This window comes from Mus musculus, chromosome 17 (assembly GCF_000001635.26).
Source record: "Mus musculus strain C57BL/6J chromosome 17, GRCm38.p6 C57BL/6J".
NCBI classification, from domain to species: domain Eukaryota; kingdom Metazoa; phylum Chordata; class Mammalia; order Rodentia; family Muridae; genus Mus; species Mus musculus.
The window spans coordinates 73,020,552-73,306,233 of record NC_000083.6 but is presented as its reverse complement, the minus strand read 5'-3'; the positions used below and the strand labels follow the sequence as shown (position 1 = coordinate 73,306,233).

General features: G+C 43.2%; 1 protein-coding gene, 5 long non-coding RNA genes and 2 pseudogenes across 13 annotated transcripts in view, besides 1 other annotated feature; 4 read left to right on the top strand and 4 right to left on the bottom strand.

Moving 5' to 3' along the window:
* Positions 1–52,089: 52,089 nt before the first annotated feature.
* Positions 52,090–55,248, bottom strand: E330032C10Rik (RIKEN cDNA E330032C10 gene). The gene is made up of 4 exons (NR_167655.1): positions 53,532–55,248; positions 53,210–53,365; positions 52,312–52,466; positions 52,090–52,139 (listed from the first exon to the last, which is right to left on the bottom strand). It is a non-coding gene; the product is annotated as an RIKEN cDNA E330032C10 gene (long non-coding RNA).
* A 7,617-nt stretch (positions 55,249–62,865) lies between these two features.
* On the bottom strand, positions 62,866–198,249 carry Lclat1 (lysocardiolipin acyltransferase 1). 4 transcript variants are annotated; one of them, NM_001081071.2, is made up of 6 exons: positions 198,057–198,249; positions 144,243–144,411; positions 136,540–136,738; positions 118,213–118,359; positions 109,439–109,555; positions 62,866–66,516 (listed from the first exon to the last, which is right to left on the bottom strand). In NM_001081071.2, the coding sequence occupies exons 2-6, from the start codon at positions 144,405–144,407 to the stop codon at positions 66,014–66,016; spliced, it is 1,131 nt and encodes a 376-aa protein (NP_001074540.1). In that variant the 5' UTR covers positions 144,408–144,411; positions 198,057–198,249; the 3' UTR covers positions 62,866–66,013. The 4 variants fall into 4 exon arrangements, with proteins under 4 accessions (NP_001074540.1, NP_001171438.1, NP_001171439.1 ...); NM_001177967.1 differs by having other exon boundaries at positions 198,078–198,249; NM_001177968.1 differs by having other exon boundaries at positions 198,089–198,249.
* On the bottom strand, positions 112,218–112,322 carry Gm25406 (annotated as a pseudogene).
* Positions 114,885–116,176, top strand: Gm9311 (predicted gene 9311; annotated as a pseudogene).
* A 23,401-nt stretch (positions 198,250–221,650) lies between the features above and the next one.
* Positions 221,651–234,457, top strand: Gm41616. 4 transcript variants are annotated; one of them, XR_876944.3, is made up of 4 exons: positions 221,651–221,818; positions 222,364–222,462; positions 233,820–233,881; positions 234,055–234,457. It is a non-coding gene; the product is annotated as a predicted gene, 41616 (long non-coding RNA). The 4 variants fall into 4 exon arrangements; XR_876943.3 differs by lacking the exon at positions 221,651–221,818 and adding an exon at positions 222,045–222,093; XR_876942.3 differs by lacking the exon at positions 221,651–221,818 and adding an exon at positions 222,124–222,198.
* Positions 234,458–268,422: 33,965 nt separating this feature from the next.
* Gm30476 (predicted gene, 30476) lies at positions 268,423–269,143 on the bottom strand. The gene is made up of 2 exons (NR_169083.1): positions 268,973–269,143; positions 268,423–268,729 (listed from the first exon to the last, which is right to left on the bottom strand). It is a non-coding gene; the product is annotated as a predicted gene, 30476 (long non-coding RNA).
* Positions 269,144–273,762: 4,619 nt separating this feature from the next.
* Positions 273,763–278,267, top strand: Gm41615. Of its 2 annotated transcripts, none has more exons than XR_876939.3 (3): positions 273,763–273,793; positions 275,003–275,103; positions 278,108–278,267. It is a non-coding gene; the product is annotated as a predicted gene, 41615 (long non-coding RNA). The 2 variants fall into 2 exon arrangements; XR_876940.3 differs by lacking the exon at positions 278,108–278,267 and adding an exon at positions 276,091–277,892.
* Positions 282,083–284,071: an enhancer, noted in NCBI's record as "VISTA enhancer mm82". NCBI's record gives its function as "enhancer in: heart[3/3]" and the evidence as "EXISTENCE:transgenic organism evidence [ECO:0001131][PMID:17130149]".
* The window catches only part of Gm30420, a 3,830-nt gene continuing 232 nt past the window's right edge, over positions 282,085–285,682 (top strand). Inside the window, exons 1-2 of the long non-coding RNA XR_385745.3 lie at positions 282,085–284,271; positions 284,936–285,682. The exon at positions 284,936–285,682 is cut by the window's right edge and continues 232 nt beyond it. This is a non-coding gene — a long non-coding RNA (predicted gene, 30420). The remainder of the gene's footprint in view (positions 284,272–284,935) is intronic.

The window sequence follows — 285,682 nt, the reverse complement described above, 5'->3', positions numbered from 1 at the left end:
CTTGGGTATCTCAAAATGATCGTTTAGAATCATGGTCATTTCAAAAGCTCACCAGGCCAGACCCTGCTATGGAGGTTGTGCAGCCTAAGAGCTCAACACTGGAAGCATTTCCCAGGAAGGGATTGTACTGGCTGGTTTCCTCATCTGTGTGATGGAATTCCCCCATACAAAAACTTCAGAGAAGAAAGGTTTATTCCGACTTACTGCATGATGCGATTTTAGTCCGCTGTGGCGGCAAAGGGCTGGCAGTGCCCAGGGAGCATACGGTACGGGCTCCTCACATTGTAGTGGGCTAGGATGCTGAAACAGTAGGACCAGAACCAGGCACCAGGCTATAGAGCCTTCAAATCCCACTTCTAGAGACCTAGACTCCTTATGAACTGGGTCCCCAGCTCCTAAAGGTTCCACAGCCTCCTAAACAGCGCCACCTGCTGGAGAACAGCTATTCATTCTACAAGCTACAAGAGCTTGAGGGATTCAAACCGCAAATGTCTGTGTGTGGAAAGGACAGGAAGATGAAAATCTTCCGACCGTGATTTTGTGAGAAACCCTCACTAGAAAATGGACAGCACTGGCAGGATTGGTCATGCAAGAACAAGGTCACCATTTGGAAGTGACCACATTCACTACACAGACAGCAAACATAGCCATATTACAGGGCGTTGCTCTTGGTCATTTCCCATCCACCGTCATGAAATTTAGAATAAAATAGCTAATGGGCTGGATTGTTCCGTTACATACGATCTTCTGCATGCAAAAATATCGGGGCCGCCCGTGCTCTGTTACAAGAGCAGCTCCAGAAGACCTGAACCAGCCGTTCTGAAGAGCTCAGAGGTGATCCTCTGAATATCTACGTAGAAACTCTAGCACACCTGCTCCCTTGGCTGCCTCAGCCACATGTGACCCTGATCCCCTTCTGGGTTGGCCTGGGTTGGTCATAGGGTCAACAGAGAGCAGCCCTGGGGCTGGCCAGACTTCTTTTTCATTTACTAGACTGCTGTCCACAGCAATTCAGACCAGGATCCTCCCTCCACCTCTGTGGTTGCCTTCTGTGAATACTACACACATCCCGTGAACCTGGAAAAACTGAGAAACAAGCAGGTCTTCATTCCTATTTTGGGGAGGAGCAAAGCCGGAGGAGTCCACCCCCAACCACTGCATATGCGTTTACGGATGCTTTCTGGGACTCAGTTTCCCCCACAAGACCTCCTCTTGTGCCTTCTAAGCTCCACACAAGCACATATCGATGGTGAGCTGCAATTGTATCTGTAATTCTCTCTCGGAAAAGCCATTTTCAGACTTCCAGCCCCTGCCAGATAGGAAAGAATAGAGAGGGGGTGTAAAATGAGCCTGGTGCCAAGAGATAGTCATCTGCACGGGTGGAAAAAGAAGATGGAGAGAAGAAAGGAAAGATGGGGGATGGAAAGACCTGGGAAGGGGACTTCAGAAAAAAAAAAAAAAAAAGGTAGGCAAGGAGCAATATAAGAAAAGCCAGGAGAGAGAGGACGAAATAGAGACCAAAGAGGAGTGTGGGGGAAGACGACCAGCATGCATAGAAGCTGGTAGGGATGTTGGAGATAAAGCTCGCCCACGCCCCACAGGAAATGCATATCTGGTAGAAAGAAAGGTGGTCACCGGAGTTAACTCTCACAACCTCCGAAGCCGAGGCTCCCACATCCTGTTGTGAATAAAAACTCACCTGGAATAACTTGTCTTAGAAAACAAAACAGAACAACACCGACAACAATAAAAATCTTCAGAGATTCTGAACGGGCGAATTCGAACCTAAACTTGGGAATTTGAATTTTTTTAAAGCTCCCTGGGGAATGGACATGCTCCTTGACTGACGCATCACGTATCACTGTTCTTCAACTCCACTGAATCGGGGCATCTCTCTGCCCAGCCACGACAGCCAAAAGGAGTAAAAAGGTCTGTCGACTTCAAGCATAAGGCTTGCTCTATCAGAGGCCCCTCCCTCCACGCCCTCGAGACCCTGGCTCCCTCCCCGGGAGCTCCAAGGCCCCTTCCCACCAGTTCTGCTCATTTTCCCTCTTCCTTCTGGCTAGAGAACTAATGTCCTGGTTGATTTTCTTGCCCTAAACAAGCTAATTAAGCAATAATCCTAACAGAATCCATCACTCTGACAAGGTTGTTGATTAATGGTCCCCCAGCCAAGCCCAAAGTGCTTGATATCCCAGCAGAGCGGTCAATAATCACTGCGGCAGTGGCATGCGGCTGCGGCAGTGTGAGTCTGGCCACATCTGAAGACGACGAATGCTGAATGGGTAATGGGGCTCTATTTTGCAGCCTGATAGAAGGCAGAGGAGGAAAAGAAGGCTGGTTCTCGGACGTGCACAGGCTGGAGTCTCTAGCCACAGGCAGCGGTGCCCATCCTTTTGACGCTGGGGCATGCCATCATCATCTGCAAATGGGTTTGGATACATTGGTTGTTCTCCCACATGCTGCATATGGGACATACCTAGAACTCTGTATCCTTCGATCTGAAACCACAAAATGTCCTCAGAGAACAACTCCGAGTAACTCTGGGCCACCGAAGAACTGCCTGCGTGCAAAGTTGGCGAACACATGGATGCTTCTTTGGTTTTGCGGCTGTGTTGACTCCATAGCTGCTGGGTTATAAGGTGCGACAAGAGAAACAATACTGCCTTTGGGAAGTAGATTTCAGTCCAGGCTGATATACCTATCCATTTTCTGCACCCAGAACATTATTGCAATTCCCTAAGAAGACATAACTTTCTTCAGTGTTGGGAGAATGGTCCTGGATTAAGCAGAATGTGGTGAAATACTGCCCCCTGGTGGTCATAGTTGCTGCTTCAACTCTTCTACCTTCTAAGGTTCCTGGGCCAGCAAGTGTCCAGTGGTCTTTATGAGGACCGTAACCTGGGTATCATCCGAGTTGCCACAGCCAAATATACAACCCTGTGTCCTTCCTAACGTTTCCTTCACTGCCATCTCACGGTTGTCCCAAAGAGGGGGCTAGAATGCTGCAGCTGTCCACTTCTGGGTGGCTCCTGTATGACACACAGAACCATCATCTTCCCACAAAACTATAGGCTCATGCTTTAGAGCAGAAGGCACTGAAGCAGGAGGAGAAAATACACACATTCAGACAACTTGGTGTAACTTGCTTGCACCCGCAGGACCCTCTTGGGCCTGATCATGAATGTATATACCACTTCCACTTGATAATAGATTATTTGTGGACCTGTCCCCATAATCTTTGAATCCACTGTCCCTTTTATGCCCCCAGAAAGAGTCTTGGAAAAGAGCTCTTGACCAAAGAGAGGAAAATCGCCTGCTCCCGACCTATGCTGCCCCTGAGACACACACTGTTTGGGTCTATCACATGCCATGGTATCTTATGTCTATATATGTTTCCAGCTCAGGGCAGCAACAAAGATCAGAGCATACACTGATTGCTCTGTGAATGGTAAGAGCAGAGTTGATGGAGCACAGTGGAAAACAAGGAACATGGTGGCTTAGACAGCCTTAACCCAGAACCACCCAGCCTAAGGCTCAGGTCTGCTCTGCCTCTATTGGGCGATGTCCTAGGGGGAAGGCTTTCTCTGTCTGGGCCCCTTCTCCGAAAAGTAAGACTGATACAAGGACCTCTAAGGTCTATTCTATACATCAGGGTTGGGGAACAAGTTCCTAAGAGTCTAAGCAGCAACTAGCACGGAAGGCAGCATTTAATCACCATGAAAAAGACCCACTGGTTCACTAACAGCCCTAGCGACTCACACTGTCCGGGGCAGTATGCGGGACCGCGCTCTCTCCACACAGCATGGGAGCAGATGCGTCTCTCTCTACCTTGGATGTTTATCGGCATGAAAATGAACAACCTCTTCCACCTACCTGGAGTTAGCCATCATCCCTGGACAGATGCTGGTGAGACAGTGACACCTAGTGGCGAACCTACCAATAACTGTCCAGCCCCACAGCGGGCCCTGCAGGCAAAGAGCCTGCCAGAAGTCTGCTCCGGGCTGTGGTTAACCAAGAGCAGTAACTCACAATGTGAGCATTGGAGGCTGAAGTGGGTCCCTTAAAGTTATGCCTCAGTCTGGCCCTAATTAGTTTCTTCAATTAGTTTGACATGGCCCTTGAAGCCTTCACTTGTTCCCCAAGTCTAATACGGAGTTCTTACCAGATAGGAGTAGCCCAAAGCCCAATAAAGGAATCCTGGATTTCACCTATGTCATTTCTGTCCGCCCCCATCCCCGTATGGCTGTGTAACAGATCAGGCCACTGACTCAGATACTGCATGCAAAGACTTCAGTTCACCCCCAAATGCCATTGTCTGCAGAGGGAAAACAGTAGACACTCGTGGGATAAGGTTTTCCCTAGACGGCAGCAGAGGTCTGTACAGGAGTAACCCGTCCGACACCCCGCCCCCCACCCGGAAGGAAGTGGTAATTGGCTCAGACTGAGGATACAAATTCTAGAGTCGCCATAGCCTCTGATGGTGCGTGGCCACTTTCTCTTATGAAATCATGTTTAGCACCAACCTTCTAAAGGTGAGAGCTGGAGTACTGCCATTTCAAAACACCTGCTATGTCACACCCACAACTTAAATAGGGAAAGCTAACTCACATGCACATGCAATTACCAAGAATAAAAGGCAGTTATTTTCTTTAAAGGATTGACGTTGGGGCCCAGGAGGCTTCCTGCTGGGTACTGGAGACACTCACTGGAGATGGGACCTGGAACTCCCTTGTGCTGTTGGCTACGACACTAAGCCTTGAGATGCCTCGCTATCTCCATCTAGTGGTGATGATGAACATTACACCAGTGGGGAAAGGAGACACAAGCCAAGAATTTCAAAGTCGGCGGGCACTGAAGATTTTGAGTTGAGAGGCAATGCTTGGCTCTGTGTTTTGTATGTCTCTAGTGAATTATAAGTCTTTGAAGTAAAGATTACCATCCATTCTAACACTGGGAAAATAACACTAAAAGCTAAGAGAAGTAACTTGAGATGAGCATGCAATTAGTAATTGCTGAGCTGGTATTTAAACTGATATATGTGTGGATCTGGAGTGTATTTCCACACCCAGCCAGCAGTACCTCTGCCTATAAAGTATTTGGGGCAGTAACTTTTTAAAAATTCTTGAACAACTGATGAGTGAGTTTTATTTCATCCCTTCCGGTCCTTCCAGCTCAGGCTCTCTCTCTCTATCTCTCTCTCTCTCTCTCTCTATCCCTATCTCTATCTCTATCTCTATCTCTATCTCTATCTCTATCTCTATCTCTATCTCTATCTCTATCTCTATCTCTATCTCTATCTCTCTCTGGAAAGACAGACCATGAGGCAGTTATCCTATGGGGGCAACGGCACTGAAAACAGACTCACTGGGGGACTTTGTGAAGGCTATCCTGGGCCTGCTCCAGACAGTCTTGTGATAGACCTGGAGTGCTGGTGGAAGCCTGGACACCCTCTGAAGTCACTGCTGTTCCCCGGGGGAAGATCATTGTCCCTAGCTTAGAAGTGGCAGTGAAGCATTGCCTAGTGATTGCAGGAGGGGAAGATGTCAGGCACCTCACAGGAAAACCAAAAGTGACGCCTGGTGTCGGCAGAGGAAATCTAATAGTGGCTGAAGTCCTGCTTCATGAGTTGTAGTAATGCCTCTAACAAACGCAAACTGGTTGCTGTTTGTCAGGCTGCTGGACGAGAGAACTGGGCTTTGAGACCCCCCCCCCCCCGGCCTCTGTCTGGCAGCCCCATCTGGCATACTTTAAAGATGGGAGGTTCTTCAGAGTTGAGCATCTCACTTGGGGATGAGGGATGCCAGCTGCTGAACACAGCTGTGGTGCAATGGGAATTATGTTATGGTCTCTGGTTCCTAAGCCCCCTTCCTGGCCTTAAACCACAATTATCAGCTCAGGAAACAGGGCTGTGCCCAAAGCCATGAGCTAAGAGGGTAAAACATAGATGGTTGCTTCAGAGCTACACTCTTTCCACTGGTCTACACAAACACTTATGGGGAAAGTCTAGGCTGGCTGCCCACAGTCCAGTCTACACAGGCTGAGCCATTGTGGACTGGAATGGCTGGACAACATACAGGGAGGCGGAGCTTGACCAGAATAAGCCAGAAATGCCCTAAAGGAGCAAGAACGGATGTTTACCTTATACCCTGAGTCTTTGGGGTACCTAGAGATGAGGGAGAAATAGCCTAGGAGAAGGTCTGGATACACCTTCCTGTGGTGCAGATATCTGATTTCATGGTAATCGACGCATGTTAATGTTCTGATGTCTGATATCTGAGTCAGTCACTATAGGAATGTCTCCAGCCCCAACCTATCTGGTCACTCCATTCAGCAGGCAACTCACACTCTCTGTGAGAAAGCCCATGAGTGTGAGTTAACAGGAAACCACTTACTACAAAAGAAAGCCAATGTAGGTTTATCTGCAAACCCCACAGGTGGAAGCTCCACTCAGCAGCTGGCCCGTACCCGTCATGGTGGACCCTCCTCAAGAAGCCACAAGGCTGGGTATAAAATCCTGAAGATCCAGGCTAGAATCCCAGCCACCTCCTCCCGTGTGACCTTCATCTTAACTTCTGGTCCCCAGCTGTTCGCCTCTGTAAGTAGATGCTAAAAGATACAATCTCTTGTGTCGTGACTTTAATGCCCAGGGTAACCTGCAACAGAATCTGTGGACTTTGGGGGATAATGAGGTGCCAATGTTGGCGCATCTGTTGCATCAAAAGGGCCATCCTGGTAGGAGATATTGAAGTTCAGGCAGGCTGGGAGCAGGTAAAAACAAAAGGAAGTCTACACTCTCTGCTTAATTTTGTTGTGACCCTAAAACCTCCTAGGGAAAAGGTAGTCTTTTAAAGTGTACATCTAGTGGACATCTTAAGGTTAATATGAGAACGACATAAGATGATGTTGTCAAAAGGCCTCATCTGATCTTGGTGACACTGTGGGACCCACAGTAGCGGAATGATGGGTTATCGTCCTCTCATGAGCACAAATGCTTCCACAGCAAGGGGAGATGGCCAGCTCCGTCATATCACCTCCCACAGGAAGCCTCTGGGGTGGGAATGGGTATAAGAACCAAGGAGCAGAGACGGTGACTGCCTGAAAGAGGCCTTCCCTTCATCCCTGGATCCCTGCGTCCCTGTTACAGTTCCTTCTGGGTACTGCTCAGCAAAGCATCAAGAGAAAGGGCTGGTGTCTGGAGACTTAAATATCAGTTCTGACTTCATGTTTAAATATATGTATGGGCTTTGTCATCATCTCTGTTGCCTCAGTATACTGAGAATCCCTGGAAAGGATTTCTTCATTCTGTCAATACATTTCCAGGGCCCCAAGTATGAGCCAGGCGACATCTAAGACTTATTTCTCTTGCAACAACCTACATATGGTTTTTAAAAATGACATGGCAGTGCACTGGAAGAAAAGAAAATAGAAAAGGCACGCTGCGCAGAGCTGCAAGCATAGACACCTCCATCATCTCCTGCCCACCCTGGAGCTGGTGTGCTCTTCCCTCCCTTGCCTCTCGAACCTGCACTGTTGTGGGAGCTATGAATGTGAGTCTTTTGGACCACATTTGGATTGCATGGAGGACTGCAGGGCTATGGTCTTGCCCTCAGTGTCTGTTCACCGCTGATCCATCTCCAGTCTCTGCAAAGAGGTCAACATGAAGCCAGGGCAGGCGTGGATGCTTCCTGGACAACAAATCTTAGTTTTGCTCATGTCTTCCTCTCTGGCCTCACCTGTCTTTCCTGGGAGATGCCCTTAGCCCAGATCCTGTAGAGCAGAGGTTCTCAGCCTTCCTAGAGCTGAGACCCTTTAATACAGTTAGGTCGTGGTGACCACCAGTCATAACATTATTTTTGATGCCAATTCACAATTGTAATTTTGCTACTATGAAGCATGATGTAAATATCATGTTTTCCCTGGTCTTAGGTGACCAACCCTGTGAAAGGGTCACTCACAGGGGTAGTGACCCACTGGTTGGGAATCACTGTTGTAGAGGGATCCAGAGATTCTTCAGGGGAGCCATAACATAGAGGGACAAGTGTTGGCTTTTTGGTTTAGCTATGTTATTGGCTTCTTATGCCTGGAACCCCTATTCCACCCTAATCCCTTCCAACCCCCAACACTAGGACGGAGAGAACGAAGGTTAGAAAGGAAAGGGGACATAGAGCTCTTTAGACTACCTCCTGCTGATTAGGGGCATCAGGTTCCTAGAGACAAATCCAATCTTCATCGGCAGAATATCCAGGAAGCCAGCAATCCAGCAAATGCAACAGGAGGAATGAGCAGCAGCTGGGGTGGGGGGCGGGGGGGGCGGGGGTGCGGGGGGGGGGGAGCAACGGGACCAGCGTGGGGGGGGGGTGAGGAGCAGCGGGACCTGCGGGGGGTGGGGCACAGCAGCAGCGGGACCAGCGCGGGGCGGGGGGTGGGGGGGAGCCAGAAAGGGAGCAACAGCCGGACCAGGGGGTGGCAGCGGGACCAGCAGGGGGAAGGGGCAGCGGGACCATCAGGGGAGGGGGAGGCAGCAGCAGCCGGACCATCAAGGGGCAAAGGGGGCAGAAGCTGCCTCAGGCCCTGTTAGTGCCCTCCCGTTATACCCACTCCAGAATCCCCATAATTAAACTCTCTGCAGCTAACACACACACACACACACACAGCATGAGACAATCCTAATTAACTGCTGTGGACAAACTGAAGCAGCCCCACATCCCACACCTGAGATTAAAACAAAAACATATCCCCACAACATAACTGTCATTTAAAACAACCCAAACTTCTCACTACAGCTAAGCGGTGAACTTTGGTTCGAAGCGTAGCTCTAGCTCTGTCTTTTATTGGCCGTGTGGTCCTAGGAAGGCATTGAACAATCCTGGATTTTGTCGTGCTTAATCTCAGGAGAGGAGGAGGTAACTCTCCATCTGGCTGGGTCATAAAGACCAAGTGACAGAGGTGATGTGGCTTTATCTAGTGAGGTTCTGAATCTAATCATTAGGTGGGGTGAATCATGGCAAGTTTCAGGTCTGTGCCTAGATAATTATGCTACACCTAGGAGTGTGATCAATATCTTTAATTTTCTTCATCTTCGGTTATTTATATTTCCTTCTCCATGACCTCCAGATGGCAGCATGGGCCACGGAAACAGAGCATCTCTTGTCAGGCTGTTGCTTCCCAGGATGCAGATGCTGATGGAGCCAGAGCAACAGTAACCACAAGGCCGCTGGCTGGGTTCTTACTGTGCTGGGGGTATAGGAAGCACTTCTCACAAACAGAAGTTCAAGTGCTTTGGCTTTATGAAGAATGAAAAGGGTCACTGATGGAAGGAGCTGCTGACCGGGAGAACCAGAAACCAAGCAAGTCCAGTCTTCAAGGATGCCTGCCAGGCTACTTTTCCCCCACCATGCTGGTCTTCTCTGTGAATGTAGTATCCTCCTTCACCAATGAGGAGAATAAGACAGAAGGACAGAATGGAACAGCTTAGAGACCAGGCTCCTGGAAATGTCCCATCATTCAAGACACTCACCTGTGAGATGCTTGGTGCAGGAACCATAGGAAAGCTGAACCCCTGAATCCCCAAGAGAATCTCTTCCATTCTCAAAGCAATCTTTGCCAAAAGCCAAAGTGGATTGTGGGAAATTCCCTCCAACCCTCTGCTGACCATCCTCTTTTACTGAACCCTTTAGCCACAGCATTTGAAACTCAACCTCTAATCCCTTCATCCTAAATATTCCTGGGCAATCTCTGAGCCAGCCACGTGTACAAACATGTGCCTTATTGGAGGAAGTGTGCTACTGAACGTAGACTTTGAGGTTTCAAGCCAGGACCAGTGTCTCTTCTTGCGGCCTTGGGATCTGGCTTTAGAAGTCTCGGGTACTTTTCTAGCACCATGTCTGCCTGCAGGCCACCATGCTTCTTGCCACAATGAAAATGGACAAACCCTCTGAAACTGTAAGCAAGTCCCAATTCAGTGTTTCCTAGATAAGAGTTGCTTTGGACATGGTGTCTCTTCACAGCAACACACCACTAAAAACTCTGTGTCTAACCTGAAGCATCCACAACTGTTTGCATCCCTTGAGGACTGCCACCAACCTCTTACCTTTCCACCTTGGGAAGTGTGGAACCTTGAAGGACCAAGCTCCTGAAAAGCTGAAAGACACAGTGGCATGGGCAATTTCTAGGCAGTTTCTGGATGTTCTATGCCCATCACTGATTTGAATATACAGGGGTCCTGTTAGACCAAACCAGCAGTTGCAATATGGTCCTTGAATAGAAGAGATAATCAAAGTGCAGCTACCACTGGGCTTGGAGCACAATGCCTTGGGAGATGTGAGGGGACAGGACTAGAGAGGCAGCCACTGAGCCTGGACCACCTGCATCCCCACCAGCCTCTGCAGCTGGTCTGGGATTTTAAGACAAAGAGAGACAAGGAGCTAGTCAGATGGCTTTGCAAGCTGGGCAGTTGGAGTCTATTTTGTAACCCACAGATTAATGGGGCTCCGACTAGCCCTGCAGAATAAAATTCAATTGGTTCAAGCCCCATGTGGCAGGGAGCTCGACTCTCTCCCACAGATTTATGCTCAGGCCGTGACTTCCTGTCCTGGCAATCTACCTCTGCTCTGGGATCCGATGCTAGTCCCTTATCTCCTCCACTGCCACCTTAGTCACAAACTATTATGTCCTTTATGGAACAAATAAAATAAAAACTCCCACTTCTCAAAGCAGAGTGTCCCCTGCATTCTCTGGAGCCATCCTCTGCCTAACCCACACCACAGAAGTGTGCCCTAGTCGGCCAGCAGAAGCCCCTCACAGGTAAACCCAAACTCAGCTTCCACAATACCCCAAAGATGTACTCTGAGCTGGCCCATCCAGGGGGCTCAGTGTGGACCATGAGGACCTCATACTTCAAATTTCTTAGAAAAGTGCATGAACTTAGTTCCTGAAACCTCACCCATCCCAAGCAGAAATGTTCGTCCCTCTGGTCACTAAGAGACTGACCCCCACAGAGAGAAGGAGCACAACAGGGGACTTTATCCCTGACCCCTGTAAAGTGACTCAAAATGACATTGCTCCAAGCGATAATTTTCTTTTTTTATTAATGTAATAAAAGTGAATCTCTCTCTCTCTCTCTCTCTCTCTCTCTCTCTCTCTCTCTCTCTCTCTCTCTCCCCTACCTTATACTCACATACTCCCTTCTCCAAATATCTCTCTCCCCCTTAATGCCTGTACTTATTAAACTCATATTTTTTCAGAATGTCTTGATAAAGTCCAATTTTGCTAAATAAATAAATGTGACAAGAACATCTTGCTCACACAAAAGCTTCTCACGGCAAACCCAATCTCTTTGCTTGAATCTAGAGAAGGCAGAAAAATGGAGAGAGCCTGACCCTGGGGAGGGTCTTCCCAAAACTCTGCAAAAACATCCCAGGCTCCTCTAACTTCTGAAGAAACGAAAGGTTCCTTTAACCTATGTGAGGACATCTCGTTAACTCTTAGTAAGATGACGCAAATGGAGCCCATTGAGATTCTGTCCCTGATCCATTAGCTCAGTGAAGGAGGACACTCATTCTGACAAAAGTGCACGAGCAGGCAAACTCTCTGCACTGTGGAGAACTGAAATAGGAGCAGCCCCTGCCGAGGCAGCGACTGCAATACAAACACAAGTGTGTGCACGTCCATGAGCAGATATTTACGCCACAGTCAACCTCTGTACATAAGGGAAATGGCTTTCAGAACCTCCTGTAAATCAAGGCCAGTAACCAGCCTAAATGGCAATGGGGAAGGTGTCTACATAAGTGGTATGTTTCTAAATAAATAATATGCTCATATAATGAAATAGTCTGTAGCCAACAAAAGAAATCCCCTTATTTTATTCTTTTAGATTTATTTTAGGTGTATGGGTATCTTTTGTGCCTGCATAATGTGTACACCATGTACAATGCATGCTTGGTACCTATGCACATCAGAAGAGGGCATCAGATTCCCTGAAACTAGAGTTACAGATGTTCTTGAGCCATCATGGAGGTGCTGGCAACTGAACAGGGTCTGAATTGCTGATCCATCTCTCTTGCCCCTAAACTCCGTATTTTATACAAAAAGACGAGCCAGGGAGACGGCTCAATGGTTAAGAGCATGGGCTGCTCTTGTAGAGAATCTGGGTTTGATTCCCAGCTGTCTTTTTTCTGTGAACCACTTTTACAGCTCATGGGAACCAAGAGGAGAGGGTAGACCCATCCTAGCCTCTCTTGGGGTTCAGGTCTGAGAGAGGGGCAGTGTTGAAGTAGCCTCCTCCATCCCTTTGGGAAATGCACCACTGGGGAAAGGTGGCACACTCTAAATCTTTAAGGCATAGTTGATCACCTGCTGCATCTGGAAGACAGGAAGAAGAGTCATCCTTGATCCCTGAGTGAGAATTGAAATCACGTACAGATAGAGAAATGTACATGAAGGAGAGAAATACCTCCATGAAGGGCCAGAACTCTGCTCAAGACAGAAGGCAGAAGCCAGACTGTCTCTCTTCCCAAGCACAAACTCCCATCTAAAGTCCATTGAACAATGAGTAACAGCAATCTATTTTAGGGAGTGGATTTAAACACACATGCATGCACGCACACACACACACACACACACACACACACACACACACACACACACACACACACACATTGTTCTTGACCTGTAAGCCAAAGAAAAGCCCTTAAGATGAGGTAGGAAAAACCTTGTGGCCAATCAGCTGTTGCCCAAGCATGCAGCAATGTGAGAAAAATTAAACCAATGGCACCCTGGGGATAACCATAGCAACAACCAAGTCCAAAGGCATCTCGACGCCTCAACACTCCATAATGAAGGTCCAGGAAAAGATAAGGAGGTTTGACCAGTCCCAGTGTTTACTTCAATCCACAGAGCTCTACACAAGTTTTCAGCTCTTAGCAACAGCAATACAGCTCTAAAGCACATGATGAAGCAAGAAAAAAAATGACAAATGGATGGTTATATGATATGTGATTGATAGATAGATGAAAGATAAATGGTAGAAAGATAAATAATAGATAGTTGGTGGATAGAAAGGTAGATGATAGATTGATAGGCAGAGCAATCAATATAACTAAACTTAAAATGATACAGATATTTAAACTATCAGATAAGAAATTTAAAATAACTATAGATAATGTGTTAAAACCTTTAGCAAAAATAGTGGGCAATATGTGTTTCTCCAGATGGTAATTCTAGAAAAAGAGATACAAAGCCTGGGGCAGCACAGGTAGAAATTCGAGAAACGGAAAGAGTGACATCTGACTCTGAAGTCTCATCAGCACACTTGACAGAGCAGAGGAAATGGTGAACCAAGACTGAGCAATAGAAGTCACCCGGACTGAGAAGCAAAGAGAAGAACAGAACAACACTGAAGAAGAAGAACTCAAGAGTAGAACTAGAAGGTAACGAGAAAGAGCAAGCGCAGCTAACATTTTAGAACATGCTGACTGGGAGCAGTGGGATAGCTCTGTCTAAAGAGCGGCTGTCCAAGCCTCACACCTTGAGCTGGATGAGAAAAAACTCTACAAAATTGTCCTCTGACGTACACATACACACACACACACACACCACAAACACACCACAAACACACATCACACCACACCCTACACACACAAATTTATACACAACACACACACATACACCACATACACACCACAGACACCACACCCAAACACCACACATACACCATACACCACACACACACACACACTCACCACATAAAACACACCACATGCACCACATATACTACATACACTACATACCACAAACACACATACACACATACCACACCACACCCTAAATACATACACATATACCACACACACACCACTCACGCACACAAGTAACATTTTATTATGTAAGTGTTATTCGTATATGAGTAACTTAAAAATTAGTAACAGATATCCAAGTCCACAGATCTATTGCTCTAAGAACTGCAGAAAGGAAAAAAGAAAGCAGGGTTCTGGGGATGAGAAGGAAAGGGAGCCAGGATAACAAGAGGGAGAAGCTCAAAATGTCACGTTCAAGTACTGAATTCAATATCCAAAAGCAAAATAGGCAGAAAAAACAACACACAACACGTGGAGACCCAAAGACAGGACTTGGCAGGCTTGAAAGCAAGCCGGAGGACCACAGGATGAGATCTGAAAATGTCTGAGAAGGGGACATGGGAAGGGTTGAAGACTGCCCACCCAGAGTTCCACTCCCTGTGATGGGACCTTTCATTACAAATGTCCATGAAAACTCTTCCTGTTAAACGTTAGAACTGGAAGAATTGGCTGCCAGCAGACTGACACACTTGGAAGTAATAAATAAAAAAAAAAAAAAAAACAAAAAACAAAAAACGTTCTTCAGGACAAAATAGATGATAGCAAGCAGAAGCCCCAAAAAAACAAAAGGAAGGAAAGAACACAGAGATGGCAGACGAGGAGGTAAATCTTAAATCACTGGAAGGAAGGAAGAAAGGAAGGAAGGAAGGAAGGAAGGAAGGAAGGAAGGAAGGAAGGAAGGAAGGAAGGAAGGAAGGAAGGAAGGAAGGAAGGAAGACAGATATGGCAGACATGGGGGTAAATCGTCAATCACTGTGAAAGGTTGGAAGAGATGCCCTGTCTCAGGGCTTACAGCACACATGAAGGTAAACATATGACAGCCCTGGCCTGAAGATGCAGAAGCAGGGATGCTATTGTGGGGAGAGCCTCGCAGCTCAGTGAAGCACAAGTACAGCCTCTGAAGGTCTTCAAAGACTCAGGGCAAACACTAAAGTAAATTTTAAATTAAATAAGTAAAGGAGAATAATAATAAATATTCAAGCTGAAAAAAAAACATAAACTAATGAAAACAGAACATAGAAAACTACTACCAGCAGCCAGGAGTACAAATTTTTTAACCCAAACCTATATATTGTTACATTAACTGTCACCATGGCATGTGGGCTGACTTTCAAACCTCCAGAATTTATATACTGAACCTCTAATATCTACCCCAGGGGTTCTGATCTTTCTTTATGCTGTAGCCCTTTAATACAGTTCCTCAGGCTGTGGTGACCGCCCCCACCACCATAAAACTATTTTTGTTGCTACTTCATAACTGCAATTTTGTTACTGTTATGAATTGTATCTAGGGGGCTGATATCCATATGTTGAAAACATCTAATCCAGTGTCTTAGAATGTGATTGTTTAGGGCTTTTTAGGGGGCAAATGAGCTGACGTGAGATTCTAAAGATAAATTTTCAAACCAAGGAAGAGGGGTCTCAGGAGAAGCCATTGCGGGCTGGCTGCTGACATTGTAACTCTGGATTTCTAGCTTCCAGGACTAAGAAAACTGAGTGATGTTTTGGTTTTTTTCCCCACATTTTTTATTAGATATTTTCTTCATTTACATTTCAAATGCTATCCCAAAAGTCCCCTATATCCTCCCCCCACCCTGCTCCCCTACCCACCCACACCCACTTCTTGGCAATGGCATTCCCCTGTACCAGGGCATATAAAGTTTGCTAGGCCAAGGGGCCTCTCTTCCCAATGATGGCCAACTAGGCCATCTTCTGCTACATATGCAGCTAGAGACAGGAGCTCTGGGGGTACTGGTTAGTTCATATTGTTGTCCACCTCTAGGGTTGTAGACCTCTTCAGTCCTTGGGTACTTTCTCTAGCTCCTATATTGGGAGCCCTTTGTTCCATCCTATAGATGACTGTGAGCATCCACTTCTGTATTTGCCAGGCACTGGCAAAGCCTCACAGAAGACAGCTATATCAGGGTCCCTTCAGCAAAATCTTGCTGGCATATGCAGTAGTGTCTGCATTTGGTGGCTGATTATGAGATGGACCCCTGGGCGGGGCAGTGTCTGGATGGTCCATCCTTTCGTCTTAGCTCCAAACTTTGTCTCTGCAACTCCTTCCATGCAATCCCACCAACAATGGAGGAGTGTTTCTCTTTCTCCACATCCTCACCAGCATCTGCTGTCACCTGAATTTTTGATCTTAGCCATGCTGACTCATGTGAGGTGGAATCTCAGGGTTGTTTTGATTTGCATTCCCTGATGATTAAGGATGTTGAAAATTTTTTCAGGTGTTTCTCAGTCCTTTGGTATTCCTCAGTTGAGAGTTCTTTGTTTAGCTCTGTAGCCCATTTTTTAATGGAGTTATCTGAATTTCTAGAGTTCAGCTTTTTGAGCTCTTTGTATCTATTGGATATTAGTACCCTATCAGATTTAGGATTGGTAAAAATTCTTTCCCAATCTGTTGGTGACCTTTTTGTCTTATTGACAGTATCTTTTGCCCTATTGAAGTTTTGCAATTTTATGAGGTCCCATTTGTCGATTCTTGATCTTACAGCACACGCCATTGCTGTTCTGTTTAGGAATTTTTTCTCCTGTGCCCATATCTTCGAGGGTTATCCCCACTTTCTCCTCTATAAATTTCAGTGTCTCTGGATTTATGTGGAGTTCTTTGATCCACTTAGACTTGACCTTTGTACAAGGAGATAAGAATGGATCGATTCTCATTCTTCTACATGATAACTGCCAGTTGTGCAAGTACCATTTGTTGAAAATGCTGTCTTTTTTCCACTGGATACTTTTAGCTCTCTTGTCAAAGGTCAAGTGACCATAGGTGTGTGGGTTCATTTCTGGGTCTTCAATTCTATTCCATTGATCTACCTGTCTGTCATTGAACCAGTACCGTGCAGTTTTTATCACAATTGCTCTGTAGTACAGCTTGAGGTCAGGCATGGTGATTCCCCCAGAGGTTCTTTTATTGTTGAGAATAATTTTTGCTATCCTAGGTTTTTGTTATTCCAGATGAATTTGCAAATTGCCCTTTCTAACTCAGTGAAGAATTGAGTTGGAATTTTGATGGGGATTGCATTGAATCTGTAGATTGCTTTCAGCAGGATAGCCATTTTTACTATATTAATCCTGCCAATCCATGAGCATGGGAGATCTTTCCATCTTCTGAGGTCTTCTTCAATTTCTTTCTTCAAAGACTTGAAGTTCTTGTCATACAGATCTTTCACTTTCTTAGTTAGAATAACACCAAGGTATTTTATATTATTTGTGACTATTGTGAAGGGTGTTGTTTCCCTAATTTCTTTCCCATCCTGTTTATCCTTTGTGTAAAGAAAGGCTACTGATTTGTTTGATACCTTGGTCAAGGAAGAAATAAAAAAAGAGACTAAAGACTTTTTAGAGTTTAATGAAAATGAAGCCACAACATACCCAAACTTCTGGGACACAATGAAAGCAGTCTTAAGAGGAAAACTCATAGCCCTGAGTGCCTCCAAAAAGAAACTAGAGAGAGCATACACTAGCAGTCTGACAGCACACCTAGAAGCTCTAGAACAAAAGGAAGCAAATTCACCCAAGAGGAGAACATGTCAGGAAATAATCAAACTTAGGACTGAAATCAACCAAGTGGAAACAAAAAGAACTATTCAAAGAATCAACCAAACCAGGAGTTGGTTCTTTGAGAAAATCAAAAAGATAGATAAACCCTTAGCCAGACTAACTAGAGGGCAAGGGACAGTATCCTAATTAACAAAATCAGAAATAAAAAAGGAGACATAACAACAGATCCTGAGGAAATCCAAAACATCATCAGATCCTACTACAAAAGGTTATACTCAACAAAACTGGAAAACCTGGATGAAATGGACAACTTCCTAGACAGATACCAGGTACCAAAGTAAAATCAGGATCAGATTAATGATCTAAACAGTCCCACTTCCCCTAAAGAAATAGAAGCAGTCATCAATAGTCTCCCAACCAAAAAAAGCCAGGACCAGATGGATTTAGTGCAGAGTTCTATCAGACCTTCAAAGAAGACCTAATTCCAACTCTTCTCAAACTATTCCACAAAATAGAAACAGAAAGTACTCTACCCAGTTCATTCTATGAAGCCACAATTACTCTGATACCTAAACCACACAAAGATCCAACAAAGATAGAGAACTTCAGACCAATTTCCCTTATGAATATCGATGCAAAAATCCTCAATAAAGTTCTCGCTAACCGAATCAAAGAACACATCAAAACAATCATCCATCTTGACCAAGTAGGTTTCATCCCAGGGATGCAGAGATGGTTCAATATACGGAAATCCATCAACGTAATCCAGTATATAAACAAACTCAAAGACAAAAATCACATGATCATCTCGTTATATGCTGAGAAAGCATTTGACAAAATCATTTTACAAAATCCAACACCCCTTCATGATAAAAGTCATGGAAAGATCAGGAATTCAAGGTCCATACCTAAACATAATAAAAGCAATATACAGCAAACCAGAAGCCAATATCAAAGTAAATGGAGAGAAGCTGGAAGCAATACCACTAAAAGCAGGGACTAGACAAGGCTGTCCACTTTCTCCCTACCTATTCAATATAGTACTTGAAGTCCTGGCCAGAGCAATTCGACAACAAAAGGAGATCAAGGGGATACAAATTGGAAAGGAAGAAGTCAAAATATCACTGTTTGCAGATGATATGATAGTATATATAAGTGACCCTAAAAATTCCACCAGAGAACTCCTAAACCTGAGTGATGTTTTTTTAAGGCACCATACTGGGGGCAGTGGTGAGAGCCCAAGCAGATGAATGCAAATACCAGTTAAAAAATGCTACTGCAGGCTGGAGAGGTGGCCCAGACATCAAGGGTGCTTGCTGCCATCACCCACAATGGGCAGTTGGTAACTATCTGCAATTCCAGCTCCAAGAGATCTGATGCATTCTTCTGGCATCACAAGACACACACCACAACACACACACACACACACACACACACAGACACACACATGTTGGGGTCCAGCCTCGACACAGGATCGGAGTTCTCAACTGGAAGCGGGGATATCTGGAAGGCGCATAATAAATATACACAGACAACTTAATGGGTACAAGCTGACAGGCAATTCTTTAAGGCTTAAAGTTTCTCTCTCTTTTCTCTCTCTCTCTCTCTCTCTCTCTCTCTCTCTCTCTCTCTCTCTCTCTCTCTCTCTCTCTCTCTCCTCTCTCCCTTTCCTCTCTCCCTCTCTTCTCTCTCAGCTCTCTTCCTCTCTTGCTCATTTGCTCGCAGCTTGAGGCTGCACACACTCTGCATCCCTCTGTGCACTCGGCTTTCCTCCCATGCACTTTTCTTTTCTTGAACTCCCACACTCATACACACATCTGTGTGGTCCCCTTTTACTCTCTCACACACTCTTCACACACACACCACAGGCACTCTCCTTTCACTCACACACACACTCCATACACACCTCACATTCTCTCTTCACTCACTTTTCAATACTCTTCTCTCTCTCTCTCTCTCTCTCTCTCTCTCTCTCTCTCTCTCCTTCCCTCTCTCTCTCCACTTGCTCTCCACATTCACCTCACATGCTTCTCTTGCCTTTCTCTTGCCCCAGTCTTTTATTGATACTCCAAAAGCAGATAGAAAAAAAAAGACATTGTATAATCATTGCCAAATCAAATTCAAAAGAATAACCACGTCCCACAATGAATTACGAATTACAATTGTTCCCCCAAAGTTTCAAGCTTTCCCTATTCCCAGGCCTGTGGCCAAAATAATAAATAATTGCAAACTTATCATTATTTAAGCTTTAACTTTTGACTTCAGAGCTCTGAAGCCAGCTACTTGCACTTTCCTGGGAAGCTCTAATAATAAACGACGTGGGCAAAGCTGCCAGGCAGTGGCCAGAAAGAATCAAGTTGGCAGTTCTTCGAGCTTTCTACTTCTGTGCATTGCACACAATGACTCTCCTAAGAGTCAAGTGTTTTGACTTCGTTTTTCAAATATATAATTTTATGCATTCTATACTTTCTTCTTCTTCTTTTTTTGTGGGGGGGGGGGTTTGTTTTTTCAAGACAGGGTTTCTCTGTATAGCCCTGGCTGTCCTGGAACTCACTCTGTAGGCCAGGCTGGCCTCGAACTCTGAAATATGCCTGCCTCTGCCTCCCAAGTGCTGGGATTAAAGGCGTATGCCACCACGTCCGGCTTTGTTTAGGGTTTCTCTGTGAAGCACTGGTTGTTTTTGGAACTCTCTCTCAGACCAGGCTGGATTCAGACTCAGAGATCCACCTGCCTCTGCCTTACCAGTGAGATTAAAGGTGTGAACCACCCCCACAGCTGAGTTTTCTGTTTGCTTTTTGTTTCTTTTTCTAAGCAGCATAGTCTCCGGGCCAACAGTCAGACACAAGTATCAGGTCCTTGAAGGGTTAGGTTGGTGTCAGACTTTTAGAAACTCACCCATCAGTTTGTTTGTTTGCTTGTTTGTTTTGTTCTGTTGTTTATTATGTTATTTAGGAGAAATGGGAACAACTGCTTTTTATAAAGAGCTGCTGTGGGCTACTGAGATGTCTTCATCCTGGCCTACTGAGGCAGTCCCTGTCATTGTATGCTGTCTCCAGCACACACCACACACACACACACACACACACACACACACACACACACACACACCTTAAGTAGTTGGCTAATTTTATAGTACCAGGTTTAAATTGCCTCTGGTCGAGTGGTAAGGGCCTAAGTCCAATAAACAGCTGTGGTTACCTCAAGATGTAAGTACCACTAATGTGACTTTCAGAATCTCTTGCCATTCTAGACACTGTTGTGTGAAAGCTTAAGTAGCTCCTCCCAGTACTGTGAGATCTGTCCTCATTTAGGTGGCTTCTGGGTAGTTTCAGATTGGTCCCTCCAAGTCCAGTGTCTGAAATGTGTGATATCAGCAGTAAAGCCTTACTTTTGAAGTCTGAGAGACAACCAGGGGCAACAGCAATAGACTGTATTATCTTAGAAGACTGAAGCCCCTGACTAACAACCAGAAGGGAACCTTCCCATGACTAGCTTTGAGGATTTTGTTAGGTACCTCCCACCCATCCACCCAGCCACCCACTCCTTCTGAGACATGATCTCTTCACTGAACATGGAGCTAGCTTCCTAATTGCCTAGAATGTCTGGTCAGCAAGTTCCTGAAACCTACCTGTCTCTGCCCCACTTCACACTGACACTAGAGCTGCCCATACTTGGCTCTTTACATCCATGCTAAAGATCTAAACAGCAACACACACTTCATCCACTGAGCCCCAGATCCGATTCTTTTAAGAGACAAAATTACATTCTGTCTCTTAATAAAAAAAGACATAGATCAAACTAAACTGATTAAAAAAGAAAATACTGTGTAAAACCATTTGGAAGTGAGTTGGAGCACACACATGAATATCAAGCAAAATAAATCTCAGAAGAAAGCGTATTTCTAGTGGCAGAGGATGCCAGTAACAGGGACAGTACCGTCATTCTCAAAAAAAAAAAAAACAACCCTGCCCAAATGTCCACTAAAGCCAGAGCTTTGAGCTATCTGCAGGAAAGCTGAATGGAGCTAAAAGAGGGCTAAAAACTCCACCTTGTGCTTCACCACCACCACGGTCCTCTCGAATCAACAAATACAGTTGTTGGTCAAAAAGTTGTTAGAAACATGGAAGATCTAGAGGCCGCTTAACCTGAGGGATGCTGTGGGACATTCCCCCACCAGCAGCAGCAGGGGACTCACTTTCTTTTAAGAGCACATGGAAACAATCACCAAAATAGACCCTATTCTGGACTTAAAAAAAAAAACTAACACATTTAAAGGAATTTAAATAATACCAAGTATGTTCTCTGGCCACAGCAGAATTAAACTAGGAACCAAAGCCAGAAAGCATCTGGAAAATCCCCCAAATATTTGGAAAGTTTAAAACGACACTTCTAAATAAGCAATGGGTCAAAGAGGAGGCAACAGGAAATTGGAAAATAATTCAAACTGGATGAAAACAAAGCCCACAGACTATTTAACTTCGTGTGAGACATTTAAGACAGTGCTCTAGGGGGATGGATGGTTTTAAATATGTTAGGAAGAAGATGTGTATAAAATAGATGGCTAATTTCCCACCTTAGGAGACCAAAGTAGAAGAACAAGCAGAACTGGAGGCAGGAAGAAGGATGGAAAAAAAAAAAACAATAGAAAAATGGGACAAAAAACAGTATTAAAACAGAATGAAGCTGGGTGTGGTGGCATGCACCTGTAACCCAGTACCTAGGAGGCTAAACCAGAAGGATTGTCACAAGTCTAAGGCAAGCTTGGGCTCATAGTGAGACATGGTATCAAAACATGGGAAGGAAGGGAGGGAGGCAGGGAGGCAGGGAGGCAGGGAGGCAGGGAGGCAGGGAGGCAGGGAGGCAGGGAGGCAGGGAGGCAGGGAGGCAGGGAGATAGGGAGGCAGGGAGGTAAGGAGGCAGGGAGGCAGGGAGGGAAAGGGGGAGGGAAGAAAGGAGGGAGGGAGGGAGGGAGGGAAGGAGGTCTGGTTCTTTGAAAAGCATAAAAGTAAAGTTGACAGATCCTTAGCCAGCCTGAAAAACAAAACCAAACACTCAACACTTTGCATAATTAGCATAACTTTTGCACTACATACATATGGTGAAAATTAAATATACTTCTGAAAGGCATTAAAAAAATGGAGTCAAAAGATCCAATGTTAAGATGTCAATCTCCCCCGTACTGACATGTGGATTTGGTTTAGTTCCAATAAAATTGGAGTATTTGAAATTCTCTACAATTTTTTTTTATAAATATTGACAAGATGATGCTAAATTTTTATGAAGAAAAGCAAAGGAATTGGAAGAGCCAAACTGTCTTCAAAAAAACAGAACAAAGTTGGAAGAATCACATGGCCTAATTTGAAGGCTTATTAGACTGAAGGCTTCACAACACTGAACCTAAACGATGTTCACAGACTATTCCACTCAACACCTGAAATCAGTGCCAGGCCCAACTACAGTCATAAAGAGAAAAGGGTATACGTATGTGCACACATATTTATCTACTAGTATGTACACACGTGTATAATATACATGTAGTATGTACATTTATTATGGTCAATATGACTGTATTTGTATATACATAGAGCTACTGCTCCGGATTTGTCTGTGAGGGTTTTTCTAGAGAGGTTGAACTAGTATGAAAGACCTGAATGTGGGCTTCTCATCCCACAGGGAAGGCTACCTAGCTGTTTTAGTAGTAGTATGGGGGAAGGGGAGCCAACATAGCAACAGCATTCATCTGCTGTTTTAGTGTGAGGGAAAGTGGCCCAGAGTAGAAGAGGAGGCCTCAGGATACATCTGCCAGTGCTGGGGCCAGATCAAAATGAGCAGTTCCCTTTCTGGAGCTGAACAAAAGCCCTAGGAAATAAAAGTTGTCATCCCATTTCATGAATGGAAAGACTGAGGACAGGGTGACTCAGTAACTTGCCCATGATCACAGTCTGGCCAGACAATAGAGGGTGGACTTTGTCTCTTGCAGGTATCAAGGAAGGTCCCTTTCTCCCCAGATGTAACCTCCCCCAGCCTGAAACCTGCTTGCTCAGGGGTGGAGCTTGCCACTCAATCGTTCTGCCACGCCCACTGCTGGAGCTTGCCGCTTTGCTGTTCCGAAGCCATCACGTGGTCACCCTGCTACTGGACTCCAAGATTATTTGGCGGGAATCGGGCCCCCTTCCCCTGCTTTATAACTGTGTGCAGAATAGTAAAATTGAGCTTTGATCAGAATGACTGTCTTAGCTGCATCTTTTTCTCGCCTGCCTAGCCCTTCTCTTCCAGGTTTCCAAAATGCCTTTCCAGCCTAGAACCCAAACATGTGGTCAGCTGACCGGACACAACACCCAGATATTCCCCCTGCAGCAGCATGATCATCCAGCCTGATGCTAGCAAGAGTCTGAGCCAGCTTCGGTCACAGAGGTGGACACTGGTCCTAGTCCCTGTGGGTCACTGCAATGGGGACATCTGCAGTTGTGAGCAACACAGCTGGGCTTGGGTCATGCTCAGGATCTCTCCCTCCAGACAGCTGGGGCTGGGACTCCCTTCCTTTCTCCCTCCTTCCTTCCCTTTCTCCTTCCCCCTTCCTCCTTCTTTTTGTTATTTTCCTTTTTACTTGATGTTTTTCTTTACCATGTTCTTTCTCAGCTCCAACTTCTCTGAGATCCTACCCCACCAACAACTTCAGGCTCTTTCTCAAAAAAAAAAAAAAGGAAGGCAAGGGGAAAATCCACTAAAAACCATGCAGAAGATCAGCCCCCCCGAGCACAGAGCCTGCCCTGAAATGTAATTCACATGCCCAACAACACTGCATTGGAGAAAAGGGATTCTCCCTCTGCCAGCAGCCATCACTTGTAAATAGATTCTTGGCTCTGGGCTAGGACTTAGTACCACTGCCCCTCTGGATTTGAAGGTCCTTTCCTACCTGACCAAGCAACCAGACTTGTGGCTTCAGGTTCTGAACGCTGGTGAGAGGCTTCCTAACCTGTCTGTATGTTCGCTCAAGTTGCCATAATTTGACACTATAGACTGGATGGCTTAAATAGTGAGGATTCGTATCTCAAGGTTCTGAAAGCTAGAAATCCAAGGCCACAGGCCAGCAGTTTTCTAGAGCCGACTTCTTCCCTAGCTTGCAGATTGCTACCCTCCTGCTGTGTCCGCACACAGAAAGGAAAAGGCTCTCAGGTACCTCTTCATATAAAGGCACTAATCATATTTGATTTATCCCTAGCCTCATTTAACGTGAATTCTTCCTAAAATGTCCATTTCCAGATATGGCTACACTGGGGGTTAGGAATTTGGGGGGAATGTAAACATCAGTCATTAACTAAAAAAAAAAAACAAGCATGAAGACAGATTCTCTTTTAACTTCTGTCCCTCCAGCTCTGTAGCCTTAGGGAAAACCATGCCTTGAATACCGGATTCCTGCTGGTCCTGATCTAGACCGCCACTGGTTGAAAACAACACAGACTCAATGCTTCTTAGCTCTAAAGTCAGAAACCAAATGCAGTCTCACTGAGTGAAAATCAGAGCTCCCAGCTAAAATCTGGCTCCAAGGCTCTGCATCCATGCCTTTTCCAGCATCTAGAAGCTGCCCAGGCCCCTCAACCTCGCGTCCCACAGCGTTGATACAGCGGCTCCCACGGGCCTATCTCCCTGGACCCCAGCCACTCTCTTAGAAAGCCCTATGGGTTACATTGGACGCCCTGTAAGATTGGTTCAATCTTTTCTAATCTCAAGCTTCCACTTCACTGTCTTTTTTCATGTAGGGTGAGTAAGTCATGAGTTTTGGAGAGGAGGATGTAGATATCAGTGTGGTCTTAGTCTACTGTGCCTCAGTTTCCCTACTTATAAAATGAGAATGACAGTGCTCTGTAGGGAGATCTTAGAATGTTAGCTGCAGAGGCTATATGAATGCACAGACAGGTACCTCCTGTCCTTCTTCTGTGCTTTGAGTGCATCTGGGCTCACTAAGGCCCAAGCCCGGGCCTGCATTAATAGTGACTCAAAATACACTGCTGAAAGAGCATGCCCAATGCTAACGGACAGCTCTGACTCCCAGATGCTGCAGAAGGACTCTGCTTGCCCATCTGACGCCTCTGGGCAGCCACAGAAGACTGTGAGTAGAAACATGGAATACTCTATGCCGAGACACAAATTCCATGTTATTTTTGTTGGGAAAATTGTACAGAAAGCACACGGGAACCACTCTCCCAGGTTGCCTTGGGTGAAGACCCATTCTAGACTCCTAGCTCCCATGGGGCAGAAGTGAAGCCCTCAGACAAGAGAGCATAGCAGCCTGAGTCCCATGTCCCTGTAGGCCCCAAGTCACATGTCCCTGAGAAGCTGGCTCCACACCACTGTCTGGGCTGAGTGGTAAAGACAGGAGCTGAGCAACAACTGATTAGTTAAAGTGCACTGTTGGAAAGGCCTTGGTCTTATTTTTCCCCCCACTGGTTCATCATGTTACAAATGACGTAAGAGGATTTATACCTTAACAGTAGAAAGTACATGGTACACAGCTGGTGCCTAATAAAATCAGGAAACAGTTTCTGAACACCTTACAACTCAAGGCCCCCAGAACTCAGAGAACAGCTTCCTGCCGCTCAGTCTCCCGTGGGAGTTGGTCACGTCCATGCCTTATTTTCCCCCAGTACCATACATATCAGGACAGCAGCTGTAGCTTCCCCTCCTATGGGTCTGGGAACCGCTTGCCCAGTCCCTAAAGTGTGTGATGTTGTTTTTCCAACTTCTTGTGTAGATCTGGGTATAAGACTAGAGCCTGGGGCTGCTCCAAGGTTAGAGGCTTGTGTCTGCTCTCAGGTGAAGCAGTTTCAGATGCCTTTATATAGTGGGTGTGGTCTTCAGAGTCAGCCTTACTCCAGAGGCTGGGAGGAACTCATAAGCTGTTTAAGTAACAAGGTAGACAAGTTGTTCAACACTCACTTCCAGAGTCTCTGACCAAGTCGCTTGTTTGCGAGGCCACAGAATGGCAACAGAAAAGTCTTGGAAGGACCTTCCAGGTCTGGATCAAATACAACAAATGCTTGATGCCTGAAATTTGTTCTGAGACTAGACTTGGAGACAGGATAACCAAAGCTGAGGCTTTGGTGGAATATATTGAGTCCAAGAAATGTAAAGCAAGAGTCAAGAGCTTGATACAGCAGGAAGTTCACTCTGGCCACACTGATTACACCACCACACACACACACAAAGGCAAAGCCTTGTCTCCAAAAGGAAACTGGAGAAAGCATACACTAGCAGCTTAACAGCACACCTGAAAGCTCTAAAAAAAAAAAAAAAAAAGAAGAAGAAGAAGAAGCAAGTACATCCAAGAGGAGTAGACAGCAGGAAAGACTCAAACTCAGGGCTGAACTCAACCAAGTAGAAACAAAAAGAACTATACAAAAAAAAAAAATCAACAAAACCAGGAGCCTTTCTTTCTTTCCTTCTTTCTTTCTTTCTTTCTTTCTTTCTTTCTTTCTTTCTTTCTTTCCTTCTTTCTTTCCTTCCTTCCTTCCTTCCCTCCTTCCTTTTTTTCTTCCTTCCTTCCTTCCTTCCTTCCTTCCTTTCTTTCTTTCTTTCTTTCTTTCTTTCGTTCTTTCTTTCTCTCTTTTGTTCTTTCTTTGTTTTTTTTTTTTAATCAAATATACTCTAACAGGAGTCAAACTGAAAAATGAAGCTTCAGTTGAGAAAATGTCTCCATCAGATTGTCCAGTAGGCAAAAGATCACTGAGTATTTTCTTGACTGATGATTACTACTGCAAGTGCCATCCCTGAACAGCTGGAATAAGAAATCGGTCTGCACAAGATAGTAATTCTATTCCTTCATGACCTCTTCTTCTGTGCTTGCCTCTAAGTTCATGTTTGAGTTCCTGTCCTGACTGCCAGTCATAATGTATTGTAAGATATAAAATGAAATAAACTCTTTCCTCTCCAAAAACAAACAAACAAACAAACAAAAACCCACAACAATAAAAGGCAAAGCCTCCCTCAATGGTGGTCCATTTCATACACTGAGGTTGAATAACGCTGGGTCAGGGATGAAGTCAAGGTCAGAGTCCTTCATACCTCCATCGCCAGGTCAGAAAGGCTTGAAATCCTGCATGAGAAAGACAAAACTATGCGAGGCGGGCCAGAGCCACTCTTCTGTGAAAAGAAAAGGAACAGCTGAGCACTTGTGCATAGACTCAACCATCCCACCAGAGAAGCCAAGCCTCGTAGCCGGACTGGCCAGAGAGCAAGGTAAAAGACTGTGGGAATTTGTTCTGCAATGACCTGAAAATCCAGCTCTGTTCTCCTTGTATAGGCACAGAGCTGATGGGCTATACATCCTCTGATGTCCAAGCTGGACATTCTTCACTGGGGTGGGGTGGGGCATCATCTGATCCCTAGCATCCTCTAGCCTGGTCCAGGAGCCTAGTAAACAGTTTGGCACTCAGAGGTAATTTGGCACTGCTGGTAGGATTCTGAGATGTGAAAGGGGGCTGCTTTTTTTTTTTTTTTTTTTTTTTTTTTGCTGAGATGTAGGGGAGGCGTAATGAGCCTTGTTCTTTCCCATGCTCTCCTGTCTTAAGCACAGGAGGTCTTTTCCACAGCCTTAAGGGCTGTCCTGAAGGTCCCAACATTTACCATTCTGCTAAGACATTATTAGCCATACCTTTGCCTCCTGGACTCATGCTCTCTCTGATTATCATGGAGTCATTAATGTTAACCGGAAAGACATTCCTTGAAGGAGGAATGTGAAAATATGAACATTATTATACAAACAAGACTTATGCCCACAGCATCCATCGGCACTCAGGGAGGCCCATGCCTGCTGGCCCTGTTTCAGGGACAGGAACCATGTCATTCCACCCCAACCAAGGCCATGCTGGACCCAGCAGGAGGCAATGTGTTCTCTGCCACCTAGTGGCTGGAAGACTTGAACGCAACTATACCATCTCAAACTGCAATGCAGAAGCCTGGCCCATCTCAGCAAGGAGTATGAACAGAACAATGAGCGGCCTGTTGGTGTACTACAAAAAAAGCAAGCTGGGTATGGAGTGAAAGAATCAGAGACAAACTCTCCCCTATTACCTGCCAAGTCAGGCCTACAATAAGCCACTCAGCCCACGTCCTCACCTCAGGTAGAAGATGAAGTGGGAAACACAGACTGTTCCATCCATAGTCATCATTAAATCATTAATAAGAGTGCAGGCAATATGAAAGCAAGCAGTCACCTATTCTACTTGCCTGAGGGATCTCAGATCTCCAAATTCTCTAGCCACGGGTCTTTGGGTACAGAGCTGGGACAGGTGGTAGCATGTATTTAGCTAAAATGAAAGGAGTGATGGAGAAATACAAGTCTCTTGGAGCCTCACTCCCAGTCAGGCTGAGGCCCCTATTTTCCCTATGATAAATCAGTTGTTAGGTCGAAAAATGTCCACTCTCCGTATCTGTTGTATCTGTTGCTTCTCCTCCTCTCTGTGCCTGTAAACTGTCCTCTGCTTTTGGCTGGGGCCATAGCATAATCTAGGGGCTACAGGTGTGCTAGAGTAGACTTTCCAACACTCGATCTCTCCACAGGCAAGCAGACCAGATCGGAGGAGGCTGGATCCTGCAGACCAGCATTTTGTAGCCTTAGGAGGCTTTATTTGGTGTTTCCATTATACAATTAAAATGATATCAAGTTTGCGTTTAATATGATATATATATATAGAGAGAGAGAGAGAGAAGAATTTTATGTTTCTTCTATATATTTATATGTATTTATATCATATACAGTTCTTAGGGTTTCCATTGCTGTGAAGAAACACCATGGCCAAGGCCACTCTTATAAGGACAACATTTAAGTGGGGACTGGCTTACAAGTCCTCAGGTTCAGTCCATTATCACCAAGGCAGTAACATGGCAGCATCCACGCAGGCATGGTGCAGGAGGAGCTGAGAGTTCTGCATCTTGATAGGAAGGCAAACAGGAGAAGACTGTCTTCCAGGCAGCTAAGAGGAAGGTCTCAAAGCCCACCTCCACAGTGATATGCTTCCTCCAATAAGGCCATACCTACTCTAATAAAGCCACACCTAATTGTGCCACTCCCTGGGCCAAGCATATTCAGACCACCACAATAGATATAGAAAGATATATATTATAAAAAGAAGAAACATATATTTATATATAATTTCATATATAGACTTATAGCATATATATACAGCATAAATAGCATATAGAAAGATTTATATCATAGAAAGAAATAATATATTTTATATATTAATTCTATATTTTTTTCTTCTTTCTCTGGAAAATTAGAAAAGCACCTATTTTCCAAGTGCCCGTTTTTTGTCCCTCTTGGCCATATTGCATTCCCATGGAGTACAACTGCATTAGTGTAGTTCACTTTCCAGAAAGGCTATCGAAATTCTGTGTGCTGTGAAAGTAACAGAAACCCATGTATAGCCACAAGAGCAAGGCAGAGACCCAAAACCAGGATCCATTCTTGCAGTACAGACCTGTGAACTGAGATGTATAGGAAAAGGCAGCCATGTGGGAGATGGAGGAAGGCTGTATCCCTTGTTCCTCCTCCTGGGTGGTGGGTCTTAGGCGCCACAGGGTACAAGCATCACTGGCTACCTTAGGAAAGATGCTGATTCCAGGTCCCCTGCCTCACTAGGATGTTCATCCACAGGGGCTGCAAGCAGAGCTGGTGGTTGGCACACTGGAAAGGGTACTGAGGTGGATGCTGGTACGGTCCCAACTTGATTCAGAGAGAAACGTGTTTTTTGACCTTTCCAAGTCATCCTGAAATGCAAAACATGAGCGTGGAGTCGGGAATACATAATCAAAAGCCATGTTTTAGCCTAAGACCTTAAACTAAATAGATCATGGAGAAATATTCTTTAAGAACAGGGGTCAGGGCAAACGAGGGCAACTTTGAGGACCCAAACCAAAGTATTCCTGCTTAAGACCTACCTCCCGGAAGATACCATTAAAAATAGAAAATACATTCCTAAGGAAAAGGGGATGTTTTGATATTTCGGAGAGAAATTATTTATAGTCTATAAGTAGTGCAGCCCTTTGGGCACACAAACATAGAGAATCATTCTCTAGAATGTGACCAGGTGGAATTTATGCAAAGGATGATGCAGGTACACACAGCCATCTGCCAAATCACTCAGAAGACTCCAGACTAGAGCAAGCATCACCAAAAGCATCATGACCTACTATGTGGGCAATACTTCAGCAACCGTCTAGCCAGCATGAGAACCTGTCCCTGCACACAGAGAGATAGCATGAGGATATATTCCTGCACACAGAGAGATAGCATGAGGACCTATCCCTGCATGCAGAGAGTTGACCCTACTGGCTACTTCCATCTTTGCCAATCCCCAAATGGAGGCATTGCTTGGTCCCCAGGAATGCCATGAATGAATTAGCAGTGGTTCACAATCTGTGACATCCTGAGCAGCTTGAAAATAGACACTGCTTGCAGGTCGTAACACTACTGGGACATGTGCATCTTTCATTGGGTGGCAGTCACTCGCTATCTCTGCAGGTCGCTGCTACTACTTTCTCTGCCGGCTCCTTTCTGCATGCCGCATGCACATGTGCCACCTCATTAATCTTCAAACTGCCCAGAGCAGCTAGCGGAGTGGAGGATATGGGGAGTGACTGCAGGCTTCTTTGATCCAGGACAAACATGGCACTCCTCTTTGCTCGGAAGGCCAGAGGGGACTAGAACATGGTTCCAGAAGAAGCAGGCCCATACAGGCTCTAAGTGTCTCTCCGTGAGGCTGGTACGCAGTGGGAGGACATTCACGGACAATGTTTCCTAAAGGAAATGTGCAATTTCGTGACTGGATCAGCTTGAAGTCTCTGTGCTTGATCGATAGGGATGATGAAGAGGGAGGCTGAAAACCAGGGTGAGGATGCGGCTAGTGGATAAATGTTTTTTAACTCGGATGAGATATCTGTCAAGGTAGAAATAAAAAAAGGTACAGAGAGATCCTTTTCTAGGCCTGTTGAGTGAACATCTTGACCATATGCAGGCAGGCAGGCAGGTCAGTAGGTGTCTGGAATGGAGATGTTAATCATACAGGGCTGCCTAATCAGAAGGAGTCCAGAAAGGCAGTGAGCTCAGTGGGCTATCTGAGTCCAGAGGAGCCACACAGTCAGTAGACTAGAACCTGAAAGTCAGGCATAGCCACAGAATAAAGTCGACTAGAATAAAGCTTTTGATAGACACCTGCCCCGGCAAAACTGAAGTCAGAGAAGCGCTCAGGACAGGCCTACTCAAGGTCAAATCTCCTGAGCCATTGGACCATAAATATTTATTTTTATGATTAAAAAATGTACATGTATAAAGATGTTTAAACAGACTTTCAGTATAGATTTTTATTTTTTATTATATGTATGGGGAGCAGGTATGTGCATCTGAGTGTGGGTGCCAACAAAAGATGGAACAAAACATTGGATCCCCATAAAACTGGAGTTACTGGTAGCTGTGAGCCGCCCAACATGGGTGGTGGGGATAAAACTCCGGTCCTCTGGAAGAGGTTCAAGAGTCTGGCCTGAGTCACTGAACTTTACATTTCTTGGGTTGCCTGAGTCTGCCATGTATTACAACATGGCAGAACTCATGCATAGATGTTCCAGCAGTTCCAGAAAAGAAGTCCAGGGAAACTTAAAGAAAGCGTGAAGCCAAAATGTACTTATCAGGGAAGAAAAACCTATGAGAAGCAGGCTATATCAGGCTGTAGCTGGGATATGCCCTCTTGGTTGGTGATCATACCAGCTGATGAGCACCAGCCAACAGAGAATTGGTGTCTTTATACTTCCTCTTTGTGGTCTAGAGGCATGAAACGGTTTGTGAAGAGAGGGGTGGTATGTTAAACTGTCTTCCTGTGCCACGCCACGCTGAACAGAAGCCACTGTGTAAAACCTTTGTAGCCAGAAGGGGTCGAATGTGGGCCATATTGGCCACCAAAGGCTTCCTGGAGAAGGCAGAGTGTACACAAACCTGCAGAATCCCTAGGTACGACAGCGTTCACCCTGTTAGTTGGGGGTGGGGTCAACAAGCAAGGAAGCAAGGACACTTCAAAGTCCAAGATGGCTCCAACTACCATCTGTGGGACACAGGAAAAAGGAAAGTTGTCCTGTGTCCCTCTCCTCCACCACTCCTCCAGCTTCTTTTGCCAGTGGGAGGGTTGGGTTTGGTTACACGGATGGCCGGTCAGAAGTCTGAGCTGGTTTCATTTGAGCTTTTTTTGTTTTTTGTTTTTTGTTTTTACTTTGAAGGGGTTAGTACAGGAAGATAGGCAAGGGATGGAACACTTCTTGTTTTCTTCTGTAGGGTCAGATCTGCCTCCCCTGTACAGCCATTGGGCAACACGGCCATGGACCCTCCACAGGCTGTGTGACATTTGTTGTATTATGTCCCACTTCGGGTTTAATGCCATATTTATCTTATTAGAATTAAATAGCACAAATTTATTTATTGTCTTAGAGTTCCTTGGTCAGAAGTGAGACTGGGTGTCCGGCATGGTATATTTTTGGGTAGACGCCCTATGGTGGCATCCATTTTCTTGCCTCTTTTCATCTTCTAGAGACAACCTGTGTTCCTCCACACTTCTCCCCTTCATCCTTCAAAGCTGGTGAAAAATCTAGTCTCTCAAATCTCATAGCAGTAACCTTCTCTTTAACATCTATCTTCCATGGGAAAGGTTCCACATGCCTTTCCTTCTGTTACTGGAATGACTAGTCTGACTTTATAAGCAGAAAGGATGGTTGAGAACCCATTTCTGGGGTTCCAAGGCACTGGCACTCACTGGTTCTGATGGGACTGTCATGGTAGGTGACAGGAACATGTTTGTGAGGGGAAAAAAAATCACACACACCCCTCAAACAACAAAGCAGCAATGTAGAGACTGATTTAGGCTTCTCTAACAACTGGGTCTAGTGAGAGTTCACTCCACAACTCCCATGTTCCCCCTAGGGGCAGAACCCCAGTGACATAAGAATTCCTACTAGCTCCTGCCTCTTCCATAATGTTTCCCTGCCATTTCCAGGCTGTGAGCTCTCAACACGTGAAGCCTGGAAGGAGGCACACCACATTCAATCCGCAGATGGACCCTTGCTCTTCCATTGGCTTACCCTACCTCATCCAGATGACCACCTCCTCATCTGCGGGGCAGTCAGGTAGCATCCTTCATCCCACCCACAGCCTTATTGGATCTAATGCATTTGCGTGTTTGGGGTTATTGGTAGGTAGACCCGTTTCAGGGGAGCACTGCTGTGCCTGCCACAGTTCGCAATGTTATTGGGCTGATGGCCTGGCTTATAATGTTATGTGCCCTTGGATATTGTATTTGAACCCTTACTCCAGGCCTTCCAGATGTGAAGGGGGATCGGTGGGGAGCAGTGTTTGTCATAATGATGAAGATGGAGTGGGAAGAAGCAGTGTCTACAGGTTTGGCTGCCATATCCCCACTGGACAGTTTCCATGACACCCCACTCGGTGGTCCTGTAGAGGAACAAGTCACCTTGCCCTTGCCTCAAACCCAGTTCTCTGATTCCCAATACTTTGCCCCTGTTCTGATGCCATTCCTGCCAAATAGCTAAATTCCAGCTCCTTCCATTTTCTACCTTTACATAAAAAGCACAGAGCCAAGGAAAGGATGGAGCCTCCTACTCATCCCAGGCCTCCCAGCCCAAGCGGTACAGGCGCATCAAAGGATGCCAACCCCCCAGGAAACTACAGCTTGGATTACATCATCCTGCAGCATACCATTGCTAAGCAACTGTGGGCTCAACATCTGTTTCCATGGAGATATCACATCATCACCATTGGCCAGGCAGGGCTGAGAAATACATAGGAAGGGATGAGTAAGCCGAGCTGTGTCAGAGAATGACAAAATCTTTGTCATTCTTGTGGGAATGAGGAAAAGTCTATCATGAGAGTGAAAGGTAGGTGAAAGTCAAGGGTGCTTCAATGAGAAAAGGGGAAACAGGCATTGGATGGGATCCGGCAGGGTCCCTGGACAGATGGTATACCCTGGACCAACTCTCCTATGATGTGGCAGTAGCTGGGCATCTTGTTCAAAGGTTCATCACAGAACCCAAACCTGTGCCTCCCTGCCTAGGACTCGCCCTGCTAAAAGGAAAGGCACTACAGACCGCTGATGCCTTCCTAAGCTGAAGTGGTCCTTGCTCCACTAGCTCCATCCATGGATGGAGGCTCTCATTCACAGCTGACAGACCCTGCTATCATAGGCTGCAGTCATACCGTGAGGATGCTGGAAGAGTGGAAATGAATAGCTGTGCTGTGTGCCAGGCCATATGCCGCCTGTGTGCTGCAAGCCGTCTCCATCAAACTTCAGATTCTGCCTAGGGAATGGGATCTCTTCATCTTCAGCCAAAACACTGAGACTCAGACGGGAGGTGCAGCTCCTCCACGATTGATAAGAATCTGAAATACGTAGACATCGCAGGGGGCCAGCCCTCTCAAAGGTCGGTTCATTTCCTCTTCACGTGCTGTCCATTGGTCTCTAGCTGTCAATCAAGAGATGAATCTGGAGTTCTTTTTCTGCTGCACCCTGCTCACTCCCTATCCTCACTGGGCTACATAACACCTCCAGAAGCCAAAGTCAGACACTCAAGGATGAGTTTATGGAAGACTGGATATTGAAACAAGATGCCCAGGAGGGGTTTTCCTTGTGTCCTGAATCTGCTGCAGGATGTTCAGGAGTCCACATGCACCAGCCCCTGTCTGCAGACTCTGAGAGAAAAAACCCTGACTGACATGTGAACAGAGAATGATAGGCAGGATGTGCCTGTGCACACTCCTCCCCACCTCTTCAACACACCTCATCACAGACAGGTCTGCTGCACAGGAGAAGGAAGTGAGCTCGGGATCCAGCCTTGGTCGGAAGCTTGAAATGAGAGGAACTGAGTCTGAAATACTGGACGGAGGATGGCAAGGGAAAGGCAGAAAATAATGACAGCTGCCAAGGTGACACGGAGAAGCACCGCAGGAAGGTTTTTATATCTTAAAATCTTAAAAAAGGAGGGAGGGAAGAAGGGAGCCAGAAAGAGGAGCGAGACAGACAGAGACAGATAGAGGTTGTGTGTGGCCTCAGACACCTCAAATATTAACCATCTGGCCTTCGTGGGGAAAGCCTGCCAGCACCATTTATAGCCTGATATCTGGGAAGACACAACTTTGGAAAAAATAAAAGCCACGAGTTTCTTGCATTCTGTATTGTTTTTATAGGAGCCCTCTGTTGATACATAGTATACACAACTGGCTAAAACTCCCATGAGTGAAGATCTCACAAGTGAGCAGTACTTAATCCATTCATTTCCCCGAGGGTGAACACTGAGGTAGTGCCAGGGCTTATCTGGGAACTTCTCTGGTCCCCTTGTGTCCGGGTGTAGTTTCTTTGGGTTCCATACTTGAAAGCGAAACTGCTAAGCTAGAAATGTGTATAGCACCAGTCTTGTGGGACACCATAAAAATAATCGGTGTTGACTTGTGCCTCCATTGCTGGCCTATAAGCCGACCTTCTTTAAACTCCTCACCCACGCTCAGTGGGATAGAATTATACGTTGTTGCTAATTAGACCATGTGAAGAGTCTCTCCCTGTGGTCAGAATTTGCCTTCAGGTGAGCTGAAGGTGTTTGCAACCCTATAGATGAAACAACAATATGAACTAACCAGTACCCCCAGAGCTTGTATCTCTAGCTGCATATTATGTAGCAGAAGATGACCTAGTCGGCCAACACTGGGAAGAGAGGCCCCTTGATATTGAAACTTTATATGCCCCAGTACAGGGGAAAGCCAGGGCCAAGAAGTGGGAGTGGGTGGGTAGGGGAGCAGGACGGAGGGAGGGTATAGGGAACTTTCGGGATAGCATTTGAAATGTATATAAATATCTAATAATGAATAAATAAATAAATAAATAAATAAATAAATAAGAAAAAAAAGAATATGCCTTCAGGTAAGTAGAAAGAGGACAGATCCATCCTTTATTCATTTGTGGTATCTCCCCCTTATATTCCAGATACAAGTTCTTTGAGGAGCTCAGTTATGGGTTGTAAGTATTTTTTCACTGATACGTGGCATGTGTTTTGCTTTGCTTTTGAGATTTTTAGGCAAAAGAGATGCTAAGTTTCAATATGGTCAAAATTCTCAGTTGTTCTCTGAAATTTGGGCTCTCTGTGGCTTGATTAAATTTTTCTTTCCTGTGGCTAGAGAGATGTCTCAGCAGTTAAGAGTGCTTGCTTTTTGCAGAGGACCCAGGTTTGGGTTCCAGGCAACATATTGTAGTTTATAACCATTTGTAACTACAGTTTCAGGGAATCTAAAGCCATCCATGACCTCCTTGAGCACCAGACAAGCACATGGTACACATTCATAAATGCAAGAAAGCATTCACACACATAAAAATTTAAAAATCTAAAAATAATTCTAAATTATTTCCTTTCTCAATGTTATATAAATATATTTCTTGGCACATTTATAAGTCCTGTTTTTTCACATATGGATTTTTTTCTTCTTGTTCCAGCCCCACTCTTTCCAGTTCTGCTCTCTCCAGCCCCGCTTGCTCCAGCCCAAAGATTTATTTATTTTTATTATATGTAAGTACACTGTAGCTGTCTTCTGACACACCAGAGGAGGGCATCAGATCTCATTACAGATGTTTGTGAGCCACCATGTGGTTGTTAGGATTCGAACTCAGGACCTTCGGAAGAGCAGTCAGTGCTCTTACCCACTGAGCCATCTCTCCAGCCCTCACATATGGATTTTAAAGTCATCTGGAAATTACTTTTTAGTGGGGCAGAAAATGAAATTTTATTTTTCTCCACTTACATAACCAAATTTATGTATCCTTTCACTGTGACTTGCAATGACACTTCTGAGCTTTGTCATGTCCACATGACTACATACATGTGCCTGTACCATATGTGATCACTATGATTTTGCAAGTCTGTGTGTCTGGCTATAGCTCCTCCCACCCCTCTTCCATGCACTTGGGCAGCCATTCCTCCTGTGTTCATCCAATTGGATGCTACCATTGGTGTTTCAGGCTCTATAAAATTAAGGTGGTTTTAATCAGAACTTCATAGACAACGCAGACCAATTAGGAGATCGTTAACACTGTCAGTTGTAGCATTTTCCAACCTGTGACACATTTCTTCACTTCTTCTTTGATGCCTTTCTATAATTTAATTTCTTTTGAATTTGATGATGGGTGATCAAGCCTTGCATATGCCAGGCAGTTACTGTAACACTGATCTATGTCACTAGCTCATCAAAAACAGTTTCATTGCTGTTGTTTGGCTTGGTTTGGTGTGAATTGGTTTTGTTTTGCTTGTTTGTTTACTTGCGAAAGGGTCTCATGTAACCCAGGCTGCCTTCAAACTCATCATGTAACCAAACATGACCTTCAACTCCAGATCCTCCTGTGTGCACATCTTAGGGTTTTACTGCTCTGAAGAGACATCATGACTAAGGCAACTCTTATAAAGAACATTTAATTTGGGGCTGGCCTACAGTTTCAAAGTCCATTTTCATCATGGTAGGCAGCATGCAGGCAGTCATGATGCTGAAGACAGCCAGAGAGTTATACATCCTGATCTGCAGGCAGCAGGGAGAGACTGTGTGTCACACTGGCATAGCTTGAGCATATATAACCTCAAAGCCCACCTCCACAGTGACACACTTCCTCCAACAAGGCCACACCTCCTAGTAGTGCCACACCCTGTGGCCAAGCATTCATAGACATGAGTCTATAGGGGTCGTGCCTATTGAAACCACCCCAGTTCACCACCCAAGTACTGCAACTACAGGCTCGCACAACCATGCTCATCCTACCAACAATGTCTACTAATCTACATGAGTGTATGCTTTGTATTACCTTACCAATTAAATTAATTAATAAAATTAAATATTTTGTTTTGGCAGATGTGATGACACAGCACTCAGAAGGTGAGACGGGGATTGCTTGGAGCCCTAGGCCAGCTTGGGCTACGTAGTGAAAATCTGGTCAGCCAGAGCAGAATCCTATCCCCTCCCCTGTTCCTACCCCAAATCCCATTGTGTATATAGTTTGTAAGAGACAGTGGTTCACTATCTGGAACAGGTCTTTAAGCCCACTTCTACCTTGTGAAATGCATAGAAATGACCACTCAGCTTGGGGTAGAGATCTCTGCTTTCCTGGTGTCTAGGTGTGGATGTAGTCCCAGAGCACATGATCAGGCCCCTCCCTATTTGGCAGCTGAGTATAGGGAACTCCAAGGTGCTCAAGGGAAGGGGAAACCACAAGTTGGGAGGAGAGGAGCCCAAATGTCTGACCCAGCAACAACTGACACCACACGCATGAACTGGCACATGCACAAGAACAGAATCCCACAAGCTGGCGCTCAATGCAGCAATCCCTGTGACATGGAAAATAGAATACTTGGTGAGGTAGAGCTCCTTCTAAACAATAGTTACTTTTACTCAGTGTTGCTGGTGATTAAAATAATATATAAATGTGGTATATACATACATACATATATACACACACACATATATATAGTTTCTGAACTAGGAAAATCCCTTTAGTATCTCATTTTTTTCTGTTTTTTTTTTATTAAAGATTTATCTATTTCATATATGTGAGTCTGTTGCTGTCTTCAGACACACCAGAAGAGGGCATTAGAACCCATTACAGATGGTTTTGAGCCGTCATGTGATTGCTGGGATTTGAACTCAGGACCTCTGGAAGAACAGCCAGTGCTCTTAACCGCTGAGTCATCTCTCCAGCCCCCTTTAGTGTCCCATAACATCTATTGTCAGATTCTATCACGAGGTTGCTTTATTTACAAGCAAGGACCCTTCTTTCTCCTATCCACTCCTGGTCCTTATGCTCGTTTTTCTTATCTCAAATCTTGGTCAGGCCGGCAGTTCTCATCTCATCTCTGATTATAGTGGGAATCCATCTACTTATTCTTCATTAAGTCTGAAGTTGGACAGAGCTAGGCATGGGTCCCATTTGTGAGTTTAAGGAAGCACTAGGATGGAGTCTAGTCTATTTCTATTTCTAGTCCTTTTCTATTTTGTAAGTTAGATATTAGTTCATTCATTTTTATCCTCCCCAGCTCTCTAACACAGATACTACTTTCTGCCTTGGCAATATTCCACATTTTTGGGAAACACTTCCCCCGTGAGAAGAGCACATGCCACACGTGTATGAAAATTCATCTGCCAACTAATTAAAATAAAATAGACATTCATAGTTATGAAATGTCTAACTTGGGGCCTGGGGAGCTGGTGCCCTGGCTGTTTCCACTTGCTCAGCGTGTGCAAGCAATGGTCTGATTTCCGTCATTAAAAAGTAAGTTGGCATTTTCTAGAAGTTTCTTCAAATGTAGTCATGAGAGACTTATTTATATCACTAAGCTTTTTCTGAGACAAGTTATTTTGAGATACACACGTGTCCACTCCTTTCTACGACTGTGAAGAACTCCATTGTATGAGCTATGCTTCCACTTGCTTGTCCATTCTCCCATGGATGGACATTTACTGCAGCTAAAACAGGTAAATATGCTTGAGTGCCTGCCTGTCACAGCCATGCTTTCGTCTGTTTGAGTAAATGGCCTGGGTTATGGTGGCTGAGCCAGAACTGCAAGCTTAGCACTTCAGGAGAGGGTCAAACTAACTTCCAACGCTATTGCTTTATTTTCTATTTCCACATCTTTAAGACTTCTGTTTTGCTTCATGTTTGTTACCACAGCTCAGAGTGAGCTCCCACTTTAGTACGGTGTCAAGTCTCCTGATCATTTGCACTTACAATCTTTGTTGTTATTGTTGGCGTTTGTTCTCCTATTGTTGCGTTTCACATAACTTCTGTATTCTGTATACATGTCCTTTATCATAGTTCTGCATTGTGCATGTTCTATCTCAGTCTGAGGCTTGTCCTCTCGGTAATGGGTGGTGTCTTTTGAAAGGCAGAGTTCTTAATGTTAATGTAGTCAACTGTATCACCAATTGATTTTATGGATCGTGCTTTCGGTATCCTATATTTGATCCCACTATACTAGGATTTTCTGCTGCCTGCGTTTTCTTCTAGATGTTTGACAATCGTCAGATCTATGATTTCACTTGAACTGTTGCCTGAGGTTAAGATCTATGATCTGTTTTGGCATGAGGTATGGGTTGATGTTTATTTAATGCACAAGCACGTGCAAGTACCATTGAAAAGTACAGAATTTACTCTACTTAGTTCTGGGTAGCTTCTCTGGCTAAATCTTGAAGGACTCACTCACATGCCATTTCTCATTACCTTTCTCAGTCTTCCCTCAGAAGCTCCTGAGAAATACTGATGAAGGCAGATGGTGGTGCCCTACAACGGTGTCAACCGACTTGAAAGGGGAATAAGCCACCGCCACTTGAGAGCAGATGCAAAACACGACTTTCCAGCATCCTCTCATACAAGAAACACAGAGCTAAAATACTGAAGGACTGGAAACCAAACCTTTGGGCAAAATTTCAGTGCCCTGCAGTCATTTGACAGTGTAGAAGGGTGGGGACAGTTTTGCTTCCTGTCTGCCACAAATGACTGGCAAGGAATCCACTCAGTGACACAAAGAAATGCCCTTTATCTCTGAGGATGGAAGGAAGGAGAGGAAGAAAGATCTTCCCAACGCAAGATGCCCCACGGGTATCATTCAAGATCTGGAAGCCATGAAAGAGAAGAGCAGGCGTGGTGTGGGGCCAGGAACAGAGGTAGCCTCTGTGAAGAGAGGACTGGACCAGATATGCTGAGAGCCTCACCTCCTCTTATGCACCCTCACCCTGGACAATGAGCTGAGGAAGACAGGGCCCCTCTGTGGTGCAGACTATCTAGCCAGCATCCCATGGTTGGCTGATGCTTATGTTGTAACTGGCTCAAACTCTATGACAAAATTTTACAGTTTTGTTACACACTAAGTTTGGTTACAGTTTGTTATGCGGGAACTCAGAGTTCAGGGGCCACTTCGGGCCAAATTCAAGTTAACAGAATACAAAAGAGATGGACTTATAAAAGCAAGCCTGTACCCTAGTTTTCTAACCATCAGGTCAAAGCTCCTCCAACATACCTAATGCTCTGCCTGTAGCCTCCTTGGCCAAAGACTGGGAAGTTTACGTAGTGCTCAGATCTATAGTTGGGGAAAGGGCAGGAAAGCGAGGCTCTGGATTTATGCCACCAGGGAGATTACCCATCACTGGTGTAAGGGATGAAAAGAGACTCTGCACTATGGAGATCCTAACCTTCTCACTGTGACAACCTGGCACACGCACAGTTCTGGCTTACCCACAGTTCTAGCTCTAATAACCTCTGATTTGTCACCTAGCTTAGGCCTCAATGTAGTTTCCAGTAATCTGGGGTTCTCATTCAGCACACACTCACTTCCGCCACCACCCCTGCCTACTTCTAAGTGCTCAATCCCATCTGGCTACGCTGCAGATGCTACTGATCTAAAATATGACATGGCACCCATGAGAGGAGCTAGCCAGCACCTCCAAACCTAAGTGTGGGTCAGAGGACTAGCACCTGGGGTACAAAATCAAGCCTGTGTAGACAGACACAAACTATGTTTTCTGTGTTACCGAGTGAATGAGAGAGGAGAATGGGAGGGGGGCTGTAGCTCAGTGGTAGAGCACGTGGTTAGCAGGTATGAAGTCCTAGGTTCAATCCCCAGCACTGCAGAGAGTGGGCGCTCGGGAGGAAGAGACAAGAGAGTCAGAAGTTCAAGGTTATCCTGACCGCATAGTGAGTTTGAAGACAGACTGGGCTACTTGAAAATCTCTCTCTCTGTCTCTCTCTCTGTCTGTCTGTCTCTCTGTGTGTCTGTCTCTCTCTGTGTGTCTCTGTTTCTCTCTCTCTCTCTCTCTCTCTCTCTCTCTCTCTCTCTCTCTCTGTGCAATATATATTATACATATATACACATATATATGTGAAGGGAACAGGGGCAAGGAAGATGATAAGGTAATCAACCATTCCAGTCCTCAGTCTCCATCTTCAGGAAGTAAGCTCTACTATTAATGTATCACATATCCTTAGTCTTCCAAAGTTATTGTGTATACAGAATAGAATGAATATATATATATATATGTATGTATATATATATATATATGTGTGTGTATGTGTGTGTGTGTGTGTGTGTGTGTGTATACTCGTAGACTGTATTAAACTTCAATCCCAAGGGGAGAGACTCATTCACTTGCTTATTCAATTGTTCTTTCAGATGGACTTGACATCAAGGAAAAGATGGCAAAGTCTAGCCCAGTGCCTACATCCACAGCCTGGGGGCAGATGAAGGTAACTATTGACAACCACATAAGTGACAATAGTATAACCTGAGACTTGGTGAGGAAAAACTGGTGAATGTCTGATCTGTAAAGGCCCATTTAAATAACAGCCACACCCATCATTGTTAAGGACCAGCTATCAGCAAGCTTGGCCCTGAGACCTGTCTCTGGACATGGTCTCTGCGGGGTTTCTAAGCTGCTTCTCCCTACGCACTGGAGATGTGGTGTGACTCACATTCCTCCACCATCTGCGGAAGAGGCTCACATGACTCAGCCTCCGCCCACTCTCTCTGTCACTCAAAGGTGCTACAGCGTAACCACACACAAAATCATTCCCGGTGACTCAGGCAGAAAGACAGCACCACGGCCTGGCTGACTGCCACTCAGTGTCTGAGGCATGGTAGAGGTTTCTCTGGCTTTTCAGATGACTTATCTTCCAGGAGATGTGTGAGTCTGCAGAAGGCTTTGTCGGTCTGAGATGCTAACACAAAACCACCACTGAATGGGAAGTGAACAGCATTGTTAGTCTCCACACAACTAAGAACAGGTATATCTAAGCACAAGGCTGATAGAGCCTGTGGCCAGTGTCTTCTTGCTATGTCCTCCAATGGCTGAAGAGCTAGGGAACACTCGGTGTCTTGATGTTTTGTTTGATTGTCTGAAATAAAGTCTTGCTTTGTAGCTCAAGCTGGCCTTGAACTCACCATCTTCCTGCATTGGCCTCTTAGATGTTGAGTTCACAAGTGTATGCCATTAGCCCAGCAAGTGTATGCCATTAGCCTAGCAAGTATATGTCATTAGCCCAGCAAGTGCATGCCATTAGCCCAGCAAGTGTATGCCATTAGCCCAGCAAGTGTATGCCATTAGCCCAGCAAGTGTATGCCATTAGCCCAGCTTCATAGTGTTTCTTTTATTCGATTATTTTTAAATACTTTTTGCTTCTTTAAAAAAAAAACAAAACAAACAAACAAAAAAAACCTGTATTATTTGGTAGGAGTGGTGGTCAGGGAGGCATGTGCACACACAACACAGTGCACATGTGGAGGTCAGAGGGCAAATTGCAAGCACTGTGTGAGTTCTGGGATTGAACTCAGATCATCAGATTTGGCAGCAAGCATATGTGCTAGATGAGCCATCTTTCCTCGTCCTTACTGTTTCTCTTCTAAGGCACTAATCTTATTTATAGGGGCTTACTCCTTCATGACCTAAGAATCTCCTCAAAGCTTCAACTTTAAATAGCATCACCACAGGGGTTAGAATTTTAATGCATGGACTTAGGGGCAACACAAACCATTGGGTTACAGCAGGCATCCTTACAAGCAAACCACAATTGGCTCCTGGGAGTGGGAGGTGAGCTTTGGGGGTGGGTGGGGGCAGGGAGGAAGCTCAGCTCCATTCATTCCATCTTAAACAGAATCCTCACCGACTACACACATAGGGAATCCCAGATCTGTGTCTGGTTCTCTGACATGCCAAAGGCTGGGCTGGTGCACCCCTGCGTCTACTGGAAGCTGTCTGAGCCCAATCAGCTCAACACATAGCTGGGCACAGCACCCCCTCTTCTCCCTGAGCTCAGCTCTACCCTCTGCCTCAGTTTCCCTGAATGGTCACACCTGCTGCTCTAAACCCTCATCTGGATATCCTGAAATTTATTTTGCCTCTTCCTTCTTACCTTCGTTGTGGTCGGCAATGGGAATTCTTCAATGTCCCCCAACGTTTGTTTCCTTCCAGGCACCTGCTTCAGTCTCTGCAGGCCCTCCCCTCTGCAAGTTCTCACTCAAGAGTTCTTCTCATGCTGGAGAGATGGCTCAGCAGTTAAAAGCACTCACTGCTCTTCCAAAAGTCCTGAGTTCAAATCCCAGCAACCACGTAGTAGCTCACAACCATCTGTAATGAAACCTGATGCCTTCTTCTGGTATGTCTGAAGACAGCTACAATGTACTTACATATAATAAATAAATAAATAAATAAATCTTTGGGCTAGAGTGAGTGGAGCCAGAAAGAGAAGAAAAAGTGTCTGAAGACAGCTACAGTGTACTTAACATATAATACATAAATAAATAAATCTTTTTTTAAAAAAAAAAAAAAAGGAGGTCTTCTTTGGACTTGGCATCTACAACTGAGAGACTTTCCAAGTCTTAGTATACTTTCCTCAGTTGCCCCACATAAACTATAGAGGGCCACTATAGGAAGTGTTGAGGATTAGGTGAAACTGCAGACTAGGGTAGCTACTCTTTAAGAGTCATTAAGTTCAGCTACATGGAACAAAGACTGAACATTCTAGACCTTTCAGCTGTCCTCTCTGCTGATGGACATGTGATGCTGTTTTGGGGACATGGTCCAACTCTCTTATTTCTATGCCCATCTAGTTGATGTGCCCTGCCTTCCATATCTACCTGGACCATTCCTGCCACCGCCTTCAAGGAGCTGCTATCACTTTGCTCTAAGTCTGATTCTTCCTTTTGCCTCCCCTGCATGTTTTATTCATGTCCCAGTACAAGACATAGCCTGATCTATTCATTATAAGCTGTGTGTGTGAACACATCTCTTCATTGCATGGCTAGAAGTTAAGACGGTCAGTGCTGTGTCTTGGTCGCAGAGTTTAACCATGGCAGGTGACCCAGAGATGTTCCAGGAGCTATGCTATCTTAGAACTAAGGACCCCCCACCATCATGTTGTGTGTACTTGACTTCACCCCCTCCACCATGTCATCTCATGAGACTTCTCAAACTCCCTCCACTCCTACAATGGATTTGGGTTAAAAGAGGTCCAACTCCAAAAAGAGCCACTGGGCATCACCCTTCTTTCATTGCAGTAGTTACAATATCTGACTAGAAGAAGCTTACAGGGTATTATAGTTTCATCTGTGTTGTGATAAAGGAAACTCTGGCAAAAATCAACTTTGGAAAGGAAAGGGTTTATTAAGGGAACATCAAGGCAGGCACTGCAGCAGTGAGTGACATCATATCCACAGTCAACAGCAGAGAGAAATGAATCCATCTTGCTGCCTACTTTCTCTTATCTAGCTTTTTCTTATCTTGTATAATTTAGGACTCCAAACCCCCAGGGAAGGATGTCACCCAAAATGGACAAGACACTTCCCAAAAGACATAGCCATAGGCCAACTTGATTAAGGTAACTTACTAAAACTTTCTTCCTAGCTAATTCTAGTTGCCTCAAGGTGACAATAAAAGCTAACCATCTCAAGACAAGATTTACAGTTCACAGAGATACAATCTGTCACACAGGGAAGTCACAGCAACTGAAATATGTGGAGACTTGTCACCTTGCTACATTGTTTGACTCGTCACATTGCTACATTGTTTCTGTGAGCAAGCAAAGAGAGATGACCGCTGATGCTCAACTGACATTCTCCTTTTCATCCAATCTGTACCCCAGCTCATGAAACTGTATTGCACATTCTTCAGCTAGCCCCTTCTAGAAATACCCTGATAGACACAGGGATGTGTTTCCATGTTGATTCTAAATCCAGTCAAGTTGATGGTGAAGATTAACCATCACAGGCTCTAAGGAACCATGTATGAACTGACACATATACTCGTGTTGGCTAGCCTTGTGTCAACACAAACTAGAGTTACCTGCAAAGAGAGAACCACAATTGAGAAAAATGCTTCTATCAAATCCCATTATAGGCGGGCCTGTAGGGCATTTTCTTAGTGGTTGATGGGAAAAGGCTCAACCCATCATAGGTGATGCCATCCCTGGGTCCTACGTTCTATTAGAAAACTAGCTAAGCAGGCCAGTAAGCAGGACCCCTCCATGGCCTCTGCATCAGCTCCTGCCTCCAGGTTCTTACCCTGTTTGGGTTCCTGCCTTGACTTCCTTCAATGATGATCAGCAATATGAGAGTGTAAACCAAATAAACCCTGTCTGCCCCAAACCTGAGCAAAATGAAAGCCAAACTTGGATTTTGATCATGGGGATTTGTTGCAGCAATAGAAACCCTAACAAAGACGACGTTGCATCGCATTGTCTCACTGATATCAGACAACCCCAAGCTATAAGGTCACCACTGACTAGATAGTCACACTTCATTAGAAATGTCTTCTCTCTGCTCTGTCCCAGTAAACTTGTTCAGTCACAAGCATGTTTGGAAAGAAAAAGAACTTGGGCTGGTGAGATGGCTCAGTGGGTAAGAGCACCGACTGCTCTTCTGAAGGTCTGGAGTTCAAATCCCAGCAACCACATGGTGGCTCACAACCATCTGTAACGAGATCTGACTCCCTCTTCTGGAGTGTCTGAAGACAGCTACAGTGTACTTACATATAACCAATAAATAAATCTTTTAAAAAAATTATTTCTGTCAATTATTAAAAAAAAAGAAAGAAAGAAAGAAAAAGAACTGAAGGCAGTGGACTGATACCACAGTAGGTATGTTTGGTAAAGGTGTGTGTGTGTGGGGGGGGTCTGTGTTTGCACAACCAGGGTGGGCCTCTTTGGTTTCAGCTCCTTCAGCTACTTCCCACTTTCCCAAACCTCTGGCCCCCAGCTGACCGGCTGTGAGGTGCAGGTTAGCCCTGAGGAAGCTCTGAATCACGGTCTGAACTTCAGCCTAATGTCCTTCGCAGGCCTTGTCATTTGCAACCCGACCCACTTCTTGCTCTTCAAGCCTCCGGTTTTATGGCTGAAAACATCTGTATGGAAATGGGCTCTGCCAAAGCAGCGACTCCCCACCCTGCTTCTGCACCGGAAGTGCTGAGTGCTGGGTCGCTTCTGGCTGTTTATGACTGTTTGCTGTGGAAACGGCTGGATTCACCGGGCCCTTAGAGGCAGCAGGTGCAGAGGGAACCGGGAGAGCAAATGAGTTCACGAGAGAGTTCCTGTGCCTGCTTCTCACTGAGACCTGGAGGAGCAGAGAATGCAGCCAGATCCATTGAAGGACAACACAGGCATAAGAAAACCTGGGGGGAGGGGCGTGGCGCGGTGAGCTGGATATTAAATGACCCCCAGATGCAGGGCTGAGAAATCCCCTCATAGCTGACTCTGAGCTTGACCACAATATCTATCTATATCTATATATAGAGAGAGAATCCTTCTGGCTGACAGTGCTCCTTGCTTCTTTGCATGCGAGCCTGATCTCTTGCTCCAGCCTGCTGGGCTCTGTTGCTGGGCTCTGGAAAGCACATCTCAGGGATGCCAACCATTCAGAAATGAGCTTCTGGAAAGGCACAGCACCTGCCCACCTAGTCGGCTCTCCCCCTGTGGAGAAAATTTAGACAAGAAGGATCAAGAGAAAGGCAGAGAGACACTGGGCTCACTACGCAAATGCATGAAATCAGTTCACTAACTGTTCTTAAGGATACTAATAGGCCAGTGGGTTTTCAGGATAAGACTCACCAGGATAAGGTACCTACCCAGAGGTTTCCCATGAAGGAGGGGGTCCCACCACCAGGTGAGAACACAAAACCCCATGGCAGCTAAGGTATACTTTTACTCTAAGCTTAGAATGTTAAGCCCTTACTGTGCACAGAGTGAAGTGTTAGCTCTGTAAAGACAGATTCTGGCCCTGGGATCCTTACTGCTCTCTAGAGAACACAAACCCTTTCAGTGCTGTGAGGCCTAAGAAAGGACGTTGGAAAGGGGAGGGGGGACTGGTTAGCGTGCGCAAATCACCCTCGAGGGCGGCGGATAGGAGCTTGGAGTTTCATGTGGAGATTTCCCGGTCAGAGTTGAACCAAGTGCAGAATGGAGGAAGGGAGATGAATGGTTGAAGGGAATAGCTTTGCGTCCACAAGAAAGGTCCAAGAAGGCAACCTCTTCAACCTCATGTGTACACAGGGCCTTGTGTGCACAGCTAGCCGGGAGAGAGGTCCTCTCTGTGCGCATCTCTGGATAGCCACTGATAGTAACTGTCAATCAATGCAGTCGCTGACTGATGAAATGGGTCTTCCGTTTCAGAGTCAAAAGGCCCCTTCTCTGCTGGTATAGAATGACGAGTCTACAATGGACAGATGACAGGCTCAGAACCCATTAGTAATGTTGGCTTGCAGAGGCCAATTCAGCAAGTCCTCTGGAACCAGAATGAAGCCTAGGGGTGAAGCTGGGCTCTGCTCTTTCTGCTCCCTCTTAACACATAGCCAACTGTTCTCCGTAGCTACAGCTCCCGGGACCCCAATAAAGAGTTGTGTCATAGGAGAGATGGATGTCTAGAATGTTCTAATGTTCCTTCAAGGTCAAGGCCATCTGTGCATAGCTCATTCCTCTGCGGTAGGAATGGTTATCTGGACCAAGGTCAGGTACATGTCTTTAGTTTCTCTATCCTTCATTCTACCACCCATGGTGAGTTCACTGCCTTCCCCACCTGTTCCTTCTTTTGGAATTGAAGGGCTGAATTTGTTGGGAAGGGTGGCTTTAGAGGTCCTGGTGTTGGAGGTTTGAAGACTGCTTGCCAAGGTGCTTCCCAGAAGGTCTAGGAGACACATGTAGACCCGACTCTCCCTCCAGTCTCCATCCTTCTCCTTAGGATGCAGTTTCTGGAACAGCTGTGCAGAGCAGACACTGCTCTGAAACCAGGCCATGCATCTAACAAGGAGGGTCTCTGTGTTTCAAACTCTGTCCATTTCCTTTTTCTGAGTTAGCTTCTCAGACTTAATCCAGGATATTCCCTAAGAGAGAAGGCCTCTGTGTCCTGAGCTAACTCTCCATCACACAGCTGCCAGGGAAGATGATGAGGCCAGGATTCTCTGTGGCCTTCCTTTTCAAGCTAAGACTGCCAGGGTCTCTACTGTGGGGTTTGTGACCAGCTGCCTACATTTACACGAGATCTCTGTAAGAGGGGGTAAGCTGTGAAATACTCACAATGGAAGTACACCACTAGGTTTTTAGTGGGACCTTTATACTGTCAGATGAGGTGGCACTGTGTTCTCATGTAGAGCTGTGTCATTCACCTTGTCCTTACACCCTCAGATGAGGTGAGACTGCATGTTCTCGTGTAGAGCTTTATGTGACACCAAAACTATAATGTCTCCCTGCCATTGTCTGCCTCATTAAGAAGACACTGACTTCTTCAGTTTAGAAAGAAACGTGTGTGTGTGTGTGTGTGTGTGTGTGTGTGTGTGTGTGTGTGTGTGTGTATTCTCTGCATCCCTGGGAGCTTCTCAAGATATCCCTCTCTTCTGTCTTGTCCATCTGTCTATAGGATCTTGTATGCACTTGTTGGGTTGGAACTCTGGAGAGACATGTAAGGACTGTGAAAGAGGTCATGAGCCCACATTTGGGGGCCAACTTGGAGGTGTAGCCCTCCTGTGGGAAGTTTGGGGCCAGGATGGATGTAGCAACTGCCTTTCAGGCCTCCTCTGGATAGCCTGGCACTGAGATCAGAAGTAGACCGGAGAGTTCAGTCCACTCGTACTCATTGTTCTGCTCTTCCAAGCCTAAACAAAAGCTATCCAAGAGATCCGATGTCCAAGACCCAGAAATCCTGAGCTGTGGGGCCCAGCTCTGCCACTTGAATTAGTGCTTTGTAGACTTAGCAAAGTCCTTTATGTGCCACGGGACTCGTCCCATCTGTGATCGGAGATATGGGCCAGAATACCCTTCCTGTGCCATCCATTCATGGGGACTTCTGGTTGAGGCAACCAAGAGCTGGCTTGGAAACTGGCCACAGGCCTCTGACAAGAGCACACTTGTCTCTCCCATTAAGCTCTACCATCCTCCCCTTCCAAATGTCACTCAGAGATGGATGAAGGTCAACAGCCCAGTGCTAGTTCAACTGCTTATGGCAGACAATGGTATGTTTTCATCACTCACTGTATATTACGTGTTTTATGTACGTATTGTTATATACCATACCCTAAGCTAGGTCTTATCATCCCAGTCTTCCAGCTAAGAATCTTCAGGGAGGTTAAATAGCCCTGAGCTCTTCCATGGGCTCATGAAGTGGATCCATGATGCTGGTGTAGAATCCAAATTGGCCTTTGTGCTCAGGGCCTGTGTTCTCTCTGTGACATGGGACTGCCTGCAGAAAAGTCAGATTTTACCCACAGCCTTTATGACCTTGCCTCCCTGGGGCTCTACCGTTCGGGTAGGGCAAAGCTGGCGATCCCCAAAGTTGAACTTGGTGTGAGTAGTAAAGGAATACAGGAAGGTGAGGGAGCAGAACCCAGCGCCATCACCAGGGCCAGGCACAGGGTGCTGGGGAAGGAAGGTTCCTCAGAGGAAGGAGACAGAGGAGGCAATGCTCTTCCTCAGTACCACTTACTTACCACATCGAGGTTTGCTGTGGGGTGGAGACTTTTTCCAGCATAGAACACTTCTCCCCTCACTTATCCAAGGCTTCCTGGAATGTCCGTGGCATTAGCCACAGTGTGGTATTCTCTGCCATGATGTTGGAGTAGACATCAGCTGTGGGTATGAGCCACGGTCCAGAACCAGAAAGTGTTACCTGGGTCAGCATGAAGATAATGGAGGGAGGGGAAGGCCACCGTGCACCGAACAAGGAATGTAAGAGAGGACCTGAGGAGGTTTGGCAGAGGACAGGGGAGCGTGGGATTCTGACACATCTCACTACATGGCAAACAGAAGCCCAGTCCTTATCTGGCAGTCCCCCGAGTTGCTAAGCTAATCTCACAGGTGCCTCTCTTAGCCTCTACAGCAAGCAGCACCGGAGTAAGGTCTCTATAAAACCGGAACCAGATGATCTCATACCTACTGACAACACTGCAATCTGCATACAATCTACACAATATATATACATATACATATATGTATATATAGTGTGTATATATATGTGTAGTATATGAATATGTGTATATATAGTATATACATAGTATATGTATATAGTGTATATATAGTATACATACATGTATATGTATGTATATATAGTATATACACATATATATGTATATATAGTGTATATAGTATACACACACATATATAGTATATATATAGTATACACATACATATATACATGTATATGTATATACATGTATATGTATATATGTATAGTGTATATATGTATGTGTATATGTGTGTATGTATATATATATATGTATATATATATATATATACACACACACACACACACACACACACACACACATATATATATATACTGCTGCAGCCTTCAAGTTCTCCATGAACTAGCATTAACTCCTCCCTTCCCACTTCTCTGCATACTGCCCCCTTCCCTATTGCTCTCCCACCCAACCACCCCCTAGCAGAAGCCAACTATTCACAAAAGCTGGTGGATTGAGAAAGTAGGCAAAGAGTCTGAAATTATCAACTCAGTTGTGTTTATCCCTTAATCTACTCCTGTTTGCTTAACATTTAGCAAAGGGACCTCATTTCATCGTCTTCAGCCTACCTTCTTTCCAACATGGAATGCTATGTTTAAACACAAGGATGGCCAGAAAAGGTCTTCTTGGATTTTCATTACTTTTTTTTTCTTTTTTTATCAAGTTTCCTCACAGGGTCTGGACCCCTTTTCGTCTCCAGCAGACACCGCCTGCACAGAAGAGTTAATGATACACAGTAGGCCTGAACCCCTGACATCTCTGAACAGCAGAGATTGGGAACATCTGGTCCCCAACTGAGCAGAGAGCGGGACTCTGCATTTCCCTCACTGGCCTGGCCTGATTCTGATACATACAAACTGCCCTTTGTCTGATCAATACCACCTCCATTTGGACATCTGCAGGCCCCATTCATGGCTCATATCCTCTGACCTTCTTTTCTTCCAGCCAAGAAGGATGACACACTGGCCCGGCATTCTCCCCCAAGCCCCCAGCTGTTTTGCTCCTTAGCTTCGATAGGAAGACTGTGGGGATGTTTCCTGAAAAGTGAATGGGCAGCACGCGTTGGATGAATGACAGTCTACACTGGAAAATCTGACTGCATCTCAGGCATGCTGTGTAAAGGTGGGGGTGGGTTTCCTCCCGAATGAGCAAACCAAGTGGAGGGAGAGAGTCATCGGCAGAGAGCCTCAAGGAAGTTTACTCAGTTCCTGGAGATAGCGCTACCACCACGTAGCCAGGGTACAGTTATCAAAACCAAAAATCTAACAGGAATTACCATCGGGCAGTTGGAGCACACTCAGATTTTATCAAGATCCCATTTTGCATGGGTTTGTTATATCTCTTTACTCTCCTCCACCCACAATTCCCCGGTCCCTCTTTGATGAGGTCATAAGATGGCACCCATTTGGGGACTGTCTGAGCCTTCCTTGAGATCAGATAAAGGTGCCCTTCTTAGAGAACACACACTATCAGCCTGACTTAGGCTAATGATGTTGATTCCAGGCAGCTAAGGATTGACTATTTTTTTCCTTCATAATAAACTCATCTGGTGGCGAGGCCCTGGCATTTGCATGCAGCCTGATTCCAAGCATATATTTTTACTCGTTGAATGTAAAATCAATCCACTGGTTTTCCTGTGAATGCTATTCCGTGGTGGTGATTTACTCTTGCCACAGGGTGAGTCCCAATTCCCCCCACTTCTACACTTATTAACTGGAATGCTACAGCAACCAAAAGTGGCTCCCTCCTTCCCCATTTATTTACATATTTATTTACTCACACTGGCTGGAGCTGGTGCCTGCTTACTGTATTCTGTGAGGTGTAATTCCCTCATATCATGGGTTGTCTGATGGCCTTCCTGTTGTGGCTATGCCTTAGCTTGGTTCCTGTAGCTCATCTTGTCCTCGTGGTGGGACTGAGAACACACTTAGTAAGTCTGTGAGAGGGTTCCCAGAGAGGAATGTTATTCTGGCTCTGACATAAAGAATAAACTTAGCCCGTGATGGGCTCAAAATCGGAACAGACTTCTGGCAAGCAAGACACACGCTCGACCTGGCTGGAGGAAGTAGGTCGCTGGTGCATCTTTCGAGCCTGCATCTTACCTTTTCTGTTCTGACCTTCTCTCTGCTTCCTGGTCCGTGTGCTGAGCCGCATTGCTCCTTTAGAGATTCCTTTTGGTCCCTATCAGGGAGGCTCTCAGCCCAACAGTGGTTCCCCCGTGTGTCCTGCCATCTGGCCAGGTGCTGTCTGAGAAAACACTAGGACAATGTTTGCTCCTGTTCTCTCATAAATATCTGGTAGAGTTTTCTAGAGGTATCTCACATGAGATAATCAACAGATGGCGGAATTCCTCTTCTAGTAACACACACACACACACACACACACATACACACACAGAGTAAAACTGTTCTATGTCCCATACTCAGCTTTTGTTTGCTTCAGAAAATAGCTATCTCCACAAAATGGAATATTTATATTAACACATAATAGAGATTATATAAGTACTTAAAACATTTGTTGCAGTAGGTACTGATCGCACGTAATCTGTAACTATTTGAGGTCCTGAACAACTTTTTAGATAGTATAAACAGGTCTCTGACCATGAAAAAAAAAAAAAAGACTATTCTATGTTTTTATTTTCTTTTATAGAGTATTTTTGCTAGTGGTTTTTGAAGACAGAGCTGCACTTCTCCACCCCCACATCCTTCTCCTCTAGAAGCTGCTAGCAGATGAGGAGGTCTCCATCAATTGCCTCGCCCCCACAGAGCCCCATGTGGCCTCAAGAGCCTGTTCCCATCTCAGGCTTGGCTCAGTGCCGGGAAAGCAGGCTCATCCCTGACCTGACACACCAGTAAACACAGGAGGACTTCCCGGAACACACGGGCAGGCAACGCTCTTCACACATCAGAAAAATGAGGCTATCGAAAATGAATTTGACTCGTTTATACATCTTTTTAAGGCATCAGGCATGTAAAATAGCTAATCTGCTTTGAATGGGGCTGTAATAAAAGTGTCATTGTCAAGCTGTCCCCAGAGATCAGGGGACAGCAGATTCCTTTCAACCAGGAGACATAGCTGCTCTCCTGCATCCATCCCACTGTGGTTAGAAAGAACTGGTTTGTGTTGGTCAGTCCAGAGGTATCTTAGCCCCTGGCATGAGAAGCTAATGATAAAACAAGATCTTATATGGGGGCTGGTTTGTTCCTTTGTCTTTTGTTTTTTATTTTTAGCCTGAATGAGGTAGAGGGGATGGTGTGTCTAGGGCACTATCCTATCTCACAGAGAAATCAGATCCAGTCTCTGCCCTCGGGTCTTGTGATACTGCAGGGCTGCACCCAGGACAGGCCTGGAGCAGAGGAGCCACGGCCCCGCAGGACTTCTCAAAGGCCAGCCAGCCACAAGCTGGGGAAACACTCCTCTATTCTCCCACCTGATGAGTAAGAATTATGTGGAGTGTGGGCAGGGCGTGGGCGGAGCCTGGGGGAACCTGGGCGGAGCCTGGGTGGGGTAGACTCTGTTTTCTAAACATCCCAAGTGATGGCCATATAGTACAGAGGAGCTTAGGCTCTCAATTCCAGATGAGGCTTTCCCAGGTCTCCCATAGCAGCCCCCACAGACATTTTATAAACCACGAGGCTCAGTGGAAAAGGGAAACGGACAGTCTTTGTTGAAATACTATTAAAACTTTGAGAAGATAATCACCACACAGAACCCAATATCCTGATGATTACCCAAGTTTCCTCCCACACAGCCTGTCCTTGGTCTTCGGCCAGTTTCCACAGCAGCCTCTTCATCCTGGTGGCTCTGCTAAGTAAGCCCTCAGGAGGCTTCCCCCAGGTGGCTGATAGAGGGGGCTTAGACAACCTGGGAAAGAATGAAGTCATCTCCAGGCAGGGGAGGGGCCAGAGGGAGGGCCTTCTCAGCTCTTTTCAAGCTCCTTTCCTATTCACAATGAGCTTGTGTTTCCTCAAAGCCTGGTTGGGGGGTTAGTCAGTGCTGTCTCCTGGCAGCAGAGCCAACCCCTCATTTGCCTCTGTTCACCATGGTCTTAGTTAGGGTTTCCACTGCTGTGAAGAGACTTCAAGGCAGCAACATGACAGCATCCAGGCAGGCATGGTTGAAGAGGAACTGAGAGTTCTACATCTTCATCTGAAGGCAGATAACAGAAGACTGACTTCCAGGAAGCTAGGAGAAAGTTCTCTCAAAGCCCACCCCCACAGTGACACTCTTTCTCCAACAAAGCGACACCTCCTAACAGTGTCATTCCCTGGGCCAAACATATTAAAAGCACCATAACCATCAGCAATCGCCCACTGCTATCCCTGGCTCATCACCTGTACCCAATAGGAGCTGACCAGGGGGACCGAGTCTACCCTCCAGTCCCTGACAATGACTGCTCAGGAAAGGCACTTCCTGTGGTAATTTCAGTCTTGCAGAATGAAGGAGACGAAAAATAGATTCTCTCTCCGGCCAACCCCTGGGACAAAATGTCAGTGAAAGATGCATCAATGCCCTGGTTGTCAGTAAAGAGAGCCATGACTGGCCACAGGAGACTCGAATGCTCATCTGTCGCTTGAGGGTGTTTTCTGGAAATGGTGCTGTCCACGATACTCTGGGCAGTGAGGAGATAGCCGCCTTGTGGTGTCTGAGTTGATGGCTTGTGCTCAGCGGCTGGGGACACAGGGCCATCAGCCCTGCCTACACACAAGCTTTGGCATCAGGGTTTGTCAAGCCTTGGCACTGGGTTCTACCCCTGATTTACTGTCTCCACCTCTGTCCAGCTAGCTTTATACCCTGGAAGGTGGCACACCATAGTCAGTGGTTTGGGGTTTTTTGTTCTTTTGGGTTTGTGCTTGTTTGTTTCTGTTTCTGAACGGAGTGAACATAAGGGTGCGAAGGGCCAAGACCTCAGCATGCCAGCTTCCTCCTGTTGTATGCCTACGCCCCACATCTAGTAAAGCTCAAACTATTCACAAGTAAAGTCAACTTGCACATTACCTATTGCTTCTAGAACCTCCAAGGCCAAATGCTCACTTTATACACAAGGAGCCAGAGGCCCAAGTTTCAATTCTGATGGTTAACAGCAGCAGACTGGATCCTAATTAGAGTCTGCTGCAGAGCTTGAAAACCCCTGGGGTCCAGACTATCCACCTGAGCCATTAGGATGGGGCATGGCTGTGAGTATTAAAGTGTTACAGTGAACCAGGTGCCAGGTTTGTGGGCCGTGGTCTCAGGGAAGGAAGTAGAGTCAGGGCCTGTGGCCAGGCTGGTAGAACTCCTGCATATCCCTCTTGCCCATCTCCTACTCCCCACTCCAGCTCCCACCCTACCCCACCCTCCGTTCCAGCCCCTGTTCACTTCCTACAAATCTTGGTCCTTGTTAAGCTGTGGCAGAAAAAGCTTCCAAGAAGGGCTTGCTGGAGGAAGGCTTTGGAGGGTTCTGTTAGTGGATTTAGAGTCTGCAGGGTTTTGCCAGGCGTTCAACAGGCCTCTCTGCCTGCTCCTTGTGAAGGGCTGGCGTTTTTGCTTAGAAGGTTCCTAATGATTTGGGCTTTAGCAGCTGACCCAGGGAAAGATCCCCAAGACTCTCTACAGGGTCCTCTAGGCAGCCCCTGAGGCAAGACGGACCTGCTTCATGCACTGGCCATCACGCTGCAACCATTGAAACTCAACCCTGGTGGCTTCCAGCCCCTGCTCAAAACTGCTCACGTAAGCAACACGAGTTGAAAGCTTAGGTAGCATCCGGGAGACTTACTAGATGGAGGAGAGTCTCCATTTGCATTTCCTGACCAGCTTATTTCACTTAGCACGATGTCTTCCAGTTTACTCACGTTGCCATAAATGTCTAAAGTTCTGTCATCTGTATGTGTCTATATCAGGCTTTTGTTAGTCTGGTTGTTCGGGCTACCTTCCCTGTTTTGGCCACAGCAGACAGCGTCATTCTGGGTTATCCTTTTGATTTCAGCTACTCGACTATATAAGCAGAGAAAGGTTGTCAGGTAGCTCATTGGAATCCTAATTTTGAATTTTTTAAAGGAATATCCACCACGTTGCTTTCAACGGTGGTTGCGATTTGTATCCCCACTGAGTCCATGGGTTGAAATTTCTCCATATTAGCAACTGTGAGAGCACAGTTACTGTACTTTTGATTTGCGCAGTCCTGACATGATGCCGAGGACCATTTCAGATGATGCTCTTGGCCATTTATCTATTGTGACTGGGAAGATGTCTGCTCAAGTACCATTCCTGAGTTTCAAAACGGGTCACAAGGCCTTTCTCTATTGAGCTGTAGAAACTCTTAAATATTTTGGAATATTTAATCCTTACCAAAAGTGCAGTTTGTGAATGTTTCCCCTGATTTTGCAGGTCGCCTTTTCGCTCTGTTGATTGGCTGACTCTCTGACTTTGTTGCCTAAGAATGCCATGTATCAGACATCATTGTTAAGATCCACGTCATACGTCATTGCTTCTAGTCTTAGGGTCTCAGATTTTCTGTGTAGAAGCTTTAAATCTTTCCATTGGTTTGTGTGTCAGGTGTGGGTATAGCTCTTTTGTTCACCGGGATATGCAGTTTTCCCAATATTGTTTTTGGAGATGTCTTTTCCCCTAGTACGCATTCCTGATGACTCTGGCCATAGGTGTGTATGGGTTTATATCTCTGGAGCAATATCTTTACAGGAAGAATATTTCCTGACTGTTCAGCTTGACGCATAGTTTGGTATAGAAAAGAAAGCCAGCATGCAGAGTTATCTGCCGTTGGTCTGCCTTTAGGCAGCCGTTTTCACGATAACGAGTCGGTTACACACACCGTCCAGATGTACTCACGAGGGCAACTAGTGTGGCGTGTCGTCCCTCCTAGTTTTCACCTTATCTCCCGTATTCACCTCTCTGTTTTGGGACTATCATTCTGTTTTCCTGTGGCTGTAGGAGTCTCTTGCCGCTGATCCCTCGGTTCTTTTGAATTGGTTTCTTTGGTCTTTGCAAACGTCCTTGGCTTTTAGTATTTCAAAATGATCCCATTATTCACTGGTCTGTCTAACCTAGGTGCAGCCACTTGTCCACAACCCTAGGTTTCTTTTTCTGGGAACAACAGCTTTCTAGAACTGGGCACAAGGACTCTCATTGCTACTAGCTGGTTATTAGCATGGCTGTTTTTGTTATTGTTGTTGTTTTATTTGTTTTTTTCTTTCTTAAAACATTAGGATTAGGGCTGGTGAGATGGCTCAGTGGGTAAGAGCACCCGACTGCTCTTCCGAAGGTCCAGAATTCAAATCCCAGCAACCACATGGTGGCTCACAACCATCCGTAACGAGATCTGACTCCCTCTTCTGGAGTGTCTGAAGACAGCTACAGTGTACTTACATATAATCAATAAATAAATCTTTAAAAAAAAACATTAGGATTATAGAGGTTTCGATTTTATATTCCTGTATCTTTTGTGCTAAAATCCCCACAGTTCTTGGTAACATCATAACTATAACAAATATAATACTGTCAGGGAATAAGCTTGTATCATTACTAACAATATGGCGATAATACAATTTCAGTGTTTTTTCCCCGCCAAGGTAGTTCTTTTGTCTTGACCAAGTTTACTGTTGGGACTTTCCACCTGTCACTAAGTACAGCTGCTGTGGTCTGAATGTTCATGTGCATGTCCCCAGGGTGATGATGGCAGGAAGTGGAGCCTTTTAGAGGTTGTCAGTTTGCAGAGGTGGACCAATGGACAGGGTTAATACTATTATATAAAAGAGGCCCCTCCTGAAGGGGACATAGGAAGACATGAAACAAGAGAAAACATAGCAACAGTCACCTAGGAAACCAGGCCCTCCTCACTAGACCCTGCCCCTCCCTGTAGGTGTCTCTTCAACTTAGGGCTTCCCAGCTTCCTGACCTATGAGAAATAGGGGCTCATCACAGTTTGTGGTGGCCTTATAAACAATAAACAGACAGAGACAATAGTCATTTTATCTTTTTGTATTATTTCTAATTTTAGCATAAACATATGTTCTGTCATGTTTAAAAAAGAATTTGAAAGCATACCATGTGTACCTGCACACACATGTAAGCCAAGGTGTGTGGTGTGTGTTTGTGTGTGTGTGTGTGTGTGTAGGTCAGAGGACACCTTTCAGGAATCAGTTCTCTCTCTGCCTTGTGGGTCTTTGGACATGAACTCAGGACACGAATGCCATGCTTGCTCAGTGAGTGCTTTTTTTGTTTTGTTTTGTTTTTTTTACCAGCTTTGTTTTTTGTTTTGATATGATTTTTTAACTGTCCTTACATAAACAATCCTGACTTGGAACCCTTAGTCTTCTTGTCTCTGGCTCTGGGGAACTGAACACGGGCATGAACCAGCCAGCTCCGTCCCTGGTTGTATCCGGATGGTCTTTTTAGGTCAAGGGTAGCTTAGCTGTCAGTCTCCTTTCCTGTTTTAATGTGCTATCCTGGAGATAACTCCCAGCTTCAGGCTCCTAGGCAGAACTTGGCCATATAATTACATGTACTCAGGATGATTTCATTAACCTCCCCCCAGACATTTAAGTTTTTCATGCTCCCAGTCACGTGAAGAGTAATATTACGGCATCTCACAATGTTTGGGGCAGTGCATTTGAGAAGCAGGATGTGGGAATGAAGTCACATATTAGACAGTGGTGAATTCTCCTTCAGGGATGAGGAGGGAAGATGGTGAGATCTATTAGAAATGTCTCTCACAGTCTGTTGGTGAGCTGTTTTCTGTTTGTTTGGTTGGTTTTGGGTTTTTTTGAGCTGGCTTTTCTACTTTTAATAATTCAGATCCCAATAAAATTTTGGTAACACATACTGTCAATCAAAAAATGATCTTCAAACAAATATATGTATATAAATATCTATAAATATACATACATATACATGCTAGGAAAAAACCCCATATAGTTGTTTTTTTAAAACAGGGTCTCTCTATATACTCTGGCTGTCCTGGAACTCACTATGCAGACCAGACTGGGTTTGCCTGCCTCTGCCTTCCAAATGCTCAGATTAAAGGCATGCACCACCCTGCCTGGCTTTCTAACTAAAATACCAGTAAAACAAAATGACCTTCCATGCCTCAGTTGCTGTATTTCATTTTGGACCCATAAGCCTCTGCACTCCACTTGTTTTAAGACAATGCTTTGCAACCAGCTTCCAGAGACTTTACTATGAAGAATGTGCTGTGCACTTCAGCATGGCTGGGCTGAACGGCTTGCAGTAAGAAAAATACGAGGCACCCTTATCTTAGCTTTCCAGAAGCTTGTAATTGAGTGCAGGGGGTGAGACTGAAAAGTAGCCGTGACCTAAGATAGCCCATGATCCAGCAAGGAAAGCGCTGCAAGCAAAGACTTCCCGTGAGGAGAGGGGGAGAGACGTTTCCAGCTAGATTGAGTGGAAAGATTTCCTGGAATAAATGAGATTTGCTAAGACTCGCTCTCTCACAGGTACTGGAAGAGGCAAGGGGGTATGATGAGGCCCAGGGACTCAGCGAGGCTTGAGTCAATAGGAAAGGCTCTACAGTGCGTCGGGGTGGGGAGCCTGAGAACAAGGGGGCGCCAGTTAGACGGACCTGGGCTAGGCTCTGTGCAGTAGCCATTAAGCAGCTCTGGAGACTGATTTAAATAGTGGTGTGTTGAGGTCAGTGGGTCCTGGGAGCTGAGACTGATGTGGGGAAAAACCTGTCCAGGCTTGCTCGGGTTCCATGTGTGGAATTAATAAGCACGAGGAAAAGCTACTTTGAAAGAAAATGTTGCAAGCTTGTGTGTCCAGGCAGGGGAGGAAAGGATTGAGCGAGTTTGAGATTCTGAGCCCGCATAGCACTGGTAGGAAAAGAAACAAGGCAACAAGGAGGATACCTAAGAACATGTGTGGAGTCTAAAAGACAAATGTGTAGCTCCTCAAGTGCCACTGCCTTTCCTTGAGACAGGTCTGGTCTCTCATTGGCCAAGCACTCATTCAGTAGGGGTGGCTGCCTGGCTAGCAAGCCCCAGAGACCACCCCCAACCCAAGCCTTAGCCTCCCCTGTGCTGGGATGCTGGGATTACAAGAGGGGCCCCCATACCTGGCTTTTGCTTTTTTTAATGTGGGTGCTAGTGTTGGCTAATCAAGCCGCTTACTGAATGAGCTATCTTATCTTGCCCCCGGCTCCTCCTCTAGACCTCCTCCTCTTTTTGAGACAGTGTCTTGCTATATAGTACAAGTTGACGCTGGATCCATTATGTGGCTCAGGCTAATCTCAGCCTTGGGATCTTCCTGCCCCCGCCTCCCAAGTGCTGGGATTATAAACACGGGGCATCATGACTAACACAGGTTGATGAGACTTTCCACGAATACAGCTCTAGGGAATCTCTGGCTTCCTAAACATCCACTGCACTGCTGATAGTGACTGCTGTGAAACTTCTCCCTGTCTCCCTGGGCTGGGCCTGAGAGCATGGAACGTCCATCTACTCTAGAAGATTTAAGATGCTTAACAGGTAGGGTGGACATTTGTGGTCACTTGGCTACCCATCACAAATATGCTATTCGCAAGAAGATTCTTATGATTCTGCCAAGGCATTTCCCTCCAGCCCTCAGTCCTGGTAAATTAGGAGAAGGTGTCCTATCCCCAGATTCAGAGGGTGTCTAGTAACTAGGAGGACACAGTATTTCTGGGTCCAGGAGTGAGTCCTGGATTTAGTGTTGTTTGTCCCTAAGAAAGCATCTTCTCTCACTTTTTGACTAGACTTAAACCTTGAGGATACATGGATCATGTAGCCATGTGGATCCTGTGTCAAGTCGACCCAGGCAAAACACAAAGGGTTTCTTAAGTGTCCTTGTATTTGGTATTTACAATGTACTACAGCGGCACTTTCTGTGTCCATGGTTGGCATTGGAGGTTCAGTAAAATGACTCAAGCTGGGTGGTGTGGGTAGGGGGGCTGCAATCCTTGTTCTTTTCGAATCCCGCTCCTTGGGACCAACACGGCTTGCACACACAGTGCTCACTGGAGAAGCAGAGGCAGAATGGGCTTGGGAGCTTACAACAGGTTCCCCGAAGCTGTGTCCTTTTAGCTAATGAAGTTCTTTGTACATTTGTCACATTTTGGTTGAAGACTTGTTTTTGGAGTCACCCAGTCACACAGACAGTGAGGTGAGGGATGGAACACGGAGTCCTTATCTTTTTTTCTCCTTTAAGCACCCGTGGCCTGCACTTATGGAATGCACGGTTGTCCTGAGGAAAGCAGGTTCTGTCACACTGGGGCATGAATTCAACTGCACAGTGCCTCCCCATCTCAATCAGTGAACAGTGCATTCGGATCTAAATGAGACTGCATTTAACACCCATCCTGATCCTCAATTCCTCCTTAACACAGGGTAAGCCCATGACATCAAGGGAAACAACGGCCCTGTGACCTTTACTTTGTCGTTCCTGTAAAAACAGAATCACAACAGCTTTTGAACCATGTAATTCACTCCATTTTATTCTGGATGCATTTTACAGGTAATTCACAAATATCCCAGTGGACACTGAAGCTAAGGCCATTCTGTGAGTTATTTTTAAAACTTGGGTGTTCTCCGTGTAATGATCTTTTAAAAAGAAGTTACCAAAACCAAGACTCTGAAATAAAAAATTTTAGGTAGGTACAAGACACCTTTTAGGGCCACACGTGGTGTGAAGTCCACTTCGTGGCCAAGCAATTGTTTGCCACTGTGTAAGAACTAGGCAGCCATAGCTCAGCACCGAGCTCCCTTCTCCATGTTACAACATAGCGTTTTGTTTTGTTTCAGTCAACCGCTGACCCACTGGTATTGAGGCACCACTTTCCTCCTAGTGAGTGACGAGGAGAGACTTTATCTAAGAACACGGTATACAATTCTTAGAACAGGAAAAAGAAAGGGACCCACAACTAAGGCACTGAAAGCACATTATTGTATATAAAGAAATGTAAACAGTTTAACACCGACAGGATCCCTCTGCTAGTCCTTATTGTGACTGTTCCAGAGCTTCTTTGTTGGGCTTGAGAGCCGGTGAAATGGAACCAATCTGCAGAATTCAGACTTATACCAACATAGGGTCTGCGTGTGGCGTGGTCACCATTAGAACACGAGTGGAAGGCGCTGCTTCCTTCTCGGGTTTGTTCTGTGGGCGTGCAGAGGCAGGATTTTAGGGAGAGTCTTAAGTGAGAAGCTCTCGCAGATAGATATGTTTCTACTTCATTTTCAGTCTCTCCCGCCATGTTGCTTGACTAAAGTTTAGGATTCCCTGGGTTTGTTTCATCAAAGACACACAATGTGGGAACTCATCACCCAGCCTCTATATCGGTTCATATTTTAGGGTGAAATGGTTCACATTATAAATAACCCACAACTACTATATGTAAAATCTCTTCCAATGGGATCAACTAGCCAACTAGTGCTGCGAGCACTTCAGCTCACCTGCACAGGGAGCAGGGAAAGAGTCTGCTGGAGCACGGCTGAGCTGCTGAGCCCTGGCTGAGCTGCTGAGCCCTGGCTGAAGGTGTGGCAGGGGCATTCCTTAGGCTGACAACCATCAAGGCCACATCTGCTTAGGCCTGATGCTCAAGTATTGACTTAAAGCAGTTCCAAGCTCAAAAGCATTAGGTGTATATGCATTTTTTTAAATTAAATAAACAGTTTTAATACAGTTAAACGTGTAGGTAAGAACAAATAATTATAATTTAAAAACACGTTTATTTTTATTTTCCCCCTCCGGAGAAATTCCTCTTAAAGCAAGTAGAGTGTCCACATTCTCTAGTTTTAGTGCTGTATTAGGAATTTGGGGTAGGTAAAGTAAAATTAAGGTATTCTCTACCTTAATGTTTTCTATGATCAGAAGAGGGCGAAGGGAAGAACAAGAGACAGAGAGCCTGTGGGTGCCCAATGAGATGGACAGCACTGTTAACCGAGCCCAACTACTGTGGGCAAAGATGACAGCATTTCTCTTTTTCCTGGGCAACAAATTGCTAGCTATTTCCACATTTAAATGTGATCCATCAGAGAAACTTAAAATTGGAAGCCTTTCTCATTAAGGGAAAGAAAAAAGGGTGGGGGGAGGGTTGTGTGTGTGTAACCTTAAAAACTAGGGAGTCAAACAGCTGTGTTGAGGGCAGGTGTGCACAGCTACTAATTAGTAAGTTCCCAGCAGGATTAAAGTGAGTTTTGATGGAGCAGTTAAACATGGGCTGGCTTGTTTCTCCAGAGGCACCAGTTAGCACTCTCCCACTAACAAATGCACAAACATCAAAAAGCCAGACTTAACCACGCTATGCTGATGGTGTCCTGTCCCCAACGGGGCTTTCTCAGTGTGCTTGGCAAGATGAGGAAGTCCTTACCAGGTACAGATGCGCACTGCCATCTTAGGAAAGGCAGATTTCTGTCTGAGCACACAGGGCAGTTAAGAGCTGCTGAGACTGTTGGATACTGGGGTGGGGTGGGGTGGGGAAGCTTCTATGTGCCTCTGTCCCTGCCCCAATCACATGACACAGATGGGAGCATGCAGCTCAGTGGAGTGGAAACAGTGGCCACAAGGATTCTCTTACCCAGGACACTGCGTGCTCGCTATTGGTTTGCTATGTTGTCACTGCTTCCAAATGATAGGAATATTTGGCAGACAGTAGGTCAGTGTGTGTTTAAATGTCACTGTTGAGAGATGACTAAAAAGAGAGAGTGTGTCCTTGCTATCACTGAAAGAGCTCATTCTGAGTTAGCAGTTTTTGTTTTAAGAGTAAAGTTATCAAGGTTTGGGGGCTTTAGCTACACCATCCTGTCTGCAGGCATGTTTGTTGTAGCTCTAATGGCAGAAGGCAGACACCCTGCATGCATAGGACAGACACCTGCCTTCCAGTTTCTGTCTGAACTACAGATGTTTTTCTAATGCATCTTTACATGAACCAGTCCACGCTACAGATGACGCTCCCTGGTGACCATCAGGAAGGCAGGACTGAGTGTGAGTGAAAAGCAAGCTGCACCAGTTTCTGTCTTTTAAAAGCCAAATGGAGAGCCTGACGGTGCTCCCTGAGCTGAGTGCAGATGTGATTTCCAGGCGAGGAAAGGGGGTCTTTTCCTGCCTCACTCAGCACAAGAGACTATCAGTGATGGAGGGCTCCCTGCCAATGGGGCTCAGCTTAGGACAAGGCAAGTCCACCTTTGCGTTTGATTGGTGTAAAAGAATTAAAGAATGGACTGTGTCCTGCGGGGGAGGCAGACTACTACCTGCTTAGATACACTGGGGCTGGTGTTCATGGTGCCAAGGCTACCTCTGAGCCAAAAGTCTGTCAGAAACAGGTTGGTCCTTTCAGAAAAGCTTGCATTTTGTCTTGACAGCTTAGTGATTGTTTGTAATACTCTGACCCTAGTAATTCACAGCGATTGACCCCTGCTACATACTCAGCATTGGAATTACATTCAGAGATTTTAAAGAAACCATAGCAATATTTCCCCCATAAAATTAAGTGCAAAATACCTTTAACAAAAAATGATGATAGTAAGAAACATTTGACATAGTCATGCAAAACTCGTCTCAGTTTACAAAGACTGACATTCCCGTGACAACCCTAGGTTTTCACATGAACGCCGCCATCTTACTCATTTTTCTTTGAATTTAAATGTGGGTGCTTGTGTAAAAAACGGTAACATGCAAGTTCAATGATTTCCAGTCCACCAAATATTCTCTCCTGCAGCACGAAGAACACAATGCTGATTATAAAATACCACCGAACAGGGCTGTACAGATATATGAGCAGGCACATTGCAGAGCAGAACAAGGCCCAGTACACTATGGACAGTAGCTTGACCACAAGGACTCTGAGCTCAGACTTGCAAGGTGGAACTGTACTCTGCCCAGTAAAGTGGAAGTTTTTCTCTCCTTGGTAGAAGGACCGAAGCCTCTCCTCCTTTTCTTCCCACCTTCTGTGGCACCAGAGCTGAAGGTCCTCCTTGGATGTGGGAAGAGAGTCAGCTGGATACCGCTGGACGTGGAAGTGGATCTCCTTGGGAAAGTCTCCAAGGAGAAGGTGCTTCTCAGTTTGAGGGATGTTGTAAGGATATGCGACCGTGATGTCATGAACAGCATCGAGGTTCTTCCCTAGGTTTTGGAAAGATGAAAAGAGCTTTGCTTTAGCAACCAACAGTCAATGGGGTGGCAGTGCTGATTCACTCTGCGAGGCACAGCCACGAGCATGAAGAATCAGTACAGAGTGAACCACCACGAACAAACAAGGGCTAAAAATACCAGTGTTTCTGGGTACTTAGGTCAATATTTACCAGCCATTTTTAGCTTTTTTCCCCGTTTGCTAATTACCACAAAGACCTTTAGAAAGAAATTATCTTCATTCCCAGAAATGGTAATCTGCATTCTAGAACTTCATGAATACACACAGTGAGCAGGATCTGAGGTAGGACTTAAAGGCTATAGCCCAAGCCTTCTGCCACAAGATTTGTTACACAGACATTATTAATACATTTATCTCTTCAAAGGCAATAGAAATGTACTCTCCTTTACCTTAAAATGACCACGGTAACTGCTGCAAAAGAACCTCAGAAAGAAACAATGTGAAGAAATTGTCAATTTCTTCTATTATACAAACACACACACACACACACAAGCATAACAACTTTGATTCTGACCTGAAACACCATTGTGCACAGGCATTTGGGAAAGGTTGTTTTTGAAGTCACAAGCCAGATGCTGGTGATGAAGAGACAGCTGACATGGTCCCAGTGTCCTTCAAAATGTTCTCAACATAGTTAGGGGAACAAGGATGCACAAAGCCCCAAACTGTCCCTTGGGGATATGGGAGATGAACGGGAAGGAGCCAGTTCTGTAGATGGACAGGGTAGTACACTATGGGAATGGGACATTAAAAACAGGCTGGAGCACATGGCATGGTCCAGGCCTTCCTCTACACTGTATGTGTAGAGAAGCATCTTCATGGTAGCCACAGATTTTAAGCAAGGATGATCTTGGGGACAGCGGGGCAACAGCCGTGTGGCTGTTCCGACAGACTAGGAAAAGGAGGCAGGCCAAAGGAATAGATCTGTATAAAAAGATAACAAGAACTGATGTGGTGCAGCAGCCAAGGAGGAATGCCAAGGACGGAGCCAGACTTACTTTATTTTGGCTTGGCACTGAGCTAATGGTAAGAGCCTTTGCAGTTAGAGAATCAGTGGTGCACTGTAAGAACTGCAGAGTACAGTGGACCATTCACCTGACCATTCAACTGAACCCAGTACACACGGGCCCTGGAAGCCTAGTGTTTGCTCAAGGGCAAGCACTGCTGGTATTATTGTGAATGTTGCTCTATCTTTAATGAACAAACATAAGAGTGTTTTATCAGTTATATAAAACAATAGATTTTGTTGACAGTTTCATACAGATACGTAATACTCTTTGACAATATCCATCCCCTGGCCCCCTCTCCCCCCCAGTGAACAGACTCAATGAGGATTTGAATTTCATCAGAAACAGATGACGCAGACAGGACTTACCTGTGCGACAGTGGTGAATCCTACATGGGAAAGAAGTCCCTAAAAGGCACAGGAAATCTGGAGACCAGTCGGACTATTCTAGACTGGGGTGTGACAGCACTGTCTCCCTCTCTCAGAATCTAGGTAAGCATATTGCACTGTTGATGTTTTACCTCGGTAGCACCGATCGCAAAGAAGCGAGGTCATCTACACCATGCCCCCACACACTTGCAAAGAAGCGAGGTCATCTACACCATGCCCCCACACACTCTTCCAACTTTGGAGGCTACCATTTTTATAATTCAGCATAACTCTTCCAAATGATTCTTCAAGCCCTCTGTACCTGTCGGTCTTGGTTAGACCATGATTTACTTTAGGTTAATGACCAGGTTTCAACTTGTTCCCTAACAGTCCTAAGAGAAGCCGTTTCCTTGACTAAAAAGTCAGTGTGGTGCTGACGCCCTCTCCACACACAAGCCAAGCAGAGCCAGTGTGCTGCTGAATATTGCACCTTAACTCTACCCTCAGCTCCCCACTTCCCTCATAGTGAAGGAAAGATAGTCTGCCATGTCCCTGCCTGAATCAAAATTATGTTCAGATTTCACTTATCTCAAAAAATTCCCCTGGCCTTCACCCAAACCCAATTTAATCATAGTTACCGGCATCTCCATAGCACTGCTCAAATCCTTGGCAGGACTGCAGCTCTGTGTAGCTCCTAGCTTTTACTCCTCATGCTGCACCGGTTTCACACTTGATTTTTGAATCTGTCTGTTCTTAATGTCCTAGCCCTTCTCCTACAGTGTCCTTCTGTGTGTATGATGTATATATGTATGAGGATGTGCATGCACATGGAGGCCACAGTGGGATGCTGGGCATCTGCCACTACCACTCTCCACTTTTCTCTTGACATAGTTTCTCAATAAACCTCAAGCTTGCCAGATTGGCTGGCCACCAAGTTCGTGGGTCAATCTGTTCCTGCTCCCCAGCAGTGGGGTTCATGGCACACAGGGGCATGTCCTGCCTTTACAGAGATGCTAGAAATTGCCCTCATGCTTATGGAGGCAATGCTCTTTACTCACTGAGCCAGTTCCTCAGCTCCTATAAGAGGTTCTTAATATTCATTATGAAATATTCATTGGTTGTCAGAAATTTTTATCAGAACTATAAGAAAAATGACTTACTTGCTTCAGTGAGAAACTAAAGCACTTGTCCATATAGAGTGTGTGTGTGTGTGTGTGTGTGTGTGTGTGTGTGTGTGTGTGTGTGTGTCCCTTCATGTTTTGGGGGTGATGATGTTCAGTAACTAACTTGTATGTTTTTGACACAATGACAGTAACTCAAGACAAACAGCCTAGCTTCACTAACGTGCATAGCATGGGGTGAGGTAGGTAGGGAGTTATAGAAGTGACAGCTTGAGTCAAAATTCTGGCTAAGCCCGCTGAGCAAGTTACATGGTCTCCCTGAGGCTTACTTGGCTCTTGTATCTATAAGTACATCAGTAAAAGGTTGTGAGAGTTAAATAAGATGTCCAGGAAAAATCACTAGTGTCTGTGAATGTCAGCTATCACTATCATGGGCCATAAGGCCAACAGGAGAAGCCATGGCCTTTCTCTCTAGAGCAGTTCTAATCAGCATGCTGGCTGTAGGAAAACTGCATTTGTATGCCCTCTCTATCATTATCCTTAGCATTGTTTGCCTAGAATCTGAGGTTGTCAATCAGAGCCCTCCTGGTTGGGCCTTTTTTCACTCAAGATAAATGTTCCAACTGTTTTACAAGTCTGTGTCCTGACTTCAAACATATTTATTTTTACTCTTGCTGGAATACCTGATCCAACTTCCTTCAACATCCAGCTCCAATGAAGAGTGCCAAGTCCAGGGTGGCCCTGCCTGCCATGAGACCCAGCTGCCACTGTATGCTCAAACAAGAACCACATATTTGCCTCTTGAAAATCTTGGCACCTAAAGAGGTTCTAGAAATTTGCATGTGAGCAGTATGGGTTATGATTTATTTGAAAATATGAAATATGAGAATATGGAAGTTATACCTTCTTTGTTGGTAAATTATAACAATTTTAATGGGCAAACGCAAAGTGAGCTCTTGGACACAGTGTTGGCATTCCTTCTACACTCTGCCCAACATTCACATAGCAACAGCCAGGTAGGTCTAGTTTGCTATAAAAAGGACTGTTAGGCCTCTCCCTCTGACTCTCTGCCCCTTTTCTCTCTCTGCCCCTTGCCTCCCTCTCTCCCATTCCCCTTCTCCCCCCTCTCCATATGTTCCAGGATGGTCTCTTCCCTCCCTCCCTCCCCCCCTGTCCCACCCTCTCTTTGTCTCTACTCCCTTCTCAACTCCCCTTCCCTTGCCCGCAAATAAGCTCTATTCGATACTACATCTGTCCATCTTATGGCTGGTGCCTCAGCCTCCTTCCCACCGCACCATACCACACTCTACAAAACATTCCCTTGGATTTATAAAACATGTCACACAGTAAGTTCATAAATGTTAGAATCTACCACATGACCTCTATTTGTCTAGTGAGACTTGGTTGACCTTGCCATGTTTTGTTTTTCTAACTTGGGTTCCATGAATTTTTGTTCCTGGAAGGGTAATAGTCTGAAAGTCTCTTATGCTTGAGATTTAGAACTTTGCAGGCTACCATTTTTATAATTCAGCCTAAGTACAGAACATCATTAGAGTGTTTAGAATACAGAGATAAGGGGAAGGGGGGCTGGAAAGAAGATACTTCTTTGGCATTCAAAGCCCAAGCTTTACAGGTAGTTTAAAGTTCCCTTAAGTCCTGATTTGGACCTGGATAAACCAGGAGAAAGGTTTTGCTTAGGAAGGGCAGTCAACAGTCCTGATAAGCTTTAACTTTTATACTAAACCAAGATCTTGATTTTATATTAAGTCAAGATCTCTAGACAACACAAAAGCCAGAGGACTCTGCTTTGCTGTGTAGGAGAGCCCATTTCTATGCAGGTAGAAAGGCTGGCTTCTTTATCATATCTCATCAAGAGCCTATGGTCGGGGCCCCTGAGCCCACGGGAGCTAAGTTCCACCAGGTAAAGAACCAGGGGGTGGGGCAGCAGGGCTGCAGGGGCTGGGCTCAGGCACACAAGGTGCCTTTACTCACCAATTAAAGACAGGGATTAAGGAAACTGTTTCTGCTATTTCTAAGGTTTACATCATCTGTACACCTAGCTGCCATCAAGAGAAAGCATCTTCACAAGATCTCATTGCTTTTCAGAAGAGTTAAAATTACAGATATGGATGCCACCTACCTGTCATCTGACTGCACTGGGTCAGAAAACTTTACATTTCATTTTGATACCTTGATTAAATAAATTAAAAGAAACTCTAGCAGGATTTGCTCTGTTTCATAGACTATAGCTGTTGGAATTACTTTATAATTCTGTTAGCTCACTGGGACTTCAACTGTTTCTTTTAGTGAGAGGAACAAAGCAGTTGCTTACTCTTTCAAATCTTGCTTATAAGACTCTAACAGACACTAGGGGGATTCTTGATACTGTAGCCATGTTTCAATAACCATCAGCAGTTGAAAACTAATACAAATATTTTCCCCCCAAATGTATAAGGGATGTTTGTGATCTCAAATTGAGGCCACAGTCACTAAAAATTCTAACTAGTGTCAAATGCTCACCAGGAATAGGAGATGACCAAAACCTCATACACTTGTATGCTTAAAAGGAAAACCTGGAAGAAACTTTTGTGGACTCCAAACCTACCAGAAGGAAGGGATGTTGCTGTGGCCATGCCTACTAAGCCTGATGACAGAATGATACATGTCCCCAACAGTGACCTTAAACAGAACTACAAAGACGGTCAATTTCCCTTATTTCCCCATTTTATAACCAAGTATGTATAAATTACACCAAGGATAACTTTATAATTCATTTTGATACCTTGATTAAATAAATCTTAAAAAATCTAGCTGGATCTGATTCCATAAATTTAATTACAGAGAATGTCAACCTATCAACCAACCATGATGCATTTTATGTTAAAATAAAAGCTAAAGGCCACTGATTATCTTTGTTTTCATATATAAAAAACAAAACAGAAAAATTGCCACCTGGGGCAGAGGCTGGGTTTTCTAACTAAGTAAGCTTTCTCTGGCACCAGAGCTGGCACACGGTTGTACTGATAACAGACCATGACATGCTGGCACTACTCAACCCCCATGAACACCATCCTGAAGGACAGAGTCAGAATATATAGACTAAAAATAGGAATAAATAAGACACCTTTCAGCTTCAAACTAAGAATATGCATGAGCCACTTAAAACCAACTGGCATTAAGACTTAAACAGTACCAAGTTCATCACTAGAGAAAATCCTCTAATTTCCTACTTGGAACATTATTCTCTGTTTTTGTTTTGTTGAAAATATATGGGATGAGAAATGGAGACATATAACAAGTAACTTAGACTAAAACACTCTTTTATACTTTCCATCCATATCATTTAAAATTTCCTAAAACATTTTATGGATGAATGTTTCAAAGAACGAAAGTCCTTAGTTTTTGAATATTTACATTATTTCCACTTAAATAGAATTAAGTGGTATGGTGGTTTGAATATGCTTGGCCCAAGGAGGTGTGGCCTTGTTGGAGAAAGTGTCTCACTTTGGACTTGGGCTTGAAGCTCTACCCAGTGCAGAAAAGTCTGTTCCTGCCTGCCTTTGATCAATATGCAAAACTGTTGGCTCATCCAGCCCCACATCTGCCTGGATGCTGCCATGTTCCCACCTTGATAATGGACTGAACCTCTGACCCTGTAAGCCAGCCCCAATTAAATGTTGTCTTACAGAATTTGACTTGGTCCTGATGTCTATTCACAGCAATGGAAACTCTAACTAAGACAAATAGATATTTTTATAATCAACAATAGTAATTTTCTAGAGTATGTTGAGTAGCTAGATCAAAGAATGTGAATGAATGCATTAAGAGATTTTTTTGCTACATATGAAAAAATGACTCCCAGAAATATTAAATACAAACAAGAAATCAATGGCATACCTTTTTGTATTTTAACTAATGCTTGTACTGTATTTTTAGAAAATTGCTGAAACTTTTGTTTTATAATTTTGCTTTGACTTTTTCGAGACAGGGTTTCTCTGTGTAGCCCTGGCTGTCCTGGAACTCACTTTGTAGACCAGGCTGGCCTCGAACTCAGAAATCTGCCTGCCTCTGCCTCCCAAGTGCTGGGATTAAAGGCGTGCACCACCACGCCTGGCTTGTTTGGTTTTTTTTTGGTATAGACATTATGCTTTATTATATCTGTTAGTATTTTGCCTCCTGATCATCAAGGAGGTTTTTCCTTTTAATTAATTTATGTGTGTAGGGTAGGTGTGGTGAGTGGAGGCAAGAGGGTGCAAGGTATCCTTCCCCATCACTCTCGGCCTGCTCCTCTGAGCAGGGTCTCTCTCAACTGAGGTTCAAGTCTCAGCTAGAAGCTGACAGACTCCAGAAATCTTGCTGCGTCATTCCCCTCAGAGCTGGGGGGTACAAACAGACATGTGCAAGGAACCTGTGGCTTGTTTGTGAGTGCAGATCAAAACTGTGGGGTTCATGACAGAGGGAGAGCCTGTGGGGGTTAGTCCTCTGTGAAGGCAGCTTCATTTTCAAGTCTATTTCCTGTAGCTCATTTATTTATTCCCTTCTAGTCCATTTGCCATCTCCTTTCTTATCAGATATTAATTCTATGAACATAACCTTGTCAGATTATTAATTCTCTGAATGTTGTGTTGTAAATATTTTTAGAAATACTAATTATTACCTTTATTGATAGCATCCAATACAACTGTACAATTTATCAAGAAATTTCCTCATGTTACAGGTTTTTAATGCTTTCTCCCATCTCTCTTGGACCCACAGGGTATGGAACTTTACATGTCACTGCATGATGGAAATACCACTTCCCTCCTCTGTTATATTGCTACCTAACTTGGCCATGGCTCATATATCTCACTCTCCAGTCTCCTTTCCCTCTGTTGCTGCACAAGGCCCATGCTTCTTCCTGCTCCAAGACCGTGCAGGGTTTTCTATTGACTTGGCAGCTGCTAAAAGGCAGGCATGCTTTTGTGGTCGCTGTAACTGACCTGACCTGGGCAACTATCTTTTTATAAACTCTCTAAGAGCATTTAATCCAATTCTGAAACCACCTTATGGTGGTCTGCTCCCTGCCATGATGGTCATGGACTCACCCTGGGGAATGGTGAACAAATCCCCTTCAAACTCCTTCTAGAAGTTGCCTTGGTCATGGTTTCTCAGCACAGAAATAGAACAGTAACTAAGACACATCTCCAAAAACAAAACAACAACAACAAAATCCATCTGGAAACTCTACTTCTATTGTATGTGCCTTATAGTTTTGAAACAACTGTCATTTTAAGTTTTCTCATTCAAGGAAAAAGGGTATATATTGTCTCTCGTTTCATGTGTTTCATGTTTAGTTTTCAGCCTTACAGTAGATTTTGTTATTGTTTTCATTATTAACATTCACTTAATAAAACAGATCATCTGACTAACTAAAATGTGGGTTCTGGTGCTTCAGCACATTAAATACTCACTTCAGCCTATTACTAGATCTCTGGTTATATATGATTGTATTTAAGTAATTATTTTTATTTTATTTGTCCTCAGTTTTCTTATAAATGGCTTGACTTTCCAGGAAAGGGCATTTGTTTGATCTCCTGGAGCTTATAGGTGAGTGTTGGGAGCTGACCTCAGCTCCTCTGCCAGAGCAGTATCTGCAGGAGTAACTGCTCTCATCCTGCCTTATCAACAACAACACACAAAAGACCAGCCAATGCTCTTTTCAGAATTTACGCATGATAGGGTCCAAAATTTTACCACCCCCCCAAAAAATTACAAGCTAAAAATCCATAGATCAGATCAAATCTTAGTAGTCAAATATTTTAAAAAAGAAACAAACAAACAAACAGGAAGGCAAAGAGAGCCTGAAAAGTAAAATTAAGTTGTAGGCTCCAGAATGTCCTCCATAAGTGAACACCACCAGACAGAAATTAATTGAATGAACTGTGTACTGACAAATTTGAGTTAATATACTTATGTGACCCAATATATCCCCATATACCAGGTAGATTGTATGTGAATGTTTATATGTAAAATTGCACATAGAAAGAAGCTTTAAAAAACTTATATTCCCCTTTAGAAATCATCTCTACAATCTTTAGGTAAAGGAAGAAATTGAATGGACAGTCAGAAATCAAACAGAAATAAGAAAGAGACTCTAAGGAATACTATGAAGACTGTATTTCAATTTTATAAAAATTTTATGATTTTCTAGTGTTAATACTAAAGAGTAAAAAGGGGAAATGATTCATCTTGGAAAATAGAAGGAAAAATACAAAAGGAAACAGGCAAAGAACATTATTCAAAGTAGAGAGCAGTGATAAGCAAAGCTGCAAGCAGCAACAGGATGAGCAAATGCAAAATCCTGTGCAACATGGCAGATGAGGGAAGAGGAACCCAAGTCCCACGACGGCAGTGACGGGAGCCAAGGGGCATGACGATGCAAACCTTACCTATGTGGCAGAACTGCACGTAGGGTTTACACACCACCGTAGATTAGGGTGTGCATGGATACTGCATATGACACCAGAATTCTGGCTGACAAATATTTGTGTTCAATTAAGAAGCCATGTCTGGACATGGCTTCTGCCCTACAAGCCATTCTGGTCTCACGGCAGCTGCCAAACCACTGTTGGCTACTGTTCTATCACTTGGCCTAGATCCGTCCTCACTGCCTAGCAACCGAGTTGCTTTGTCTTCAGTCAGAAACCCACCTCCCATTCAGTGCGTGAAGCCTCAGCTTGATGCAGACTGCAGGGCTTAGTCAAAGCAGCTTCCTTTCCTGGAGAGACAGACTTCTCCTGTGCGAGCAACTCTCGGAGCAAAGGCTGCTGAGAGCTGACAAAGCCCTGGGACCCATTTCTCCTGAGAGGTTAAGTAAGAATCAGGGTACATACATGTGGCTCAACTGTAAGACAAACAGTCTCCTGTTCTTCCCAGAACGTCTTTAATGCAGTATATAGAGTAATTTTTGAAATTAGAAAAAAAGATGGACTTTACGTATGTTAAAGGGTAAGTTCAAAGAACACCACCATAATTACACACCACGTTGATACATCCAACCCAGCCAGTTTTCCTTTCCTTTCCTTCATTTCTTATTTCAATATCAGATGCTCACATCACGTCACAAAGCTAACCCAGTTGACTGTTACGCTATACCTTGGTTTTTTTTTTTTTAAAGTAAGGATGCCACAGGTGCAGTCTATTTAGAGATTTACAAATCCTGGTTTTCAGTAACTGAAGCTCACCTTATCTTCACCCGGACAGAAACCTCAGCAACAGTCACTGGCACAGGAAGTGAACGTGTTAGGTAGCCATGATCTTTCTGTGCTTGCTTTTATTTCTCAAACAAAAAAGACCCTTCTACAGGAAGGGCGGGGCGGGGTGGGTCACAAAGGTCAGGTCTGTAAAAAGCGGCCTTCCTACCTGTGCTAGGAGTATCTAGTAAGGTCTCCTAGGTCTACCAATGAGAAGCCTCTCAGTACTGATACTTTTCAAAGTGGCAGGGGAGCGGCCAGACGTTGACAGCGGAGGGGTAAAGGCTTATCTGCTAGTAAACTACATGAGAAAACTGAAGCTAGGGTGATAATGGAGCCCAACTGCTGGGCCACAACTGCTGCATCTGAGCAGAGGAGTGGAAAAAGGCTTGGGAGGTTCCTCCAGGAAGCTAAACTTAAGAGGTAGTTTCCAACTTTGCAAGTCCTCCTCCAGACACAGGAAACAGGAGGGAAGAGCCTCTATCTACCGGTCAACTCCTAGAGCTGCCATACATCTTAGTTTGGTCTGCAATATCGAGTGACCATAGCCTCTGTAAACTTAAAACAAGCCACACAGTCTGAGGACTGAAAAGTCCAATACCAAGGAGCTTGCCAACCCAATGTATATCTTTTTTGTTGAATCTTACCATGAAAATAAGCAGACAGCCTCCAATCCTTCCTTCCCCATGATAACCTCTCTCCTGAGGCTCTGCTTTCCCAGGTTAGCTCCATAGGCCCTACAACTTAATATCACAATGGAGATTTATTTAGGCTTCATCACTTGGATTGGGGGGCAGGGGAGGGAGGGCAAACATTTAGTGCACAATGAAAACACAGTAATGAGGCAGGCCCGTCACTGTGTTCTGGAGAGTGTGTGCAACCAACTGGAGAATTGTCCTTCTGACGCCATAGAAGCACCATGGCACAAGCAGCTATATGAAGGAGACACACAACACTGCAGGGTGGGGGGGAGGGTCTAAACGATTTACTTTGAAAACATTGAAGTAATTTAACAAATTTGTTATATGTGCAATAAGCTAAAAAGAGCTTTATAAAAGTGACTTGGATACCTGCCAAATCAAAACATTGGAGAAGTATGTTTGAAACGCAAAATTGATTCCCATAGAGTTGCTATGTTTAAGCTTTCCTTGTGCTAGCATCACACAGGCAACAGTATTTGCTCACTCATGAAAATAGACACTAGCACGCTAACAAGCTGAGCCTTGTATTTTCATTTCTTGTCCAGTGCACAATACAATTCCCTAGTTATGTCGTATATAACCTAACAATTTAAAACTAATTTTTTTCAGGGATTTTCAGGATCATAAGTGTGTTTTCTTGATAGTAAGAATAACATTGAATCAACAGAATTTTGAAGCAGTTGCAGGTCATTCAATTAAAAGTTACAAAACCAAACAAAGGAAAACCCCAAGAATCAAACTGGGAACAGAGACGGCCAGTGTGTGTGCAGGTGGACGGCTTAGAGGCAGAGGCTCTCATTTGTTACATTACCACATTACTCGGCCTTCCTGTTTAACAAAAGTCTAACCATATTTAAAACTTCCATGAAGCTCAGCCATATTACAACAACAGTGTGTTTTCACCTGTTAACCCTCCATTGCCATGCTCTCTCATGTCTTTTGTCGACTCAGTAATGCTGCCCTTCCCCAAACAGTTCCGTTATGACATTAATCTTGACTGCCAACTTGATGGAGCATCCATTGGCATGTCTGTGAGGAATTTTCTGGATTAGATGAACTGAGGTGGAAGAGCCCAACCTACATGTGGGTGGCACCATCCCTTGTTGGGGGCCTGAGACTGGAAGTGAGCTCTGCAGCAGCCTTCATGTCTCATTTCCTGACTGCAGATGCAACATGGCCAACCTCCTCAAGCTCCTTTGCCATGACTTCTCCACCATGCTAGACTGTGCCCTAGAACTGTGTGCCAGAGTAAGGTCTTCCTTTCTCAGGCTTTGTGAGGTTATTTGTCACAGCAATAGAACAAATAACAAATGCACTCCTTGGTCCTTGTAACTTGCTTGTCACCTTTTATAACTTCTCTCATCATCTCCTCTAGACACAGTTTCATCTCCTTTCTAGCTAGCATCCATTTCTCTGGTTACTTACAGAGCTATACTTCTTGAGCTATATGCCAATGACCTTCAACCTCCACTGTAGTGAGCCAATCATGGCCAAATAAGCTTGAGGCCTCACCATCTGTGGTTGTAAGAATGAGAATACCTCCCATAGGCTCAGGGATTTGAAATTTTGGTTCTCAACTGGTGGCACTGTGGGAAGTGGGGGAGACAGGGTTAGCAAGTGCAGTCTTACTAAACAGGTGTGCCGCTGAGAGGGAGCCTTGAGAGATTAGAGCCTTGACCAGCATGCAGCTCACTCTGCTTCATGCTTGTGGTAAAAGATGTGATTGCTCAGCTTCCTGTTCCTGCTGCCATGCCTGCCACATGTGCCATGCTTATCCGTCATGATGGTCTCCTACACTCTAGAACTGAAAGCCAAAACAAATCCTTTTCTACAAGTTGCCTTGGGCATGGTATTTTATCACAGCAACAGAAAAGTAGCATACCACTCTAGCACGACTCTTTATCAGGGATTGTCATACCTACATCCACTGACTCCCTTGGGCCTTGTGTGCTTGTACACCTAGTCACACAGCTCTCTCCAGGCCACTCTGGCACCTCCTCTGTGGACTGCTGGGTTACATGATTTCTGAGCACCATATGCCCTGGGTTTGTCTCCTCTTCTCTATCCCTGGGTGACCTCAATACCAAATATGTGTTTCTGACTTCTAAACTTGTAACTCCAGCTGGTCCTTCATTTCTGGACTCATATATTTGACCACTTATCTTACATCATCTTGGATGTCTAATAAGCATCTCAAATAAATGTGACCTAAACTCAACTTCAACCCAGTCTTTCTGTAAAACCTGTGCTTTCCTCAGCAATTCCAGAGCCATTCTTGTCATTCTCAGATATCCAAGACCCAAATGAAAATTCTATTGATTCTACTTCAAAATATAATCCCAAAGCCGTCACTTCTCACTTCACCTATTTTCTGCACTGTCTGTCTCATCTAGATCATTAAGAACATAAATGGCTTTTGCTAGCTTATCTGCTACCTGAACACTTCCTTACTGTAATGGCAGAGTAACGCTTTCAGAATGTTAGCCACAACACAACATGTTAACTTCCCTATTCTTCTGTCCAGTAGCTGCCTGTCTCACTGGGAAGCCCTGTGCTATCCATGAGCTTTTACTATTTGCTCCCACTTCCTACTGCCTAATGCCCTGGCTCTCCCTGCTCTAGCCACAATGAGTACCAGGTTCTTTGTTGTACATGCTAGGAGTATGTTGCCTGTTCTTCTATCAAAGAGGCCCCGGTTCCACCCTATTGAAATGGCAGGTTTTCTAATTCCTTGGCACATACTGTCACTGATACACTATAGATTTATTTATTCCATCTTTTTCTTCTGCTAAATGTAAGCATAACATTTACATTTATGTAAGCATAATGGCAGAAATTTTCTAGTAACTTCACCATATTATGGAATCAGCATTCCAACATGCAGATATGGAGAGACTGAGCTAAGCCTCTCTCGGGGATACCTCTGCCTGAGTGAGCCTGAGAGCAATTTTCTCTAACAGCCTGAAGTGGGAAGGGTCAGTGAGACTCAGCTGGTCAGTGACTGAGATTAACAATCCTGTAAACCTGAAGAGAGAAGGCCAGAGTAGTTGCTGTTTCTCCTGTCCCTATCTGCAAAACCACTGCTACACTGCTCTGCAGCTGCTGGTGTTCCTGATGGGCTGTCAGCTGCCCTGTGGTGATAAAATTCCACAAAATACAGTGAACCGTCAAGGTCACCAGTATGTGTTCCGGACGCTAGACGGAACATACCAGGGTTTCCACACAATGCCAGAAGGCCCACAAGTTTAGAGATAACTGATAGGTCCCTCTGCCTTTTCTATCCCCTGGATGTTGACTTTTTAGCCATGGTATATTTAACAATGCTAAGTACATATGCTATTTTGAAGATGGAATTATTTTCTGAAATTCTAGACTACAATCCTCTCTGCTTTGTGTATTAGTTCTCTCTGATAACAAAAGAAGCCTCATTAAGTATTCTGGGAAGCAGCCTCTCTCTTCAGATATTATCATAGGAGCATTTGTTTCCTAATTAATTCCCAAGGATGTCTTTAAATAGAATCATTAACCCCCTTACAGCAGTTTTCATTCTCTACTGTGCTATTTCTTCCCCTTTCTATCTGTAAGACACATGGGGCCCCCCACTAGGTAGAAAAATATTCTCACAGAACATTTTAATCAGGGCAGACACATTCTCCAAGTGCTGTAATTGCTGCCTTACAAATGACATTCTTGTTCTGTCTGCTCCTTCCCCTGAGTTAGAGACCCTCCTTCTAGCATAATGTGTCTGTCAACCACCTTGCCTGCTGAGCCAGCCAAGGTGTGCTCCTTGCTGCTGGGCAGCTTCCAGCTCCTAAGAGCTCCCCAGGCCTTTGAGGAATTCTAACTGGGCCTGTGCTCCCTTAGCTCCCCACTCACAGAGGTGCCTCTGGTTGGTCTTGTTTTGTTTGTTTGTTTAATGACCAGACCAAGCCAAGCATCACTCCCTGGTTTTCATTTATCTATCTATATAGATATACCTACCTGATATGAGCACACTGTTGCTGTTTTCAGACACACCAGAAGAGGGTACTGGATCCCATTTGGTTGTGAGCCACCCTGTGGTTGCTGGGATTTGAACTCAGGACCTCTGGAAGAGCAGTCAGTGCTCTTAACCTCTGAGCCATCTCTCCAGCCCCTCAAAAGTGTCTTTCTCTGCCTAGTCCCTGTCCTTTTAACTTGGGTTTCTAGCATGGCAGATTTCAGAGAATAGCTCCTCAGGGCAGAAAGCAGGAAATGGGGAAGGGGGTGGGGGAAGGGAGTGAGGTGAGGGGGCTTGTGGGGGAGAGGGACAGAGCAGCTCTCAGGGTTCCCAGAAACTTGTTAACTCTGGTGCACAGCTGGAAATGGGGCCTGTGAAGGGTGCCTCTCCTGGTATTCCTTTCACCCTCTGCTGACAGAATGAAAACAAGTGCTCGCTCACCTTTCCTCCCTCCCTCCCCCTCACGCCCCACCCCCCACACTTATTCTGTCCCTGAGGCTTCCTGAAGCTACAGGTTAGTTGAGACCAATTGTTTGGTTTGCTTACAATGGCCTTCCTTGGTACAGCATTTTCTGGACCTTTTTCCCCTGAAGCAAATTAGAACACATGCTTTGGCTTCATATTATTTGTTTACTTAAGTTTATCCCTATTCACATAGCAATGCCAACTTTTTCGTTTACATATAAGGGGAAGGAGTTTGAACTAAAAGAACCAAGAACAAAAAGGCTGGACTAACTAAAGCTTAAGAGCAGGTGATGAGACCGGACTTGTAGGAACAAACACTGGGAGATGATGGTAGAGAGAGAAGTTAAAGGATTCACCAATGAAATTTAACACCCTCTTAGTGGTCAGCACTGACAGAAGAAAGGCCAAAGTATGGACAGGGTAAGGAAGCAATAATGACTATGTCAAACAATTTTAAAGAAAAGACTAGGCCAATGCTTAGTGGTTTAGTGCTTAACCAAACCCTTACCAAGTTCATGTCCACAGAGACCTTTAATCCAGGGTGTATAGCTATTGCTACATTGCACTTGTGGTAAAAATAGAAGAAGCACATTAAATGTGTAGAAGCACCTTGCTGAGATGAAAGTCAACTCTCAAATCCAATCCAGGAATGTAACATCTTTAGGCTCCAACATGACACACAACAGGATCAGCATGCTGTATTCAATGACAGCCTGTTCTAGCAATTACAGTACTCTCAGATTAGCAGTGGGACATTATACCTAGACGTGCACAACTACTAAGACAAGATCTTAAATATCCCAGAGACCAGTGAATATTAAGATTATCTCAATATGGCCAGTCTTCTAGTGTTAACAATTCCCCTACACTTGATTCATAAGTGAATAAATCATATTAAATTAAACCAGCCGGTACTTGGGGAACTACCTTCATCAGAAAGAGACTTAATGAAAAGCTTTAGCTTAAATGAATACTCTAATTATTACAAGCTAATATTTGTCCACAGAAAAGGAATTTGTTTCAGGATTAGTCAGAGACCAAGAGAAGCCAGAGGCTCTAATTCAATAATGGAATGCCTAATTAAATGATAATGGATCCTAATTATAATGTATTGCTTTTCCTTGTACATGATTGATTGAGCATATAGCATTACACACAGTTCATTAAAGAAACTTAAATAAAATGCAATTACTAAAACTAAAGGAGGAAAGCTAAGGAGAACTGGTAAATGTGTGCTTTCTGTTTTACAATATGAAAGAAGTCAAGTATAATAGGAAGTTTAAAGATTGGAGGGAAAAATTCTACAGGATGAGTTATGTTCAAAAAGTGCATATAGAAACTATGCTTGTGTGTCCTTCCTAAACTGCTTACTGCCCTTATATGCTTACAATTAGTTACAATAACCTCATGCACTTGGCAGAGGACAGATGAGAAGTTTATTAAATGTTCACTAAATCATGGTTATGATGATTCGCTTAGGCGCCTTGTTAGCTAAAATTACCGAGACAGATTCAAAGACATACAAGCAATCCCATGCCTGTTGAACGTTTATAATCCAGTTGAAATACAAGATATAAACATGGGAAGAACTATGTAAATAACACAGGAAATGAATAAAAATACAAAACTGCAAGAGAGGAGAAGTGAGTGCAGTAAATGTGACAAGTGCTCTGCCTTCAGAGGAGGATAGCTTGGACTGTCCAAACTGTCCTGGATAAAACATGCCAGATTAAGTTCCCAAGACTGAGAGGACATAGATCTTCAGTGGCTACAGAGAAATAAACATCAGATGTCTGTTTCAAGAGGAAAAAAAAAAAAAAAAAAGAAGGAAGAGCAAAGCAACAGAATAAAATCAAAGCCAGGCTCACGGGTATAGGAGAACTTAATTTACAGTAAAGGTGACATCACAAAGCACGGTAGGATAATAAACTGTTTAGTGGGTAGTATTGGGAAAAATGAAATGAGATGCATACCAAACAAGACATAAAGGACTCAAGATGAATAAGAGTATATTACATTATTAACAGAAGAAACTGAAGGCCAAGGACCACTTGGGAAAGGAAGACTTTCATTCAAATAAAAATTTAAGAACAGACAGCACAAGGCAAAGATTATCACTATGCTTATATTAAGTGAACAAGGGGGACAGGCCCATACCCTCAGCACCAGACAGATACTGGCTGAAGGGCAGGAATTCAAGGCCTGCTTGAGCCACAGAGACCCTGTATTTGAACACACAAACAAACCTATTGAGTAACTACAAAATAAAACCATGTTTGTGATATCTAAAAATGATTTAAAACACATATACACAGAAAGAACTAGTTAGTCACACAATCCCCTCATTGGAAACACCAAAGACAAATAGACAGTTCAACGAGAAGAAACCCACCAAATAGCAGATGCACAAAACCTCGATGCACAAAACCTCTTTCTAATCAGACAACAGGAAATTGAAGGCACAAGTTTCCATCTTAAATCTGCTCTCAAGTGACAAGGAACACAAAGCAAGATAACACCAAAGTTTGGCAGGAGCGTGGGCGAACCCTCAGAGAGCAGTGAGAGCTGTCGAGGGCACAGCCAACTTGAAGGGAGGACTGAGCAAGTCACACGGAGCCAGCTGGCACCTCCAGCTCGCAGATCTATGCTTGGGCAGCACCCACAGGAAGTTCTGAGCACATAAAAAAACTAATAAGGGTATTCATGTGCTGATGGGTGTGGGGGTAGAGGCTACTTGGATGGACATCTGTCTTTTGCAAGCTTAAGTAAATGGGACATTTGGAAGGAGCAAAACAGAGAGAAGGCATTTACCAGAAGCCAGTGACATGAACACATGTTGTTAAAAACAAAATGCCATCAAGAAAAAGATGGGATCACAATCTTATTGGTGTAAGTAAGTAAATAAATAAAAATACAGAACCATATAGCCAAACATGAAGTTTACAGGAGCACAAGAAAGAGAAATACTTACTTAGTAGAAAGATTTGCGTATGGAAGACGAGAGAGACAATAAAGGGAAAAGGTATATCAGGAAAATCTGCACAAGTGGCCACACCCATGCCAGTGATTGTGAAGCCCCAGAAACCAAGGACTATAGTGAGCTCTGTCCCCTGAAACTGGGGTAGTAAGTTATTAGTAGTATTCTTAAGAGAAACAGAGAAGACAGGAAGAAAGAAGGAAGTTCGTATTAGACATTATTTGATTTTGTGCAATAATAACTATTCAATACACTTGATGGAGACCTGGGGAAGACAGACCGACAGACAGGAGTAAACAGGCTGAGCAGAAGCACGCCTCTGAAAAGCCTTAGCCAGACCCCCAGTCACCCAGGGAGGTATGCATGCTCTCAAGCAACTGCAAAGGAGGGCAGCTTGGGTGGTGCTCGGAGCCATGAGGAATGGTTTTCACACAGAAGACCAGAAAAGGAAAGAAAGGCAAGCAGCCCAGGGGCTAACCAGAACACACAGATGTCAGAGATGGACGACAACAGAAAGCATGCAAAATGTACAAGAACCTTGGGCCAAAAGCCTTGCTAGAAGGCTTCTGCCTGTACTTTCCAGGGTGTAACTATTCTAATTATTTGGGGGTGAGCTAGAGTAGTCTTAGCTTCCTCCATGAGAGTATTAGAAGTCCCTTGGTTAGTGCTTTCATTATCTTTCCTTTTGTGGGCAATCAGTCGGAACTCAAGATGTGGGAAGAGTAAAATGTAAACTTGATATTGGTTACTTTTCAACCTCAGAGGATGGTAAACCAGGGCCCTCGAGAACCATGAGGATTCTGCTCTTCATCTTCTATCACTGCCGCTGCCACGGAATCTTTCCTTACAAGAGCAGCTTAGGGCTGCGGGGGGAAGGAAACATGCTTTATTCTTAGAACGGGTAATTGTGTTCCTGATGAGGAAAATAGCTTTCTGGATTCCTTTAAACTAATTCTGCAAGTCTGAAATTGGCTTACATATCTATTTTATATATTTGAACACATTTTAAGCACTAAAGCAATTTCTAAGAATAGCAGTACGTGAAAAGAAAAACTAGAAAAATGAACCAAAAACACAGCATGCAAATTAGTCTGCCTTGGAATACATCTGCATATACTGTCCTGCAGTGGTATATTTTACAAAGGGAATTAGAGCCATGAAATTAACATTTTAATGAAACAGACAGACTTTTGACATCAAGACTACTCCCTGACAGCTGCATGTAGGTGGCCAAATGAGATGAAATGGAGTTTATACCTTCAACAGTCTAAGCTAGGGCAATTTGGAGATTATGACTGAATTTAAATTTGAAAATACTGCTGTGTGCAAACATGGTTAGGCTAGTAAGTAATCTTTGGGAACCTTGGCACTATAAATGTTTAATTTAAAACACATGCACACACACACTCTTTTATTTTTTTCCCCCTAAAACACTGTCTTCAAATCCAGGGGAATGAATCTGGAAACTTGCAGGCTTTATCTGAATAGCTCCTTTAATTGTTAGAGGTCCCTCTAACATGAGAGCTGAATGGTGAGGTCCTTGGAAGGGACCCGGGCTTCCACCTGCAGGGACACTGAAAGGACCCAGGACAGCAAGCACTCTAGAAGAAACCTTCTTCCCACTGAGGAAGCTGCAGCCTGCCTCTCCTGACCAGGCCCTTACTCTTTAACTTGTCTAGAAAGTGTGTGGTGTTCTTCAGGAGGCCGAGGCTGGGTCTGTAAGGCACAGCCCACGGGTCACTGTACCTGTGTCTGAGGAGCTTGTGCACTAACGATGTTTTTTGTTTGTTTTGTTCACTTTTTCTTTTAAATGATGAAATTCTCAGAGTATGAGGAGACGTGAAGGTTTTATGAATTTCAAGTTTCATAAAGGCCCTCTCATTTGCTCTGCCAGCACAGTTACATGGCTGTAACGTAAGCACATGCCACCATGTCCAGAGTGCAGCTGAAGCCGCTGCTCTACAGAGCGCAGGATTTACAGGTGATTTGGATTCCTGTCCGACTCTGTCCCTTCCAAGATGCTGAAGCATAGAAGAGGAGGTTGAAAGGTCACATTATGGTGACCCGGAAGGACAATCACTTCCAAGCTAACCAGAAAGCTCCCTGGAACATGTGCTTCTGCTGCCGCAGGGAGGAGGAAAGACCCACATCCCTTCACAGTCCCAAGAGAGCTCAATCCCAGGTCTTTGTACGGCCACCATTTACCACGCACTTTAAATAGCTATGGTGATATTCACAGTGGATGAGAACAACATTTACGATTATTTTCTGTCCCACTAATCATTTTTCAGAGACCTGTCAAGTTTTCATACCCAAATCATATGCTAAAGTTACAACTCTCTTTCCATTTATTCAAGCATCAGCTAGCTTATCAGTGTCATCTTCTTGGGGAAATTCTCCTTGGAGCCTTCCACTCCCTCCTGACTCAGGAGCAGTGCTGGGCACCTGTTATCTTGGCTTTTTCCTGTCTCCACCCTGAGGACCGCCCCCTGTAAGATGTTCTTGCTCTCTAATCAGCCTCTTTGCTGGTCCCTTTGCTCCTCGGTTAAACTACATAGCAGCATCTCACTAAGATGGTCAAGGGACCATAATAAACCTAGGGAATCTTGAATGCTTAAATGCTGCTTCCTCCCCAACTTGCTGAAGAATTTGGCTCTGTTCACTACAAACCTACTTTCTTAGAAATTAAAGGACTCTCACTTTTTCTGCTAGTAGTTCCTAGAGCATTCTGACACCTCCCCAATGTCTGCTTTGTAGACACTTCCTATTTCTCCTGGACAGAAACCTTGAGCTTTGCTGCTGGAGCACTGCACTTTCTCATGAACTTCGTTCATCGTATCGAGCCTCTACCTACAAACTTTTTATGCTTAATTCTTGATACTTTACCATTTATGATAAAGGGAAAAAACTGAAGCACTCAGGGGCCATTTAAAGTATTTACTCTGGACAAGGATTGTTTCCTAAGTTTCCTCAATATTTTGGTTTGTATATTGAGTCTTTCTTTTTTTTTTCTTTTCTTCTTTTCTTTCTCTCTTTCTTTCTTCCTTTCTTTCTCTCTTTCTTTCTTTGTTTTTTGTTTGTTTGTTTGTTTTTTTCAAGACAGGGTTTCTCTGTGTAGCCCTGGCTGTCCTGGAACTCACTCTGTAGACCAGGCTGGCCTCGAACTCAGAAATCCACCTGCCTCTGCCTCCCGAGTGCTGGGATTAAAGGTGTGCGCCACCACACCCGGCCCGACTCTAACTTTCTTATGTATTATTTGTTTCACTGAGTGCTCGGCCTCTTTTCTCCTTTACAGAGGAAATGGCTTTTTACCATCTGCTGGAGGATGAGGAGGAACCAGCACGAAACTAGTGCAATTCTTTACCTTCAAAGCGTATGATGTGATCTGATTTCACTAGCCTGAGAGACATCTCTACAGATCTTACTCATGCAGCCCATCTCTTTCTCTAAAATCTACAATTTGTCAGTTTGAAATCAAAGCTGAGAAGCTGGAATTGCTCTTGCCGTGAGAGAGAGGTATGTCCGGGAAACAGCACGCAGGGGCCAAGGCAGCGCCTCAGAAGAGCGGCCCAGGTAGAAAGCTGCAGTTTCGCACTTGCCGGCCTTCTATGGCTGCAAAGTCAGAACCGGTGCAGATGCATGTGATGCCCAGGAAAACAGACCCTGAGGAGAATCACATTTCCCCAGCCTGTGAAATACTCTTCCTGGGATGAGGCACAGAGACGGTGACTATGGAAAAGAGTCAGGACGCAGAACAGCTCTAGGTGTGTTCAGGGACAAGAGAGGGGTGGCCAGAGCCTCAACTTCACACTACTTTCCTCAAAGACAGAGTTACAACAGAACTTCTCAAAGCCCTGTCTCACATGTTGCAATTCTTTGTAGCCAGCAACCTGACACAGGATGAATGAAAGTCTCCTAAGGAGTCTGCACCCAAATTGGGGTGAGGTCCAGTAACACAGCAACAAAAGTGCCTTTTTTTTTTGGTTTTTCGAGACAGGGTTTCTCTGTGTAGCCCTGGCTGTCCTGGAACTCACTTTGTAGACCAGGCTGGCCTTGAACTCAGAAATCTGCCTGTCTCTGCCTCCCAAGTGCTGGGATTAAAGGCGCCCTGTTTCCTTGCCCATCTGTTGCTTGTCAGCCAAAGGCTCCTACAGGTTCACCAGCAGACCTGACTGTAGCCTCCCCAGCCTTGAAGCAGGCTGATTCAGACCTCCCTGTCACTGAGAATGAGACCACTTGGGGTGGAGCCTTCTGAAACCTAGATGGTTCTATGGTTCTGTCACCTGTCACTGCTCTTCTCCAAGACAGTGTGACCTGCTGAGAGGCCCTGGAGAGAGACAGCCAGCAATCCAGTAATTTACACCTACTTGCCAAACCAGTTCTGTCAGGCAGATCCCTACAGGCTGGCAACAGGCATCAAGAATGGATGGGCGGGATGGGCCTCCCCCCACTCTATAAGCACAGACTCTTAGTAAACTTTGGGCTTAGTAAACTTTGGGCCTTGATCAGAAAAACTGTCTTGGTCTCGTTACTTCTCTCACCGTAGTCTCCCATACAGCTCCAGCCTCCCACTCAGGAATCCAGTTAGCGTGGCCGCAGGCAGCTATGGCCGACCACCTAAATTCTTCTGAAACAAAAGCCAAGTAGGAGAGGGGAAAAGCCAGGCAGTTCATTTTTTAACTAGTAAGGGAAGTTTCTTTAATTTGTTTAGAAATGTATTTTTTACATTTCATGTCTGTGTTTGTGTAGAAGTGTGTTGCATGTGTGGGGTGGCCTTGGAGGCCAGAAGAGGGCCCTGGATCTGCTAGGCTAGACTTAAAAGAATTTGTGAGTGGTTGTACAAGCCTGCACTCCCACCAACAATGGAGGAGTGTTCCTCTTTCTCCACATCCTCGCCAGCATCTGCTGTCACCTGAATTTTTGATCTTAGCCATTCTGACTGGTGTGAGGTGGAATCTCAGGGTTGTTTTGATTTGCATTTCCCTGATGATTAAGGATGTTGAACATTTTTTCAAGTGCTTCTCTGCCATTCGGTATTCCTCAGGTGAGAATTCTTTGTTCAGTTCTGAGCCCCATTTTTTAATGGGGTTATTTGATTTTCTGAAGTCCACCTTCTTGAGTTCTTTATATATGTTGGATATTAGTCCCCTATCTGATTTAGGATAGGTAAAGATCCTTTCCCAATCTGTTGGTGGTCTTTTTGTCTTATTGACGGTGTCTTTTGCCTTGCAGAAACTTTGGAGTTTCATTAGGTCCCATTTGTCGATTCTCGATCTTACAGCACAAGCCATTGCTGTTCTGTTCAGGAATTTTTCCCCTGTGCCCATATCTTCAAGGCTTTTCCCCACTTTCTCCTCTATAAGTTTCAGTGTCTCTGGTTTTATGTGAAGTTCCTTGATCCACTTAGATTTGACCTTAGTACAAGGAGATAAGTATGGATCGATTCGCATTCTTCTACACGATAACAACCAGTTGTGCCAGCACCAATTGTTGAAAATGCTGTCTTTCTTCCACTGGATGGTTTTAGCTCCCTTGTCGAAGATCAAGTGACCATAGGTGTGTGGGTTCATTTCTGGATCTTCAAATCAGTCTGGCGGTTCCTCAGAAAACTGGACATAGTACTACCGGAGGATCCAGCAATACCTCTCCTGGGCATATATCCAGAAGATGCCCCAACAGGTAAGAAGGACACATGCTCCACTATGTTCATAGCAGCCTTATTTATAATAGCCAGAAGCTGGAAAGAACCTAGATGCCCCTCAACAGAGGAATGGATACAGAAAATGTGGTACATCTACACAATGGAGTACTACTCAGCTATTAAAAAGAATGAATTTATGAAATTCCTAGCCAAATGGATGGACCTGGAGGGCATCATCCTGAGTGAGGTAACACATTCACAAAGAAACTCACACAATATGTATTCACTGATAAGTGGATATTAGCCCCAAACCTAGGATACCCAAGATATAAGATATAATTTGCTAAACACATGAAACTCAAGGAGAATGAAGACTGAAGTGTGGACACTATGCCCCTCCTTAGATTTGGGAACAAAACACCCATGGAAGGAGTTACAGAGACAGAGTTTGGAGCTGAGATGAAAGGATGGACCATGTAGAGACTGCCATAGCCAGGGATCCACCCCATAATCAGCATCCAAACGCTGACACCATTGCATACACTAGCAAGATTTTATTGAAAGGACGCAGATGTAGCTGTCTCTTGTGAGACTATGCCGGGGCCCAGCAAACACAGAAGTGGATGCTCACAGTCAGCTAATGGATGGATCATAGGGCTCCCAATGGAGGAGCTAGAGAAAGTAGCCAAGGAGCTAAAGGGATCTGCAACCCTATAGGTGGAACAACATTATGAGCTAACCAGTACCCCGGAGCTCTTGACTCTAGCTGCATATATATCAAAAGATGGCCTAGTCGGCCATCACTGGAAAGAGAGGCCCATTGGACTTGCAAACTTTATATGCCCCAGTACAGGGGAATACCAGGGCCAAAAAGGGGGAGTGGGTGGGCAGGGGAGTGGGGGTGGGTGGATATGGGGGACTTTTGGTATAGCATTGGAAATGTAAATGAGTTAAATACCTAATAAAAAATGGAAAAAAAAAAAAAAAGAGTAAAAGAAAAAAAAAAAAAAGTCATTTACACAGCAACAGGATTTGGAATTATGAGACAAAGACAAAAGAACCAGCCTAGGTGTCCCAAACTGGAGGTTTTAGCACTGAGAATGAACCTGCACTTTTTTTTTTCAAGAAGGAAAAATACAACACGGTGAGAGAAAAACTCCCAAGTATGGGCCACCTGCAGCAAGTGAAGCAGGTCTTTCTAGAAGCAAACAGTAGTCCACTCTGTTGAACACCACTCCCAAGGAACTAAATGGGAGAACTGGGGTGTGGAGGTGAAGCCCATTTGTGACCCCGAGAATCTACAGTTTTCAGTAAGAAAGGGAAAATGCCAACTTACGTGCAGAAAAATGGAATACTTTCTTATGTGAGTTTGGAATGCATTTCTAGCTTTTAAATACCAGGCTGGCTTAAATGTCAGATCTATTTGTTTGTAAGAACATGTAAGTGATGTTGCCTATCATTTTACATTGAAATGAAAAGTTCATGTTTCAAGAATGTATCTCCTTTCACTGTATTTCAAAGAAGGTCATGTAAATAAAGTCTCTCTTAAAATGCAAAAAAAAAAAAAAAAAAAAAAAAAAAAAAGAATTTGTGAGCCGTCAGTCCACAGAAGAACTTCTCTTAACCGGTCGAGCCACCTATCCAGCACCCAGGACGTTCCTTAAATGACCCATTCCATCCCTTATTATCTACATAAATCCCAGTAGACTACTCCAGAGTTATCTCCAAATCTGAACTATTATCAACTATGTAGTATCCTTTTTAAGTTTAGAAGCATGTTTAGTTTAACAATTATTTTATATTATATGCATTACTATAACACTTAAATTCAGCATTTGTATCACTTTATTGGTATCTGAGCAACTTGGTATTTAAAAAGCAGCTCAGAAATATTACAACAGCTCTCAGCATGTAGCAAAATAGTTGGAAAGTGACAGTATGTAACATTTAGACATAGTATCCCCAAATTTAGACTCTCTTTGTGGAAAAAAATACAGACTTATCATTTGAAAAGCCCTTCGTATAAACATCACTTTGATGTGAATAAACTCAACATATGTTAATATATCTATTAAGTTCAATACTGAAAAATGCTGGTAAGGAAAAAGGATAAAGGTGCATTGCACTGGAAGCCACAGGAAATGTTCTACCTAGGAAGAAGCATAACCCATCCAGGAGGCACTGAGAACCTACACTGAGCAAAGTGGAAATAAATCTCAGTTTAGTGATTGGTCCCTAACTGCACAAAACCGTCAACTTTGCAGCATGCATGGGAGAAGGGCTCATGGGGCTCTCTCTACTCCTAGCTCAGGAGCTACTGGAAACTAACAGCTGTATTTTTCTTAGGAAATGTAGCCACTGCCAAGTTCCCTCTGCATATACAGGAAACACTGAAAGGACTTGGTGGGCTATAACAAGAAGGAGGACATAAAGGAGGAAGGGGCACATGTATTCTCAGTTCCATACATCTATGCAATACATCTTAATCATGTGGTCCTCAACACTCGTTCCCAGACCCCAACGAAGCAATAACTCTACCCTAAACAAGACATATTAGCTTGTTCTTTAGTTTCATCTCCTATAAACTAGACTTTCCAGTGTTGGAACTTTTAGAAAATAGCCATGAGATAAATTTGACAGATGTTTTATAATAAAGCATTGGTTAATTTTATCTATAAAAGATAAAGGGCTCCACGAGCCCTAAGATGTTGCATCTGATTTGAATGGTAACACTCAACAGCAGGAGTGAAGTTAGGAGGTAGTTAACTTGGCTAACTGAGAAGGGGAGGAGCTCTGCTCCAGTTCACACTCCATCACTCCCTAAGGAAACTGTAGTAGGAGGCTGGCAGAGACTTAAAACAAGGATAAACAGATGGCCTTTGTTACTAGTAATAAATGCAAGACTTAATGTATCTAAACAAATGCTATTAAAATACATGGAAGGGACTATACAATCTTTCCTAAGTTTTATTTACTTTGCTGGGTAAATGTCCCCTTCATAAAAGAAGTGATACACTTCAGCTCAGTTCTACAAACAGTACAATTAATTTTGAATTGAGAAAGTCATATTAATAGAATTTTATAATACATTAACATAATTAAGTAGGAAAAAGAAAATCCTCTCTTATTACTGCTCAGGATTCCATCCTGTTCTTACTGTTACATCCCTGTCTCTGTAAGGCACATGCTAGGATACGGGGACCAGAGAGGAAACTAGAGTAGACAGTATTCATTTGTCCATGCTTAGGGCACGCTATTCCCAGTGGCAAGATCTGGGATCACAAAGATAAACAATAGCTGTCAAACCATTAATGGTGTGGTAGGAGAGATCACTTTGTAGACCAGACAAGTCCTGAACTTGGTTCAGCCTCTTAAGGAGTTAAAGATTACAAAATGGCACTGCCAGACCATACTAAAAGAAACTGTCAAAGAAAAGCATGCGCCAAATTCAGTTTATAAAGAGCACAGATATTCATAGACCACTTGGGGCATTTATAACAAAGTCAAGATAGTGTGGTGCATTTTTAATTGTTTTTCTCTGCCTGTAGATAGCCTGTGAGCTCTATGCTAGACAGTGAGACAGGTCTATGTATCTTTTTAAATCTGTGTACTTTCATACATGTGGGTATGTGATGCTGGAGCTTAAACTCATGACCTTGGACAACAATAAAAACTTATCTCCTCTATCTGTTCATTTACAACATCCTAAATATACCACACTGTGTTTAAGATCTGTAGAGAGTGGTGAGCAAAGAATTAAAGAAGCCTGCTATCCTACAGACCATGGTCAAAATAGTTCCAAAGCCTTCTCATTTGTTTCCATTAAGAGTACAACATAAAAGATTCACTACTTAGCTGGGCAGTGGTGGCACTCGCCTTTATCCCAGCACTCAGGAGCCAGAGGCAGGCAGATCTCTGAGTTTGAGGCCAGCCTGGTCTACAAAGCAAGTTCCAGGATAGGCAGGGCTATACAATGAAACCATGTTTCAAAAAACAAACAACAAGTAAACAAACACAACAACAAAACAAACAACCACTTCTTACTGTCAACTTCCATCCGAGAGCTCAGCAGCTGGAAACAGCCAAGCAGGAATAACCACGGTGAGTGCTGTGCTGAGGGAGGGCTATGATGTGCTGCAGGCACTGAGCTGAGCTCTTCACACAGATGTCAGCCTTCACTAACAATCATGAGGCCAACATCTTCATTTTACACACTCAACAGGGGCCTCTAAGTAACCTGATCACCAGTTTTTCAATAGCCATAGTATTTATATTTCCAAGTTAAGTTATGGAAACTGTTCCTTAAATTGTTCTAAAATGCATTTAATTAATTAATCTGTATTTTGTTTAGCAGAGGAAGTGCCATAGAACAAGTGTAGAAGTCAGAGAACAACTTGCAGGCTTGGTTCAGTTCTTTCCCCTATATGAATCCCAGGCATTGAACTGGGGCCCTCACACTTAGTGGCAAGTACCTGCTAAGCCAGCACGCCAGCCCACTGAGCCATTTGGCCATGCCCTAAACTATGAGAGTAGCAGTCATGTATCTGCTGATTGACAAATGCAAAACAAATTACATGTCAGTTATCCAGTCTGCTTGTAAGACAGAGGACTGAAGGGCAGCAAAGTTTCTAGAACATTAAACACTATTTCAGCTTTGATGTCATGAAACGTAAGTGGATTTCATGTGTAACATCTCAATAAGCAACAGGAACCGTATCTGCCTTGGCTGGTGGCTGTTTGTTGGCTTATCAGCACTTACCTTTTAAAATTATGCTACGTGGCACCTTTAACTGTCTAAGTGTTTTGCATACGTGATCAACCACCATCAGTCATCTGAGTGTTGAATACATTTTCATGCCCTGAAATTTTTACTGAGCTTTGCATAGTGAGACACCAGATGATGTGTCAAGTTTCCATCCCAAAGTAAATGCTTTCTGCTTTTGCATCCTACTCCTCCAGGTAAGAGCCTGTCTCCTCTCTCCTGGAATATTATCAGGCCCAATTTCATGCATGAGTGGGGAATAATTAGGTCTCCTGCCTCTTGGTAGGGCAAGTCAAACCTTTTATTCTATTTCACTCAACACTTTTTAAACACAGTGATTTCTCTGTGCCACCCACAAAAGTGCTTTCAGTGAAGGAATAATGAAGCTACTATCTTTACTCCGACATCAAAAGAAATCTATTAAAAATGCTGGGTCAGGGTATTTTAAGGTCAATGATAGAAGTTTAAAACAAATATCTTTTGAAAAGCTTTAAGTGATGATTTCAAGTTACAGCTTCACCCACAAGTGTACTGAATCACAAGTTTATGTGGGGTGAAGTATGCAAAAAAAAAAAAAAAAGATTCTTGCAATTGGAGACATGGCTCAGCAGTTAAGAGCATTTGCTGTTCTTGCACAGGGTGTGGGTGCAGTTCCCAGCACCTATGTGGCTGCTCACAACTACCTGTAACTCTAGTACAAGGGGTCCAATGTCCTCTTCTAGACTCCGCAGGCTACTGCACATGTGTTACATATAAACTCATGTAGGTGCAAGTACATATGTGTAGTAAGAATTTTGGTTCCTTTAAAAACTCAGTTATGTTATATGAATATGTTTCGTTTTAATCCCAGGTGGAGGATATGAGGCTGCTTCAGTTTGTCCACAGTCATTAACTAGGACTGTCTCAGGGGGAGTAATTTTTTCAAGCTACAGATAGTTTAATTCTGGGACTCTGGAGAAGGTACAAATGGGACAGCCCCAAGAGGACCTGCAGAGGCTGCTGGTTGCTGGTTTGCGATTGATGAGTTTCTGAATATTTTGACAACGATGAAGATTGGACCCGCCCCTAAGTACCCAATATCCCTAAAACGTCTATGTCCCCCCTTTCCCTCCATCCTCTCTCTCCCACCTAGTGTTGTAGAGTTGGGAGGCATTCGGGTGGTAGAAGGTTGGTAGAGGTGGCTAAACAAATACTCTAACACTTACACACAAAAATAGAAATAAAAATTTAAAAAATTAATCCAAACACCTGTGGAAAAAGCAGGTTCTAAAAGTCCTCTCTAGATAAACTATGAGAGTAGAAGGATTATAGTACAAGTAAAATCCAGTGTGCCAGCAAACCACACGAAGGCTGATGTTCCTGGGCCCTCTGGCTCATGGGAAGTCATAACTACCATCTTTCTTTCAAAGCAAGTAATTTCCTAGAGTAAAACTAAAGTAGTCATCTAATTGTAAAAGCAGTAGGAATCATACCTTAGCTTCCGTGTTTTATTACCAGGGATGCTTTCAAACATGGCTGAAGGGAAGGAGGAATGTTGGCCTATCAATAAGCATCTATCAAAGGCATGAGACAAGATTAAAAAGAAAAATGTTAAGAACAGAGGGAGTAACTAAGGAATTTCTGGATAAAGTCCACCCTTGCTGGCCACAGCAGCATGCACTTTCAATACACACTTGGCAGGCTAAGGTGGGCAACACTAAGCTCCAGCTTGGACTACAAAGCCCACCCCAAAGTAAATACAAAGTAAATAAAAACAAAGTGTACCATGTAGTTACACTTCCTGCTTTGATCTGGGGCTCTCCGGGAGGAGTTGGGGTACAAAAGGGAAAGAAGAATGTGATGTAAATCCATTTACTCAAAATATGTTTTTAAATGTTAACAAATTCAGATAAATTGAAATTATGTATCTTTTCTCATCATAATGTAATAAAACTTAAATCAGAGAGAGAGAGAGACAGGGAGGGAGAGGAGGGGAGGGGAGGGGAGGGGAGGGGAGGGGAGGGGAGGGGAGAAGAGAAGAGAAGAGAAGAGAAGAGAAGAGAAGAGAAGAGAAGAGAAGAGAAGAGAAGAGAAGAGAAATCTGGGCACCAAGAAAACAAACAACCCAATTTTAAAAGTAGGGTACAAAACATAACAAGTTGTGAAACATGAATAGCTGAGAAACACTTAAGGAAATGTTCAACACCTTTAGTCGCCAGGGATATGCAAATCAAAACAACTCTTGAGATTTCATCTCCCACGATAGAATGGTCATTAAAGCAAATGACATACACTTAAAAAATAAATAGTGGACTGTATTATTGTAAGAGTATTACTGATGGCTAAGAGAACAATGAGATAAATATTGAATACCTTAACCCATTACATTAAGATAATCACCTACAAATATACTTCACTCTGTTGGGCAAGGGAAGTTATCTATCTTCATACAATAATATTTTGAAGTTGATATGCAAGGATTATTAACCTAGTAGAGAATTCTGACCAATTTCCTAAGTGCTCTTTCATGCAACATGGTTGTAGTAGCTTTGTTATTTTCTTCAGTCCGTTTTCATTAAACAGGCTGGCACTGCTGCCCTATGTGTGCAGCTGGGGTGGATGTTTAGGTGGACGGGTAGATAAACAGAAGAAAAGCGTTGAGGGGGATATCAGAGTTAAAGACAGATCCATAATTCGTGTCCCAAGGTCTTAAGATACAATAAATAGTTAACACATACGTAACTTGCGTGGCTCAGCTGTTGAAGACTAGAAGTGACTCCACAATGGCAGCTAAAGCACTAAAGGACCTAGTGAGGAAGGTTCTCAGGAACTAAATGGGGCTGCAGATGTGGCTCTGTAGGGAAAAAACACAGAGACTGCATACACACCTGCAATCCCAGCACTCCTACAGGGACAGAGATATAGGAACCGGAGACAGGAGAACTGCCTAGCACCTCTGTGGGTCAGCTAGCCTGGAGAACACAGCACAGAATTAGAAACAACAGCCCTATCAGACAGACAGACAGACACACACACACACAGACACACACACACACACACACCATATTTTAAAAAAGTAGACAAATATTGCATTTGATCAAGGAACTTTGCTCCTGGATTACAACGGAATCTTAAATCAGAATAACAAGAGACACCTGTGTGTTCATGTTTATGGAGGCACTATTCACAATAACCAAGTTGTGGGGTCTATCTAGGTGCCCATCAACAGGCATATGGGCAAAGAAAACACTATATAACACAATCAAATTTTATCACTCCCAAGAGAATGAATTATGTCATCTACAAAAAAAAATGGATGAAACTGAAGATTATTATTTTAAAATAAACCATATCCAGAAAGACAAATATTGTATCACAGGTTTCTCTTACAAGGGGGGGGGGGGGGGGGAGTCAGAGACAGCGACAGAAACAGAGAAAGAGAATTTTGAGAAGAAAAGGACCACTTGGAGAGGAGACAGGAGAGGATAATGGTGATGATATAGTTGAATGCCATGCTGAAGGCTAGGGAGATTGCTCAGTGGATAAGAGTGCTTGTTGTACGAGCATAAAGATCTGAGTTCAAAGCCTCAAGACGCACATATAAGGTCAGTCACGGTGGCACAAGTGCCTACAAAACACTATGCTCTCCAAGCTCTCCTTAAAGGGGTTTTGCTTCAGGTTACATGAGCCCTTTTTATCAGCAAGCTCCCTTACATATAACTCCACTCCACCATTTCACTATACTCCACTCTGGCTTCTGGTACTTCAGTCCTTATTCTCTAAGGTCACCAAAAATATGGTTATTGTTGTACTAAAAAGGATTCTTTCAGATTTTGATTCTCCGGGGTATTTCTGGCTCCTAGAAAGCAGTTATCTGAGAAATAACATACAGAAAGCATATCCATCGGTTGTGTGGACCCAGCCTTGTAATCAGACTCATTAATGCTGAAAAGATTGATTCAGATCAAATCAATGCCTATAGATATAAAATATGACCACTTATAGAAAAGACAAGGTTGTTTGTTTGTTTTTTTAATCTCCATCCATTTTGTAAAGAGATAAATAAGGCATTTCTTCAGTGACTCTTGTCTAGCATCTTTGGAAATAAAGATGAATCATATTCCACTAGTATAGGTCGTCACAGCTCTGTAAATATCTCACTTGTGGCTCAAAGGAGATGTAAAAATCATGAGGTATAATTACTTTTACTGGGTCTTCTTTAAATGGAACATAATTACTGCAGAAATCTAAAAACAAGGCACTATTTTGGGATAATGATGAAGATGACAAAGCTTTAAAAAAAAGTAGTAAATGCCTAGAATAGTAAGTAACAAGGGACAATCTATTCACCGGTCCTGAGTGTCTACAGTCACAGAATAGTACAAAGGGACAATCTATTTACCTGCCTTGAGTATCTACAGTCATAGCTGCTACCTTTACAAATGGTATGCTTTCATGTTCCTTTAATTTTCTGTTTGCTGAAAGTCCAACTTCATGACATCTAAGACTACTTTGTAACGTAGCTTCTGACTCTTTAATATCAAAGATCAACCCCGGGCTCCAGCCTTGTCAGTCTCTACACAATATCTCTAACTGAGCAACTATGCACTCCCAAATTTTCTATTCAAACCATCAGGACCAAATTTAACTTCCAATTACATAATTTTATCTCTTACTCTCCTTGTAATAATGATCCTTCTCTATTCAGTAACTCTATGTATGTCTGTGTGTTAAGATGTGTGCACACATTGGGTGCACATGAACATAAGCATGGGAAGTGTCCAGGCCTGTGTTTTCCTCCATCAGTTTTAGCTCTACATTTTAAAGACAGGGTCTCTCGCTAAGCCTTCACACTCATTAATGGACACATTAATGCTTGACAGGCTGGACACAAAGCCCAGAGATTCTTCTGTCTCTGCTTCCTGGGTGCTGAGGATACAGGCTTGTGCTAGGGTGCTCAGTGTTTTATGGGGGTGCTGGGGAACCAAACTCAGACCCTTGTGTATGTACTATTGGATCATACACTGTACTTTTACACACTGATCACACCATGGCGCTTTGTACCTTTGGATCATACACTTTCTAACTGTGTTCATCACAAATTCTTATGCTGATGCTGTCATCAGCATCCTTTGATCATGTGACCCTAACTACAAGACAAACTACTATTCATTCAAATTAAACACAAAATGATATATTTACAAAGACATTTTGTTAGAATATTTACATATATACACCTTCAATCCAGACAAGTATAAAATAGCATAACCAGACAAGCTTTCCATAACAGATTTCTCTTTCCCTGAACTGATACTCATCTTTCAAAGCAAAGCCAAAGTCCCAGTGTTTCCTAATTACTTCAGATCTTTCCACTGTCCATCCCTGAAATATTCAGATAAGTCTCCATTAAAAATAACATTGAAGTCACTACAATACACCTGAATTAAAAAAGAACCCTAATAACAGAATACAGATGCTTTTTTACAGATAAGAAAGGTTTTTAATTTCTTGTAAAAATTTGTTTAAATTGTATATTATATATACCTATGTACATATGCTTATGTGCACAGAATCATGGAGGACAGAGCAGTCTAAAATTTAACATTATAAAGCCTACCGTGGACTTTAAGACACTCTTCTATGAAGACATGCAATCTTATAACTCTGAAAAATGTCAAATCCTTTTAGGCACATGAATTATAGTTGCAGGATAATTTCCATGAACTCACAACAGGAATAGCAAGAAACTCCTATGCAGCAGTGTGCCATGATTGGTCTGTTAGGTCTTCTGTAATGACATCCAAAACAATCTACAAATGCAGACGAAGTTCAGTGGCCAGGTATACCACTCTAAGAGACTATGAAATGCAATAGAGCTCACGGCCATTGTAAATCATGAAGACCTGATACACTGACTGAGGAACGTCAGGGCTAAGTCTATGTCTGGCCAACTCATTCTTCAGCCTGGATAGCACCATGCCTCCCCATCAAGCCCTATACTTGATGACCATATTTCACTTAGTTTGTCTTCTGGTAAAGACCATTTACAATTCTAAGGAAACAGGAATGACATGTTATAAATAACCATGAATGTTTTAAAACATTCTGTACTCAAAAGCTCTGTCACGTAGCTCCATGGGATCCCATATTAATAATGATTTCTTGAGATTGGGGAGACTAATTCACTTCAATGAAAGTGGATTTAATCGATAGATAACAAAATACCTCGAATTTTAAAGCTTAAAAATTTTGTAGTGCTGTCTCACTGCCAAAGGCTAGTTGTTTAAAAGTATTACAACCACATAATACAGATTTCAAATATGATAAATGAACCTAAGAAACTAAAAATATTTATGTATTTGTGAGAGAAAATATTTCAGTCCTTGCAACAAAAAAAATCACCCTGAGCAACAGAGACAATGTTCATGGTCAAAGACAAAATCACACAAATGTAAAAAAAAAAATGAATCACACAAATGTAAAGCTCTAGTAAGAGTTTCCTATGTTAGAATGGCAATATAGAAACATAATCAGTTCATATTGTATAACATACATAAGATAGCCTAAGCAGAATGCAAGTGAACAATTTATATATTTGGTGTTGTTTTTATATGACACACATACTATCAAGAGTTGAAAGCGCTTTAGTATTACTTATAATACTGCAAATCCTGGACTTTTTTTTACATACAATCTAAAAATGGATGCAGAAAGAGTATTTTTAATAAGAATGAATAAAATCTACAAAGCCAAAAGAGCTAAGAGAGATAAGCTGCAACTTTCATAAAAGAAGGAAAGAAAAGAAGAAAGGAAGGGAGGGAGGGAGGGAGGGAGAAAGAGAGACAGACAATATAGTCAGTCAGATAGACAGACACATGTCCAGATTGACAGCAAACAAGATAAACCTTTTTTGGACAAACCCAAAAAAGAAACACAGCAATCAAATGATATTCAAACCCAAAAGGCAGCAACATGCTCCTGTTAAAATGAATTCTCTGATTTAAGAGTTCAGAGAGTTTATTATATTCAGGCCAAAATCTGACCTTTGCTGAGAACAAACTTTCATGTAAACAGGAAGCCCAGGAGTCTTGTTACACACACAGACACACACACACAGACACACACACACAGACACACACACACACACACACACACACACATCCTCACCTGCGACCCTCCCATAAAGCTTGTTCCAGCTTGTCCCCCTATGGCCGTTTCCATGCAGCTGACACGAGGTAGGCTCCAGCACAGCCTCTACTGTGTTTTCTCATCTCACTCTTGCCCTCAGAGGGAGACCAGGGAGAACGTGTCAGTCAGTGCGTGTAACAAGACGTCATGGTCAGCACACACTCCAACAAGTCACCACCCACAGGGGGCAGCACCACAAACTGTACTTACAGATGTTTCTTCTTCCACAATTCTGAATTTTAAAATAAACATTTCATAAGTGTCAGTAATCAGCAGTTTCCAGGGTGCTACCATTAATAGAGACATCCTAACAGGATCCCGGTATGTGGGATAGACAAAAGTTTCAAAGGAGTACAAAATGCTATGTAGTTATAACTATGGTAACTCTGTAATAACAGAAACTCTGAGGGTTTATCTTAGGCCCTCCCTCCATAGGGCAGGCCCCCTGGCCGTCTGGCTGGTAGGTGAAAGGCAGCATCTGGTCAAGGACAAACTTCTCCTCCTCCTGGAGGGTAACCTTACAGAGTGACGCGAAGCTGTCCAACTGTCCCTGTGGCAACACCTCAGAACTAAAGCTCGCTGACAGAAACGCTAACGGTGGAAACATTAAGAAGCACGTTCTCGATGTATAGTGCAGACTTGTTTGAGATAAGCTTTGTGTAATAGAGTACCAGATGTGATGAATAGAAACAACGATTTTTAAAGGCACATTTCTATATAGATATTTTATGATCAAATTCAAGTTCAGTTACAAGAAACATGTTTCTACATTTCTCTTCTAAAAGAGTATATTCAATGGGAGGGGGATCGCTCATTTTCCTGCAGTAGTGGGAAAACAAAGAAAGAAAGGCAGGAGTACATCTGAAACAGTAGTTACCATCTGCTCCACCTCAGTGCCCCTGCAGACCACCGTACATCCCACTTCACAGCAGAAAAGTCCTGTCACATGATTATCTGCTGGGATTTAAGCTCCAAGAATGAAGGTGGTAGTGGTACTACAGTTAGGTTTCTGAGAGAGAACTCATTGCTCTGGTGACCTGGGAGGCATGACAGCAGCTCTTTAATAAAGAGCAGTGCTCTACTAGACAGAGAGCAGAAACTGGGAACGAACTCAGAGAAGGTCCTTAGGAAAAGAACAGAAGATTACAAATGTAAGTGAAGAACTGCAGAGTTGAATATGGACAGAAGCAACCAGAGGTAAAATGCAAAAGTAAGAGGTATGATGAAGAATGGCCAATAAGTCAGGGTCTGGCTCACACTGCAGGAAGGGGCACTTAGAGCAGGAAAGCTTAAAAAGTAAACACAGCTACCTTCTTCCATGTCCTTTGTTTACCAACTGGTGGCTCAGCAGTTAAGAGTACTGGCTGTTCTTTCTAAGAACCTGGGTTCAATTCACAGCACCCACATACAGGCTTACAACCATCAGTAACTCCAGTTCTAGGGATCTGATGCCCTCTACTGGCCTCCACAGACATTGCACACACATGGGTACAAGCAAAACACACACATTAAAAAAGATTAAAAAGGATGTGTCTTTCTTTCAATCATTAAAAGTAAAGTGCAACCATGTTAAGATAAAAAATATGAAAATGGCATAAATCTATAAGTGACTTTTTGACATATGTCTCATTTCTCTAATTCTCTATTCATATGCTACAATTTTGTGTCTTTATGTCTCAATGTACTTTTATTTTTATTTCTTAAACCAATGCACTAACATTGTTTTCTAAACTTTACAGTTCTCAAGAACATAGGTATCTGAGCATTTTCTGCATACATAAACATATATATGATTGTCCCAGAGTGGTACTTTACTGAAGGCTGCCTGATAGCAGTGTCTGAGGTGGATTACACAGGAGAAAGGAGGACAGGTGAGTCAGAGGCAAGAACAGGGGACATGGTAGAATGTGGGCATGTCTGTAAGAGAGCGTCCCAAAGCATTCTCAGTGGAACTGAGGATCAAATAAAGATAGAGTTTTTCAAAAGCCTTGAGAAAACTTACACACATTGGTAATTAGGATAAGGAAACTGACCATCAGAGGATAATCATGTGATAGTATTTGTAATGATAGCAAAATTGGAATCTAGTTCAACAGTTGTCTGATAGAGCAGAGTGCATATACTCTGAGAACAAATGAGAAACATGTTACAAACTATTGTAATTTTAAAAATCATTACAAAACAAGATGCATGTCTGAACCCTAATGTTCACTGTGTGTACATGCTGAAGCAGGAGCCAGAAGAGCAAGACTGTCCCTCAGGGGCAAATGCTTGATGCTATGGGTGACTTTCTTTCCTTCTTTATAACTAATTTTCCTACTTGTAATAATAAATGTGCTTTTTATAATAACAAATACCTTATTTTTAATAGACAGAAATCCCATATAAAGTTAGGATGCATATCTGAGAGGTAATGGCTAAAATGAGGGAAAATAGAGCCCCAATTTGGAAGAATGGGCACTTGCAATATGATGTGGGGTGTAGTTCCAACTGTTTATCCTCTACAATATACTACTATCCGATACAATGCAAAGCAGAGGCACAGTAGCAATCACGGTACCTGGGGCAAATAATGCAGTCATTCCAAGAAGAACCTGGTGTAAAGTATACCAGAGATAATTGGTGTTAAATTTAAGGTAAGAATGTTTTACACACACACACACACACACACACACACACACACACGCACACACACACACTGAAACAAAATTTATAACACATTCAAGGTGCTCCAGGTAAATATCTGGTGAAGGAGGCTGCAAGGAGGAACAATTTTCTGTGGTATCTAAAACAGAGAAGCTCTGAACGTACACTGGGGAGTGCATGGGCTTTGGCATCAAACTAACCTAACCCTGAGTTACAATCTTCCTGTTGAGCCACGTGGCCCTGCACAAGCTGCTGTGCGCAGCCTGTCTGTACAGGCAGGGCGCATGGCTCGGTTGGGAGAATTGGGTGGCACATACGACAGTGGTTTGTTTGAGAACTGTGAAGCCAGGTATGGCAGCTCCAGACTGAGTCTGCAAGCCTGGGCCAGGCACTAAGAAGCTATGCTTGTAAAAGCACCATGGAAGGGAAGGAAAAACACGTACAACTCAAGGCCTGGAACACAAAGGGCAGTTGCTAGATGTTAAAGGGCTGTATCATATAAAATATATGCTTTTCATCATTTTCTAGGGTTGCCATAAACTGCTTCATTAAAAAGATACAGGCAGGATCTGTCCACAGTGAAAAGCTCAGGTTCTTTCTTTGTTTTCATTCTTAGTTTTTAATGCATTTATTTCAGAATGCTAATTACATCACCTAGGTGGGCTGTGTGCGCACCCCACTCATTGATCTCTTAAGTGTTGTGCACTTATGTACCAAAATCAACAGACAGGATCTGCTCCTTCTGACATGACCTCAAAAGAAGGCCAACTGCTAATCTGCAAAGGTACTGCAAATGTGGGGAAGCAGCACAGGTTCCAGAAAATATTCTTGCAAATATCAAAGGTCTACTGTACAATCACACTTCAAACATAAGGGGAAAGTCTTGACATATTTATAAATGGCTCCCACACAATTAAGAAAGGCGCCATGAAAGGTCAGGCTGCATGGTTTTGAGTGCCCCAATAGCTCAGTTGTTTGCATGCCTGCCTGTCTTCCTTGCCCTCCTTTCCACACTGCTGAGCAGGGTGGTTGAAATTCCATCCTAGGAGAGGCTCACTGACTAAAATAAATGGAGTGTGTGCTGCACAGGGTGGGGACCTATGCTGGCTTGACTCCTTCCCTATACAATGCCACTACAACAAACAGATTAACTGTAAGCAGGTAGGCATGAATCAGGCCAAGTTCAAGAAGCTAAAGGACTTTCACAATGTTGCTGAAGCCAAGCTACCTATGAATATACTGCTGTTGCTTACAGTTTTGTCATAGCCAAGGAGAGCTACAGTGACCTCTACAAGAGGGCCAGACACAGGTACCACATATGCATAAAATCTATCGTTATGTCGGCAGTTCTCTTCATGATCAAACTGACCGTTGTTCCAGCGTGCTGGTCCTGACTACCTGCTGAGAGTTTACTTTCTCTTTAGTGGTTAGCTCAGTGACACCCAGATTCATGGAAAGGCTATGTCCTTCATTTCTTCTTAAGCAGAATTTATGCATATGAACTACATATTATAAACAGAAATTTGGACTGGTCTTAATTTTTAAAAAATACTGATTTCAAATCTAAATAATAATAGCTGGGCCAATTTGTATGATGATTCAATCTATTAATAGACTAACATTATGGCTACCTGAGGTATCACATTTTAAAATAACATTTTGCTTGCAAGGTGGCTACTTGAGCCACACTGGCCCTTTCTTGTACCTTCTCAGCCATGAATGTTTGTTATTCTGCCTATCCAGCTCAGTCTCAGACCACAGGACTCTCTTACATGAACACTTGGTACTATTTAGCAAAATTTCTGCATACTGTATGTCATAAAACTTAACACTTAACATGCATGTTAATGTAGACAGTTTTCAATGTGTATTATTCTTATCTCTAACCATTAAGACAATAAACTTCTTGAAGATAATCATATTTCAAATTGGATCATACTCTGAAACAAATGTTTTTTATCTCTTACTCTGGGTAGTCTAGCCTAATTTCAACTTGTTTCAATAAGACTCAGTGCTTTCAAATGTGCACACCTGTGCCTCCTCCTGGTGAAAATAATTATTACAATAGCCATCATCTATAATAAAACTTTACCAGACATTATGATGAATAGTGTTTGCAGACAGTGATTTCAAGGCTGAAGATAACATTATACATTTTATTATAACATATAGTTAAAAAGGAATTTCTTTCCCCTAAGTTGGTAACTAGTTTTGAGACTGGATTATTTCCATTTTTAAACACACACATACACACACACACACACACACACACACACACACACACATACACACACACTCATACCCCCACACACACTCGCATAATGGAAGTTTCTGTGGTTTCTGTGATTAGACGCCTGTATGACTTGCTGGTAACAAGGACCTATGAGTATAATATATAAAGTTTTGAAAAGCATGCTAGGAAAATAGCTTGTACTTACCACTTTCTGGCATATTTTAAGAGTCAACACAACTAATGCTGATTCATTTGCAGGGCGATTCCACATCCCCCAAAAAGAAAGACTCTAGCAGAATGATAAACCATGTACACAGATGGTACAACGGAAGGCACTCAGGGCAAACCCTGTGGTTACTGTTGCAAACAACCCTACTTACATAGTTAGCGTCACATTGCCAAGTATTCTCAGCCCTGGTAAACCGAGTCTAAAGAAAAACATGGGCTCCTTTCCTTGTTCTCTCTCCGCTCTAGCTAAATAATGCTTGCTCTCTGATTTCTGAGTTCGAGGCCAGCCTGGTCTACAAAGTGAGTTCCAGGAGAGCCAGGACTACACAGAGAAACCCTGTCTCAAAAATAAATAGATAGATAGATAGATAGATAGATAGATAGATAGATAGATAGATAGATAGATAGATAGATAGAGCTTGCTCTCGCTTTATCCTTAACTCCTGATGTTCTAAGTCACGTTTGCCTGCCCACACTTCCTAGCAACAGACAGCAGCCACACTGAGCTCCGCTGCAAGTGAGAATCATGAAAGCGGTGCTTTAGGTTGATTATTTTAATGTGTGGCTCCTGGGGGTCCATTGAAATACTGCTGAAATGTGGTTATAATGGTCATTTGTTATACCAGCAAGCTTTCTTTTCACAGGGTACTGTAAAAGCAGATCTTCAAGGCTTAAAGATCAGAAAGCTGAGCTGGGCCTCCTTGAGTCTTACATTCCTTTCCTAAAAGAATGCTGTGTGCCAGGCAGTGGTGGCGCATGCCTTTGATCTCAGTACTCGGGAGGCAGGTTTCTGAGTTCGAGGCCAGCCTGGTCTACAGAGTGAGTTCCAGGACAGCCAGGGCTATACAGAGAAACCCTGTCTCAAAAAAAAAAAAAAATGCTGTGGACTCAGTGGCCTCTTAGACCCTCTTTACTGTGACCCTTGGTGCAGATCTCACTTCTGCCAAAAGACCAAATCTGTCCTCAACACTGTAGTGTGCCTCCTCAGTCCACGCCTGCTCCTGCTGTCACCTTGCAGCATCCCACACCTACCTGAGACCATTACCCTTCCATTATCCTTTGCCTGCCTTTCTTTTCAATCCTCTCTTAAAACCACGCAGCTCACTCCTGCTAAGGTGTCTTTGTGGCTTGGAGACTAACTCCTATTATACTATAAATGAGAGCATATGCTACTCAGTCTCACACTATCCAGCAACTGATGACTTTCTTCCTCTTGCTGTCTGCCCTTGCTCTGTGTGATACTTGAGAACTGCTCTGCAGGCTTCTAAAGAGGAAGTAAACTTTACACTACAAACAGTGCAATGCCCCACACTTGTAAAAACTCAATGTTAGTGGCTGTTGTTACTACTTTAACAAGCATCAACATGTTTTTTCTTTTCACTATAGTATATAGGTTTCTAGTCCACAATTCTAAATGAAATAAGCAGAATTATCATCTGTCTTTCTCCTTTTTAAATGATAAACTGGCTGTGGGGAGTCAGTCACCAGTTCTGGCAGGGAACAATTAATTACTACTTGTGGCTCCTGACTAGTGTTCTGAGTATCAACTAGGCAATATACACTTCAAGTGTGCAACAAAGTTAACCAGGTTGCTAGTAGATATTTTCTAGATGGGTAGTCAACTATAAAACAATCTCCATTATCTTGTCTGTACTTAGGATAATTGTGTGAGTAAAAGTCATTTTCTATTAACTAAGAAATACAGTAATGTGCTAGCTTCCCAGTTAAAGAAATGACTAAATGCATGAAATGGAAACCATACTGTGGACTGAGAAGAGTAAGTCTAAGTTAGAGAGAGGAGAGACAGAAGTGAGAACACAGGCACTACCTGAATGCCTTCGTGCCATTCTGCACAGATACAGAGACAAAGACTTCCACCTTTACAAGCTTCTACAAGCTGATGGCAGAGGTGTGCAGTAGGCATTGGCAACGCAAAAGTCAAGACCACAGACCACATCTTAGTAGTTATAATCACAGAATTTCAAAAATAACCCAAACTGACCATAGACAGGTTTGGTCTTACCATCCCAATGTGATTCTAGGCTGGTAGCAAATATTTCTTCAAAATCACGGTACTTCGATGTAAAAGGCTCCATTTTAGCAAATTATAGTTTGTATCTTAAAACACATCAGACTCAAAGAACAGTGATGCCATTTAAGGAAAGACACTTTCTCTTACTTGAGGTTTCAAGGCCTTTCATGTTAGGCACAGGCAATTTTATGACATGAAACATTTAGAAGAGGAAGGTGACTATTTGTCACAGGTCATTGGATTCATATGGCTCACTACACGTCAGATATACATACACAGCTCAGCGATTTGTGTCACATTTATTTCAAACCACACATTTTAAGATCAGAACTTACCTTCTCTTAGGCGGTCCACCACAAAGGTAAAGCCAGTGGTTCTTGGGTGTAAAACATACTCATATTTCTGAAGTCCGTTCTTCTCAGCAAAATCATTACTCCTAGCCTTATTATTTTCTAGACAAAAAGAATAGACTGTTAGGAGCCATAAGGTAAAAGCTAAGGAAAAACATTAAGCACTTCTTGTACAAAAATAACACTTATGACCAGGTATGATGGTGACACCTTCAATCACAGAATTCGGGAGGCAGAGACAGGCAGATTTACAGGAGTTCATGACCAGCTTAGTGTACACAGTGAATTCCAGGCTAGCCACTACACTGTGAGACCCTGCATATGCCCAGAAGGCACTTTTCTGTTGTTACACAGTATACAAAGACAACGCAAACATTCTGAGTATGTGTATGAGTGCTTTGCCTGCATGTCTGTGTGACAGTGTGCAGTGTCCAAGGAGGCCAGAAGAGGGCATCAGATCCTCTGGAACTGGAGTTACAGATTTAGGCCCCAAATCAGGTCCTCTACAAGAATATCAAATGCTCTTAACCACTGGGCCATTTATCCAGCCCACAATGCAAACATTTGAGATAATCCCTTACAAATATCTGAAGTTGGCTGGGTGGGGGGGTGGGTAGGTAGGTAGGTAGGTAGGTAGGTATATAGGTTGATAGAGACAGATGTAAATTTACGTTATGAATAAGCCTTAATATCCTTAAATTTATATCCCAACTTTAAAATTACTTAGGTGGCTTAAAAAAAACTGATATGAAATGAAAATTGAGATATAAAAACAAAAAACTAATTAGCTAAAGTTTTCACTAAAGACCATCTTTATGTGAGGTGGGGATGTTCAATGTCACTTGTCTGCCACGTGCAAGGCCCCTTAGGTTCAATCCCAAGCAGCACTAAGAATCATAAAATCCTGACATAAGAACAATTTAAACGTAAAAGACTAATAACATGAAAAATTAACAAAATACAAAATCTAAACACCCTGAAGAAATAACTAGCAATCAAATCAACATTTTTTTTAATCCAATAATTTGGGCTTTGAAAGCAAAATAAAATACCTGCCTTGCTCAAGCACAGAGTGGCTAATATTACCCAGACCACTGCACAGCAAAATAGACACATGATTAGCACATCATGTACACACATCTGAACATGATTTGGCTGAATATAGTTACAGAGACAAGTATATGTTCCAATTGTTGGCAATAACTTCTTTTTCCATTCCATGAGGTCACTTTACAAATTCCAAGAAGAACCAAACTCGTTACTCAGCAAATACAACTGGAAAATAAAGTGTTCAAAAATTTGGCCTTGACTAGTAGAGATCATGAAATATCTTCTGATGACAGCAAATGTTAGGACATGTAATTCTCAGCTCTGTTTGGAAATTTACAGACTAGTACAAAAAAATTTATCTATATAAACACAACTTTCCTAGGAGTAAATTTAAGATCAGTGAGTTCTCTAGCCCTCCAGCAACCACAGATGTATCCCACAACACAATATCCAGTAGATAATCTTACAGAAGGGGCTGTGTCATTTCTATCAGAGGCACTGAGTCAAATGCCCACAGCTCTCCCAACAATACAAGGAGAGACCTTGGACATGGAAATCAGTAAGCTATTCTGCATCTGCTGTGAATGTCCTGGGCACGAGCAGACTAGTGGCAGCATTTCTGTTGCAACTAGCTGCAGACCTTAAAGGGGACAAGGAGCCCAGAGACATCGGAGAGATGCGACCTCTCATCAGCTTGTTGTCAGGATCAGTGACTCTGAGGGTTTTCACGTGAAAATCAAGTCTGATGTAGATGTGGAGACAAATATACACAACGCTAAAATGTACGGTTTGGGACACACTATGGGACAAATCAGTGTGGTGATGTTCCGCCCCTCACTTCACCCACCCCTTCCCAGACCATCATTATTAGTAACTGCACTGGCATCCCATTTTCCAACCACAGCCTCCTGTCAGCTCATTCCCTGCAGCCTCCCACTCCTTCCACCCACACCCATGGGACCGCTGGCCACTCTGAGCTTCTCAAGCCAACTGGGCATGTTGCAACCTCAGCTTGTGCAGCTGCTCCTCAGCTACCCACGCCTTCTGCTGCAGATGAAGTCTTCTACCTCATACACACAGTTCCTACTTACCCGAAACTTCAGAGAGGCTGGTCCTGACCACCTTAGAGGCTAGCACCCTGCTTCCTTCTTTTACTGTCTTCCCATCCTGCCTTATCTTTTCCCCTTTAAAAAATTTTTAGCTTTTTATTGGCTCTTTATGAATTTCACATCATGGACCCCAATCCCATTCATCTCCCCCTTCCCTCGTGCCCACCTTCCATGCTTGCAATACGACCCCCAGATAAAACTCTTGTGGAAGCTGTGTGTCACAGTATGTCCCACAGTATTTCCTTTTGTCCACACTTCTTGCAAATGTTCCTTGCAATGAGTCGGTCTGCCACGAGGCCTCTGGCTTCTGCTACTCTATCAGTATTGGAACCTCACTGAGACTCCTCCCAGATATCCTGTTGTTGCCCTGTCTCATGGACATCCTGTAGTTTGGGATCTATAAGACCGGCCTCTTCACACACTCCAGCAGTTTATTAATGGGATAGATGTTGGGGTCCGCCAATTTAAATCCTTGGACCTTGGACCAGGCTTGCTTCTGCCCAGGGCTGTGGTCTCAGGTGGAATTCTTCTAGTCTCTGGCTTGTTCCATATCCTGGGAGCCTGATGCCAAACTGATGGTCGTCTTAGATTCACCTTTCCCAGGAAATGTTAGGTTTGTAAGTCAGAACACTCACAGCCTCTCCCCTCTCTGCCACCTCCTGACACACATGTGACACAGCAGCCACGCCCACAATACCTCTAGGGGCAAGTGTTTTATTTTTCTATACCAACTCTTATGACAACTGTATGGATTCTTAGTAGCTGATTATCTCTTTCTTCATATAACAAGCTTCATGGAAGGGAATTAATTTTGTATATGAAATTTCAAAACACTGGAATATTTGTTAAATAAAGAAATTTTATGTTCAAGAGTATCAAATTCTATGGAATTTCATTGTTAAAATCTGAAAATAGTTTTCCTTTCCAAATCAGACAGAACTAAACAAGTGTTATGGCAAATTTTATGTCAACCTGACAAGGCTGCATGCGCCAGGCTTTAACTGTCAACCTGTCACAACCTGGAAGCACTTTTAAAGAGTCTTAATCTTGATCAGTGGGCATATCCCAGGGACTGTCACCTACTTTGGGTGGCATCGTTTCCTATAGTTGGGATCATGAAAAATGTAAAAGAGAAGAAAGCTAGCTAAGAGCAAGCAAGCAAGCAAGCAAGCAAGCAAGCAAGGGTGAATTTATTTCCCCTGCTAACTTTGGATGTGACCAGCTGTTTCAAGTTCCTGCCTTGCCTTCCACACAGAGATGGACTGTGACCTGGGAGTGTAAGGCGATGTAAACCCAGTTCTCCACTAACCTGCTTTCAGTTAAGATGTTTATCACAACATCAGAAAAGAAACTAGGATGGTACAAACTTTTATTCTAGAGATTCTGGTAAAGGTACTTTTTGATAGGATTGCTATTCCAATTGGTAGAGTAGTAGGGCAGACTACTTACTGCACAATGTGACTGGGTTTCATGTAAATCAACTGTCTTAGAAACAAGGGTATCCTTAACTGCACTACACAGAAGATGATGTAGTCCACTTTTAGGTTTCAACTGCTGCTCTTCCCAGGACTACCACTGGCCCAATCTGAACTTGCAAGGTCTGCTGTTTCAAAAACCACTCCCTTAAAGCACACCATGCTCTCTCCTTAAATATTTCTTTCTTTAAAAACCCGAATACATAATATAAACTGCACAATCAGCTCAAAGGTCCAAAGATATGAAAGATTACAATGTAAGTAAGAAATAAAATGGGCACAAAACACATGTTCTCTTTGCTGGTTTTAAGGTTATAAAGGAGCTGGTATGTATGTGCACGTATATTTCTAAGAATGTGAGCATGTATGTAAGAATCTGTGACTAAATGATGAGCAAAATGAACTAAAAATTCAAATCGTGTTCATTCAGGGACTATGGAATTACAGCAGCCTCTATGTCTGTCTACTTCTGTGCTTTATAATTTCCCAATATATACTTCTTCCCTTAACAAGATGTTATAAACAATAATAGTATACACAGACAAAACGTATAGAAAGCCATGAAACATACTAATTTAAAAGTATGCAAGCAAACTAGATTCAGAACTTAAATCAGAATATAAAATGTTTGACTAGGGTTTTAGCCCAGCAGTGGTGGTGCACGCCTTTAATCCCAGCACTTGGGAGGCAGAGGGAGGTGGATTTATGAGTTTGAGGCTAGCCTGGTCTACAGCCTGACCATCCAGAGACTGCCCCACCTGGGGATCCACTCTATAAACAACTACCAAACTCAGACACTATTGCAGAAGCCAACAAGAGCTTGCTGGCAGGAGCCTGATAAAGCTGTCTCCTGAGAGGCTCTCCCAGTGCCTGAAAAATACAGAAGTGGATGCTTACAGTCATCCATTGGACTGAACACAGGGTCCCCAATGAAGAAGCTAGAGAAAGGACCCAAGGAGCTGAAGGGGTTTGCAGCTGCATAGGAGGAACAACAATATGAACTAACCAGTACCCCCAGAGCTCCCTGGGACTAAACCACCAACCAAAGAAAACACATGGTGGGACACATGGCTCTCGCTGCCTATGTAGCAGAGGCTGGCCTAGTTGGTTATCAGTGGGAGGAGAGCCTTGGTCCTGTGAGGGTTCTATGTCCCAGTATAGTAGAATGGCAGGGCCAGGAATGGGAGTGGTGGGGTCGGGGAGCAGGGGGAGTGGGGAAGACATAGGAGATTTTTGGAGGGGAAACTAGGAAAGGGGATAACATTTGAAATGCAAATAAAGAAAATATCTAAGAAATTTTAAAAAGTCATGCTTCTGGCAGGAAGATGGGCATGGGAGGAGGGGGTGGGGGAGAAAGAGTGGGGGGAGGGTGCTGGCACACAGGAGCGGGGCTTGGGCTGTGGTGCGCTGTGCTGTGGGTGGGCGGACCCAGCAGGCTCCAGACCCCTGCGGTTCCAGGGCATGGTGAGCAAGGGGCTGCAGAGCCTTGTCTCTTCAGTCAACCGCAGGAGGATGAAGCTTCTGCTGAGCATCACACTGTTGGCCTAGGCTGCCTCTGTTTGGGGCGACTTTGTTAGCATGAGCTTTATGCTCAACAGGCGTATCCAGGAAAATGGTGAACTAAAGATCGAAAGCAGCCGGGCGTGGTGGCGCACACCTTTAATCCCAGCACTCGGGAGTGCGGAGGCAGGTGGATTTCTGAGTTCGAGGCCAGCCTGGTCTACAAAGTGAGCTCCAGGACAGCCAGGGCTATACAGAGAAACCCTGTCTCGAAAAAAAACAAACAAACAACCAAACAAATAAAGATCGAAAGCAAGATTGAAGAGACTGTTGAACCATAAAGAGAGAAAATCAGAGATTTGGAAAAAAGTTTTACCCAGAAATACCCACCAGTAAAGTTTTCAATCAGAAAAGGGCCGGAAAAGAATTTTGATCACTGGAGACGCAGGCTTTGTGGGCTCCCATCTAACTGACAAACTCATGATAGATGGTCACAAGGTGACCGTTGTGGACAACTTCTTCACTGGCAGGAAGAGCAATGTGGAACAGTGGATTGGCCATGAAAACTTCGAGCTGCTCTACATCGAAGTTGACCAGATACACCATCTGGCATCTCCAGCCTCCTACCACACTACATGTACAACCCCCGTTAAGATACTGAAGACTAATACAATTGGAACACTAAACATGTTGGGACTGGCAAAGTACGAGGGTGCCCGTCTGCTCCTAGCCTCCACTTCCAAGGAATATGGAGATCCTGAGGTCCACCCTCAAAGTGAAGACTACTGGGACCACGTGAAACCCATAGGACCCCGAGCCTGCTATGATGAGGGCAAACGTGTTGCAGAGACCATGTGCTATGCCTACATGAAGCAGGAAGGTATGGAAGTACAGGTAGCAAGGATCTTCAACACCTTTTGGGCCACAAATGCATATGAATGATAGACAGGTTGTCAGCAACTTCATCTTACAAGCACTACAAGGGGAGCCACTCACAGTATATGGATCTGGGTCTCCGACACTGGCATGCCAGTACGTTAGTGACCTGGTGAATAGCCTAGCAGCACTGATGAACAGCCTTGTCAGCAGTCCTATCAACGTGGGAAATCCAGAGGAACACGCAACCCTGGAATTTGCTCAGTTAAGTAAGGACCTTGTTGGGTAGTGGAAGTGAAATTCAGTTTCTCTCGGAAGCCCAGGATGACTCACAGAAAAGAAAAACAGACACCAAAAAAGCAAAAGTGATGCTGGGGTGGGAACCTGAGGTTCTACTAGAAGGAGGATTGAACAAAGCCATCCATTACTTCCAGAAGGAACCAGGCTAATAACCAGTACATCCCTAAACCCAAGCCCGCCAGAGAGAAGAAGGGCCAGACGCGCCACAGCTGAGTTAGCCTTAGGATATGAGACTCTGTTTTACCCATGTGAGGTGGACTTTTGTGGGGTTTTTTTTTTTTAAGTCTTAAACAGATGTCATGAAGAACAAACTGGAATTTTATTCTGAAGCTTGCTTTAAAGACACTGATGAGTCTAAACGCTCCCTTGAAAGCTGCAGACTTTGACTTGCACTTTAAAATCTGTCTTTGTTATGTACAACAGCCTAGATGCATCTCGCTCTTATCAGGTTTTTATCTTCTGTTAGAGTGTATGCTGCAAGTGTCATTGACAGTTTTATTTCCTGGTTTCTTTGTGAAGCTGAAAAGAAACATTAAATGCGGTGGAAAATGCCAATTTATAAAAGTGGGTACTTATGAGACGTTACGCTATGCATAAAGAATAAAAATCCTAGAGGTACTGTCGGGTGGGTGGGGCACCAGTGTTTATTTGGGACAGAGGGAAGACCTCTGTTGGGAAGCTTTGTAGTTTTTTTATTCAGAGTTTTCTGAAAGTCCAGCTTTCGGTTGCAAATTGGACTTTGAAACATCCCTGTTGGTTCTTGATCAAAGATATTTGAGATCACTACTGTGTTGTGCTGCATATTACAGGTCCTGGAAGATAAGTTTATATTCCTCTTTGCCATACGACTTGCCCATTTTGTCTTTCATTCCATGCCCTCTTAGGTTTGTGTCCCCGCATACAGCATACCACAACACCCTCTCACATCCTGCTGAATCACTCTTTGAAGGAATGGTTTATCACACTGGAGAAAGGGCCCCTTTGGCCTTTTTCTACAGAGCTCCCTCTAATTCAACCCTAAGTCCTCCCAAAGCCTTCCAATAATCAACCAGAATAGCTCTACACTTATCCATGTTAGGTCTGCTCTGTAAAAACACTACTTTAGTACATGTGACAGACTATGTAGTGTTTTTATTAATCTTGTTTTTATTTGCTGAAGTAGAAAGGTTCCAAATATACAGTTCTGCATCCCATCTCCAACACAAGTATAAATGGTTTTTCTCAAGAGACAAAGCTTTTTTCTAGTAGGGAGATAATTTAAGTATCAGTGGAAAGGTCATAAGATTTAAAATTAGTTACTTTTAGATTCTTTTCTTATATAAAAGAACTTGAAGGATAAATGGTTTACAGGAAAAATAATACTTTGGAAGAGAATATACAGAACTGGTAGAAGAGATTAAGTCTACCTCAATATCATTTTGGAATTCAGTTTATGTAAAGATAGAGGCTAATATTTGAAGGATATATTGTAGGGCTTAAAATATAAATACTTTAAGTCATTTCTAGGACTATGAACATGAAAAATAATGACCTCTTGTGGTTGCCCATAATAAATCCAATTCATAATAAGTTCAAACAGAAGTCCTGGGTCGGTGAGGCAGCGGCTGTTTTACTGGTTGGCTTTAATAACTGTTTCTGAGACAGCCTTACTTATCAGCCTAGGCGGGCTTGGGGCTCACTGAGCTCAGGCTGACCCTGTGACAAGCTTTCTGCCTGTGCTTCCCAAGTACTGGGATTACAAATAGCTTAGGCCATCACACCCAGCTTTTGATGAGGAAAGGAGGCAGATCTGGAAGCTATGTTACAGGGAAGAGTGGGAAGTAAATGTGGTAAAAAGTAAACTATATTCAAATATAAAATTCTCAAAGAATAAAAATTGTATTTGACTTAATAATATATTTATACACTGAAATAACTTGTCTAAAATACATTTGATACTGAAAATGTTGAATTCTTGTCAAGCTACCCTACTTTCATCCTGAGCACCTATCCTCACAGTACTGAATTGACTTGTACAGAATTTCACTCTAGTTAATTTGAGTGTGTGATATTTTACTTATTTGCAAGGTTTTTATAATAAAATTTATACAATTATATTTTCAATGTTGTTTTCTTTTTGGTCTTCCCCTCACTCCATGACACTGGGAATTGGACGCAGGGCCTCACAACAGTCCCCCGGTGAGCTCTATTCCTAGCCATCTTGTCATTCTGTATTTTGAGGCACTGAGTCAGGAAGTTGCTCAGGCTGGTCTTAAACTTGTAATCTGCATGCATCATTCTGAGTTCATGGAACTTCAGGATTGTATCTTCAAGTCAGACTTGGGTACCATTAACTGAGTGACCTAAGGGGTTGTCCATCCATTTTGCTCATATTCACACACAGGGTAGGAGATTTGACTAGTGGTGTGTAAGTTTATAAATTCTGTAACCCAAACCCAGCCTACCTTACCTGTGAGGTCAGTTCCTTCTGGAAAAATGAGAAGCTGTAGTGGTTCATGGATGGCACAAAAATAATCAATCATGTCTTCAAAATGGCTCTTATCATCCTTCCACTTCCTATGAATAAAGATAAAGGCCGCAACTTGCATGGCCCAGCCTAGAAAAAAAAAATAACAAGCATTTGTACAAACTTCAATAGCAAAACTTTCAGGTCTTCGATTTTTTTACACTATAATACCATTCTACAACATACCATATATTTAGTACTAATTTTGGAAATACTGGGGTTTGCAAAATTGTTGTTTTCTCACCTCTCCCAGACAGGGCTTCTCTGTATAGCCTTGGCTGTCTTGGAACTCACACTGTAGACCAAGTTGGCCTTGACCTCAGAGATCTGCCTGCCTCTGCCTCCTGTGTGCTGGGATCAAAGGTGTGCAGTACCACTCGATAAATTCTTTAAAACCTCCTTTAAGCCATAGCTTGCCACTATTATCAAGGCACTAATGTTTATCAAGTAGTAAGCAAAGAATTTTCTCATGTCACATAAGAATTCTATAGTATTTCCTTTTCTGTACTCTCAGAGTAAATGCAAATGCTATTTTCAATGGTATTCACTTCAGATTTTACTTAAATGAAATGGGAAATTCTATCTGCTATGTATATGTGGGCACACTGCCTTTCCCAGAGGCAGACCCACCTTATTGCTGAAAAGGTAGCCTTGATGAGCCCATCTGTGTTTCAGATGACTGCCAATCTTGCCCTGGCTACAGCCCTTGGAGCTTCTGTAGAAGATGCCTAACTTAGGGTAGCCTATGTGCGGTTTCTGAAAAAGCTCACAAAGAATGAAAGCATGGGTCCAACAGTTACTCTTAGGCCAACCGAATATCTACCTCTCTTAAAATTTCCTCTAGGACCTTGGAACAGCAAACACTGTGAGTTGTGCAATAAAGACGGCATATGTAATAAAGGTCAAAACCTCTTGCTGCTGAGCCACGGGTCTGATCCTGATTCTAACTCCAGGCCCAGTCTTGCCAGCCTATGGTATGGGTCCATCTCCACGATACCCATGAGACTCTTCCTCTCTAACACTTACATAGTAATAACTGCAACACTCATCTTGGCAGCCAGGGATGAAGAGTAATAATATCTTGCAAACAAGCAGTGCTGTTCTGGAATGCAGATGTGCCATGGCCTACCTACCTCCTGCTCCCCTACGACTTAGCCTCAGTACAGCCTGAGAATCTCTTATCTCTCCTAGAAATCTTTACTCCAATCATTTTTATTAGGGGCAAGTTTTTCCAGACATTTTTCATGTTTCCTGTCATTTCTGTTAAACCTCCTCTTTTTTTTCTGTCTTTTGTTGAAATTAAGTTTTCTTTGCCCCTTCCCTTGTTCTCTAAAATCCAGGTTTCCTAGAACTCAGGCAACCCATTTGTTCATATACACTATCAATAGCTATTTCTGTTTGACAATGTCAAGGAGCATCAGGTGCCACAGGAGAGCATGGCTGCCACAGGGACAGTATGGCCCGAAGTAGGAAGCATAATCCTGCCCACTGGCAGACAGTGTGCTGACATTTGCTCGACTGCCTTGGAAACAACACATCCCATTTTACGTCTGTGTGTGTTTCAGCTTTCTGTATTTGGTAAGCCTGTGGAACCACAGAATGCCTTCAACACTGAGCTCAATTATTGATCTCCAGAAACCAAAACAGCTCTTAATTCCATCACTGTGTAAAACCAAAAGACTCCAGTTTAAATTTAATTTCAATTTTTAAAAAGTACATTAATAATGCCCAAAATGTTTGCTTCCTACCATTCTTGTTGCAGGGTTTGTAGGAATCACCCGACTGCTCCAAAGACTCTTGACTTTTCTCTCACATTCCTAAACTTGACAGAAATGTTTTTAATATTTAGATTTGACCCCAAGTTTGCCGACCTCTTTGCTGTGTCCTGTTAATCCTGTCTTTTGAAAATTGTTTCTGTCCTCACATTCCTGAAATGTATTTTTGGTTCAACTTTGGAAGCTGGTTTGACTAAAAATAGAATTTGAGGTTCCAAATCACTGTTTCCTCAGAATTTCGGAACATTTCCCACAGCCTTCCATCCCTCAGTGCGGCTAGTGCGGCTAGCAGCCAGGAAGAAGCCAAACCCAACTCATCCATGCATCAGGCTGCCCACTGCTCAAGCTTTTATGATTTTTCTCTTTTGTCCCAATAATTGACTTTATTTCAACAACCATATCTTTGTTTTTAATATTTGCCAATGGTTATTTTCCACACCAGCTATTTTATGAATAAATAGTATAATTATAGAAAAACATTTGGTGAATGCTAGCAGCGTGCTTGGTATTATTCTGAACATTTCATTAATCCTTAGGGCAACTATGATTCAGGTAAAAAGCTCTAATGCATGAAGAAAGCACTTTGCGATGCAAACCAGTGGGAACCAGGCTTCAGACACAGGCGGGCTGGTCCCAAAGCTATGTTTTTGTTTGTTTTTTTCTTATTTGTTTGTTTAGTTTTATTTTGTTTTGAGACATTGTCTCACAGTGTAGCCCAAGCCAGCCTCACACTCATTTTGTAGCCTATGCTGGCTTTAAACTCACAACAACATGATCCTTATGCCTCAGTCTTCCAGCATTTTACCCTTACTCTACTGGTTTAAGATTACAGCGTCAAATGGTTTAGATCAGTGTGAAGGGTCTGAAGAGATGGCTCAGTGGCTAAGAGAACTTATTGCTCTCTCAAAGGACCCAACTTTGGTTCTCAGCATCCATGTTGGCAGCTCACTCCTAACTCCAGCTACAAAAGCTCTGACACCTGGTTCCACAGGCACCTGTACTCACAAGTCACACCCACACACAGGGACACACACACATAACTCAAAAAATATATTGATAACCCTTTATAAAATCACCACAAAGTATATTCCAAACAGCATCTCTCCAATAATATGCTCTTGAATTTCTCTATGTATTATGAATAACATAAATGCTCTAAGAATCATTATTCATATTACATGTCCAATTGTTTAAAATGTTTGGCTCTTTAACACTGGACAGTTCCTTCACGTTTGTTTCTATTATGCTCACATTTATAAAGCTCATTCTCGGTCTGGCAAGGCAGCTCGGAAGGAAAATGTTCTCGCAGCCAACCTGATGTCCTGAGTTTAATCCCCAGAATGCACACGGTAGAGAGAAGTGGCTGCCTCGAGTTGTCCTCTTACCTCTGCATGTGCACAGTGTCATCCACAGGGGTACACACATGGAAATAAATGCAAGGGAGCCTGCATCACCCAGCCTTTCTCACCTCTCTGCTTAAGGGGCTGTGATCCCTGCCCTGAAGCCACTACCATTTTCCCTTCTACTTAGACAGCATCACTGTTCTTTCTCATGGAAATGTTGGTTGGTTTTCATTTAAAAAGAGAAAAAATAAATAAACAAGAACGTCTTAAAAGGAATTTTCTCTCTCCATTTTACTGTCACCAGTACATAGTTTATCCATGTCTAAAGCCAATACTTGTTTTTTTCTTTTTTTTTCCTTCTTTTTTCTTTTTTTTTTTTAATTAGGTATTTTCCTCGTTTACATTTTCAAAGCTATCCCAAAGGTCCCCCATACCCACCCCAATTCCCTACCCACCCACTCCCCCTTTTTGGCCCTGGCGATCCCCTGTACTGGGGCATATAAAGTTTGCAAGTCCAATGGGCCTCTCTTTGCAGTGATGGCCGACTAGGCCATCTTTTGATACATATGCAGCTAAAGACAAGAGCTCCGGGGTACTGGTTAGTTCATATTGTTGTGCCACCTATAGGGTTGCAGTTCCCTTTAGCTCCTTGGGTAATTTCTCTAGCTCCTCCATTGGGGGCCGTGTGACCCATCCAATAGCTGACTGTGATCATCCACTTCTGTGTTTGCTAGGCCCCGGCATTGTCTCACAAGAGAGAGCTATATTTGGGTCCTTTCAGCAAAATGTTGCTAGTGTATGCAATGGTGTCAGCTTTTGGAAGCTGATTTTGGGATGGATCCCTGCATATGGCAATCACTAGATGGTCCATCCTTTCGTCACAGCTCCAAATTTTGTCTCTGTAACTCCTTCTATGGGTGTTTTGTTCCCATTTCTAAGAAAGGGTAAAGTGTCCACACTTTGGTCTTCGTTCTTCTTGAATTTCATGCGTTTGGCAAGTTGTATCTTATATCTTGGGTATCCTAAGTTTCTGGGCTAATATCCACTTATCAGTGAGTACATATTGTGTGAGTTCCTTTGTGATTGGGTTACTTCACTCAGGATGATACCCTCCAGGTCCATCCATTTGCCTAGGAATTTCATAAATTCAGTTTTTTTAATAGCTGAGTAGTATTCCATTGTGTAAATGTACCACATTTTCTGTATCCATTCCTCTGTTGAGGGGCATCTGGGTTCTTTCCAGCTTCTGGCTATTATAAACAAGGCTGCTATGAACATAGTGGAGCATGTGTTCTTCTTACCGGTTGGGACATTTTCTGGATATATGCCCAGGAGAGGTATTGCGGGATCCTCCGGTAGTACTATGTCCAATTTTCTGAGGAACCGCCAGACTGATTTCAAGAGTGGTTGTACAAGCTTGCAATCCCACCAACAATGGAGGAGTGTTCCCCTTTCTCCACATCCTCCCCAGCATCTGCTGTCACCTGAGTTTTTGATCTTAGCCATTCTGACTGGAGTGAAGTGGAATCTCAGTGTTGTTTTGATTTGCATTTCCCTGATGATTAAGAATGTTGAACATTTTTTCAGGTGCTTCTCTACCATTCGGTATTCCTCAGGTGAGAATTCTTTGTTCAGCTCTGAGCCCCATTTTTTAATGGGGTTATTTGATTTTCTGGAGTCCATCTTCTTGAGTTCTTTATATATATTGGATATTAGTCCCCTATCCGATTTGGGAAAGGTAAAGATCCTTTCCCAATCTGTTGGTGGCCTTTTTGTCTTATTGACGGTGTCTTTTGCTTTGCAGAAGCTTTGCAATTTTATGAGGTCCCATTTATCGATTCTTGATCTTACAGCACAAGCCATTGCTGTTCTATACAGGAATTTTTCCCCTGTACCCATATCTTCGAGGCTTTTCCCTACTTTCTCCTCTATACGTTTCAGTGTCTCTGGTTTTATGTGGAGTTCCTTAATCCACTTAGATTTGACCTTAGTACAAGGAGATAGAAATAGATCAATTCGCATTCTTCTACATGATAACCGCCAGTTGTGCCAGCACCATTCGTTGAAAATGCTGTCTTTCTTCCACTGGATGGTTTTAGCTCCCTTGTCAAAGATCAAGAGACCATAGGTGTGTGGATTCATCTCTGGATCTTCAATTCTGTTCCATTGGTCTACTTGTCTGTCACTATACCAGTACCATGCAGTTTTGATCACAATTGCTCTGTAGTACAGTTTTAGGTCCAGCATGGTGATTCCACCAGAGGTTCTTTTATCCTTGAGAAGAGTTTTTGCTATCCTCGGTTTTTTGTTATTCCAGATGAATCTGCCGATTGCCCTTTCTAACTCGTTGAAGAATTGAGTTGGAATTTTGATGGGGATTGCATTGAATCTGTAGATTGCTTTTGGCAAGATGGCCATTTTTACAATGTTGATCCTGCTAATCCATGAGCATGGGAGATCTTTCCATCTTCTGAGATCTTCTTTAATTTCTTTCTTTAGAGACTTTAAGTTCTTATCATACAGATCTTTCACTTCCTTAGTTAGAGTCACGCCAAGGTATTTTATATTATTTGTGACTATTGAGAAGGGTGTTGTTTCCCTAATTTCTTTCTCAGCCTGTTTATCCTTTTTGTACAGAAAGGCCATTGACTTGTTTGAGTTAATTTTATATCCAGCTACTTTATTGAAGCTGTTTATCAGGCTTAGGAGTTCACTGGTGGAATTTTTAGGGTCACTTATATATACTATCATATCATCTGCAAAAAGTGATATTTTGACTTCTTCCTTTCCAATTTGTATCCCCTTGATCTCCTTTTGTTGTCTAATTGCTCTGGCTAGGACTTCAAGTACAATGTTGAATAGGTAGGGCGAGAGTGGACAGCCTTGTCTAGTCCCTGGTTTTAGTGGGATTGCTTCCAGCTTCTCACCATTTACTTTGATGTTGGCTATTGGTTTGCTGTAGATTGCTTTTATCATGTTTAGGTATGGGCCTTGAATTCCTGATCTTTCCAAGACTTTTATCATGAATGGATGTTGGATTTTGTCAAATGCTTTCTCAGCATCTAAGGAGACGATCATGTGGCTTTTGTCTTTGAGTTTGTTTATATACTGGATTACATTGATGGATTTCCGTATATTGAACCATCCCTGCATCCCTGGGATGAAACCTACTTGGTCAGGATGGATGATTGTTTTGATGTGTTCTTGGATTCGGTTGGCAAGAACTTTATTGAGGATTTTTGCATCGATATTCATAAGGGAAATTGGTCTGAAGTTCTCTATCTTTGTTGGGTCTTTTTGTGGTTCAGGTATCAGAGTAATTGTGGCTTCATAGAATGAGTTGGGTAGAGTACCTTCCGTTTCTATTTTGTGGAATAGTTTGTGAAGAACTGGAATTAGGTCTTCTTTGAAGGTCTGATAGAACTCTGCACTAAACCAGTCTGGTCCTGGGCTTTTTTTGGCTGGGAGACTATTAATGACTGCTACTATTTCTTTAGGGGATATAGGACTGTTGAGATCATTAACCTGATCTTGATTTAGCTTTGGTAACTGGTATCTGTCTAGAAACTTGTCCATTTCGTCCAGGTTTTCCAGTTTTGTTGAGTATAGCCTTTTGTAGAAGGATCTGATGGTGTTTTGGATTTCTTCAGGATCTGTTGTTATGTCTCCCTTTTCATTTCTGATTTTGTTAATTAGGATGCTTTCCCTGTGCCCTCTAGTGAGTCTGGCTAAGGGTTTATCTATCTTGTTGATTTTCTCAAAGAACCAGCTCCTTGATTGGTTGATTCTTTGAATAGTTCTTCTTGTTTCCACTTGGTTGATTTCACCCCTGAGTTTGATTATTTCCTGCCTTCTACTCCTCTTGGGTGAATTTCCTTCCTTCTAGAGCTTTTAGGTGTGTTGTCAAGCTGCTAATGTGTGCTCTCTCTAGTTTCTTTTTGGAGACACTCAGAGCTATGGGTTCCCCTCTTAGAAATGCTTTCATAGTGTCCCATAAGTTTGGGAATGTTGTGGCTTCATTTTCATTAAACTCCAAAAAGTCCTTAATTTCTTTCTTTATTCCTTCCTTGACCAAGGTATCATTGAGAAGAGTGTTGTTCAGTTTCCACGTGAATGTTGGCTATTATTTATTTTGTCATTGAAGATCAGCCTTAGTCCATGGTGATCTGATAGGATGCATGGGACAATTTCAATATTTTTGTATATGTTGAGGCTTGTTTTGCGACCAATTATGTGGTCAATTTTAGAGAAGGTACCATGAGGTGCTGAGAAGAAGGTATATCCTTTTGTTTTAGGATAAAATGTTCTGTAGATATCTGTTAAGTCCATTTGTTTCATCACTTCTGTTAGTTTCACTGTGTCCCTGTTTAGTTTCTGTTTCCATGATCTGTCCATTGGTGAAAGTGGTGTGTTGAAGTCTCCCACTATTATTGTGTGAGGTGCCATGTGTGCTTTGAGCTTTACTAAAGTTTCTTTAATGAATGTGGCTGCCCTTGTATTTGGAGCATAGATATTCAGAATTGAGAGTTCCTCTTGGAGGATTTTACCTTTGATGAGTATGAAGTGCCCCTCCTTGTCTTTTTTGATGACTTCGGGTTGGAAGTCAATCTTATCAGATATTAGGATGGCTACTCCAGCTTGTTTCTTCATATCATTTGCTTGGAAAATTGTTTTCCAGCCTTTCATTCTGAGGTAGTGTCTATCTTTTTCTCTGAGATGAGTTTCCTGTAAGCAGCAAAATGTTGGGTCTTGTTTGTGTAGCCAGTTTGTTAGTCTATGTCTTTTTATTGGGGAGTTGAGACCATTGATATTAAGAGATATTAAGGAAAAGTAATTGTTGCTTCCTGTTGTTTTTGTTGTTAAAGTTGGCATTCTGTTCTTGTGGCTGTCTTCTTTTAGTTTTGTTGAGGGATTATCTTCTTGTTTTTTCTAGGGCGTGGTTCCCGTCCTTGTATTGGTTTTTTTTCTGTTATTATCCTTTGAAGGGCTGGATTCATGGAGAGATAATGGGTGAATTTAGTTTTGTCGTGGAATACTTTGGTTTCTCCATCTATGGTAATTGAGAGTTTGGCTGGGTATAGTAGCCTGGGCTGGAATTTGTGTTCTCTTAGTGTCTGTATAACATCTGTCCAGGCTCTTCTGGCTTTCATAGTCTCTGGTGAAAATTCTGGTGTAATTCTGATAGGCTTGCCTTTATATGTTACTTGACCTTTTTCCCTTACTGCTTTTAGTATTCTATCTTTATTTAGTGCATTTGATGTTCTGATTATTATGTGTCGGGAGGAATTTCTTTTCTGGTCCAGTCTATTTGGAGTTCTGTAGGCTTCTTGTATGTTCATGGGCATCTCTTTCTTTAGATTTGGGAAGTTTTCTTCAATAATTTTGTTGAAGATGTTTGTTGGTCCTTTGAGTTGAAAATCTTCATTCTCATCCACTCCTATTATCCATAGGTTTGGTCTTCTCGTTGTGTCCTGGATTTCCTGGGTGTTTTGAGTTAGGATCTTTTTGCATTTTCCATTTCTTTGATTCAATACTTGTTTTTTTCTTAACCTTACTGACATTCTCAAAACATACATTTTCATGGCATTTATTTAAATATTCAAATGAGCCAGGCAGTGGTGGTACACACATTAATCCCAGAGGTAGGAGAATCTCTGGGAACTGTAATTGGGAACCTCAGTCGAGATGCAAAGTGTCATATAGACCAAGTGACTTTAAGGCCAGCCCAGTCTAAGTAAGTTCCAGAACAGCCAAAGCAAAAGCACACAACCCTGGGTGGTTAATGTAGTTAAACTTCAAATTAGAGACCAATCTATATATCTTGATTTTCACTTTCCCATACACTGTCTGCCTTGATTTCTCAGGAAAGAGCCATCATCAGGGAGGCTTCCAGAGAGAATGCATGGTGTCAGCGCGCCCTACTACAGCCATCTCCTGATAAATTTCTAGTTACATCATGAGCATCACCTTCTCCGAGCAGATGTGAGAAACCCCTGGTACTCTCTTTGCCCTACCATGGTCCATAATTTTATAACTTAGTTTTATTTTTACTTATATTCCTTTTTATTAAGATGTAGAATTTGCTAGAAGAAAATATTTATTTGAATATATTTTTGTCTTCTTTTTCGAGACAGGGTTCCTTTGTGTTGTTCTGGCTGATCTGGAACTTGCTCTGGTAGATCATGCCGGCCTCAAATTTAGAGATCTTCTTGCCTCTGCCTCCCAAGTGCTGAGATTAAAGGAGTGTACCACCACACACCACCACCATGTATTTTTAACTTAATGCATTCTTTTGTAATAAGAAGTATATATATGTTCCATTATCTTGTCTTCCATCCATTCATTTTAGCACAGATGGACTATATTTAAGAAATCATAAAACATCTGCACTGTTTATCGAATCCTCTTAGAACTGAACCTTGGTGATAGCTTAGACATCATCATCACTGTCTCTGTGCCTGCTAATGCAATACTGTATCCTCTGTATCTTCTGTAGCACGAGAAACTAGAACAAGACCCCAGACACCAAAGCAGCTAGACTACTATTCCCTTCCATGGTATTTTCAGTTCCGAGAAGAGGGTAAGGATAAAACCAAGAAATGCTACCTGAAGACGGCTAATTCAATGAGAAGGAATAATATGAGCAGATGCACACACAGTACATGTGAAACTCTCTCACAAGGACCTTGAGAAACAGTATTGAGCAGGGCTTGAGTACAGTTTATATAGCTTGTAATTACAGGTAAATCCAGAAACTAATTAACAAGTAATTACAGTTCCCAGAATGCCAACCTCAGTCGAGATGCAAAGTGTCATATAGACCAAGCCAGGCAGGCGAGTGCCATCGTCCTGGGATGTCAAGATGCAAAGTGTCATATAGACCAAGCCAGGGGAGTGCCATCATCCTGGGATGTCAAAATGCAAAGTGTCATATAGACCAAGCCAGGGGAGTGCCATCGTCCTGGGAGTCATGTAACAAATGGAGTAATGTTCCCCACCCTCTCCTGAGAACATCAATTTCCACAGAGCCTCTGAAGGCACCTGAGTGAGGTAGACTGTTAACTCACAAGCTCTCCCCAGTGCAGATGCTTACACTATTACATTCAGAGGCGCCAGACTCAAAACAAAAGGCAAAGCAAGTAAATGGTCTTCTAAAGCAAACCTATTTTACAAAATAATTCCAAACTTGAAAAGCCACAAAATTGTGAAGGAAAACAAGCCCAAAAATGTACACACAGCACATCCCACTATAGTCTACAGTGATTGTCTAGAAATGATCCTACCTCCTGGCACACACTATAAACGCTTGCCTGATATTGAAAAGGGAAACATTCACTGATGGCATTTGTTGGCAAAATGAGGCTTCTCATTTGCTATCATTTAGGGGTTCTATTCTAACACAGGCCAATAGGTTTTTCATCCTTTAAATTTGCTATTGATCAATTTTCTAGATACTTTATCATCTACATACACCTTTATTGAATTCTCAAGCTAAGTATGTGACTAGCTTTGCAGAGCCAGACTATGATAGCAATTCAAGTCTGGGAGGCAGAACCATGACAAATCGCTAAACATAGCCACATGACAATACGTGCACAGCTAAATACGTTATATTACACACAAAGGGCAGCAGAGGTTACTATGCAGCTAAATTTAAGATTGGAAAATCAGCCTAGATTAATTTAGCGAACTGAAAGAATCATAATAGCCCTTAAAAGTAGAAAAGATCAGGGGAAGGGGACTCACTTTCAAAACAAAAGGGTATAAGACTCAACTAGGCACTGTTGTCTTTGAAAATAGAAGAGGAGCCACAAACCAAGGAATGTGGTTATCTAGTTTATTCGGGGAAAGGCAAACAACCCAGCTCCTACAGAGAAGGAATTATAGCCAGGCAGGGTGGCACACATCTTTAATCACAGCACTCATGAGGCAAATGGATCTCTTAGACTTTGAGGCTAGCCTGATCTGTATAGTGAGACCTTGTGAGAGAAACGGAGTAGGGCGGAGTCTTAGAGCATCAGAACATAAGCAGGTGAAAGAAACAAGATGAGTGCAGCAAAAGACAGAAGCAATAGCCAGTAAGAATTCTCTATCCAAAGCTAAAAAAAATTTCGGTAATAATGACAGTATTCTACAATAAGCCAGATGATAAAATAAATGTGATGAGCATGGACTGTTACTTATGAATATAAAATAGTTACTGGTGAATAAAGAGAATATAGCATAATGAATATAGTAACATGACACCAGACCACATCACTCAAGTGATAGAGATAAATATCACCAAGGACAGAGCACTTGCCATCAGGAATCTCTCTGATATAAGACTCACACTTCACCTCTGTGGTACCTACTCCCCAGACTCATGACCACCATCTAATGGAGAATTCAGAATGAAGGGAATTCAGAATGAAGAGCTTCTTACCCATAAGCACCGCGTAAAGCAAGGGCATACTGCTCTGAAGTGGAGCAAGAGTGATTAAAAGCAAAGTGGTCCCTCAAAAGGATCCTAAGACATTAATGTCCTAGAAAACGGACAATAACAGAAAGATTATCAAGACCAAACCTGATCGTTTAGTCAGCTAAACAGTGCCAATCTATCCTCTCATTAGAATAAACTGCTATGAAGGAACCATCCTGAGAAACTGGGTGAACAGGGACATCCTTTATTATCTTTCTAGTTCCAATAAATCAAAAATTAACCATATAAAATAATTTCAGAACATTTATTTGTTGAAGGAAAACTCTGCTTAATTAAAGACATAACCATTTCCCATCTAATATCGAAGCCAAACTGTTTTCCTTAGAACTCACATGGCCTGTATTAGCGGATTTCAATAGTTGAGAGCATCAAGTAACAACACTTGCAAGACATACTTCAGATGCCACTGTCACTGCAGTCAACATTCTGACTTCCTGGCTGCCTAACCGTGCCTCTGGTGGCACTCGTGACACAACTGTGAAATACTCATAAATAAATGATGTGTGTTTGTTTTTCAAGACAGGGTTTCTCTGTGTAGCCCTGGCTGCCCTGAAACTAACTCTGTAGACCAGGCTGGCTTCGAATGCAAGATATCTGCCTGCCCCTGTCTCCTATGTGCTGGGATTAAAGGTGCCACTATCACCACTATCACCTGGCTGAAATAGATGACTTTAAACATAAGGAAAATATTTTCTGTAAAATTTGTTACAGAAATAAAAATGACAGCCATCAAACTTTAAAAAATGACACAATCTTATAGTAAATATAAGGCCTAACTCATCATAGCACTAAAAATGCAATCACAGTTTATACATACTTAGAAGAGTAAAAATAATTAAAACACCCATCAAATTATCTACTGAAACTAAGGTCCGAAAACTACTCTCAGATACACAGAGTCCATTTCTTGTGTCCTTTTACTGTTATTGCAAAGCTGGCTCTAAACTGGTCTTGTATAGTGTTTAATGCCTCACCAATAAATACAAAGCAGACTAAAAGCCTTAAAGTTTACCCAAGTCTTTTACTGTCCTCTCTTAAAATTGCTACCATCAAAGCACACTTTGTAGATAGTTTCAGAATATAATTACAGAAACAGGGACGCTTTGATTTTCAGCAGACCCAAGGCTGCACACTGGGCTTCTTATTTCCCCAGCCTCACATGCAGTCGTGCCTCGGACTGAGAAATCAGCTGAGGGCCACAGCAACAGGAGCCCAACTTAAGATAGGGAGTTTAGTAAGTGACTTGACTTGACAACCTTCAAGCCAGGCAACCCGGTAAACTTCCACCCAGCTCAGGATTTATCCTCTGTTCAGAAGTCAGCACATTAAAAACACAATTACGGGTCCTTTATTGAGATCTCAGTGTCCTTAGCTCAATGTAATTCCAGAAGGTGGAATCCTGATATACTCTTGGCCTAGCATATAACTGAACTAAATTAACTGAACTAAACCTTTCTTTCCCAAGGCACCTCCCCCAAATCTCTTTCTCTCACACACACAAGACCCAAAAACTAACATGTCCAAATTCATCCCTGCCAAGCAATGCCAGCAAGCAAGCTCCAGAATTAAGTGTTAGGCGATGTTCATTTTCACCAACAGAATTACCGGTGTGAAATCATCTGTTGCCTGTGTCCTCTAGGCAATAAAACTGCTCAAGATACAGTTTTTATAAAACTCAACTCATGACAAGCAGTTAGCCCACCAATGCGCATTTCACAGTTTGGAGAGATGGTGGGAAGCACATTATCCACAATGTTTACGACTGTTAGTAACAAAAGAGCCAGCTACAAGTCTAGACTTAAACAAACTAGGCTTAAATCTTACACATAAAATAGGTCTGGCCCCACGGCTGGCTCTGAGCCCAGGATACATCCTAGCTGCCATGCCCTCCTCTGTACAGACCTCAACACTCATTTTGGTCCTTGTGGTTTTTCTTTCCGTCCCCCTGACACACAGCGCCAAGTCTTTTAAACAGTATACAAACAGACTTGGCTGGGATGCATTTAAGCTACAAATTCAAAGCTATCAGCAGGGTGTGCTGGACACTCTGTGGTCCCAAGCTCCAGAGAACAGACTATGAGGTGTGAGGGTGTGTGGAGCCCCCTGCTGGTTGGAGCAGTGTCTTTGAGAGGGCAGGGAATGGAAAGGAAATGTTTTTGCATTTGCCACGTATTCAGAAACTTCCGGTGGTAACTAGTTTCAGAATTTTCACCATGTCCTCTGGGGACCAGGTCTATAGTGGACACTGCTAAGTCCCTCCCAGATCTTCTATTACTCTGCAGTTTTTCTTCAGTTATCTTTTAAGAATTACCTATTAAATATTAAAATTGGACTGTTTTTTTTTTCCCCCTAAGAACCCCATGTACAAGCTAAGTGTGCTTTGTCCTAAATGCTTGGTACCAGAAGTGTTTGTATTCTGTGGATTTTTTTGTAGAAGTGTTTCATATACACAATGCAACCCAAGTCTAAATTTACTTGACTTTCATATAAATTTTATACTCAAAGCCTGAAATGATTTAAAACAACACATGCATTAATTTTGTACATTTGATACCACTAACCATGTGAGGTCAGGAACAGAATGTTTTGCTTGCAGCAACATGTTAGTATTTGTAAACGCTGAGGATTGCTGCAGAGATGGCTTGGCGTTTAAGAACACAGGCTGTTTTTTCAATTCCCAGCACCCCCATTGTACTGGCTTGTTTTGTGTATCAACCTGACACAGCTGGAGTTATCACAGAGAAAGGAGCCTCCCTTGAGGAAATGCCTCCATGAGATCCAGCTGTAAGGCATTTTCTCAGTTAGTAATCAAGGGTGGGAGGGTTCATTGTAGGTGGTGCCATCCCTGGGCTGGTAGTCCTTCTTAGGTTCTATAAGAAAGCAAGCTGAGCAAGCCAGGGGAAGCAGGCCAGTAAGTAACATCCCTCCATGGCCTCTGCATCAGCTCCTACTTCCTGACCTGCTTGAGTTCCTGTCCTGACTTCTTTTGGTGATGAACAGCAATGTGGAAACGTAAGCTGAACAAACCCTTTCCTCTCCAACTTGCTTCTTGGTCATGATGTTTTGTGCAGGAATAGAAACCCTGACTGATACACACATGGCAGTTACTGTCTGTAACTCCAGTTACAGGGGGGAATCCAACAACCTCACACATACATGCAAGCAAAATGCCAATGTACATAAAGTAAATAACAACAACAACAACTTAATTTAAAACGTTGAGATGTTAGAACACTGGAAACTCGGGATCTTCTGGTGGGTGCTCAGCCGGATGCAGGTGCCAGCCCGGCTCTACTCGATTGTGCCCCTGGAATCACTGTGCCCTCATTTTGGTTCTCTCCATGTTCCTTCTTATTACTCTACTTCCTGGTATGATTTTCTTTTTCCTCTATGTTCTTCTTTAATTTAATGGATTCATATTACATTTCATCTTTCTTTCCTGCCAGCTACCATCCTTTGTATTTCTCAAAGTATTTTTTTCAAATACTTGCATTTAACCCATTCTATAGTGTTGAGTGTTTTATCTGCTTCTGTTCTATACATATATATATATCTATGATAAATAAGACTAATTATAATATCCCAATTTTTAAAAATAGCTAAAAAACAATCTCCCAACTAGAAAGTTAAGGCATCACTAAGTACACAATGCCATAAATCAGAGCCCTAAAGATTTCACCAGGAACAAGGCTGACAAACAACTCTCAGCACAGTGGCAAGATGTGGCATAAAAATCAATAGCTTTTCATATGTATCAATGACAAACATACTAAGAAATAATTCTATTCATAATAAACTCAAAGAGAGAGAGAGAGAGAGAAATCTTGGACTAAAGCTAACTAAGGAAATAAAAAGTCTCTACTTCACAAGTATAAACCACAGACAGAAAGCCAAGGAAAACACTAGCAGACTGCAAAGCCTCCCCATGCTCATGGGTCAGAAGAATTAATTGTAAAAAAAGTGTTGCCAAACGCAATCTATAGATTAATAAAATCTCCATCAAAATTCCAGCCCCATTTTTCACAGAAATAGGGGAGTGGGTCTTAATTCCCATGGAAGCATAAAATACCCCATACTCAAAGCAATCTTGGGCAGAAACAACGATACAGGAGTTATCAGTGGACTAGAGCAGAGGACCCAGGCGTGCCCCACCCAGCTACGGCCACTTAAATACACACTGGGGACTAGCGGTGCTGGACGCCTGGTCTCCACGTACAGTAAAGAAGCAATCTTCTCCCACCCGCGTGAACATCAGCTCCAAATGCAACGACCTCAACATAAACCCCAAACTCTCAAACTCTCAAGGAAAAGCAGAGACAACACTTCAAGATATGGGCATAGGTAAGCACTTTCTCAATAGGACTCGCCCTATCACAAAACAAGAGCAGCAATCTAAGCTAACAGGAAGGGAATCATGAAATTAAAATCGTGTGCACTACAATGACAGAGTTAAGTGAGTGAGGAGACTGCCTATGGAAGAAACCCCCCCTAAGCTCCTCCACTCATAGGGGAGACAACAAGACACAAAGGGCCTTAGAAAAACAAAACAAGGAAGTAAATAATTCAACTTTCAACATCCTTACCCAAATAAATGCAAATTAAAACTTTCACTTTGAGAGTCCATCTCATTCTAGCCAATGGTTATTATCAAGAAGACAAATGACAACAGATACTGGTGAGGATGCTCAGAAGGGGAGACCCCCATTCAGCACTATGAAATGTAACCACTATATAAATCACTGGGGAGTTTCTAAAACACCTAAGAAGGCCCAGTTATAGCAGTCCAGGCACATATCTATAGGATTCCGTATCCCTCCCAGAGAGAGCCTTGTGCATCCATATTCATTGCTGATTTGTTCACAATACCAAGGAGCCATCACTGATGTGTGAGTAAAGAAAGTATAGTCATATACACAATAAAATTCTATACAGCCATAAAGAAAAATGAGATTATGAAATAATATGAAAACGGGTGTATTAATGGAGGAAAATAATGCTGCAAAATAATGTATTAAGTGATATAATTCAGGGTCACAGACACAAACACCACATGTTCTATACAAACTCAGTTTTTATTTTATATACATGTGCATTTATGAAGAAGAAATAGGCCAGGAATCCAGAAAACTAAAGATTCTTTAAAAAGAAGTAGTTGTATAGCAGAATGTATGAGATAAGAGAGCAGCAGGCAGGAACAGCAGGAATAGAAAGACTGAAGGCAGGAATAAAGGAAAAAAGGAAGTGGAAAGGAGGGTCAACCAATACTTACAAGAATTACAAGAAGGAATTCTGATACCCAATAACTAACCAGAACATCTTTAAAGAGTTTGAAATGAAAGTGTGTATGAGTTAATCAGCTCCCAGAAGCCATAGATAATCAAACATAAACCCTAGTGCAAAGAACCGAATGTCTTCCTTGACATTTTAGGCCACGCAAGCCCCCAATAAATACAGGCAGATGCCAGTCAATTAGTTCTTCTCTAGAACCACATGGCAAGATTCTATTCCTGAGGCTGCCACATACATTGATCACAGGACACAGAAATCAAGCTGGAAGTGTGTGTGTGTGTGTGTGTGTGTGTGTGTGCCTAATGTGTGCTATAGTGTGATTTGACTTGATGTCTAGTCTGAGAAGAAATACACACCCAGTACTGTAACTAGTCCAAAGCCCATGAGTGGGAGGTCACAAAGCACAGTGAGAAAGCCAGTGCTGTTATTACTGTCATTGTTTTACTAAATGGATATGACAAGCCTTCAACCTGTCTTCTAAGTAACTATATTTATGCATATGTCAGCTCTAGTCAGAGAAGTATCTTTCTGGAGAGTCATGCAACTGAGGAACTCATAACTGGTAATGTCACTTGAATATCCAGATACTTGCCACTTTATATTATTATCCCTCAAAGGCTTAGGGAATACCATGAAAGAGCAACAAGAAGGGCCTGAGCCCTGGGACCCGCTGCCTTCTGGAATGGCGTAGCTGCAGTACTCCGTAACACCCTGTGATGAGCAGGGAGAGCCTCACGGCCTTGACCCCCTCGGGGATTTATATGCACTGACAGTTGGAGGCACAGGCATATTTTTCAGTGGTGCAGCTATTGATAAAGTCTCTACACTCTTGTGAACAAATTCTCACCTATAAATGATTTTTATATTTGGTCACACACAAAAAAGAAAAGACAAAAAGTAGAGGGTGGCAAGTCAAAACAAGGGAAAAGATTGTCAGTAAGAGTAGAGAGCTGTCTCAAGACACAGAGAGGCGGATCCAAGACAGGAATTTAGGAGGGAGCCGAGAACAAGTCTGCAGCTGGAGAAGCACCTCAACGTCTCATCTTCTCTCCTGGCCCGAGATTCAGTTTGTGTCATTTTATTTTGTAAGTGACGTTTCTAAAAAAAACTTAGTCCTTCACATCCTTCAAATAGTTGCCCTAAGAAATGATCTACTTCCTTGATACCAGTTTTTCACTTCTAGAGTAAGATATTTTTAAAACAGAGATTAAGATAAAATCACATAACAAAGCCACTAAGATAAAAAGAAACTGGAAATGTTTTTAGCTTCATGAGAAAAGCTGAGAATAACATACTGTTCAACTTGCCTCATTTTGTTCTTAGAGCAGGCACATTACATACAAATGAGTTAAGCACTTAAAAAAAACCATGATTAACGTACCGAATCCAGGAACACTTTTGAGACTGGATTTGAGGCAAATCTTCTCCACCCTGAGGTAGCTGTACCTCATTAGACAGTTCCACAGGAACATCCAGTCCACACGTGTCCGGTGGTTCATGATGATGACGCTCCGCTCTCCAGGCACAAAGGCGTCACCTGTTATAACCACTCTCACACCAAACATGGTCTCCAGCAATGCCTACAGAAAAATAAAACATAAAAATATAGAGCAACTTAGAGCTTTCAGGGTAAGAAGCCACAGATGAAATTAGTCACAACCATGTTTATGAATTTATTAGATATTCACTATACTAAAGGAAATGAAGAAAGAATTATGGACCTTCTTCCTTCTTGCTAACCTTGTCACAACTATGCTATACTGCTTTTATAATACCCAAAAAGGAGGACACTTAAAAAACTAACTAAACAAAAAAATTGTCTTTGGAAAAGCAAAACTGAGTCCAAACTAAATAATGAGTTGCTTTTAAAAGTTTCCACAGGTAAATCGTATATGCCATGATATATGTCCCATGATTTCTAACACACAAAACACAGTTTCCCATACTCTTGTTTTTGTAATAAATGGGGGGTGCCCTGATCTGGAGTGAAAGTAGGAGGTGCTTTCAACACTTCCAATCTCTTTCACTAATTTTAATTTCTGGAAGTTTCTTGATAGTAAAATACGAACTAACTTTCAAATCTTCAATTATATAGTATTAAGTTTTTAAAAAAGTACAATATTCTACTGATCAATGTTAAGGATATAATGATATGATTATTACCCAATTTTTCTACATAGAATAAAAAATAAAATTGAATGTAGGATTAAAGAAGCTAAATTTCTTTTTTTGTTGTTACTTTTTTTGGGGGGTTGGGGTAGGGTTGAGACAGGGTTTCTCTGTACAGCCCTGGCTGTCCTGGAACACACTTTGTTGACTAGGCTGGCCTCGAACTCAGAAATCCGCCTGCCTCTGCCTCCCAAGTGCTGGGATTAAGGGTGTGCACCACTGTACTGGCTGGTTTTGGGTATCAACTTGACACAGCTGGAGTTATCACAGAGAAAGGAGCTTCTGTTGAGGAAATGCCTCCATGAGATCCAGCTGTAAGGCATTTTCTCAATTAGTGATCAAGGGGAAAGGGCCCCTTGTGGGTGGTGCCATCTCTGGCCTGGTATCCTGGGTTCTATAAGAGAGCACACTGAGCAAGCCAGGGAAAGCAAGCCAGTAAAGAACATCCCTCCATGGCTTCTGCATCAGCTCCTGCTTCCTGACCTGCTTGAGTTCCAGTCCTGACTTCCTTCAGTGATGAACAGCAATGTGGAAAGTGTAAGCTGAATAAACCCTTTCCTTCCCAACTTGCTTCTTGGTCATGATGTTTGTGCAGGAATAGCAACCCTGACTAAGACAAGCACCAAATCCAGCTCTAATTTTTTTTTCCACTTATCAGTGAGTACATATTGTGTGAGTTCCTTTGTGATTGGGTTACCTCACTCAGGATGATGCCCTCCAGGTCCATCCATTTGCCTAGGAATTTCATAAATTCATTCTTTTTAATAGCTGAGTAGTACTCAATTGTGTAAATTTACCACATTGTCTGTATCCATTCCTCTGTTGAAGGGCATCTGGGTTCTTTCCAGCTTCTGGCTATTATAAATAAGGCTGCTATGAACATAGTGGAACATGTGTCCTTCTTACCAGTTGGGACATCTTCTGGATATATGCCCAGGAGAGGTATTGCGGGATCCTCCGGTAGTACTATGTCCAATTTTCTGAGGAACCGCCAGACTGATTTCAAGAGTGGTTGTACAAGCTTGCAATCCCACCAACAATGGAGGAGTGTTCCTCCTTCTCCACATCCTCGCCAGCATCTGCTGTCACCTGAATTTTTCATCTTAGCCATTCTGACTGGTGTGAGGTGGAATCTCAAGGTTGTTTTGATTTGCATCTCCCTAATGATTAAGGATGTTGAACATTTTTTTCTGGTGCTTCTCTGCCATTCAGTATTCCTCAGGTGAGAATTCTTTGTTCAGCTCTGAGCCCCATTTTTTAATGGGGTTATTTGATTTTCTGGAGTCCACCTTCTTGAGTTCTTTATATATATGGGATATTAGTCCCCTATCTGATTTAGGATAGGTAAAGATCCTTTCCCAATCTGTTGGTGGTCTTTTTGTTTTATTGACAGTGTCTTTTGCCTTGCAGAAGCTTTGCAACTTTATGAGGTCCCATTTATCGATTCTCGATCTTACAGCACAAGCCATTGCTGTTCTATTCAGGAATTTTTCCCCTGTACCCATATCTTCGAGGCTTTTCCCTACTTTCTCCTCTATACGTTTCAGTGTCTCTGGTTTTATGTGGAGTTCCCTTAATCTACTTCGATTTGATCTTAGTACAAGGAGATAAGAATGGATCAATTCTTTCTTCTACATGATAACGGCCAGTTGTGCCAGCACCATTTGTTGAAAATGCTGTCTTTTTTTCCACTGGATGGTTTTAGCTCCCTTGTCAAAGATCAAGTGACCATAGGTGTGTGGGTTCATCTCTGGGTCTTTGATTCTATTCCATTGGTCTACTTGTCTGTCGCTATACCAGTACCATGCAATCACAATTGCTCTGTAGTAAAGCTTTAGGTCAGGCATGGTGATTCCACCAGAGGTTCTTTTATCCTTGAGAAGAGTTTTTGCTCTTCTAGGTTTTTTGTTATTCCAGATGAATCTGCCGATTGCCCTTTCTAATTCGTTGAAGAATTGAGTTGGAATTTTGATGGGGATTGTACTGAATCTGTAGATTGCTTTTGGCAAGATAGTCATTTTTACTATATTGATCCTGCCAATCCATGAGCATGGGAGATCTTTCCATCTTCTGAGATCTTCTTTAATTTCTTTCTTCAGAGTCTTGAAGTTCTTATCATACAGATCTTTCACTTCCTTAGTTAGTCACGCCAAAGTATTTTTTATTATTTGTGACTATTGAGAATATTGATAAGTGGATATTAGCCCAGAAACTTATGATACCCAAGATATAGGATACAATATACCTGAATTTTATAATAGCCAGAAGCTGGAAAGAACCCAGATGCCCCTCAACAGAGGAATGGATACAGACAATGTGGTACATTTACATAATGGAGTACTACTCAGCTATTAAAAAGAATGAATTTATGAAATTCCTAGGCAGATGGATGGACCTGGAGGGCATCATCCTGAGTGAGGTAACCCAATCACAAAGGAACTCACGCAATATGTACTCACTGATAAGTGGATATTAGCCCAGAAACTTAGGATACCCAAGATATAAGATACAATTTGCTAAACGCATGAAACTCAAGAAGAACGAAGACCAAAGTGTGGACACTTTTCTTAGAATTGGGAACAAAACACCCATGGAAGGAGTTACAGAGACAAAGTTTGGAAGTGTGACGAAAGGATGGACCATCTAGAATCTGCCATATCCGGGGATCCATCCCATAATCAGCTTCCAAACGCTGACACCATTGCATACACTTGCAAGACTTTGCTGTAAGGACCCAGATAGAGCTGTCTCTTGTGAGACTATGCCGGGCCTAGCAAACACAGAAGTGGATGCTCACAGTCAGCTATTGGATGGATCACAGGGCCCCCAATGGAGGAGCTAGAGAAAGTACCCAAGGAGCTAAAGGGATCTGCAACCCTACAGGTGGAACAACATTATGAACTAACCAGTACCCCGGAGCTCTTGACTCTAGCTGCATATGTATCAAAAGATGGCTTAGTCGGCCATCACTGGAAAGAGAGGCCCATTGGATTTGCAAACTTTATATGCCCCAGTACAGGGGAACGCCAGGGCCAAAAAGGGGGAGTGGGGGGGTAGGGGAGTGGGGGGAGGGTATGGGGGACTTTTGGGATAGCGTTGGAAATGTAAATGAAATAAATACCCAATAAAATAAATAAATAAAATTTCTTTTAAAAAGATAATCTTTTGTTATCAAAGAATACACGAAGACTGTCTACTAAAATCTTCCAGCATACCATCTACATCGAATTCCTGACACAAATGAATGTTGAAATGCTTGCCAGGTTTGTTAAATTAACATTTCTAGTACCCGTGGTTATAATTTAGATTGAATATTCAGAAGGAAAGTGTGTGTTACAAATGAGAGCTCTTACACAGTGAGCCGGTTTGCTCCCCTTTCATTTCTCCTTTATATTGTCCAGAATCTAGGCTCAAACTCCTACCACAGCCTCCCAAGTGTCCTCTTTTGGGAATAAGTAGCCGTGGATACAACTTTGTAGTTGTTTCTTTTTGTACTGAGTGTATTTCCTTCTAAAGCTCTTTTAGAAAGCCTTACTTGTGGATATTCAAATCTATGACCTGTTTCTGCTCCTCTTTCAATGTCATGTTTGTGTTTCATTCTACCACACATGCTCATAGCTCATTCACTGTCAATGTTGAATTGTTTCATAGTGTTTGAGGGGTTGGATTTTTTTTAATCCCCTTTGATCAAGCCTTTCTCCACTAGTTATAAAATAAACTAGGACTTACATGTAAATGGTTTGGAATTTAAACTGAAGTTGGGCATAAGGATGTGCTGTAGTCTTGGTTTCTTGCGTTGGGCGGCTAGGTAGAGCTCCCTAACCAGGGCTGGCCAGTGCTGTTGCTGGACCTGCTTCACAGCTGCAGTTCCTCCAGTGTGCATGGAGACAGGAGGGCTGCTGAGGGAGGCTCGCTGGCTTCTGGTGTGGGAAACACTAACTCAAGGCATAAGTGAACAGCAATAGAGGAAATACAGGGCATGTTCTTCTATGCACGAGCCTACCACCACAGAAATACACACAGATTATTCATTAAAGCACTTCTCAATGTTTCTGCTGGTTTGTTTAAAATTAAAAGCTTTATGGGCTGATCATGGTGACACATGCTTTTAACCCCAGGGCTTGAGAGGCATAGGTAAGTGGATCTCTGGTTTTCTGATAAAACAGAGTAACAGTCAACTTCTACCTCATTTAACAGAAAGAAAAAAGAAAGTTTTTCATTCAAATGAAAAGCAGAAAAGACAGGGTGAATAAGCTCTGTGATGGTTTGTATATTCTTGGACCAGGGAGTGGCATCATTTGGAGGTGTGGCCTTGTTGGAATGGGTGTGACCTGGTTGGAGTGGGTGTGTCACTGTGGGTGTGGGCATAAGATCCTCAGTCTTCCACTAGCAGCCTTTGGATGAAGATGTAGAACTCTCAGCTCTGCCTATGCCATGCCTGCTTGGATGCTGCCATGCTCCCACCTTGATGATGGAATGAACCTCTGAACCTGTAAGCCAGCCCATATTAAATGTTGTTTTTTTATAAAACTTGTCTTGGTCATGCTGTCTGTTCACAGCAGTAAAACCCTAAGACAAGCTCACAGCTGAAGAGGATGTTTTAGGTAATGGACTGTCACCCCCACAAGATGGAACTCTCATCTGTCCTGTTCGTAATTACATCAAAGAATCTGCCTGTGTCTTGAAAACACCGGTGAAGTGAATTTAAAGCTAATCACTTCTGTTTGGCAGAGGAAATTCTCAGACAAGAGAGCATTTTATTCTGTGGCATGGCTACTTTTTACTAGATTTACCCAGGTTTACAGTTAAAAAGAGAAGAAGAAAAAGTCAGGATAGATCCAGATAGAGCTAGATCCAGGATAGCCAGAGCAACAGAAACAAACCCTGGGAGTGGGGGTAAGACTTAAAAGAAAATGCAGTCTATTGAGGAGGAAAGAGCTCAAAAGTTAAACCTTACAGCCACAGAAACACCTGGCTGTGCTCTGTGACAACAGGAAATGAGCCCAAAGAGAAAGACTTTACCCATTAAGGGCTCCAACTTGTGAGAAGGAAATTTTACTTGAAAAGAGAGCCTGATCAGGAAATGTAGCTGAGAGTGCTCCCCTTGCCTTGAAAGCAGCTGTCTGGGTAAGTGTTCTCCAGTATAAGCACGTGGAAGCTGATAGCAGTGCTCCAAAGGGGACCTAGTCACATCTCAAGCTGGTAGAAGAATGTGACAGCATTGTCCACGTAGGACTGGCTTTGCTGGCACGACAGATGCAAGAATGAAGAGGCCCTAGAATCTACTTCAGAGAGCAGCTGAGGCCAGGCAAGGTGTGGCAGGGCAGACACCTGCAAGCCTAAGTGTCTATGGAGATCCAGGATGTTGAAGAGGTCAGAACCTTTTGTCAAGTGTATTTCATTACAGAATAAGAACAGAACGCTTTAACTGCAAGTGTCCATAAAAGAGAAAGAAGAGAAGGAGGAGGAGGAGGAGGGAGAGAAGGTGCTGAGAAAGCTGGGAGGACCAGGCTGCATGCAGTACTGCATTTATAAAGCAGACACATCTGTATAGAAAACTGAAAGCACAAGTAACGGCAAGAGGGGAAGGCTAACTTTTAGAAGTGATGGTTGCGAGTTTAAGAGCCCTCACTACAGGATTCATTTTTCAACAAGAAAAATACACTATAAATGATTTAAAAGTCAATGGTCAGGAAACCCTCCCATGCCCACCCCATGTCCTGGAACTCACTCTGTAGACCAGGTTAGCGGCAGACTCAGAGATTCGCCTGCCCTTCAAGTGCTGAGATTACAGGTGTGAGCCACCACCACCACACACACAGCTGTTTCTGTTCATGTAAACCTACCCAAGCACCACTTCAGGAACTGAGTCAACCTGAATCTGAAGGGCCCACGGCAGCCACAAGACACGTTCACCCTGACGGCAGGCGCGCTGCCTGCTGCCTCAGTGATGAATGGCGATGAAACAGGATGGAAAGGGGCCTTACCAATCAGGGAAGACTGTTTCCATTCCTGTTTTCTTTTTCAGACGCTAAACACCTGGCCTCCCTACCAAAACAGTCTGACAAGCCCAGTAGCCTAAGCAGAAAGAAGAATTCACTGTTGCTAAGGAGAAAGGACTGGAACAATCCCCAAGGGAAAGACAAGCACGCACTGCTCACTGATTGGCAGCGGCCTCTTCCCAGTACCAGAGGAGGCAGGAGCTGGGACTAGAAACCAACAGCCATCAGCTCAAGATGAGGGATGCTCTCAGAGCACCATGATGACCTTGTAGAGTGCCGCCTGCCCCATGACTACGGAACACTGAGTGCACTCTGATCTTACCCAATCTGTTCGCTTCATCTGCACAGAGAAGTCACATGTCTTTTGTAAGTTCCTAATCTCTGTAATTACTGGAAAGAACTGAATCAAACCCGCCTCTGAGAAGTTAGGAAGCTGTTCACTGTTAGAAGCTTTGTGGGGTGGGTTACATTTTTACTTAATTTTTTTTCATACAATCTGTTGATATTCTTTCCCTGACCCAATAGAATCTTAATAGGCATCACTGCTTTATAAAACACAAAATGGATATGCAGAATAAATTTAAATAATGTAAAAACTCTTCAATCTTTAACATTTATATATTTTTAGATATAAAAAATATACCTTTCATTATATGAAATATAAAAGAAAATGCATGAAGAACATAGAAAGAAGTTCGTATTTTCTGTGAGGATCCCTATGAGGGTTTGCTTTAAGGACATGAATATTTGTATTTCTGTTTTCTATTTCTCTCCTTTTTTACATCTGGAATGCTTACTATAGAACACAGAATATTGTGTTTCTCCTGAGAACTAGACCTCCGATGCTAACTGAGTTCAAGAGACAGGCCACCCCAGCACAAGCAGGCGGACCCCTCTCTGGTGCACAACTTACCACAGGAAGTGTGAGCCATGTAGCCACAAGACGGCTGCTAATCCAGCGATACCACGACAGGTTTATAAACATCAAAGGTAAAATGGGGCCGAGCATAAAAATACTTCCAAAAAAGCTTCCAGCAAACAGGAAGAGTATAAAGTAAATCCCCTTCCATGACACCATGATTCTGGAAAATAAAACAAAAACAAAGAGTGTATTTTATTACTATACATTTGCTCTGGAATTTCATCACAGTTATGTATACAATAATCTTTAAAGACAAAGTTACTGAGTGCTGATGAGGGCCACAGATTCCCTGGCTCTAAGTCTAACAAGTTGCCAGCATACTGGAAATTGATACTCTCAACAAAAAAAAATACATAAATGTCTATTCTGCAGGAAACTCTGCTGTCTGGAATAAGTAGTCAGCACTGAAGGGTCTTTCTGTTTTTCTTTCCTAGGCATTGTTTCCCACCTAAAAGCAGAAATAACAGTGAGGGTTTGCAGGACCACTTCGTATGGGCGAGCACACATACAGACAAAAGCAACAGCAGTTTCACAGAATCCAGTAAAATTCAAAGAACAGGATCTGGAAGTGTTCATTTTTGCAACAGATCCTAGCATCCCATTTCTGGACACCTAGCCTTAGACTGGCTCTTTACAAGCTAGCTAGGTAAGTCAGATGCCCCTTCACTGGCTTTGTCCAAACAGCTACCAAAGTATTACCTATGGGGTGCTGAAGCCAAAATCCAGCATGGATATTTTAAAGCAAATGCTTGGAAACACAGCTGAAAATGAAAACTCCAATATCTGATTCTATCAGCTAAACTGAAGTTTAACTTGGCACCAGGTATGTTTTTAAATTTTCTACCAGTATCTGATGGTATAGATACAACATCCTACAAAGTAGAAAAGGCAGGAATAAGGAGAGGGCAGAGGGAATGAAGGAATGAAGACCAACTGAAGCAGTGACCAGGCCCCAGCTTGCACTGGACAGGCAAGCAGGAGAGCCAGGCGCTCCCACACACTCTCTGCCCCTTCTGAGCTGCTCGCCATTAACAATGCTATCAGCAGCTTCTTCCCAATCCTCAACTCAAAGCTTCTTAACAGAAAGAAAAGGCGCATAGGCTTAAATTTAGTAATTCAGAGCTGCTTCTTATACATGCACACCACCACCACACACACAGCGCTTCGTTTCTACTCTACCTGAAAACTGTCTATTGTTCCTGTGTTTTCTTCCAGCCAGCCATCAGCCAACTCAGGCGCTTGTTCCCGATCTCCCTGGCAGAGCTACTCTTTACATTGTTATCCACTAGGCAATATCCTCACCTTTAAAACTCCTGCATGCTTCTTCATACCAACGTGTGGTGTGGTGTGATTATAAGAAAAAAATATTGTTAAATGGCTTAGCTACTATCAAATGAAATTTTCCCATTGTATAGTAATGAGTCTAAGCCCCATGGAGGCTAAAACAACTTTCCTAGTGAAACTCAAAGCATCCAGTCCTGCCTCATGCACACTCTGCTGCATAAAGCCATTCCCCACCTACTACGCAGCTGAGAATCAGAGACCAATATTAACCATTAAAAAAAGGAAAACTTATATAAAGGGATCTATCACATGACTACAATGGAATTCTATAGATCAAACCTAGTCTAGTTACTTAAGCATTTATTCATTTTTATGAAACAATAAGCATGTAAAGAAATCCCTGTGTGCCAGCCATCGGCTAGTCAGCAAAGGTCTCACAAATCTAGACATGGAACTCAGGGCCTCATGCCTGCAGAGCCCAAGTTCCACCTTTCTCTGTCTACTGATCTCCTCGTTTCTTCCTTATATGTGTTCTCTGTCTGCACTTCATAGCCTTTTTCTGTATCTTCATTCAAGTCCTAAAATGGGGGTTAATTAGGTTAATAGCTACATACTAATTTAGAATAGGCAAATATTGAAGAAAGAGAGAATGTCAATGGCTGGCACAGATGTACAGCAATCTAAATTAACATACACCTCTAGTGGAAACTTGTATAGAACTCTGGAAAACAGCTTGGCAGTTATACAAAATCTACACGGACACTCAGCATATATACTAGAAAATCTACCAACTGTCTAGTACAAATAAAGTTATCTTTACACAAAAGTTCTACATAATCCTTTATAGCGCCATTTCTCATACTTGCACAAACTAGAGCTAACCTGTCAGCTGAGGGTGTGTAGATTCTGAATGATCAATCACCAATGAAGACACATGCCTGACACAGGCATCCTATCCTGACTTACTCTCACATGCACTGCACTGAATGAGATGCCAGGAAAAAAGGACATTTCTTTTATGGAGCATTCCTACAAGGCCAGGCCATAGAATCTGTGGCTGGCTGGCTGGCTGGCTGGCTGGCGAAGACGCTCTGAGTACTGAAGGACAGCACCCGGGAAGCCTGGCAGACAAGCAAACAACTGTTTCCCAAAGGCACAGCACTGCAGAAGTCACATGGACTAGTTTCCTTCCTTTCCTTCTTTAGAGCTCAGCATTGAACCCAGACTCCAAGTGCACCAAGTATATGCTCTGTCACTGGGCAACATGCCTAGCCCTAGGCATTTTAAATCTGGTCCAGTCATGGTTGTACCTGCCTGTAATCTAGCATTGGGAGGCAAGAACCCTGACTTTAAAGCTAGAGGGTAAGTTTGTTGCCAGCCTAAGCTATGTAGTGATTGATACTCCGCTTCCCAAATGAAAATTTCTTAAATGACTAGCTGAAGTAAAAGCTATGTTCTTAGGAAATTCTAGTCTTCAAATTATTGCAATAATAATAATCCAAAATATTTTTCTAAACTTTTATAATACGCCAGGTACAGTTTCATGTATTTGGTTTGAGTAGACTTTAACAGTCACAACAATCTCGTGGTGTGGGTATTCTTATTACCCCTATTTATACGTCAGGATTCTGAGGCACAGAAATGTTAAGTAATTTGACCAAGGTTAAGCAGCTAGTGAACAGCAACACTGAGAACTGGCTCTAGGGATTTCAGTGTTGGTGCTTATACTCAGCTACATTACACACCTTTTCAAGACGATATTACTTTTTAAATAGACACACACTTGAAAAGACTTATACTATAAAGACATAATTATAAACCAAGTGTTAAAACCTTATTTTAAAAGTATCCTGACTTTTAGAAGTTCACAGGAACTTGATGAGGAGGGCTTATCTGAGAACCTAACATAACCCTGTCCCCGAAGACTGGGAAGGGCTGGGAGGAAGGAGATTCCCAATGAGTACTACAACAGACTAAGATATCATGCCTACTCCAAGGAGTGGTTCCCATTCAACCACTCCGTCTTTGGAGAATTAATACCAGCTTCCCTTACCTAGTGGCACCCTACCTATTAACATGAGCCTGACTCTGGTGCCAACCCATGGCAGTGACTGATATATGCTTAAAGGAAGGTATGGCTTGGTGTGACTGCTATGCCAAACAAAAGGCAAAAAAAAAACAAAAAAACAAAAAAAAAACAAAAAAAAAAAAACAAGTGTATGAACCAAGACACGGCCCACCGAGGCTTTCTGCTCAATTGTTTATATTATTCCTGGAGTGCTCCAATGTGAGAACTCCCTGATAAGGACTAGTGGAATCCACTGAGGATACCTACATGTCCTTAGAAAGGAACCAACTACATTTCACTTCATAGACTTTCTTGATATATGTTGATAATAGGCACTGTTCTCACAGTCTGGCTAGAAAGGTAAGGTCACAAACATGACCAATTCACTGTAAATCAGGTTATAATAGTGATATATTCTGAAGCATCCAATCATTGCAGCAGGGATAATTACAGTATTCAAGAAGGCATCTTCCTGGATGAAGTGGTGGACAGAGCAGAAAGAAAATTCAGGCAAAAAACCAAACAGGTTTGTAGAAATTTAAAGCACAAGCCATAGAGATTTAGAAATTACTGAAATATAAATATAAAGGTACAAGGTGCACAATGTTGGCATGCAAAAAATCCACAAGAGCATAGGCCCTAGGATAAAGCTGTGTATGGGTCAGGATGGGGGAAAAGAACACCTTCACCTTGGCACAAGGAGTGAAAACTAAGGAATATGTCTCATATTGTAAGACAACAGATAAAAGTGACTCAAGTGTGGACAGTCTGCTCTGCTAAGAGACTTCTCTGGGCTTTATAGATAACTCCTAATACATATTGGAAAATACCCAGGATTGAGATGTCAAAGATGACTTCAAGGCATGACAGACACACACCACACAAATGATCATGCCATAGTCCTTTTCCTGAACACCTCATCTATAACGTAAGGAGGCTGAGAGTGCATCTACTCTAAGGCCTCAACTAGTTTGAAGACAGTCATCTTGTTATTTGCCAGACACTTTATACAGCACTCCTGATACCTACCTACTTAAGATATGAAGATTTAGCCGTGCTTGCTGGTGCAGATGTGTAATCCCTGCTACCACTCACCAAATCAGAAAACATCCACGTGTAAGGCTTACCTCGGCTCTTGTGAATGCACCGCTACCTGAGTACCTCCAAAGGACCCTGCTCAGTACAACATTCGCAGGGCACTAGGACTTGGCTACAGCAATGCAAAAATAAAGCTCACCGACTTCACTTTTTATATACAACCCGAACATCTATCACATGGAAGAAATCTGTAATTTTGCTCTAATGCAAAGTTGAATTTTAAATAGTACAGGTTGTAAAAGCAATCATGATATAAAACATCATAATGAAACCCATTACTCTGTGTACTAGCCTTTAAAAGTTAAAAATAAGTCATTTTAGTAATAATGACTCCAGTCAACTGTCTAGCCTCCTTTCAAAGGACCTTTAATCTAGTCTACATCACATCCTCTTCTTGGTATGTATTATGCTATAGTGGATTCATAAATTTGAGGATTTAAAGAAAAATTTTTGCTATATACCTTGACAGTGCTATGTGGGCTAGAACACTTTACGCTCCATCCGATCCAAACAAAAGCCTGCAATGTGTCGAGTTATATGAGGACTATTTACAGGTGAAGCAATAGAGGAGTGGAGTCCTTTCACTACAGATTCCCACCATAATTCACAAGGAAGGAAGTCCACTCTGGGAAATGCTAGCAAGTTCATGATCTGGAACAGTGAACAAATTCAAGGCCATAGGAAACAATAGATAAGTCTGTAATAGATGAATAGTGGTGCTTCAGTAATCTGTAACTCATTTGTTCACTAGGACAAGGGGTCAATAAAGGCCCACAAAACCAAACATCTCCATTACAAAGGAGTTACACTTCTTACATTCCACCCTAGTAATGAAGAAGGCTTGGAAACACCCATCTGTTTTCAAAAGAATAGGAAAACAGCAAGTAACTTTGTGTGTGTGTGTGTGTGTGTGTGTGTGTGTGTGTGTGTATACACATGTGCATGTGCATAACTGTATGTGCATATATTTATTACAGAGAGGATTAGTAATATAAATCTAAACTGGGTTTGGATTCTGCAAAATTCCCAATGAAAACCTTTTACTACCATAGAAATATTTGTACATTCATGTTTACTGCTGTTCTATTTTAAATATCAAGAAAATGGAAACAAGATAAATGCCCCTCCAATGAATGGGTAGTGAAAACTTGATACACATATACCATGGAATATTATTTGGCTGTAAAGAAAACTGAAATCGTGAAATTACAGGAAATGAACTTGGAATGCACAGAATGAAGAGAGGTGAGCAAACTCAGGAAGGAATCCGTGCGTGCCCGCTCTCACACAGCTAATGCTCAGAATGAACGCATGCACTCCAGTGCAGGAGGCCAAGTGCAGAACACTCAGACGGCAGAGCATGAGGGGACACCATCAGGTGACAAGGATGGACTGCAGGCACAATGATGAGACATGAAAGATAACAAAATGAATTTTCCTAGTTTTAATGTTGTCACTTGTCTTTCTTTTTTGTGGTGGATATGTGTGTAAAGATTACCTGCTGGTAAAGGCATAGAACCTAAATGGAGATCCATAGCTTCAGAATGGCCATTCTAACTACACAGATGTTCACTCAGATGGATAAAGTTGGGGACTGGACAAGTATTTGTTGTAGGAACTACCTTAATGTGGCTGTGTGATGTTTCTATTTGTAGGTTCCCATTGGACAGCCAACACTGGAGTCCCACCAGATGCCCTGACGGGCGAAGTCTCTTTACCCCGCCATACTCACTCATGTAGGAACACTTGCTCACTACTTTCCCAAGAGGAGGAGCTGGCCAACTCTCTAGAAATTGAAGTTTTATGATGACTCCCAACTGCCACAGCACCTTTGAGAGTCTGAGAGTCTTCAGCTAATGATAGAAGTAGCAAAGTATGCTTACCTATCAAAAAAAAAAAAAAAAAAAAACAAACAACCACAAATACCTACATAGGTAGGTAAGTAGACAGATCGACAAACAGATGTGTATATAGGTAGGCAGTGATTTTTAAAGAAAAAGAAAAATACATGTATTTAAAAAAAGAAAAAAAAATGACCCACATAATGAAGTATAGTCATGGTGGTGCATACAGAGGCTGCTAAAGTACTGGTAATGTTCTATTTCTTAAGGATTATGATTTCATGTATGTTCAACAAGTGTTTTGGACTATCATATCCATTCTTCACAAATTTCATATACATGTTACATTAACAATATCATGAATATTTTATCCCCCCCATTCTTAAATGAAACACAGAAAAGAGCTTTCACTCCTTAATTCATTTATATTTGCATGCATTTTACAACCTGAAGTATTTTAATTACAACAATTTGAAGAACATGCAAATTAATCCATAGTTAGGGATATGTTACAATCCCTAATTACTTTATAGAAAATATAATCCTTAACAGTTAGCTGAGACAAATGTATCAGAAGTTTATAATTTTTTAAGCAAAACTATTAAAAAACATGTACATCTTGACTCACATAATAAAATCAATTATATAAGAGGGAAATGTGGGCACAGATGTCAATGGTTACATATGCATACATACAGAAGTCTTTATTGGGAAAATAAAAAGTCAACAACCCTAGCCTGCTTCCTGTGATTCCCCACGTGTTCCTGTGTACACTTGTGAAGATCTGCTGTGCACGCATTACTAAATCACTGTTTTCTAACACAGTGAAATACTTCAGAGCTGACTAATTTCTCTTAAATCCATGTTGCATATGAATTTGCACAGGCCCATAATGGTGGACACATCTACATTTGCCTTGTAACCGATGCTCAAGAGCTTACATGTAAGTTTCCCTACGCACAAAACAAGTACCCACCTTATTTTTTTTCAGAACCTAGTAACATAAATACATTTTACCCAATAAAATGGAATGTCTCTTTATGCCCCAAGGAAAGCTATCTTTATTTTCCAATGTCAAAGGACAGAGAGATCAGAGCTACATTCAACAATCCTTTCCAGAAACCGAGAACACAGTTATTACCTCTTTCTTCTCTGATGTCTTTTATTTTTATTCTCAATGGCATTGTCACACATGTCTTTAATTATAACTAACTTTAAATTATTTCAGGATATAGTCTACTAATATAAAATAAATTACAATCTAATGTCACCATTAGCATTGTTATTCATCTTTACTTCCTAGTCATACAAATGAGTCTTTATTAAAGCATGGTATCAGGAAACTATTTAAAAATTCCATTCAAGATATTCTGGAGATAAAAATATACTCTTTTAATAAGCAAATCATCAGGACAAAGGCTTCTTTTAACAAAAATAAGTCAAAAACATAAAATGTTTCTGCATCAATTGAACACTCCTGAGTAGAGTACAGAGGAAGCTGAAAAGACAACATAGAATTTTCTCTAGATCCTTAATTTGTTTGGAAAAAAGACAAAGACACTGTAACAGGGAACAAAAAACAACCTTGCTTCTTTCCTCCTAACGTGGCATGAGAAAATGTGATTCTCTCAAGTACAAAAAATACTGATAAACAAGCATAGTAGTTAGGAAGGTCTTACAAGAACCCAAACCACATTTACCCATTCTGATAAAACACAACAGGACTATGAAGGAGCAGAATGGGGCCAAGCTTAGGTTGCATCAAACCGAACAAAGCAAGAACTTTCAACACGCAACAGACTCAATCACAAAGTCTGCTAACTGCTTCTGGGGAAGTCCACTCCAGCAGTTCTTAGACCTGGGTATCTGGGGGGAGGGGGGTGTCAAAGTGAGTGATTAACTCATTATCTACCCTTTGGCCTCTGGACAGAGAAGAAATTATGTGTCTACATGAGATTTACCTACATATATATTATATGTAAATGGTTTTTTTTTTCTTTTCTTTTTTTTTTTTTTTTTTTTTTTTGGTTTTTCGAGACAGGGTTTCTCTGTATAGCCCTGGCTGTACTGGAACTCACTTTGTAGACCAGGCTGGCCTCGAACTCAGAAATCCGCCTGCCTCTGCCTCCCAAGTGCTTGGATTAAAGGTGTGTGCCACCACTGCCTGGCATAAAGGTTTGATACATATAAATATTCAGTTCTTAAATCCTGATGCAATCTATTACTTAAAATGTATTCACAATCAGTATGCAGAGAGAATAAAGTATATGTAAATTAAGATCTTTTCTACTGGAAATTTCAAAATAGATAAGCAGTCTTGGAGAGAGCACCAGAAATGCTGTTTCTTGATGTGATGATAGCTCCCTCCGCTTTTTTTTTTTTTTTTTTTTTTTAACCACCCACCCCACCTGACATCTAAACTCCCTGGAGCCTCCAGTCTCTTGAGGGTTAGGTGCATCATCTCTGAATGAAGACAGACCTGGCAGTCCTCTGCTGTATGTGTGTTGGGGGCCTCATATCAGCTGGTGTATGCTCTCTGTTTGGTGGTCCAGTGTTTGAGAGATCTCAGGGGTGCAGATTAATTGAAACTGCTGGTCCTCCTATAGGATCGCCCTTCTTCTCAGCTTCTTTCAGCCTTCCCCAATTCAACAACAGGGGTCAGCTGCTTCTGTCCACTGGTTGGATGCAAATATATGCACCTGACTTTTTCAGCTGTTGGGTTTTTCGGAGGGCAGTCATGCTAGATCCCTTTTTGTGAGTGTTCCATGGCCTCAGTAATAGTATCAGGCCTTGGGGCCTCCCCTTGAGCTGGATCCCACTTTGGGCCTGTCATTGGACTTTCTTTTTCTCAGGCTCCTCTCCATTTCCATTCCTGTAGCTCTTTCAGACAGAAACAATTATGGGTCAGAGATGTGACTGTGAGATAGCAACCCCATCCCTCACTTGATGCCCTCTCTTCCTGCTGGAGGTGGGCTCCATAAGTTCCCTCTTCCTACTGTCTGGCATTTCAGGGAGAATCACTAACTTCATCAAGTGCCACATAACTGCACCCTTGTAATACATGTGCTTTACCTGTGCATCAGTGTAATAGTTACAGAAGCTGTACATATAATAGAGTTAGATACTTTATAAGCAGCCCAATCAGATCCATGGTTTTCATGAGAAGAAAATACAAATGGTCGGCGTCTGCTTTGCCTGTCATATTCTGAAACGGCCAGTGCCCTTCCCTGCACAGCTGAGGGTATAATGTAGAACATGCCCTTGGAGGATGCAGTTAGGATGCCCATTTTTGTTTTTCCTCCAATTTTAAACATCTGCTCACTGCTACAACTCATATGTAGGAAGTTTTTCCTCTCCCCAGAGCCCCTCTCTGCTTCCATAATCCTCCATCCCTACTTCTTTCTCTTACCTCAGTCTGTCTTTTTCACGACCTCGTATTTTTAAGTATGGTTAGATCCCACGCATGTTTTGACAGTCACCGATGCTTCTGCCTGTCGCCCAGTAGCTTGAAGTTCGGCTCCTTCTGCCTCTTCTCCCTCTGAAGTATGTGACTACTGGCCTGCACCACCATCCCTGGTCTATGGTGGGTGCTGGGGTGGAGCCCTGGCTATGCCCATTCTTGCAGCACTCTCTGCAGCTAAGTTACATCCCTAGCCCTTCTTTGCCCATTTTGACTAGCTAGCTCTGTGTCTCATGAAGAGAGAAACTGAGCATGGGATTAAACATCGAGTGAATGTGAGTAAAGCCACAGTTAGATCAGGACAGAGACAGAGGCAGGCGAGATGTCACTGATGCCCTTTATGGCCCACAGCACCCTGGGTGACTCCTGGGTCCAAAAGAAGCTTTGTTGAAGTCTTGGATTTCTGTTAGGTTCCTTTGCTCCCAAATTATTTCAAACAATATGAATTATTAACATCAATATTTTTAATGAAATATCACCAATATTTTTTCTGTGTAAATGGTAAAAAAGAAAAAACCTATTATTTCAACAATTTCCTGTTATTATAGAAAGATCTCTCTAAGACCTAAAAGTTAAAACCACATACACCCACAGAGTGGAACATGCCCAACGTGAAACCATCTCAGAAAATATGATTAGGGTAGCCACAATGTCTCCTAGCTGGTATTTTCCAGTTACTTATTACAGCCCTCAAGATGTTAAGCATAGAGTTACAGTATGTCCCAGGAACTCCACTCCTCAGTGTAGACCAAGTGAAATGAAAGCTCACATCCAGACAAAAATCAATTACAATTCCTCGGCAGTGTCAGAAAGTGGAAATGACACAGAAGCTCATCCCTTAGTGAAGTGGTAAACAATTTATCACAATATATCACATCTGCCAATGATGTACAGACCCACAAAAGGATTAAATACCTGCTACATGCTACTGTGAAGACTGGCTCTGAAAACACCATGCTAAAGGAAAAGATGTCAGTCAAAGACTCATGGGTACTAAAGTTTTGTTTTTATGAGATGTCCAGAACTGACAAAGCTTCGGAGACAAAGAGTAAGTCAGTGGTCTCCTAAGGTAGGGTTTCAGGAAACAAAGAGTGACTATGAGCTCAAAGTTTATTTAGAGAACTTAAAAGAAAGATTCTACATTTAAATAATGGTAGTGACTGCACAATTCCAATCTATAAGCCAGTGACCTGTAAACTTTAGAAAACTGTTGTAACTGGGTGGTATGTAGTTACATCTGAAAACAAGAAAGTCAAATGATGGATTGCCAACAAAGGAATAATTCTAATCAGACTCCTGATGGAAGAGAAATATTGAGACAGAATAAAGACCTTTCACCTCAGCAACTAAGGATAAAGATATGTGTAAGTATGTTTCGTATGTGGACTGAGGGGAGTTACATCTGAAAACAAGAAAGTCAAATGATGGATTACCAACAGAGGAATAATTCTAATCAGACTCCTGATGGAAGAGAAATATTGAGACAGAATAGGATAAAGATATGTGTAAGTAAGTATGTTTCGTACATGGACTGAGGGGCGCTAAAGCAAAAGGAGACACCAGGGAAGACGAGAAGCAGCTAAGGGTCAGCAAGGGCAGGATGGGGATTGTCAGAGTGCATCAGATGCATGTGCAAAACACTTCGTCACTTTCTGCATTTACTAATCACTAGCCAAAAAGTTAACATATGCAAAATAAAGCCAGAGACCAAAGGAGACCAACAAAGAAGGTAATGTAACATCCCTGACTGGGGAAAAAGGCCAGTCACTCAAACAGGACTGTAACCATCGTCTCGGTGTGGCGAGAATGATTGCTTAGCTTCTAAATGGTGCAAAGAGCATGGTTTTTACATAATAACAACAAATTGGAATTCAGTATTTCTTTTATATGAATAGAGCCTCTCACTGATACATATCTTTAAAAGTAATATTAATCACTAATGGAAAGTCTGAAGTTTGGTACTAGGAAACATTGGTGCTACGTTTTAGATATGCAAAGGCTGACATTCAGGCTTCGGTCTCATTTTCTTTTTTTCCAGACGCAGAATTACTGATCTTACTGGGTCACAGGATGCCTAACAACTCACAGGCCAGACAAAGCATAAGATAGTTCCCTCATGAAAGTACACTTCTTCAAACAGCAAGCTGACCATATTGCTTGTATGGTCCATAGACACACCACTCACCTTAAGTTACAGGTTACAAAATTAAACAAACATAATTTCAAGTAAAACAAAAAAAAATAATCAATCACATATTTTAATAGATGCAAGCAAAAGAAAACAGTCAAATCAGTGCCTTTCTTACAATCTAGTCTCATGGCAGAATAATGTACCTAGCTATAGTCAAAAGATTTGACACCTAGAGTTGTATGCTGAGCCATGTAGAGTCAAGCACATGTTAGAGCCATGGACATGTATTCTGTCTTCAAGAGAATATCCCTACCTTTTATCAGGTAGGGACTTTCTTACTTAGAAAGACACAGAGAACTACTCCTTAGAGAACATCCACCAGGAGCCTCAAACGGCCCTGTGCTGGAAGCCAATCTAGAGACGGCCCTGAAGACCTGAGGAACCCTGCTATATAGAAGCCATGCCACATAATTTTCATCAATGGAACAAATTTTCCAAGTGCTGGAGCAACAAGTGGAACCAAAGCTACATCACAGGCATTTTCTTTTCTAGAAAACAAATCTAAATTGGGAAATTTTAAAAAATGATAAAGTATTTTTTTTAAAAAAGATCCACTCCTCATACATAGATCATGTCATGGTGTTATTAGTATACTTGTATTAGGCTTTGTTTCAAAACCACTTCACATGTCATAATTATTAGATAGTACCTTGTAACATAAATAGAATTATACCATTTTTATCCAAAGCATATCAGATTGAATTTTATCACCCACAAAATTCTCTGCAACTGTTATAAAACACTTCTTTATAACTTATTCTGAAAAAAAAAGCAATGGCTGGATTTTAGTTCATGTACAAACTCTATTTTGTACAAATAATAACAGGGTTAATATCTGGAACATCTGCTTTGCTATTAAAATATTACATATGTGACCCTTTTTCCCTTACACTAGCAAAAATGAAAATAAGGAGCAGATGGAGAATGACCCAGGAACTCTGTCCACGTACTTTCAAATGGTTCATGTAGCACGCTCCTACCATTAGCAAATAAAAACATCAATGAAGAAATTAATGTGAAGACCTACAAAAATAGTCCTTTGGTTAAAAAAAAATTCTGAGGTCTGCAGAAAAGGAACTAATAGTCATAATATCCTTAAAAGTATTTGTCATAAGTATAGCTCTGCTCACTGGTGGGGAAAGCCAGTACTGTTCAGGGCAGTACAGTGCAGTCATTAAGGTTTATGAGACACATGGGAACTCACCTATCCAGAGGCTTTGTTTAAAGATCCCATGAAAACTCATGTGAGCAAACACACAGCAGTTCTAACCCAGAGGTGGCCTCACCTGAAAAGCAGGCCAGGCTCTTAGGCTTCAGGTCCAGACTCACTGAAGCGTTGAGAACTTCTTAGACTGCCTGGAAGTTTGTTTTCTCGTTTGATTTTCATTTAAAATTACCAGTACAAAATTTTGGCAATAGAAAATCCCTTAGAATAGGGCAGACCCTCCTCCTCATTTTGATTTCTGAACTACTTGACTCTATTTAAATCAAGTGCTTTAAAAATGAGTCTTTTCAGAAATCATTAAAAGTCAAAAAAGAGCTATCATAAAAACTATATTTTGCTTCACAATTATCACAACTCTTGAAGATGGGTAAAGCACTCCCTTTTGTAGCTGAACATGACCTCAAAAAGCACTTAAATGCCTAGACAGCATAGCCGGCAGAAAGCAGTCAAAATTTAAACCCATATGCACTTTACTCAAAAGCTTGTGTGCTTTCCAACACAGAACTTCATATTTGTGTAACAAGAATTCCAGATCATGAAATGAGGAATACATAGCGCAGACAAAGAAAAAAAACACAGTCTTTATCTCATCAGTTATAAATGGAACCAGGGAGAGAGGATAGGGGCTGGAAAAGACTAAGTGTATAATTACTCTTACAGGAGAGTGAAGTACAGTTCCTGGCAGCCATGTGGAACATTACTTTTTTGGGGGGGCAAAGGCCATTGTGAAGGGTTTACTTTTTATAAACAACATAATAGCAAATAGTATTTCGATGGCCACCACAACTAATCAAACTCTTTCAATCTTTTTTTTATTATTAGGTATTTTCTTTATTTACAACTCAAATGTTATCCCCTTTCCTAGTTTCCCCTCCGAAAGTCCCCTCCTCCCCGACCCCGCTCCCCAACTCTCCCACTCCCATTCCTGGTCTTGGCATTTCCCTATACTGGGGCCCAAAACCTTCACAGGACATAGGGCCTCTCCTCCCATTGATGACCAACTAGGCCATTCTCTGCTACATATACAGCTGGAGCCACAAGTTCCACCATGTGTTTTCTTTGATTGGTGGTTTAGTTCCAAGGAGCTCTGAGGATACTGGTTAGCTCATATTGTTGTCCTGCCTATGGGGCTTCAAACCCCTTTAGCTCCCTGGGTACTTTATCTAGCTCCTTCATTGGAGACCCTGTGCTCTGTCCAATGGATGGCTGTGAGCATCCACTTCTGTATTTGCCAGGCACTGGCAGAGCCCCTCAGGAGACAGCTGTATCAGGCTCCTGTCATCAATCTCTTGTTGGCATCTGCCTTAGTGTCTGGGTTTGGTGATTGTTTATGGGATGGATCCCCAGGTGAGGCAGTCTCTGGATGGTCATTCCTTCAGTCTCTGCTCCCAACTTTGTCTCTATAACTCCTTCCATGGGTATTTTGTTCCCCCTTCTAAGAAGGATTCTGAGCTTCTGGGCTAATATCCACTTATCAGTGAGTGCATTTCATGTGTGTTCTTCTGTGACTGGGTTACCTCACTTAGGATGATATCCTCCAGATCCATCCATTTGTCTAAGAATTTGTTTCAGGTGATCTGTATCCTCTTCTGGTCTCCAAGGGCACTGCACTTACATGCATATAACACACAAACACACTTGCATGGAAAATTAAAAACCTAGAACACTTCTTAAAATTAAAAGAAATGAGGCTGTAAAGATGATATTGACAACCCATTAAAAATGAAAAAGAAAACCTGTAAGACCAGTAAAGCAAAGCCTGGTTTAAATGAAGGTTTAACAGGGGAATTGGGTATTGTTTAATAAAGATACAGCCAGGGACAGATGTGGGACAGCACCTGTAACCCCAGCACTTAGGAAACAGAGGTAAGAGAAATTGGTATATAGGATCAGCCAAGGATCAGCCTTGGCTATGAAGAGAGACTCTGTATCAAACAAAACAAAACTCAAAACAAAATACACTTTAAAATCAACAAAAACAAATGGAACCAATGCACTTAACTGAAACTATTAAGTCTAAAAATGCAAAACCTTACTAAGTATGAAACCATCAAAATATATGCATTATACTATTTTCACAACAAAAAGTATTTGCAAAAAAGTAAAATGTCCTTCATATATTTAACAGTAATGACTAATGCGAAGTCTAGCATTTAAATAAACATCTACATTTTTTCTACCTTTAATTACCTGGAATCCTGACAAAGGCAGACTTCAACATATATACTACTGTAAGGTTAAATTACTGTAAGCCCACTGCATGAACAAGCAACACTATAGAAACTATTTTTTAAAAATCTCTCACAGACATGCCCACAAGTTAATCCAAACTAGACAATCCCTCACTGAGACTCTCTTTGATCAAGTTGTCAATTAAAACTATCCAGCAGGATATACAAGAGTTACAGGAGAGAGGCCGCAGGTGGGTGACAACCTTCTCTTCCCACAGAGCCACTCAGTGCTCTAGGCTACTTGCACTGAGGCTCTGCATGTTCCGGTTCATGTTCATCCTGCACAAAGCATGAGGATGTGAAGGAACGGGGCCTATCATTTCTAATCACATCCCACTGTCTAGAACTCAGTTGCAAGGGAAACAAGCTCCATTCTCAGAAAGAGGGAAAGAACAACCTCATTGGAAAGTTGGTAGCATCTTTACAAAGAGAATTAAAAAATGACCTGTAAAGGAAAGTCAAAGGGTGTGGGAAGATAGACACAAGCCACCATATTCCAGGAGAACAGGGGTGGGTCTGGACACAGTCTCCAAAACAGTGAGAGTGAGGCTGCTCAGGTGTATGGTAGTCCAAAATGTGCCAAAGTTCTACCAGTCTTCAGCAAAGTGGAAAAAAATAAATTCAAGTTCATAACTCGCTAAAAATGTTAACATAGTATTCAATTCTCTATTACTTTAATGTGTGATGTTAGGACACTGTGAAGTAAATTCGTATGTCTTAATTTTATAATAAAAATATGTTCAAATATGTCATTTAAGGCTGTAACTAAATTAATGCCCTTTCCTGACTATAAAACAACTCAGTCTTTATCCCATAAGCAAGAGGGACTTAACTTCATCTTCAGTCTATCTACACCTCAGTGTGCCAATGTATGCTATTAGACTCTTCCTACACAGTCAGAAAGGAAACACAAGTATGAGGGAAGTAGGCAGAGCACCCTACCAGCCAGTAGAAACTACCTATACTCAAAGTCTAAGTCCACAGGATGTCATCAGTCAGACCGTCTGTCTTCTGGGTAACAATGTTTAGCCTACAGTGCCTCAGTCAGCTGTAGTCAAGAATCTTATTTTGTGTAACGGCCAGTGGTGATGTTAAAGACTCATAGCTAGTCAAAGTACAGAAACTACTACTACTGTGCTCTGTACCCCTACAAGATGTGGGAGGAAGAGACATTTTCTCCACTGGGGTAGCTACTGGTAAGTTTCCCACATTCCTGTAAACAAACTCCCATCCACAACCCTCTTAAGTTTCCACAATGAGACCCACTGTGTCGCATGCACACTTAATATGAAACAGGACGAGCTGCAAGAAGAGGACTGGTTGGAGGCAGGGGACAAGAAAGAGTGAAGGGGTGAAAATTATCTAAACATTGCATACATTCATAAAATGCCACAACTAAACCCATTATCATGAACAATTAATATGTTAATAAAACATTAAAGTAAAAATTAGAAATTAGAAGCTCAACAACTTAAACATGTTTTATTGTATAACCATATAATGTGCAAGAAAATACATTAAACCCCAAAAAGGAGCTGAAGAGCAGAGTAACTTAAACTGTGAAGGCTCATAACTGAAATCTCAACCCTGGGGACTTGGACAGAGAACGGTGTGAGTTCAACCCAACCCGAGCCACAAACAAAATGAGTGCCAGTTTTAAAAAACAGGTGGAAAAAAAGAAAAACAAGGAAAAATAGTTAATTAGTGTACTGGCTAGTTTTGTGTCAACTTGACACAGCTGGAGTTATCACTGAGAAAGGAGCTTCAGTTGAGGAAATGCCTCCATGAGATCCAACTGTAAGGCATTTTCTCAATTAGTGATCAAGGAGGGGAGGCCCCTTGTGGGTGGGACCATCTCTGGGCTGGTAGTCTTGGTTCTATAAGAGAGCAGGCTGAGCAAGCTAGTAAAGAACATCCCTCCATGGCCTCTGTATCAGCTCCTGCTCCCTGACCTGCTTGAGTTCCAGTCCTGACTTCTTTCAGTGATGAACAGCAATGTGGAAGTATAAGCTGAATAAACTCTTTCCTCCCCAACTTGCTTCTTGGTCATGATGTTTGTTTTTTTGTTTTTTTCCTTTTTTTTATTAGGTATTTTCCTCATTTACATTTCCAATGCTATCCCAAAAGTCCCCCATACCCTCCCTCCCACTGCCCTACCCACCCACTCCCACTTTTTGGCCCTGGCGTTAAGTTTGCAAGTCCAATGGGCCTCTCTTTCCAGTGATGGCCGACTAGGCCATCTTTTGATACATATGCAGCTAGAGTCAAGAGCTCCGGGGTACTGGTTAGTTCATAATGTTGTTCCACCTATAGGGTTGCAGATCCCTTTAGCTCCTTGGGTACTTTTTCTAGCTCCTCCATTGGGGGCCCTGTAATCCATCCAATAGCTGACTGTGAGCATCCACTTCTGTGTTTGCTAGGCCTCAGCATAGTCTCACAAGAGACAGCTCTATCTGTGTCCTTTCAGCAAAATCTTGCTAGTATATGACACGGTGTCAGCGTTTGGAAGCTGATTATGGGATGGAACCCTGGATACGGCAGGCTCTAGATGGTTCATCCTTTTGACACAGCTCCAAACTTTGTCTCTGTAACTCCTTCCATGGGTGTTTTGTTCCCAATTCTAAGGAGGGGCAAAGTGTCCACACTTTGGTCTTCATTCTTCTTGAGTTTCATGCGTTTAGCAAATTGTATCTTATATCTTGTGTATCCTAAGTCTCTGGGCTAATATCCACTTATCAATGAGTACATATTGTGTGAGTTCCTTTGTGAATGTGTTACCTCACTCAGGATGATGCCCTCCAGGTCCATCCATCTGCCTAGGAATTTCATAAATTCATTCTTTTTAATAGCTGAGTAGTACTCCATTGTGTAAATGTACCACATTTTCTGTATCCATTCCTCTGTTGAGGGGCATCTGGGTTCTTTCCAGCTTCTGGCTATTATAAAATTCAGGTGACAGCAGATGCTGGCGAGGATGTGGAGAAAGAGGAACACTCCTCCATTGTTGGTGGGATTGCAAGCTTGTACAACTACTCTGGAAATCAGTCTGGCAGTTCCTCAGAAAACTGGATATAGTACTACCAGAGGATACTGCAATACCTCTCCTGGGCATATATCCAGAAGATGTCCCAACCGGTAAGAAGGACACATGCTCCACTATGTTCATAGCAGCCTTATTTATAATGGTCATGATGTTTTATCCAGGAATAGGAACCCTGACTAAGACAATTAGCAAGCTAAAATACACTGTTACAATAGCATGAACATAAAACTCCTTTTTAGTAAGCTAAAAAAAAATGGCCTAATATATATGCTGTGTTTCTAATTATCCATTATAGGTCAGGAGGTACTATTCAGTTACCATTACAAACAGCAACAAAGATGGAGAGTGCTGGCGCCCAGAATTTGGGAGCTAATCCAGGAAGACCGCCTCAAGTCTGAAGCCAGCCCTGGCTACAGAGACGAGACCCTCAGAGGAGGGGAAGGCCGGTAAAGAAGTGAAATGGTCTTCCTGCTAAGAAAATTCAAGTATTATTCAACAATAAATGTAAGAAATCTGCGAGTAATTATTGAACACTAAAGAATATGAACATTTATAAGTATTAACGACTAATGGAATTATGAGCTGATTAAAAATAAAAGGCTAATGTGTACCCTCTAATAAAACCATGGCTCTTTAAAAAGTCAGTTCTTCCATCTTTCCCCACATACTACCACTGTCGAGTCCTGGGAACCAAGGCACTGCACAGCACACCTTAAAAGTACAAAAAACCCACAGCCTGGAAATCAACAGTGCTAATTCCACTTACTGCAGGCTTAGTGAATGGCTTCAACAAGCTGCTAAGGTTCCTCTGTTAGTCATGCATCTCTCCAGCCAGTATAAAATCAGGAGGGGCCAACTGTGCATGGAAAACATCTGCTGGTGACTTCTGCGGTTAATGGCTTCCAATGGTAGTGCTTATCTCTTATCTTATCTTGACATTGCAAACAGTTCAAGTCCTTGCAGGTGAAAGATCACACTGTGTTGAAAGGAACAACTATCTAAATCCACCACCACTATCAGTCGGTTAATGTTTAGATAATTAGTCAGGTTCTGAAAAGACTGTGCTTAAGTCAGAGTTGTGTTGGTTTTTTTTAAAAAAAAACTTAAACATATATCATTGCTATAGTGAAATATCTAAAAAGTTATTTTCACAAACAGAATTTGAGATCACTTAAACTTAGTTTACCCTGCACATTTGAGGAACTCAAATTGTATTTGATAAATAGTTCAAGTTTTAAAGTGAGGTTACTTTTTAAAATGTCTGGCAGATAAATTACTGTTCTCTCATAGAAGTGCACACAGCCGCAGTGTACTCGCTGACCACAGGTTCCTGTTGTGCTCGCACACATGTGTGCATGGGGTATACTCTGCTCATACCAATTTTAGTCATAGTAAAATTTCGCAGCTTAGATTTCAGAATAGATAGCTAAACTTTAGTTCTAGACAAGGAACTAGACCTACCTTAGAGATTTTATTCTGAACATTTCTCAAAAACAGCCATATTCTTCCCATGCTATTATCTTAAAATTACAGTAAATCAGTTAATCCCAAAGCCAACTATTATAGAATAGTGAGAAGTTGCTAAAAAATGTGAAATGGATATCTCCAAACTAGGACCACAGAACAGTGAATAAACAGACTTGAGCCTCTCCTCCTAGGACCACAGAACACAGTGAGTACACAGACTTGAGCCCCATCTCTGAAGACTACAGAACAGTGTAGACAGACTTGAACCCCACCCCCAGAGGGTACAAATCAAAACTCTTTCTAAATGAGGCATGTGCCCTCAAATGAGAAGAGTTTGGAAAGGCTGCTGTCATATGCCAACAATGCTGTCTATACTAAGAATATCTCTAGAACCCCTCTTTGGGAAATCCCTGTAGGATCTTTAGCACATTCAATTGATTGATAAATGCTAACAAATCTCTCAACTGATTTAACTTTTGAAGCACTTAAAAATTCACACGAGGCATGCAATGAAAGATGTGACGACTCACCAAGCAACGCGATCTATACCTAGACAACAATGAGATGTAAACACAAGGCCCTGAGGCTAATTTTCCTGGGATAAGACCTTGGAAAGGCAAAGAACTCCCCTGCAGCATAGTTCTCATTTGGATCTCAGATGACTCTATCCTACATGTAAACAGCCAACACAAACCTCTCTCATCTTACTCCCAGTAAGCAAAGATTCTAAGAAGGAAAAATATTACCCCAATTTACTGGTAATACTTACTGGCAATTTAAGTTTAGATCTCTTAATCCTAGTTCAACACTTAATAGTCTTTCTTATATGCTTTACTGCCTATATAAAGAAGTTAAAAGCCTCACTGTGTTCCTGGTTCAAATTATAAGCAGTTTGCTTCACATGCTACTACCATGACACACTACTATCTCCAAAGGCCCACACAAGTGGGCATGCCCAGTCCTGACCCTGAAGCTTCAGAACTGTGAACCAAAATAAGCTTCTATTTACATGGCCCATCTCCATCTTCATTGTGGTGAAGGAAATCTTCCTTTTGATATACATATCCAGAATCACCTAAGAAGGAAACTTCCAGGCAAACCCCGAGGGATTCTCATGATTAGGTTAACAGTGTATCTGGATAATCAACATTAGATTAGCCTCTGAGTATTCCTGTAAGGGATTGAGAAGACCAGCCCCACAGGTGGGGAATACCAGTCCCTGAACCCAAGACATACAGGGTCCTATAGTGCATTAAAATGGGTAGAGGCTGGAAAGATGGTTGCCTACTTAAAACCACATACTGGGAACCCTCAGTTTGGTTCCCAGAACCATATAGGCAGCTCACGACCTCCTGGAACCATGACTCTAAGGATTCGACACCCTCTTCTAGCCTTCTAGGGGCTGTGCGCGCACACACACACACACACACACACATATGAGTGCGGGGGCGGGGGTGGGGTGGGGTAGGGGTGGGGTGAGGTAGGGCTGGGGACAGAGACACAGAGCGTTGAGCACAGGCATCCACAGCTGTGGACACAAAGAACTCGGCTGCTCCAAGGTCTTCCTGCTGCCTTGACTTCTCTACCATGGTAGACTGTACATATTCTGGAACTGTGAGCCAAAATAAATCCTTCCTTAAGTTGCTTTTGTTAGATATTTTGTCCCGGCACATGAAGAGTCAGGCATGTTTCCTTACCTCGCTTACTCCTCTCAACAACCCAGTTTGACAGACATAGGACATTTTTAAAATAAAGAACCTGGGGTTCAGCCAGTTCCTAGATCTTAGCAAAGGCACAAAGTGTGGCGGGTTGTAGTTTACAAACATAGCTAAAGCTATCCCTATCCCTTATGGTCTTTTCTTAACAAATGTTTCACCTGATTATTAAGATTGCTGGAAAAACCGCAATGCTCAGAACAGAATCCTCATCTCCCACATACCCACATCCCTCTAATATAGCATCTTAACATTAGACTCATATATATGATGACTATCATTATGAACCAACATTAATAAATCTGTATTAATTAGAATGTGTACATTGTTTACATTGTCTTAGTTTTTATCCAGTGTTGTACTTCTGTGCCAGAGACCATCAGGACACCCGAGTTCCTTTAGTTATGTCTCCTAGGTTGGCTGTTCTTGGCCATGACAACTTCTCAAACTGTTCTTGTTGCTAATGACTTGCAAAGCCAAAATGCTGAGATTTTAACCTAGATAGGGTACATTTTAGCCACAGTCCTAAATTAATGGATGTCTTTACACTGTATTTAAAAAAAAAAAAAAAAAAAAAAAAGCTTCCGTGTTGGTCAGTACAGTGAGCCTGACACGGCAGACATACCACACTGTGGACATTGCCCCTATGGCAATATTTTCTTCCAGTGACATTCTTACTCTGCAATATGTATGTGAATGAGCCGCAGTGGTGTATTAAGCCATATGATTCTACAATATGTGACTTTTAACCATGAGTACAAATTGTCCCTAACGACAGGGCTAAGCAAACTAGGATATCTTTGAATTGCTATATGCCCTTCCTGAAATGTTATGGAGTATTTTTTTTAAATTCAAATCGTACTTGCTTTCATTGAATGGTAGGAGGGCTTGTTAAGTGTTAATAGATTCATTACACATTATTTAGGGTTAACTTGCGGCCATTGCTAATTATAACAGGCTTGGGGGAAAATCTAACCTACACCGATTAAAATTCTATTTATAAAGGAAAAATCAAAACCACAGAAATAGTGCTGAGTTTAGGAACTGCTGAATGCAATCCCTATTTAGATGTTGGTCTTACTGCAACACTGTAATTACAAAAAAAAAAAAAAGTAAGTGAATTTCTAAGTGTTTCAAGATGAAATGGTCTTTGAAGAATTTTAAAGGCTTGTAATTATTTCCCTAAAAAGGTAAATCATCCTTTATTCAAATACTAATTTCAAAAGTTAACACAGATTGAATACTCAATTTTATTCTTAATAGAAGATGTCTCTAAAATTCAGAATCTCAACTCCTAACCAAGGAACGATTCCCAGGGGCCAGAGGCCAGTGCTAACTCCCTCCAGCTCTATATGGGTAACGCAAACCCTACAGAATGGGATGCTAAGCCTCTTCCTGTAAGTCAGGGTATCAAGGTATCCATCCAAACTGACTGCCAAAGAAAGGCTATAGGGACCACACAGCCTCTGCTTCCTTACTCCCACTTCCTATCCAGTCAGCCACAATCAGCCATCACGTCAAATCTACCTTGACATAGCCAGGGTACTTCATGATGCTGCATCCAATAGGCACTTTTCTCTCACTGTAATCCACTTCTTAGGATCAGTCTATACTTGCTTATTCCCTCCTCAAGATGCTAGCCTTGCTCAGCCTGTGACACCACTACCTTAGAGGTTCTACTTCAGCTAGAGAGGCCCTTTCTCTACCATAAGGCCTCCAAACTCAAAGTATTCTATTCCTGAGACACTGGCTGTCTTCTCTCTACCTCATTCTGTTCTTCCTCCATGGTAACTTCATGGTGATCTCTCACTAGATACCCAAAGCAGTTCTCTCCTCTGCGTGCCACACTTGCTTACTGGACAGTAAGCAATGAATGTCTAATAGTTCTGTCCCACCCACCACATCTAAAATAAACACACTATCACCCTTCTCTTACATGTTCTACTGCTCAGTCTTTATCTCAATAAACAGAACAGCACCTACCCAGATGCTCACAAGTCAAGTTTATTCTTCCCTTTCACTCTAAATTCACTAAAGTCAGCATGGCCCTGGTAGTCTTATCTCCAATCCAGTCTATCATTTCTTTATTGCGGTCACTATTTCAAAACACTCATCTCTTGCTCGTGCCACTGCTGACATCCCTTCTTTCATTCTTGGGCAAATGGCTATGTCCAGTCCTTTCATCATAGTATAGACAACTGCAAATCTGACTGCACTGTTTATCAGTTCTAAGGGTTTCATTGGCTTTCTCTTTAGTTCTTATGGTTGTGAAGGTATCAATCAATTTAAATGCAGTGTACAAACTTAGCAAGACTTTATGTAGTCTTGGGAATTACAATCCAGGAAACTCAGACTCAGAAAGCTCCAAATAGGCTAAACAGGAGTAGAAAGAAAGTAAAAGCTTTTGTATAGAGATGAGAAGGCAGAGGGGCTACATGGCCAGCAGAGGATAAAGACCAGGAAGTGTTCACAAAACAATAATCATTTATTATCATTTGTATGCCTGTGTACAAGTAACTCTTCGGGTAGTCCCACGTTCAGATACTTGCAGTCAAAGAATCAAAATGACCAGAGTTCCCAGTTTAGGCACCAGCTGCAGACCTGCATTAACCCGACTTCCCAGTGGCATCTGACCTCCATATTGAGAAGATTCAATGTTGCTTTTATGGTGATTTTCCTTTTATTTTATAAGGGCTGTCAACATTGTTCACTGTTCCTTATGTTCCTAGCACCATACCCAGCACACATGGAAAACTTCGTTTCTACTCGCTGAAAGACTTAGTTTTAAAAGGAAGGTTGGGGAAGGCAGTCAGAAAGTGCTACAGACACTTTCGGGAAAGATTCAAAAAATTATGGTTCAGTGGATCAAAATATCATTCAATTACTAGTTCCTGTAATACTTCTAGATTTATATCCTTTCTAGGCAAAAGCAGCATTACAACAAACACAAAAGTATAACAGAAACGTACTGTCACTGTACACCCAGAGTACTTTCTCTAGCTGCCAATGTGCCTTCATGGTTTGCCTCAATTGATACTGATACAGAAAGCAAGTACAGATATGGCCTCTGTGGCTCGAAGAGGAAAATTACGCCACAGATTTCTAGTGGGGTAATTGAGATTAGAACCTAACTCAAGACTTCCCCAATCAGCCATTTCTTACCTCTCCCTCCCTTTCTCCCCTCCCCATACCTAGGTGTGTGTGTGTGTGTGTGTGTGTGTGTGTGTGTGTGTGTGTGTGTGTCTATGTGTCTGTGTGTCTGTGTGTTGGTATACATTTTCAGCCTTTTAACAGCATAGAGAGCCCACAGACATAACCTGCAGTCACTTAGTGCCAGCTGTCAGCCTTGGTCAGAAGTTTCTTTCTGTGGTTAGCAATAGTAACTACAGAGATGGAGAAGTGGCCCAAGTCCCCAGAATAAGTGACAGTCAAGTGCTCAGCCATAAATAGGAGATCAACTCCATCCAATACTCAGAGAACATCATGGGAAAGACTGACAGAATCTAAGGCCTAGAGGATGGGTAGAGTGCTGCGCATTGCTGTCTTTCACACAGGACACAGCCATGGCACTCAGAGACACAGTGGCCATGACTACCTACCCAAGGTCTGTACAAAACTGGGCTTGTCCACATCCTGTCATGGCAGCATGGTTCACAAGGGCCCACACCCCTCTGGGGATTTCTAGGTAGTTAAGGGCTGCTAGAAGAAGAAAAACATTTTCTTCTATGCTCTCCTATAAATACTCTCTCACACACAATTCTGTAAATATGCTAATGAACGTCTGTGGCCAGAGAAGACGTGAGAGTAGAAGTAGACTGGTTAGAAAGAGAAGAGGAATCAGCAGAGTTGGCGGGAACAAGAGGAGTAATGGGGATGAATGTGATCAAAATATAACAGCCATGAAAATGTTGTAATGGAATCATTTTGCATAATTAACACATGCTGATAAAATTACCAAAGGCTAAATTATCTGCTGAAAATCTATAAGCTCTCCATATACCATCTGATGAGATTTTATGAAGTAAATACAACAAGATGAAGACAGAGCACTGCCTGCAACCCTGGACCTCCTTCCAGCACTTCCCTCCCTTGATCCTAACTTCTATGACCATAATTAGTCTTAGCTATTTCTCAGCTTTATTTAGACAATATTAGAAAGTGCATATGCTTCTGTAGTTGGTTTCTTTTGCTTCTCACACCTCCATGACTCATCCATGTAAGAAAACAGAGGGAAAGCATCGCCTTCTGCGCTGGCATACAGTACTCCTCGGGGCAAGCACAGCAAAGCCTCTTCTAGTCCCTGTACCTTCTGGGCTTAATTATACTAATGCTGTCATTAGGAACACCATTATGTCTTGGGGAGGGGTTGTTTGTTTGTTTGCCTTTTTGGAAAAAACTCAAGACCCAGGCGTGGGATGAGGACTTTGAATACGCAGAGGCTATAGGCAACCTAACCTAACCAGATCCCACAAAGCGCCTCCTCTATGCACTCAAGTCAGAAATCTCTCTGAATCTTAACATTAAATTTTTAATTTTTATGTGCTACAAAACAAAATCTTAGGTACAAATACTAGCAAAATAAGATTATAGTTTATGGTTACTACAATTACTTAATCAAAAGCTTTTCAAATAAAATTCATTCTTATGTAATTTGCACAAGCCACTAATGATAATATGTAGGATGGGAATATTTTCATGATAGGTCTACTTTACAGATACTTGCCTACTTTACTGTCAAATAAAACTTTGACTCGCAAATGAAAAACTAAACGTGGAAAGACAAGTTTCGCGCATGAGCAACACACTCCAAAGCATCCCACTTCTGAGTCCGCGTTTTCCCGCTGAACTGTAAGATATGCTAGTGATGGAGGGTTAGCATCAACCCACAAGTCAATCATCTCAAACGTACTGAGAACACCACTAGCAACACAGTCTTCAGCCACCACAGACCAAGCCTAGTGTGGAACTACGGTCTATAACCTGTCTCCTATCACCCCAACCTGTGTGCTAACTCTCCCAGACTGAGAGACACCTCCCATCCCGTCTTTTCTGTCAATCACTTCTGTAACTGGCTTATGCCGATTTTTTAATCTGTCACCAACACTGTTCACCTTATTCCCACAGAATTCAGACCATAATTTATTTCTTAATTCATATACCTTAAGTTCCTTTTGACATTTTTCACAGCTAGAAAAACCTTTGGGAGCCTAGAATTGAGCTAGAAAAATAAATCTTTAAAAGAAATTGCTCTGATTTCACCAAAAGGCCAATGGATGACTTGGGGATGACTTGTCTCAGCTCCTCCTTTGGTTGAAGTGTTCTCTATAACCCTCTCTGCCCTTCCCAACTTTGAACCCTAAACTGAACACCTCTGGGCTGCTGTCCTACTACAAAAGCTTCCAGTTTCCCTCCTGATCATCATGCTCCTCATTTCTCATTGACTCATTGAACTAGACAGTGGGGAGACATGCTGATAACTAGTCTGTGGGTACACGGGGAATGGACGAGAATAAGGAGGCTAAGGGCCAGTCGTCATCAATCTATAACCTAATCAGATGCAAGTTAGGGATCACATGAGTGCACTGGAGCAAGTAAGATTCATTAAAAATAATAACAAAGAACAAACAAAAAAACACACACAACTTACCAGAAATGAGAAACATCTCCCTTGTACTTAATATAACATCTGATTTTCTGGAGTTTCACCTTATTTTTCTAGAAACCAGAAATATCCTAAAATTGTGTCCATATAACACAGTCCAGTCCACAAGCTAGAATAGTTAAATAGCTAGTTCTAATTTGAGATTAATTTATCAACAGATAGAGAAATCAATTTCTATTTAGTCAGTGACTAAAATTAAACAGACGTGACCCAGAAGGCCTCCAGATCTCAAAGGTTTTTAAAAAAGTAACATCACTAAAGACTTTGTCAGTCTGGGAGAGACATCTTTATAAAGAGCCTTACAGGAAGAAAACTAAAAGCAATTCTAATATTCAGACAGGCTTATGAATCTGCCCCTTCCTTTTATCTGGTACAGGGTCTCACCATGTAGCTTAGGCTGGCTTTAAACTGGCTAGCACTCCTGCTATCTCAAGTTCCTAAGTGATTCAATTGTGTCCAGCCTAAGCCATCACTTCTACAATTAAAATGTACAAGCCAACCATGTAAAGACAATACATGGAAAAGTGACTGAAAGCCAGGTGTGATGGCACCAACCTGTCCTTTTACCAGAGGTGGAGGCAAGAGAATCAATTCAAGAACAGCCGTGGCTATATACAAAGTTCCAGGCCAGCTATGGTCACTTGAAAGCCTGACTGGACAACAACAGAGAGAGGAGTGCTCACACCTGATACAGACAAGGTACTGTTCGAGACCTACCTGTCGACCTGTAAAGCAGCTAGAGTCACTGACCTGCTATCAACCCTACTGTTAACCTACAGGAACTGTCAGGGTTCCTCTACTTTCCATATGACCTTGGGCAAATGATTTAGCCTTTCTCAATCAAAACTTTGTGTTTGTTGTTGCTTGGTTCATTGTTGTGACTGTTTGGTTTTTAATCCAGGATCTCAAGAGGCCTAAACTGGCCTTGACCTTCTGATCCTCCTGTTCCCAGCTCTCAAGTACTGAGAGCACAACTGTGAACCATGTGCCTGGATCTCACTTTCTACACTAGGGGTACAGGACTAAACCAACTGCTGCAAGTTAAATGTTGAGGCAAGTGAACATGAGCAGCTGTGGGAACCATCTCCCACACACACATAGCTACTTGAAGTCAAGCCCACTGCTTTTCAAACTCACGTGGCCCTAACGAAGTACTGAACACCAGACACACTCAGTAATTGGAGGTCTAACTGGAGCCGTTGAGCTAAAGAGATTTTAAATATCCTCTGCAATGGTCACTGAATTCAGTCAGATGAATCAGAGACAGTCAAATCTTCGAACATGCTAGGGTCAGAAACTTAGCATGATAACATGGTAGCTTATAGGGATTGCTGGGATGTTCTTTTTGAGGATTTCATTGAACTGGTTATTGCCCCTCAATCATGTTTCTGAAAGGCTAGATTCACTAGAGGGCATCATGCATCAAACAAAAACCACAGAGAAAAACATAAAAAGGAAAAATTTACTCAACATTCACTCAAATAGAGAACTACTACACCCAACTATACAAAATACATGGTAGTGTAAAACTGTTCACTTTAGCATTCATTAAAAATGTTCAGGAGGAATTAAGTGCAACGTAGCGTTCTGTATCCTTGGGAGGCATACCTGTGTCGAAACCAAGTAGGATTGAAAAGCCTGGGTTCTTTCCAATCCCCTGCCTAGCCTCCGTAACTTCATGCACAGTTCATGCTTGCTCTCAAAACATACACACGACACTACATGCACTCTTTCTCCTTCCTGGAACCACCAGCTTTTCCTTTCCCCTCCCTCAAAAAAACTGCCACAAAACTATCCAAGTTTCTGTAAGACTAGCAAAGAAAATTCAAACATAAATCTGCATATAATCAAATATTTAAAGCCAATTTAAGATTTTTTTCATTAACAACATAATGTCTGGCTATAAAAAGTCATGAAGTTCCAAGAGTATCCAGAGAAAAGAACTCAAATACCCCAAAGCTCTGTCTACCACAGCTCACACCATCCCAAATCTCCACCCACCATAACACAGAGGACCATGCAAGTACCCCAGAGCTCCACCCTCTACAGCTCAAAGGAACCAGGAAAGAAAACCATGTCAGCAACATCTGGCCCCATGCCTAGCGCTCCCTCCATCTCACAGACTCCATGCTAGAGAAGCAGCTCCGGGACTCTGCGCACCAGGCACACCTAAGAGAGAAGCAGGTTCCACTCTCTCAGGTAGAAGAACCAACGGACTTCCAGCCTCTCCCCAGCCCCTCCTCCCCCACCAAACAGCTGTTCCATGTGCAAACCATTTCATTCTTTCAACCCATATAAATTTGTGGGTTGCTTTATTTTTTCTTTGAACCAGTTAACCATGTGCATGATCTCACAGTGACTATGAGTTACTTGAAATCCTTAACACATGTTTATTTTGATATCTGCCTGAGTCCCTCATATTCTAGACAACTTTGTTACTAGGAAGACAAACTACTTGGTACTGTGATATCAACACAACTAGGAACTCCTAACAGTGAAAGTGAATTACAATGGGAATTCCATCATCTCCCAAGGTATAAAAGCCTTTGGCTTTTGAAAAGCATCATCCCTTTAATGAAGAATTAAGTCCTGAGCACTGGATGAAAACACTTGGTTTCACAATCTAAAAATCCATTACCGGTGTGTAGATAACAGAAAGATGGTTCCAGAAACCCCAGTATTCCCTGCCCACACATCTTTACTGTGAACTTAGAAATCCTTTGAAACAGTTCTGGCAACTGAGGACATTAAATGCTCAATCCAGTAGCACAATTCCCTTTACAGAGAAGTATGGCAGGCTTGCCCTGTACAAGGTTTAAACTGCCATAGTCAGTTCATCAATGCATCTGTGTTCATCAAGCCATCTGTAACAGGAGATTGGTTTTATACCAAAGTCTGGTTTGTTCCACAAAGTTCTAAGATTGTAATTATGGTAAGAGAAGGCATGAGAAAGGTATAGACAACAATGGGTGCAGATGACTCAAGCCTGAACAGTCGGGTGGCATCAAAATCATCACGTACTCTACTCCTTTCTCTACCCACAAAAATAATGGAAAAAAACAAAAAACTGGGCAGGCAAGATGGCTTTGCTGGTAAGAAATGCTTGCTGAACAAGCCTCATTCCAAGTCTGATCCCCAGAATCAATGGTGGGAAGAAGAGAAGCAACCCCAAAAGTTGACCTCTGACCTACATCATGGCATGTATGATCCTGCACTCTATACACACAAATATACAATATTATAAAAATGTTATAATAAATTTCTTTTTATTTAAATTCTTCTATTTATTATACATAAGTGTGTGCTTAAATGTGGCATATCCATGACACAATGCACATGTGGAAGTTAGAATACAACTGGTGGGAGTCGGTTTTCTCCTTCCACCATGTGTGTTCCAGGACTGACTCGTGTTATCAGACATGGCATCAAGTGCCCTTACAGGCAAGCCTCTTTCTACCCCTGGTAATAAATTTAAACTCAAGTTCTTTACAAGATTGGCCTGTTTTCTTTGTTCAGAACTCTGTGTGTGTGTGTGTGTGTGTGTGTGTGTGTCTGTGTGTGTCTGTGTGTGTCTGTGTGTGTCTGTGTGTGTCTGTGTGTAAGTATTAAGTATAATACATGTATTATACATTCTAAATGCACAAATGTCTTGTATGCATTTATATACACAAACATAATTCTCATACACATATAAAATCTAGTCCATCAGAAATATTTGAGTAGATCCTAACTAAATGCTATCAAAATAACCAAAAGACAAATAATAAGACAGTTTAATAAATGCAAGAACGATGCATGACCTAACTTTAGGACATAAAACATTCTCCACTCTTCTGACTCAGCACTAGTGGCCATCGTCCTTTTTTCCAGTGTAAACAAAAGCATCAGACAAAGAAACTGGCTAATGCTTAGGAGAGCTACTTCAAACGAAGCTCGATACACACACACGCATGCAAAAAATAGCTTGAAAGGCTAACCTAGGCGGGTTTCCATTGCTGTGAGCAGTGAGGAAAAGAGAAGCATCAGAAGCCGCTGTACTGACCAAATGCCAGAATCCAGAGGGGCAGGGAGCCTCCAGTCCACGGAGCCCCAAGCTTCCATAGCCTTTGACTTCTTTTCATTGATGTTTCTGTGTACTCCAGACTGTGAAACTGCTAACTACAAAAATTACAATGGCATGAAAATTTCTTCTACTCTAAAATTTGAGACTAGCAAAAATAATAAATTACCTTCGTAAAGGTTAGCGATTAACTCAATTTATAACAATTTTATAAATGAAAAAGTTGAAGTCATATTCCAGGATGAACAACTGAATGAGTAAAGTCAGGAACACAAGGACCTCTCCCCACTGTTCCTCAGCTCTGTGTTCAGAGAGTTCTAGCCAGGAAGAGTCACGGAAGTCACTAAAACTCATCCAAATCAGAAAGGAAAGTGTAATCTCTACAAGACATGGTCCCCAGTCTGCAAACCTCAGAAAGAAATTACAAAACACCAGAGGAGCTAATAAATTCAGAAAAGTTGCAGGGAATAGAACTCAACACGCAAGAGTCAAGTGTGAGCTGGGCATGAGGTGCATACCTGTAACCTTGAGAGGATAAGACACAAAGATTACCATACATTTAAGGCTAGCCTCATCTACCAAAAAGAGTTCAAGTGCGGGGTTTGCAGTAAGTTGAGAATTGAACTCAGGACCTCTGGAAGAGCAGCCAGTGCTCTTAACCTCTGAGTCATCTCTCCAGCCTAAAAGTTAACTTTTGATAGCTAATTAATAGAGAGAAACAAGATCTTGTTATTAACAGGAGACAGCTAACCCTTACATTAGAATATACCAGTTTTCTACATCTGTAGTAATAAATTTCTCACTGGCTTAACAGTTTATTCTTTAATCTTGGGACCCAAATATCTGAAATAGCATCACTGGGCCAAAATTCAGATATATGCCATCTTTCCTCCATGTTGGAAAGAACAACATACCTCTTGCCTCATACAGCCGCCAAAATTCCTTGACTTGTGACCATCTCCTTCCAACCTCTGCCTCTGTGGTCACTGCCCGTGTTCTTCTGTGCATTATGTCCCTCTACCTCCCACTTCTACGCATGTATGTGACCTCTTGCAGGCCCCATCCACACAACTCGAGATTGGTATCTTACTCCAGAATCTCAATAGTCAAGGCCTCCCACTGCCACAGAAACTAATGCATATCAGCCTCGAGCCCTTAGATTCCAAAGCTTCTTCCCAGAAGCAAACCCTACTGAGTCTCAAACATCGCATCAGACATATAAAAAGCTATCACATGGCAAAAGATGGTTGTACTTTGAATACAAGAGTTTCGTCTCTTCTGTAAAAAGAGGATGCAATTCGGCTCAAATGCAGTTTGTTCTGAATTACCTGTAAGCATGCATCTGACATGCGCACTAAGAACCCAGCTGTCTCTGCTACACTAACAGAGAAGGCTCTTCTGTTACAAACAGAATTTACAGAGTTGGGTAATATTAAGGTTTTAAATAAATCTGAAACAAACTATTTTCCAATGGCAACAAGTTTATTTTTACCCTCTAAATTTTTCCAGACAATTTCAAGGCCCACTAGCCCTTGAATCTCCTCCAGAATCAAGCAGTTTTCATTCCATAAAATCAAAATAAATTCCAGATGAGTTAAAGAGTTACATGTAAACTATGAAAGCACTACAGAATTAGAATAAAATATAACAATAGGAAAAATGGGCAAAGCATCAAAATAGTCTCATATGAGAAAACACGCACAAAAATCAAATTAAGACAGTATGAGCCATGTTTTCAATTACTAGTCTCTCCTATTTGTCAATGATAATATCTAGTAGAAGTGAGCACACAGGGCAACGAGGCAAGCACCATATAACTACAGGCTAACAGATGGGGCTCCTCTAAAAAGCAACACAGTGAGGCTGGCACTTTTAAAGTACATATATATTTATAACCAAAAATATCATTTACGTTTTCTATCATACAAAAAAAACGGAGAAAGTGTATAGGAAAGATCTTCACTGATGCTTGGGGTTATACCTCAATGGAAGAGAGGCCATGAACTCAATTCCAACACAATAAATTTGTAAACGAATAAATACCTTACTGGAGTACGATGTGTCCATGAAAACTATAAGAGTAAAATGCCCATCAATAAAGAAATGGGAACTGGTGAGAAGCATTAGGAGTGTGTACTGCTCCAAGAGTGTACACAGACCCAAGTTCAGTTCCCAGACCAAGTCATGTGGCTCAGCCACAGGAACTCCAGTGCCAAGGGAGCTAATGTCCTCCTCTTCTGCAGGGCCAGGTTTTGCCACGCACTCCAGTCGAGTCAGCTTGACAGGCCGAGAGGCCTGGAAGCCACTCACGAAGAAGACAGTTTCACGGAAACTCACCTCCTGGAGTCTGGCGTTCTCTTTAACCCATATACTCATACCCTATTCCCGAGTTAGTCTGGTGTATGGATCCATGTGCTCTCTTTTAGTATTATCTTATTATAAGTGTCTTTTAAGATTGAATTCTGACATAGCTAAGCCTTCACCAGTGTTCCAACATCCTAGAAAGTCCTTGAGCTGACCATGGGCTTGGAATTCAGTAAGAATGTTGCCTATTCAGTGACATTCAGAATTGCCTCTGGTATTACACTATCACTTTGAATAAAAGCTAAGTCACTGCCCTACACAGGAATTTACCATCATCTAGGAAGAAGGAAGTTTGAGACCTAAGGAGGAACCAGAGTAGATACTATAGACACGTATTTACAATGGCCTAGGGGGAAGGTGGACTATACAATAGACTAAAATAGGAACTATGGCAAAGGCACGAAGCCCTTGCCCCTGGCTTCTAAGATTAAGTGGACCTTAGGTGGAGCTCTTTTTAATCCCAGTTGTTAACAATGAATTCTATCCCAGGTGGTTCCTGTTAGACCTTCTGTGTTTGCATTCCTCTGTTTTGTGTAAGAATCCAGTAACCTCTTTGTACCTTGCTGGTGTGTCACCCAACTTCCCTATTTTCTTCTGTATAAAAAGTTTGATGCTCGATTTGACAAATTACATTCAGATTCTACACAACCTCTCCTGTGTGCATCTGTCTGTCATTCCATCCAACGCTTTGCCCACCTGCGACTAGAGACCCGTTCCACGCAAAGGGGCCCAGAGGGTCTGCGGCAAGGTTTAAACAGTGAAGCACAAAAATACACTAACTTAGAAAGTCATCGATGAAGTAAAAGGAGCAACTTATAAAACGGTAAATGAAAAAAAGGGGGAAAATCGTCCCAAACTTTATACATGATGTTTATGTATTAATAGAAGTCATAAAAAAACAACAGCAAAAAAAAAAATGATACGGGAAAGAAGTGGTAATATAAGTTAGTGAAAAACATGGGTACAAATTGTGTAACTATAATAAGACTGTGTGATTTTTAACTGTTCTTTATATATTATTTTTCCCCAAAGTGGATTATGTTACATAGCACAGCTAATTTTCAAACCAAAATCAACTAAAGTTTCTGTGTCTTCAAAGACAGAGGACAAGTGACCAGCAGCAAACCTCTCTGCTCTGGCAAGTTGGGACAGTGCCATCAACCCACTCCACTGAATGAGCCACACATGGTAACCATGTGAGTTCACACACAATACACTTTACAATACTTATCAGAACTCACTCAAGCTAAAGAACACTTCCTTCTTCAGACTGGCTTTGGAAGTTTTATAATTTAAAGCTTCCTTTGGTAAGCTCAGATAACATATAAAATGGTAAACCAAAATAATATTTATGCATTGTTTTTAGTAAAATTGTGACTAACATGCTCACCCAATCTTATCACTGGTTGACCCTACAACAGCACTCGGTATGTTTAAAAGGTGGGCAAGAAGCAAGATCTGGCAAAAAAATTCAGCTGGCAAAAACATAGCATAACTTTTCAAGACTCATCTGAGGGCAAAATACCACTCTAACACAAGAAAAGGCTCCCTCCATGTAAGGTGCAGTAGCCTTTGCCATCAGCTCTAATACCACATCTCCTCCAATCCCTTTGCTCCCATTTTTCTGTGCATAGACCATCACCTGCTGAGCCACAGCTCTCGAAACCTTCCAGTCTGCAGGACAGCCTCCAACAGCCCTGCTCCATGCAGCTGCTCCTCTTTTGACCTCCAGAACTGCTCACGTGGTTTGTGTGTGCTATTTTTATGCCAACATCCTTTTCCTGACCTCCCATTATAGTTTACAAGGGGCCAGAACCCACATATTGCATCCCCTGTAGACACAAAGTGGCCTATCCAAAAATACAACAAGTGGTTACTTAGTTCATACAAAGTCTGGACAGTGATGTCACTTTGGGACTTAAGTGACTGCATAAAGAGTACAGGTATTGTCTTAGCCAGGGTTTCTATTCCTGGATAAAACATCATGACCAGGAACCAAGTTGGGGATACAACTTACACCTCCACTCATCATCTTCTGGATCCCATAGAGGGATATTTCTTACTGGCTTGCTTCCCCTGGCTTGCTCAGCTTGCTTTCTTATAGAATCCAAGACTACCAGCCCAGAGATGGTACCACCCACAAGGGGCTCTCCCTGCTTGATCACTAATTGAGAAACTGTCCCACAGCTGGATCTCATGGAGGCATTTCCCCAACTGAAGCTCCTTTCTCTGTGATAACTCCAGCCTGCGTCAAGTTGACACACAAAACCAGCCGGTACAATTATTATCCTGCAATAGGGGAGCAACTGAAGCTCTGAGCTCAAAAATGATGGTGAAGCTCTGTAGCCCATTCATGTAATTCCAGCACATGGATATACACATGTGTCTTATGCTTCATATCAGACCCTGTCTCAAAACAAAATGAGATAAATGCAAAGATCACACCTGCCAGTTCAGAGGATGGTTTTAATCCCTAAAGCAAGAATGGCAGTTGGCTCAGCACAAAGGTTAAGAAATGAGGTCTGTGGTCAGAAAACAGAGAATTCTCCCATAAACATCTAGCTCTGTGGTCCTGAACTAATATGACTGCACCTTTCCTACCAAAAGGACAAGGGAGATAACAGCAGGCTTGCCCTTCCTAAGGGTACTACATGAAAAGATGCAGAGTCCACTGCCACAGTTCCTGAAGAGACACACACTACACTCTGACACCAGTCAGATGCCTTGTCAGTTTTATTGATTTTGACACTCATTTCCTAGAAGTAGCATCAGATTCAACACCAGCCAGATGCCCTACAATTAATTCTATTTAATTCTGATACTCTGCCTGGGAGTAAAATCAGATCAAACTAGGTAAAGAGCAGGATCCAACAATACCACTCCTACTTCACATACCAATGGGCTTGTGTATTACTCAAGGTTCTCTAGAGTTACAGAACTTATGCAATGAATACATATACTAAATATATATACATATTTAAATATATATGTATATAATACATAAATATATTTATGTACTATCTATAGTATATATTATATAACATAAATATTACATATATACTTATAGCCTATATAAATAGAATGTATATGTATCTATACAATATATTATAAATATATAAACATAGATATTATATAAATATTTCATGTTCTATAAACATATATTTTAAATGTGTATATCCCAAATTTAAAATGTTTTTGCAGTTGTATGAAGGATAGTTATATATTAGGTTTTATGTTATAGTAACATATGTTACTAATACCTAGCTATTACTTTCAATTGGATATTAATCATGGCATAAGAAGATATGATTTTGTGTCAAGTTGACAAGGGGTGGATTGTGATGGCTATTCTTGGTTGTCAACTCAACTATATCTGGAATAAACTACAGTCCAGAAATGGAGGACACAATTGTGATCCAGATCTCAAGGCAGAAAGACAACATGTTTATTTTATTTATATATATATTGAGAATGAATTTGGCTCAGCTAACTGAGGCAGAAGTGGTGACTGGGAATTTCAAAGGGACACTGAGCAGGTAGGACCTAGAGTTGTGAACAAAGCCAGAATCATTTGCCAGTTATCCACACAGATAAAGCCATGGTTCTTCAGAAAATTGGACATAGTACTACTACCTGAGGACCCAGCTATACCACTCCTGGGCATATACCCAGAAGATGCTCCAACATGTAGTAAGGACACATGCTCCTCTATGTTCATAGCAGCCTTATTTATAATAGCCAGAAACTGGAAAGAACCCAGATGTCCCTCAACAGAGAAATGGATATAGAAAATGTGGTACATTTACACAATGGAATACTACTCAGTTATTAAAAACAATGACTTCATGAAATTCTTAGGCAAATGGATGGAACTAGAAAATATCATCTTAGTGAAATGGCTCAGTGGGTAAGAGCACTGACTGCTCTTCCTGAGATCTTGAGTTCAAATCCCAGCAACCACATGGTGGCTCACAACCATCTGTAATGAGATCTGACACCCTTTTCTGGTGTGTCTGAAGTCAGCTACAATGTACTTATGTATAATAATAAATAAATCTTTGGGCCGGACGGAGTTGACGGGAGCAAGAAGAGGTCCTAAAATTCAATACCCAACAACCACATGAAGTCTCACAACCATCTGTACAGCTACAGTGTATTCATCATATACATAAAAAAAAAATCTTAAAAAAAATAGAGGTAACCCAATCACAAAAGAACACACGTGGTATGCACTCATTGATAAGTGGATATTAGCCCAAAAGTTCAGAATACTCAAGATACAATTCACAGACCAAATGAAGCTCAAGAAGGAAGACAAAAGTGTGGATACTTTAGTCCTTCTTAGAAAGGGGAACAAAAGACCCATGGGAGGGGATACAGAGACAAAGTGTGGAGCAGAGACTGAAGGAAAGGCCATCTAGAGACTGCCCCACCTGGGGATCCATCCCATATACATTACCAAACCCAGAGACTATTCTGGATGCCAACAAGTGCTTGCTGACAGGAGCCTGATATAGCTGTCTCCTAAGAGGCTCTGGCAGTGACTGACAAATACAGAGGTGGATGCTCACAGCCATCTATTGGACTGAGCACAGGATCCCCAATGGAGGAGCTAAAGAAAGGAGCTGAAGGGATTTGCAGCCCCATAGAAGGAGCAACAATATGAACTAACCCTCAGAGTTCCCAGGGGCTAAACTACCACCCAAAGAGTACACATTGAGGGACCCATGCTCCAGACGCATATGTAGCAGAAGATGACTTTGTCTGACATCAATGGGAGGAGAGGCCCCTTGGTCCTATGAAGGCTCAATGCCCCAGTGTAGGGGAATACCAGGACAGGGAAGCAGGAGTGAGTGGGTTGGTGAGCAGGGGGAGGGAGGATGGGATGGGTGGTTTTGGATGGGAAACCCACCCGGAAAGGGGATAACATTTGAAATGTAAATAAAGAAAATATCTTTAAAAAAGAAAAAAGAGCTAATGCCATAAGCCAGTGATGTCAAGTGTCAGTATGTGCCCTTCAACATAAGCTGGGCTGGATATGGGGCATAGGCCTGTAACCCCAGCTGTTAAGAAAGGTAAGCCAGGACTACAAGTTCAAGTCTCTGCCTCAGTTTCTGACTCCAGGTTCCTGTCTTGAGTTCCTGACCTGACCTCCTCCAGTGATGGACTATGATGCAGAATTATAAACAACATAAACATTTCCTCTCCACATTACATTTGATAATGGTGTTTTACCACAGAAATAAAAAACATAAGACAAAGGGCAAGGTTATAAATCCTTAAAACCTGCCTTCTGTGATTTACTTCTAGAGAGTCAAGGCCCTGATGCCAGAAGTAGCAGTAATGAGACAATTATCACATCAGTTAGATTTAAGCAGCCTGTGACATTGAAACTTCCACACCTGCTTAGCAGGAATGAGGAGTCCTATCTATGTGCCATGCGCCAATTCCTCAAAAGCACCAAGTAACACGAATCACTCAAAAGAAATGGATAATTTTGAATAGTCCCACAATAATCATGGAGACTGAACTCAGATCTAAAAGTCTTCTGAAAAAAAAAAAATCTCCTAGCTCAGACTGTTTCATCAGAGAACTCTATCAAATGACTAAAGAATTAAAACTAATTCTACACAAGGTCTCCTAAAAAGCAGATAATGAATTGGAAGCACTTCAATTTTTTTAATGAAGCTAGTATTACCTTAATCAGCAACCAGAAAAACACTATGAAGTACCAGACAGTCAGTCAGTCTGTCTGAGACCCTCCTTCCCTGCCTCCCTCCCTCTCCCTCTCCCTCTCCCTCTCCCTCTCCCTCTCCCTCTCCCTCTCCCTCTCCAGCAGGCATAAGAATTCAATGATATTAAAAACTGTTTTAATCCAGGGCACAAAACTAGTCTCATAGTCAATAATCAATACAATACACACTAATAATAGGTCCAATAAAAATAAGCACACACGAATACATACCAACAGTCACACCACCAAGGGTGGCTTTCGAAAACAATCCATTACTTGCTATGACCATGCATCTTACTGTCTGCATAACAGAAGCAACTAGGAGACATGTAACCCACCTCCAGTCATGTCCACCACGATGGTCCTAGGAGAACTGACTACCAGGAAAAGACCTTCCCTGACTGGGCAGAACCATCCTATAAGCTAAGTGCCTATTTGGAATGGAAGGGGAATAGAAGAAAGCCCACAGAGTAACTATTCCCTCCCCCTACTTCTTCACCACCACAACTTGAGGGGTTCTGCTTCATCCACCCTTCCACCATGATGCACTGCACACCACAGGGCCAGACACATGGAACTGGACTCCATGAACTCAAACCTCTAGAGCCATGAGCCAAGATAAATAAATCCGCCTACCCTAAATGGTTCTTGTGTGGCATTTGTCACAGTGAAGTGAAAAAAAAAAATGTCTGAAAAACTTATCTACTCGTAAACTAAGCTCTCAGAAAAAAGCAGGAAAAAAAATTAGAGGAATGATAAGACAATAAGCAATTAGAAACAACCTACAGCTACCTCTGTATAAATATTATACAATACCTTTACAGAGTTACCTCTGTGTAAATATTGTATTTACTAACAACAACAAGCATAATGGCCCCCACCCCCCATCCACATTACCAGAAACAAGACAAATACAATTACCACCATCATGAACATAACACTAAAAGTGCTAGCCAACGCAAGGAGACAGTGAGCCTCATTCAATGTTCTTTATAACTTACTTTGGTCCTGTTACTTTGTCACAACAGCAGCAAAGTAACAGAGACACTGCACATACAAAGCCTAAAAATATCATGCTAAGTGAAAAGGTCATTCAAAACTGACCAGAGAGAGCAGACCATGACGATGTGTAATCCCAGCCAGGCTGGGTTATACAGTGAGTTCTAGGCTAGCCTGGGCTTACAAATATGGACCTTTTGTATAATACAAAAAAAGAAGAGGAGGAGGAGGAAGAGGAAGAGGAGAAGGAGGAAGAGGAAGAGGAGGAGGAGGAAGAGGAAGAGAGAAAGAAGAGAAGAAAGGAAGGAGGAAATTCGAGAAGAAGACACAAGACAGGTCAGCCTGACAGCCTGAGTTTGACTCCAGGGACACACATAAAGACAAAAATCAACTCCTGAAAGTTGTTCTCTGACCTCCACACAGCCTGCACACATGTACACACACACACACACACACACACACACACACACACTTTAGAATAAATGGAATGAAAATTTATTTTTTAAAGAATAAAATGGGATTTATGTTTCCGTTTTCAAAATTCAGTACAAAGTAAGAGCAATGAAGACAGTGTGGTACTAAAATGAAACAAACAAACTGATCCAGGAAACAGAGCTGAGGGCTCAGAAATAAACCCACAATTCTATGCAACCTCCATATGGCTCAGCAACTACTCTGCTGGATATTTACTCTAGTGAAGTGAAAATTTACATTCGCATAACAACATATACATATACAAATACAAATGTTCCTGGCAGCTTGTCTCTAAGAGCCAAGCACTAGAAGGAACACAGATGCCCTTCAGTGTGCATATCCATCTGAAGGAACGCTGAGAAGACGAAGGAATTCCGAGGATGAGAAAATCTCAGGCAATAACTAAAGTGAATCTAGGGGGAGTTACGCCAAATGGGGTGAACAAAAGCCAAATCCCACAGCCTGAATGTTGTTTAAATCCACTGCTAAAACATTCCTCTGCTGACAAAACTGCAGGAACAGAAAACAGATTGACATTTGTCAGAAGGCAAAGAAGGGAGGGAATGTGTCGTCAAGAGCAACAGAAACATGGCCTTGGGCAAAACTGCTCTTTATCTTGGCTATGTATGTATCTTTGGGTTTGTGAGACAAGTCTCATCATGTAGACCAAAATGAATGGGAACTCACTATGTGGACTAGCTTCAAATTACCAATCCTCCTAGTGCTAGGACCACCAGCACATATCACTGCACCTGGCTCTTCACCTGACTACTTTCTGAAAGGGTGTAGGCTTTAGGCTAGGAAAAAGAGTAACAGACATTATAAATCTTGTTTCTTTACTTATAAATTAACAAATATTACTTCCGCAGGCTGAATGACTTTCAAAGCATATTCACATCCTATAAGTATATCCATTCTCACCACTTTTATCCAGCACAGTGTTTGCAATTATAGCCAAAGAAATGAAGCAAGAGAGAGAAAGGCGACACAAATAAAAAAATAAATTGAATTATTCCTTCTTGCAGATATGACTTTATAATTGAGAGATCCTAAAAACTCCATAAGTCTCGAACCTTTTCAGCAAAATAGGAAGACAGAAAATTATACAGGATCAGTAGCTTTTTACAGAGAAAAAAAAAATGGGGTAGAGGGGGTGGGGGCACACACCTTTAATACTAGCAACTTGAGAAGCAGAGGCACAAAGATCTCTGAGTTTGAGGCCAGTTTGGTCTACAGAGTGAATTCCAGGACATCCAGAAATACACAGAAAAACCCTGTCTCAAAAAAATAAAAACAAAACAAAAACAAACAAACAAAAAAACTCACTGAGAAAGCAATCAGGAAAACAATCTCACTCACAATAGTGTCAAAGAAGAAAACATTCGAAGCATAAACCTACCCAAAGACATAAAAGGCCTCTACCATAAAAATTATAAAACACTTAAGAACTATATTGAAGACACTAAAAAGTAAGAAGATTTCCTGTTTGCAAATTGGCAGATTTATTCTGTGAAAACAGCCAACGGACGGTTAATACTGTTAACTTGACAGGATCTAGAATCACCTAGGAAAGCAGCCTTTGTCCATGTCTCTATGGACTACCTAGATTGGGTGAGCTGAAGTGGGAGACCACCTAACCGTAGGCAGCACCATCCTGTGGGCTGCGGTGTTAGACTGCATAGAGGATAAAGCAGGTGAGCTCCAGGAGGCATCACTGTGTGCTTCATGACTGACACAATGTGGCAGTTGCTGGCACTCCTGTCACCTGCCTTCTGTAACATGATCAGCTGTGTCCCGTGACTATAAGCCACAGCACTCTCCTCCTTAACCTGCTTCTGCGAGCTGTTTTGTCCACCATGAAAAGTAACTCATACAACATGTATGGAAATACAAAAATCAAATTCCTTATCTTAAGATGCATGAGCATAGTACATCCTAACCTCTGAAAGCTACAAATGTTATGTAGAAAGAAAAGAAAGAAAAGACTGTAAATATGGTTATGTTATGTATTTTACAATGGGAAGTTATTTTGAAATATTAAGGGCCAAAATACAATCGCATACAACATATGCTTTTAAGAGGAAGACAAAGGGAAGTTGCACAGAGGAAAGGAGAAAGGAGCTGTGATCCTACAGACAACTGGAGTGATCAAACCACAAAGAGGCATGGCAGCAGCCACCACAGGCTGTGAGGCCGAGAGCAGCTGTCCTCTGAGGTGCCAAAGCTTTGCTACTCTTGATCTCGACTGACCAACATTTCAGACTCTGAGAAAATAGACACCATGTTTGTAGTCGTTTATTACAATGGCTATAGGAAACTAATAAATACATATCAACCTCCTAGAAATGGGTTTGAAAATAACCCAAAGTCTGACAAAGCCAGACATTTAAGAGTTCCTAATTCAAAGCAAGAATATATGACTCCCCTTTTTCTGAGAGTTGGTGAAATTCTAGATTCTAAAAGGAATAAAGAGAACTTTGGGATCAACTGACTCTAATAAAGACTCAGTCCCAATGAAGATCAGTCCCTTCCAAAGTCAAGAGCTCCTTGTCACAGTAACAAAGAGAAACTCTGGCTTCTAGGACATCTAGTCTGAATGGAGGCTAGACCATGCTGATTTTATTACTACCATAACTAAAGCTGGTGAGTAAGACTATCAAGTCCTTCAGCCCTGTTTCTCTTCTCCACTCCCATTGCTAGACAGCAAAACACTTGTTTCTGAACCAACTGGCTTTATTGCACAACCTGAGTTTTAGGCCAGTGTGGTGGCTCACAACTTAACTCTCAGCAATGAGGACAAGGCACCTTGGGTCAATGGCCAGCCTAGCTACATAGAGACCCTATGCAGAAACACAGGGACACGAGGGAGGGAAAAGGAGGGACGAAGGGGAAAATATCTTTTTGCTAAACTTCAAAATTATATTACGAAGCATGAAGTCTGTTTAATAAATGCAAAGACAATTGCAATATTGTATGAAAGGACAAAAGGGAGATCTCATTTAACAATCCTACCTCATGAATGAATGGCCCTAAGCAGTCACAGGAAATCATACTGGATATTCAGAAACCCTGGGCATAATTTGTAATACAGGAAATAATTTCTGTTCAATCAATCCCTTAAAAATAAAGCCACAGAATGCTGCATATTTTTAATTTACACTGAGTTGAAGCAGGCATGCAATCACAGAGCACAGGCTGGACAAAGTAGTACAAGCCCACCATCTCAGCACTAAGCCAGTGGAAGCAGGAAGATCAGGAATTCAAGACCAGCCTGGACTTAGCATTAATTCAAAGTTAGGTTGGGCTGTGCAGCCAGACCCAGACTCCAAGGAGGCAAGCTTAAAAAAAAAAAAGTATTTCAACTACCCCTAGTTTCCATCTTTTCTCCCATCTTAGTGAGAGTTTCTATTGCTGTAACAAAACACTATGACCAAAATGCAAGTTGGGGAGGAAAGATTTTTATCTGACTTACACTTCCACATTGCTGTTCATCACCAAAGGAAGTCAGGACTGGAACTCAAGCAGGGCAGGAACCTGGAGGCAGGAGCTGATGCAGAGGCCATGGAAGGGTGCTGCTTCCTGGCTTGCTCCTTAGGCCTTTTGCTCAACTTGTTTTCAAATAGAATCCAGGACCACCAGCCCAGGGATGGCCCCACCCACAATGGGCTGAGCCCTTTCACATCAATCAATAAAAAAATGCTTTAAGGCCAGATCATATGGAGTCAATTTCTCAACTGAGGTTCCTTCCTTTCAGATAATTCCAGTTGTGTCCAGCCAACCTAAAATTAGCCAGGATGCTCGCTAACTTTACATACTGCAACTTTTCATAAAGAAGACAATCCTAAGAGAGCATGTGCATTACAATAGTACAGAAGACACAGGACGTGCCAGGCATCATTACTTTTCTCACAGGGAGGATGGGTGTGTTGGGTTCACAGTGCCATGTATTACTGCAGGCAAATCATGGCTACAGAAGAGTGAGATAGCTGGCTTCACTGTCTCCACAGTCGGGAAGCAGAGAGGAGAGCGAGCCTGCTCAGCCCACTTTCTCTTTTTTTAGTCAATCTCAGCCCATGCGGGACAGTGCTGCACCGTTAAAGCAGATCTTCCCTTCTCAATCACCTATTTAGATGATCTCTAGAGATGCACAGTCTTGTCTCCTAGGTGATTCCAAATTCCAAACTGCCAATCAATATAAACTAACACAGCACCACTGAAAGGGCTCTAACATGGCACACATGGGTCTGGCAGGCCTTGCCCTCCCCCATTCCCAAAGCTAGCCACCAAGGTCTATTCCCCTATTCGACCACTTCCTCCTCCTCCTGAGGCTACTACCAAGGTCCAGCTATCAAATTTAGTTCTGCAAACAAAAGCCCCCTTGTGGCTACCCCAATTAACCTGTCTAATCAAAATTAAACCAACTCACCCTAACACACACACACATACATGTGTTTTATATGTTACATATGCACACACACACACACACACACACACACACACACACACGTCAATGCTCTATAGGTTTGCCTACAGCCCCATCTTATGGGAGCATTTTCTTAATGGAGGTTCCCTTTCCTTAGGTGCCATCAGCTTGTGCCAAATTGGCATAAAGCTACCCAACACACACACAATATTCTTATTTAAATTTTTCATATATGGATAAAACATTTTGATCAAACTCACTTTCACTCTCCCTCCACTTCCTATATGTCCCCCTCCCCTTTTTTAATAATGCACTGAATACAATTACTCTTGCCTGTAAGCACACAGGTGTAGGGCAATGCACCAGGCCATGGTCAACTATCAATGCTCACAGCCCCAAAGAAAAATGACTCTTCCTCCCTCAGGAGACACAAACTGTCAAAAGCTCCTCAGAGCAGGGGACGGGTAAATGGACATGTGAAATTGAAGTAAGCGGACTTTTCATGTGTCCATTTGCCCACTTACAATATACAGAGTATTTCCAACCTTCCGGGGGTTTCCAAAATGCCCGTTCCCTGCCACTATGATCACCAACCTGGAATAATCACTACTCTGACTTCTATCCTCCACAAACAGTTGTATTTGTTTTTCTTTTTTTTTTTTTTTTTTTTTTTTTTTTTTTTTAAGATTTATTTATTTATTATATGTAAGTACACTGTAGCTGTCCTCAGATACTCCAGAAGAGGGCGTCAGATCTCATTACAGGTGGTTGTGAGCCACCATGTGGTTTCTGGGATTTGAACTCAGAGCCTTCGGAAGAGCAGTCAGTGCTCTTAACCACTGAGCCATCTCGCCAACCCTGTATTTGTTTTTCAATGTGGTACAAACTCTTGTGTGCCTCCTGATGCCAATGAGATCACTGAACACTTCTATTGCTTTTGCAATGCTTCACTTTTTTTTAAATACATCACAATTTATTAAGCTATTCTGCTGCTGTACCTTTATGGTTATCATTCCACAAACAGTTGTATTTGTTTTTCAATGTGGTACAAACTCTTGTGTGCCTCCTGATGCCAATGAGATCACTAAACACTTCTATTGCTTTTGCAATGCTTCACTTTTTTTTTAAATACATCACAATTTATTAAGCTATTCTGCTGCTGTACCTTTATGGTTATCATTAATAAGATACCATGAACATTCTTGAATGTGATTTTTAATAAACAGGTGCATTTGTTTCTCATGATTATAGCTAGGGTTGAACAGCCGGATCATGGGTAGGAGTGAACAGAGACACAGTGTGTCAAAGTGGCTTAAGTACCATTTTACATTCCTACCAATGTAAGATTTCTGACTGGTCTACATGCACAACACTAGCAGGGAGCATCTCTTATATTTAGCCAGTCTGGAAGGTGTACAGTAGTATCTCATTACAAATAGCTTCTTCCTGTCTCTATTTTGCTCTTCATTCTCTTAGTGGCTTGAGATTTTAAAGAAATCTAAAGGCAAACATTAATCATTTTTAAGGTCATTTTTTTTAAGGTCACTACCTTCTTAATCCTTTGAGTAAATCTGGTTAATCTGCCTATGAGTGCTGATTTGTATTTAAGATTTAAAGGCTTCTGCAACATAGTCAAACTAAATGACATCATGCAGCTGTACCAAGTTCCCACTTTCTCCCTGAGCCCACTGCCCTGCAAAGTGTTCTGCTGTGAAAGCTGAGTTACTCTCATGCTATAAACATTTGCAAAATCCATTTCCATCCAGCTAATTTCATCAGCAACTGCTCCCACAATAAAAGCACTTTTGTGCAAATATATACATACCCAAAATAAACTGAGGGTGGAAGTATGTGTCTATAATCCCATCATTTGAGAGCTGAAGGCAAAAGGATCAAGAATCAAGATCAGATTCAACTACACAGAGAATCAAGAACTAGCCTGGGCTCAAAATAACAAGAAAAGCCTAATATAAGAAAAACACTCTAATACCCATTCTCCCAGCAGTATTCAGTTTTACTGCCTCTCTGCCTCTGCCTCTCACACCCTCTGGCTCTCCACACCCAATCCACTTCATATTCTATTCTGATTTCAAAACTTATAGAATGTAAACTCAGCTCTGCAGCCACTTATGCGCAGCCTATACACCAGGCCTGCATTATGAAATAGTCTTCAACTATTTTTCTATCCTGTCACTAAGGACACCTCTCAAGAACATAACTAGGCATGGTACCTCATATTAGTCTGTATTCCCAGCACATGATAAGCTGAGGCAGGAAGATAACCTTGTATTTGAAGCCAGCTATACAGCAAGCCTGAGCTAGAGTAAGACCTTGTCTCAAAATTAATAAATAGCTGGAGAGATGGCTCAGCGGTTGAGAGCATTGACTGCTCTTCCAGAAGTTCTGAGTTCAAGTCCCAGCAACCACATGGTGGTTCACAACCATCTGTATCGTGATCTGATGCCCTCTTCTGAAGAGAGTGACAATGTACTCATATACATATAAATAAATAAATAAATAAATAAACAAACAGAACAGAGAGTTCTAAAAGAGCCATACTACTCCATGTCTTAGCTAGAATTCCTAATGCTGTGATAAAACACGGTGACCAAAAGCAATGGGGGAAGACAGGGTTTATTTCAATTTTCTAGTCTCTGTCACAGCACATCACTGAGTTTTGAAAGTCAGGGCAGAAACTCAAAGCAGGAATCTGGAGACAAGAACTGAGGCCGAGGAAACATGAATGCTGCTTACTGGCTTGCTCCCATGGCTTACCCAGCCTGCTTTCTTATACAGCTCTGAACCATCTGTCCAGGGGTAACACCACCCCTCAAAGGCTGGGCCCTTCCATACCAATCATTATATCAAAAATATGACCCACTGACTTGCCTACCAACAATCTGATGAAGACGTTTTCTCAGTTGAGGTTCCTCTTCCCAGGAAGGGAAACCAGTTGACAGAAAAGAACAACTAGGACTTCCAACTTAACACCCTTGATAAATCCTTACTGCCCACAGCATAAAATGAGTCTTAGCTGAGAACTCACAGGCTGGATCTTACTCCTGTCCCTCCCCTGAAAGGCTATGCATATTCTCATTTCTCCTGCCTTGCCAGTTTCCTATGATGCACTTTCACAGGCAGCCATCTTTGTGCTCTGTTCAGCTCCCTTCCTCACTTGGCTAGGCCCATCCTAGCACATGTTCCCACCATGATTAGATCTGAGTGCTTAGCGCACCGTAAGTTAATAATCTATCCATACACCTAGTCTTCAGGCTGGACTTGGGCCTCTCCTTCAACTCCAAAGATCAGACTAGGAAATAATTCTGCATTCCAAGGAGGCAGAACGAGCGGATAAAAATAATGAATGTCACACCCACTTCTACTATATCTTTTTTTTTCTATAAAGACTAAGAAAATTATTAGTCTTATCTTAAATCAACAGTACTAAAACCGGTTAGTTTTAAATCATCCATCAAATTATTCTCTCAAAGGATTTAATCAGGGTTGGGAAGATGGCTCAGTAGGTGAAATGCTTGCCACACAGGCCTGAGAACCTGAATTCTGATCCCCAGTCCCCAAGGTGTGGCGGCACATGCATGTGTTGGTTTTAAAAAAGAATACTAAACTATCAAATGAAGGCTCAGGAGCCAGATAGCCAGACGCTGTGGTGAAAGCCTGCCAGCTCAGAGCGGCAGAGAAGGCACCCAGCTGACCTGGCTACACTTCTTTCCCTTCTCCACAATGTCTTGAATAGCCTTCATCTCAGGGACCCTCCTCCCTGCTGAGTTCTGCTCGAGTCCTGTCTGCTGCTTACTTGCCCGGCCTCTTGACCTTTATTTTGCCCTTGGATTAAAGGCGAGTGCTAGGATTGGCCTACATCACAAGTGCTTGTTTACAGTAGACAGAAAGCTCGAGGATCAAAGGCTAAGGACACATTAGAGACCAGTTGTTACAGCTCATATTCTCTGGGCTCACAATGTAATCAAATATCCAGCAACATGTATGTATGTAATTCAAGCACCAGGAGATAGAAATTAAAGGATGCCCAGAGAGGGGGCTTAAAAACAATAAATCGGTAAAAATAAATAAATAAATAAATAAATGCAGTCTAGTCGGTCAGTGAGCATCAGACTCAGTAAGACCCTTTCTCAAAAGATGAAGCCTTTCCCTGTGCATGCCCTTACGCATACACACGTGTTAAGGCCTGCCCCCTAGTATAGCTGTAGCCATTACATTCCATGCCTGCCAGTCACTGACCAGAAAAATAGCTTGACTCAGAACAGGGTCGTATCCACCACATAGCCTGTTACATTCTGAGATTTGTTAGTCTTAAGAGATTGCACAAGCATAAGCTCCACTGAGAACCGATCAGAATACAGCTCGGTTAGAGCTGTCCTTTCTAGCTGGCCAAAACAGCCTGAGTCAGCGCTGAGAAGGGGCAGCTTTTCCTGTACCTGCACATGAGCTCACGGTGGTTTTTCCCTTTATAAACTGGCCTGAAAAATGTCCATGGTCCAGTCTTAGCTCCTGAGCCTATGCTGTGACCCTTATGGATCAGCCTTGGGGTGTATGTTCAATAAACTATTCTTGCTTAACTGAGACACACGAGTATGAGGGGCTTGTGTGGTGATTCCTGAACCCCAACATATCTACAAACCATACACAAAAGAATTCAATAAAAACTAAAATTATTGTCTTGTGTTTCCTGGTAGTTATAAAAACTCTATACTTTAAAATAGCTCTTAAGAATATTAGACATCAAAACTGCACAGGACATTAACTCTCTTATAGCCCCAACACTCACTCAAGAGACTGAGTGCCTAGGATTGCCTAGAGTTTGAAGCCAGCAGGGATTACCCGATTAAGTTCCGAACCAATCTGCACCACAGATAAGACTGCGGTCCTAGAAACAAAGCAGAATGGACACACTACTTAACCAAAGCAACTGCAGCCAATACCACAGATATCGAAGGGTGCTGAAGAATGAGCTGGTTGTTTATACAACCGAAAAGCCTTAAAAACTCAGCTCACACGTTCCCCTTAGCACATGATATACCTGTACACATATAGTGAAGGTATGGAAGAACACAGGAGCCAGGCTTCGTGGTGCAGAACTGTAAACTCAACTATTTATAGGGCTGAGACAAAAAGAACACACAAGTCCTAGACCTTCCTGAGCTAAAGAATGAGTTCGAGACTAACCCTTTTTCTCTACATCACAGAACTTATGGAGGTACATTGAAATGACTTACTCGGCAGTCCAACTAACCCAACAATGGCCAGCTGTGAATGGGAAGTCCACGAATCTACAAGTTGCTCAGCCCCACGAGTCTAGGTGTTTCAGCTGGAATCCTAAAGGAGTAGGTACCAGCAGATGTGCTGGCAGTAAGTACAAGCAGGCAAAGAAGAATGAACTCTTCCTGTTTCCATTGTCCTTATATAGGCCTCCAGCAGAAGGTATGGCCCAGATTAAAGGTGTGTACCTCCATGCCTGGACCTAAGCTTTTCTGGTAACTTGCTCTGTCCCAGGCTAGCCTTGAACACAAAGATCTGCTTGCCTCTGTCTCTTGGGATTAAAGGTGTGTACCGCCTTGCCTGGACCAAAGCTTTTCAGAGCCACTATGCCTCATGATTTGGAACAGCAACAACAACCAAAAAGCCTGTGTCTTCCAGCCTGGCTGGAAGATCTGGATCACAGGTGCGCCCTCCATTTCTGGACTGTAGTTCATTTCAGATAGAGTCAAGTTGAATAGCTATCACACCCTGCCTGTCTCTAAAAAATAAAAAAAGGGGGCTGGGTATAGTTCAGTGATAGAATACTTGTTTAGATGTGCAAGCCCCTGAATTCAATCCCAGTACAAGAAAGAAAGAGAGCCATAGGCTGGACTCACAATGCCAGCTGTATGGTTTAGGACAAATGACTTAAATGTCAACGAGCTCCAGTTTCCTCATCTGTTAAAGTACACACTTTACACGGATGTTGGGTGACTAAGTTGACACTTACTTATAAGGCCCTTGACATGCCACAAGCACAGCAGAATAAACTAATAAACGTCAATTCTTACCATACTGTTTTTAAGTCTTTTATATGAACACCCCTCCCTTAGAAACCTCAATGAATGTCATCTCTATTCAGAGACAAAGCACCTCACAGAAGTTACATAATTACCACATTTTAAGAAGCAACCTAGCTGGGTGTGGTGGCGCATGCCTTTAATCCTAGCACTTGGGAGGCAGAGGCAGGCGAATTTCTGAGTTCAGACCAGCCTGGTCTTCAGAGTGAGTTCCAGGACAGCCAGAGCTGTACAGAGAAACCCTGTCTCGGAAAAACAAAAACAAGAATAAGAAGAAGCAGCCCAGGGATCCACCCCATAATCAGCTTCCAAACGCTGACACCATTGCATACACTAGCAAGATTTTGCTGAAAGGACCCAGATAGAGCTGTCTCTTGTGAGACTATGCCGGGGCCTAGCAAACACAGAAGTGGATGCTCACAGTCAGCTATTGGATGGATCACAGGGCTCCCAATGGAGGAGCTAGAGAAAGTGCCCAAGGAGCTAAAGGGATCTGCAACCCTATAGGTGGAACAACATTATGAACTAACCAGTACCCCGGAACTCTTGACTCTAGCTGCATATGTATCAAAAGATGGCCTAGTCGGCCATCACTGGAAAGAGAGGCCCATTGGACACACAAACTTTATATACCCCAGTACAGGGGAACACCAAGGCCAAAAAAATGGGAATGGGTGGGTAGGGAAGTGGGGGGGGAGTAGGGGGGACTTTTGGGATAGCATTGGAAATGTAATTGAGGAAAATACATAATAATAAAAAAGAAAGAAAGAAAGAAGAAGAAGCAGAAGCAGCAGCCACCTAGTTACCACTACATATAACCTCAATCCTAGGCCAAACTGACTCTATCTCCCCAGATTCAGTTTGAAAGAGTCCCTCCTAACGTATGCAGGAGCCAACCTCTTTAGACCTGGTGGGAACATTTGCTCAAATTAAAGCCACGTGGAAACCACAGTGCAAGATACTCGGGGCACCCCTGAGACAGAAGCTATTAGGACTGAAGCTAAGTGCTCTGTGTCTTTTCAATTCCTTTACTAAATCAAAAACACCTAAGTCTAAGGCCTGGCGTGATAGCTCAATGGTTTAAAGCACTTACTCCTCTTTTAAGGGAGCAGGGTTGGGTTCCCCACACCCACATTAGGTGACTCAAAAACCATCTGAAACTCCAGCTCCAGTGTCACCACACTGTGTGGTGAATATAAACTCATGCAGCCTCGCATACACAAATACAAATTTTTTAATACATGAATTTTGCAAAGTCTTTCATCAAAATAGTATTTTAAAAAGTAGCCCATCCAACTCTTTAAACTTTTTGTGACAGGGGGTTTCTTTCCCGAAACACGTGATGGGTATGAATGGGAAGCATTTTATCTTGGTAAGGCCTTCACCAATTTCTTTTTCAATACTTTCCTTGGACTTAACTGAATGTAAAACTCAGCTCTGTCTACATCCAATCAGAGGCGACTAAGCCTTCAGGCAAGAACCAGGAAACAAAACAGCTCCACAACCACAAAGAAACACCTTATGCCTTGTCTTTATTGCTTCTGGTCAAACATAATCTTAGATGTTAAGATACAACTTGAGAAGCCGGGCGTGGTGGAGCACGCCTTTAATCACAGCATTTCGGAGGCAGAGGCAGATTTCTGAGTTTGAGGCCAGCCTGGTCTACATAGTGATACAAAGTGACAGCCAGGACTATACAGAGAAACACTGTCTCGAAAAAAAAAACAAAAACAAAAACAAACAAAAAAAGAACAACAAAAAAGATACAACCTGAGAGACCAAACCTGCCAGGTGGGCGTGGTGAAGCACGCCTGTTATCGCACCAATACAAGGGCAGAGGCAAGGACCATGAGAGGCCAGCCCTTAGCTAGAGCGAATGCCAATAAAAAGGAAAATTGGACTCGAAGTCAGCCTTCAATGTGGCCTATCGTTCTTTCTGTGGCACTGCCACCTAGACCTAGGGCACACCTCTGTCACCTGCAAGAAACAAACTGCTTGAACCCTGAAAAACTCTCTTGTGGGCCGTTCACGTGGCGACCCCTGGAAAGCCTTGTGCTCCTGGAATCTGGACCCTGACACACCGTAGGCGGTGTAGGGGGACCCGGCAGCTCCCGGGTTTCACCGAGGTGTGGTGTGGACAGGAAGGTGAGCACAGAAGGGGCACCCGACGCTCCTCGCCCCCGCATCCTGATCAGCTCTGGAGGCTTCGGCCTCCCTCCCAAGAGCCGATCGCCCTAAGCCCTCCACCCAATTCCCGCCAGTGTCCGTCCCCCAGGGCCCACCCGAGGAGGCCTGCTCCGGGGAAAAGCCGCCGAGCCGCAGCTCTCCATCCGCCCACTCGGGAAAAAAAAATCCCTTGGCTGCCGCCATGTTCCCGCGCCGAAGCCCACACCTGACACCGCGGGCCGCGCACCTGGGACACACCGGGGGAAACGCGCGACGTCGCGGGGACACTGGGGCGAGACAGCGACTCCACGGGGGTCACAACCTGGGAGAAGAACCCGCCGCTAATTCATCCCGAAGCGGGGAGGCGTCGAGCCCCGTCGCCTTAGTAATGCGTCCCTCCGGGCTCCACCCTGATTGGCTCCTGGCGCAGTGACGCAAGGCGTCTCCGGCTGCGTGGGAAGCCCTTGAACCGGGCGCTCCGCCCCTGCTCCGCAGTGGGGAGAGACCCCGGGCGTCGTCTAAGCTCCTTTAAAGGAACCGCGCCCCAGATCAGTGTGGCCAGGCGCAGATGCCTGCCAAAGCTGGTAGGGGTAGAGGAGCAAGAAACCAAAAATGAGAACTCAAGCGGTGGTCTCCGGGGAATCTAGTGGTTGCGTAGGGGGATGGCAAAGCTAGAGCACTCATTTGCAAGCCTAACGTTTACGTCAGGAATCAAAGGGCAATTTAGTATCCAGCCAATTCTAGAGCCTGAGTTTCTGCTGGCACAAAACTCAAGACACCTTCAACGCCTGAGGTTACCTCATGGAAAATAAATCGGAGGCAATCATTTACAACTCTTACTTTCTTGCCTCATGTAAAGAGCAAATGATCACGCAGTCAGTTCTAGAGCCAGGTTCCTGATGGTGTAAAACTAAACGCACCTTCATTCAACCCCTAAAGTTGCAGGATGGAAAACGCAGAGACACTAAATGACAAGCGTTATTTTCTTGCCCCAAGTCAAAAAGCAACTCCAGGTTCTGTGGTGCGCAACTGTTGCTAATTCGCAGTGTTTGCTCAAGTCTCAACGTTTCCTCTTCTGGATGGCCCAATCAGTTTTTATGTTGCTGTCGGGTTTTTGTCGTTGTTGTTGTTGTTGTTTGGTTTTTTGGGTTTTTTTTTTTTTTCTGTTTGTTGGTTTTTTTGGTTTTTTTTTTTTTTTCTGTTTGTTGGTTTTTTGGGTTTTTTTTTTTTTTTTTAAGTTTGGTTTGGTTTGGTTTGGTTTTGTAGGACACTCTTTTGGAAAGGTCTTTGTGCCTTTCTACAGTGTTGGATCTGGCTCCAAACCTACCAGACTAAGCACCTGGATGCTAGAGACTGGTTAATTTAACCTCTTTGCGTTTCCCCTGCACAATACCTTCTTGCTGACTTTTAACAGATAATAGACATCTTTAAAAATATGAAATGTCCACACATAGCCGACAGAGCCTTTCAACAGCTTTTCATTTATGTTTATTCATTTAATCTGTTTATTTAACATGAAACAGAGAGAAATGAATTTTTAAGTTCAGGGTAGCCTTGTGTGGTAGTACATGCCTGTAGTCCCAGCAGTCCCCATAACAGAGCCAGGAGACTGCCTCTGCAAGACTCTAAATTTTAAAAAACAAATGCAAGGTGCCTTCGCGCTCAGAGCCAGCGTTACCTCTCCTTTACCTTTATTCAATACTTAAGTGTTTGAGATGTGCCACAATTGTATTAGAAAACAGAAAATACAACGAAGGAAAAAAAGCAGCACAAAAATGCAGTTATCCCTCAGAGGTTGAACGGACCTCACTTTTGTCTCTAAACTCAAGAGTTCTGGGAAAATCTTAGGAATTTTAAGGCTTGTCATTGTTTTGAACTTAACATGGGGATCCCCCAGAACCTCTCAAGAATGCACCGCTGTGAGTTCTCTGAGGATTTAAAGAGTCTATACATAGCCTTCCCTCTACTAGAGATTCCTCTTTTGTTCTAATGGATTAAAGGAGAGTAGTGAAGAAAGATGGATACCCGAGACTCCAGGATAGCCCCCTCAACTTAGATCCTTTAACCAACATTTCTCAACATAAAAATAAATCAGAGTACTTTTCTTTCCCCAGTCTGTAGTTATTTAAGACACAAAAAAGGGGGGGGGGGCTAGGCAGTGGTGGCTCACAACTTTAATTCCAGAATTGGAGAGGCAGAAACAGGCAGATCTCTGTGAGTTCCAAGCCAGCCTGATCTATAGCATATAAGAGACTTTGGAAAAGGACTGAAGAAGAAGAAACGTGGGTCCTCATGTACAGCAGTCTCTCCTTCAGTCCTTGCAGCCTAAGAGTCCTCTCAGGTCTTGAAATTGAGCAGCAGATTAGAATTTTCTACTGGGGTGACGTCTGAACCCACTTTTTCACTTATCGCTCATCAGCTCAGACTATATATTATACAGTACCATTATCGTCTGCCCACATACCCCCTGCCTAAAGAAAAGGATGCTATGTTCCATCAGCCATCTTCAGAAGGTCAGGTCAAGATCCCTGGATGCCACTTCAACCTTGCCATCCATTATGGTAATTAGATTGTCACTGCTTCTCAGAACTGTCTCGGCTCCTCTGGCATCTTTCATTCCCCGATGCGACTATTATAAATAACAACAGTCCCATTAGACATGTCCTGCTTTTAGAAGACAAACACCTCTGAGCTTCTCAGTGATGCTGTTACTCTCTGGCAGAGCCTTGAGCCTCGGAGTGATAAGCAATGTCATCCAGGCCCTTGCTGTGGGGGACAGAGGGAGCCAGAAAAGTTTCTAGTCAGTTGGCCAATCCATTTGCAGTTTCTCTGATTTTTTTTGTTTTTATTTCTATTTCCACATTGTACCATGAGAGTTCTGGGATCTCTCTTTCAACGTGGTCATTTGCTTTCCCTGGATTTTAAGAGTCATCCCAGCAGTATATTAGAGTTGGCTCCCAGAGCTCAGACCATGGGAGGTGGGACACTGATTTCCCTCCTCAACTGTCAAGACAAGATGAGATTTGCCACACAGACCCAAGTAAGTGGACCCTGTATCTTCCAACAGAGGCAAAGAGGCCTACTTGAATCTGAGGGTTCCAAGTTCTCAAGTAAGCCTCACTCCAAGGCATGCTCTGCTGTTTCTGGGTCAGCACCCCAACTTTGGCATTGGAAATATGTCCAAGATGACTAGCTAGCTAGCTCTTAAATTTCTGGGGTTATACCTAGTCTTCAGTTAGGATGCATGTGTCGAAAAGTCTTTTAAAAATCTACTGACCTTGTCTTCCAGTTCCGTGTTGCTTATATAATAATAGTCACTAATCTCCAAGTCCTTACAGTATTTTCTTCAAACCCGTCAGTCTCCAAAGCAGCTAACGCACTTCTCCTCCTGCACCCTTCCTTGTTCAGCAAAGTCATCTGCCATGCTAGCCCAGGTACTGTTAATAGTTCAGTAAGTAGCTATGGGATCGGTTGCCTAGCAATGGGACTTGTTCTCATTTTCCTTCCTGTCCTCTTGAGAATGCCATCTTTTGTTGGCTTCCTAGGACCACCTCCTGCTGGTGGCTTCCTAGAATTGGGGGCAGGGGGTGCTGAAGCAAAGATGTGCTTACAAGACTCTTGCTCTCAAGAGAAGAAGGTGGAGGTGAAAGAAACAGATTAGGGAGAGGAGAGAGGAAAGTAGCAACATGGTCTCAGCTAGAGACCAGCTTCAGCAGGAATTGCTTGGAATGCTTACAACCGCCTTGAGGCAAAGGAGTTGATTCCTTTGTGTTATATTCCTATATTGATCAGCTATCAAGAACGGGTAACTTGAGGATGCGGTACGGAACCAGCGCAGCAAGGTGCTCACATTCCTCTGAAGGAATTCTCCTCTGGAGAAGAAGAATATCTGAGATCCATTAGCGACCAGAGTTCGGAGCATCAGGTGACTGAAAGAATCCTAACAACATCCACTGCACTAGGAACACTAAGTCGGCACTAGCTTCTTCAAGGAGCCTGCGTGTGACTGCTCGTGCCTGGCAATCTCTGGGAAGACACAAGAGAATCTCTAGCAACAGTTGCTTCTGCGTAGAGGAATCGATAGGAGCAATCTGGCGTGTCTGTATTCCCTATTCTACAATTAGAATTCTTATCTAGTTATATGTCTTGTCTTTTTAATTTTGAGGTAGGAAATAAAAAAATGTGCCCATAGGTTTATAGGATGGTATTAATCTATTCTACTACCCAGAAGGGTAATTTCTCTGCAGTTTCTAAATCTTTCTTGATTTCCTGCAATACAATATACAGCTGATAAATAGCTCAGCCTCATGAGCCTGATTTAATAGGCACATTTAATAGGACACTCTCTGCAATGCTCAGGGAAATAGCATCACAAATAGTAACCCCCCCCCCCCCCCGTTGTAGTTCTTACTGGTTTTGTTACTATTATATACCTATATGGCCATGTAATTGCCACTGCTGCTTCTTCCCCTTCTTCTTCTCCTCCTCTCCCTCCTCCTCCTCCTTTCTCTCCTTCTCTTTCTGCCAAATGTGATAGTAACAAAGTAGAATATGTGCCCAGTAATAGACTTCGAGGAAGGGCCAAGTGAATTATTGCCAACAAGATTAAAAACAACTCTCTCCAGTGGTATGGAGTAGAAGGAACACACAGAGCTAGTAAAGGCCACAGACACTTAACTGAAGGCCTAAAGCAACCACTCCTGCAGCCCACGGCCTTCCTGGTTCACACAGCATTTGAAATAGGATGTTTTAATTTCCGGAGAAGCAAGTGTTGTCTTTGATAGCAAGGGTTGTCTTTGATAGTTCGGGAATTTGAGGGCTACAGTGAATGAAAGAAGTTTATGCTCACACACACACACACACACACACACACACACACGCACACACTAGAATCAAGTTCTGATGACTCTCCTTCATCTGCTCCACTGGCCTCTATCTGTTGCTCCATGCTAATCCACCCAACAGGCATCTCTGGAAAGTTTCTGGACAGGTTTTAGCATGTGAACCTCAAATGTGCATCTTCCAGTGCTCTTCCTGGAGGGTAGGCGGGGCGTGTTAAGCAGTAGTTCAGCGTGTACCTAAGGCCATAGTTCCATACTTAAGGCTTTTCTCTCCAGGGTTTTCTTCTGCTTGTCTCTTGAGGCAAGGTCTAAATGCAGGACTGGCTTAGCCCTTTATATTGAGTCTCAAGATGCTTAGACAGCTTTTGTTAATTTCTTTCAGTGTGAATTGTTCCTTCCTTCCTTCTTCCCTTTCTTCTTCCCTGCCTCTCTCTGTATTTCCTTCCTTCTCTTCCTCTTTTTCTCCCACCTCTCCCTCCTGCCTCTCCTCTTTCTTTCCCTAGGAAAACAGCAGCATGCACCTAACTCCCTTCGATTCTATGTATTTACCCCTTTTTGGACTATCTGTTTCTTGACAGAACTCTTACTGATCAACTGATAACCCTCTATTTCACTTGGGCGAAATGGGGAAGAGGCCATTCATCCCGCATGGACAAAACCATTTCCCTTGCTCCTCCCTCAGGCCCTTTAGGTCTGAAAGGAAATCTTCATTGATGAGTAGCCAACCCAGCCAACAATGGCTTAAACTCCAAGGTCATTTATTCAAGTATAGAACAGGCCAACGCAGAATTGGTTGTGTAATTCAAGGATGCCATCAGAGCCCAGATTCTTGCTTCCTGCTTTGCTTCCCACAGTTAACACAGGAAACAGGAAACAGGAAACAAGGAAGAGCTATTCTCTGTGGGAGGCTGTTGTTTGGTTTCTGGTTTTGTTTTCTTGAGACAGTTATTTGCTAAACAAAGCTGACCTTGAATCTCCTCCTAGGCGGAGATTACCGCTGGAATCACCATTTACCCAATGGTTTGTAGTTTTACACAGGTGGGGGGGGGGGCAGCTAAACTCTGCAGTGGACAGTAGCTAAAGGTGAGAGTTTGGGGATAACAACTGCATGGACTTCCTATGCCACACGTGAACTAACCCTCAGACCAATTGTCCCTCCCTGGGAAATTCTCTACTGTTTCTGCTGTTATTACATTGACTTGTTGAATAATTGACTGCAGAGGAGGATACTCACTCGCCATCTGCATGTGGCCTGTGGAGGGCAAATGACAACTTCAAGTTCCCCCTCTACTGTGGGTGGGTCCTGGAGGTCAAATTCAGTAGTTAGGCTTGCCAGCAAGCATCCTTACCTGAGCTGATGCCCTCTTTCTGAGACAGTCTTACCCTATCTGCCAATAGAATTACCTAGTATCTTTCCCACACTATTTCTCTTAACAGTAATGACCTGTAAGACCCTGACTTAGTTAAGGTTTTACTGCTGTGAACAGACACCATGACAAGGCAACTCTTATAAGAACAACATTTAATTGGGGCTGGCTTACAGGTTCAGAGGTTCAGTCCATTAACATTGAGGCATGAGCATGGCAGCATCCAGGCAGACATGGTACAGACGGAACTGAGAGTTCTACATCTTCATCTGAAGGCTGCTAGGAGAAGACTGGCTTTTAGGGAGCTAGGATGAGGGTCTTAAAGCTCACACCCACAGTGACACACTCCCTCCACCAAGGCCACACCTACTCCAACAGGGCCATACCTCCTAATAGTACCACTCCCTGGGCCAAGCATATTCAAACCACCACAGACTCTATAGCCATCTCTTCCATCTTTATTGGTGAGCCTATTGAACAACCTCTGGTAGCCACACATTGTGTCTAGGATGGTCAACCACAAATCCATACTAATTATATATTTTACTATTGTTTTCTAGATACATCTGGAGTCTCAAGATTTGGAAAGAGCTACTTGTTCCTGTTTTACTAATTCCCAGAGACTACGCCAACCTCCCTAGCTAGGAGCCTTTCCTAAGCAAACCAATCAATGCGGAGCACCTCATTCCTTAATTCTTATACTCCAAACTAATATCCCTCTGCAGTAGTCACTGCAGGGCCAGGTATCTGTATAAACTGACAACATGGCAGCTCCAAGGTATGGTTGAGGAGAAGGGTTTTACTGTAGATATTGGGGAGAGAACGGCCAGAGGCATCTGGAAGAGTCCAGAGGAGACAGAGCAAGTTGTAGACTATATATGGCCAGCAGACTTGACTTGACCATGAGAGGAGAGAGACAGAGGAAGATCAAGAAATGAAGACACAGAGAGAGGGCAAATGAGAGAAGAGGACTGAAAAGCGGGCAGAAGAGAGAGCACGCCCACAATAGCAAGGTTATAAAGACAATAAGAAGTTGGAGAGAAAGCCGGGCGTGGTGGCGCACGCCTTTAATCCCAGCATTTGGGAGGCAGAGGCAGGCGTATTTCTGAGTTCGAGGCCAGCCTGGTCTACAAAGTGAGTTTCAGGACAGCCAGGGGTATACAGAGAAACCCTGTCTCAAAAAACAAAACAAAACAAAACAAAACAAAACAAAACAAAACAAAAAGAAGAAGTTGGAGAGAGAGAAACCCATGAGCTGGAGAGGTTTACAGTAGGGAGGAGGTGAGAAGAGCCAGGATGCTAACTAACATGGTCTCTGAGGTGTATAACAGGTATTGTGATCATGAGGGAGCCTGGAGCGAACATACCTGAGCTTTGGTATATAAATAGGCACCACAGATGTGACTCCTTTGGTGTAGGGGAACTGGCTTCCTAAGTTCCTGAAGAATGCTGGCTTTTGCCTTACCGCCAGAGTTTGGACCTAACACTATCTCATAACAAGACAACCTTGTCCTCCAGAATCAGCGGAAATAATTGAATTCAGCCCACTCCCAAGCCTGCTTGCCCCACCTCACCCATCGCTGCCCATGGAAACCACAGTGGCTTTTGTCACCACTCTCCTGCTACTTCTGCCTCTTAACTTACCCTGTTGCTTCCCAGTGAGGCTGCAGATGGCAAGCCAAGCAAAGGGAACCGTGAACTGTCTTTTCCATGGGCGTCACCTCCTGATATGTTGGCATCATCATAACTGAGTAGTACCAGGACTTCAATGTAATTTTTTTAGATTTATTTATTTTATCATATGTGTATGAATGTCTTGTCTACATGTATGCATGTGTTTGCCTCATGCTCATAAATGCTCATTATATGTATATGTATATATTATATTTTATATTATATAATTGCTATATATTATATTTGTTTTTATATTTTATAACATAAAATGTTATATAATATAAAATATAATGTAATTTATATAATTATATATATAACATAACATAATTTATATATAATATATAATATATAATATATAATATATAATATATAATATATAATATATAATATATATTTGTTGTATATATCAATTATATAATATATAAGATATATATATGATATTATACATTATGTTGTAGTATATTTATTTATATATTAAATTACATGTAATATGTAACAATTATATATAATGCTTTTCAAGACAGGATTTCTCTGTATAGCCTTGGCTGTCCTGGAACTAGTTCTATAGATTAGGCTAGCCTTGAATTTAGAGATCTGTCTCCAGAGTGCTGGGTTTAAAGGTGTGTACCTCCACCTCCCAGATGCCATGATCTGTATTTTGAAGTAAACCCAAATGGGTTTCTCTGCATTTGCTCTCTCTTCCTAGAGACAGCTCTGTGGGATTACTGTTTCTTCCCTACAGGAGCTCACTCTCTACATCCTCCCACAAAACAAACCTGAGCCACTTGGCTGGCATCTTCTCATCAAGCTTGCTCCCAGACATGTCTTCCTGGGCTAGGATTGGCCACCTCCAGAAGTATAGCTTAATCAGATGTCATGGCACATACGTGTTGATTACAGCTCTTGGGAGCCTGGGGTAAGAGGATGATGAGGCAACACTGGGCTACACATGAGTTCAAGGTCAGCTTGTAATATATATATTAAGACCTGGTGCGGCTTAGTTTTGTCAACGAGAGTCAGTTGGGAGGAGGGAACCCCAGTTGCAGAAATGCCTCCATCAGATTGGCCTGTGAGTTTATCTGTGTAACGTTTTCTTGATTGTTCTTTGGTGTGGTAGATGGCTCCATCCTTGATAGGCGATCCTAGGAGGTCAAAGAAAGACAGCTGAACGTGAGCAAGCTTGTAAGCAGTACTCCTCTCTGGGCTAAGCTTCTGTTCCTGCCTCCGAGTTCCTGCCTTGAGCTCCCACTCTGGCTTCCTTCCATGATAGACTCTACCTTTATGATGAAATAAACTTTTTCTCCTTCAAGGTGCATTTAGCCATGGTGTTTTATCACAGTCCTAGGAAAGCACATTAATACAGACCCTATCTCAGAAAACAAAGAGTCGTATATATAAATTATAAAGAAGCGTGACAGGCTACACGCTTTCAGGGGTGAAAAGAAATATCCATGAAAACATCAAAGGAAAGAAGTCTATCTGCTGCAAATGTATTTAGTTGTTTAATGTTACCATAATCCCAGGAATAATATATTATCTTTCTTTTACAGCTATACTACTAGAGTTAGTGTGTTAGTTTCCTGTTGATGATGTAACAAAGCTGATGAAAGCTAAGTGGTTAAAAACAAGAGAAATGTAACATCTTGCAACTCGGCCTCCAAGTCTAAGGGAGTGTGAATGACCTTGTGTCAGTGGGACAGAACACTTGACAGAAATGACTTGAAGGAGACAGTTTTCATTTGGCCTCACAGTTTCAGTCCACTCTAGCAGGGAAGGCATGGAACTCACAGCAGCAGTGTATTGGAGGCTGTGCACATGATGATAGACCAGAAAGCACAGAGTGGCAGAAACTAGAGACTAGGCTCAGTGACTTATCTGCAGTCAGATTCTACCTCCTAACATTTTTAATAGTTGTCCAAAATGGCTACTGGATGAGGAATAAGGAATCAAAGCATGAACCTGCCGGAGATAACCCAGATTCAAACACTGACATGGTGGAACTAACACTGAAGGCTTGGGAGCACTGTTGCTGTCTGCAGGCATTGAGATTGGGAGCACTGCTGCCTTCTGGGGCTGTTGAGATTGGGAGCACTGCTGCTTTCTGAGGGCATTGAGAAAAAATATTTCATTTCTTTCCTCTTTTCAGCTTATGGTGGTGAGTGTTACTGTTTATTTTATGGTCCTTCTCTCTATCCTTCAGGTGTCCCACTCCAATCCCTGCTTCCAAATCACAGCCCCTTCTCCTCTGCCACAGTGAAATCTCCCTCTGTCCTATTCTAATAAGGACACCATGATTACATTAAGGCCCACTGGATAATCCAGGATAATCCCTTCATCTCAAAATCCTTCATTTAATTGCAATTTCAAAGTTTCTTTTGCCGTGTAAGGAGGCATTCATAGGCTACAGCACTAGTGCCTGGATGGCTTTGAGGGCCAATCCAGGTGCCTGCCGGGCTGCACACCTTCTGGTACAGAGGCCATTCCATGACCTTGCCAGTTCCAGCTTCTGGAATCCACCCGAATTTCTTGCATCATGATTGCTTTCCCTACCTTCAAAGCTTCTTAGCATCGTCAAATCTCTCAACGGCACTCCAGTCCTCGGCGTCGATGATCACAATTTTGTCTAAGCCTGGTGGTCCCCTCCCTGCTTCCCTCTAGAAAATCCCTGATGCAAAAAGTCACTTTTGCCATATAAAGTGACATGTTTACAGCTCTGGAAAATGATGCCATAGGCATTTTGGGAGGTGGCAGGGAGGAACTACATTATCTCTGCTACCACGTACAGAAGGCAGCCTGGACGTTCTCAGGTGTAAAGGTGGCAGAAGCAAATGGGAGCGACTCCAAAAAACTTTAGAGATTGATGCTTGTGATTACCTAATTGGATGAGCTTAATAGGTTTCAAACTCTGATATATGTCAAAACCTATATTGCACGCCTTAAACGTGAGCAAAGTGTTATGTGTCTTTTATATCTCACTAATCTCGTTTTAAAAACTTCATAAGGAAAGAAGCCCAAGAGCTCGACACTTGGAAGCAGTGTAGCCAGGATGCGTGCTCATTCCTGTGTTTGATGCTGACCCCTGTCCCCATGCTCAACACATAGCCATTCCTTTCTTTTTTTCTTTGAGGCCAGAATTTTTGAGATTCCCAGAATATATCTTGCCTTAAAGAAGCTATGAGTGAGCCCTGCCTTGGTGGCACACAGCTTTAATCCCAGCACTTGGGAGGCAGAAGCAGGCAGATCTGTGAGTTCAAGGCCAACCTGGTCTACAGAGCTAGTTCTAGGACAGGTTCATTCTGCTACCCAGTGGTTAGAGACAGTTCCTGTGAAAGAAGAAAAGGGAAATAAATATGCGCAAGCTGACCATTAGTTACAAGCAGGGAAATGTGGACAAGCGCCCGAGGACGCTAACTTGCTCCGAGGATGTTCTAGAGGTGAGAGGCCATGCAACAGTATTCTGAGGTTGTTCAGGTATCCCGGGTCTGTTGCTAAAGTTTCATCCCAATGCAAGAGAATGTCATTTATGTGTGTTCATGATTGGTCGTGTATGTATGTGTTCATGTGTTTGGAAGGCACATTCTATTCCAAGATCGATTGGAGATGTCTTGTAAAAGGTTCTTCCTGTCGAGTCGACTCCGGAACTTTCCATTGGATACTGTTCTAGTTTGATTTCTGTTGGTGTGATTAAAAAAAAAAACAAAAAACACCCTGAGCAAAAGCAGCTGGGGAAGGTAAGGGTTTATGTCAATTTACACTCCTAGGAAACAAGGAAGTATATATGGAGGAAGTCGAGGCAGGAATAGGAACTCAATGAGAAACATTGCTCACTAGCGCCCTCTGGCGCATGTTCGGCTAGCTTTCTTATCTAGCCCAGCCCACCTGCCCAGGGATGGTGCCATCCACCAGGAACTGTATCAATCAAGACAATCTCTCACAGACATGGCCAAGGAGCTATCTGATTGAGGGAGTTCTTCCCTTAAAGTTTTGTCTTTCAGGGTGGCTGCAGGTTGTATCAAGTTGTCAGTAAACGTTAACCAGCCCAAACACTGGTTAGACACTGGCTGTTTCATCTTTGCTGGGGCTGCCTTGGGTTCCTGATTCAGACGGTATCGTTGTAGGCTTCATTTTGGAATTATTTGTGTGTTTTTTGAGATTGGGTCTGAATCACTATGTAGCTCAAGCTGCCCTTGAACTTAACAATCTTCTGCCTGCTGCAGACTCCCAAGTTTGGGGTGACAGGTATGAATTACCATACTTAGCTATTTGATATTTCTAGATCCTTTCGTCTCCCCTCCCGAGGGATCCATACACAGCTTGTTTCCCTCCCATCAGGATAGTTAAGAATTTAAAGAGAGTAAATAACTTGCAGAGATGATCCAAAAGGAAAAAGAAGGAAAGGGCAGATACGCCAGTACTCAGTTCGCCATCCAAAAAAACAAAAACAAAAACAAAAAACAAAAAACAAAACCATGCAGCTCACGGGTCTGGAGGTAAACTATGGATCTAAAGACAAACCGTGGATTTGCTCACAGTTTCAGAAATGACAAATACAGCACAGTGAGCCAGGTACCACTGAGTTCCACAGCCACTTCCCAATCCTATGAGTGGATTGGCTTTAACCTCCGGTGAGATGAGAATAAAGCAGAGTTGCAATGACATGGAGCTGCTCTGAGGTGAATCTGTCTAGATGAGAGTTGCTTACTCATCGGCCTAATTTGGCTTATTCATTTGTTCCAGCTCTGTCTCAGGGGAAAGGAAAATACAAATATCACTCAACCTGGAAAGAAAGTGCTTCTACCCTGGGACTCATGGAGAAACGTTAGCTTCAGAAGCACCCATGGAGTAGGTAGCGTTGGTCTGCAGCCATGCCAGGGCACCGAATCCGGTCCTGCTTTGCGTTGTTGTCTAATTGTTTTGCCTCGTTTCCCCTCTCTGAGATTCAGTTTCCTAGCTAGTTGCAGCATGCCCTTGGGCAGGATTCTTAAAACCTACTCTAAGTCCCTGGTTCTCATTTCTACTCTTGTGTCTCTAATTGCATAATGGAAACTCAAGGAGGGCTGAGTGTGGCTCCTAAACAGACCATGTACTTCTAATGTGAATCTACACAGGGATCCGAGAGCCCTTAGCTGCTGTCCAGAACACGGAGTGCCTTGAACAGTTACCAAATCATCACCCACGATGGCCAACAAGCCACACACCATTCAGAGACAATCTGATGGAAAAAGAGGAACCTCTCAGCTCAGAGGGTGTACGACCAGAAGAGCCCTTGCTAGAAGCAGTTGTTTCTCGATCATCGCAGTTGGGGTTGTTCGCCTCATAAGGGAACTGAGGTGGCGAGTACTTCTGTGCTCACAGGATCCATGGTTTCAAGCTTCCGCTGCACGTTAGAATCACTTGCAGAGCTTTTAAAACAGCATAGATCATAATGGCGTTGGTGAGGGGTGGGATCTGGCTATGGGACCTTGTAAAACCTCCCCAGGGAATTCTAAGTGCCTTCAGAGTGGAGAAGCATTGATCGAGGACGGATGCTGGAATGTAATTACTGGGGCCCACACCTGATTTCCTGGACACACCTGCCTGTAATGTGATACACTTTCCAGTATGACCGACGTGGGATGAATCAGTGGAAGAGCAAAGAAATGAATATGAGACAAGATAAGGGAAAGAGTTTGAGATTAAAGGTCAGAAAAGCTTACCCCCAGCCCTGGCCCAATCGCTATACTAAATAGTAGCAATTATTCTCTCTAAGCTTCAATTTATTCTCTTGTGCAGAAGGGATAATAGTACTTGCCGTATCCTCCTCTCTAAATCATGGTGAACTCGGCATATGATAAAGAGCTTTGCATATTTGCGCATTATATAACCTTGTGAAATTGTTTAAAATAAAGCCTAACAGTCATTCTAGCTAATGGGTTCTTAACTAGGATAGAAATATGACTCAAGAGCTGGTCTGTGCAGGCTGATGTTGGGCTCCGTGAGGGAAACGGAGCCCTCACTGCAGCAGCAGCAGCAGCAGCCTTGCTCTCACTCCCTCACCTCAGCATCACTGTGTCTACCCCTCCACATTGCTGTGGACTGCATGTTCTGTCCTTTCAAAGTTCATTTGATGAAATCTAATCCCCAACACGATGGTATTTAAAGGTGGGCTTTGGGAGGAGTAACCAGACAATGAGCATGAAACCTCGCAAATGGGATTAGTGTATTTACAAAAGTCACTCTGAAGAGCTTCCACCCCAGATGCCTTGACGGGCAGTCACGGGAGAGGCTAGCTGACCATTCGACCCATCTACAAATAGATGGATAATGTGATAAATATACAATGAAGCTTTATTCAGCTGGAGAGAAGGATGGAATTATGTCATTTTCGGGAAGATGAATGGAACTGGAGATGGGTGTGTTAAATGAAGTACGCCAGACTCAGAGAGATGAACATTCCATGTTTTCTCTCATATGCAGAATTTAGGGTTACATATAAATAAGTATACACAAATGATACACACACACACACACACACACACACACACACCCTGAATGTAGAAGGGGAAATTATGAGGTGAGAGAAATAGGAAGAAAAACAAGACACTATTGTCCAACTGAAATAAACCTAGGGGTATGTGTGTGTGTATGTGTGTATGTGTGTATGTGTGTGTGTGTGTGTGTGTGTGTAGAAGCGTGAGTACATGTGACAGGAAAGCAGAAGAGAGGAATGGAACCAGCAAAAAACTGTCGAGGTAGTGTTGTGGGAACGTAAGTGAGGTACAGTGACATCTGGGTTGAAGGTGCCATAATGAAACTCATTATTTTGTCAAAATTAATTTTAAAAGTGGGGGTGGTATTTAGGGTTTTATTGCTGTGAACCATGACCAAGGCAACTCTTATAAAAAAACAACATTTACTTGGGGCTGGCTTACAGGTTCAGAGGTTCAGTCCATTATCATCAAGGTAGGAGCATGGCAGTATCCAGGCAGGCAGGGCACAGGCAGAGCTGAGAGTTCTACATCTTCATCCAAAGGCTGCTAGTGGAAGACTGACTTCCAGGGAACTAGGGTGAGAGTTTTAAGCCCACACCCACAGTGACACACCTACTCTAACCAGGTCACACCTATTCCAACAAGGCCACACCTCCAAATGGTGCCACTCCCTGGCCCAAGAATATACAAACCATCACAGGTGGCTAAGGATGTACCTCATTTGGGAGAGTGCTTTCTGAGCACACAGGAGACCCCATTACGCTTCCCAAAACCCCTTAAAACCAAGAGTAGAGAGACACATGCCTGTGTTCCCAGCACTGGAGAGGCAAAGGCGGGAAGATCAGAAGTTTAAGGTCATCCTTAGTGAGTTCGAGGCCAGCCTGGGAGATGTTAGACAAGTCACATAAAGAAAAAGAAAAGCCACCATCTATGAAGCAGAAAGAGAACACTTCTAGAGACCAAGTTCCCCAGTAACGTGGCCTTAGGCTTCCCAGCCAGCAATACCTGAAGCGCTAGACCTGTGTAATTATGAAGACCCCTAAGCTATAGCACCATGGTGTTTACAGCAGCTCAGATGGACTAGGAGACAGATTCTAAGCATGCGGACTAAGCAGCACCCTCAGCCAGCAAGCCTGGAATAGCAGCTGTTTCCAGGGGTTCCTCCCACCCCATCTGTCCCATCTGCCTACTGCTCAGCACAATATTGATGGCCACGGGTGTTCAGTGAACACTTGCACAAATGTCAGCGGATTTGGGGTTCCAGTTTCCAGGTACAGTTTTAACATCTATCTGTCAGGTTTTAACAATTTTCTGCATTACAAACCTGGTAAGTTGGGACTATTCTCTTATAAGACTCATGGATCTGCTAGCTCTTTAGGCTGGATGTCCCCTGCTGCCACCGACAAATGCTCCCACCCCCTGTCCCTAGTCCTCTACTGAGGAGGCCTGTACTTGGCCCGTCATAAAGAGGTTTGTGGAATTCAGACAGAACATATGGTGTTGCCCAGAATCTTGCAGTTTTTATTTATGTTTTAAATAACTTGTTTTTCCTATTGTTGCAAAACAGCACATGTCTGTTTGGAAAAACTAGGCAAGCAAAAATTAAGCACAAATCTTTCATAAATCCCTCAGTCTAAGAAAATCACTGTTTAATGTTTCTGGCTTTGCACACACACACACACACACACACACACACATATTTTGAGAAACAGGGTCATCGTTTATTTTGTGATTTGTAACCTGCCTTTTCTTTGAGCCATGTCTCACTGCCTTAAATGATCCTCTTGCACCATTATTAATCCCCACTCCCACGTGTCCACTCTTGCTGCCACCAATTCCATACAGCCATTTACAAACCGAGCACTATAAATTAGAACGAACTAAACCAATTGGCAACGTGGAGGGCCTTGCTTGCTAACTGGTGCTTTGGACAATGGTGTCTCCTCAGACACAAACCTTGTATCTCATGAAATGTTTGTTTCACCCAGAGCTCCAGAGCCCAGGCTGAAACAGAAACAAAGAGTTTATGGAGAAGCCATACCCTTAAAACTGCTACAGTTTCTAGGAAACTGGAAAATTCCATTGCTACAGCCAATGTCAACAGCACAGGCAAGACAGGAATGAGGGAACTCAAAAAGGAGGAAAGAATTTGATTAACAGAGACTAGGAATAACTAGCAAAAATGCCATGAACAGGACCAGAAAATACTGGCTCCGGGCGCTGATGTCTAGAAATTAGGAAATGCCTTTGCCTGCGCTGGCGTGAGTTGGTAAGATGGCAGGCATAGAGGACATGTTTCAGTCAGAAAGGATGATAGGAGTTACGAATACTAGCGGCAATGAACCTAGAAAACAGCATCCCAAAAAACACCCATCTTGGCTTTGGGTCTGCCTGGATACCCATAATGCCCTTGGCCACAAACCACCTGGTGATTCAAGCAGTTGCTAAGCCACTGTAAGAGATCTCAGTACTGTCGCAAGGGAGGTGAGCCAGGCCCGTAGAAAGAGGTGTGACCGGTTCAGACTGAGAGCTAAGGGAAAAGGTCACATAAGGAGAGGCTCCGCTCAGTTTCTCTGGTGCTCCATGCCTGCTCACTACAGTGGTTGCAGAAGGTGGACCAGTCCACTTGTCTCCTGATGCGTTTCTTCACTATCTGTTTAACAAAATGCTACCCGGGATAACTTGCAATTTTGTTTTTTGTTTTTGTTTGATTACTTGTTTGCCTTTTGAGATAGGGTCTCATGGGGCCCAGACTGGCCTTTAGTTCTCAGTGACCTTCCTGCTGCCAGGATCTTTAACTTTATAATAACTTTAATTATTTTAATTATCCATTATTCTATTACACAATTCCTGGGCTCAATTCCCAGCATATCATACACACGCATGCAATTAATACAGAATCAACAACTATGCTTTTAAAAAGTTTTTGAATAGCTTTATGGTTTTCCTTGAGTTTATGATTGCCTCATTTTGTGGTACTATAGTTTTCCATAAATAAATTTCTGGTTCTCTTTGTGTGCTTTGAAAATATATCTAACTTACTAGCTAATCCTCCAGTCATACTTTTGTTCTGCTTATCTTTTCTGGATTTTTTTCTGAATATCCTCGGCTTCAAAGTACACATGTCACTGAACCCTCTTCCTGACTCTTTTTTGCTAGTACCCTGATGTAGATTCACTCTTCATTTTGTCGTTGTTGTTATTGTTGTTGTTTTATTTTGCTTTGGGACAAGGGACTGAGGTGCATATTTTACATGTCAAAGCAGATCTGGCTCCCAGGTTCTCCCAGCATCTCTCAGTCCCTACCTGGCACACCCTGTCTCCAACCTTAAACTTTCCAGTCCAGGGACTGGGCTGCCCTTCCCCCCAGAGGCTCTTCCTTATATAATGCAGACATTTTGGCTCTCTCTCTCTCTCTCTCTCTCTCTCTCCCTCCCTCTCCAAACGTGTTCTTTCTTTCCTTCCTTCCTTCCTTCCTTCCTTCCTTCCTTCCTTCCTTTCTTCCTTTCTTTCTATCTCTTCCCCCTCCCCTGTCTCTACCTTGCCATGGCAACTCCCCTGGCCTCAGTCCTTGGGGCCAAGTAAACTCACCTGCAAGGAGCTTCTCAATAAACCCGCATTTAATATAATCTATCTCCAATTGGCTCATTTCACCGGCGCAGAAATGACTTATCAATTACGTTGAGAAGAGTTCTCATGTAGCTTAGGCTAGCCTTAAACTCATTGTGTAGCCAAGGATGGCCTGGAGCTCCTGATCCTCCTGCCTTAGCTCATAACTTCTGGGGTTGGAGGCATACACCCCACTCCTGGTTTTGTTTACTGCTAGCGATGATCCATCCTACAGCTTTTTTTCATGCTAATTAAGTATTTCACTCACCTAGCTGCATTCATTTACTTTTAAAGTTGATAGAGTAAATTTCCCAACAAATGACATGTGAGAGGTGAGCTTTGTGAATTTTGCATTTCTGAATGCAGCATTATTTTTCTCACCACATTTTGTAAAACTTAATCAACTGTTAAGAAACCCGTTGCCATCCTTTTGGTCCTTATTTTAAAAACCAAAACCAAAACCAAACCAAACCAAACAAACAAAAAAAACCCAACTTCTCTGCCTATTTAATAGAACCTTTTAAAACCTGGGTGTTTAGGTTCTTTAATTTGTGGAAGTTTTGTTGATTTTTTTTATTGTTTTATTTTGTTGTTGTTGTTTAATAATTTCCTTCCCATTAATGTGTCTGTTCCCTCCATTCTGGCAAGGCTGGTAGATACGATACAGGGTGCACAGTTCCATGCGAATCTCAGATAATCAAAAAGTGGTGTTTTAAAAGGTAAAAATCTTGCCATATAGCACAAGTTAGCCCAGAATTTTTATGTAAACCATGATAGCCCTGAACTGGCAATCCTCCCAAGTGCTGAGATTATATGTGTCACCAAACAAATAACTTTTTTATTGTGACTATGAGCCTGTTCTTACTGCAAATATGTTATTTATCCTAATTTATTTCATTGTCAGAAACTCAAATCTAAGTAAACATGCTGTATCCTGTTAACTATACATGAGTAGTCTATTGACTGGGATTCTTGTTATTAGGCACTAGACCTGTATGGTTGAAGCTATTGCTGATGCTTGTATTTCATTGTCTACTAAACTGTTTACATTTCTAGAGGAGTTCCGTTAACCTGGCTCTGTTGTTGTTGGCTTGTTTGAGTGCAGCCGTGGCTGGCATCAAGCTCCCTATTTAGCTGAGGCTGACCCTAGACTCTAAGCCTCCTGTCTCTGTCTCTCACATGCTGAGATTACAGGTCTGTGTGATCATGCCTAGTTTCCATGGTGCTGGGTATTGAACCCAGGGGTTCGTGACTTCTAGGCAAGCCCTTTAGTAACTGAACTTTTTAATCCCAAGCCCAAAGTTTTATCAATGTGATTTTTATTAATATGATTTTATTCTATCTGGTCCTACCGTTCAAAAATTTTAAAGATATCTGTTCTTATAGTGCGTTCATTTCACTGCACTTGTTCTTGTTTAGAGATCTGGTGTCTTCCTGGCTTTTTTGTTGTTTGTCTGTTTGTTTTCCGAATTTCCACCTCTAATCTTTGGACTCCTTTTTAAACCTGGAGACTCTGTCAAATGTCACGTTTGGTCGTCTGAACATAATTTAAGGTTGAGTGTTCAAACACTACTGAAAACTTTATGCGGCTCTTCTGTGTGTCGGAAGGGTTCTTTGAACTACATCCAGATGAGAATACACTCAGCTTCTAGCAAGCTGATGGTCTCCCATTCCTGCCTAGTGTACTGTATCCTCTGTCTGTCCAGTCAGCTATCCACACACCGTTGTCTTCCAGACTAACTATTTCAGAAGTGCCTTCCCTCATATTCCTTTATTCCTGTTCACGTCCCTAAACTCAGATACACAGCACTCTCCTGTCTTCCTCTTAGGTAAATTGACTCACTCCCCATGTAAACCATAACCAGTCTTATGAGCCAGTGTCTTTCTGTGTTTCCATAACTTCACATTTGTGTATGAACCAAAGTCTGACCATTACAGATTATAATGGCCACAAGACAGTCACAGAAACAGAAACTTTTCATAGTGAAATGGGATTCTTTATAGAGCAGGTCGAATACAAACATTAAATATTAATATTTTTCCTTAAAGTTACTGGTACATAGGAAGTACAACCTATGTCCCCATTCCCAGAGATTGAGGAAGAAGAGCAGATACGGGGTAGCTATCACAATATTTACCATCATTTGGACTGATGGAGAGATGGCTCAGTGGTTAAGAACAATGATTCCTTTATCAGAGGACCCACGTTTGATTCCCAGAACCCACTTGGCAGCTCACAAACTATCTGTAACTCCAGTCCTAGAGGATTAGACACCCTTTTCCAGTCTCTGTAGTCATTGAAGATACATGAGGTATGGAGATATACATGTAGACAAATATCAATAAAAATAAATATATAAAAGATATTTTTTAAAAATTTACCCATCCGGCCTGGTGAGATGGCTCAGCAGTTAAGAGCACTGACTGCTCTTCCAGAGGTTCTGGATTCAATTCCCAGCAACCACATGGTGGCTCACAACCATCAGTAATAGGATCTGATGTCCTCTTCTGGTGTGTCTGAAAACAGTGACAGTGTACTCATAAATAAAATAAGTAAATCTTTTAAAAAAAAAAAAGAAAGAAAGAAAGAAATTTACCCATCACTTTAATTTTGATTTATGAGATGGAAGGTTCTTGCCTGTGTTGGAACATTGCCATGGAGACGAGAAAGCTGTGATTAGGACTTTGAGTTCTGACATGATGCTGTGAGTCCAAAGGTACTGTCTGAGATTTAGCCCTCAGGGCCCAAGAGATGTGCTCAAATAGGAAGGAGCCCACAGGTTGGAGCCGTAGCCAATTTCAAGTGTAAGGAACCAGAGTGTCCTGCATTGCTCCTGATAATCAAATCAAAGGAGCAACGGAGAGCAAGCTGTGGCCAGGCTCCATCACTCCGAGTCCTCTCCATTGATAAGGAAAACACCAAACAGCTCTCTCCTGTCCCATCAGATTTAGAAGCACACAAAAAACAAAACCTGGAAATCCTATCAGACAGACTCTGAACATGAGACAGAGAATGGAACATAAACAAAGCGTTTTTATCCAGTGATGAAAAGATGGAAGACTGAGATAGTGGGCAGAGGAGTGTCCTCCGAGGGAGACAGACAGCTCAGAACCGAGATAGCAAAGGCGGAATAGTTATTGCCTGGGCTCAGCCACAGAGATAAAAGCTTCAGCGGGTATGCTGTGAAATTGCAAGAAAAAAAAAGAAGTCAGCTTATCAAAGGTTTCTGTCTAAGAGCAGGCGGGCAGGAACTCAGCCAAGCAGCAACTCGTGACAGTCACATATTGGGGCCCGACTTGAAAGGGGCCTCTCAGGTAGAGTCTGAGGGGGAACGGGGAATCTAGTGACAGCAAAGCACAGGTTGGCCAAAGGGCAGGGGAAAAAAGGGGGGAGCAATAAAGCCAAGCTTTTCAAAGTAGGCAGAGATCACTGACAACTGCTTGGAAAGAGACCTTGGAGAGTGACCTATTAATTTTCTGTGTTGGCTGCCAGGGTACCATACCCAGGTTTCCTTATGGCATTTCGATGACCGGGGCAAAGCAGTAATAAAGGATGAAGCAATCCAATAAAAAAGAATAAAAGGTTTATTTTTTTTTTTAGTTACTGAGATTGGCAAGGACATGTGGGAGACTATGCAAATGCCCGTGCGCATGCGCACGTGTGTACACACACACACACACACACACACACACACACCGTAGAACCGAGTGTGGCTGGAGGGAAGGAGAGACAATGAGACAGGAATGAAGACAAACAGACGCTTGGAAGAGGGCACTTGTGGGAACAACAAGCAAAAAGGGAAGCAAAAGAACTCAACTTTCCTTTAACATGAACGTATCCTATATCCCTGAGAGGATGTGGGCTTATGGGGACCCCTAATCCCAGGGCTGACCGGGAGAATCAAGTTAAAGCTCTAGCAAAAGTCTCAGAGAACCTTTGCTTCCGCTGACCGCAACTTGGCAATTCACGCGTGAGGAGGCATAGGAATTAGTTGTTGAGCCTCAACAGGGTTAGATTAAATAGAAATAGAATTGGCCTTTTCAAGCCTTGAAAATCAGACATGAGAGGTGGCACAGACTTGAAACCCAGATACGTGACTGGTGCTTTCAGCTTTGAACTATCACCTCTTCTTCGGATCTTCACACTCTGGGCCATGGCTTCCTAGCACAGACCTTGAATCTGATGCTTTTATTCCTACCTTCTAGATTCTGACTCCCAGTCGGTGGCCCATGGCTATACTATCCCAGAATGACCAAAGCAGTATCTCCATCACCAGTGAATATATACTGGGTGACCACAAAGTATATGTAGCACTTTCTATTTGCACACTGAGGGAGAAGGAAAGATTTACGGTTGGGCAAAGGAGACATTTGCAAACACGCCTTTTAGCCCCTTGCCCCAACCATCTCCCTTCCCCTGAAAATAAACAAGAACCTTTCTTCTTCTCATCATCACCATCATCGTGACAATGGCTATTGAACAATTTCTGATCACCCAGGCAATAGCTTTGTGGTAATACATATATAACCATTCTTTTAATGTTACAAAGAATGCTCTTTTTATGTCCATTGTCCAGATGAGGAAACTGGACTGTAGTGAACTGAAGGAATTTAGGAGTTTAGACCTAATGATCAAATCCACTTAGGGCTACCTCCAGATTTTAGAAATATTCTATTTATCCTCATCACCTTATTTTTTTCCCTAGCTTAAAAATGTTATTTTCTTCAACAAGTCTAAACTAGGTACATAGGAGATGTTACTATGTCATCATTCCATGCAGTTGAAATCTTTCATTGGTATACACAATGAGTGATATTGTGAATTCTCTAGTCAGGATACTAATTGGATTGTTTTATTTTGTCTTTCAGAAGCTGGTCAGCCTTGCCTCGGGTGCAGTAACATTTTTCAGACCTCCCGGCCTGGGCCACTGTGACCTGGTGTGAGAGGAAGTCCAGGGGTTCTCACCATTCGCTACTCAATGTCTTCTCTACCATGGAAAACAACATGGTCCCACTCAGATGTACCAGTGGCTGGTGGCTTGACTTGGTATCTTGTCACTCCTGGTGACTGTCTGGGAAAAGCTGGTATGAACATCTGCCCAGATTAGTCAGAGAGAAAACACACTTGCTTAGCTAATCGTTTGATTTATCATCTGCCTTAAATGATTCAGTTTTAATGCAGTGGTCTGAATGCAAGGGCCTGGGAACCTGACTCATTCTATCCGTATTTCCTGGGTAGTACTAGTAGGTCCAAATACCACCCAAATCATGTTGCATCTCCTATTATAGACCCTTAAAGAAGGCAAGCTCACATTTGTCTGAACCAACTGGAGGGCTGAAATAGAAGGAGGTACAAGGAGGAGACCAAGGATACAGCCCCTACGACATGTCCATAATAACTTCCTACTCTCCACCAATATTCAACAATGTTAATAATATTGCTAATTTATTAAGAGATTGATCTATTCATTAGGCTAGAAAGCCCATAATCTAATTGTTTCTGGAAATGCCATTTGCATATCCTCAGCTTAGCTAGTTATATTGTGATTTATCTTCCTCTTTCTTCCTTCCTTTCTTCTTCCTTCCTTCCTTTCTCCTTCTTTCCTTCCTTCCTTCCTTCCTTCCTTCCTTCCTTTCTCTCTCTTTCTTTCTTTCTTTCTTTCACTCCCTTCCTTTCTCTCCTCTCTCTCTCTCTCTCTCTCTCTCTCTCTCTCTCTCTCTCTCTCTCTCTTCATTTCTTTCTCTTTGTTTTTCCCCCTTTTCCCTGTTTCTCAAGACAGGATTTTTCTGTGTAGCCCCGACTGTCCTGGAACTCATTCTACAGACCAGGCTGGCCTCAAACTCAGAGATCCATCTGCTTCTGCCTTCTAAGTGCTGGGACCAAAGGCATATGCCAACACTTCCCAGTGTATCTTGTGATTTTAATCCAGTCAAAGTGGAACTATCATTGATGGCTTTCTGTTCGTCAAAGGAGTGCATGTAGCCCTGGAGGGCCAGTAGCCTATGCTTTGGAGAATGAAGCTCACAGGTACCTTTCACTATCCTTTAATTGGTGTTAGCATACAGGAAGCGATACAAGTTACAATTGGAAGTTCATTGTAATTTAGGAGCTTATGACCCAGGTTTGTGTGTGTGTGTGTGTGTGTGTATTGGTGACAGGTGAGGTCAGAGTAGAGATAAACCTGAAGCAGTGTGACAGGACAGTTTAAAACAAGGTCTGTTCAAGGGCTAAATAGCTCTATAGTCATCAAAGGAGAGAGAGGAGCTCAGTCTAGACCAATGGCCTTTAAAGGATAAAAAAATGTAAGAGTCTTCACTTAGGACTTGGGAGGCAGGGAGGGGAAGAAGCTGCCTCAGAAGCTTTGCTGAGGAAGGTCATGGTCAGCTCTGGACAGTGAGAGAGCAGAGGTAGTCTACTTTCCTGGCAGGGATCAGGCTGCGGGACCCAGGAGCCTTGCACAGAGGTCTTCCAAGCTTCTACTGATAAGACCGCTTTGTCCCTTAGTCTATAGTACATCTTTCTAAACAGTAACATCCTTAAAGCTTGAGATTCTGGCTTGTTTGTCTCTACAGGATCTAGAACAGATGCTTAAGAATGTGTTGAGCAAAACTAATGGCTGCAGGCATCATTGAAAGTGAGACTGGATGAATGAAGGTGATGGACGACTGAAGGTAAGGCAACTTGGAGGAGTGAATGAACAAGCTGTGTCTGTAAAGAAACATGCTGTGATTGACAGGCATACCAGTGCATTGGGATGGCTAAATATGGCATCTTGGGATTCTACAGACTTATTTTTATGTCATCTATGTGTTCAATAAAGGGTTATTGAAAGCCCATAATGTTCCAGACACTGCTATAGAGGCTTGGGATATGCCTGTGCTCAAACAGGGAAGTCCTACCAAAGTGAAGCAGCTGCTTTGAGTGGGAAAGACAGCCAGGCCTGCTGCATAATTTGTAGAAGCTAGTGTACCATGGGGAAAATGTGAGTTTGTTTAAACAGCAGGAAAAAGAGTGTTACTAAAGTTACTAAAGTAAAAAGGCAGATATTCTTAGCATACTTAGTATACTTTAAGCCATGGGTTCAATTCTCAATGTGTGTGTGCACGCACACACACTCACTCACACACACACACACACACACACACACACACACACACACACACACACACACATGACCATACTTTCCTTTTATCTGCAGCCTCCCTTTCAGCTTGTCACAGCATCTTTTAATTTGCTTTTTAAAAAATCCTACGAAAGTGCTCATTTTTACCATTATCACTATGATTTTTTGACCATCCTTATAACACAGGATGCCAGTTTCAAATGTAAAGTAAGAGCCACTTTAATCAAATTACACAGTTCATATTTCATAGCTCATACATGCATATGGACTTAATTTTTGCCAGAGCAGTGGAAGTGCATAAAGCTGGCTCAGTTGTTTGTAGTTTGGTCACTGACATACAGTACTCTCTCCACACCCTGTACTTCTGCTTTCCTGATGAGCTAAAGAGCATCTGGAATGAAAAGAGCTATGGGATTCTTCTTCCATGTGTGTGTGTGTGTGTGTGTGTGTGTGTGTGTGTGTGTGAGAGAGAGAGAGAGAGAGAGAGAGAGAGAGAGAGAGAGAGAGAGAGAGAACCATTCACCCCTGAAGCCCTGACGGTCCCCAAAGGCTACTCAAGAATTTGCTTCCAATGCAGAAAGAATACAGATCATGAGAGAATCATGCATGACCAAAGAACCTCATCCTGTCCGCCCTGACTCATGTTACTTTCTTTCCTGCATTATGTTAAGACTGGATTTGAGTGGGCCTTTTGGAAGCACTGTCTGTTTGAAAGCAACCACAAATCCTTTTACTCTCTCCTCTTGCAACTTGGGCTTTCTAGCACAGGCCTTCGAATGGAGACTCTGAAAAGCATGTGAGAAACTTGCACATGTAAGTCAGGAAGACTCAGACTAGACTACAGCCTCATGCCCACTGTTCAGCGAGATGAAAATAAAGGGCGTGTGTGTGTGTGTGTGTGTGTGTGTGTGTGTGTGTGTGTGTGTGTGTGTGTACATGCACACAGAGCAGCTGGGAGGTGTGGCATGATGGTGAGACTGTGTCATGTCTAAGTGAGGTTTAGGTAGTATGGCATTTGTATGTACATGTGGTATGTATATATTGTTTGAGGCACATGCTCCTGTGACTGTGTGTAGACTCTGTGGCATGTTTATATAGGTGTGCAATGAGAAATGAAATTTGTTTCAGTTTTCCTGTACACTTTGCCTCCAAGATCTGTAGTCTATATCGGAATACCATTTCCCCCTACACACGTGTGCACACACACACACACACACACACACACACACACACACACACCTCTTCTCTTGTTCATCTAAGAAGAATAAATAGCACACAGGTTTTTTGACATTCACAAACAAACCCTCGTGGTTTTTATCTGAGTCAAGTACCCCTGGGGCTTTGTGTTTTTTTCCCTTCCTGTCCTTCCTGTAAATCCGTTTTATGCGTTGGAGTCAGAAGATGACATCTTGTTACATCATGTTAGACAGCACCATTATTTTTTCCAGCAAACCATTTCCAATCTGGCTAAGCAGACAGAACTGAACAAAGACAGACAACCCAGCATAAATAAAAGAAAGGCTTACAGTCCTTTGGGAGAGACCCAGAGGAGCCCTAGTCCTCGTCTGAAACCGACTTGCTCTGTTCCGTTTTAACTCCTTAGATCGGGGGTGGGGGGGGGTGAGAAACTTCTGTAAGCTCAAACTTCTTCAGTGACATTGTACAGGCGCACTCTCCCTGCTGGAGTTGAGGCTGGAGGGAGGTGTGCTCTGCAGGGGAAGGAAGATCAGCAGAGACTGATGCTCACTCAGAGGTCCTTTCTAGCCTGTGCTCAGGTCAGGCCTGTCTTTTGCTTTCCAGATGCAGCTGCTATTTATAGTCCTGTCCTTTTGCTACTTTGCCTGCACCCCCTGTGGTCAACTCAATGTCTATATTTAAAAAGAGTGGCTCTATGCTCAAGTTCACATCAATCCTAGAGACTTTCTTTCCTTGAGCTATCTTCATTCTGAATCTCAGACACAAGACACCCCTGGGTCCCCTTGTGACCTCCTGGTTTCTGACAGTGAGCCTGGAGTCCTACAACCCTGGCCTGGCTCTATACTGTAGCCTGGGCTGTAGTGAGGCTTTTGGGTTGTTGTTGTTGTTGTTGTTTTTAATGTGTTTTGGTTTTTGTATTGTAGAGTTGTGCTGTGCTCTTCAGATCTTATTCTTGGTGGGCTGGGGATGTAGTTTAGTTGGTAGAGGGCTTGTCTACTATTCACAAAGCCCTGGGTTCCATCCCTAGCACCACATAAACCAGGTATGGTGGCACATGACTAGAGTCTCAACACTTGGATGGAGGCAGGAGGATCAGAGAACGATAGCCTGGAACCCACAAGACCTTGTTTCAGAGAAGGAAAGGAAATCTTATTCTTGCTGATCTACCTATGTGCCCTTTCCAAACCAAGGTTACCATGTCTCTATTTGGCCAGAAAACATTCACTGGATGGCCAGCTATATTGTCTATATAACTAAGACACAAACCCTTAGGATCTGTCTGTACAATGAAGGAGCTGTGAGGGCTTAGAGGCAATGATTCAGGTTTGAACCATAATTCCAAGTTACGTGAACATGGACGCATCAATGTGCCTCCTCTGCCTGTATAGAGTGTCTCCTGGAGAGGCTATGAGGGCACATATGAAATCACAAATACACAAATACAAAGGATTCTGGAAACGTCCTTATTCTCAAACACTACTCTTAGCTCCCATACTTCTCATAAGAGTGCAGCAAGAAGTAAGGGTGGCAAGAAATTGAGACGTTCTAGAGCAGTGCTTCTCAGCCTTCCTAACGCTGTGACCCTTTAACATCGTTCCTCATATTGTAGGTGACCCGCCCTCAGCCATAAAGTTATTTTCTTTTGTTTGTTTGTTTTTGTTTTTCTGAGACAGGGTTTTTCTGTGTAGCCCTGGCTGTCCTGGAACTCACTTTGTAGACCAGGCTGGCCTCAAACTCAGAAATCCACCTGCCTCTGCCTCCCAAGTGCTGGGATTAAAGGCATGCGCTGCCACCACCACCACCCGGCTTTTTTCTTCTTTCTTTCTTTCTTTCTTTCTTTCTTTCTTTCTTTCTTTCTTTCTTTCTTTCTTTCTTTCTTTCTTTCTTTCTTCCTTCCTTCCTTCCTTCCTTCCTCTCTCTCTCTCTCTCTCTCTCTCTCTCTCTCTCTCTCTCTTTCTTTCTTTTTTAAATAAAGTTATTTTCAATGCTGCTTCATAACTATAATTCTACTACGGACATAAATCATAGTGAACATACCTGACATGCAAGATATCTGATATGTAACCCCTGTGAAAGGGTCATTTGATATTTGACCCCCAAAAGGGTTGAAACCCACAAGTTGAGAGTCGCTGTCCTAGATGAAAGTGAATATCTCAAGGATTGTAGTGGTTCAACATCCAATCAATAATTGATGTTTTAATTAAAAATACTTGAGATTCAAACTTGGCAAGAATTTACACATGTTGCATTTAATTCAAGCCAATAAAGGTCAATCGAGCACATTATAATTTAGTCAGTATAGTCAATACCAACGATATAAAGGAGAATACAAAATTAAAGTTGAAGATTCTTATCAAAAAAAAAAAAGGAAAATGTAGCAATATAGCTAAAAATAGAGAATCCAGAATTCAACCTCACTATATATATTTGGAATGTGATTTTTTTTAATGTAAGGGGCAATTATCTAATTATGATGCAGATATCATTGGGCATTCGTTTAGGAAATTATCTTATTTAGATCATACTTTATATTTCATAATAAAGGAAATGAAAAATTATCTAAAATCACATATATAAATACTCAAATTATAGGACAAAACTACACACATCAAAAAAAAAATCAGTGTAGAGACTTTGCCAAATCAGTGGAGAAATAGCTGTTACTTTTGAAACAGTAGAACAGTCAAGAATGACAGGGACTGTGCTTATTCTCTGTCACTGCCACAACGTACCTGAGAAAACCAACTTAATGGGAGAGGTCATGGCATCGCAGGCTTCTGCCCATCGTCCTTGTCTCTATTAATTAAGAGTCCCTAATGAAACAGAACAACATGGTGGTGGTGACACGTGGAAGAGGTTAGTCATGTAATGGGGGACAGAAGCCAGAGAGTAACAGGAAAGAGCCAGGGGATTAAATCCCCCAAAGGACGTGCTTCGAGTCAGCCATTTTCCCCAATCGTTTTCTAGCCTTCAAAGTTCCTGAGTCTCCAAATAATCTCTTGGATTCCGACCCTGTCACAGAAAGGATGAATCCACAGCTAACAGCAGAACCTTCATGACCCAACCTCTTCTCAAAAGACCACCAACTGATGAAACAAGACCTCAGTAAAAGGACCATAGGGGAGCTTCCAGATTCAATCCCTAGAGGGCACGAATAAATTGTGTGTGTGTGTGGTATGGTGTGTGGTGTGTGTGTGTGTATGTGTGTGTGTGTGTGTGGTGTGTGTGGTGTGGTGTGTGTGGTGTGTGTGTGTGTGTGTGTGTGTGTGGTGTGGTGTGGTGTGTGTGGTGTGGTGTGTGTGGTGTGTGTGTGTGGTGTGGTGTGTGTGGTGTGTGTGTCTGTGTGATGTGTGTGTGGTGTGAGTATGTGTGAGGTGTATGTGTGTGTGTCGTGTGTGTGTGTCTGAGAACGCTCACATGCACAGCGTTCGCAGACACACACACAGCTGCATACATGCTGTGGCACACTCAAGGAATTTAAAGGGCACATTTTGAGAGTTGACTCTCACTCCCCAGTTTGTTTGGGGCAAGGTCTTTTTTACTGCCCATGTACCCCAGGCTATCTGGCCTGAGCGCTTTCAAATCATTCTCTGTCTAGGCCTCCCATCTCACCTTGGGAGAGCTAAGATTACAGATGTCTACCACCAGATTTGCCTTCCCCCCTACCCCCTCCCCCACCCTCCACAGGTGGGTTCCTGGATTCAGGTATGAAGTGATGAAGGATTTTACTGTCTCCACCCCCACTCCACCCCCACCAATGATTACTAATGAGCAGTGTTCCTACTGGTGTTAGCATTCCTATGTCTTCCTTCGAGAAATGCTACTCACATCTTTGGAGTGACATTTCTCCTTTGTGTATTGCTAGGGATTGGGCTAGCCAGGCAAGCGCTCTACCATTGGGCTGCACCCCCCACCTCAGGCCCTTTGCTCTTTTTAATTGGGTTGTTTATTTTCTCAAGAGGGTTGTTTGAATATCTTATATATTTATAGATAGAAAAGCCAAAGAGTAGGAAAGCCCTCTCCATGTTGTGCTGGATTTAAATTGCAAGCGTATTCCTATTTTAAGGTTTGCTACCTCTGTGTTTATTTGATTTGATTTTGATGGTGTAGCACTGGGGTTTGAACCCAGGGCCTCAGACATGCTAAGCAAGCACTCTGTTACTGAGCCATCACCACCCGCAGCTACTTGTGGATGAATTCCTTCATCACCCTGGCCCGACTTAGCTCTCCAGTTCAAATTCCAATTATTTGTCTGCTTGTTGGCTTTCTGATGCAACTTTCTGTATCAAATGTTCCTTCCCTATTGTGGCAATTGGCTTGGAAGCTGAGAGAAAATACCAGGATGGAGTAAGTACTTCCTTTCTCCTTCCTAGTTTCCTAGGGGCTAACTTTTGAGTCACTGTTCGACTAGAAGTTAAGCCACCATGTGCCCACAATCAGACTAGCAGTCCTGTAACATCACACACAGTTCCAGGCACACAGTTCACAAGGACGAAGAAGATGCAGCATTTGGTCTCAAAGAGCTCATTACCCCTTGGGGAAATACACATTAAACTCTGCCTTAGTTACTTTTCTGTTGCAGAAATAAAGCAGCCAGAAAAAAGCTACTTAAGGAAGGAAGGAAGGAAGGAAGGAAGGAAGGAAGGAAGGAAGAAAGGATAAGGAATGCTTGTGCTCAGCTTTCATTCTTTTTATAGAGACTAGGAACCCAGCACAGGGAATGGTGCCACCCATAGTGAGTGATACCCCACAGGCATGCCCAGAGCCCTGTCTCCCAGGTAACTCTAGATGTTATCAAGTTGACTATTGAAATTAACCATCACAAACCCCCACCTTTCCTTATATAAATGTGCTAAGTTGAACATTTGACATTACACTCTAGGAAACATAAGCAAATTACTGACCCAGCAAAGAAATTCAGAAACTGTGTGCACTGAGATTAGCTAGAAAATAAGGGTGATGGGGATATGAAGAAGGATCAAGCCATGCCATGCTTGCTGGGCAAGCATGAGGACCTGAGGTGGATTACCAGCGTTCATGTAGAAAGGTGGGCACAATGGTATATGCTTATAATCAGCACCAGAAAAGCAAAGACAGGCAGATCCCAGGGACTTGTAGGATAGCCAGTAGAGCCAACTGGTGGTCAGCAACAGACCATATTTTCAAAATAATGTGCAGAAGCAGTTGAGGAGAATACCTAATGCATGCCCTGGCCTACACACCTACACAGACACACTCTAGCCTACACACACACACACACACACACACACACACACACACACACACACCGTATACTCATACACACATCTTGTCACATGGCTACATTCTTCATTCCTACACATGAGCATAGTCACATGGCTACAACACCCATCTCCACTCCTCTGTACATCAGCCACTGGACTGAAAGAACTGCATTCAACAGAGCGGAAAGGAGATAGGATTCTCTCCCAATCGCTCACAGATAAGGAGTGACCCTCGTTTGTTTTGTATTTATACTAGTTCCCAGCAAGATGTGTTCACTTTTGAATGGTGAAAAGTCAACTCTCTTTTTATTACCTGTTCATATGCTCTGTTCACAAAAGATGCCTTACAGTTATTCTAGGTTTATATTATTTAAAGTAGTTAAAGATCAAATTGTATAAAGGTCTACCCTATTGATGCTGGCTTAGAAGTCCAAGGGCTTTGGATCAATTGGGACATTTGTGGAAAATGTTCAACCTTGCTTGTGGCTGACTTGTTTCTGATGGATTGTGGTATGTGTGGGAAGGAACCAAGTTGAGATCATTGTATACTTTAAGCCTCAGTACTGTCAGTTTTTCATACAAATGAATGGCCTTTTGTTAAGTGATGAATTCAAAAATTAATCATTTAATAAAAGAATAAGGAGTTGGTTTCCAGCAACCGTGCTAAAATCATCCACTCAGGGAAGAACAGACTTTTTGACAAGTGGACACCCACATACAAAAGAACAAATTTACACTTTTACCTCATCCCACACACACAAATACACCCAAAATAGCATTTAAAACCTAAATATAGGAGTCAGAACTCTTCCCTTTTAGAGGGAAACATGGCTATAAATCTCCGTGTTATTAGATTAGGCAACAATTTCTTAGATTTGACACCAAAACACAGGCAATAAAAGAGAAACTAGATAGGGAATATTTCATTATAACTAAAGACTTGTACATTAAAGGTCACTATCAAGAAGGCAAAAATAATTCAAACTGCAAAACAAGAGAAAACATTTGTAACTGATATATCTGCCTAAGGTCTAATGCCCAGAATATATAAATAACGCTTAGAATTCAACAATAAGATATACAACCCAATTTAAGAGTAGACAAAGGACTTAAATAGGCATTTCTCCAAAGAAAATATACAAATGTCCAACAAGCACATTAAAACAATCTCAACAACATTAGTCATTAGGGGAAATGCAATTCAAAACCAAAATGAATTTACATTGGTTTTCATACCCATTAGTATAGCTATAATAAAAATAAACAGAATTACAAGAGATGGTGAGGCTGTGAAGGAATTAGAGCCTCGTACATTGTGAGTGGGACTGTAAAATGGCACAGCTGCTCTGGAAAACAGCTTGGCAGCTTCTCAAAAAGTTAAACATAGAATTACCCATAACCCCGCATTTCCACTCATAAATATATTCACGAGAGAATTGAGAACATATGTTCACACAAAACCTTGTACGTGAACATTCACAGAAGCATTATTCATACAAGCCCGGGCATGGAAGGAACCCCAACGCCCATCAGCTGATGAACGGGTAAACAAAATGTGCTGTCTCACAGAACAGAATAGTATTCAACCATGAAAAGAAAGGAGGCACCAATCCACGTTACCACATGGGATGAGCCTTAGAACATTAGGGTAAGTATACACAGCAGATACAAAAGGCCGTGTGTTGTATAATTCCATTTATATGAAGGGTCCAGAACAAGCAAGTCCATAGAGACAGAAAATAGGTTAGTGGCTCCCTAGGGCCACGAGCCAGGAGAGACAGATAAGAGCTGAATAGGCAGAGCATTTCTTTTGGGAAGATGAAAATGGTCTGGAAGTAGGTAGGAATGATGACTGCCCTATTCTTTCAAACATCCTAAAGACCACTTAAAATGGTCAATTGTATTATGCTATGTGAATTTAATCTCAGAAGAAAGACGAGTGGGAAGGCCTCTTATGTTTCATCGTGATGGATTCAGCTAGCCTTCAGAACCTGCTGTTTCCATGAGATAATGTGCTCCAGAGGCACATTTTCTGCTGTTCTGAGTCAGAAATGGGGGTGGGGCATAATACCAACATGATGTGGGCTCTGTCATCAAAGTGTCTATGCCTGGTTGGAGGATTCAGACCCCCTTTTCACCAACTAGAGCAACAGCCTGAATCAGAAGTGGTGCGAGCCAGTGCTCATTCTGAAGAAGAAACACTATAAGGTAAGGTAGGCTTAGCATGCACAAGGCCCTAAGTTTGATGCCCAGTACCCAGTTAGAACCAGGTGTGGCTGGGCAGTAGCAGCACATGCCTTTAATCCCAGCACTTGGGAGGCAGAGGCAAGTGGATTTCTGAGTTCAAGGCCAGCGTGGTCTGCAGAGTGAGTTACAGGACAGCCAGGGCTATACAGTGAAACCCTGTCTCGAAAAACAAAAAAAACAAAATCAAAAACAAAAAAGCAACTAGGTGTGGTGGTACAGGCCTGTAATCTCAGTGATCAGGTAGACAGGAACTCAAGGACATTCCCAGGTGCACAGCAGATTAAGAGGTCAGCCAGAGCTACGTGAAATCCTATAGGTCTCATAGAGAGGTGTGTGTGTGTGTGTGTGTGTGTGTGTGTGTGTGTGTGTGTGTGTATGTGTGTGTGTGTGTAATATAGGAGGGCCTTACAGGATGAAAAGGAACTTGATACGTATTGGAGATGTTAAAGGGTGTTCTAGGAAGTAGCACTGACTTAAACAACGGCTTAGAGATGTATAAAGCACTCAAAAGCAGCCATGTTGTGTCTGGATTGTGATTCTAGCTCTTTGCCACTGCCTTTTCTTTTCTTTTAATCCTAGCTCTTTGCCACTGCTTTTTCTCTTCTCTTCTCTTCTCTTCTCTTCTCTTCTCTTCTCTTCTCTTCTCTTCTCTTCTCTTCTCTTCTCTTCCCTTCCCTTCCCTTCCCTTCCCTTCCCTTCCCTTCCCTTCCCTTCCCTTCCCTTCCCTTCTCTTCTCTTCTCTTCTCTTCTCTTCTTTCTTTCCCTTCTTTCTTTCTTTCTTTCTTTCTTTCTTTCTTTCTTTCTTTCTTTCTTTCTTTTTGGGGGGAGGGGGTTCAAGACAGGGTTTCTCTGTGTAGCCCTGGCTGTCCTGGAACTCAATCTGTAGACCAGGCTGGCCTCGAACTCAGAAATCCGCCTGCCTCTGCCTCCCAAGTGCTGGGATTAAAGGCGTGTGCCACCACTCCCTGGCATTTTTTTTTTTTTTTTGGACCATTGCTTTTTCTTAAACACCAGAACCATTCTCCACTTTGATCCTTAGTTCTTATCTCAGAGACGATGCCTTCTATGTGAAAGTTGGGAAAGAGAAACATTGTCCTTGAACCTTGGTGGGGGCTTGGCAAGATCCCCTAAGAACCTTCATCAAATCCTATCTGCAGTTGTGCCCAGCTCCCTTCCTACAGGCTGTATCTCCTCTCTTGCACCTCTCTTTGCTGCAAGGACTATATCCATGCCCCTGCTTGACAGATGTCCTCCTTCCATCTTATAAAGGCTTTCGGTCCATGGATGAGGAAGCCAGGGACAAAAGGAGACCCACCCCATCCTTCTGTGAAGAGCTATTGCCTCCGACCCCTTTGGAAGTTAGATGTATTTTGACTCCTATTTGAATGGCAAACCCACTGCCTGAAGGTGGAGAGTGGGGGAGACTCGGGGAGGGTTTTGGTGCCGTGGCGCCTGCAACGCCTCCCAGATGAGCAGCTAGCTGTAGACATCCAAGGGTGTGCTTGCTGACATTGGCTCCCGCATGTATTGGGCATAATCCTGTTTTATTGTGTTTACCATTGTGTACGAAGAACATGACATTGCAAAGAGGAGCATCCTGGATGATGGAGCTGGTCCTCGGCAGACTTTCTCTAAAACTAGAGATAATCCCTCCTGCACCAGAACTCCAGTGTGATGATCCAGTCAGTGTCTCCAGCTCCCATGTGCTTACAGGAGACCAAACATCTGTCTTAGGCAATTCTAGCCTCCTGCCTATCCAAAGGTGGGTCTAAGCATGTGCCTACCTGAGACTGATGTCCTACCCAGTAACAATGGGTGGAGGATAGAAAACACACAACATAGTAAATATGTCCCCTTATACTCCGGACCAAGGGAGACATGATTTAACACTGACCCGTCCTTGAACCGGCTGATAATTTGTTTTTAAAATCCAAGCAAGCACGACTCCCATTCCACTGCCTATCGCTCGGTGTCTGAGGGATAATGGCCTGACAGTGCCGACAAGGACCAGATGTGCGGTAGATGGGTCGGGTCAGTCAGTGCTGGGAAGGAGAGAGGAGGGAGGGAATGAGCTGGGATGTCATTACTTGGAAAGGTCACAGGGTCACTGACAGTGGCAAGAAACAGATTTTTCCAGCTGCTTTCAGGCTGAGATTTGCTCTGCATAATCTGCATGCTTTTATCTGTTTCTCAAAATAGACAGGAATTTTTTCCACAGGCTGCTCCAATCTGGCTGTGGAGACGTGAGGGAGGATGGAGGAGACAGTTGCATGGAGTCCGGTATGTTCGTTTGGAGCCCCCATCCTCCACTAGTCCCTCCCTTGCACCAGCCCTATGGGATGGCAGTATCTTAATGTCCCCCGAAGAGGAGTCTCAGAATTGTGATAGATACTTTCCACTCTGAATTTTGCTTAGCATCAGAGTAAGCCATTCTTTCTCCTTTTTGCCTTAAGCATACAGAATAGAAGACCTTGATGGGGTCAGAAGCACAGCTCCTTGACCCTCTAGAACAACAGCATCACTTAGGAGACAAAGGAAGCGGGGAAGACAGCGGCTCCATCAGACCATATGGGTGTTACCAGTTCCACAAATCATTCTCCACCTTTGTCCTAGCCTACAAAGAAGCATCACAAATTATCTACAGAGATCTTCTGGAAGGTTCACTCTGGATTAAATCAGGCTCATCTCTCAGCAGCTGGTCCCTCTCGCCTGAGATCAAAAGGATCTTGAACCTTCCAAGTGAACTGCTGTCAAGCGAACAGCAGGAGGACCTCAAATATTATTTACATAGAGTTTTCTTTCTCCAATTATGTATTGGTTTCTTCTTGTTACAAGCCTATTTTATAAACATGGAAACCAAGACACAAAAAAGAAAACAGTGTCGGGATTATGTAGGCAGCCATTAGGCCATTAGGCCAGAAATGAATATATCTTGATACCACCTATATTTATTCCAGCATTTCCTTTCAATTGCCTACAGAGAGAGAGAGAGAGAGAGAGAGAGAGAGAGAGAGAGAGAGAGAGAGAGAGAGAGAGAGAGAGAGAGAGATGGAGGGAGGGAGGGAGAGAGAGCTTAGTTGTTTTGAGCATGCAGGAGAACATGCCAGCCTTGATTTTCAACTTGGAATTTCTCAGGCCTACAGGAAACTGATCTGAGCCTTTGAGGCTTTGCTGAGCTCCTTTGCAAGTGTCCTCTAAAGTAGACTTCGTTGTAAATGGAAGGAGACCATTTGCAAATGAAAGCAAGAGGAGCACACCAGATTGCTAAAGCTGGCAGTGCCTAGTGGCTCTGAGATGCCTTCCTTATATCAGATAGCTGGGAGGAGGGTAACAAAAGCAGAAATATGAGCTTCCAATCATCCCCTCTGGCCAACGTCCTTGGAGAACTCTTGTTGATGGCTGTGCCTAGAACCTGCAGTGTGGGAGTCAGTTTCCTAATGACAGCTTTTCAACACCAGGCAGAGTTAGGGATCAAGGGGGAAGTCTTGTTTCTCAGCTCTCACACCTGGTGCTACGGTGGCGTGGCATCACAAAGACAGCTGTAGTGCGTGGGGAAAGGACAGTGCTCCGAGTCTCATCAGTTTTAGACCTGGTCATCAAAGAGGAAAGACAAGGGGGAGAAACTTCCCAAAATCGGAGGGAGATGGACCAAGAGTCAGGAAGGAGGGAGACTAGAGTGAGGAGACAAGAACCAGAACAATGGTAACATGGAGGTAGCCAACCGCCTTCATATAGCAAGGCAGGGAAAGCCAGAGAGAAAGGAAGCAAAGTCATTTTAGCAGAGAGTGAGCCTGCCATTGGCTCCAGCACTTGCTGTAGCCCCATGCCTCCAGGGGTACATAGACAAACCATGTGACCTACCCTTCCAGGGCCTTCTAGCTCAAAGCAACTCAGAGGAAAGAGGAGCAGGGAGCTGGCTGGTTTTTGATGCATGGAACGAAGCAGGCTGGTATCTGAGTCACCTCCTCTTCTGGAAGCACCAGTGCACATAGAAACTGACTGATGCCACTGATGTCATCTGGTGGTGACTTGGACAAGAGGAAATGGTGGCACACGGGGCCAGGCACTTGTCCACACTGTTCTTCAATTCCCCCAGTACAGCTCAAAGGATGTAGAACTGTAGCTCTTTCATGATAATAAATAAAGTCATAAAAGGAAAAAAAAATAAAAGGAGTACATGCAGGGGACAGACTTTAAAAAGGATGCTTGATGTAAGGAAAACAGACTTTCATTACTCTTGTTAGTCCATTGGGAGGACACTGTGTGGCAAAAGGCACACAGGAAGACAGAAGCTTAAGCCTATCTTTGCCACATAGTGTGCTTGGTATCTTGCAATAGGAAAATGATACCTACCATGCAGAGTTCTTATGAAGACTTGTTACTCAGTGCTCAGCTTTTGAGAGATGGATATCTGTTGGCTATTAACAAACTTTTTGCTGACTCCCACACTCAGCCCAAGAGCCGGCTTTCCTAGGTGGCATTCTTGTTGGATGTTTCACCCCACTCCTTATACTTGTTTTATGCTGCTTTGCAGTGGAATGTCAAGAGCCTGTTGTCCCAGCCATTCCTTTTCTGGTGTATACAGGTAGGTGGCTCATTTATCACCAACTAGGCACAGAGCTGGGGTAGAAGCACTTGGCTTCTTGGGTGCTGTTACTTCCTCTACAGCTTGTCTGCCTTTTTGTACAGGTGAACTTGATGGTTCTTAAGATAGCTGAGTGCATTGCCTGGTCTCCATGCTGACTCAGAGTCCTTATCTGTGATATCTATAGAAGAAAAGATAGGGTCAAAACTGAATGAACAAGAAGTCCACTGTAAAAGTAGTTCTCTCTCTCTCTCTCAAGATTTATTTCATGTATGTGGGTATATTGTCACTGTCTTCAAACACAACAGATGAGGATCCCATTACAGATGGTTGTGAGCTAACATGTGATTACTGGGAATTGAACTCAGGACCTGTGGAAGAGCAGTCAGTGCTCCTAACTGCTGAGCCATCTCTCCAGCCCATAAAATTAATTCTTGGTGGGTAGGTTCTATGCCTCCTTTGTTCTCAAACAACTGTTGGGTGTTTCTACACCCTCTCTAGCTCACGTTTGCTCTTCCCAAAAGACACAGAGACCTGGTATTTTTTTAAGCTGCAAGCCTAAGCTGGGCAGATTCTGAGCCACTTTGACCTCCAAGGCTGCTGCTTTCCCAGCCATGCGGTCCTTTATCTTCGATCTGAGTCTTGCCCTAGTTCATTCTGGTCCATGTGTATCCCATGGAAACTCCCTTGGTGACCTGTTCATGGCAACTCCTCATGGTCTCTCCACATCTTCCATTCCTTGTGGTCTTTCTCTACCTGTCTGTCTCCTTTAGGACACCCTAACTGGAACAGGAAGTCCTGCCCTATTGTCTTCTGCTATTCTGTTATTCCCTACTCTGATCCAGCTCTTTATTAACCAATCAGGAGGTATGAACAAGAATGTTTACTAAACACTGAAACAGGTGATGCTTCATAAAAATTACAATACCAAAGTCTGTCCTGGACTAACTCTCTGCCAGTAGAGAAATCAGCATTTGAATCATACAAAGACAGCCTTTACACAGTGCACAAAACCATCCTCTGACACCCCACCTTTTGTTTATTTCTTATCTGGGGGGGGGGGTTCAAATACCCTCCGTCTCTTAGGTGCTATCAGGGCAGCAGCAGAGACTTTCTTTTGTAACTGAGGATCCCTCTCTGCTTCCCTGGGAGGAGGTAGAAGTCATGACACCGTGCTGTGGAATGCTCTATCCACTTGCTTTGGATTTTAGGAATCCATCCAATGACCATGCAGGAAGTCATCTCAACCTTCCTTGCCCGTAAGGAGCTTTAAAATTGGCCAGAGCCTCGGAGGCAGTTGAGCTATTAATGGAAAGTGAATCAACTCTGAGGCCCTTAAAAGTTAATGCTACTTGTGTAGTATAAACCACACTCCCATAGACCTTGAACGTCTAGGAAGCCTTGTGGCTTCCTAGAAGAAACAGCCTCCTCAGAAGCTGTGCTGCTTTTGTGTTTGTGTCAGGCTGAGTAGGTATGCCTCTTCAACTAGGATGCGTTAGCATCGGCCCAGGCAGGACTGAAGGATATTTCCAATGAGACTTGGAAAGAATGGGACCACACCCTTAGTCCAACCTCCTGTCCGAGCCAAGTTCAATCTCAGGATTTCCGTTTCCTATAGCTCCTAGGAAAGAGGGGCTAGACCCTTGCAAAAGGGGACTCTTCTAATTCCAGGCGAGGCTTACCTTTCAGAGAATGGGCCTGTTGGCACACACTAGTAGTTGGGGCTCATCCGACCGTACTGGCCCCAGCCCCTGAGGGTGATTGGGCAGCTGGCTATCCATACCACTCAGCCTCCCGACTCAGGACCGCTTTGGAAACCTGGCCTCTCTCACTTACAGCTTCACTCACAGCTGCTGCTTGAAAGTCTTCCCTACTACTAACGTCAAAGACTTTAGAGCAGCACTCTCCACCTTCCTAATGCTGCGATCCTTTAATACAGCTCCTGATGCAGTGGTGACCCCCCCCCCCCCCACTGCCCAGCCATAAATTTATTTCTGTTGCCACCTTATCACTATAATTTTTCTACTGTTATGAATTGTAATGTAAATATCCGATATACAGGACATCTGATGTGTGACCCTGTGAAAGGGTCGTTCAGCCCCCCAAAGGGTTGCAACTCTTAGGTTGGGAGCCACTTCTTTAAATAATTACCTAAATGCGCTATCTCTTTCTCCATGGTCACAGAAGGAATTATGTCCAGGGATTGCAGTCTATAGGGGGAGGCTTGCCTTCCCCGTTCTCTACATGCATACACAAAGGCAAGCTTGCATGCATACATGCTTTCTACCCCCGACCAACTCTATCATCAGCTGAGCCCTGTTTCCTTCCACGGCAGGGTCCTTGGAGCCCAGCGCTGAGCTGGTGTTGGCTCTAAAAATAACCGTGTCCGCGGTGATGAATGGGAAGGCATTTGCTCTCCTTTCCCTGCCTCAGCGCTGGGCCTGACTCATGTTGGGAAATGACATTCTGTTAACACAAGCACTTTTGTTTCCTCCTGTGCTCATTGAACATCCGGTGAGGGCCCTGGCCAGGCCTGGCTTTCAATTTTCAAAGCCTCTTTGGGCGGTGGGGTGGGGTGGGGCGTCTATTCCATATCTCTATCTTGTGGCATTAAGGATACTTTTAGACTGAGAAGCATCTTGAACATCCCTGGAGGATGCCAAGGATGTGATGGATCTGGGTCCCAGCAACACGTAAACCAGGCATGGTGGCCTACACCTGTGATCTTCGAAGTCGAGGGAGAAGTACCAGACGCTTTTAAACTTAAATACACCCTCAGATGACCCGAGAGTTTGAGGCCAGCCTGGACTGCCTAAAGAACCGTGGGAGGCAATCCCGCCTGAGAAGAAGATGTTGGCTTTAGGGAAGTTCCAGCTTCAGCTCTTGTTTTGAACTCAGGTGCCTTCACAAAGCTAATAAGGAAGCAGGGGTGTGTGCTAGCCCTTATGCAAAGTCATTCACTTTGTCCTGTTCTTCCACTCCGAAAGAGTCTCTGTTCTCGAATCTTGGATTTTTCCATACACAAAACGAAAACTGTTGGGCTGAAACCTTTAGAAGTTTACTGTAGCCTTGGCAGCCTACGCTTTCTCTTCCCTCGGGTGACTCCAGATCCTCCCACACCAGAGCTTCTTTTGTTTGAGGAAAGACTGGGATTTGGGGACAGATTCAATGGCAAGCTGCTTCTTGAGGAGGGTGCTGTAATGGGATCTCATGGCTGCTTAGTGATTCTATGCGAGCACAAGGCCATTTTAGGGTGTAATGTCAAAGTTTACCAGACACTATCTTGGACCAACTCTCCTTTTTCCATGAGACCAAAATCGTTATCCTCAAAAGCATTACTAATTATGCGCATCCACCAGATGCTAGATGGCCTTGGCTAGAAAGCAGAGGACCCACGCTGGGGGTCACCCACCTCACTGGGGTTTTTCCTTAGCTCAGCTTCTATTGGAGGACCTGGCTAGAAGCCAGGCTATGCCCTGGAATAAATGACCTGTCAAGTCATCAGCTATAGCCCTGGGAGGTGCTCCTAGTTCTACTTAGCCTTTCATTTATCTTTATAGCAGTGAAACCAACTTGTCTAGAAGCCTACCTCACTGGGGAGAAGGTTAACTTACAAGGTCCAAGTTTAAAAAGAAATGAAAAAGATCTCTGTGCCCTCTAATTTTAGAAGACTTGCTCTCTGGCAGCCATCAGAATAGGGCTGTTCAGATGTCATCTAGAGACAGGGAAGGGAAGGAGAGAGGCAGAGGCTGGGTTGCCTGCAGAAGTGACTTTGGTTGCTTTTTCACATATAGATCAAAACCTTGCTGAGCAGTTAACCCTCAGCAAGGAACTGACATGTTTAGCAAGCGGGAGACTTTTGCAAATGGAGAGGACTTGGCAGAAGCCACTGCTACTCAACTGTGCGTGACATTGGTTGATGCTGGAAGCTTCTGTCATCTTATAAATATCCTGAGGCAGACTTTGGCTCCACTTTGGAAATACCCAGGACATTTACCTGGGACCTATTGTCATCTTAGCTTGCAGTGGGCAAAGGTTTCACAGACTCTTGGGGGCTTTCTCAGTAGAGAAACCTCGGTAGACATAATGGTGGAGAGAGGGTATCTCTGCCCAATCTTTTCCCTTGGATATGCCTCTCCCAGTTAGTAGTTATCCCTGCTAATTAGTGAATGAGCTTTAGTAAATAGAAAGGATGTAAGTCTTGAAGAATGGCAAGACCACAAAGACAGAGATACAGAGTTATGCATGCAATCAAGAACTACGAGGAAAGACAAAGCGATATGAGTTGATTCAGGATAGGTGTTCAGGGGGTGAGTGGCCACCAAAATAGTTTGGAGAGCAGCCAACGGCACCAGTGTCCTCAAGGAAACTGATTTGGGAACAGGGATTCTTCAAAATATGGGCATACCTCTTGGTTTTTCTTTTTCCGTTGCTGTAACAAAACGCCCAAGGACCTTTTATAACAGAATTTAGTGCCTTATTCTTCTAGAAGCCAAAACATCCAACATTAAGATTCTGGCTTCTGGTGAGGGACCTCTTGTTGTCTCATAACACGGAAGAGGTCATGCCATCATCATGAGAAAGAAAGAATGTGCCAGTTCAGATTGCTTATCCTCTTACAAAGGCACCAAGGCCATCAGAGAGACCACATCTTCATGATCTCACGTAACCTTGCTCAAAGGTCCCGCCTCCAAATACTACTGACCTATGATGTAGGAGACTATGTTTCAAACACAAGAACTTTTAGGGCATACATCAAAACCCCTGAACTCTAAGGAAATGGCTGGGGGAAAGGAAGCAAAGATGTACACTGTCCAGGTGGCTCAGGGACCTTCTGACGTCAACAGTGAGCACAAACAGAATGGTCTATACTTGCTTGGTAATCAGAGGCATCAAGAATAGAAAAGCCAGGGTTGGAGAGATGGCTCAGCAGTTAAGAGCACTGGCTGCTCTTCCAGAGGTCTGGGGTTCAATTCCCAGCAACCACATGGCAGCTCACAGCTGTCTGCAACATCAGTTCCAGGGGATATGATACCTTCACATCAATGCACATAAAAGAAAATAAATTATTTTTTAAATAGTTAAATTTTATAAAAATAATATAGAAAAACTCTGTCTTTGACTTGAGAGAGGAAAGGAGGAAAGGCAAAGACAGAGAAAAGATAAGGAATATTGAGTGGAACCCAGGAAAGACCTCACCACCCAAGTCAAGTCCAGGCCTTGTAAGAAAGAGCTCCCCTGACGGGCTTGCTCTAAGGAGTCACAGAGTAGAGAGGAGAAACAAAGCACAGAGGAAGCCTACTCTCAGGAACCATTTGATCCTTCCCCACACTGAGGTGGTGAGCCGCAGGGGCTCTCCCCTGCTCCTATTGGCTGAACCGACCAATTTTGAATGCAAAAAAAAGCCCACTCACCTCTTAGGGTAGCAGAGCCCTTTATTTGTACTCTCAAAGAACCACTGAGGGGAAGGGTCTAGGCCAGGGGACAGTGGTGCAATCTCATTAGTGGAAAGAAATGAAGCTGTCCTCATAGGCTTGTTGGCCGGGACGTAAGATCTTGCTGTCCAAGACGGGGAGATGAGGAAGAGGTATGGGCTGAGTCTAGATTTCACTAAGCCACAAATACAAGACTCAACAGGAGGGAAGGCAAGTCATCCTGTTTTGTGACACAGGTACAAAGTTGTCCCTGTGAAATCTTTTTCAGAGGACCTAACAAAAGAGCAACCCACGTTGCTCAGTCAACAGCAAGTCCTAAACACCCGCTTTGTATAGAGCATCCTGCTGTTGTGTTGCTGTTACAGGGAATAAAGAGGGTGAGCAGGGCGGACTGGCCAGTCCATGAGCCCGTCTGTTAGCTGTGATGGTGGTATTTTTACATGTGCAAAGCAAGGGCACACATCTCAAGGAATGGGTGACTTCATAAAGTTCAGATGAGTCCCTTCTTTTTGACATCATGCTCATATCCTATCCTAACTCAACTCCTAGAATTTAATATTATTCTCTCAGTAAAATGTTGGCAACTCACTCAGAGCCCTCTGGAGTGTTTTGAAACAGTGCTGTGTGATGAAATCCCTAAGGCTGGCAGTCATAAATGTAGTCGAAAGGACTTGGGCTCCTGGGACAGAGAAACATAGTCTTAAATCTGAATTTGTTGTTTATTGGTTATGTGACCTTGGGACACTTCTCACCCAGAGTCCACATCCTAACTATGGTATTGAAAAGTCTCCTGAAGAATGAAATCCCATGGAACTATATACCTGGGCACCTATAAAATGTATTACTGATCTTCAGAAATATTTCATGGCTATTTGCAGGCACAATTATATTGTATTAGGTACTTGGAGAGAAATGGGAGACTTTTGATAATCTTTAGTCTCAGGGAGGCAAAAATGTGGCTGATGTGTCTTCTGTCCCAAAAATCACTAGTGATGTAGAAAGCCTAGCAGGTCTGCCCCAAGCTTCAGTGGTTTCTTAGCTTTGGTAGTGGTAGCAGGAACTTCCACTTTGGAAGCTGCTCTACACGGTCCACATTACATTGTTTTTCCATGGCTGGCTTCAGTTTACACTGGGGCTTGCTCGAAGCTCATAAAGTTCCCCTGAAACCTTGTAACATTTCACCTGGAAGTTTATTGCCCACAGGATGTGAACTATGTCCATTTGCTCTTGATGGATTTGCCATTATTAAACATGGTTTCCCATTTTCTACCAGCCTTGTAAAGATGGCTGCCTCCTGATTGGGTGTAGTAAGCAATCTCCCTTCATCCCCAGTGAGGAAATATCTGAACTCCTCAAACCTGAGTTTAGCTAGTCAGCAAGGATTTTTGTTCCCAAGCTTCTGAGGTTTAGGGGTTTGCTTTAGACCTGGGCAATGCGTGTTCTCCATAAAGTACACCCCAAAACTTACTCCAGCTGCTTAGACTCCTCCCAGCTGTCATTCTTAGGAATCTATTCATAGATGTATTCTGACCTGCAGGGTTACATTTATTGGAGACATTAGAGGTTTGCTAAAGTAATTTGTGGTGGTGTGAATAAGAAGAGCCCCTATAGACTCATGTGTTTGAATGTTTGACCCATGGGGAGTGGCACCACTAGGAGGTGTGGCCTTGTTGGAGTGGGTGTGGCCTTGTTGGGGGAAGTGTGTCACTGGGTGTGGGCTTTGAGGTTTCAGATGCTTGAGCCAAGCCTAGTGTCATTCTTTCTTCCTGCTGCCTGTGAGTCAAGATGTAGAACTCTTGGCTCTGTCTCCAGGACCATATCTGCCTGCATACTGCCATGATTCCTACCATGATAATAACGGACCAAATCTCTGAACTAGTTAAATATTTTCCTTTAAAAGAGCTGCTGTGGTTGTAGTGTCTTTTCACAGCTGTAGAAACCCTAACTAAGACAATGTTCTTCCTAAAGATAAGGGCAACTTTCAAATGCATTAAAAAAATCTGAATGGGCTAAACTTCATCTCTCTGGGACAGTCACCCACTGACTTTGGTGTTATAGGATGGTTCTATAGATATGAACACAAAAGAGAGTCTCTCAGGTGTGTGTCTGAGTCACTGCGACATCAAGAAGAGCATTTAGGGGTGAAGCTCAGTGAGAAAAACCTCACATTCTATTCCTATGATAAAGAATAGACCTGGCTGCACATAGATACTTCAGGGGTAACTGTATGTGCATAGTCAGTTCAGACAATAACAGCAAAGACCAGTATAGGGAAGTTCAAACACAGATAAAGCCCATTGATCTGGGAATATAAGGGTCTGAGGCTATGAAGTGAAACTCAAGAAAATGACACAGAGATGTTCTGGGGTGACATGGAAAGAGAAGGGGGAGAATCTGCCACCAAACAGAGCTCCAGGGCCTCAGCCTGGTGCACGGGCAGATAGAGAGTCTGGTTACATCAACAAACACTGGGCTCAGAGAACAAACTGGAGAACTCAGGCAGAACACTGCTATTTCACTGTAAACTTTAACAGAAACTGAAGTCAACAGCACAACCTTGTCTTGGGCCTATTTTCTGATCCCTCTTGCTTTGAAGTACAGACATCCAGCTCACAGCACAAAGAAGATCTGCTGGCTCACAAATCCCCAAGCTATTGATACCAAAAGGTAGCTCTTTATCCAGGAACTGGTAAGCCATGGTGACTTGTCTATCTCTAGATTCTTAGTTGATGCTCTTTCCAGGAAGACGTTTGGTGGTCCTAGCTTCTAGCAGTTTCTGCTTACTTTCTCCCAGTTCCAAATTCAACTGAAGACAGGCCCTTGTTTCCTGAGAATTCTTAAAACAGAACAGAAAGGGAAAAAAAGGGCATGTTGCAGAATTGGGACAGGTAGGCCTTTCTGGAGCTGAGAGTAGAGGTCTAGCAGTGGAATGAAGGAGGATGGTTGCCCTGAGGGACATGGGCAGGTCCGGGTGAAGCATAGTAAGCAGATGTCTACATACCATCCCATTGGGGGTAAGCTTTGGAGCTAGGGGCACTAGGCCTGAAAGGCAAGAGCTGCCAAGGACAATGAATGGAGAGTGTCTGCCAGCTGGAAGACCTCCTCTTTGTCAAAACTCCATCCAATACTTCAGACTTGAGCCAACCCGCAACACCAAACAACACCAATGAAGGAACTCCATTTCTGTCGGGACTTGTCTGTCAAGGAATACCCATGCCTGGAATGCAGGTGTCCCACAGCCCCTACCACATCTGCCAGGCATGCAGAATTCCTCCCGCCCCCCGCCCTGGCACACACACCTTGTCTTCTGCACAGGGACCTTCTTTCAGGCACTCTGTCCCCCTCTTTTCACCGCTGCAGTATGTGCTTCCACTCCCTTTCCAACATCAGGGGGATATTTGGCCGAATGAAGAAAGAACATGGGAAGCGGTCTTATTCTGCTCATCACTCTCTTCCTCGGGCCACAACCATAACAACACTCCGTCACACTTTTAAAATGCAAAGCTTGGCTTGGCTGGGTGAGCCCAGACCTGACTTGGGCATACATGCCAGCATAGAGCGGTTCAATCCTTGAAGCCTGACTGCCGAGTTCACCATCCCCTGATCTTAATTGCAGGGCCCCTTCCTTCTTTCCGAAGACTTTCGTGGGAGAGAGACATTCTTCTAAGCAAGGGGTTTACTGAGGAGTCATCAATATGAGTTCATTCCCCCACACTGGTGACATTAGAATCTGCCCTTCCTTGCACCCCCACCCTTCACCCCTCTGCCTTCAATTCTTCTACTCTTAGAGCTGGAAACTTTCCTGACAAAGCAAAGACAGAGGTGACAAATCATGTAGGGGTCACATTCCTGTGTCTCCCCCTCTTGGCTACCCCTAGGCTGAGGGGGTCTGGAAAGCATCAAATGATTCAAAAGAAATGAGCTGAATGGTTCTTCATGCTTCCCATGTGGTGCCAAGGAACAGAGCAGCAACTGATGCAAGAATTGGACAGAGCAGGAGTTGAGCTCAGGATCCCCACAGAGAATATTTAGATGTGCTCAGTGGATCTGTGTACAGCTATGGGGCGTTGGGGGCTTTGGGACGTTGGGGCTGGGCAGAGCTGGGTTCTGCTCACAGGGTATGTGCAGCCAGTGACTGGATTCCTCCTTTTTTCCTAGGGCCTATTCGTGTTAAATGAGTAATGGCTGGGTAATTGGGGCATCTGGGACAGGCTCAGCAAGGTCTTAGGGGTTGGAGAAATGTCATTTATCTCATGGAGAGGTGACAAGCAAGCAGCATGGGGGAAATTCTCTCATGGGACAGTGACATGCTCCACACAGTTGTTCCTCATGTTCAATAGGCTGTGTGTGGTCCAGTAAGACAGACATGTCCTGGCATAGTCTCCTAGTCTCGGTCTCTGTCAACAGAGAAGACTCCCTGGATCACAGATGAGCCATTTTTTTTTTCTTAGAAATTCCCAAAGTCCGCTCTCTACCCATTCCGCTACCCCTTGACAGGACCCTTCCCTGCTTCCACGCTCTTTCAGGTTCAGAAGTATCTTCTCTGGCTTTCCTGGAGTCAGAGCTAAAGCAGACAGCTTGGTTTCCCCTCCTCTCTTCCCAGTCCGTGTGGAACATAGGCTCTGTCTTGTTTGCTTGGGCTTATTTGCTTCGAGGTTGCCCTTTGTGCCTGCTCAGAACCCTCTGCTTTCCTGGTATAAAAATTGGTCAGCTTCAAAATTGGTTTTTGAACTTGGGAGTTAAAAGATACAAACATTATTACAACCAGGAGGAAATGTATGGAGGCACGATATCTAAGTGAGATGTGCCTAACATGGGGTCCTGGAATAGAAAAAAAAAGTCTTTTGTTGAAAACCAAGACAATCTGAGTAAAGAATTTTAGTTGATAAAAGACTCAAAACAAATTGAAATTTTCTCCTATTGCAATCCTACTTAAATAATCCCAGATTTCCTTCACAGAACAGCTAGCTATCTTGAAGAGAATTAAGACTGAGAACTAGAAGAAAGGGAAGCATAGAGACTGAGCTTTCAGTGGGCAATCGCATGTATTTTATCCTGTAATTTTATTCGTTCTTTGTAGCAAAATAATTCAGTGGTAGAAAACTGACCCCCAACAAACAGCATTTCTTGCTTTACATAATAATTTTATTAAGATGTGCTTTTATATCCTGCATGTCACCCATTAGAAGCATACGACTCTGTGCTTTTAAAAATCATATTCAGGGCTATCACAGTTGTGTGTACTTGCAGTTTGTTTATTGTTGATTTATTTATTTTACTAGAGATTGAACCTAGGACCTTACACATGGCAAACTTGGTCACTGATCTGTATCCCCAGCCCTGTTTTTATTTTTTTAGAGTCTTGCTATGTTGTCCAGGATAGCCTTGAGTGGGCCTGAACTCAGTCTAAAAGTTGGGCAGGCTTTCAACCTGCAAACCTTTTGCCTCAGCCTCCTGAATAAAGAGGATTCTAGACCTGCATAGCCAAGATCTCCACAGCCATAAGCAGCATAGTGGGGTATGTGTGCACATTTACATGTGTGCATATGTTTAATTCTAAGAAAATCTACTTTAGATACAATGACTTGCTTGAAGTAAAATCTAGCTCATAACTGTTTGTAAGAAACCAGAGGACATTTTCTCTGTGGCTTAGGGAAAGGGACCATCCATTCCTTCCTGATCCCGGCCCTTGGCATAGATTTTGTCACACAGTCATCTCAAGAAGGGTCCTCTATATGAGAGGGGATTTTCTCGATTTCTTAAATGAAAGAGCTGAGGTTCAAAGCTCTCTAGCTGGTAAGTGGCGGAGCCATAGATTTTTTTTAAAGCAAGTTGGTTTGAATGCACAGCCATTCTCATTAAAACCCCTTCTTCTACCTAGACTGCTTCAGGGTAGAAGACAACCAGAGGGCTGCTTATGGTTCACCTTATGAAGGGAGGAAGTCAGAGTCTGAACTTCTTTAATATCCCGAGAGCCACACAGAAGAAAGCCCTGCCAAGTTTATGTCTACAGAATGTAGCTCTGAATCCCTGGGTTGTCTATCCAGCTATCCATAAGTTCCAAGTCTGGAGGTCTGGCAAAGACTCTAATCATGGCCTGATGCCAAGGGAGCAGCGACATGCCCTGATTTCACGAGTCCTCCATCCTCCAAGGTCATGGCGTGAGTGCCTCTAGACCCATCCTGGTATTTATTGTCTCAGTCTTAAAGACCTAGTGACTGAGGGGGAAGACTGTGAGGATTCGACCCTAGTGATGGGGCTGTTAGCTCAGGATCCAGTTAAGCTTCTGCCCTCACCTTCCCCTCCCTCCTCCCTCCCATGAATGGCCTGACCTCTTTCATGTACCTTTCTATTTATTTACATTTTCACGTGTGTCTGCACAGGTACAAGTGTGATTGTGTATATGTGCATGCATTAGCCACGTATATATGGAAGTCAGTGGACAACCTTGGGTATCGTTCCCCAGGAACACCAACTGCTTTATTTTGAGATAGGGTCCCTTACTGGACTTAAGCTCAGCAGTTAGGCTAGGGTGGCTCACTGGGGAGTCCCAGGAGTCCTTAGTCTCTGCCTCAGTGGGATTCCAAGCCAATTATAGGTACTCATGTTTGTAAAGCAAGAGCTTTACCAATGGACTTATCTCCTCAGCCTCCTTGCAAACATCTTTTGCCTTCTCACTCTCTTTGGGTTGGTTCCTGTTCTTTTGTGTTCTAACAAAGCCATCATGCATAGGGTTTAAAGACTGGCAGCACCTAGTGTTGGTAACTAGATGGGAAACAGTCTCATTTATAGATGGTATTTAAAGTGGAATGTCCCATCTGGAAAGCAATTGGCAATGTCTGTGGAAAACTTAGAGAGGTAAAGCCATGGAATTAGCAATTTAAGCCCCTGAAATTACTACTGTGAAGATTCTTACACATAAAGGCACAAAGATATGAAGATTGATTGCTAAAATGGGTAGAAACATTAGACACATCTATCAGTATGAACTGGTAATGTACTGTGGTCCAGTCACATGAAGAAAATTGGCAGTCATGGAAATAGGCATTCTATATCTTTCCATAGATATATACAAGATAATTTATATGTGTAGTTGCTTGAAAGCAGTATACACATTTAATGGTCAACAATCATTAGCAACTTACTCCGTGTCAGATGGCAAGGGCTTCTGTTCACTGTCTTATTTAATCCTTAGAGCAATTGTATGCATATTATAACCATCCCCACTTTTGGACTAGGTTTTGTACACAATATACAAACGTCACCCTTATATTATCCAATAGGCCACCACACCAAGATGACAACTGATAGCTGTCTCACTCCTCAGCTCTCCAGTGTCATCACTTTTGGTTAATTTATTTTGAGATGGGCTTTCACTTTCTAGCACAAGCTGGCCTTGAACTTGTGATCTTCCTGCTTCTAGCTCCTAAGTGCTAAGATTACAGGTGTATATCACCATGCCTGGCTTTATAATTATGTATCTACTAGGGAAATATATGTACGATACAGGTCAGCGTTTGTTCCTTACCCTTCCAGGATCCTTGGGAATATACTTTACTTCCTTCCATTCCAGAAGGAATTTGTCACCTTTTATGGGGGTGTCTCTCAAGCCCTTTGTTAAGGAACCAAGCATTGGATTCTAATCTCCACTTGTCTGCTTGTTACCTTTATTATTTTTACAAATTCCTCATAGGCTAAGTCCTGAAATTCCATTTTCTAACTCCAGTGCCTGTCACCAGGTCCAGAGGTGGTCTTAGTGCATCGGTTGAAACCTAAAGAAGTTTCCGAGAGGAGAGACAAGGTCCACAGAGTTCAAATTCCCAGGCAAGATGTCCAGCACTGTGCTGGCTGCTGCTGTCCTGTGGAAAGGGCCTGTTGGCTGAAGCAGGGAGCTCATTTCAACCACTCTTTAGGCTTGTGCAGTTCTGAGCCCCAAAAGGGGTCTTTTACAAGGCTGGGGCATGCTTATGGGGAGCCTGGTGGTAAACCTAAGGTCTTAGGACCCGTTGCTGTGACTTTTCCTGGGGAAGATTTGAACAAGGAGCTATCTACTTCAATAGGATGTAACTTCCGGTCAAAGAAAGGATTCTAGATAAGTCTGGTGTAGTGAATTAGTGAGTTTGCCGTGATTACTTAGAGCAGCATGGATGACTGCAAACCATCTGCTTCACGGAAGAGCCTGATACAAGATGGCTCTGTCTCTTGGAGCTTCCAGTGTGATTTGCAGGCAGCTCAGCCTGTGGGCAAGTCATTTCTCCCCAGCATTTCTCCTGCTTTCATAACCGTGGAGAAGGGCTTTGCAGATCTTGTTTCAGGAGTCATTTGAGATTTATGATGTTTTTCTCTGCTTCCTGAGCCTTGTACGTGTCAGGAACTTCCTGCTTCCTAAGAAGCTTGCCGCTCCTAGGTGGGACTGCTTCCGGTTTTCCTCTTTCAAAGAGGAAATAGCTTCAAGACCACCCCCCACCCCCAAGCTCCACCTGAATTTTGCATTTGTAATTTTCTCACCTTTTTGGTAAGCCTACCCTCATCAAAAACACTATTACCACCACCACCAACATCACCACCACCACCAACAACAACAACACTCACACCAAAGCAGTGCAGCCATTCCCATCCGTGAACTTCTTACTTTTTTATCCCAGACAAACAGTCTCTCTCCTTTGTGGTTTTCATCTGTGCTTCAAAGCACTGCTCCCCAGGAGGGAAAAATGATGTCTTAGGCTTCCAGGGGTGTTCAAATACCTGGGAAGGCTCAGGGGAAGAAGCATATTTACCCAGCCGACCTTAAAGGTCATTTGAAATGTCAACCGGCTGCGAGCAGTCTGCAAGGTACCAGCTCATACGGGAGGCGACACTGGGCCCTCATGCCATCAGATGCCTGACTGACAGACACATTCATGGAGAAACAAGATTATTTTAATTTTTTAAAGTCATTTTACTGCTTGCACCCCAAACCCTTAAAAAACAAGTGTTTCAATAGACTCCTTTGGCAATGAGGACCCTGGAAATCACCCCTTCCAATTTCCTTTGTCCTAATGAACCTTTTTATCACTCGCATTCCAGAGCCAAGGATCCGGAGGACAACAGGGAAGGCTGAACAGAAGACCCCACATAAATGGCCTGCTTCCTGCTAGTTCACTAGGGCCTGGGCTCTGTGCTGTCTTGGGACTGAGTGGACAGCTTTTGCTGTAAGGAAGTGAGAGTTGAACGTTCCCTGCCCCATTGCTTCTGCAGACCTGGGATCTCATCACCCAGCCTGACCCTCTATCAAGAAGAAGAAGTTGTCTATAAGACACTTGGCTTAAAGTCAATTCATTACTTCAAATCCATGCCTGCCACCCTGTCTCTCAGCCTCATGTTACATATATACCTATGAATATTCATTGGCCAGAAGAAAAAGAGTAAGTAAAGAGAGGAAGGCAGAAAGAGTAAGAAAGAAAGTAAATGGTGATAATGAATGTGGTGGTTTGAATATGCTTGGCCCAAGGAATGAATGGCACTATTAGGAGGTGTGGGCTTGTTAAAGTAGGTGTAGCTTTGTTGGAGGAGTTGTGTCACTGTGAGGGTGGGCAATGAGACCCTCCTCCTAACCACCTGGGAGCCAATCTTCTCTTAGCAGACTTCAGATGAAGATGTAAAACTCTCAGTTCCTCCTGCACCACACCTACTTTGATGCTACCATGTTCCGGCCTTGATGATAATGGACTGACCCTCTGAGCCAGCGCCAATTAAATGTTGTCCTTATAAGAGTTGCCTCGATCATGGTATCTGTTCACAGCAATGAAACCCTAACTAAGACAATGAAAGGCAAAGGGGAAAAAAAAGCATGAGAGGGACATCAATGAAGGAGGAAGAATAAATCAGAACAGAAAAGAGAGAAGAAAGAATCCCAAAACAGTGGGGTATGATACAGCTATAGCAACATGAATTATTTTAGAACCTCCCAGGAAGAGAACAGTGCTTTTCCTCCCAATGTGATGAAGGTCCCTCCATGGTCCAGCTGTCCTCCACTCTTCCCTCAGAACCAGCTTAGCTCTCCTGTGGAGCCTGCACCCATTGTTCCTATTCAGGACATCAGTGTCTACCACCTAATTCAGGGCTGACATGAATCTTTCAAGTCTGTGACAGGCTTTTGTAAAACTCAAACAACACATAGCAAAGCAATTGCTCAACTGATTCCTAAGATGCCACCACCTGGGGTAAGTGCAGGCCAGCTGTTAAACAGCTGTCCTACATCAGCCCTCTGAGCCAGAGGTGGAGTGAGGCTGTAATTCAGCAAGATAAAGAGAAAGCTTAGAGGCCAGGGACTCACAGCAAGAGTTGAAGCCTGCAGAACTACAGCCCAGGCTCTTGGCCTGAGTTTTCTTTGTCTTTGCAGTTTTATTATAAATATACTCATAAAAATAAGTACCACTCTCCTTTTGCAAAAGCACTTTATAATTTAAGCATTTCCCATGCATTGTTTCATTTGATCCCTTTGCATTTAAAATTGTTTTAAAATTAGCTAAATGTCAAATGTATTTATAACCTCCCCCCACTTGACCTACATAGTTTGTACAAACATTGTCTGTTGCTTTCTTATAAATGTAGCACAGGAGGGAAAAAATGCCTTTGCATTTTTCCTCCCCTGTCTCTTGCAAAGCAGCCCTTTCTCTCCTCTGGCCACTTCTCTTGACACTGTAATTACAGGCTTTTTGTAACTTTGTTTTCCTGTCTGTGTCTCGGAGGTGGCAATTCTTTGTTCCTTTTCCACTTCCCTTTGAGAAAACGGTTTGTTTCTTGCACCTGTGGCTTGCCCCTTTTACCTCCTCCAATGTCAGCACAGCCAATTGTCACCAGGTTCTTCAGAACCTAAGGACAATAAGAAGCACAACAATTGTTACCTAGTCAACTCCTCCCTATAGTCCTTGGCCTGCAGCTGCCCTTCCATTGCCCCATATTTTATTGTTGGGAAGTAGCTCTCTTTTTACCTAACTGGGTAACATTGGAGGCTAGTGAACATTGGATCTCTCTTAGCAGATGTTCCCACAACTGTAATGCCAAAGTAGAGTGCAGCTCACTTTATAGGCTTGAAAAGTTAGAGGGGAGGCGTGGGATAGAGTTCAGCTGTCAGAGTACTTTCCTCACATGCATCAATCATCCTCAGCACTACCACATTGACCAGGAATGGTGGTCCTTGCTTGTAACCCCAGCACTCACGAGGCACTAGCGGGAGGATCAGATATTCAGGGTCCTCCATGCTCAGATACAGGGTCAGTTTGAAACTATCCCAAGCTACATGGAACCTTGCCTTGTCAAAAAACAAACAAACAAACAAACAAACAAAACCACATAGCTGCTACTCCAGAGCCTTATATCTGACATGGTGTGAGCACCCATGGGTGTCACCTCCCCGTCTCTCCATTGGCACACTCACCTCATTTGGAATCTTATGAACTCTTGGCTCTGGAATAACAAGCTCTGTGAGTCACCCCAGTCCTTTACCCCCTTGGGCCAGACACTCATCTTTGTCTCATTTAGAACATACAGAAACTGGAATGATAAAAGCCTTCTGCATCCAACAGTCACTGTGCGGTCAGGATCAAATGGAATACAGTTAAAGGTACTCTGTACAGTAGATGGAGATCTACCAAGAGATCTTCTAAGCATCAGGCATTCCTGGGCAAGGCTACACAGTCCTACTTCACTGCAAAAGTTTCTGTACCTTCTTCAAGACATTTTTAAAGCAGTAGAACACACATAAAAAGATACCATCTTAACCATTTTTAGTGTACAGCTTAGTAAGGTTAAGTATCTATATTATTACATTACTATATAACCAGTCAGTAGAAAACTTTTAGCTTGCAAAAAAAACTGAAGAGGGGAACTAAATGTGCTTAACCTGTACAAAACCAACATCTAAGGTACGAGCTGTTTTCCCCCTGAGAGCCCCATCTCCTAAGGCTGAGGGAGTTCATTGAGCTAGCCCATCCAGCAGAGGGCTGTTTTAGAGTTACCCAGTGATAGGCGCATGAGTTTCCTCTGGGCTACATTTTCTCCATAGGAAAACTCTCCCTTCCTGACACCTTTGCTACCGCAGAATTAGCATTTTGGCTTCTAGGGTTGGATACTTTGCCTTTTTCACTCTAAAGAACAGGCCCTTCCAACTCCAGAGTGGTGAGGACGGCTCATGCCTCCAAGTGCAGAAAGGCCTCAGAGAAGCTATGTCCACTTAGAGGAGTCACAGGTTCTTGAACCAGTGGGTTTGCTTCTGTTCTAGTTCATTTTCCCTTGCTCTAACGAAATGTAGGAAGCTCAATACCTATAAAGAAAAGGGTTCTATTTAGCTCACAGTTTTGGTGGTGGAAAGCCTGAACAGGGTTACCCTCCCCCGCCCCCCCCCCCCCCCCCCGCCCCCGTGGCTCCATTCCACTGGGTCAGATGGCCATGATGAGAGCTTTCATGAGCAGTGATGTATAACACTAAGTGAAACACTCTCCTCCAGAGGAAGGTTTAAGACCCCGGAAGTGAAACTTAAATGGCTTAGGATGTTCCCAAGATCCGTAAAGCACATCCCCGGGGTTATAAAAACAGCAACAGTCACTGAGGAGAAGAGATTCTCCAGTCAGCCAAGTTGACTAAAAGTTATTCGGGGAGCTCCAGGCAGGGAAGCAAACTTTGTGAGTTGTCACCCACGCTGGGGTGGATGTTTTGGTGAAACCCCTGTAAGTAATTCTCACTCACATTCCTGTAAGTAGCCTTAAGGCACTTGTTTGTTCCCTAAGCTAGAGTTGGGGGAATGCTTTCATGGGTCCGTCATTGGCTGACGTTTGTTCCTATCTCCCTAGGAAAAAAAATCACACAAGAGTCAGATGGTTGAATGGGAAGCCAGAGGATGAGTCAGGGACCAGTTTTGTTCTTTTGAGAATTCTGGGTGCCTCAAGAACCGCCTTGATCACTCCTAGATGCAACATCATTAGCCGCTGATCATATCTCCTAACACCTCCTACCTCTTAAAGATCCTACTGTCTCTTAATGCCATCATAACGGAAAGCCAAGTTTCCAGTACATGTACCCTTAAGGGACAAATCATATCTAAGAGAATTATGACTGGCCCAAATGCTGAAGATAAGTGACTTCTGAGTGCTCACCCTTAGGTGGGACATCTGTATCATACCATCTGCCCAAAGGTATGGGGACATCAAGAATGCAAGAGCTGAAGAATGGAAGAACGTTGTGAAATCCTGGCTTCTGGATACGACCTGGCCATTGCGCTCCTGAGTTTACCGTAAGCAGTTGCACTCACCTGCTACAACTGTCAAGTTAGCAAGATCCAGCTAACATTCCAATAGGCAGCATTAATTAGACACACTGGGTTATATACAAGAAAGGAGACGACATAAAGTGAAGAGAGGGATGAGGTGGTTGGTGTGCCTGGAGGAGTGGCTGGGGAATCGGGGATGCATATGATCAAGATGCATTGTTTACAGGTATGCAGTTGACAATAATAAAATAAAATAAAATAAAATAAAATAAAAACCATCCAATTTTAAGAAAAGCTCTAGGGGCTAGCTAGAGAGATGGTCCAGTGGTTAAGACCATCTGCTGCCCTTCCAGAGGCCATGGGTTAAGTAGTTCACAACCATCCTCCAGTTCCAGGGATTCTATCTCTTCTGGTCTCTGTAAGCACCAGGCACACACATTATACACATATAAACATGCAAGCAAAATACTTACACAGATAAAAGAACAAAGAAGCTGATTTTTTTTAAAAAGGAGCTGTGCCCTGAATATCTATAGCCAATGTCTTTTCTCTTGTTCACCATTTTTGCTTTGTTCATCTCCCCAAGCCTGGTTATGGAGACATCCTTCATTTGCCCTTTGATTTTTTGCTATTTCTGTTCCATTTTCTTCACCTTTATATGGTGGAAAATGGTCTGCATTGATCACTTCTGTGGAAGGGAAGAGCTATTCTGTTATTTAAAGTCCTTGGCTCAATGCCTCCCTTTGAGCTCTTTTAACATGCCCTACTTCTTCATGTTATCTTGAAAGGGGAGAGGCTGTGATACCTTTAATGATTCCTTTAATAATCTTAATTTCTTCCTGCTTCGTAGGAATTTGCATAGCCTCTCACTGATCTTGCCAAGTTTGCAAGATTGTGAGAATGCTTTCCTCTTGATCAGGAGAAAAACCTCTTGGTCATCACTCTATTCCAAGGCACTGTGAGATACCCACGTCAGTTGCTTAACTTTGTGTGCCTTGGGTTCCCCCATCTTATACAAAGATAAGCATACATTATGCAAAGACTGAGTGCTGTATATGGTAATTTTCAGCATCTTTGTTGCGCTGGCACCTGGACTCCCTGATCAGAAAGATATGTTTTGTAACTACCTCTAGTTCATGAATAGCTTGTCCTTTTTATTAGCCTATTTCTCCACCACCTTTTGCAAATTTTATGCTAGATTATCGGGATAGAAACCATCTGTGTTTCATTGTTCCATTTTAAATACTTTCCCACACTTTATGTGGGTTGGCTACATAGCTGGTGCACCTAACTAAACAACCCTGATCCCGGTATCTTTAAATATCCACATGTGCAGTAAAGTTGTGCAGTGCCTCTTGTAGATTCTTATATTTTTCCATGTAATGTTTTTAGCAGGAACTCATTGAGAAGTTTATACTTTTCGTTTAAACTTTTTCCCTTTCCAAGGTTTTTGTATTTAACTTTTTAAATTTTAGCACACAGAGAAATGGGTTTCATTGAGGCATTTCACACATAAATGTCACTGTTTTCTATTGGTCATTCCTCTTGTCAGTGCCCCTTTAATCCTTCTTTCCCACCTTTGGTTGATCCCTACACCCTCAACATAGTCCCCTACTTTCAGTCAAATGTTAGTTCATTGCATTATCCTTTGCCCCTCTCCCTTCCTTTGGGTCTCTTCCTCTCCTCTTATGGTCCCTTATCAACCCCTCCTTCACATACATGAGTGGTGGGGGGAGAAATTTAAATCCACAGCCTACATATGAAAGCAAGCACACAGAATTTGTCCTTTGTACATCTGGCTTATTTAGAGCAACATAATGATCTCCAGTTGCACTTGCATTCTTGCAAAGGTCACGATTCCATTTTCTTTTATGACTGAATAAAAGTCTATAATGTAGGTATACCACGGCTCTTTGTCCATTCATTGGTTGGTGCATAGATAGGATGATTCTATTTCTTAGCTGGTGTGATATCCATAGACCCACAAGCAGTAGAGCTGGATAATGTGGCAGTTTCACTTTCAGGTTTTTTTTTTTGTTTTTGTTTTTTGTTTTGTTTTGTTTTTTTGGAAATCTCCATACAGATTTCCACAGTGGCTGTACCAGCCTACTTTCCCAGTAGCAATGGGCAGAGTTTCTCTTTCCCTAGCATAATTCACAGCTTAAGCCATTCCACTTACTCTTTGTACTGACAACGAGGAAATGTTAGTTACAACCTAAAATATGTAACAGCAGGGGAATGGACAAATAATTATGATATATTTACACAATACATCTTATAGGTAACTATTACAATTTTTCCCTAGATTTATTTCTTGTTACCAGCATGGTGGGATGTATTTGAGAAAACTGCAGAACCTGGTGGTGATGATCTCATACCTGCTTTTTAGAAAACGTAATAAAGATAGTTTTTTCCACAGATATTGAAAAGCTGCTGTAGTATTTGGGTAATTGTCTTTGGTTTTGTAGGATGGGGAGAATACTTTAATATTATCTATTTTTTCCTATAATGATCACATATTTTTTTAAACAAAAAAGTTACAATTAAAATTTTTTAAAATTAAAAAAAGGAAGTCCACATTGACCAGAAAGGTCATTTAAACAAATTGAGAATGAAGATTGTTTCTCTTAAAATTATTTAAGTCCATTTAATACTTAGCTTCTTTCAAGTTTTATCCCTAGATTTACATAGGCTAACCAATTTTTTCCCCCTGATTTTTTTTTCCTGTTCTGGCAAAGTCATAACTATTTGAAGATCTTCATTTTATGTCTATTTCTTCTTCATATTTGTTCAGTTTTCCACCCAGATCTTATGACTTTCAAGATTCACATTCCTCTCAGGGTCTGACTTCAGCCTTCGGAGACACAGAACAATTGAAACAGGCATTTATTTAGAAGTTCCTTTGGCTAAAAAGCATTGGCCCTACCTGGGCCAACGAGGCAAGTAACAGCAGATGAGAGTCTGGCAGTTCTGCCTGCACTTCATTGCCTACACTTTGGCTCAAAGCAGAGAGGTACTTATCCTTGCCTCTCCACCTTGAGGGCAAACCTTGCAGAACTGACCCCACCTCTTCCCTGGATAAGGATGTTGCAACCTTAGCAGCAAATGGACTAGCAACTTAACATCTTACTGGCTCACCATGAAAGACCTAAGTGAGATAATGAAGGGTTGTGATGAGTGGTAGCTCCCTCAGCCAGACTCTTTAATTATGCATACCTCTTGCCCTCTACTTAAATGTGAATTCCTGTCAGTACCCCAAAGATGGGCTCAGAGTCACTGAACTTCCTCAAACAGACATACTGAATAAGACTCCTTTCTGTTTTCCACCATTATAGATTCTTTAGTTGGCATACATAAATGAATGGCTGAACATAGCTTGCTAAGGCCACCAGAGCCCAGGCTCTATGCTAAAAACATCGGGGACATTGTTGTACCTTTGGCCTCCTACCATGCCTCTTGGTCCTGTAGAGTTTCTATGGAAGTCTTGTACTCATTTTTGTAAGGAACTAATTCTAGTAGGTACACACAATTAACAGGGGTGTTAAAGTCTTAAAATCCCTTCCCATGCATAATTTATTTAATTTCCGTAATTGGTCTTTTAAGGAAGCGGATAAAACTTTATTAACCTTATTTTACAAAGGACAAAACTAAGCTTTTCCATGTTTGCCTTTGGCAGGACCACACAGTTTGAAAGTGGCTACGAGGGAAGCAAAACCCAGTTCTGAACTCAGTGGTTTCCTTTCTACTCTTTAATACTACTCCCAAGCACAGCTATCAGATATATGATTACTATCATTTAGAATAAAAGCAGGGTTCATTTAACACCCAAAATGGTAACCAGCAAGGAAGAAAAAAAATCAAGATATATAATGTCAAAAGGGCAGCAGTGGGCTGGAGAGATGGCTCAGTGATTCAATGATTTGCCTTTGGAACAAGGTATAGAACTCTCAGCTTCCTCTGCACCATGGCTGCCTGGACACTGCCATGCTCCCGCCTTGATGATAACGTACTGAACCTATGAACCTGTAAGCCAGTCCCAATTAAATGTTGTCCTTATGAGAGTAGCCTTGGTCATGGTGTCCTTTTACAATAATGAAAAACCCAACTAAGACACGAAAAAACAAATTGCACAAAACCTAAGAGGGGCCTTTTGACCCAGGCAGAGAGCAACTCAGAGCTATCCATGGTCCTGAGATTCCCTGGCTGGGTCCACACTGACCACTTGGCTCTCCAGAGACCAATTCAACGTGGCTGTTTGCTGTTCTGCTACTGTTATTACTTAGGTTTTTGAGTCTTGCTGGCCATTCTTTTTTCATGTTGCCTCTATTTCTCTTTTAACAAATGTCAAGAAGCTAGTCTGTTGGTATACACTCTGTATAATTGTTTTCCTGCGTGATTGCCATTCTTGAACTAAAGGGGTAAACTTAGCCTTGGTAAATAATGGATTACTCTATTCATCTTCGACTTTGAAAAAAAATCAACCAATGTTTAGTTGTTATTCTTAGCCTTCTGAGCATTTGTGGTATTTATTCCATGCATTTAACTTCTGCTCCACCAACATTTCCGTTTTCTGTTTTAGCCTTTTTTTTCTTTTCTTGATAACGTTTCCCTCTCGCCTCTTCCTTGTTTCTCATGCTTTATGCAATCTCTCACATCGACTGATGCTCTCCTACTTCTGGATTTTAGGTTCCAGGGGCAAATATGAGTCTTGGCTTTTCTTTGCCTTAATGGATTTAGCTCAGTATTTCTTGAGAGAGGAACCCAGAATCTCCTGTGACCTTTCAATTTCCCAGGTTCATCCCTCACTGTTTCTACTGCATTGCATAGGGTCCGTCTCAACTTGATTTTCCTTCCTAAGAACTTAGAGGCTTATGACTTCCATACAACCCTGGCTGGCTGGCACATGAGGAAGCTTGTACCATCCCAGGACTCTGTCATTCTGCCATCGCTGTGCTTCTTGGTGCTTTATCTCCACTGAACTGTGTGGTCTGTGATCACATGACTCTCTTGCCTCAGCTGTTAAATGTAAGACCCAAGAAGAAAGAAATGCTTGAATTATTGAAACTATAGAGTAGGAGGAGTTAGCACAAATAACTGATTGGACAGGGGAGCTTGAAATAAGCATTGAAAACCATGGAGAACTTCAAGAGGGGGTTTACTGCACATTTGAAGTGTTTCAGACTTGGGGATGAAAGACCAAGGAAAGGACAGGTTTAGAGAGATAACCTGGGGTCACATGAAGTAAGTTCTTTAATGTCTAGCTAATTTGGAGGTGATTGAGACTTAACCTCTTATGTTTGTCTTCACATTGCATGTGGTAACACACAGAGCCTAAGTGGCATTTCATAAATGTGCCACATTCGGGCACGTGAAAGATCTTCACAACACTAGAGGTCAAGGCCAAGGCAGGAAGGCTCAACAAGGCACTGGCGGCAGTTCTGACTTGTGTGTGCACACAAGTGTGTGCACACATGTGTGTGTGCACACACACATGAGTGATGCGTATGGTGTATGTGTGTTGTAGTGTGTGTGTGTGCACATGTGCGTATGTGGTATTGTTGTCACTGCTGTTGTTACTAATGACTGGAGACACCCTTCTTGTGGTTGGAGAGGAAGAGGATACTTGCTGCCTAGGGCCTTCTCTTGGATCCCTGGAGAATGCACTGAGTCTGAAATAAGACATTTATATTCTGCATCATGGAGTCTTTCAAAGTACTAGGATATTGTGATAACAATTAAAAAATCATTCCTCCAAATGCTTTAAGCCACTAGAGAAGGAAATGGGGTTGGGGGTGGTGATAAAGATGATGTTTAACTACAAAGCAAATAACTGATTTTTTTTTTAAGGCATACAGTAGAATGTGACTAAAAATAGCCACCTGTTTCAGGTTGGGTCCCAAATTGGACGAGCTTTTCACATACCAGATTCAAAAGGCATCTGTCACGCGGTAGCCATGGCAACAGCCATCCCTGAGCAAATGTGGAGAGATGTTTTTGGGATATGGCTGGAAAAGGAAGTGGATGTGACAGTCTCTGGGTGAGAGGTGAGCCTCCCTGCTCCTCCCTGGGGTTGAAGTCACAGCTGTCTCTCTTATTCCCCAGCTCTCCAATTTCTAGTCATTTTGTTTTTATTTTCTCTGTAGGTGTAGCTTGTAGAGTCAGTCAGTGCCTTTCATGTGTGCTGGGTGGGGAGAGGAGAGACCTGGGCAGCCCACCAGTACTGCAAAGATAAGCTTGGCTGCTTGAAGACCTTGGAGACTTCAGAGGAGGGAGAGGCTCCAATGAGATGTGTGCCATGCTGGTCTGTTGTCTAGGTTTCGCTTCTCTCTGATTATCATGAGACACATTGAATCTGTTTTTGGTGAGCATGTGTGTGTCGTCCCCACTATCAAGCACCCACACATGTGCATGGACTTCAGCAGATAACTTCTCATGTTATTCCTCAGTAGCCACCCACTTTTTTTTTTTTTTGAGATAGTGTTTCCCACTGGCCTGGGATTTGTCAATTAGGTTAGAATGGCTGACCAGTGAACCTGAGATTCCCTCATCTCTACCTCCCAAGCACTGGGATTACACAGCACTATGCCTGGCTTTTCTTCTTTTATTTATTTTTTTCTTTTTTTAATTGGATAATTTCTGTATTTACATTTCAAACCTTTCCAGGTATCCCCTTCGGAAACCCCCATCCCACCCTCCCTCCCCCACTTCTGTGAGGGTGCTCTTCCACCCACCCACCCACTCCCATCTTCCCACCCTGGCATTCCCCTACACTCGGACATCGAGCAATCTCAGGCCCAAGGACCTCTCCTCCCACTGATGTCCAACAACATGCCTAGCTTTTTGATGTGAGCTCTAGAGATTGAACTTGGGTCCTCATCATTGTGTAGCAAGCACTTTACAAACTAAGGTATCGCCCCAGACCCTTAAAGTGATGATTATTTATCACCTCGTGTTGGCAGTCCTGGGTCTCTTGCCTCTGCCCTTAGTTTCCATACTTGGTATTCCTCGAAAGCCCCTTGAGGTGTGAGGAAGTCCTCTGTTGAATGTCTCTGTGGTATAGTTCTGTGGTTCTTTTCCAGCCTCTCACAGAGTTGTCTGGGAGGTGTAACAGCATGGCCTTCTTTGAGAAATTACAGAAGAGGGGTTCTTAATACCTGCCCCTCCAGCCAACTCTTAGCCTCTGCAACTCTGAGAAACGCTTGGCCATTGCTATTGTCTGTGCTACTCTCCCACCTTGAAGACAGCTGCAAATTACGAAGGCATCAGCATCAATCATAGCGCTCATGGTATGCTGCCCAGTATGTGACAAAATGCACACAACTAAGGATGCTTTAGATGGCCCCAGAACCAGGGACAGGCATGTGAGGATGAAGAGCCAGAGTCTGCTCATCATGTTCTCTAGACAGCTAAATATGGAAGCCATTTGGTCCCTGGGGAGATCCCTAAAATCAGAATAATGGTCAGGTAAGAGGTCAACATAGTTTTTCCCTTTCTCTTCTATTATTTAGAAAGAGAGTCTTGCTGGACTGGTATAGCCCAGGATAGCCTAAAACTCATGATCTTTCTGCCTCAGCCTCCTGAACTGGGCTATTAGGCCAGTGCCAGCATGCCTAGCTATTATTTCTGCTTTCCCATAAGGCAAATCTCCGATAAGGACGAGGTTTCTACACACAGCTGTTCGTCAAAATGCTGCCTGAATAGTAATAGAATTTATAAGAGAATGACATGCTCCACAGCAGGGAAATATAAAAGGGAGAAGTATAATATTTCTTCGTGCTGGGGCAATATAGAACCATTAAAAATGACATATACATAGTTTAGCACATAAACTGGGTTTACTGTCAGATCAATACGGCATGCCTTCTCCCCCTCTTGGAAGCCAGTGTTTCATTTTATCACAGTTGTGTATGGCTTAAAGATGCAGCTAGTGTCACCAGGCTCGTTAGGAAAAATTAAGAGCTTGCCAGCCATACCTCTCTAGAGACAACTGTTTTCAACTCCTTTAGCTTTCTTCTTTCTTTTATTCTTTTTCTAACTATGTAGCACATAGTTGGCATTTTCCTTCATCCATCCAAAATAATAACATTAAAATGTTCTTCTGGAGCTGAGAGGATGCATCTGCCAGTCAAAGACTTGAAGACAAAGACCTTAAAGATCCTCAGAACCATGTGGGAAAAAGTTGAGATTGTAAGTGTAGTGCAGCAGACTTGAAATCTCAGCATCCGGGAGTTGGAGATAGGAGGGTACCTAAGGATCAATGACCCAGCAGTCTAGTCTATACAGTAAGCTCTGGGCCTGTAAGACACTGTTTCCAAAGAAAGATAGACAGTTTATGGGGAACAACTCCTGAGGTTGACCTCTGGCTTCTACATGCATGCTCACATACATGTGCTCACACACACACACTAATGTTTTTAAAGATTTTTACACCTAGAGGTTTGGGATGCTATCTCCCCCACAGAAAATGTTCAAGGAGGCAATGATCTTTGCAAGTATGAAGAACGGGGAAGAGATTCTTGCTGACTGGAAATGAAGCAGGTGGGATTTCAAGGAGACCCACATGAGAGAGGACCAGGGAGAAAACAGCATCTTCCAGGTGTTTTTTTCAGAGAGGAGAATTGAGCCCTCACTCCCCTTTTCTCATACGTCCTTATACTGATCACTCCTTTCTATTATCATAGATAAAAGAGTTGATTCTAAAGTCTGATGAAAATCCTACTTGCTCCCAGGAGATTGGAAAGCCAGTCCCCAAGGGACCTAGGATTGCTTCTTCAAGCTCTCAGACATGGTCATCTCCTTCCCTCTGTTGTTCTGAGCACCACTGTGGTTTCTGCTCCTTGCAGCAGCATCAACAGAGAGAAGCACTGCAGATGGATCCAGGAGTAAACCATTGGGTGGTTTGATAGGCTTCTGCTGCCTAGGGCTTTCGGTAGAATCTGAGCCAAGCCTGAGGAGACACCAAGGTCTGAGGTACCGGTGGCCAGCTCTGAGCCAGGCGTGGCCTGCAGCAAGCCTCAGGTAGCTGTATCCCAGTTGTATTCACTATTTTTTTTCCACCATAACAAGATTCCTTGACAGAATAACTTAGGAGGCAAAGTACTTATTTTAATTCAAGGTTTGGGGGCAGGGGACACAGTCTATTATGACCGCCGAGGAAGATAATTTCAAAATGGTTATAGCATAGGTTGGTTATCTCATCACAAAATTTATTGCACGATAAGCAGAGAGCTAGATGCAATGAAAGCATGTGGTTATGGCTATTGACGACCCACCATTGGTGGCCTACACCCATCAAGACTACATATCACGGAGGTTCTATAAACTTCTCCAAACAGCATCACCAGATCGGGACCAAGTGATGGAGAGGGAGGCCCATGAGGGACACTGCACATCCAACTGTAATATCCTCTACTGGTGACTCTGCACAGAAGAATCAGATCCCGGCAGGAGAAGCTTGTAGCCAGGTGGATGGCAGAGGCTTGTGGGACGGAGTTGGTTGGGAATGGAGTACACAAGAAAGGACAAGGGAGATGAGTCACAACGATAGTCCTTGCACCTGTGTTTTTCAGCCCACAGGTCGCATATCAGGCATCCTGCATATCAGATATTTACATTATTATTCACGACAGTGGCAAAATTGCAGTTGAGAAGTAGCAATGAAACAATTTTATGGTTGGGGGTCACCACAACGTGAAGAACTCTATTAATAGAACATGTACCTGCAATCTCAGCATCAATTTCAGTGCTGTGCCAGGCTACTGGGCTACTACGGCTAGAAGCAAATTCAGTACAACCTTATGGGGTTGCATCGGAAAACACCCAAAACCCATGTGGGAGAGATGGCCCTCCTTGGGGACACTTGACGAACTATGAACACGGAGGTCTGTTTTGTCACTCGTGGAAGGAGCAGGCAGTCACGCCCTTATCATCTGGGTGTGCACATAAATAGAATAGGCTGTAGCAGCTTCTAGAAACTTTCTTCAGTTAGCAAAGGCAGTTCCTGGGAGCTGGAAGTTTGGAGAAGTACATGAAGAATAAGGTTTCAGGTCCAGGGACTTCTACCTGGGGGGGAGGGTCATTTCCCAGGGTGGGCCAATGAAAGTTAGCTTTGCCCTTTATGGCATGGTCATACAGTCTTATTATTCTACATCAGCACAATGTAAAAGTGAAAGGGGCGCTGGAGAAAATTATGCTGATGTTCTGGCTCATATGTGGATATGAAAATGCTGATCTCATAAAAGCACAGAAGACAGTAAGAGTCACCCGAGGTTATGATGGAGAAGATCTGGAGGGATTGGGTCATAGGTACAGAATACAATTGTTTGGATAGGGCAATGAGTTATAATGTTCTCTAGCATAGTAGAGTCGCCATCATTCACAGCATGTTAATACATATTATTAAGTACTAGAGATGAGGTCACAGGTTGCCAGTATAAGGAAATGATAAATATTTTGGGAGATGGAAATAGTAATTACTCTGACTGAAACATACCACACTGTATACATGTATCAAGTGATCATGTTCTATCCCATAAATCTGCATAAACATTAGATATGAGCATTGATGTTTTACTGATGTAAATACAGAGTGTCCCAGGTATGACAGGCAGGTAGCCTCTCTGTCTCTTTGAATAGGGATGTGGTCCAGACAGGTGAAACTTTGACCTGCTTGTTTCTATGTCAACAGATTCTACAATGTCTGAGGGAAAAGACAGCGTGTCAGCTCCACAGATAGACATTTAACAAAGCTTATGGAAGGCATCGGATTAACGCGTATTTTCATCTCTTCACGCTCATTATCTAAATGACAGGCTGGTGCCTAGCTGCAATGAGAACAGATTCCTAGAGTGTCTATGGAATAGTATGGGAGAGAGAGGAAGGGAGAAGGAAAGGGAGGGAGAGAATGAGGAGGGAAGGAGGGAAGGAGAGAGGGAGGGAGAGAGCGAGAGAAAGGGAGGGAGAGAGAGCATATATACGTGTGTATACATGGTCAGTTATAAGAAAATGCTTCTTGGGGAAGGAGTGTGCAGAGAACAACAAAAGCATTTCTTCAAGGACAAGGAAGAGAAGTGTTTCTAGACAGAAGAAGCAGTCTACACTTAGGCAAAGCTGCACAGGAGGAGTGCTGGGTTGGGGGCCTGTGGACCAGCATTATTCCAGACTATTGACGACTCCTGATGCCCAGACTTCTATTTTCAGATACTTGGGAGTACAAGTGCTAATGAGAGCCAAGATGTGGAAGCAGCCCACGTGTACACTGACAGAGGAGTGGGTAAATAGAGTGTGGCATGTGCATAAGGCAAAATATTAATTGACCATAAAAGGGATAGAATTCTGATATATGCTATAGGAAATGAACCTTAAAACCATTAGGCTACGTAAAATAAGCTAGACACGAAACAACAAATATATATAACTCTACTTGCATGAAGAACATCAGAACGGGCAAATTTACACACAGAGTAAATGAATGGTGGCCAGCAGAGCCTGGAGAGAGGGGTAATGAGTTACTATTTAAAGAGTACAGAGTTCCTATTAGAGAGGATCTGCAGATAAATAATAGTAATGGCTGAGTAAATGTGCTTGATAATACTGAATTTTACACTTAAAATGACTAAAGCAGTGACGTTTATGCCATGCATAATTTATACAACTTTAGAAATTCCTATTTTCATGGAGCTTTTGTGAGAGGACAGTCAATAAATAGAGATTTGATTAGACTATCACATTATGGTAAGTACAGGGAACCAAGAGATGCAAGAGAGGAAGGAGGGGTGAGAGGGCATTTGGGAGATTCAGCATGTGCTTTTGATGGCAGGGTGGCACCATAGAGAATCAAGAGTAAGGAGAGAATGTGAGAGATGGGGGTCATAGGTTATGTTGGAGGACCCCAGTGTTGTAGTTAAATCTTTCATCTCTATCCTGAGAGTCAGGGTGGGGTTTATAGAAAGACAGGGGTTAGCTTCTGCCAGTGCACAGGAAATACCGGTGACTGACTAGATGCAGAGCACGGTCCTCTTCTGGACAGGAAGGAAGAAGCGTCAGATTGGGTGGCAGGAAAGTGTTTCAAGAAATGGAGTTGTCCAGTCCTGGGGACCAGTCAGAGGTGAGAAGTGAGAGAGGAAGGGAAACCAGGTTTCTTGCTAGGGACACCAGGTGAATGGCGGTACATTAGTTAAGGCAGGGATCATAGCTGGAAGAAAAAGACATTGGATTTAACATGGAACATGCAATCTTTGGAAGGTTCGGGGCACCGATCAGTAGGCATCTCTGTGAAGAGACAAGCAGCAGAATAGAAGAAAATCTCTGCCAGCCATTCATCTGACTGAAGACATGTATCAAGATTACATTATAATAAAAAAATAATGACAAAAGAAGAAGTAAGCCAACTGACAAATGGGCCAATGACCTGGCCACATCTTGGAAAATGTATTAATAGCCAAAAGGACAAATGATAAAATGCTCAACATCTTTAGCCACCAGGAAATATAAAGCAAAACTATATTGAGATTCCACATGATGCGTGTCAAAATGGCTACAGTTAAGTAAGGAAATAACAAGTGCTGGTGAGGATGTGGGGGAGGGGAACCTTATATGTCATTGGCATGGATGTAAATTAGCTCAGGCACTACAGTAATCAGTATGGAAGTTCCTCAAAAAGTAGAGGTGGTAGGAGTAGCCTATGATGCAGCTATGCCACTCCTGAGTATGTACTCAAAGCTGCCTCAACCAGCACGGGATAGAGATATACATACAGCCACATTTACAGCATCACTTGTCATAATGGCCGAGATATGGAATCAGCCTCTGCTTGAACCCATGAATGAACGGAGGAAATGTGCTGAATATGCTGAAGAGTGCAATTCTATCATAAAGAAGCATGAACTCGTGTCAGTCACGAGACAGTAGATAGAAGCAGAGGACATTATGTTTGGTAAGATTGGCAAGATGCAGGAAGAAAACATTAAGCGTGTTTTCTCTCATCTGTAGAACAAAAGAAAAAGAGATGACAGCAAAAGCCTGGGAAATAGAGAAACTACTAGAAAAGTATAAGGGACATAGCAAGGCAAGAAAGAAGGATAAAGAAAATAACTGGGAAGTGCATATGAGCAGTTCATGGTCTACTCATGTGTGGGAACGACACAGTAAAATGTGCTAATATGTTCAACTAATATACATCAACAATTACAATCTTAAAATACACTGGCCTATAAGTGTGGTTGCAATACCAGCACTTGGGAGGCAGAAGCAGGCCGACCTCTGAGTTCAAGGCCATGATGGCCTACAGAGTGAGTTCTAAGACACCCAGGTACACACAGAGAAACCCTAAGTAGAATGAGGGAGTATACTCTGAAAGCCCGACCCACCAGTGACGCACTTCCTCTAGCAGGGCTCCAACTCCTAAAGGTTCCATAACCTCACCAAACATTGCCACTAACTGGGGACCAAGTGTTCAAACACCTGGGGGACATTGCTTACTCAAACCACTATAGATGAGAAGGATTAATCCTTAACTGACAGTGACGTTCCACTCTATACCCAGGGACAAGCCTAGTCCACAGAGAGGGTCTTTATTCAGTGCATTCGGTTGTTCTCAGCCTCGGCTTTTGAGGTCTTTTCTGTCTGTCTCAGGTAGGTCCCACCTGCTGTGGGGAGGACATTGGAGTCCTAACAATGGTCACTAGAACGATGCTCTTGAGTTGATCTCCAAGTCTTAGTCCAACTTTAAGGACATATGTCCTCCCGCATGTGCCGCCATCTGGACTTGTTTGGACTTGTCTTATCTGCTTCGTTCTTACTCCACCGCATCAGTGCATTAGGACCATCTGAGGCCTACAGGTTTGTTGGTAGCTGGAAAAGACCTAGAAAAAGCAGAGCGTGAAATGCACAAACCCCGAGATTGGTTGTTTTCCCCAAGCACTGAGGCCCCGGGGAAAGTGGCTGAAGGAAGACCTTGCTGCTCAGTGCTCCAGGGGTTCAAGCTAGCAAACAGCACAATCTGCCTGTTTGTCCTATAGTCCAGACCCTTTCCTTTGCCCTTCTGTGCATGCTCTGCCTGGGCCTCAGCTTGCACTGATATTCTTTGCTCTAGAAACGTTTCCTACCCTGTGAGAAGGCTTCAGTCTTCTCCCTTATGCTTTCTTGTGGGCAGAACCTTTGGCCTCTATTCTCCTCGTGCTCCACTGTCTTCCTACAGAAATCCCGGTTCCTCCTCAAGACAGAAGGCTCAACCAGGGCAGTCTAGGCTGGTCTGTCTAAGAGGCTCAGGAAACTTCGGTGCATGAATGATGTAGCTGCTAATTATAGTGTGGGTGGGTGGGGCTTGGGTGTGTCTGGAATTCTGAGAAATGAGCAGAACTCTGCCAACTTACAGTCCCTGGATCCTTTCCTCTTACTCTTCTCCCCAGCTGGGGACATGCAAAAGCCAGCACTGAGCACATCCCATTAGCTATGTGGCCACCCTGTAGCATCACAGACTGGCCCTCAGAGGACACCACCTGAAAGATGGCACAGCAGAGGTTCTCATTGAAGCTTTCAGGGCCTGTGACAGATGGTGGGTTGAGAGTTGTGTGGGCACATAGTCATTGTACAAAACCTACTTGAGCCCCTCGGTTGCCCTTTGGCCTTGTGATTCTTCCTGCTTCCTCCCAGACTGGATCATAAATAAAAGTCCAGTATACCTACATATTTACATGTTCCATGAATCACTGGCGTCCATTTTCCCCATCTTGTCACCCCAAACAGTTTTCTCTTTAGCACTCCCAGCAAGGGCTCAGCACCAGCCAATCATTGAAATGAAAGTGTACATTTTTATTGTTAAAAAAATTCCTTGTCTAATACAGGAAAAATTTCACAAATACAAATAATTAACTGCAGAATAGCTGCCACCAACCCCCCTTTTCCTTAAAAATCTACATCCAGCCCAGGCAAGTCAGATGTTTCCCACTGAATCCCTGGACTGCTAGGACTTTTCAAGGCTCTGTGGTCTGTTCCCTTACACCCAGGGAGATTTTAAAATGAAAAACATAAAATAACCTCCCAGAGTGAGAGGTATTGGTCCCATTTTTCCACTGTGTTTGTTGGCTGAGTCCCCTCAGTAAAGCCATGGCTTTCCAGTATTTTGGTTTCTTCTCATTATGTTTCATTAAGTAAACCCGACTTACCAAAAGGGAGGCAGGGGCAGCCAGATTACAGCATCTCACAATCCTTGACGCTTTCGTATTCGATACTAACTTCTCCCTGGAAAACTTGGCCTGTTGGGATTTGTTCTTTTCATGATCAGCACTCCTTAAGTCTCCTGCCCAAAGGCTCTGCCACTTACAAGTAACTCACAGGACTTGTCGCATCGCCTCAGAGGAGGTTTTTTGGTTTTTTGGTTTTTTGGTTTTTTTTTTTTTTTTTTTTTCTGTGCCATGTCTCTATAAGAGAGGGGCAGAAAGGCGGGGGAGATGTAAACATCTTGCTGAACCACAAGACAAGGTTTCCCCCCCCCCCTGCAATTATCATTTCTAGTTAGCTGAGATATTAATGGATAAAACTATTGAGCACAGGAAAGAGGATCTGGGTTAGACTGTCGGTGTGTGTGTGTGTGTGTGTGTGTGTGTGTGTGTGTGTGTGTGTGTGTGTGTGTGTGCCTGTGTGTGTGGGGGGGGGGGTGAGTGAGAGAGAGAGAGAGGAGGGAGGAAGTAACAGGGAAATGTACTGAGGTGGTATGGTGGGCTAGAAGACAATGCCTGTACTGGAGAAAGTGGCCAGAGACCGATTGGCTTCTGGAAAGCATCCTGGTAGAAGCTGGGGAGCCTTGGTCTCCCCTGACCTGTCTGTAGCTCAGTGTGAGGACAAGGCTCGACCTTTCCTCTGATGACCCCATTAGGTCTTGCTGCCTCTCCAGCCTCTCATTGCAAAGATTGCGTTTGTGAAAGACTCAGAGCTGGCAGGACACAACCTGCAGAGCCACCAAGTGTCATTTGCCCCGTGCAGTTCCAGTGTGCTCATCTGGGGCTGAACCAGTGTCTTGCTCCCAGGGGTGGGGGGTGGGAGTGGGGGTGGGGCAAGTGACTTTTGAACTCGGAATCTCTGCCCACAGCATGTTTTGCCCTTGGACAGGAGCAGGTTCCCAGGGGCCGGGCTTGCTCCCGCCAGTTGTCAATGCTGACTTTACACATTCCTATTCTTTTTTTTTTTTAACGAGTATTTATTCAACTTATAAAATAGCAACTGCAGGGCTGTAAACTCACAGAGCACGTGACTGGAAGCACGTGTTTTAATTTCCTGAGGTTAGAAAGAACATTCTAACCCTTGATTAACCCCTGTCCTTTGTCAAGTGCCCCACAAGCAAAGTTTATTGTCTGAAAAGCTGGATACTGTGGAAGACATGAGAACAACCCAGTTCTCTCCTCAAGACAGGAAGAAATAAGGGTACCCACCGAACTCCTCAAATCTGTGCCTGATGACTGACACCCTCTGCCCCCTGTAACCTCATATGCTTCTACCCTATGGCTCTTTGTGCTCCCACAAGCAAGAGCTCGCCCACTTCTGGCTGAAGATGTCCTTTCTCTGGTCACTGGCCACCCCAAACTGTTTCCTTGGCCTTAAAACCCAAGGATCTCCTTAAATATCTCCTTTGAAAAAAGTTGTTTTCAGTTAGCACACAAAACCACAGGTTTCATTATGACCTAGTACACACACAGCTTGTCATTTGTCCTTGCTTGCTCCACCCACTGCTCTCCCTCCCTGGGCCCTTCTTTCCTGCTTCTGCTTTCGCCCTCTACATTCTCTTACTGCCCCCTGTCCTAGTCCCCTGCTGCACTTCAGGCTTCTTCCTCTCCCTGTAGTTCCTTTTCTGCTTTCATGTCCTACGCACACACGCATGTGCACACATATACACATGCACACACACATCCATACACACACCCACACACACATGCACACACATATACACATATACACACACATGCATACACATACAAGCACACACACACGCAACACACACACATGCACACACATATATACATATGCACACACACACACCACACGCATGCATACACTAAATTTGCGTGTGTTTACTTTCTTGAGAACTCTTCCCTGACTAGTCATAATCACTCTTTTACAGCCCACTTCCCTAAGTGTCCCTGGACTCCTGAGTGTTCCCAGAGTCACAGTGCCCATCACCCTTGCTCCTGACCACTGTTCCTCTGAACTCGTCAACAGCTGTTGTCTCAGCCATCAGTCTACCTTCTGTGCCCAGCACAGAGTCTGGCTCTCTATAGAAGCCCAGTGAGAGGGTAGAATGGGATGGGAGAAGCACCGTCTCCCCCGAGGTCCTGCAGTACCTGGGCTTTGTGGCTTGACTGTTTTAGGGACCCTTCGTTAGCTACCTACTTCTGGTTCAGGGTGTAGTGGGACACACTTCTGCCTCCTCGTGCCCTCCCTGGGGGGAGTCCCACAGAGGATTTGACTTTTGCTAAGCCTGGGATGGGCATGACTACAGAGCTCTCATAGGCTCAAAGACTCCATGAGAAGTTTCACAGAGAGCACTGAAAAACCTGAGAACTGTAGGATTCCATGGGCCTCTGCCTTCCCCCAGTTCAGGCAAGCAGCCTTACTCAGCCATTGTGCAGTGTGGAAGCCTCCTGCTTTTCTCACCTGATGAGTGTGCCCTCTCCAATCGTAGGCAAGCCCAGAAATGCTAGCTCTGAGAAAGCTTCATTTCTTTGCCATAGTTTCTTGGGGATTATTTTGCTCTGTTCGATATTTACAAATACATGCATGTACATCCTTAGAGCACTCTGTGAATGTCCATTACAGTATTGATTACAAAGGCCTCAATGATAGGGCCATGTCTCATCAGGGCAGGGATCAGTGTCTCTAAAACGTACAGAACACTAGAAGTAGGAACAGCCAAGAGAGCAGTTCTCAACCGGTAGATCATGATCCTTTCACAGGGGTCGCCTAAAACCATCAAAACCCACAGATATTTACATTACGATTCATAACAGTAGCAAAAATTACAGTTATGAAGTAGCAATGAAAATAATTTTGTAGTTGGGTGTGAGTTAAAAGCGCAGTCTGAGGTACCCATGGACTGCCAGATTTGGCTCGGACTCTTGGGTACCACAGATGCCACTGGGTGCTGTGGAAGAGCCAGCTCTGGGGTCCCCGGGCCACATGCAGGCCCAGGACTACAGGTTCTCAAGCTCTTGGGTACCACAGATGCTGCTGGATGCCACGGAAGAGCTGAGAATGGAGTGTTGGTCCTCGGGCAGGCTCTAGCCTGGGACCGGAGGGAAAAGGGGAGGAGAGAGCTCCGCTGGGTCCCGCAGGGAGGAGAGTGTCTCTGGCTTTCTTGGGTGGGTGGCTTGGCTTGGTGGAAACCTTGCCTGGAAGCACTGTGAGGCCTCATGCAGGAGATTAGAAGAGGCTCTTTAGAGGAAGACCTGCTCCATTGTTCCCCACAGCAGGTCCCCATGAGAGGAGGCAGTGCATGATTTTAAGGCATTTATTGTCATGGCAGAGATTTATGTTACCTGAAACTGGGGTTAAATACCTTTTGTAGGGAGAAGTGTCTGGGAAGAGGAGCTAAGAGGGTAGTAGAGGCAGAGAAAGGCAGAGAGAGGGAGAGAGAAGTAGAGGTCGGCCATGGCCATGTGGAGAGAGGGGAGAAGGGAGTTCGGAGAGAGGGGGAATAAGAGGGCAAGAGAGAGAGGCAAGAGTAAGAGAGAGAGGGGGGAAGGAGGTGCCAAGCAGCCTCTTTTATAGTGGGCCAGGCCTAACTGCCCATTGCCAGGTAACTGTGGGGAGGAGCATACCTAGCTGTTGCCAGGTAACTGTGTAGGGGGGTGGAGCCCAGACAGAATAACAGAGGCTTGGGGCGTTGCCCTATGTGACTGATGGCACAGAATTATGGAGCTGAGGCCTCATGTCAGGTGCCTGGTGTCTGGGAGGATGGCAAACACCTTCCATTTCTTGCAGGAACACCTTCTGGGTCTCTAGGGTTTAAACCTAGCTCAACCAGAAAACAGGCTGGCTTTCACGGGACCCACAGCTGGGGCTCACCGCAACAGGAGGAACTGTGTTAAAGGGTCTCAGGTTTAGGAAAGTTGAAAACCACTGAGCTAAGAGGCAAAGGACTGGACCAAGCTGGAGAGCACAGGTCTTCCTTATTTTGAGAACCAGCAAAGTCGGTGATAAAAAGTGTAGATTCCCAGACAGGAGGCAGGTAGAACAGGAGGCAGCAGAGAGCTGGGATCAAGTGAGGGGCATCCTGGCTGGTGCCTAGGGTGTTGAGTCATGGCTGCGGAGGCAGGAAAGGGGGCGGGGCATCAAGCACAGGCTTGTAACTTTCCAGGTGGTGAGGGATGCTTGTGATTGACAGGTATTCTGTGAGAAGGGATGGGAAGCTCTGGTTTGGGCTGGCTGTGTGGAAGTGGGAGGGGAGTCTAATGACAAGTGTTCAAGTGATCAGGATCGGGCTGGAAAGGGTGCGGATTCAGAGGAGCAAAGCCATCCATACAAGCCTGCCTGGGTTGCAGCTGGCTGGGGCAGGGGAAGGGAAGTCACCTTTGCTCTGATGTGTCAGATTCTGTGTGAGAATTCATTTCCCAAGTGATCGTTCCCAAAAGGAGATTTGCTTATAGCAGTTAGGGCGCCCATCATTGACCTATGAGGAACAGAGCTGTGAGGTACAGAGGCTCAGGAGACTGGAGACACAGCCCAAGCAGTAAAGTTCTTTCCTTGTAAGCACGAGGACTTGACTCAACCCCCTAGAACCCACATTTAAAAAAGAAAAGAAAAGAAAAGAAAAGAAAAGAAAAGAAAAGAAAAGAAAAGAAAAGAAAAGAAAGAAAAAGAAAGAAAGAAAAATGCAGCCAGACATGGTGATGCACGCCTTTAGTCCCAGCATTGGGAGGCAGAGCAGGCAGAGCTCTGAGTTCGAGGCCAGCCTGGTGAGTTCCAGAACAGCCAGGGCTACACAGAGAAACCCCATCTCAAACAAAACAAAAAACAAAACAAACAACAAAAAGGAAATACCCTGGATGGTGGTGACACTTGTAACCATAGTACCAGAAAAACAGAGAACAATTCTTAGGGCTCACTGGCCAGCAACCCTTCCTCCCCTATTTGCTGAATTCTAGGACAGTGAGAAACTCTGACACACAAAACAAAAACCCAGCAAGACAGAGAAGGCAAACAACATCTCAAGGAGGACACCGAGGTTGTTATCCAGCCTCCACAGGTATGTGTACAGTCATGCATGTATACACACAAAACACAAGACCAAACAAACAAAGGCTCGGCTGAATGAAGACGTTTGCTTAAAGACCTGGGAAGTTACAGCTAGGGGAGTGGTGGGAAGACGAGAATTGGAATGGGCCCTAAAGAGGAAAGTTTTAAAGTTTAGGGGAAGGCTTTGTACTTTGAACTTACTGTGGAAGATTTTGATTATTTGATTTAAAACAAACAAACAAAAAAACAAAAAAAGCAAAGACTATGGCAATTTTATTATTACTCTCAATGGTATTTCAGAGACCAGGACCAGTCTGATCCTTTAGCCACCCTTTCCCAGGCCCTTGACTTGAAGCGTATTAACAAATGTGTTATCTTAATCAAAGGAGGCAGAAACCAAAGGTAGCAACTACTCAACTTCTGAAACCCAAGATTCCTATATAAGGGAGAGACAGGAATGATTAAGGATAGGTGATGTGACATTTTACCTTCAAACAGTTGTCCCTATGTCCCGGTCCACTCAGATCAACAGTCTGTCATGTGGAGAAGAGAGATTGAATTCAGAGAGTCAGAACAGCTAGAGCATCGGTTCTCAACCTGTAGTCCGTGACCCCCTTTGGGGATCACGTATCGGATATCCTGTACATAGGATCTTTACATTGTGACTCAGTAGCAAAATTACAGTTATGAAGTAGAAACAAAGGTGATTTTATGGTTGGGGCGTCACCATGCATGGGGAACTGTATTAAAGAGTCACAGTTTTAGGAAGCTTGAGAGCCTCTGATCTAGAGTGTGCTGGAGGTAGGGAAGGCAGAGAGAGTCCTAGGAGGACAGAGTTCAGGCAAGGGGAAAACTGCTTCTAGGAAAGCGCCAGGGATGCCCCCCCCCTCGCCCAACAGTTACAAAGATGCAGTGTGGTATGGCTAGGCACAGGACACCTGGCCTCCACCTCTGTCTTTCTCTACCTCTGACTTACGTTCTCCTCTTCTTGAGGTAGGTAGGCTCTTCTGGGGCCCGTGTGATGCTTAAAATAGACCGTCAACAAGATTTAAAATTACCGTGGAAGCTAACCTTCGGGTACGTCTGGGAGAGGGATCTTCTAAATTAGGTTAATTGAGGTGGGAAGACCCTCCTGGAATATAAGTGTCCCAGACCCAGAAAGGGAGAAAAAGAAAGCCAAATGCCAGTGTTCCTCTTTCTCTGCTTCCTTACTGTGGATGTGACCTAATGCCTCACACCCCTGCCGCCATGCCTTCCCTACCTGGATAGACTGTACCCTTCTAAACCATGAGCTGAAACAAACTGTCCCTGTCTTCCTTAAGTTGTATTCATTGGTTATTTCATCATATCAGCAGTGAAAAGGGGAAATTGATACAATGTGTACACGAACCTAAAGGGAATTGATACAATGTGTACATGAACCTCATGTATGCTAATAAAGGCTTAGGTCCCTAGCCAGAGCTAGGAGCAGAGGATGCTCCCGCATTAACCATTTAGTTTGGAGATGGGTGAAAATGGCATCTCTACCAACTTGGAAAGGGGTCATGTCATGTTTGAGTTCCAAACAGTGACGTGCCACATCTCAAAAGGAATCCAGTGCAGACTGATACAACTTTCCTTAGCCTCAGTGTCAGGGAAGGAACAGGCATGACAAGCCTGAATTTAATACAGCTAAAAACTGGAAGGATTGAGCAAGACTCTGGTGCCTGGTTTTACCTGCAAACGATCATGCTGGTGTTTCTGCACTTGCCACAATGAGGCCTTGAAATAGAAAATCAATCCGGTTACAAGGAAATAATAGCACTGTGGAGCCAGGCATTTTTGGCTGACAAAGTCATATTCCTCCATTTACTTCTTGCCTCCTTTTCTTCTTCCCTCAGCACGTCACCCATCCTGTCTACTCAAACCTGCTGAACTATGCTCTAGTTTATAGAAATGTGGGCCTAACAGGAGACCCCAGAAGGTGTAGCTTAGAAATAACAAAGCCAGAGGGAGTTTAGAAAGACACCATATCTTTATTCCTTTATTTTGCTAGTGAAGAACCTGAGCCCAGAGAGGGCCAAGAGTCCCAGAATAACTGAGCAGTAGAATCCAGAAAACCCATGTTGGGAGCTGCTCCCCCCAAGTCCTTCTCAGGGGGCCTCTCATCCCTCTCGGTCACTTCTCCATGGGCCTCTCTCCCAGCTATGCTCTCACTCGTAGCCACAGCTTGTAACCAGTCCTCTCCAAGCTCAGGCCCAAGTCTCTCAGGTTGTATCTGTGACATGCAGCAGATAGTGACAGGACAGGGAATAGAGCAGCCAGGGCTAAAGGGGACAGCTTGATGGGGAGATCTATGGGTATCTCCTATAAAGTGACCTCTTGGCCCCAGAACAAAGTGCTTCTCTAAAACACCATGGATCATGGCTTGTGGGAGACTACATGACACATGCCGGAGATTCTTTTCAAGCCACAATAACTTTGGATCCGTGGCAGCAAGTCTGTCTACTGGGCCCAGACAGCACCCTCCAGGCTATGGTTGTGAGGGAAGGAGATCTCGGGCTTTGCTCGGTTAGGAGCACTGCCTACCAAGATACCTCTCCAAACACAGAAAGCTCAAGGGAACAGCTGGTAAGGACTCCCTGCCCTAATGAGTCAACTCTAAGTCGACAAGTACCCTTACAAAGAGGGCAAAACCCAGCACTGAGTTTATGATCCTAGCCGTTATCCAACAGCATTGTCTCTAATCCTCTGGAAGACAGGAGTTCACTACCTACTTCGAAGAGATGAGAAAATGAAGTCAAGAAAGGCTAAGTACCTTAGTTATGGTTACTATTGCTGTGCTAACACAATGACCAAAAGTAACTTGAGGAGGAAAGGGTTTATTTGGCTTACACTGTCCATCATCAAAGGAAGTCAGGGCAGGAACTCAAGCAGGGCCGGAACCTGAAGGCAGGAACTGATTCAGAGGTCATGGAGGGGTGCTGCTTACTGGATTGCTCCTCATGGCTTGCTCAGCCTGCTTTTTTTTATAGAACCCAGGACTACCAGCCCAGGGATGGAAACACCTACAATGGATTGGGCTCTCCCCTACTGATCACAAATTAAGAAAATGCCCTATAGGCTTACTACAACTTTATCTTATAGAGGTATTTTATTCTTCTCTCCCTCCCTCTATCTGTTTTCCTTCCTTCCTCTCTCTTTCTTTCTTTCTTTCTTTCCTCTCTCTCTCTCACACACACACTCTCTCTCACTCTCTTTCCTTCTTCTGTTTGTTTGTTTGCTTGTTTGTTTGTTTTTCAAGACAGGGTTTCTCTCTGTAGCCCTGGCTGTCCTGGAATTAGCTCTGTAGACCAGGCTAGCATCACACTCACAGAGATCCACATGCCTTTGCCTTTCTAGTGCTGGGATTAAAGGCATCACCCAGCTATGGGGGTGGGGGTGGGGTTAAGCTGAAAGTCCCTTTCAGATAATGTTAGCTTGTGTCAAGTTGACATAAAACTGCCCAGCACACTAAGGGATTTGGTGAAGGTTACACAGTATTTAAGAGGGGTCCTGGGATTAGAATGCAGAAATGTCTTACTCAATGGGCCCTGACCTTTCAAGGTAGCTGTGATGTGTCTTTAGCTGCAAAGGAGCTCAGGGCCATGCTTCATGGCTTACCCAAGTCTCTCCTAGGAGTTTCTTTCCTAGACTTCCTTCTCATGAAAGTCTGGCTCAAAGGGAAGGGATTGTGCACAGTGTGATCTGTCCCAGAGTCACGCATTTGTTTCAGCTCTGGCCACATTGTCTAACCAACCACTTCTTTCCCAAGGAGGCTGTTCTTTAGACAGAAACTGGAACTGAATCTCAGGATCTACCGTTAGCCTGTTTCTGCTGCTGCAGAAGTTTCCAAGCCGTGTAATTATGAAATAGAGAGACAGCGTTCTCACGCTCCAGAGGTAGGACTGTCCAAGACCCAGGCACCAGTACATAAGGCCTTCTTCCTTCATCATAGCATGGCAGAGGGCCCATCACATAGCAACAGAAAAATTGTAATAACACTGTTGTCCTTATATGATCACCATTGGAGGTGGTGTCTCACTAATAAGATTTAATTTAACCCTGACTACCCCACCAATGTCTTCCTCCAAGCAGAATCAACATATGACATGAACACATGACTTGTGTGGGATTTTCTTTTTCTTTCTTTTTGTCCAGAGGAGGTCTCACTGGGCCACCCAGGCTGGTATTGAACTCCTGATCTTCCTGTCTCAGCCTCCAAAGGGCTGAGATTACAGGATGTGTCATCATTTCTGCCCGCAACATATGAACTTGGAAGAGATACATGTGATATGGAACCCACACTCTCTCAGTGATGTTCTAAGTTGTGACTGTAGCAGCCCCCAACTGGGAGCAGAACTCAGTGCAGGCTGATCACCTGTGAGCAGAGCCTCACTTAATCCAATAACGCCCAAGACCAAGTTAATACTCCCTGACGTTCATGACCTGTCAGTCAGTACTGAGCCCACACAATTAGCCAGCCATGATGAACAATTTCTTAAAGGAACTGTGCTAGTAGTTTTACATAACCCAGCCAAGTCATTCTTCTAGTCTTACATGGTGAGTTTCTGGATCCTAATTTGCTAAAACTGTATTTCGTATGACGTCTGCTAAAATGGTTTATTCTTACTGTCTTCGCAACCGTTATTTCTATTGTCTTCTGACCATGACCTAGATATGTTTCAAGGGCTTCGTTATAGGATTAAAATCTCTTCCCCTCATGTTCTCCCATTTGTCTCTCACACATGAATGTGCACCTAGGCACACACTTGCCAAAGGGAACCTCTACATAGAGGAATCTGAGGGCTGCTTCTCTTCCCACTCCACTCTTTAGGCACTGCCTGTGCTTGGAGTGGAGACTCTGAGGATATAGAAGGCCTGGCTATTGGACCAGGGCAGGGAAAATCCCTGTTGTCCTCTCCAGGTATCTCCTGCTCTCTGAAGGGTGACAGTGTCCTGCAGTGGTGAAGAGGCAGCCAGCCCTGTTCTGAATTAGTCCTGACTCAGAGCTGCGTGTGGTCCCCTGCTACATCCTGTTATGAAGGATGCTGGTCTCTGTTTCCATGAGCCTGCTCTCATTCCCTGTATTTCCTGTATCTGACAGGGAAGAAAGTCGGATACAGGAAATAGCTCTGGGGTTGAGAGAATCACCTGGCTTTTGCCTCTTTCTGGTGTGATGGCTTCTCGGGGCCTCTGTCAGGCCCATAGGAGTACTATGTGGTAGTGAGGACCCACCAGCCTGTGAAGCAGCCATCATGGTCAATGCCAGAGATCAAAGGAAGAGGTCATTTTGGTGGCATTAAAAATGAATACAGTGGTTATTTCAAAACTCTTTTGCTGGAGTTAAGAAGCAAAAATGTTGGATTTTACCTAGCCTTCCTCCTTTATGCTAATTCCCTAGTCCAGTGGCTTTTGCTGGCTATTGACTGTAGCCCAGAGACATTTTATTTTCCATACAAGGTTTGCATGCTTAGAGTAAAACATGCAACTGAAAGGGGCCAGGGAAATGGGTATTTGCATAAGCTCTATGTTCTATTGGATTCAATTTCATTTCTTTAATACTTTTGGCTATTGCTCATTTACTGAGCTCAGTGATCCACTACTGGCAGGTAGCACCCACAGTTTTGTTGTTGTTGTTGTTTAGTTTTTTTGTTTTTTTTTTTTTTTTTTTTTGAGACAGGGTTTCTCTGTATAGCCCTGGCTGTCCTGGAACTCACTTTGTAGACCAGGCTGGCCTCGAACTCAGAAATCCTCCTGCCTCTGCCTCCTGAGTGTTGGGATTAAAGGCGTACGCCACCATGCCCGGCTTGCACCCACAGTTTGAAGCCACGTCCTTCCTTCTTTCCCTTGGTGTTGTCACTATCCCATTCTATGGCCTGGGACCATCTAGATTATATAGATTTTTGAGTCTGTCCATCCATAAGAAGGGGCTTGGTTAACAGCCTCTGATGCCCAGAACTTCTGTGATTTGAACTTCTTTCTTCCTTTTGAAAGAGCCACCGGTAGTGTCTCCCAAGCCAGTCCTGATTGAAATCCAGAGTCTGAAACAAAGAGCTCTAAACCCTCTACTGACCTGGGTATTGCATTAAGAGAAGACAAACCTTAGGGGTGGATATGGGAACTCCCGGCTCCCTACAAAATCAGCTGCGCAACTTTGCGGTGTCCCAGTGCCGCCATTTTCTTATCCTATGAGGCTAGACAAAACAAACGAAAAGTTGTTCCACTGTTCATCTGGTTTCAAGGTCCTTGGTGACCAAAACACCTGTGTAATCATCACCTTTTTCTGTCTTCAGCCATTTCAAAAACCAAAAAGCTATCTTAGCCAAGGGTGGCAGCTCCCGTGTTAGAGGCAGGCCAGGGACTGTGTCCTGGGTAGGCGGTCTCTACCGGTCTGGCTCTATCCATGAACAAGCTCAGGCTCTCTGGAACCCAGTGCTGTTTTCTGCCTGCACCCCAGTGAACAGCTTGTATGTAAAGGACTCGGTGTGCCTCCCACCGCTGTGTACCTTCTCCTGTCCTGGCTCCGTGGGCTGGTGATTCATACTTCATGAGGTTTCCCCATCTTGTCGTCTCCCTGCTTCATCTTTCTCTCATCATGCCTCTTTCCCTCCCTCGCCTTCCTCTCCTCTCCTCTCCTCTCCTCACCTCCTCATTTATCTATCTTCCTTCTCTGCTCTCCCCCTCTTTATCTCCCTTCCTATCTTTCTCCCTTCCTCCCCTCCTTCCTCCCTCCCTCCCTCCCTCCCTTCTTCCCTTCCTCCCTCCCTTCCTTCCTTCCTTCCTTCCTTCCTCCCTTTTATGAGTGTGCCTGTGTGTGTGTGTCACACACACACATATGCCACTACCCACAGTTGCTTAGAATAAACATTTCTTTCTTTCTTTCTTTCTTTCTTTCTTTCTTTCTTTCTTTCTTTCTCTCTCTCTCTCTCTCTATTTATTTATTTATTTATTTATTTATTTATTTATTCTTGGCTTCATTATAACCCTCACTATAATTTATAACCATTGTATTTGTTACTTTACTGACTTTTGTCTTTTGACTTTTTTTTTTTACTTTTGACTAAAATCTGAGCTTCAGCTGTACAAAATCACGTTTCCCTCATCTTCACAGTACTCCCAACACACAGCACAGTCTCCGGGCCAGCACATACCAGTTACTTGAAAAATACTGTTATCAAATACAAGGTGACGCTCGCCACCCATGGGGAGGCTGGGCTGGGAAGCCCTCTCTTTATTTGTGTGGCTTATTTCTAGCCTGTTCTTTGACCTGGATGGTATTAATGCTTTGGCTTATACACAAAGGCAATGGGAAAATGAGGTAATTCTGTGGGTAATTCGAGCAGAAAGGACCACCCATTCTGACCTCAATTATTTGGTTATTTTAGGTGGAAGTAACTTCAAACCCGAAAAAGTGTTTTAGCTGCAGCCAGATCAGGAAGGCTTCCCCACTGAGGCTGTGCCGGCTACCTCAGGCAGCACCTAGGCAGGAGACACAGATGCAAATACTCACATGTATACACACTGCACACACACTTAAGAGTGCAAAGAGAGCAGGGGACAGCCAAGGAACAGGAAGTTCTGTGTAGCAGGTGTTCCCTTCCCACTACAGCTGGCTTTTTAAAGCAGCCATCGGCTCCCCCTGTTCAAGTGTTCTTTTCTGGGGCCCGAGGAAGTCATCTCTTGACCTTGGCAGTCCTGGGCTAGCTCCAAGCTTGAACCTCGCAGACAGGGAGGACAGGGCTAGTAGACAAAGTGTTCAAGGAGATGTGTTCCACAATTTTAGATTTAAAAACAGAACAAAAATTCAACTCTAAGCTAGCGAGCTAGGCTCTGTCGTGTCAATAGTATTTAAAGGTGATATTTGGCTAGAGCAGTAAGCTCTGCAAATGAAAACAACTTGGCCTTCTCTCTCTCCTCCCTACCCTCTCCGTTTCTCTCTCTCCTCTCCTTTCCTGTCTTTTCTGTTCTCTCCTCTCCTATGGAATGATGCTGTATCCTTTGGGACGTCTCTAACACAGCCCTGCAGCAAGGGTGGAGGTGACACCATTGCCCTGCAGGTAACAAGGCTGAAACTCAAGGAGTTAAGTCACTTGCCCTCAGTGCTCACTTAGCTGGGCACTCAGCCCACCTGGCTCTGAGCGTGCACCCTGACCCAGCTGGAGATGGTTGCAGGGTGAGAGCAAGTCTCTCATGACTTTCAGGCTCCTCTGGGCCGTGAGCTGCCTGGCAGGGAGCCAGGAGCGGCTGGTTTCCCTCTGGCCCTGTCCACACTCTAGAAGCACTCAGCTCAAGCTGATAGGCGTGCAGGTGTCGCGAGATGGCTCTGACACAGACAGGAGCCCTCTGTGGGGCCCAATGTAGATGTCTGCCAATCCAGAGCCCCCACCATGGGGAAGGCGCCTCATGCACACTTAGAAACACTGGCTCCTATATAGCAAGTGGCCTCAGAGCCCTGGCCCCCAGCTGTCAACGCCAGCAATCTCTCTTAGGAGCTAAGCCCTCACACTTTCTAGGGCTACAAGGAGCCAGGTTTCCAGCAATGCTATAACGTGATTTGAGCCCAGGGCCTTGTCCTCTGGCCAGTGGCTTCATAGTTCAGATTCCCATGACCATGGTAGGATTGGTACCCAAGAGCTCTAGACCTTCCAGCTGAGCCTCACAGGGAACATGACACCTTCCCAGTTCAGCACCAGGCCTCCAAGTCCTTCTGGCTTGCAAGGAGTTAGAATTGTGGCACATTCTGGTGACCTCTAGCCTAATAATCTAGATGATCACTCCCATGATGAAACAGTTAATTTCTCATTACAGGTAAAGGAGCAGGTGGGGTCAAAATATGGGCTGGGTGAAAAAAAAAGTGGATGTTTGAATAATGGAACCGAACCTGGAAATCTGATCCTAATAGTTATTGGGGGTGTCTACAGTTTCCACACCTGGGAAGCCTCATACAGTGCAATTTTCTTGTCTTAGCTATCTTTTTTTTTTTTTTTTTTTTTGGTCACTGCAACAAAATACCAAGCCAAAAAAAAAAAATGTAAAGAAGAAAGGTTGATTTCAGTTCACACTCTCAGAGTACCTTCCACCTTGGTGAGGAAGCTATGGCGACAGGAACTTGAGACAACTGGTCACATTGTACCTGTAGTTAAGGACATGGAGGGAGGTGAGTGTTGGTGTTCAGTTCCTTTTCTGCTTCATATTCAGCCCACAATCTCAGCTTGTGGAATGATACCACCTATGTTTAGTGTGGGGATGGGTGGGTGTGGCTTCCTACCTCAACTGACATAATGTGGGAAAATATTTCACAGACATGGACAGAGGTTTGTTTCCAGGATGGTTCTAAGTCTCGAGTTAATAGCCAAGCTTAATCATTACATTGCTAAGCCAATTTATAAGAAAAGACATCATGGGGTCAGGATCATCCTCACCCCTTCCTTCAGAAGGTATCAGGTCGGAGACCCTGATGAACGTTCTCACCTCAAGGCTGACCAGCAGGTATAAGGAGGTGATCACCTCATTTTGAGTGACTTTGTTGTGCACCAGACACCTGCTAACAGTGTGGGAGGTAGACTGAATCAGATAGATGGAGGTCTCCTAGCTCCTGGGGTAGATGCTCACTAGGTAGCTTGGCAACCCAACTGCCCACATGATGGTTATGTGATGTGACTCCATAGTGTTGACATTCTGCATGTCTGGATGCCAAACTGGGCAAAGGAGCAGGGTCATTGCAAATAGTGTAAAGAAGCCAAGGGGCTGCCCCATGGACTTGACCCCTAACCCTATGGACTTGAACCCTGTACATTGAAGCCATTTTATTTTCTTTGCAGAAAGCCTCAGTCTTTTAATGTGTCATTCTTGGAGTGAGGAGAGCCTGAGCTGGGACCCATTTTCTGGATCCAAACCACAAAGCTTCTCCAGCACAAGTATGCTTTAAACCTGCTACCTAATCCTTCGTGGAAAGGAAGCAACAGCCATCTATCTCCCTGGTGTGGAACAAGGGTCAGACAGCTGAGCCTCTGCTATGCCTACAGCTGCGAGAGCATCTGCACACAGATGGGCTGGGAGAAAGACTGGGGCCCTTTAGATGGGAAAGTGATACAGATCATAGAAGGGCCAAGAGGGCCTCAAAGCTTCTGGGTGAGAAGGTGAGGGGTAACCTTACCAGAACTAAGGAGGTTACTACTACAGAGAAGAGAAGACAAAGGACCCAGGTTATAGTAACCTCAACATCGTTTTCTAAAAGGCCGATATATTCATTAAATTGTGCTCGGAAGCAGAGGTAGCCGGTGCTCTGCAAATATTTATAGCAGCATTTTAAAATTCATTATGTTTTATGAGTAAAGTATGACAATGAATGTTATGAAAAGGATAAATAACAAAATAGCAGACACCCAAAAAGTGAAAGGCTCAACTAATTCCACCATGTTGGAAATAAACACAGGTAGTGGATTAGGGTAGTTATACAAGGGCTTTAGCCAATCATCTGTTTATATAGTAAAGACACATGGAGGGGAAAAGGTGTGTCTGAACTCATCTTCCAGCTGTCTGTGACTGAAGAGCCCTCTGCCAGATTC

Bases quoted from the DNA above. Each gene is read 5' to 3' on its own strand.
- Lclat1 (NM_001081071.2), bottom strand. From the start codon at position 144,407: ATGGTGTCATGGAAGGGGATTTACTTTATACTCTTCCTGTTTGCTGGA. The intron at 136,739-144,242 runs GTAAGTTGTGCA...ATTTTTCTGTAG, and splicing joins CATGGCTCACACTTCCTGTG to GCATTGCTGGAGACCATGTT. The intron at 109,556-118,212 runs GTAAGGTAGGCT...CTTTTTGTCTAG, and splicing joins AGAAGGAACTGACCTCACAG to AAAATAATAAGGCTAGGAGT.